The sequence below is a fragment of the Budorcas taxicolor genome, chromosome 2, assembly GCF_023091745.1.
Source record: "Budorcas taxicolor isolate Tak-1 chromosome 2, Takin1.1, whole genome shotgun sequence".
In the NCBI taxonomy this organism is placed as follows: domain Eukaryota; kingdom Metazoa; phylum Chordata; class Mammalia; order Artiodactyla; family Bovidae; genus Budorcas; species Budorcas taxicolor.
This window is the reverse complement of record NC_068911.1, coordinates 132287320-132575677: the sequence shown is the minus strand read 5'-3', so window position 1 is coordinate 132575677 and position 288358 is coordinate 132287320. Positions and strand designations below refer to the sequence as shown.

The 288358-nt window shown below is 40.2% G+C and overlaps 1 protein-coding gene and 1 non-coding gene across 2 annotated transcripts; both read left to right on the top strand.

The window, feature by feature from the left end:
- The first annotated feature begins 7850 nt into the window (after nt 1-7850).
- On the top strand, nt 7851-7954 carry LOC128043994 (U6 spliceosomal RNA). The gene has a single exon (XR_008198991.1). It is a non-coding gene; the product is annotated as a U6 spliceosomal RNA (small nuclear RNA).
- Nucleotides 7955-50301: 42347 nt separating this feature from the next.
- SATB2 (SATB homeobox 2) lies at nt 50302-245826 on the top strand. Its single transcript, XM_052635479.1, has 10 exons — nt 50302-50485; nt 72325-72501; nt 127647-127773; nt 129165-129288; nt 145878-145980; nt 172119-172591; nt 193637-193849; nt 198453-198608; nt 214140-214337; nt 245365-245826. Exons 1-10 carry the CDS (start codon nt 50317-50319, stop codon nt 245824-245826), a joined length of 2202 nt encoding a protein of 733 aa, XP_052491439.1. The 5' UTR covers nt 50302-50316.
- Nucleotides 245827-288358: the final 42532 nt, after the last annotated feature.

Genomic DNA, 288358 nt, shown 5'->3' with positions numbered 1-288358 from the left:
GGGGTGGCTACAGTCCATGGGATCTCAGGACATAACTGAGAGACTAACACTTCTTTCACTTTTCACAAAATCAATGATATTGACTGGCTAAACTGATTTGGCTGGCTACTTAAGTAAATGAATCAATTCTATACAGAATCATTTCTATAAAATCATTCATTCAAAAAATAGTTCTTATTTTAAATATAGCAATTTCATGTTTCAGCCAGGAACTTAAAAGAGAAAAGCAATGAGCAATGAACCATCCTGCCTCAGCCCCAGGGCACATGCCTGAATGCTTAAACTGCTTTTTCATCCACATTCAGAATACCCACATGGAGACCGGAAAGGTTGTCTGCCAAACTGCTTCATCCTGCAGTGTCAAGAGGTCTTCTCATAAGGGGAAAACCACCTGTCTTTATATCTGAACAAGGAAAGTGGATTGCTGGTTGGGGGGTTGGGGGTGGCGGTCGGGGAAGGTGGCTCAGAACTTGAGATAAGAGCCCAGGGTTAGATTAGGGTTGTATTATGGATCAAGCAAGGGTTCTGCCAAAAATCACCAAGGGAAAAGGAGGTCAGGAGGGAGACAAGGGGCAGAACAAGTGAAAAAGAGAACAAAAGGAAGAGGAAGGGAAATTTAAGAAATTAAGAGGAAACAAGAAAAAAAATACAAAGAGAGACAAAACAAGAAGTGAAGGAATGGATGCAGGGGCAGTGCGGAAACAAAGGAGATGAGGACAAGGAAAGGGAGGCAAGGAGGAGACACTGAAACAAACCAGTCCTGGACTATGAGTAGCAAGAGAAAGTGTCCTCAGAGCCTACACTGTATGCATCCACTGAAATTAAATAGGTATTGCATTTGACCTTACTCCTTTCATATGACTACAGTTTGCTCCTATTATATTACTGTAATAATATAAAAAATAGTCAGAACTTAAATCATTTTTAAAGCTAATTTTAAACTTTCCTACATTTTCTGAATGCTGTTGCTTTCAGTTGCAGATTGGATTTTAAAAGCTATGTAAACCAGTGTTATAGGTCCTGCCAACATTAAAAACAAAAAACCGTACTAAACTAAAATACCCAACTTAAATATTTCACACATTATGTTCGTGGATCTAATTACGTTTCTAGGCTCAGAAATAAAAATGTCTAATACGCACGTGTCGATAGAATGATATAATCTTTGTCATTTATCAAGCTTTGTGTAAAAACAACACTGGTAATATTATACTATAGTGTTTGTATTATAAATGGGGCATTGGCAAAGTAATTACAAATTGAAATTAAGAATAAGAACACTTTCAGATTGAAATGAGAAAGGATCAAATTGTAAAAGGTAAGCTGAGTTATTGATAACCCGGTCCCAGTGGAAATCAGTAAATATGTGATTAAGAAAGCATGCAGAGGGGCTTCCCTTGGTGGCACAGTGGTAACGAACCTGCCTGCCAATGCAGGAGACACAGGTTCGATCCCCGGTCTGGGAGGATCCCACATGCCATGGGGCAACTAAGCCCATGCACCACAACTGTTGAGCCTGTGCTCTAGAGCCTGGGAGCTGCAACTACTGAGCCCATGTGCTGCACCTAGGGAAGTGGCTGTACCCTAGAGCCCATGCTCCACAGCAAGAGAAGCCACTGCAATAAGAAGCCTGCACACTGCAACTAAAGAGTAGCTAGCCCTCACTCGCTACAACCAGAGAAAAGCCCGTGGAGCAGGAAAGACCCAGCACATCCAAAAATGAATAAATAAAATTATTTTAGATAATAATAATAAAAAGAGCATGCAGGGACTTCTCTGGCAGTCCAGCGGTTAAAACTCCATGATTCCATTGAAGGGGGCGTGGACTCAATCCCTGGTAGGGCAACTAAGATCCCACATTCTGCATGGCATGGCCAAAGAAATTAAAGAGATTAATTAGTTTCTTAAAAAGAGCATGTAAAACATAATCAAAGGGCCCTCCAAGAAGGCAGGACTAAAGTGCAGTTGTCATCAAGAAAGCTTGGGTCAAAATAATTGCATTATATTCTGAGTACAAGTAAGGTAATATGGTATATTAATGCACTGAATCTTGCAAATCTCTGTATTTTTATAAAGATGAAATTTCTGCAAAGCCCTCCTAGGAGGTTCCTCTCAGTTCTCTCAGCCACTTTCAGAAATAATTTTTGTTTGAAAGATATGTTCACAGGTACCCTTCTGTTTGGTATTTTAATGAGTCTTGGACTGGAAATCAGGACCTAGGTTTCAGTCATATGTCCAAAGACAGACTCTCTATGCTTTCTGGACTCTATTTTCCATCTGTAGAATGGGCATGTAAAGCTAAAATCACAAAGACATCTTCCAGAGATGTTGACTTTCCCTCCTTCCTCTTTCTTCTCTGGACTCTTGAAGCTGATTTCCTTTCTTTACTGCCAACTTTTCTTTTATCCTATTTCCTGTCAGCTATGAATGCGTCTCATTAATTCACAACAAATGTGGCTCTTGAATATTAGATGAGTGCTTGCAAAGTGCCAAGACCACTTTGTCTGCTCTATTTCATTTAATCTTCCCAATAGACCAATTACATTGTTTCATAGCAATAAGTATTCATCTAAATCATTTCCTACAGTGTATCACAACAATATTCCATCATTCTTAAATATCCAAATGTTGACTAGTTAATCTGTTTCCAATATTATAGTTAGAAGAATAAATATTGATTTATATATGTGTTTTTGTGTGTATATATAGATATAGATATAAAAACAATGCCAGAATAAATACATAGGTGTATATATATATATATATATATATACACACATAGTTCATTCATTCAGTAAATATTTATGTACCTGCTATGTGCCAAGCATTACAGTTATGATGATCAAAAAAATCCTATCTCCTGGCATCAAGACCTTATAGTGCACTGGAAAGTTTAAGTAAACAGACAATTATATAAAAAAGTATGTGCATAATTGGAGTACAAAAAAGGGATGATCAAGAAGCGCTTCTGGATTGGAGCCCTGAAAGATGAGAAACTACTGATAGAGATTTAGGGCAAAAGGTTCCTGCAGAGGAGAAATAAAGGGTTTTCCAGAAGCTACAGTTAGAACTGGACACAGAACAACAGACAGGTTCCAAACAGGAAAAAGAGCACATCAAGGCTGTATATTGTCATCCTGTTTATTTAACTTATATGCAGAGTACATCATGAGAAATGCTGGGCTTGATGAAGCACAAGCTGGAATCAAGATTGCCGGGAGAAATATCAATAACCTCACATATGCAGATGACACCACCCTTATGGCAGAAAGTGAAGAGGAACTAAAGAGCCTCTTGATGAAAGTGAAAGTAGAGAGTGAAAAAGTTGGCTTAAAGCTCAAAATTCAGAAAACGAAGATCATGGCATCCCATCCCACCACTTCATGGCAAATAAGTGGGGAAACATTGGAAACAGTGACAGACTTTATTTTGGGGGACTCCAAAATCACTTCATATGGTGATTGCAGCCATGAAATTAAAAGGCACTCTCCTTGGAAGGAAAGTTATGACCAGCCTAGACAGCGTATTGAAAAGCAGACATTACTTAGCCAACAAAGGTCCATCTAGTCAAGGCTATGGTTTTTCCAGTGGTCATATATGGATGTGAGAGTTGGACTGTGAAGAAAGCTGAGCGCCAAAGAATTGATGCTTTTGAACTGTAGTGTTGGAGACTTTTGAGAGTCCTTTGGACTTCAAGGAGATCCAACTAGTCCATCCTAAAGGAGATCAGTCCTGAGTGTTCATTGGAAGGACTGATGTTGAAACTGAAACTCCAATACTTTGGCCATCTGATGAGAAGAGCTGACTCATTTGAAAAGACCCTGATGCTGGTAAAGATTGAAGGCAGGAGGAGAAGGGGATAACAGAGGGTGAGATGGTTGGATGGAGTCACCGACTCAATGGACATGAGTTTGGTTAAACTCCAGGAGTTGGTGATGGACAGGGAGGCCTGGTGTGCTGCGGTCCATGGAGCTGCAAAGAGTCAGACGTGACTGAGCGACTGAATTGACTGACTGACAGAAACTAGAAGAGGCTACAGGAGAGATAATGTGTTTTACAAACTGCTGGTGGCAACCCACTGGTTATGAAACCAATTTCTTTAGTCATTACCAAAATTTCATGTAAAGTGAGAGAGAATAAAACACAATGGGGAATACCAGAGTGGTTAACTGTAAAAAGGTTAAATCTTGTTTTAAAAACTTTTGTTTCATCATGTGTGGGAACCAATTCAAAAATATTTGAGACACACTGAACTATAATGTTAGGAATGTATAGGAGACACCATAAGAAGTGTTAAAGATGAGATCTGAAATAAATCTTACTTCATCCTGGAGACAACGGGAGCCGTTAAAGAGTAGTTCAGAGAATATTGTGATCACATTTGTGCTTTGTAGAGATCCTTCTAGAGAAAGATGAAAGCAGAGCTGGGAGACTGCTTCAGTGGCTGCTGCAGTTATGCACAAGACATCGTGATGGGCTGGACTAGGAGAGTAGCCACGGGCATGGAGAGAGAGCCCACCTACGGCTGGCCCTCGATATACAGAGGTACGAATCCTTCAGGGGTAAATAATAGGTGAGGTGGAAGGCAAAATGATTGATCTGCACTTGAGGTTTGACCAAGAAGTAGGGATAAGATGACACTGGGTCTTGGGACTATCAAGAGACAAATGGAAGAGTTAGACAGTGAAATCTAATCTGAATTTTAAGAGAAATTAAATCCAGGAGCTGATTTATATTTAAAAGAATGAGAATAAGACATCTACCACAATAGTTTTAACTGAAAAGACTGGCATGGTGAGGATGCGGAACAAATGAAACTCTCATAGACTGCTGGTGGAGTAAAATTGGTCAGCAGTGTCCACTGAAGTTTATCATATGCAAATCTTATGACCCAGCTCTTCTCCTTGGTCCTCCTCTTTCCCAAAGAGAAAACATGATTTGTCCAAAAAGACACAGTCAAGAATGTTCACAGCAGCTTTCTTCATAATAATAAAAAAACAGAGAGCAACTTGAAGTTCATCAATAGTAGAAGGAATAACTTGTGATGTTTATACATTAAAATATTATAGCATCTCTTTCTAGTTATCAGCTGACTGCAATACACCCATCTGTAGTGCCTCAATGCATGAACAGCAGAGGGTTGCTTTTTTAATATGAATAGTACAAAATTACTATTCAATTTCTTTTGATGAGTTATTTTTGCCATTAAAAAGTCTTTTTATGGTACAGAAATGGTACAAAAGAAGTACCATTTATAGGAAGGTAAAGCAGATGAAACTAATCTGTGAAAGAGATGAAACTAAACAGATGAAACAAAATAGTGGTTACATTTTCTTGTTTTTTGTTTGTTTCTTTGACCATGCTGTGCAGCATATGGGATCTCAGTTCCCAGACCAGGGATGAAACCCGCAAGCCTTGCATTGGAAGTGCAGAGACTTAACCCCTGAACCACCAGGGAAGGTCCAGTGGTTACCTTTGATGGAGGACACTAATGGTTCAAAAAACTTCTAGGAGTTGAAAATGTTCTATTTTTTAATTTGAGAGGTGATAACATGAGTGTGTTCACTGTGTGAAAAACCATCAAGCTTTGCATTTATGATTTTTGACTGTGAAATATGTTTTACTTCAGCTTTTTAAAAAGTATATTGTTAATTAGAATAAATTCTAGCAGAAGTACAATTTCTGGTTCTGGAGACAGGCATCTCAGCTGCCCCAAGTTGAATTTCTCACACACTTCAGTTCATGCCTTAGTAGTGCAAGTAAGACATCTCTTATATGTTATTTCATGTTATTGTTATTCTCTTTACCCACATCTTCCTCCCTCCCAGATCCCCTTCCTAGTGTATTTAATATCTTTCCTTTAAATTCACTGTCCCTTTTTCTGTGTAGAAATATGTGTATCTTTGAAAATTGTGGTGATGTGTATATGTGCTTTTAAGATATATAAGTGATGCTGTGCTAAAAATCTCATTTTGATTTTTACATGTTAGACTTAAATACTGTGAATCTGAGATATGATCGTGTTATATGAAAATATAGCTAATTTATTATAATCACTGTATGGCATTCCACTGTATGCATGCATTTTGCTTCTTCATTACACTAATAATGGACCTCCACATTGCTTCCCACTCTTCACTACCACAACTCTACTAGTTTCCTCATGGATCTGCATGAGAGTTAATGAAGCACATTGTACAGCTTTTTATCTTTATCATCAATATTTTTTCCAGGAAGATTCAGTCACATTCCCATCAGCTTTTATAATTCTTTTGTATTTTTTCTCCAATCTGATATGCAAAAAATTCTAAACATATCTCAATGTGCATTTAACTTCATCTAATAATTTGTATTGGAATACAATTGCTTCACAGTGTTGTGTTGATTTCTGCTATATTTTTGTTGTGTTCAGTTGCTAAGTTGTGTCTCACTCTTTGCGACTTCATGGACTGTAGCACTCCAGGCTTCCCTATCACTATCTCCCAGAGTTTGCTCAAACTCATGTCCATTGTGTCTGTGATGCTATCCAACCATCTCATCCTCTGTGGCCCCCTTCTCCTCCTGCCCTCAATCTTTCCCAGCATCTGGGTCTTTTCCAATAAGTCAGTTCTTTGCATCAGTGGCTCAGTGGGTAAAGCATCTGCCTACAATGCGGGAGACCCGGGTTCGATCCCTGGGTCGGGAAGATCCCCTGGAGAAGGAAATGGCAACCCACTCCAGTACTCTTGCATGGAAAATCCCATGGACTGAGAAGCCTGGTAGGCTACAGTCTATGGGGTCGCAGAGTTGGACACGACTGATCGACTTTCCCTTCCCTTGCATCAGATGGTCAAAGTATTGGAGCTTCAGCATCAGTCCTTCCAATGAATATTCAGGGTTAATTTCCTTTAGGATGGACTGGTTTGATCTCCTGGCTGTCCAAGGGACTCTCAAGAGTCTTCTCTAGCACCACAGTTCAAAAGTGTCAATTCTTTGGGCACTCAGCTTTCTTTATGGTCCTACTCTCACATCTGTACATGGCTACTGGAAAAGCTTTGACTATACAGGCCTTCACTGGCAAATTGTGGCTTTGTTTTTTAATATGCTGTCTACGTTTGTCATAGCTTGAATCAGCTATATGTATACATATATCCCCTCCTTCTTGGACCAACCTCCCACCTACCACCTCCCATTCCCACCCATCTAGGTAGTCCCAAAGAACTGAGCCGAGCTTCGTGTGATTTATAGCAGGTTCTCACTAGCTATTTAGATAAAAATAAGCAAAAAATAAAAATTTTTTTAAATGACTGGTAAGATTATATATTTTTTCATGTGTTTTATTCATTTATATTCTTATTAGTTAACTGCTTGTTCATGCCTTTAATTCATTTTTCTTATGGGATTATTATTATTTTTTCATTGACTCTAAAGAAAGCTTCATATATTAACAAAATTGACTGTGTTCATATATTGCAGATATTTTTTCTCATTTGATTTTGTCTGATTTTATTATGGTGCTGCTGGTGGTGATTGGAAGTTTGTTTTGTTTTTTTGTTGTTTGATCGGTTTGGGCTTACGGCTGACTTTTTTTCTCCTTTAAAAAAAATTTTTTTTTTAATTTGTATCTAGCTGTCTTTTTATGGTTTTGGTTTCGAGGTAATATGCAATAAGGGCCAAAAAACCCTTCTAATTCAATTATATGTTTAGAGGTAAGAGAAATATAAGTGAGGAGGACTAAGGTTAAGAGGCACACTAATCCTATCAAGATGTATCAGGGAAGAAAGTAACCAACCAAACCAAAAGGAATTGTATTTGCAAAACAAATTTTTGATGTTAGAACCTACTTGGAATGTTTAAGATAAATCAAAATAGTGCTCGCTTCAGCAGCATATATACTAAAATTGGAATGATACAGAGATTAGCATGGCCCCTGTTCAAGGATGACGTGTAAATTTGTGAAGCATTCCATATTTGGGGGGAAGAAAGCATTTGGACCACAGTAAGAATTCAATAAATGGTAACAGTTGTTAAGATAGAAAAAGAGAAAAGATAAACCAAAATATATCCAGGATGTAGTTTTGATTGTAACCAGAAATATCAATAACCTCAGATATGCAGATGACACCACTCTTATGGCAGAAAGTGAAGAGGAGTTAAAAAGCCTCTTGATGAAACTGAAAGTGGAGAGTGAAAAAGTTGGCTTAAAGCTCAACATTCAGAAAATGAAGATCATGGCATCCGGTCCCATCACTTCATGGCAAATAGATGGGGAAACAGTGGAAACAGTGTCAGACTTTATTTTTGGGGGCTCCAGAATCACTGCAGATGGTGATTGCAGCCATGAAATTAAAAGACACTTACTCCTTGGAAGAAAAGTTATGACCAACCTAGATAGTATATTCAAAAGCAGAGACATTACTTTGCTGACTAAGGTCCGTCTAGTCAAGGCTATGGTTTTTCCTGTGGTCACGTATGGATGTGAGAGTTGGACTGTGAAGAAAGCTGAACACCGAAGAATTGATGCTTTTGAACTGTGGTGTTGGAGAAGACTCTTGAGAGTCCCTTGGACTGCGAGGAGATCCAACCAGTCCATTCCGAAGGAGATCAGCCCTGGGATTTCTTTGGAAGGAATGATGCTAAAGCTGAAACTCCAGTACTTTGGCCACCTCATGCGAAGAGTTGACTCATTGGAAAAGACTCGGATGCTGGGAGGGATTGGGGGCAGGAGGAGAAGGGGATGACAGGATGAGATGGCTGGATGACATCACTGACTCGATGGACGTGAGTCTGAGTGAACTCCGGGAGTTGGTGATGGACAGGGAGGCCTGGTGTGCTGCGATTCATGGGGTTGCAAAGAGTCGGACATGACTGAGCAACTGAACTGAACTGACTCTCTTTTCACCTGTACCATGTGATATTCTTGTTAGGCACTGAAGTCAGGCTAGGTTCCAATGATTGTAAGTGAGATCCTGGGGCCTGTGTCAGGAAGCAGATGTGGCAGCCTGTCGGCCATGGTGACTGCCTAGCATTAGTGGGAATTTCAGACAACCAGGCTGATCCTGACTGCAGTGTACCACATGATGAGGAAAGCAACAGTTCTTCTCTGGTCAGCATAGCTGCTGAAGAAATACAGTCACTTCTTTTTCTAGACACTTTATTTAGAAATTTAAACCATGCCTTATCCAGAAGTGGACTTGAGAGTATTTACATGCAAAAGAATATAGTGCAAGATTAAAAGAGTAAATGAAGAAATTATGGAAAGGGAAAGATTCAATTCAGTTCAGTTTAGTCGCTCAGTCATGTCCGACTCTGTGATCCCATGAATCGCAGCACACCAGGCCTCCCTGTCCATCACCAACTCCCAGAGTTCACTCAGATTCACATCCATCGAGTCAGTGATGCCATCCAGCCATCTCATCCTCTGTCATCCCCTTCTCCTCCTGCCCCCAATCCCTCCCAGCATCCGAGTCTTTTCCAATGAGTCAACTCTTCGCATGAGGTGGCCAAAGTACTGGAGTTTCAGTTTCAGCATCATTCCTTCCAAAGAAATCCCAGGGTTGATCTCCTTCAGAATGCACTGGTTGGATCTCCTTGCAGTCCAAGGGACTCTCAAGAGTCTTCTCCAACAACACAGTTCAAAAGCATCAATTCTTCAGCGCTCAGCTTTCTTCACAGTCCAACTCTCACATCCATACATGACTACTGGAAAAACCATAGCCTTGACTAGACAGACTTTTACTGGCAAAGTAATGTCTCTGCTTTTCAACATGCTATGTAGGTTGGTCATAACTTTTCTTCCAAGGAGTAAGCGTCTTTTAATTTCATGACTGCAGTCACCATCTGCAGTGATTTTGGAGCCCCCCAAAATAAAGTCTGATACTGTTTCCACTGTTTCCACTGTTTCCCCATCTATTTCTCATGAAATGATGGGACCAGATGCCATGATCTTCGTTTTCTGAATGTTGAGCTTTAAGCCAACTTTTTCACTCTCCACTAGGATAAATAAGATAAAGCCAGAGATAACATTATTACACAAAATGCATACCAAAGGTTCAGTACAAGTTGTGAAATAAGGGTAGGAATGTTCGCTTCTTAGTAAAGAGAGCAAAAAGAGCGAAGCCTTTGCACTAAAGTTGTTCATGAAAATTATAATCACTCCTGATACTGAGTTCTAAGAGAAATTTCTCCATTGAGTAACATAAAGAGAACAATGCCCCATGACCTAGTTGATAAGGCCCTCAGCAACATGTAAACAGTCAGCAATACAAGCCTGCATGTGGGCAAGTAAAGAACAGTACTTGGTATTTTTACATAAAGTGTTTCTCATACAAAAAGGATTGTAAATATCTCCCCTTTCTTGATTAGCAAATTCTACTAGATAAGGAAGAAAGATGTTATGCATGTTCTTAACATTCAGTTCGAAATCCATGAGGTAAGTTTTGGTTCCTTCGAATTTTTGTAGTCAAATGTTTAACGTTGCAGGGCGGGCGTAGATAGGAATTCTGTAGTGAAAAAGGACTTTCACATTAAACTGCGTAATTCCTTGCTGGATTTTTATTCCTACCCAATACAAACTATCCTTTTTATAACTCTGTGGGGTACTTACTCAACAATATTTTATTGTAATGATGATGTGAACTACACAGTTGATTTGTTACCCACACGACCACTTTTCCTTCTGTCAAGAGTGGTTTTGTCTGTGTTTTCACATAAGTCGATTGGGCCATAAGAGTGATGAAGAAGGTACCTTAGAGGAAGAGTTAACTGGAACCAAAGGGAGGAGGCAACACGCATTTTTATGGCATCTTATTTTTGCCCTGGTGCACTTACAGACAGAAGTGGCGTGAACGCACCCTTTATAGAACACAATCGGCCTGGGCAAACACTGTCCTGTGTGTGGAATGAGTTTTGGAAGCAGAACAGAGGTGTGTTTTTCATTAGGCCACATTGGATTTTCGCATTCGAGAGTATAATTACCAAACCCAGCCCTCAAACCACTGCAAAAACATCACATGCTTCTTATACACATTTTTTCCCTTCAAACCAGCACTCAAGCGCCCACCAAGGGCCCTGCCCACAGTAGGGTTCATTTAAAATTCTTTTCAAACGCAGTTGTAACATGGCTCTCATCCACAAAACAAGTATTATCAGCAGTTAAATCATAGGATTATTCTTACGTTACAGATAACTAGGTACACTTAATGTGTAATAGTTATTATATTAAGACCCTGGGCCAGACTCTTTCTGTATAAAATTGCCCTCCAGGAGTCAGGCTCTCAGCAGTGCGCCAGTATCTCTTTCAAGCTTATAATGAACCTGTGCTCTAAACTTGATGTTTAGAAGGTCAAATTCAGTTTGGAGTTTAACTTCTATTTAAGTTTTAGAAGTAGCGCTAAGGAGAAATGAACCCAAAAAGAGGTAGACATTTTATGCTTATTTTTTTCCCTGAGAGCTCTCTTGGGCCAGTGAGAAATTCCAAGCATCAAGTTCTCTTTCCCTCTCTGCTCCTCACTGCATGTTGTAAACCCATGATTCTCCCCACTCACCCCTGCAGGCTTGGGGACAGCAGTTACTGAGCTTCCTCGGCAAGAGAACTTTCTAACCGAATTGTGTTCTAGCAACTTAAAAATCTAATGCAGCTTTTTATTTTTTGGCTGCACTGAGTCTTAGTTGCCATGTGCAGGCTCTTAGTGGCAGACTGCAGAATCTTTAGTTGCAGCATGTAGGATCTAGTTCCTTGATCAGAGCTCGAACCTGGGCCTCTTGCATTGGGAGCGCAGAATCTTAACCAATAGACCACCACGGAAAGTCCTTAGCACAACTTTTTGGAGAATCTCAATCTTCAAAAGGAGAAGTATGGGGAAGGGAGTCATTTATCACCTGTGTTAATGTGGAATATTTGTTGTTGTTCAGTCCCAAAGTCGTGTCTGACTCTTCATGACCCCATGGACTGCAGCACACCAGGTTCCCTGTTCTTCACCATCTCCCAGTTTCCTCAAACTCATGTTCACTGAGTCGACGATGCCATCACCATGTACTGCAAGATGAGTTTAGGTGGACATAAACGAGCATTTATCATTTTAATAGCTAATTGTTTACAATGTAGTAACTTGCATTTAAATAGTATTTACTATGTGCTAGATATTATGTCTTATCTCCATTAACTCATTTAGTCCTCATATCAGTTCTAGGGAGAGGGTAGGTAATATTATTGCCCCCTGTTACAGATGAGGAGACCAAGGTACAGGAAGTTCAAAAGATTTGTCCTGGCTTGTTTAGGAAGTTAAAGGTAAAGTCTGGATCTGAACTTATATAATCTAGCTTCAATGTCTACGCTGTTAAGCCCTCTCCAGCTCTTCTCTACCAGACTGCACAGAGAAAATCAAGCTGGTGCTCCAGGGCATCCATTGTGTGTAATGAATCACCTCCTCAGGTAAGCACCTAGACTTATAATAGCTATGTACCATCCTAGGTGCATAGTGTACATTAGTGACTTTAGGAGAACAGTCTCTTATGTCATTTTCTGCTTAATTCTCTTGTATAACTCCAACTGGAAAAGGCCATTATCTGATATAATATAATATGCATTAGGGAAATACATAACTATCTGTATTAATCATTGCTATGTACTGAATAGTGGTTCCTCTTTGTATGTTGAAGCTTAACCCTTAATTTGACAGTATTTGGATGTGGACCTATGGAAGGTAACTGGTTTGGATGAGATCATGGGGGTGCAGCCCCCATGGTGGTATTGGTGCTCTTATACTGAAAAGCCCAGAATGCTAGCTGTCTCTTTCTCTCTATCTCTGCCATGAGGACACAGCAAGAAGATGACCACCTACGAAACACAGATAGTCCTCACCAGATACCAAATTTGCTGGTATCTTGATCTCAGACTTGCCTCCAGAACTGTAAGAAATAAATTTGTTAAGCCACCAGCCTACAGTATTTCTGTTATAGCAGTCCATACTAACAAAGACAATTATCTATATATATAGTATTAAAGATGATCTATTATCTATATATTTATTAAAGATTACTCCATAATTTGGTGACCAAAACAGCAAACATTTGTTTATCTCATAATTTATATGTATCAGAAATAAAATCTTATGTTTACACAAAACCTATATACAAATGTTCCAAAAACTGGAAATAACTTAAATGTTCTTCAAAAGATGAATAGTTAAACAAACTGTGGTAAAGCCATACTACTGAGTACTGTTACTGTACAGTCGCTCAGTCATGTCCGACTCTTTGTGACCTCATGGACTGCAGCACGCCAGGCTTCCCTGTTCATCACCAACTCCCGGAACTTGCTCAGAATCATGTCCGTTGAGTCGGTGATGCCATCCAACCATCTCATCCTCTGCTGTCCCCTTCTCTTCCCACCTTAATCTTTCCCAGCATCAGGGTCTTTTCCAGTGAGTCAGTTCTTCGCATCAGGTGGCCAAAGTATTGGGGCTTCAGGTTCAGCATCAGTCCTTCTAATGAATATTCAGGATTGGTTTCTTTTAGGACTGCCAAGTTTGATCTCCTTTCAGTCCAAGGGACTCTCAAGAGTCTTTTCCAACACCACAGTTCAAAAGCATCAATTCTTTGGCACTCAGCTTTTTTCACCGTCCATCTCTCACATCCATACATGACCACAGGAAAAACCATAGCCTTGACTAGACGGACCTTAGTCGGCAAAGTAATGTCTCTGCTTTTTAATATGCTGTCTAGGTTGGTTATAGCTTTCCTTCCAAGGAACAGGCATCTTTTAAATTCATGGCTGCTGCAGTCACCACCAGCAGTGATTTTCGAGCTCAAGGAAATAAAGTCTCTCACTCTTTCCACTGTTTCCCATCTATTTGCCATGAAGAGATGGAACTGGATGCCATGATCTTTGTTTTCTGAATGTTGAGTTTTAAGCCAGCTTTTTCACTCTATTTCACTTTCATCAAGAGGCTCTTTAGTTCTTTCTTCACTTTCTGCCATAAGGATGGTGTCATCTGCATATCTGAGGTTATTGATATTTCTCCCGGCAATCTTGATTCCAGCTTCTGCTTCATTCGGCCTAGCATTTTCCATGATGTACTCTGCATATAAGTTAAATAAGCAGGATGACAACATACTGCCTTGAAGTACTCCTTTCCCGATTCAGAACCAGTCTGTTGTTCCATGTCTGCTTCCAGCTGTTGCTTCTTGACCTGCGTACAAATTTCTCAGGAGGCAGGAAGGTGGTCTGGTATTCCCTTCTCTTTAAGAATTTTCCACAGTTTGCTGTGATCCACATAGTCAAAGGCTTTAATGTAGTCAATGAAACATAAATAGATGTTTTTCTGGAATCTGTTGACACGTGCAGCATCTAGGATATCAAGGATATCGAGGAAGCTATGCTTTGAGAGTGGATACAATCCCCCCAGTCTTCTCCTCAGGTCAGTTTTATGTGATTGACTGCTTCTCCTCATCACTGTGTATTTTTCATTTTTTGCCACAGTTCAGTAACCTCACCTCTTCCTTTCAGCTATGTTTCATTTATCTATCATTGTATAACAAGCTGTCTCAAAACTTAGTGGTTTAAAAACAACATAAGTGTTTAATTTACCATTGTTTCGGCAATTTTGATGAGGCTTAGAAAGAATATCTCTTTGCTTTACAGTATCTGGGGACTCAAGATGACTTGAGGAATGGAGGTTGGAAGAACTGGGTGGGAGGTGGCTGGGTTTCTCTGTTTCTGTCTCCTTTTCTCTCTCTTCCTTTTCCACATGAATAGTTCAGATTTCCTAATAACATGTTGACCTCAGAGTGGTTGCACTTCTTACAGAGCAGTTGACTTCTCCCAGCAGCAGCATTTCCAAAGTCCATGGTAGGATCTCCAAGTTTTCTTAGTATCTAACCTCAGAAGTACAAGGACATCACTTTTGCAGCATTCTATGGGTCAAGCAAGTCACTAGGGCCAGCTCAGATTCCAGGAGAAAGAACTAGACTTTGCTTCTCAATGAGAGGAACAGCAAAAAAATTGTAACCATCTTTTATCTACCTAGATCCCCTTTCATCAAAATTATTTGACTTTTAAAAAAAATTTAGATTTTCCACATTGACTATAACACTTTTTATGAGTAATCTTCATCTTTTTAAATTGGTCTAGTATATTCACTTTAAATTATGCTAGTTATTTATTTAGGTGGTGTTCTAATTGCCAAGTTTCAGAGATTTTGAGTGGTTTTTGCCAACTATATTTTATCCACAAGCTGTGTTGTTTTGAGTACAATTTCACAGAGCTCAACATTTTCAGAGATACATGTATCACGTATACCCCATTTAGCAAAAACATGTATAAATGCATGTACTTATTGTCCTAGGGTCGTCACTGAGTGTTCCAGGCCTCTGCTTAGACCCAGAATTTCCTAAGAATCCCCAGTTTCTTGTTTTACTCCTTGATCCCAATGCAGAAGGACATCATTACATTAAACAGCACTCTTTCTTCAAGCAGAAACTGCCACAAAAAGGCAGCAATAAAGTCGATTTTTGGTGAGGAAGAGTAGATTAACGTTGAGGCAAAATTAGGAAAGTTATTTTTTCAGATTATTGTTGTTTCATTTTTAGTCATTTAGCACATAGGTTTGTATGTGGCATGACAGAGAATTTTATGCAAGTTTAGCTGAAGACATGTAAAGCACTCAGTTGGCATAATGCACAAAGGAATTTGAGTGTGTGTATGTGTGTGAGAGAGAGAGAGAACACGAGAGAAAGACAGAGGGCGGGGAGGAGGGGGCGCCGCTGGCTGATCTGTCATTCAGAGGCTCTGCTGAATTCTTTCCATGCCTACTTCATCACCCTTTTATTAAGTACTTTTCAAAACACAGGAATACTGTAAGGAAATAGAATACCATTTACAACTGAAGCTAAGATTGACTTTTCTTCCGGCCACATTCTCTGTGGAAATAACACGTGTGCATACAAAGGCGTGCACACACACACATACACAGAGCTTACAACCTGCTGTATATTAAGCACCATATGAAGAGGATGTATGAAAAGAAATAAGATAATTCATTTCCTATTACTCAGTTGCTGAGACCAAAACCTTAAACTTCCCTTTGACTTGCCTTTTCAAAGCTCTTAGTAACTGCTATAAAATCTATTATTCCTAACATGCTTAATGCCCCCTTCTTTCTCCTGTGTTGCCTTCTTAGTTCAAGCCACAACCTTCTCTTCCATGGGCTATAGGAGGATCATCCTAATTGTTCTTCTTTTTTCTCCCCCTGCCCCCAATATTACCTATTCTCCACACAGCAGCCAAGATGTCTTTCTTAAAAATGAAATCAGAAAACAACACTCAGACACTCCAACAGCACTCAGAATAAAATCCCAACTCCTAACCATGGCCTTCAAGACCTCTGTCTCTCTCTTCATCTTTTATACTTTGCTCCCAGCTCATTCCAGCCCATTATGCTTTGAACACACCCAGTTCCCATTCAGTTCAGGTCCTTGTCGCTGTTTCTTCTGCTTGGAATCCTCCTTGCCCTGCCGCCAGACATTCACTTGACCTGAGTCTCTACTTAAATGTCACTTCCTCAGAGAGGCCTTTCCTGACCTAAACTATCATAGTAAAAATAGAAGACACTCTCAACTCCTCACTCTCTCCCCTTACCCTTGATTTTTTTTGTCCTCCTAGCCCTTCACATGAAATATTTATTTTTATTGTTGTTTTTCCTCCCCACTAAAATGAAATTCCAAGAGCTTTGTCTATCTTAACCGCTATCATCTCAATGCCTAAAACAGTGCCTGCCACATAGAAAACACTTAATAGACATCTGTTGAATGAATGCTCACGTGAATGAAGATCTATCCTGATGAAGCTCTGATCGGTATTGGAAGGGAAGCATGGAGACAGCCATGGTCATATGCTGTGACTGTGCTGTGACAGATGTGTGGGCAAAGTGTTTGGGGAACACAAAGGACTGCGTCCCTGGCTGCTTAGGGAGAGAAGAGTCAGCGTTTTTTTACCTGGATCTTGAAGGATGAGGAAGGATTCACCAGATGGTGAAGTCTGCAGAGGACATCTCAAGCAGAAGAAAGAAATAGTGATGTCAAGGCCTGGCTGTAAAAGCATAACATGGAGGGGGATGCTCATCATTTTGTTGTACCTGGAAAATAGGACATGCAAATATGTTGCAGAGGGAGATGAGAGAGGAGAGTAGCAGAGGTGAGTTGACCAGCTCAGAGACAGAAATGAGTTTGCAAGGAGCTTGCAAGAGCCATTGGATTTGAGGAAGGTTAAATCATCATCGTGTGTGCGTAAGTGCTCAGTTGTGTCCGACTCTGTGACCCCATGGACTGTAGCCTGCCAGATTCCTCCGTCCATGGGATTCTCCAGGCAAGAATACTGGAGTGAGTTTCCACGCCCTCCTGCAGGGGATCTTTTAGACCAACGGAGAGAACCCGCTTCTCTTCTGTCTCCTGCACTGACAGGTGGATTCTTTACCACTGCACCACCTGGGAAGCTCAGAAATCATCTTCAGTGCTTCAGAAAGTTTACTGACCTCTGTGTGGTGGACAGTGTGAGGCAAAACAGTCACCTAGAGGGGAATGGATAGAAGGTGATGGATGGGAGGTGCATTTCAAGAGAGCATGGAGGGGGCCTGGTGACCTAGAGATGGGGAACACGGGAAGGGGAGAAACAGCCTGGCAGAATTTTAACCTTGCGTGATTTGATGACTTTATCCTGGTAAGGAAACCAGAAGGAAACTCAAGTCTGGAGAGTAAGAAAGAGAACTAGTCATGGGCCACACCTGCCCAGTGTTCTTCCTCTCCAAGCCCCTGGGTGGCCATTTGCTACCATTTCATCAGCTCGTGGGAGCCCACCTGCCCTGATCCCACAGCAAACTGTGTAGCTCTGGCCTCATGACTGCTCCTCCCTCCACCCCCTGAGCCTTGGGGATTAGGTAACACATGTGTGCCTGCCTCTCTCTTCTCTTGAGACAAACCTCTCCCAGGTGGCTCTTCATCTAGAAAACAGATTCCCATCAATTCTGCCCAGCAAGACAGGCTCAGACACGCCAAATCCCAAAGGGATAAGACTAAAACTCAAGCCTAGACTCACCCAAACTACATGTATAATATCACTGAACTTTCGTTATTATTTTATGTAGTTCTTAAATTACATAGCTAATACATGAATACTTTCCCATTGCAAAAAATGCAAACAATACAGAAGTACCCTAAGACTTGGGAGTTCCTTTCACAGCAACCCCTTGAAAAAGAAAAGAAGTACATTCCTCCTCCTAAGAGTAAGATTTGTCTCTTCACTGTCCTTTATTTCACACACACACATACATACATATAGAAACAATATATAGTTTCATATGTTCTCTTAGGGCTCAAATCATTTTGAAAACTTTTTCCACTTATATACCTGTCTTCAAAGATTTTCACATCAGTACATATAAATCTACTTCTTTCTTTTCAAACTGCTGAATAGTATTCCATGGCAGAGATGTGGATATTTGTCATTGACTCTTTCCCCTTCTCATGGATACTTGGGTTACTTCCAATTTTGCAAGATTTTTAAATGGTGCTACAGTGAATACCTTTGCACACTCTATTTTGTACATGTTTGCAAATGTTTCTCTAATGTGGACCCCTGGAGGCAGAATTGGTTGACCATCCTAAAGGTATTTCATTTTAATTTTGCTTGAAGCAGCCAGTTTTTCTATTCTATCTTATTAAGTGCTTCAAGATGTACTAAAACAGAAAAGTTTCCTGAAATTGTAACGTCAGTTATATCACAACAGGATCCTTACTAATATCAACCCAGGGACAAACCCAACACTCTGATACTTGTGCAGTATTCCAGAAGAGTAGGAACGCTGGGCTGCAGGCACAATTCTTAGGGCTGTCTAGCTTTTCTGGGACCTACTGAAATTTGAGATCTGAAAAAAATTGTTTGCTTCGACACATGAAAAGAAAAATAGAACACTGAAGTTAATGCAGATTTATTAAATAATTATAAAATATAGCATATGTCAACTTCATTGCTATCTCGTTTAGTATTCATAAATGTTTCCTTATTGAGCAACCTGGTATTCTCCTGAATTCTTGCCCTGACCTTCTCTACTCCTTAGCTTGAGGGAACAGCACCAGCTTTCCTGGCTTGTCCTTCCCATATTCAGGGAAGACAGTCATCCAGAACATATCATCAAGATTTCCTTTTTTCCCTTCTCTGGTTTGGAGGGTCTTTCCAAAAGGATTCCTTTGTGTTCCTCTTTAGAAAGGAGGTGAGTTTAACTTGGATAGCAGATTGAGAAGAGAGCTCTTTCTCCAGGAGGGTCAGTATTAGGGAAGGACGTGCGTTTGTCAGATGTCAAACACTGGGGAGAATTCTTCTGGGAAGGAGGAGAGGAGATGAAAAGCAGTGAGGTCCTGGAGGGGCTAGTCCCAAGGACTGGGTCGGTGGCTAAGGCAGGGCCTCTGGGTCATACTCTCTGCTGTGGGGATGAAGAGGCAAGTGATAGTTGGGATCTCTCTCTGACCTCAGCTTTTATTCTGAATATCAAGTTCTTTTTCAGTGAACTTATTTTCCTCTAGTGCTTAATTCCTAGTGTGGTGGTGACATTGCACCTTATTATTTTTCATCATTCAGTTCAGTTCAGTCCAGTTCAGTCGCTCAGTAATGTCCGACTCTTTGTGACCCCATGAATCACAGCACACCAGGCCTCCCTGTCCATCACCAACTCCCGGAGTTCACTCAGACTTATGTCCATCGAGTCAGTGATGCCATCCAGCCATCTCATCCTCTGTCGTCCCCTTCTCCTCCTGCCCCCAATCCCTCCCAGGATCAAAGTCTTTTTCAATGAGTCAACTCTTCGCATGAGGTGGCCAAAGTACTGGAGCTTCAGCTTTAGAATCATTCCTTCCAAAGAATACCCAGGGCTGATCTCCTTTAGAATGGACTGGTTGGATCTCCTTGCAGTCCAAGGGACTCTCAAGAGTCTTCTCCAACACCACAGTTCAAAAGCATCAATTCTTTGGTGCTCAGCTTTCTTCACAGTCCAACTCTCACACCCATACATGACCACTGGAAAAACCATAGCCTTGACTAGACGGACCTTTGTTGGCAAAGTAATGTCTCTGCTTTTCAACATGCTATCTAGGTTAGTCATAACTTTTCTTCCAAGGAGTAAGTGTCTTTTAATTTCATGGCTGCAATGACCATCTGTATCACATCTCAGCAGCACTGTGAGCTAAACAGTCCTTGCAGGTTAACCTGGGGACCTTATCAGTTATAATATTTCTATGGGAAAACGCTTTGGGGATTTCACCGGTGGACTTACAAAGGAACCTCTGGAGGCCAATCCATTCCTAACTGAGCACTGTTCACGTGGACTGCCTATGCAATGACCAGAAGTTTCTGTTTTCCAAGGATGTTCCAGTTTGTGATTCCCTGGGAAATGTCCTGGGTCAGGAAGATTTTTCTATTCAAGTTTCCCTGCAATAGACTACATAGTAAGTACTGTGATGTAAGATGCCCTGTAGCCTGACCTGGCTAAATTATGCTGTTTTTTAAGCTGGTGACTTTGTAGTTTACAAAATGACCCATGGAGTCTGGCATGCTTTGAAAGCTCAAGATACATTTCTAAGAATACAAACATTCCCTTTGGCCACATGGACTATAAAACCCTGGTGGACTCTAATCCCCTGCTGGAGATTGTTGGTGGGCTTCCTTTCCTCTTTTCCTCTTACTCCTTCTTTTCTGTAGCCCAGCCTGGAGTTCTTGGGTCTTTAAAGATGTAGTGAACTAAGATCTGTTGAAATTCTAGCAATCGCCCAACTATTCCTCCTGATACTCCCCCCATCCTCCTCCCCAGGAAAAATGACCTGATTATAAAACTTTCTATAGATACATTCACAATCTCGTGACCTCAGTTCCTCCCTTTGTTAGACAATGGAGGTAGAGTTGTGGTCTTCACCCTGGAATTCCTTCCCACACACACTCAAGAGAGTGCCACACAGAAGCGTGAAGGGTCCACTAATGAATTTCATGTTTGAGAAAGCCTCCCAAATGTTTAGTTATCTGAAGTAAAGCCACACAGGAACATGAAAACATCAAATGTCTTTTGCTTTTGGCTGAAATTGTATAAACTTGCCAGTTGAGACATTGACCATACGGAGATGAGGAAGAGATGGTCCTATTTTCAGAGTTTCCACTGCCTAGCAAGATACTTGATAAGTATTCAGCACATGCTTGTTGAACTAAACTGAGAATCAAGACATACTGGAGGTGATTACATTCACCAACTCTGCTGTCCTGAAATTTCCAGAACCCTCAGTTATTCCTTGTCTTGGCCACTGAACTCAAAAGAACGTAGGTGACTTCTCCAATCTTTTGTTCTGAGGAGTCTTCCAAGGGCTTCTCATACTTCCAGCATATCTACAACTGTCTCCCCACAACTTGACCTGAAATTCTCACACTAATACCACTTTGGGGGAGGGGCAGGAGGTTAACCCACTGTTGCCATTCAAATACCTACATTTTTAAGAGGAGAGAGAGGAACGTGCCTGGATCAAGAATGTGTAGGGATGCACATGTGTGGTGTGTAGTGGTTATTAAGGGAAAAGGAAGAGTAGAGAGGCTGGATGCTTATAGTTCCCTCTTATTACCATTAACAAGAGTGTTCCTGGTGGCTTGGAACATTTCCCTTGTGGCTCAGATGGCAAAGAATCTGCCTGCAAGATGGGAGAACCTGGTTCAATCCCTGGGTTGGGAAGATTCCCTGGAGAAGGAAAAAGCAACCCACTTCAGTATTATTTTCTGGAAAATTCAATGGATAGAGGAGCCTGGCAGGGTACAGTCCTTAGGGTCATAAAGAGTCAGACACAACTTAGTGACTAACACACACACACACACACACACACACACACACACATTACCATTAAGTCACAAGCTATTTCTGTCAGGTTATCTCATTAGCCCTTTGGAAGTCTTAGAAATTTGGCTTTGAGGATATAGAAAATGAAATAGCATCAGATGATGCACTTAAGTGCTATACGATCCAACCCAGCAGCCACCAGCCACACATGGCTCTTGGGCCCTTAGAATTCTGGTCCATGTTGGAATGTGCTATAAAATATAAAATACACACTAGTTTTCAAAGACTTATCAAGGAAAAAAATCTCACTAGTAATTTTTTATATTCATTACATATTGAAATTTAAAAATGGATATATTGGCTAGATAAAACCTATTGTTAAAATTGATGCTACTTGTTTAAAAAAAATTTTAACTATGGCTACTAGAAAATTTTAAGTTATGTGTATGGCATTGTATCTCTATTTCCTGGAGGAGATCATGACAACTCACTCCAGTATTCTTGCCTGGAGAATCCCACGGACAGAGAAGCCTGGGGGGCTACAGTCCATAGGGTTACAAAGAGCCAGACAGGACTGAAGTAACTTAGCATGCACGCACATATCTTACTGGACAGCATTGCTCTAGTGGAGAAGGCGATGGCACCCCACTCCAGTACTCTTGCCTGGAAAATCCCATGGAGGGAGGAGCCTGGTAGGCTGCAGTCCATGGGATCACGAAGAGTCGGACACTTACTGAGCGACTTCACTTTCACTTTTCACTTTCATGCACTGGAGAAGGAAATGGCAACCCACTCCAGTGTTCTTGCCTGGATAATCCCAGGGACTGGGGAGCCTGGTGGGCTGCCGTCTATGGGGTCACACAGAGTCAGACACGACTGAAGCGACTTAGCAGCAGCAGCAGCTCTAGTGGTAGGAAGAAAGATCCCACCCTAGAGGGCGCTGAAATCCAGGGCATAGGCAGAGGTGCCAGTGGAATGAGGCTGCAAAGGCAGAAATGTCACTGTGGGGAAAGGGTAGCCTGAAGGTAGGAGTGTGGGTCTGTTTGGCAGCCTGGCTAAGCACACGGGGACTCCCATCATCCTTTCTTATCTCATTGTCTTTAAATCAGTTGGCTGGTTTCCCTTATGCTGATTCCTGTGGCAGAGGAAGAGAGTAGGGAAGAGGGACAGATCCTTATGGTTCTAACATTTGGCTTGGGATTAGTTTCTGGGGTGATCCTTGCATTTTCTGGTCCCAGGTTCTACACTGTAGGTTACTGACATGATAGTAATGAGCTCAATATCCTAGTCAGCCTTGGGAAGGACAATAATTCTACTGATTTGGTTGATTTAAAATTTCCTGATAATACATTTTAACTGTAAGAACACATTTTACTGTTTTCCTAATCTGACTTTGTGGATCAGTGCATAGACATTGATATCAGAGCAGCAATAACCGGATTTTTCATAGTGGTTTACAGTTTTCAATGTCCTTTTCAGCAAATTATCACTTTTTATTGTCACAACATCTTGTGAGGCAGGCAAGGCATGTATAGATTTTTATCCATATGCTATAGCTAAGAAACCAAAAAGAAAAAAAAACAACCCACATAAAAAGGTTGCCTTGACCAGGATTTGAAAGCTGTTAAGTGACAGAATTAGGAATATATCATGGATGATCTCACTGGAAACCTTGTCTTCTGATCTTTGGTGGCTTCTGCTGGTGCGTAGAGGATCACTGAGTGGGCCAGGGCATAAGCGGTCGACAGCTTCCTGAATTCAAGCAGTTCTGCCCCTTAAAGATCAGGAAAGTAATTTACAGGGTCTGCACAGCAAGATTTGGAAAACTGCCATTTGGGGAGCCAGAGAAGGAGCCTAATTGGAGCACCGCCTTCCACTCAGCAGGAATGCCTTTGAAGTCAGAGCCTCCGTTTAATTCCCTCAGGCGACCTCCCTGGTAGCTCTTGGAAAGGCCCAGCTGGTCCCTCAAAGGAGAGAGCTTCTGAGCTGCAGGCAAAGCCCAGCAGAGGGTGCTGAGAGCTTACCACTTTAGGGTGAGATGGGGGGCGGGCGTGGGGGCGGACGACCATCTGCTTTGTCAGGGTGAACTCTGGAAAAGGAGGAAGCTTCAGGAAACAATGGTTATAAGAGCTTCCTGTCCAGCAGAGTGATGAAGATGAAGATGATCATGGTGACGATGCTCACGATAATGATAGAAGTGGTGGCCAGGTCTTACCTGGTGGGTGCGGTGTGATCTGGAAATGTTTTGACTACACAGTTGTGATATTTTTAGAGATTACCGTGATCACTGACATATTGGGAAAATAGTTTCAGCTACTTGTCTAGATACTCACAAAAATCATTGCACAACCTGGGCTCTGACGATTGTTTGTTCTGTAATTTGGGCAAGTTATATAACTTCTCATCTTATGTTCCTCAATTGAGAGTAAAAAATGAGATTAAAAAAAACTACCTCAAAAGTATCAAATGAGATAATAGGTGTGACATATTTACATAGTATATACTATTGCAAACATTCAGTAAAAAGTAACAGATATTATTCAATTCAGTTTTTCTCACTTCCAGGCAGAATTCATTCTTTATTAAGCAGTCTGCCCCAGTCCTCCTAAGTTTTTGGCATGCTTGTACAGTTCCTTATTTATAAGTTTTGCTGTGATAACTTCATGGAAGATTGTTTGAAAGATATTAAAGAAGTTATTTGACTTAGTTCCCTTACAGACAATATAGGGGAAAATTATCTCGGCTTCAGTTCAGTTTAGTCGCTCAGTCGTGCCCAACTCTTTGCGACCCCATGGACTGTAGCACATTTAGGTCAGCTGATGAAAGGGCTTCCCCCAGTGGTTCAGCAGTAAAGAATCCACTTGCCGTGCAGGAGACACAGATTTGACCCCTGGGTCAGGAAGATCCCCTGGAGAAGGGAAGAGCAGCCCACTCCAGTATTCTTGCCTGAAAAATCCCATGGACAGAGGATCCTGGCGGGGTACAATCCATGGGGTCGAAAGAGTCGGACACAGCTGAAGTGACTGAGCATAGCCGATAAACCAAGAACATGTCTTCACAGAGTGTCTTAAGCAGAATAGGAGTTTGTTTCTCTTTTATGTAACAGTTTAGAGATAGGCTGATAGTGCAGTCTGCCATCCTCAACATTTGAATCTCACCTTTAGCTTTAAAGTGACTGCTCCAGTTCTTATATTTTCTCAGGCACATGCCTGATGTTTTCAAATTAAGACCACGAGTAGCACCCATTTCTCTTATTTATTATTTTTTAAATTATAGTTGATTTATAATATTTTTTAGCTTCAGGTGCACAGCACAATGATTTAGCTTTTTTACAGTTTATATATCACTAAAAATTATTACAAGACGTTGGCTGTAATTCCCTGTGCCATGCAGTATATCCTTATTTTTAATCTATTTTATACATAGTAGTTTGTAACTGCTAATTTCCTACCCCTTTCTTGCTCCTCTTCCATGCCCTCTCCACACTGGTAACCACTGGTTTCTTTCCTTCCCTCACTTAAATGCTCCAAATTTAGTCATATGGTCTCAGTTCAGTTCAGTTCAGTTCAGTCGCTAGTCGTTTCCGACTCTTTGAGACCCCATGAACCGCAGCACACCAGGCCTCCCTGTCCATCACCAACTCTTGGAGTTTACCCAAACTCATGTCCATTGAGTTGGTGATGCCATCCAGCCATCTCATCCTCTGTTGTCCCCTTCTCCTGCCTTCAATCTTTCCTAGCATCGGGGTCTTTTCAAATGAGTCAAGTGACAGAAGAACAAAAGAGCAGTATTAGATGAAAATCTGAAAATTTTCACAAGGTCCTTACTGTGATAGCCTCAGAAATTGCTGTTAATACAAGTGCTGATATATCTGAAGATCTACCTGCCCCACTTTTCACAGAAGAACCTAGAAAATACTCTTCTTTCAAAATCTTTTGATTCTGTGCTTGTGATTCAAAAGTAATTTAGGGGCAAGTTTGCTGGTGGTTCTAGGAAGAGTGATAGAGGATTACTGATGCAAAACAGAGCTGGAAAAGGAGTGGGGAAGTCTTGAAGCAAGTGGTGCTCTTGACGGAGTGGCAGAGAACAAACAAGGAAGTACTGTGCTGCATTATGAAATACAGACGCTGCTTGGACCATTTGGAGGTTTCATTCCCTCCCAGGAATGGGATGCCCATCAGTGCATGGTTGACCCAGAGATCATCAATATCTGCTCAGTCTGGAGATGGCTTCTTCAGGCCAGTCCAAGAGCCTGAATCCATGAAAATGTTTATGAAGTGCTGGAAAATAGTTTCCAGTATCTCTCACAAGCAGATAATAGTTTCCAGAATTTTAGCATCCTCTTGATTTACTTTGGGACTTCCTTGGTGGCTTAGACAGTAAAGAAACTGCCTGCAATGCAGGAGACCCCAGGTTTGATCCTTGAGTGGGGAAGATCCTGCGGAGAAGGAAATGGCAACCCACTCCAGTATTCTTGCCTGGAGGATCCCATCTAACCAGCATCAGACCAGTTTGTGAGATGCTCTAGAGGAAAATGATTGGGATGGGAAAATCAGGCGACAATTCTAGAGGCGATGCCCTGCAGCTGAAACTCGGATAGGCTCAGGGAACTTGCTATGCCATCTAAGTTATCAGAAGAATGCCTGCTGGTGACCTCCTCTGGAAGGTCTCTCAGAATCAGACTTACCTTCCCACTCCCACCACTGCTGCTCTTGGCTTGGCCCTTGGAATTCTGTGACCAGCCTTGTTATCCTGTTTACCTTGTCTCTTTGCTACTTGCTGATTGTTCCTTAAAGACATCCTGCATATTGTTGCCATGATAATTCTCCAAAATCCTTTTCATGACGAGGCTTCTTTACCTTAGAATTTACCTAATGAAGTTATTAGGGTTCTTTTATATTTCTCTCTTCTTCTTCTTCTTTTTTTTTTTATCAGAGCTGAAGTTTTTCTTAAACGTACTTTTAAAAGCCTCTACAATAAACTTGTATGATTTCTATAACAATGAAAAGACAATGGGTTTTAAATGCTTCAAAAGTTGGGAGGGGGCAGCTGGGAGCCATTGTGACTCTCATTTCTTCTTCATCAAGTCTGTATCCTTTGGGACACTATTTGAGGCTTCCATAGATAGTCCTACCCTAGTGACCAAACATACTATCTCTTGATTCTTCAAATCTAGGCTGCTATACTTTCCTCATGGCACATGGCTTCTGTTCTTGTCAAACCCTGTCCTCTCAGCCCACTCAAGTTTTAGCCATCTTTCCAGACCTAGTTAAAATTTCACTTTCCTGGGCTATTTTAATTCTAAAACATATGTATCACTTCTCTGACATTTTATTTATGTCATTATCATGTTCCATAAAAAACTGATGATGCAGTTGATGTCAATACTTTTACCTGCATGAATTTTGTCTCCTAAGTGAATTCCAAGTTCTTTGAGGACAAGGGTGAACTCTTGTAAATTCCTTGCTTTCCTCTCACCCTCTGGCATAATTCTGAATACATAATAGGTAATCCATTGATAATTATATTTTGAGAACTTTATTCACCTTAGCTAAGTGATTTAACATGTGTCAGACCACTTCCTACAAAATATTTGAAGGAGGATTTCATAGGGATGGTAATCAGGAAAACAAAAAAGTAAAAAGCTAATGTGGGGATTTGGGGTATCAGTAACAGCATGATGGTGTGGCCTTGGAAGACATCACCTTTGCCCTGACTTGCCAGCCACTTGCTCTCCACATGACTCCTGTTGGCTCTTCTGACCACTGTCCCGATAAGATCCTTAGCAGGTTGGGAACTTCACTGTCTACACTCAGTTCCTGACCCTGCAGATGGTGGACTGTGGTGGACACCTCCATTCATTTGTCCCAATTCCATCAGCATCTGAGGTACCCCTTTCTCTCCAAGAGGCAGGCTCTAAATGCTGTCAGTGAGCACAAGTCCTCTAGGCCTGGATTTCCAAGTAGGCTCTGCTGTGCTGTGCTTAGTCACTCAGTTATGTCCAAGTAGGCTACTCTTCTGCAACTGCCACTTGAAAACAGGAACTTTTTTCAGTGTCCATTTGGCCATAAAAGCTGTTTGCTTACCTGTGTATTTTGTCCATCAGCCGCATGGTCAAGCACGGTATGGTTCTATTAACAGTTGGTCTTAGACTCTCAGTTCTTACAGGATGTACAGAATGTATTTTTAAACATGCCTGGGGCATTTCCTGGCTCGAAAACACCCTTTCCAATGACTGGTAAATGGTGCCCTTAAAAAAAAAGTCATCTGCATAAAGGCTCACCTCTGACTTTTCACTGTTAGGCTGATGATGACAGAAGCAGACAGAAAGTCTAAGCAGTGCAGATCTCTTCATTAAACACCACTCTCAGCAGTGTGTGTGCATGCTAAGTCACATCAGTCATGTTCGACTCTGCAATCTTATGGACTGTAGCTCTCCAGGCTCCTCTGTCCAGGGCATTCTCCAGGCAAGTATACTGGAGTGGGTTGTCATGCCTTCCTCCAAGGGATCTTCCTGACCCAGGAATCGAACCCATGACACTTTTGTCCCCTGCTCGCAAGTGGGTTCTTTACCACGGATGCCACCTGGGAAGCTCCGTTAGCAGTGTGACCTTGTGCCAATTATGTAACTTCTCCGAATTCATTTTTGAAAATGAAATGTGAATGATAACAGTACCTAGTCACAGTATTGTTTTAAGGATTAAATGAGATAATGCATGTAAAGTGCCTAGTAACATTCATAGGTCTTATTTTTGAAGTTGTTTCAATGATTCCTTGAGATAGAGATAGATGAGCATGGAATGTACAAACCAGTAGCTTCTCAGTATATTTTTTAAATTGAAAAAATTGTGTTTCAAAGTTCCCAATGTCAGCAGAGGCCTGAGCCTTTCAGCCAATGCATTTTGGTGGCTATTATCCAAATCCATCCCCTTTTGCTTCTCCTTCTCTTTTCTGGAGGACTGAAAATACAAACAATATGGAAGCAATAAAAACAAATGGCTGTTATACAGAACAGGAGGGAAAGACTGGAGAGTCACTACTTCAAGCTCCATAGTTGGGCTATAGTTTACAATAACCCAACTCACCCCAAGCAGCCTGAGGGTTTTCATCTTGGAATAAGCATTCCCAGTGTGTTAGTGGTGTCTTCCCTTAAGCTGAAGTAGAGAATTGATTGGTAAAAAGCAATCAATTTGTGTTTGGTTTGTGGGAGTGAACACCGTCTGGAAGGTCATTGAAATTTTATTGTATGAATGTTTCAAACTGATGTAAATATCTAGGCAGAGCTCACAAAGGACCAAACATTGAATCAAAGAGAGAACCATACAGAACAGCGTCTTGGGGGTTTTCCTTCCAAAAGCCTCTTCCTGGGCCTCACGACTCTGCCTTTTAACACCTACATCTGAAGTCAAAGGCAATGGTAGGCCAGGTGTCTAAACAACTAGCCACAAGCTGATTTGGCTTAGTGTGTGGACTTTGAGAAATCCTCAGGAAAAGAGACAAGAAACTACAGGACACAGGAAGTGAATCTTTGACGGTAGGTCCTATACTCCGCTCTGCTTTTGCAAAAGACTGAAGAGGCTGCTTTGAAGGCTGCTTTGAGGCTTCAAGTACGGCCCCAGCAGTTTTGTGCCTGGTCTTCCAGGTGAGTGAAAAGAATTCTGATTTGGTGTTGCTGCTTCTGAATGCTCTGCTTTGTCACTGCCCCCTGCTGGGGCTGCTGGTGGTCTCAGTATGGCTAACAGAACGCAAGTTGGAGAAAAATCTGACCACAGTGAGAATAGCATGGGAGTTTATAAACTGGATGGAGAATATTGCCTAACCCAATAAGGAACAACCATTTTCTTCCTGAAAAGCAGATGACTGTAATAAGGAGGAAAACGGCAATATTTTATTGGCCTACAGCAAACAGACAATACCGGTAGCCTGGGTTAATTTAATGTACAGGGCAAGAGAGATGCTTCTCAGAGTAAGCCTGAAAGTCTGCGCAGTTGAGTCTGACTCTTTGTGACCCCCATGGACTGTAGCCCACAAGGCTCCTCTGTCCATGGGATTCTTCAGGCAAGGATACTGGAGTGGGTTGCTATTCCCTTCTCCAGGGGATGGAACCTGGGTCCCCAGCATTGCAGATGGATTCTTTACTATCTGAGCCACTAGGGAAAGCCCTCAAACTAAGCTTAGAGCTCACCACTTGGTATGACACCCTGTGCCCTTGTAGCAAGAATCAAAGAATCTTACATTTCTTTTTCTATATCCTAAACCAATATAATGTCACATCTCTGGGGTCATATGATGAAAAGTTCTACCTGCCTGAACATAGTCCTCTGAACTGACCTCTCGGCAGATAGTCCTGCTAATCTCTGCCTATCTTGCCTGGCTGAGGAGCCTCCAGTATAGGTGGAGAAAGAGTACAAAACAGAGGCTACATACAAGTCAGAAAACTCTCATTGGTGATGCAGTGATATAAAGGCCTTTGTGTTATTTTGTCTTTTAACAAAAAATGAATCTAAGAGAAAAATGTGATCTAACTTTCAACTCCTTATTCACGCATCATCAATAATTTTTCAGTATGAATTAAAACAGAATGACTGGATTAGAAATTCCCACACCAAAAAAAGAAAGAAAGAAAGAAAGAAAGAAATTCCCACACCATAATAATAGAGTGAAATTTTCAAAGTTTTTGGTGTATTCCAAAAACTTTCAAGCAACTTAGATGGAGTATTCCATTTAATCCTCTCAGTGTTATGAGATAGCTATTAGTATCATGTCCATTTGACAGATATCAAAAATGAGGCTCCGAGAGGTAGGTTAACCTCCCCAGGCTTACATTGCTAGTTAAGTGGGAATGGCGAGATTGATGTACACATAGGTTTAAAATTTTGAAATGTAATGCTTCATTTCCCCCAGTATTTACATTAATTTAAGGAATTTTTCATAGTCATTAAAGTTACTACTACAGGAAGATAGAAACTATTGTTTAAATACATTTAATTTTTTTAAAGAGAGACTTGTTCCCTGTACCAGCTCCCAGCACACACTGGCATAACCTCCTTAAGGGTGGTCAGAGTTTGCCTTTCCTTTTCATCATACTTCCTAGCCAACATCTTGTTCACCATCAGTCTTCTGGGTGAGGAGAGAGGTGCAGGAAGTATTCCAGATTCTTCTTCATAGGCATCTCCAATTTCTCTTGGAGGAAAGCATGCCTAAAGTCCAGCCTTGAGGAAGCAGGAGAGGGCACCACCAGGGTAAAATGAACCAACTGTTCTGGAAGCACCCTCCTCTGGTTGAGGGAGTGAGGGAAAGAAACTTTCTTCACCTCAGCCTGCCACCCACTCCTGCAGACACAGGTGGAGAAAAGTGGGCTCACCTTAGTGAGCAGGGATTTCCCAGACCATGGTGCTAAACCCAGAGGTTTGAGCTAAATGAATAGAGAGCTCTGGAAGGCAAAGAGGTTCAATTCTTCTTGGAGCCAGGGAGGGAACAGGAAAAACAAAGTTGCTAGTGTGCAGTTGTGTTTAGAATGCATTATGGTAAATCTTCCCTGTTATTCAATGCAGCTCACCCATACGGAGAGCCAAGGGAGAGGAAGTCTGAGGTTTGTTTTTATTCATATATTTTCAGCTTCGCTGTAGATACTGTTGTGTGTGGTAATTCCTAGGCAGATGTTACAATGTAGAGTTTCTCCAGGCGGTTTATTTGGCATTTTTAACAGGACTCGGATTAAAAGTCTTTCTCCTCAAAAGCCAGTTCAGTGATTGAGGCTGAAAGGAGCCTGGCTTTGAAATCCTCTCCTACAAAACCAAAGACAATCAGAGCAGCCTTATTTTCTTTATTGCCATGAGTCTGCTGTGAACCATCACAGGTTTAGGCCACAGGAAGCTCTCAGACCCCCCAGGTAGGAAGTTACTCCAGCCCACGGACCATGGAGACCCCTTGTGAGACCCACAGCAAGTGTCAGTCTTCAGCAATACAATGGAACTTACAGGGTCTTAGAGTAGGGCTAATTGGGTTATGTTGGAAAGCAAATGTGTCTCTTCTGTTTCCTTCTCAGCAAACCTCCTCTTTTTCTCTTGTTGCCATTGTTGTATGTAGGCTAAATGAAAACTTGATGCTTTTTGGCTTTTAAAAGGCTGAAACTGGAAGGACAAATAAAATGACTTGGTGGGGGTGAAGCAGGTTGATGAGCTGAGTGGCCTCAATGTCATTCCATTATGAATTTATGTAAACAATGCTTCTGAATTGTCAATTTTATCAGCCAAACATAATTTTTGTATGTGTATGATAGAATAAGTATTGCACATCTCAGCCAACCAATGCTTTTCCTTTTTCTCCCCAATTCCCAAAGGACTTTGAAGAAGGGAGATCAATAAATCAATTGGTACCTTGTCCAATACCCATCTCAATGACATCACAGTGCCATTTGCTGAAGAGCAGACATTAGCTATGGAAAGAGACCAAGACATTTCCATTTGATAATGTATCTCTTTGCCTTTGTGAACCAGATCCAAAAAAGTAATAGCGGTGTGTCCTTGTAAATAATTATTTTTGTGTTGACCTTATCAAAAATTAATAAGAGGGTAATTATGGAGAGAATGATGATAATCATTTATATCTCAGTTTATTAGAAAATAGAAATGTTTTCTAGACTTTTCTGATAGTATTTCATTCAAGAGATGTCCCTACTGTAGCTAAATCAACTTTTTAGAAATTAGATTTTTACTTTTTTCAAATCTGATTTTAGAAATGTATATATTCTTTCCTCCTGATCCTAAAATATGACACCAGAATTTAACATTTAAAAATCTATAAGCAAACACTTAAATGCATTAAATTAGCTCTGAATTTTGGAGAAAAACAATACATCTTGAAAGAATGCCTTTATAATACTAAGAATCCCACATTTTTCTCTGTTTTGTTTATTCAGATATATATTTGCACATATCCAATGTTCTTAAATTGCGATAAAACAATACAACTAGTTTTGTTTAGTCTTTCTCCCAAATGCTTCAATCTATATGTGTAACTTCATTTTTAAAATTCAGCCTCTCTTTCAGCAATACTCTTTTCACACAGATGGTACAGATTTTGTTATTATTACACTATTATTAAAGGAGTATGCCTGACTAAGAACTCTAAAATTTGGGAGAACATAATAATTACAAAGATAATGAAAACAGTAAAATTCATATTAATGTCCCATAATCAAAACTGTACTGGAGTGAGGGTCAGAAGAGTTCCGGTTGCCACTGGGCACTCAGGCTTTCCCTTGTGACTCCGATGGTAAAGAATCTGCCTGCAATTTTGGAGACTCTGGTTCCTTCCCTGGATCAGGAAGATCCCCTGGAGAAGGAAATGGCAAACCACTCCAGTATTCTTGACTGGAGAATCCCATGGGCAGAGGAGCCTGGTGGGCTACAGTCCATGGGGTCACGAAAGAGTCCTACATGACCGAGCGGACTTTCACTTTCATGTGATAATTTGCCTTTATTCAGCTCAAGTTCCTCATCAGTAAATTACAACTGTTAGAATAGATGGTCTTCATGTTTCCTTCCAAGCGTGAAATTCTTGCTGTTGTGAGTCCCTGGAGTGGGAGTGACTTGGAGGACTCAGCATTAGGAGAGTTTTTCTGAATTGTAGGTTTCTTTGGGAAGGATGGGTTTTTGTGTAAGGAGAGCTTGCAGACTTTTATCTGTGGGAGTATTGACCAGAAAGTCTCTGACCCCTCAGCACTCTGTACAGTCACCCCAGGCACAGTGGGGTGGTCTGCGGGTTCATAGTCCAGCTGTTTTCCTCCTGACCCTGGATTAGGGTGGCTCTCTAAACTTTGGTGAGATGAAGCTTAAGATGAAAGCTTCTAAACCCATACTTAAGCATATGGAGTCAGAAGGAAAGAGAGTCTGTTGTGATAGTACCACAGCAAAGCTAGCGATTGTCCTCTGAGTTCCTAGTTTATGCTGGGGCCATCTAAAGCTCCTGGAAATAAAGGACTTGGAAACACAGAAGGGATTGATGTTACCTGGTCGTTAAGTCTTGTCGACTCTTTTGTGATCCCAAAGACTGTAGGACTGTAGCCCGCCAGGTTCCTCTGTCCATGGGATTTCCCAGTAAAGAATACTGGAGTGGGTTGTCATTTCCTTCTCCAGGGCATATTCCCAACCCAGGGATTCAACCGGAGTCTCTTGCACTGCAGGTGGATTCTTTATTGCTGAATACACCAGGGAAGCCCAACAGAAGAGATTAGATCACCTAGAAATTGTTAAATAAGTCTCAAAATTTGTGGAACTAAGAGCGGTCCTTAACCACTGGTGGTGGAGGGTGGAGGGAGAATATATATAATGAATATATTTCTCGCTGGATATGGGCAAGGTGGTAATCTTGTCACGAAGTTCCTTAACTGTATCTGGATCTAAAGAATATACTTCGCTCTCGCCTATGTTCTGTGCTGTGTAACAACGCGGGGATCAGTGCGCCTGGCCCTGTGGCCCCTTCTCTGCTGGCAGCGCACACCTGGAGGGCAGGTGAGGAGGCCGCACGCGATCCACATTTCCTTTGTCGCAGGCGGCTGGGCCAACCTGAGGCCTGGACCCGAGCGGACCTAGCGCTTGCGGTGGCTCCCCCTACCGGGAATCCGGAGCAGCGCCTGTTGGCCGGGCACAGGGTGGCACAGCCGCCTCCCTGAAGCCGGTTCCTTCGTGGCTTCGCGGGTGGGATCGGCGAGCGGCCTCCGGCAGGGTCGGCCAACGCAGGGCGGAAGCGTTCGGCCCGGGTAACGAGCATTTTCCTGCATAAGCAATTAGTGCGAATAAACATCTGAGCCGATGGCTCCGTAAACCGAGGGACTGCCGCGCGCCTCTAACTGTTGTGGCCGCAGTGGGGCGGGGGTAGGGGTGGGGGTAAAGACAGGAGAGTGGAGGGAAAAGATGCGAGGCCAAGGAAGGAGGTGCGTGCGTGTGTGCAGAGAGGTGCCCCAACACGCGCTCCTGAAGTTACTAACCAAGTCAGGGCCGCTCCCTGGAGAGGTAGCCGACCGTCTCCGTTACACGGCGCCCTACTTTGCGGCCTGGGATCCGCGCGCGCTGCATGTAGTCAGCACAACCCACGCAGGCTCCTGACGCCCTTGGAGACCCGGACCCCAGGACAGAGGGCCTCCGCCCGGGCGCAGCCACCTTGCACTCATCGGCCCTTGATATCAGCGATAGTTAATTTAGGCCTCCGAATATCTCAAGTTCAGGTGAGCAGGGGAGTTCCCAAGCTCCAGCCCTCGCCTTCGCCCTCGGAACTTCTCTCCCGGGTCTTGGGTTCTAGCAGTGGCCCGAAGGCAAAGCCGTTTGGAGTGAAGGACGAGGGGGCGAACTCATTTCAAACTGGGAGAAGGCTTGCACGTGCTCGGGGGCCCGGCTTGTTTAGGGGAGGGCAGTGCTGGAGCTCCGACTACGGTACTTTTGTGCGCGCAAATTTGAGCGATGCGCGCTCCGCTGGGCTAGCACCACCATCAGTTCTGCCCAAGTTAGAGCTGCCTGGGTATTCATGTGCGAGATGGGTGAGTCAAGAACAAAATCTTGAAGACTAATCACCTGGGAAGTCCAAGTTGCTAATGTGCATGTGCTAAGTCGCTTCAGTCATGTCCGACTCTTTGTGACCCCATGGACTGTAGCCCGCCAGGCGCATCTGTCCATGGGATTCTCCAGGCAAGAATACTGGAGTGGGTTGCCACGTCTTTCTCCAAATTTGCTAAGCCTAGCCCAATTGGGGGAGGGGGGGTGCATTTTATGTAGGATAAGCCGTTGGAACATAGCAGCCATACACTTATCTTACAAAGATACGGACATAGGAGGAAAATGATAGGAAATAAAAGCATTAAGGTACGACCCGCCACGGGGCATCTTGCCCGTCCCTCTTTCTTCAGGGCCGTCCTGGAGGCAGCGCGAGGCGCAGTGGATGTCACCAGACATTGCTGAGGTCTTGACCTTACCCCCTCCCTGCGCCCCCACAGGCAAAAATCCACCAGCCAGGGGTCTCCGTACCCCCACCTAGGCATCGGAGCCCAAGGCAGGGCCTAATCTAAGAGCCCACCGCCCACCAAGTTTCAGGGAGTCTGAGGGAAGGAGGCCCAAGACCCGGGCGTTGCGGGCTGCTTCTCGGAAAGTCTCAGGCAGAGGGCTTCGACCCCTGAGTGGAGAAGCCGTCTCAAGTGCTTTATCCGCACGCAGGGAGGTTTCCTGGGGCAAGGGTGCCGCAGATACTGTAATGTCCTTCGCCAGCCGCTCGCGCTTTCTTGCCCACCTGGGGCTGAGTCTGAGCCGGGAATGCTGACGGCAGAGCACACTCTCAGTTCTCCCCTCTGAATACCTAGGCTGAGGGCGTTGGGAGGGTGTTGGCGGGGCGCAGGGCCCCCATTTCCCGCCTGCTTCTCTTTTCGCTCTTCCTTTTCAGAATAAGCCAGTGATTTGGCGCTTAGGCTGTTACTGAGACTCATTTTCTAAACTCCCTTCCCCTCCTAGTTTTTCTTGAAGATGTTGCAATATCCACCACCTTCCCAACACACACACACACCCTTTCTCTAACCTGCTCCTCCTCCCACTTTCTCTGAAAATGTAATATGTGTGGAAGATGTCCAGTGTCTGTTGCCGAGCTGAAAACTAAGTGCTTAGGGAAGGGGCTTCCCTAAAGGTTAGGTGGTTCTTTCTGAAGTTGCTGATATATACCTCTTACAGAGGAGCTTGGCTTGTTTTCCAGTAAAACTCGAGCCCCGAGGTGGATGGGGAGGGGTGGCTGTGTGCACCTCTCCAGAGCACCGTCTGACCTCCCTAGTCCCTGGGCTGGAGGCCCCTAGGCTCAGCCAGGGGCCAGGATCATGTTCCCAAGGTAGCAGATGAAACTGACAAGTAATCTCGCTTCTTTTTCCTCCCCCGCCTCCCCTCGCCCCACCACTTTTTTTTTTTTTTTCTTTCTTTTCGTAGACGGGCTGAGAAATAGGCAGGTAGTCCGAAGCTGCAATGTAAGAGTGGTGAGCGGTCCCGGGGCTGGCACTGCCCTCCTGGATTTAGGAAACGCCTTGGGGAGGAGGAGGGTCAAAGGAGCATCCGGTTCTTTTGGACGAGGACTGCGCGCGCCGGGCAGAGCTCGGAGCAGAGGGCTCTCTGGATGGCTCCCTGAGCAGGTAAATCTGCGGCGGGGTTGAGAGCAGGTGACTGACACTCTCGGTGATGGCGACCAGGCAGGGCAGCGCCCTTGCCGGTTATCAAGGTGATTAACCTCTGGGCCTTGCCCCTGGTGAGATCTCTGCACCCCCTTCAGCTTCCCCCTCACAGGGATTAGGGGGCGCTCCTTCCAAAGGAGAGCCAGAGGGTTGTGGCCTGGGCCCTCCTTTACCTCCGAGCGGCCTCTTCTCTGAGCAAGGCTGGGAGAGAAGGGGGCGGCACGCAGACCCGTACCTTCTCGTCGCCCACGTCGCCGAGTACGGTTCATCGGGCCGGTCCCCTGTGGTCCCCCCGGGTCACCTCCCCCCAGCAACCACTTGTCTGAAACTTACCAGATTCCAACCTTTAGGCAGGAAAAAAAGTGTTTCATATACAAACCGATCAGGGTATTTGCAGATAATTGCGAATGTCAAATACTCGGGCGTGATGACAAAGTGCAGAGATTGCCAGGGCCCGAGCTCCGCCTGAGGGGCGGGGGCTGCTGGCGGGGCTCCCGGGCCACCTCACTCCCGCTCAGAGGAGGGGAGGGGGCAGTCGGCCGCAGCTGCCCGCAGCCCATTTAACCGAGACGGCTGTTCCTTCGACTTCTCCGCCGTGGAGCTGATTCGTGAATTCATTCGCTGCGTCGGTACTTTCCCCGCGCGGAAAGGCAGTGCTAGGCTGGGTACCGCACCAGCCCAGCTGCCCCCACGCCCACACGAACGCACACACACCCCAGGCAAGATGCACGCACGAGCCAGGAGACTGGGCCTCAGTTGGATGCTGAGGCCCAACGCCCTGCCAGATTGCGTTCCTAGAGCTGCTGCCAGACTGTCACCCCCTGCTGCCTGACACATGGGGAGGGGCGAGTCACAGGCCACTTTGGGGCGAACTGCTGCACACTTTTAGTGCTGGGATGAGTTCTCCATAGAAATAAAGACACATTAAAAAATAATAAAAGAGCCCCTCTCCCCTCCCCCTATTCTACAACCCAGTCCTCCTACCGGGTTGCAAGAGGCCGTGGGGGTGGGGTGGGGTGGGGTGGGGCTGGAGCCATAGCACCCAGCCCCCAGAGGTGACTTGTCAAGAACGTGGCTGGTCTCTGCGGCCTTCGGGACAGTTCCCCTGAGACCTTCTGCAGGCATGGTCAAATGTTTCAAGCGCCCTAAATCCTAAAATTAAGTTAGCCTTTGTTAAATCCCAAAGTTACTGAAAACCGAGAGGAGCTGATGAAGTTAGTAGCAGGTCTGCCGCTTTCCGGGAATCCGAACAGGTATGGGGTGGGGTGGTGGGGATGTGGGCTCTGATCCCAGGGCCTGGGACGGAGAGGAGCTGCAGAAGTGGCACCTCAGGGAGCTGGCCCTTGGGTTCTAGGTCCTGGAACTAAGTGGGGGAGGGAAGAGACCGAGAGATCCAACCGGTCCCTTTCGTTTCTGAGGGTGGAAGAAGTGTTGGGGTACTTCCGAAGGTGGGGCAGAGAGGAGGGAAGGGTGGACAAGGGAGTGTGCAGCTGGGTTACAGATAGAGTAAAGTCCAGGAGAGCAGGCTGGAATGTCTGTCCTGGGCATCCGTGTCCCCCGACCCTCACCCTGCTCTTGCCCCTTCATTGAATGCCTGAAGTCAGTGTATCCTTGGAAGCCCTTGAAGTTTTACACATTTGTCTGAGGTTTCCAATGATGACAAATTAGAAAAACGCTTCGGCTGTAACCTCAGTCTGAGAGTTGAGGGGAGGAGCCGTTACTAGATGAAAAACTGGGGAAAAGGAGACACTGGCCTCCCTATCCTTCTCTGCCCCTAAAACTGCAGGGTTGGGATGAGGGAGGGCAGGGGACTAAGGGACTGGGAAAGCCAGGTAGGAAGTCAGACACCTGACTCCTTTAGCCAAGGGCCACCAGGAATGCTCTGAGAGCTCAGCTTTTCATGCCCTTACCAGGAAGGCCTCGATCTTGCCAGAAGACTGGGCTGGAGGTCACCAGGGACAAACATGGTGGCAAGCTCTGCAGGGGACTCATCCAGGTCCAGTGAGGCCGAGTGTAGACAGACAATGGAGTCTGTCCCCAGCCTGGGTGGCCAACAGGGGCCCTATGAGTGTAAGATGTGATTCTATTTGACTTTCCAAATCAAAATGCATTGATTGGGGCCCAAAGAGTTCATGGCACATAACTATCTTAATTAAACCTACTATAAACAGACAAATCACTTCTCCTCTTGCACATAGAGCTCTGAGAGGTCACATGGGGTCTGGCAGAAGCCTCACTTGGGGGATGCTCTTTTTTAAAAAGGAGTATGAATGAATCAAAGAGAAAAAGGAATAAAAGTGGAGTTTCCACGGCCTCAGGAAACAGCTTAACTGGAACCAAAACACAGGATGGCAGGGAGGTAATGTGGGTGGGGAGGAGAACTGAAGCTTAGGGACAGCTTGAGTTCACAGAGCAGCTCTGACAGAGACCCGCACCCCAAGGTGGGTCTGGAGTAGAAGGGCAGGAAGGGAAGGGGAGGCCCCAGGTTTTGGGGGAGAATTTAGGGGAGCAACCCCACTTCCGAGGCTCTAAGTTACCCTATTCAGCTCTGCATTTTCCTTCCTAATCCTTCCATCTTTCCCTGTCATTGCTTTTGAATTCTTGTCACTTGGAGGACTGTACCAAGAGGACATGTTCTTCCGTAATTTAGTTCAGTCAGCTTGGGGGCCAAGGGGCAGCAGTCTGGCATGTGCCCTGAACATTTGGCCATTGGAGCCTGGAGTTGGCAACCCTGGGGAGGATGAGTGGGAATTGAGAGTAGCCCAGAGCAGATGGTAAGAGAAGTCCTCTGTAACCCTCTGGGAAACTGGGGAATGGGGTGTATACACCCAGGGCTCAAGGTTTGCTCCCTCTGCAGAGAAGCCCCAACACCTGGGCGTGATCTGGAGAAGGTAGAACTGGGTCTCTGGTGCCCTGATGCTCTCAGTCTATGGGTGCAGGGGAGAGCTTGGGGAGGTGATGTCTCTGAGAAGTGTCAGCAAGAAGCTCTTTTCCACTGGGACTGTGCAAAAGGCTGTATCTATCTCCAAATAACTCTGGATCTCTGGAAGTTACCTGGAAGAAGGCAACCTTCATTGGACTTTGTGTCTCACAGACCAGAACAAGTCAAGCTAAGGAAGGCTCATCAATTTTTAAACTGAAAGTGGAGAGCAAAATTTCTCCACAATCTGTAAACACTGAAGATATGAATGCACAGGTTGGGGTGTGTTCCTGGAACTTTGGAAGCCGATTTTCCCCTTCCCCCTTCCTGGTTTGCAAACGTGAATTCGTGTTGCTTTTCAATGACTAGTTTTTGACCTCTATAGTAATCTGGTTCAGAAATACTCTTCATTTCGTTTAGGCTGATACTGGTGGGTACTAGTTCTGTTGTGTCTATTAGGAAATTTAAATTCAGGTAAATTTTAGCATAACTCTTTTCTTGAAAGTACTTTAAAATATTTTTTTACTTCCATACAAAAGAGATGAAAAAATACATATCGCCATGATTATAGAGAAACATGCTTAGTTCGCCTTTAGATTTCTGAGATTTTGTGTAGGCGCCAACACCTCTGTGGACACTAACGAATGGGCTATTTGCAGTTATTCATGAAAGGTCTTTTATATTTTTAAATTGAGGCATGGTTCCCAGGTGGAAAAATTCCTTACCACTAAGAACATGCTTTCGAAAAGATTAGAAAATCAGAACAAAAAATTAGACGGCATTATAGTATAGAAATCTTTACTGAAAACAACAGATATCATTACAATCTAGGAGATGAACTTAAAATGTAGTGAGACTTAATTAAAATGCAAACTATTAAGGAAGCACTGCAAATGTCTTTGTCACATGCAAAGAGAAATACCTTAAGGACCCTCTCCCTCCTTACTTGTATCCTGAACCTTGAATTTCTGTTAACATTTCCCGCCTGTGAAATAGCAACAGTTCACCTTTCAAAACTCTTCACCATAGAGCGACAATGATGATTGTTCTCCAGAGGAAGGACTTTTGAAACAAACAACTTCTTTCACACAGTCGCACACCCGACACAAACGCACCCACAGTTGTCGGTTTTTAAAAAAATGTTACTTCTGAACGAGAGGGAGAAAGAGAAAGAGGGAGCGAGCGAGCGAGAGAGACTGGGAAACCCTCTGGCTTAGGTAACCAACAAACCCAATTACTAGGCTTTATTGATACTAAAAGGAAAAGTTCCCCTTGTAAAATTTCTCTGAGCTTATTAGTTATTTAAATCAGCCCCACGGCTGGACGAGCGACGCCGCAGGCACCCGCCGTTGGCTCCTGGAGGAGAGCAGACGGCGTCCGCGCCCTGACCGCCCGCCCCTCGCTCGGTCCTTGGCACCGGTGGCAAAAGCAGGCGGCGCAAGCAGAGGTGAGCCACTCGGCAGGGGGTCCGGCCTGGCCGACTCGAGACAGCTCCGCGTTGCATATGGGGATTAGAATTCAGAAATTAAAATTTAGAGACAGGTCGCAGCCCGTGAAAAGGCGTGGAGGAGCAGGCCGGGCGGACACCCAGCGCCGGAGCTCAGCGGGCCGGCCGCGCAGCTCCCCTCGGGCGCCGCTGGGCACCGGCCACGGCCGAAGCGCGCAAACCGGCGCGGCTGGCCCGGCACCCTGTGAGCGTGCGGCTTCTGGCCACCCGGCGAGCGGCCACTTGGGCGTCCGGGGCTCGCTCCTGTTTTGTGTGGGCCTGGGAACTTTGTAATGGGCTGGGCACCAGGTGGATTTCCACCTTTCTGCGACGATGTCCCTTTCCATAGCTGACTCTCAAAATATATGTGTGTATGGGCGCGTCCGCGCGCGCAGAAACAGTTGAATTTAAGATAAATCCCAGCCTACCCACTGAAATCCTCTAAGCCCGACGTGGAGGCTCTGGAGTCCTGACGCAGCGCCCAGGAAGCGCCAGGTGATGCCCAGTTCAGCCAGACTTGGCCCCTGGGCTCGGAGGCAAGGTGTCGCGGGGGTGGGGAAGAACTGAGTCCCAGGACACTGTGTCTATGCCGCCTGGGCCCCGGGGGTCAAGCCTTGCGGGTACTGAGGGTTTGCGTTGGGCTTCGTGAGACCGAGAGAACAGGAGAGTCGCCAACGCAGAAAACCCTCCAGGGTCCACGCCACTCCGGACGGCTTTGGGCCGCCATACAGACCAACACCTGCTTGGTCCTCGGTTCTAGTAAGTGCCCGGGACCCGGGCTCTCTCCGGCGCGGTTGGACATCACCCCACGCCGCAAAAAAGCTCGTGGAGCCGCTCGGGGCTTGGCCGCCTAGGGTCTGGGCTTCCTGGGCTCGCTTTGCCCCAGCTAGGGGTGGGCGCGGGTTTCACGACGTGAGCTGGCCTGTCTGAATTTGGGGGTGCTGGTGGGCCGCCGTGGACTAGACTAGACTTTCCTGGTGTACTTTTCATTGCAAGGGGTTAGGGCAGACTCAGCGCGCCGATGTTCTGTCTGTCAGGGCGCGTTTTTAGGTTGGGTCGTCCGGTTGTGCCTGGGTCTGGGGACCTGCCCTTCCTTCCCACCGCATCCTGAACCCCCAAGGCGGACTTGGGGCAACGCGAAAGGCCGGCTCCGGGACGCCGAGGATGGAGCCGGCGCAGCACGTTGGGGCCGCAGCCCACGCGGTGGCGCTGTCGGGAGACGACGCCTGCGCTCGGGGCTGGGACCCGGGCCGTGACCCCGGGCTTGGGGGAGAATGTCTGGGCTGCCACGACGAGTCGAGCCCGCGAGTTTCTTCGCCGCCTCGGGACCGGGGTTCGGAGATGGGACCGACCGACCGACCAACTTCTCTTGGCTGGCTCGGTGTTTCCCGACAGACAGAAAACGCGACTCTGGGCTCCAATCCCGGTCTCCCCGGGTGGGGACGCGGGGGCGTAGCGGTGACTCCTTTGGCGTTTCGTTTTCTTTCCCCCTTTGCCTCGTTACCCCGTGGTTGAAAATCGATTTCTATTTTTTTAAAGAAAAACTAGATCAGGCCAGTAGTTGTCTCGCTTCGCGACTGCAGAAGGAGATCCAGCTATTATTAAGCGCTAGACTCTGAAAAAGAATGAAGGGATCCGGGAGCCCCAGGGGCGCTGTCCTTTGTCGCCTGAGCAGTGAGCGCTCGGTGCCCGCAGGCCTTCCGCCCTCCCCGGCTTCCCGGCCCGCGGCCGCAGCCAAAGCACACCGAACCAACTCTCCTTAGCTTCGAAACCTGTCTTCTAGTTTTCCTTGCTTAGGGCAGTCGGCGCTCCCACCCCCACCCTCCCGGCGCCCTCTCCCCTCCGTTCCATCTGCGACCCCGGAGCCGAAAGTTCCGCGTCTTCTCCCGAAGCAGTTCCAAGCTTCGCGAGTCCCCTCCCGCCCTCGGGACCTCTGCACTGTTTATTCCCCGGAACCCTCCCCTCCCACTGTCCGCCCCGACCCTCTGGCATCTTGGGTGTCCCGCCGCTCACCGTCTAACGCGCGCTGGTCGCCCACCAACTTTCCCCCATCAGCCGTCTAGGCCTCAGGGGCTTGTTCAGGTGAAGCTAGGAGCACACGTCCACTGCCCCTGCCTTGGGCGGCCCGACGTCCGCCTCACCGCTCCGCCCCTCCCAGGCCCCTGGAGCCGCTGCGGGAGCCAGGAGGGATTTATCTTTGCCTGGCGCGGGTTTGGGATTTGTCCAGCTCTGATGCCAACAAGCAAGGCGTGCGGATAACGAAGTAAGTGTCCCCCGCCCCTGCGCTCCGGCCAGTCCCCAGACGCCTTGGGGGCAGCCTAGAAAAGGGCAGGAGCCCACCCTGGTCGATCGATCCTTCTAGGCGCGTTCCCTGTGGAGCTTTCTGGCCCCAGGGGCCCTTATCCCCTCGGTGCATGCAGTTTCCAGTCCCAGCCCCGCGCAGTTAATGCAGTCTGCGAAAATGTTGGTCGCCCAAGTCTCCTCGGACAGTCCGCGACGGAAACTGGGTTTAGAGCTGGTGTGGGCTTCAAGTGAAAGGAACGATTCCCTCCCGCCTCCTCTCGCCCCCAGCAGAGCAAACCCCGGGCTGGAAGGGGGTGGGGGTGGGGGAGAGGCAGGCCCGCGTGGGTTCCTAGGAACCGTCGAAGGCAGTTGACGATGGCCATTTCCATAGAATTTCTCCTCTGTGCTTTCGGGAGTGGAAGGAGAACGCGGCACAATTTTCCCTTGTTCTCTAAGATGTGGCGCACCGCGGGGAAGGGCCTCTTTGCTAGGGTGACCGGACCTGAAATCCTGGGAGCCTGGTGATGGATGCTGGATGATGGTCGGGGCCACGGCGCCCGACCGGGAGCCAGAATCCCACGCCCGGCACCGGCACCCTGCGCTCGGGCAGTCGGGCCTAGTCATTCCCGCGCGGGCACTAGGGAAGGAAGGTTGGCCAGAGCGGAGAGCTAGCACAGCAGAACCCTCGGAAATCAAGAAAGCACGAAATGTTGTAATTGAAAGTGCAGGCCATAAAAGAGAGGAGAAGAAAGGCCTGGCAAAAGATAGAGAGGGAGAGGGAGAACATGGAAATGAGAAAAAACATACATACTTAAGTCCAGCGTATAAAGACCCGTTGATTTTTAAAATAACAAATCTCAGTGTGATTATGAAAGACAGACGACCTTTGACTAGATGACATATGAAAAAAATTGGGAGTGGGGGAGGAAGAGGGGGAAATGTCTGAGTAGATTCCCTACGAAAACGTCTGTGAGAAGCAATCTGAGGGATAAAAATGTCCCTCAATGTGAACTTTATGCTTTGAGCACTGGAGCAAGCCATCCTGTAATGCGCAAAAATGCATTTGGGATCAAATTATTTTTTTTTAAGTAATCAAAACCAATTATTTTCTTAAGTGTGATTTTGTTTTGAAACTGGAAATAAACCACTTGAGGAATAGAAAACAAAACCAAACAAAACTTTTGAATCATCATTAATTTATTTACTGTTTTAAAAGTAGAATATCCTAGCAAAAGGTAAAAACGTTATTTAAAATTTCTTACTGTCAAAATTAAACATGCTGGAAATAATCGCTTACTTCAGTTGAAATAAAGTCAATACAAAAGTTGTGCAGTAAAAAGCTCATGTAATTTGAAACAGAAAAGGCCTTTATTAGGGACAAAACTCAAGGGGGGGGTACCCATTCTGGGCATATATCACAAAATTCCCTAAAATTCTTCCCTTTTAAATTGAAAGAAATTTGTAAAATCTAAACACCCATCTCTAAGCATTCAAAATACATTTCTGGTTATAACTCATAGTATTTGACATTTCCTTCTATGTTAAATGCAATTAAATTTTTTTTAGTTCTTTTGCCCATAATGATCACTTTCTTCATTAAAAAAGGTCGAGTAAACGCCAACAAAGAGAAAATCAATGACTTTAAAAGAGTGTAGAATCTGAAAAAAAACTAGCCACAATGTACATTTAATTGTACTTAATTGTAAACTTTATTTAAATCGCCCTTCTCAGGGGTTTAATAATTTAGAATCAATAGTTCCTTTCAAAACATAATAAAATATTTACACTTTATAAAATATTAACCGATTAACAATACAGCTGTGTTGTTCATAAGAGTGTAACTGAAGTCCCCATAATCATGCTGTTGACAGAAGCCTGTGCGAAGTGATTCTTCGCAAAATGTAAATGAAGATCTTCGGACAGTGGTGTTTATAAAATAGCTCATTAATGACTTAAGATTGAATCGCTCCAACCATTCGCATCATCAGATATAATAATAGTGACGAATCAGACAGGAAAGATCCTGGCTAAACGATTTGCATTTTTTTCCAGAAGTACTGAAGTCCTAATATCACCAATTCTTCTAAGTTCCTGGACATTGATCCGGAGGAGGATTCTGCAGTTCAACATCAAGGTAAGGAAAGAACAGCATTATTATCGTTGTTAAGGTATTAATAAGAAATGCGCCTTTCCCCATTTTGAAAACGGGCTTAAACTTTGACAGTGGTAGTAGCTGGTTTTTGCAACACCCCCTTCCCATTCTGACTTGATAGTACAGATTTTAAAAAAAGTTTGTCGATCGAACTTACAGTTTTGTCTCTTTGCAGCCCCAAACCTACCACCACGAGTTGGTTTGCTTGAGCACTTTGTTCCAAACTGCGTTTTCTCGAACCCTTTCTTTTAGGGAGGTGGGAGGGGGATGAGGTTTGGAGGGGGTAGGAAACCGGGAAAAGAAAACGCAGCCTAAAACTCCCGGTGGCCCCCCAAAGGTTTACTGTCCATCTCGCTTCCTTTCTTCGCCCGGCTCCGACCGCCTCCGGGGTCGCCTCGGGCTCCTTTGGAACTCGGTGGGCGGCGACTGGGTGCGGGGTCCTCCGGATTCTGGGCTCTGAGACTTAGGCCGGGGGCAGGTTTCACTTCTGGGACCCTTTCTTTTCCAGTCTCTCCCACCTTCCCGTTCCCTGTTTTTGAGGGGAGGCTAGGTGCACACTGAGCGCCGGTTGGGTGCGGCGAGTGGACGGCGACCTGGCTCTGGTACCCGAGGTTGAAGCGGCTTCCCGCTGCGGGTACACCGGACCAAAATTTCCATTAACAGCCCCCCGAGCGCGTTTCCCGAAATCGAAAATAGTTTGGCCCTCTGGCGCCGCCGTAGAGTCAGCGCTTCTTAAGGCGGACCGGTGACTTGGGCGACGAGATGTGGCGGGGAGATCTTGGGGTCCCCGGGGTTAGCAAGGAGAACCGAGGTGTGCGGGAGGACAAGAGGTACCGCCACCTCAGGAGGTTTCTCTGGCCTCGAGACGGGAGGGGACGCGTCCACGTTTTCCCGCCGCAGGTCGGGAGCGCGAGTGTAAGCAGGCGCCCCCAGTGTCTCGCGGGGGCCGCGGCTTCTGCCCACGTGCTTTCTTTAAGGAGGTTCCGGGTCCAAGAGTGATCTTAGGGACAAAAGCGCGGCCAGACACCGGCCTGCTCAGCCAGTGCCGGCGCCACCTTAAATGAACACCGCGGGCAGAGCCGGGCTACGGGCGACTGCGGCCGCGGGAGTCCGCAAAAGTTTGTGGCTCAGTTATGCTTTCGCGAGACCTGCTGGGGACGCCCCCACACGGCCTCCCCCGGGGTGCGCAGGCCGGGTCCCCGCCGCACAGCTCTAGGGCTGCGCTCACAGCCTAGGGCCCGAGAGGCTTGGGGTCCCAGGAGTCCCAGCCCAGCAGCCAGAAGACTGGCAGCCCCACCGCCCTCGCTGCCACCGCGTCACGGCCTGCAGGCGGTCCGGGCTGCGCTGCTCGAAATGTCGCCGGCGCTGCGAGCGGTCCAGGGACGTCATCCAGGGATGACCCTCGCCCCGCGCACCCCTCTTCCCTGTGCCACCCGCAGCCCGGCGGGCAATGCCGGTGCGCCTGCCATTCGGGACACCCGGGCTATTGTTCTGGACCCACGGCCGTGCCAGCTCTGAGCGAGAGGCGGCCTTCCCCGCGCGTGCGGCGGCGCGGCGGGCCCGGACGGCTGGCTCCGCGCGGAGGGGGAGCTCGCAGGCACCGGGAAAAGTTGCTCGGAGGGGCGGAGGCGGTGGGTGGTGGGCGGAGGCGGTGGGTGGGGGAGGCGATAGCCCTCCTATCTCCAAAGTCGAAAGTACTCCGCGTAGTTAGTAGAACCCGGAGCTGAGGCAGCCGCGGTTGCCTCCTGAGCGTGGGTCTGTGCCTTCGCCGGGAGACCAGGCAACCAGCGCCAGTCTCGTCGCCACCGCAGCCTCCGCGCCGCGACTAGTGCGCCTCTGGGCTGGGCGAGGCGGCCGCGCCCTGGACCCGCCACGAGGAGGAGGAGGAAGAGACCCCGGGCCACAGCGCCCGCCTTCACCCGGGCGCACCCACCCACCAGCCGCGGCCACCGCCTCGCGCGGCACTCGGTTCCCTGCCATCGGTCCTCCGCCGTCTCGCGCGCGCGCGCGGTCCTCGCCACACGGCTCTCCCACCGCCGACTCTCTCTCTTCCTTCTTCTCCCTCCTCTCAGCTCTCCACCCGCCCCTCTTCAGTCCCTCTGCCTCCTCTGCAGCCCCGCTGCTGTTGGGTCGCCTGGCTCACAGCGATTGATTGATTGATGTTTAATTTCCTGCCAGGCGGGGCCCCCCTCCCCCCGCAACCTCCCCGGCCCTCCTCCCCGCCCCCCACTCTCCTTCAATGCGTTGGACCAGTCTGGCTCGGGTTTAGATCTCTCCCCCCCAACCCCCATCCCGAAATAACCCAGAGACTTCCCCTACCCCCACCCCAAATTATTATTTTGAAGGCGCTAGATCTGGGGACGGAAAGGGGGAGGGGGAGAAATCGGAAACCGAGGACAACCCAAAAGGACTCACTTTGCCTGATGACTCAACGCAACTAATAATCATCTCCCTCTCACTGTGTCTCCCTCTGCGGCTCGTCAGTGAGTCCGGCTCCGGCTGCTGGCGGCGGCGTCGGCCGAGAGGGGAGAGGCTGGAGGTGACAGCTGCGGCGGCCGCCGCTTTTGCTCCCGCGCGCGGTCCCAGGTCCCTGCGCCTTCTCGATTCTCAGTGGCACCGGCCCTACGGCTTCTTCGGCCGCGCCTCCTCGCGAGCTAGCGGCCCCGCGAAGCTGCAGCCCCGACCCGCCTCCGCCGCCTCCCAGTTCTCAGCCTTTTCTCTCCAGAAAGGGTCTCCTTCCCGAAGGTGTGAAAAGGCTTTTTCAGCCTCCTTCTCTCTTCTCCCCTCCTCCGTCGCCTCCTCCCGCGCTCGCTCGGGTGCCCCTTTAGAGGAGCCCTCCTTTCCCTCTACTCCTCCTCCCTCTTCCCCCCACCCAACGCCCCCCCCCCCCCCCATCATCATCATAACAACCATCATCGCCGCACTAAGAAGACACCCTGACCCAGGACCTTAAACGTTTGGACCTGGGAGAGAGGAAAGGGGAAAGAGTAAAGAGAAAGGAAGACTAGGAGAACACTGCAAAGCATATCACCAGAAACTTTCCACCCTGGATTCTCTACTTTTGCTCCATGGACAGAGCCCCAGCCAGCCAAGTTACAGACAGACTGTGAGCAGTAAGTACTCAGGGCGAAGGCGCCCGCGCCAAGCTCGGGAGTCCGGGGAAGCCCCGGGTCCGGCTAGGTTCCCTCTCCGCGGCTCCCGCTCTCTCGGACAGCGCAGCGGAGGGAGTGCGGGCGCAGCCTTCGCCCTCAGCGCTCGAGCTCAGCCTCTGCATCTCTCGCATCCCTCCTCTCACCTCCCCTTTGCCACCCCCACCTTGTCTGCTCGAGCCGTGGCGACGCGGCTTCTCCCACAACCTGAGCGCCCGCGAGGATTCCCAGCGCACTTTGTTGCGCCGGGTTCCAGCTTCTCCGGGAAGTCAGTGACAATGTGAGTGTCTTTTCATCAGGTGTTTCCTCCTGCGTCTCCACCCTCTCAAAAATCCAGGGGTGCGGAGATCTGCGGGCTCTGTGAGGAGCGCGCTGCCAGCCAAGCGACCCAGAAAAAAACTTTGGGAAATTTAAAAATTGGGGTTGATGAAAGCTGCTCCCTCCCGCACCTAATAATTCAACTGCTTTTTGCTTTTGTATTTTATCCTGAAGAGCTTTTGAAAACAAAAGTCAGGATCGGATGAAGATAACGTTCCAAAATAATAACGATTGTAGCCCCCGCCCTTGAGGTGCAGGTTATTCAGAAGATTACTCTGATCAATACCTCCAAGTGTTTTGGAATGCTTATTAATGTGGAATTAGGGTTGATTTTGTACAAAGTGTGTATGTGTGTCCCAAGACGTGCTCGGGAAAGATAAACAGCAGGGATTCAAGGGTCTTTTTGCCAGGCCTTTGCCTACTGCCGGGCGAATCAGAGCGACTTCACCGTGTGGTTAATTTGTTTTCTTATGGACTTGTGTGCACTCCCACCCCTCCTTGAGTGTGTGCGATGTCTTTTTATGAAGTTCATTTCTTCCGCAACCCTGACCCCTCCTCCCCCCGACAGCAAGGCCGTCGCACCCGAGAACGGGTCATGCCAACCCTGTCCCAATGAATGGATCACTTCTGGGCGGCCCTGGGCGAGGGGCCGGACTTCGTGACCGAGAGCTAACTTCTGGGGAGCAGCAGGGTCGCGGCACCCCAAGTTCTGAGTTTGCTGTGGGCCACCCAGTGTCAGGTTGGGTCCGGTTTCCCCGGCCAACCGAGGTTCGGGCCCCTCGGGCAGCGTGGGAGGAAGTTTGGGTGGCTTCGGTGCGGCGCGCTGCCCCACTGGCCTAAACGTCTATCACGTGTGTGAGCGGTTTTCCCTCTTTTTTTTTTCTTTCCCTCCCCTTTCCCCCCCGCCCCCTCCCTAGGTCCCTGCGCGTTTTATTGCGACCTGCCGGTGGGAACTTTGTCTCCAAGTCGGAGCAGCATGGAGCGGCGGAGCGAGAGCCCGTGTCTGCGGGACAGCCCCGACCGGCGGAGCGGCAGCCCCGACGTCAAGGGTCCTCCCCCGGCGAAGGTGGCCCGGCTGGAGCAGAACGGCAGCCCCATGGGAGCCCGCGGGAGGCCCAACGGCGCCGTGGCCAAGGCCGTGGGAGGTAACAGCCCGGAGCGGGGAGGCGCGCGCAGCCCGCGGCCGGGGCGATCAAGGCCCGGGTGTCAGGGTTCAGGTTGATTAGGCTCTGTCGCGGTGTAGGGTTACAGGAAGTGAGTTCCAGGTTGCCAAATAATGCCCCCGTCGCCTCTATTCTGCAACTGGTAGCTTCATCTCGAGTTAAAACAAGAAAGTGGTTTACCCGGAGGGTGGCATTTTTTGGGCACTTTGCCACTATGTGCTGAGGTGTTGGCAGGTTTATGTCACAGCCAGCTAACTGTTTCTAGATTTTCCTAGAGAGCTTTTTAGTGATCTAACTCTTTTGCTTTGCCTCAAGAGTGTCTGTTGTAGGGATGGAATTTAGGTGCGATCGCTTTTATGGATTAATCTTGAATGCTCAGGTTAGACCAGGAGCAAGGGTGTTGATATTACTTTATTAGTTAGGACAGTACTTAGACACAAATGATTAACACCTGGGAGTATTTCCAGCCACTTTATTTCAAGTGGGAAATAAAGAATCCCTGCGAATCTGTCAGGCCCTTAGAGACTTTAATGCTACCGTTTTAAAAAAATTAAGTTTAAAGTTATATGCATTTGTAACTTTGTTACGGAATGATATAGGACAACACGTAAAAATGGTATAGTGATCTTATTGGCTACATGCTGTTTTTCTTTCCAAGAATTTAATGTTACTTAAAATCTTTTGCAGTGTTTACTACTTAAACAACCACTTTCTTTTAAAGTGGTTAGGGAAAGTAATTTTATGAAGTAAAGATATGAAAGAAATTTAAACACTATTAAAATATTTTGAGGTTTATAGGACATTTCCCTAGTTGTTTTATACATGTAAATACACAGTTCTACATGGCATGCAGTTTTTTTGTGTTTGACATAAATTACTAATTAAAAATTTTTTTGCTTCTTAAAGTTTTTTCCCCCTAATATTTTCAGTATTAGCCTATTTAATGTTATTTTACATTAGCCTGCCTGAAATGAAACAAAATCCTAGGGAAAGTAAGTGATAAGTTCTCCTGCTCTAAATAGCCATTGTATTTCCAAGTAAAGACTTAATTTGAAATATCCAGTCCCTTTTAAAGAAATTTTATAAACAATGGACAATTTATGAAAGAACAGGCTTTTGGTTTTACTTATTTTATTATTACTATTTCTTCATTGTAGACATTCAGCATGCTTTGCCTTAGTTCCTTATATTAATCATCTCCCTTGCAAAGTACTCATTTGCTCAATTTTTGAAGCTTTTTTGGCTATAGATTGTGGGCTTACGTACCTTTCATTTTAGGGACTTGAAGCAAAAGAAAACTTCATAGTTTTGTGACTCACTTTTTAGAAATAGTGTTTATTAATGTGCTGTCTTGAGACTGAAAGAATAACTTCGGACTTTTGATACCATTTTTTAGTATATGCATACAAGAAAGAAAAATATATAGTGAATATGGTGGGACCAAAGGTGAGATGACATGATAAGTGCTAGTGATGTTGGGTTGAAAAACTTTTGGAAATCCTTGGAGAGGATGTGTTCTCAAAGTGGCCTTATGCATAAGGAAAAGAAAAACCCCAAAAAGCCTGGACTGAAATTTTGGTTTCTTTTTAAACTCACTAAATTGAAAGAAGTCTCTAAACATTTTAGAATGTAATGATTAACAATTGTACCTTCCTAAAGCAAGTTTTTCTTTCCTTCCTATATCTTACTGAACTGTGAAAGAAACTACTTGATTTTGTTGACCAGGGATACCTTCAGTGTAAAATAGCAGTTACTTTTCATATTTTTGGAGGTGATTATTCACATTTGACCACTTACTACAAATTTGATACAGACAAATATGAAGCCTTGGTGAGAAGTAATAAATTTGTTTCAATTAGCTGGTTTAGTCACTTTTTCTGAGCTTTAACTTAATTTAGCAATATCAAAGGTCTCTGCTGCTTCCCAAATTGAAAATAAAAATGACATCATTTTGTCTCAATAAGTACCATTTATGATGTGTAATAGTAAAGTGGATAAAATAGTTTACATAGAGTGGATTTTTAAAGATTTTTTTATGATTTTACTCTGTAGAACATAATAGATTGGAAAATTTTTCATTTAGGAAGTTTTAAAATATAACAACTTAGAACATAACATTTCAATAGTGCAAAGTTTTCTTATTGAATGTTAATGATTATTTTGTGGGTTTAAGTTTATATATTGATAGTTTCCAGATGTACATTAAGATACATAATTTTACTTCATTATAACTTTTACTCATGTATATAGATTGGACAAAAGCAAAGTGTTTTTAAAAATGCACATTCTAAATTTTAAAAATATTTAAGATAATATTTCTATTTAGTGGTTCTTTTATAATTGAAATGATTGGGGGAACAAGAGTATATATAAAGTAGATTATATTTCTATTATCCTACCTCTTCTTGTTTAAATTTTCTTTATGAAGCAATATAATAACCCTAGACAACTACAAAAATATTTATAGCTCTGCATCATTTATTACCATTTTCAGATATACTGCAGTCTTGTCAATGTTGTAAAGATGGCTGTAATAATAAATAATAATAAAACAGAGCTCAAAATTTGGGAAAATGTGTTAGTTAATGTTTAGTGATTCTCTTTCTTAAATAGTCTCCCCCTAAAAATAGGGTAAACCATTAAGTTAATTGGCTTCTCAATAAAATGGCAGTTTATCTTACTGCTTCTGATAAATAGGTAAATAACTGTTTCTGAATGCGTTGGTTGCCATAATAAATTCTGTTACTACTTTTCTAGAGGGAGAGAGAGTTTGCTGTATTTTTCAATGAGAACTAAATTTTTTTTTTTTCAAAAGAGAGATTATTTTAGTGTCTGGATTTGACTGGATGAGGTGGTAGAAACACTATCACAGGATTCTGTTTTAATAAGGGACTTAGAAGTGTGTTGTTTACAGTATGGTTAGCTTTAGAAGATTATTAGAAAGTAGATCAATTTTGCTTTGTATTTCTAACACTTTCTAGGCTATATTTGCTCTTATCTAAGCAGTATGTTTTAAAGTGTGTATGTAATAAAATATAAGTGCTCAGATATATATGACAGTCAGCTTTTATAGAAGGTCCTTAGGAAAAAAAAGGCTAATATCTCTTTAAAAAACATATGAAGGCTGGGAGAGAGTTTAGAGCAAGCAAGAGCACCACGGTGTTGACAGCTTTATATCCCTGCTGGGTAACATTCACTTACTAGAATTGGCGTCCCCTCTCAGCTAGTAATTCACTCCATAAGGATTTTGAAAAAGAGTGATTAATGGTGGGGAAATTTATATTCGTGAAATTATTGATTAAAACTTACAGATCTATTTGAAGGTTTAGAAAAATAAAAGATTATTAAGGATGATGAATATAAGAATCAGATGATCCTTTTACCACCATTAGCATAAGTACCTAAAATGTTCAGCTGTATGCAATGCTTCAGCCACGCAACCTACAGCATAAAATGAAAGTGATGCCAATCAAGTTTCCCGAGGAAGCAAGGCATTCTGCTTTCCTCCTGGACTGCTGAAAGGCGCTGGCCAGTTGTGCCTTAATAGCAATAAATTACTGTGCTTCATTCATTGTTAACACAAGCATTTTCATTTTTTAATGTTTGGCTTAAAGAAGAACTTTCAGACAGCTTTATTTAAACTGAATGAACAGCGCTTGAGTATACCAGATGGTGTATTTGCTGATAGGAGGCATTAAACATCAGAAATCTTTTTGATATTTTCCATTTTCCTTTGAATTTTGATGATTTTTTTGTTTTGTTTTGGTGTTAAATGTTCTAGAGTTCAAGGGAAAATGTTTAAACACTAGGAATATCTTGCCTTTTTTTTTTTTTTGAAAAAATAATTAGCTTTTTTGGGGAAAAATTAGTTTTTAAAACAACCATTTAATTTTGGTGAAGAATTGTCTATTGAAGTTAAAACTCTTGGACCCCAAGTAGACCTTTTCTTCTTGCTACCGGTCAGCCTTTTTAAGAACACAACTGTCTTGTTGGAAGGGGAAAAATATCATTATGCAATACATGCTGATGTACTCAAATTGGGAAGCAAATGTGATGATGATTGTGGGGCAGGGCCTCATTTAGAGCTGAACACTGTCTACAGTGTTAATTATCTGCATGTGGAACATTTCCTTTTCGATGAAAAGAAATGCACTTCAGGTCAGGTGTAGTCACCATAGGAGCACTTATAGAGAGACATTTTACATTTTGAAAGGAGTGCAGATATGGAAGAGTATAGATACCGACTTATAGACATGTATAAAATACTTAGAAATTTGAAACATTGTCAACATAGGCAAAATGGAGAAAACTCATTAAATTCATTGTAACTAAGGATGTACAACACCATTATGCTTGTGAGGAAGACTCATGTTATTACTTTAAAAGTGAAAAGATTGTATTTCCCTCTTCTATTCCTTTTTTTTTTTTTAAGGGTTTAAGTTGTTCTAAATAGAATGAACTTAGGCTTTGGGGTCATCCAACAGTCTTGTATGTCCTCTGTACTTTTGCTGAGGTAGAAAAATAGCCCTCCCTAAAGTGTTTTCTGTCCTTGGCCTGTTATTAAAATAAAGATATACTTGGTTAAAAAAAATATATATGCAATGAAACATACACATTAAACAGAACATAGGGTATCCGCCCCTCAAAGTCCTGAGCATAATTTGATGTTTCGAGTAGTTTTGGAAGCCTTATATTCCATTAGTAGAAACCCACTGACCATTATATATTCAAGATCATCTGAACAAAATATGTGTATGTGTGTGTATTGAAACTACATAGATATCCCTTAAGGCATCTGTTTTTTAACCCCTGCGGACAATAGGTAATATCCTCTTTTTCCAGGGGGTTGTGACTAAGAGTATCAGTCTGTACATACTGCATATCCTATGTTACTTCTTCACTCCTTGTATGAATGTATGTATATATTTTACCTACCTATCTGTAGGGAAGGAAACAGACTCATTATAATTTATTAAACATCTAACAAAATTAATTTTGAGTTATTTTTAAAATGTGGAAATCAGTTTTATTCCAGGCAAGACGTAATAATTATTTGGTGTATCTGACAAGGCAGATCTGGTAAGCAGTCAAACTTGGTGGTACTACTTTGATAAATTAAAACTCTTTTTTTTCCTTTTTTATGATTTAGTGCAGAGACAGTTGATATGATATGTAAAAAAAACACAAATTGACAGAGTTAGATGAATTTCAAATTGTATTATTTTCTTTGGTCTTTTAAGGATTTTTAAGTTTCTATTGAGATAAAAATGACAATTTATCATCATTAAAAAAGTTTCTTATAACTAGTAATCTCATATTAGGTGCAAAAAAAATTTGTACATAGTTTTTTTATTTAACTTTTTATTTTGTATTGGAGTGTAGCCGATTAACAATGTTGTGATAGTTTCAGGTGAACAGTAAAGGGACTCAGCCATACATATACGTGCAAAATGTATGTACATAATTTGCTTTATTTCAGGAAGCCAAACTTTATCTTACATAGCATGTAAATAAATAAAAAGTTATTTATACTTTTATCTAATAAGTAGGCTTTTAAAAAAACTTGCATAACTTATGTGTGGTCACATAGTAGTTATACTATCTTCCTTACATGAATGCTGAGATACAATGGCATTTTGGAACATATTTAAGGATGGAGCATTTGACAAAAGTTGTATGTGTAACAGTTTGTCAGTGAAAAGTGACAAGTGGGAAATGACAAATGAAATGTTGGCATCATCACTCTTTATTTTGATAAAAATGTCTCAATTTGCAGTGATATAATACTGTTTCATATTATTTCATGAGTTGTGTGAGATGCATAACAGGAATTTAGATTTTGTGAACGGAAAATTAGCAGCCCAAACTCTCTTTTCTGAAGCTTTGGCAGTAAGATCCCCCTCCCCCCAACTCCCCAAGAATAAGAACAGCAGTGAAATGTTGGATCTAACCCATACATTTTAACTCATTATTTTTTGGAAAAAAGGAAAGAAAGAAAGGAAGGAGGGTGGGGAGAGAGAAAGAGAGAAAAGAAAGAGAGAAAGAACTGAAAATGGTTTCAAGTAGGAGACCTTTATGTTTAGCTCAAAAATGAAGAGGAGAGTTTGCCTTTTGTTTTCTTTATAATGACTTAAAAATGAATGATTTTCTTCTGCTGACTTTGATTGTATTGGAGCTTTCTCACTTCCAATCACCGCTGTTCTCCAGCATTAATTTAGGATGTCAATATGGAGAGCCCTGGATTCCTTTTATTTTAAAGTGGAGCAGAGGTTTGGAAATGTCTGTGTGTTAAAAATGGATTTTTTTATACAAAGGATTCATTATCCTACTACTTACGGGTAATGTGATAGATGCTTTAAAGTCAAAGTAGACCGCCCTGAGTGGAATTGAAGTATGAGTTAAAACAAAAGCCAGTTAAGGATTCACACATTTCCAAAAAAGTAGAGTTGTGGCCTCTATAGTGTGTTATTTTCTATATTTCTGAATTCAGTGATCAACCAAACATTTATTTTCTTCTTTTACATGAAACAAGCCCCACAAGGACTTTATATTACAAAGTATTTATGTAAAAATGCTCTGTCATGGAGTTTTCAAAATCATGGGACTCCATCTATACATGTAATATTTTTTGTTTTCAAGTGACACAGTTATTTTGCTGTTTGATAGCAAATGATTTAAAAATTGTGGTAAAATCAGTATAACTAAGAGGCAGTGAAAGGCTACATCAGAAATTGTTTCTGCAACTTGTCTTTTGCTTCTCATTTGCAGAGTTTTTAATTATTTCAGATTTTTAATTAACCAGCTAAAAATGACTTAATATGGAGTAAATGTGCTGTAGATATATAATTATGATTAGGTCTTTGGTTATATTTTTTCCATTCTTAATGTGTATATCTTTAAAAATATTAAAAATAAGCTAGTGAATATGATAGTTATTAGTTGACAAATGCTTAAAATGGAAAAAAAAATCCTTAATAGAAGTTTCCAGAATTTGAACCTTGCAGTAAAGTTATGAGCAAATTATGACAGTCTTATATTGTACTAGAAATATTCTTTATATGTGTTTAGGACACATTAGGATAATAAAACTGTCTGGGGGATGTATAGTTCAATTTTGATTGCTCTCAGTATTATTACTACTTGCTAGTACGGAAGACAGATTAGTTTCTACCCTTAACTAGTTGCCTTATCACTGGAATGAAGTTCTGTCTTAGCACAGTGGGCTGTTAAACTATAGCATAACATAACAAAAAAGATTTTTAAAAAGTTAAGGAGAAATGCTGCAAGCTACTATATATGTTCACAACAGAGTAACTTTTTGGTGCTTACTGATGGTTGCATAGTTATTGAAATGTGCACAGTAGCTCAGTGACTTTTTTTGTTTTACTGAAGACTTCCACAGATATGAACAAAATTAATAGACCCTCTGGTTAGAGAAATTGTTTTTCAGAGCACTAAGATCTGACAGAGGTGATTTGGCTCTTTCATAGAAACAATTTTAATTTCATAATATTAAGCACAGATATCTTATTTCTTTCAAAAATATTTTTTACTTCTTAAAAACAGTTTGTCTAGAAAGCAAGTGTATCTGTTCTTTCATAACTGGATAAGATTGATTTTCAAATTTCCTGATTATTCCCCCATATTAAAATTGTTTATTTTTATTGTGCTTGTTCCAGTTATTTATATATGCATATATGAAAAGGAAAAACTGATTGCTTACTAGGAAAATACATTCATATCAAAACTCTTAAAATAGCAATGTTTTCAAAATATTATTATTATTATTATTTTTGGTTAACAGAACAAGAACTTTCTTTATTCATAACCCAGAGATGCTAACAGAGCAGCATGATAAATGTCTCTTTAAGTGTCGTAGTAAAAGAAAATGACTTGCCTTCTGAGGCAGTGGAGAGTTTATGTTGTTTTGGACCCATTCCCCAAGCAGTGATCGAAAACAGATTACAATAACAATTATACAGTCAGAAGATGCAATACCCATTTCTGCTTTAATTGAGTGAAAGAATAATAAAAACATCATTAAGAAAAATGAGGTGGACCTGTCACACAATGTACCAGTTTTTAGTCTTGGAGAAGATGCAGAAAAACTGAAGTGCTTTTCACTTACTTTGCTGTGTTTACTAGCTAAATTCGGTTTTGGGGAGAGACTGTTTGGTTCTCCCTATGCCCTGGGAAGTTCCGAGAGAAGCTCCTGGGTGTAGTTGCTCAGGAGACCTGGAAAGTGCTAATTGGTTTGTCTTCATATACAGTTGAAGATGGGGAATCACAATTTCTTATATTCTACCTGAAGGAGTAACTGCCTTCTCTCTTTCTCTCTCCCTCTCTCTCTTTCACCTGTGTAAATGGAAGTAAACAGTAATGAATGTTTCTCTTGTTACAAAGCCCTGCAAAGTAAGGGTTAGGTGTGGTCCCTGGGCCTGCTGTTCTTCCTCCTCGGGCTTATGGAAGAACAGCCAAGATGGGGGGAGAGAGTTGAAGATGAATAATGAACACCCTTATTTTTTCTTGGCATACGTGGCATTGTGGGGGGGACCCCGAGTTTCCACACGACATATCGCCTGAATTCACATAGGTGACATAGACTATCCTCTGAGATGCATAGGCGTTGGCTGCTGTCTGCAGTCTTTGGAACCATTGCATTGATAATCCTTCACACTGCTGAGCCCTCGTTCCCCAGGGCATCGCTTTCAGCAACTTGGAATGAGCTGACTGGCAGCCCCTGAAATCGGTGGCTACTGTTCTTTCACTGTAGGCTGTATTTCTTACTCTGTTCATAGAATTGCGTGTGCTTGGAAACTTGGGTGATGACAGTGGAGTTAGCCCAAACAGGGGAGTTAACCCCTGTCGTTGTGTGGATACTAAAACCACAAATGAGGTTGGCCATCAGAGCGGCTGGAGCCCAAGGTTGGACTCAGTTGACAGAGTTAGAGGAGACTATTTCTTTGGTTTGTAGCTAAGAGTTTTCTTGGGTTCGATCTTTAAAAACCTTTCTGAGAGTAACAAAATGAAAGGAATAAGATAGGCAGTAAACCCTTCCTGGTGGAGGTCTCATAATCCCAGAACTGTCCAAAGCATAATCCCTTTCAGACTAGAATTTATGTCATACAGCTCAAAAAGCTTTTTTTTTCTTTTTAAAAAAATTTCAGTTTAGAGAGTCTAGTTAATAGTGCTTTCATTAAAATACTTTTGTCAGCAAAAGGTTTTTCAGTTTTAACATTTACATAACCTAGCATCATTGACGAATGCCACGAGCTTTAAGGGTCTATTAGTGGTTCCATTTTTTCTGGGCTTTATAATTTAAACCTAAACATTAATTCTGGGTGGAACTTGGCATAATGTCTTTTTGCCTTGGAGGGAATTTTTGTTGTACAATAAAAAAAAAAAAAAAACTGTTTTTTTTTCATCAGTCACCTTCTCCATGTCTCCCCTCCCCTAAGTAAATAGCAGTTAAATAGTCAAGGTTTTAAAAGGGCTTATTTAAATCAAAAAAAGAAGTGATTATTTTAGGTGAATTTAACAATTTTCCATTAGTTCATGTTGCAAACTAGTGCTTTTGATATTAACAAAAAAGATCTGTGAGGTTGATAATTCAGTGAAAATATTTTTCCTTTCTTTCTCTCATACCGAAGTCATGTGACAAGTTTTTTAAATAAAATATATTTGAGGACTCTTGAAACTTACAAATCACTTATGTGTCTTCTTTATTAGAAGCTGAAAGACTTAAAAAATTCTCTATGTTGCCTGAAATGATAATATTGACTAGAAGGAAAGAAGTTGGGATCTCACTGTTAAGTAATAAAAGAACGACATTTCCCAGTATTAGTTATTTTGGAAAGTAAACTTAAGCTAGGTTTCTTAAAATGATCTCTTATATATAATACTAATACTATGTTAAAGTTGAGTTATCATAGAAATCTGGTAACAAGGTGTTTGTGAAATTAAGAAACAAGTGAGGAAACCCTGGGATGATCAGTTTGTCATGATCTGCAAATGAGAAAGGGTTCAGAATGCTAGTGAGGATGCATGCCTGGAAGGAGCTCATGGAGGAGAGTGAGGCTAAACCAGGGTCCTCCTGAAGCTTTGCCAGCTTTCAGCTCACCAGGCTCCATTCAGATAAGATTTTGTCCTGTAGGCTTGGAAGATGTTGTACTAGAGGAATGAATATCCTTTGTTATTTAGGGGGTATAAGTGGAGCAAATTGTTCACTGAAAGGGAAGTTATTACTCATTTAAGACTCAAGTAAAGGCACTTGATAACGATGAACAAGGTGATCCTGATTTTCTTTTTTCTTCTCAGATGCATCTCCAGTTAACACTCAGCATGACTTTCTCTATTTATAGGTCCATTCATATAGTGAGTTTGAGCCTTCAGCACATTTTTACGGCTAACTTATTACCCCTCACCCCTCAACTGGAGCTTACTATTGAAAGTCTGCCAATGCCGTCACAAATGGTTGTTAGTTCCCAAGAGACTTGGAGGAGAAAAAGAACTGAAGGAGAATGCTATGCCCTTAGTAAGAGCCATTTTGTTGCACACGTGTTTTTTTGCCGCCATGGTGAAACCATCTAGGTGCCGACCTTCATATTCAGGATTGATACCGCACGTTCTCCTGTGAAAATGTATAGAATTCCAATTAGCCCAGGGTCAGAGTATAAATGTACCTCTTTTCACACTGTTCCAAGTGGTTAGTGGAAAACAAACTGCAAAGTAATTCCCTCAGACCCCCAATAAAAAGATTTATAGCAAAATAATTCTCAGCCGGATAGTGGGACTGTTGTAGGTTTGCGTTTGATATTTCTAAGACTGAAATACAGTCCATGTACCCAAACTAAGCATTTATTGTAAACAAGTTAACTGCCGAGAGCTTATATTCTGTCAAACATAATTATATTGAAGATTGATGTATAGCTTGAAAGCGAGTTAGAGGGAGACAGTTCTTTTCAAGCCAGGAAGGCTTCTGAGATGCAACTCTTTTCTTCCTTTGATGTGAGTCAGTGAAGTCGTCTTTCTCACAGCCAGCCTCTCATGTATATAATAAACACAGGCTTGCTCTCTGAAAACATATCTGGTTGTCGATCCTACTCCTGCTAGCAAAGTAAAGAAATGAACCCATATTCATGGAACCTGTTAGGTAGAGTTTCTTTTGTCATCTTTATCTAGATCTGGGTAGTGGTGGAGCTGAGAGAGTCTCTGTCAGTATGGCAGGCAAGTGAGGAGTGCACCCACAAGCCTACACCTAAACCTGCAGCTCTGGATTAACCTCCAAAACAACCGCTTTCTCCTTTAAGGCTGACTTCAAAACAGAGCCTTTGACTTGTCTTTCTAGTAGTTCGTTCTGAGCCTGTGAGATGAGAACTATTTTAAAATTGTGGCCTCTCAAGGGACAGGGAGAAACTACATTAATATGCTTCATTTTGTGGCTCAGAAATTGTTCTTGAGTTAATAACTTGTGAACTCAGGGAATCTAGGAAGAATGAAATCTTTTTGAAGTTGGGATATTCCATATCTACCCCAATCTAAAACAGTGCGGTGGTCTCCCAGGGTTTTTGTGCTTTAAGAAAGGTAGAAACATATATATTTTCTTCAGGATAAAGGTTTATGACTTTTTTTTTTTTTCCAGAAGACAAATCACTTTCCGCTTTTGTGACACTTTTCAAAGATAGTTAAAAATGGAATTACATTCCTCCTATGATTGGGTGATACCCTTTGGATAACATTAAGAATGAGGATAAGAGTTTCAGTGGATTTACATTCAGGAGCTGAAATAGTCTCTTTGGTTTTATAATATCAAATTTAATATTGCCTTTGGGAAATGATGTAAATTATAAAGAGATATCTTAGAATCATAAAATGAAAAATAATATACTAGTTTTTTCTGTTTTGTTTTTCTTATTTAAGTAACTACTATAAATTACACAGATACATATATGCTTAAAATACGTTGTGTGGGAAGTATTCCATCAGTGGGGACCTGAGTTTCCCCAGTCTGTATGCTGGGTTTTATTAACTTCATTTCAGTCACAATAATAATATCCTATGTACTGCAATCTAGAGCGCTGTGTCCCCTTAGGGAACTGCAGAATACACAGTATGATTTTGACTTTCTTGCTCTCTCCTCCTGTTCTTTTCTTTTCTACCTCCCAGTGTTACCCATTTCAAGGACCTGGTTGCTATTACATCTCAGTGGAGGCATTTGTTAGGTACAAGAATGAGAATGGCTTTTAGTGGTTGGGAAAGGATGGTAATGGCTGCCTGTCTGTTTAAGCTCGGCTTTGTGAAATCTGCATTCATTTCATAGTGATGATCTTTGCACACTTATTAAATACCTGTATACGTTTTGCTGTTTGAACCCTAAACACAGATATAGGGCAGCAGGATTTTTTTCTTGTAAGGGAGAAAGCCTTTTATTTTTCACTATAAAAACTTTACCTTTTCAGGTTTTCATTTGATAAAAATCTCTCCACTCTAGTATGATTTCCTTTGGGGCTTTGCACTAGTGTTTGATCTCAATTTTTAATAATTTTGGTGAGTTAAACTCCCCAAAGAAAACATGCTTGTGCTCTGGAATATTCCCACTAGAAATCTGGGTAGTCTTGTCTTATTGAGAGCCAAGTGCTTGATTCCTTTATTAATTCCTTGCTAGAGAACCTCAGTACAGTTTATCTTTCCTTAACACTACACTGGAGAAATTAATCAAGGGTTTTTTAATTGTTAAATTAGATAAAATAACATTTAGGCAGAGCTCAAAACCTGTGATGATGAAGCAAATGTTAGTTTGCTAACAAAGATAATTTTTACTGACTCCTTTTTTCATTTCTGGGGCTCTGAGTTGCAAATAGCTTTTCCAGAGAGGATAATAAGAATGAAGGGAGTGGCAAATACATCTCTAGTTCAATACTATTAAAAAAAAATTACCTTCCCAGAAACCTCCAGAATAAAATTTTACTAAATGGAGCATGGAGATCCTGATGTTAATGAGTTGTGGCTCAGATGGTAAAGTGTCTGCCTGCTATTCGGGAGACTGGGGTTCGATTCCTGGGTCGGGAAGATCCCCCTGGAGAAGGAAATGGCAATCCACTCCAGCACTCTTGCCTGGAAAATCCCATGGATGGAGGAGCCTGATTGGCTACATACAGTCCAGGGGGTCGCAAAGAGTCGGACACGACTGAGCAACTTCACTTTCACTTTCACAGTCATTTTAACATGCCATTGAGTCTCAAAACTTAACTAGTACATGCATTTCTAACCCAATATGAAAGGAACCTGAAGAATTTAGTTTTGAGCTGGGGGATTCTCACACAGTGTGCTATATGTTTGATCTGTGATACCCAAACTTGCATATTTGACTTTTTTTCTTTTCTTAAATTTTGTTTTGATTCTGAGATCGGTAAACATTTTTATCTCTCTGTAGCTACACTTAGAAAAGATGCTGCTGTCCTTCAGTGCAGGACGTGGTAGGACTGCAGATAAGATGCCCTCCAGGCTCTAGGGTGTGTACAGTCACAGGGCAAGGTGCTGTGAGCCACAGAGTCCTGTGCCAGCCGACTGGGATGCCTTTGTGGTGATAAACCAACAGTTTCTGTCGGCAGTGGTCGTGCAGGCCCCCGTGATCTGGCGTGTTTCCCTGGAGAACATGGAGTAAGTTAACTCCTGGATCCATGTGTGCGGATCCTTTCCTAGAAAGTGTTCCTTGTCTGCTGACGCTGAATGCCCTGCAGTAGGGCCAGAGTGATGTGGACCAGTTAGATGGCTGAGGAGTCGGGGGGTTTCCAGAACCGACACTGCCTATTAATGGTGGTTATTAATGTCTGTGTGCAATTAGCATTTTGCTAAAATGAACAAACATTTCTCTTGGGTCTGCTGCAGGTTAGTCTGGGGGTGGAAGGGGGAGTGGGAGGGTGAGGACTTATCTAAGACTGGTCCATGTTGGAGAAGGAAATGGCCAGCTTCTCGTTCACTGTAACTGGACATTCCTCACATCTGGGAATTTAGTTCCTTGGATCAGGCTTGCTGTGGCTGTGTTTCCAGGTGGCGCTCAGAAGTTTTGGTTTAGATAAGTAGCTATACGGTGCCTCCTGCATGCCCATGAAGTCCTGTTTTGCAGACAGCCAGGCCAAGTTGATCCTGCCACCGCATTTCTGGAACTGAAGTGTATCGAGAGACCTGGTGTTTTCCTTTAGCCTTCAGATCTGATTTCAGGTTGAATTGTGTCCTCTCAGTTTGGGGACAGGCCTGGAATCACAGACCTGGAAGACTAGAAAACTCATCTCCCCTCCCTACCACTTTAAACCCAATATGAGCTTTTGAGGTGATAAGTGAGAGGACCAGAGCTTACTTGGCCAGCCCTTCCCTGGCTTATTTTTTGTTCTTATCTTCCAAAGTTAAGATCTGCCCCAGGGGCTATAATGTAGTGTCTGGTTTTACTAGAGAGAATTCTGAAAATACTTCTTGATAGTCTTACCTTCTCATCTCCACACAGAGGAAGTGGCACCAATGAGCTTTATAGGTGAAACTTTATTTGGAGGTCTAATTCTGAATTCTAAGCAGCTGGGTCATGGATGAACAGGTCATGCCCTTAGAGTAATTATTTTGCCTTCACCGTAATTGTAGGAATGACTGGTCTTCTACCTGTGAATGACCAGAACTTTCAGCTGTCCCATTGCTGTCTTGCCTCCTGTTTCCTCTTCGGGAAGTGTTAAAAACAACACCAACAGCAAAAACAAATGAATTGATCCTTCTAAGAATCTGTAGTTGACAAGCAAAAGAGGAACTTTGGAAAGTGGAGCAGTTTAGGGGAGCCTAGAGGACCTCTGTGCCACCTACAGGTGGCTCCTTTGCCCCCAGATGATTTTACTTGCCCTCCTAATACTGGTTTCCAAGGTGACACTAGTCATAAAGAATCCACCTGCTAATGCAGGAGATGCAAGAGAAGTGGGTTCAATCTCTGGGTCTTGAAGATCCCCTGGAGGAGGGCATGGCAACCCACTCCAGTATTCTTGCCTCAAGAATCCCATGGACAGAGAAGCCTGGAGGGCTACAGTCCATAGCGTTGCAAAGAGTCGGACATGACTGAAGCAGTTTAGCAAGCACATATGTTCATAGCATGCACACTAATACTGGTGAAAACATGTTTTTCTTTATTACCTTACCTGAAGATCTTTCCACTGAAAGTTAATATGGGCTACAGTTTACTTCTTTAACAATGAAAATATATCTGAGGAGATTAAGAGACTACCAAACCATTTAAACTGTAAAGTGTTGCATCTTTTTATCTATTAATCTCTTTGGAATTTCAGCTCCTGGGGGAGTGGGCAGCTGGAGTGGAATGTGGAGCCTGGGGCCACCAGAGCTCAGGAGGTTGGTCCCTGGGAGTTGAGAGTAGGAGCAGAAGAGGGGAGGAGGGAAGACACACTTGATCCATTTTGAAATTTTTCCTGGGACCCCCAGAAGGTGGTGCAGGACACCCTCATCCTTTCTGTTTCTGTTTGCAGTTCTTTGCACTCAAACTTGCCTTTGTTGTTTCAGGGTGGAAGGAAGAATCTAGAGGTTAAAACTGGTGAGACTGTGTGTGTGCTTGTGCCTGTGTGAGAAACAAAGACAGAGACGGGGAGGATATGAGGTTTTAGAGCAAGTAAACAGTAGTTTTGTGTTTCTGGTAAATTTGCAGTAAGAAAAGATAGTTGCCCCCACTCCCACCCTCCTTCCCAGTCTTCTGGAAGCCCCTGTGTTGTTTAGTCGGTTTCCTTGGTAGAATTTGTTTCAGTGTTTCTGCGGATCTGTGATTTATTGATTGTGGTAGTTGCTGAGGGTAATGCTTTACTCCTGGCTCAGTTTTATACAAAGAACAGATATAGATGCAAGGCTCTGCCCTAAAGCCTTTGTAATCTTCAATTAGCCCAGGGGCCTTCTCAGGTAATAGAACCTGATCTACTGCTGCCCCCAGGGAAGGAAGAAGGCCCTGTGGCTGCCTTTCTTCTGGAAAAGGATGGTTTCAGGAGCCCTTTGAAAGAGGGAAGGAAAAAGGCTGGCCTCCTATCATCTCAGACTGGCTCCTGTCATTCAGGGGGCAGGTTCAGGAATGAGGGTGGATCTAGCAGGTGAAGGGGCTGAGGAGGAGCCTGGAGCCTCTGCTCACCCACACTGGAGAAGGACACGTTTTGTGAGCCTTTCTTTTGAGTGACTGTCTTCGGTTTCTCCTCTGCGCCCATGTCAATACCCTGACACGCAGTAGGCTATTGAAAGTTGAAGTCAAGTCGCTCAGTCGTGTCTGACTCTTTGCTACCCCATGGACTGTCGCCTACCAGGCTCTTTAGTCCATGGAATTTTCCAGGCAAGAGTACTGGAGTGGATTGCCATTTCCTTCTCCAGGGGATCTTCCCAGCCCAGGGATCGAACCCGGGTCTCCCGCACTGCAGCCAGATGCTTTACCGTTCAGTTACAAATGACATGGGTTACTCATTGGACACAAGTGGTGAAGGGTCCTTTACTGAAAGGTTATACATTTATAGTTCTGTGGGTGTGGGTTTTGGAGTGTTGTTTTTTGACACCCCTCCCGGCGCCCCCCAAGAATGCTGTGTGCTTGAGATTTAAAGTTGGCTAACTGAAACTGCTCTATGGCTTCTCTTGGTTTCTTTGAACATCATACTTAATTTTCCTATAGTTTCAGCTTCCTCGTTTATCAGATGAGAGTAATACTAACCCTTTCACAGGGTAAACAGGGAAGAAACAAAGGTAAGAATGTATGTCAGAGTACGCGATGAGTTAAGAGTTGCCCTGCAGATGAGAGTATCATTTTGTGTCCCAGCTCTCCCAGAAGACGCTAGAATCCTGCTACCTAGACCTCTGCCTCTGGACCTTCTTTCACTTTTCACTGTTAGATCCAGCACATTAAACAGTACTTGTTCCTCACATTTATCTCTATCTTGTCATTTCCTGAGCACTTTAGATTTTGTTCTCTGAAATGAAGTGAAGACAAAAAAAAGTCTTTCTTTTATTAAAGAAGTTGCATTAATATAGTTAGGAGTGAAACAATAGCCTACAATTTGTTCAATGAAACAGGGAAGATATCATGTTAGATATTGGAGTTTAACCAAGAGTACATCGGTCCTCAAGTCTCTTCAGATCTGGAACACAGAGGAGAGATAAGTGACAATGGCACAATTGTCCTGCTAATCAGGTTGTGGTGTATTTATCCTGGGTCAGAAAAACCATTGTATATGTTGGTATTTGGCAGATTGCTTAGAGCAGCTTTGTCTGATCGAAATGTAATAAAAGCTGCATGTATAATTTTAAATTTCTTGTAGCTTCTTTAAAAAAAAAAAAGTTAAACAGATGAAATTAATTTTTAATAATACATTTTGTTTAACTCAGTGTACCCAAAATATTATTTCTATATTCAACTAATAAGAATAATTTTTTTGAGTTAAATGTAATTATTTTTTATTTTTTGATATTAAATTGTTGACACTGAGTGTGTATGTCAGACGGCACATCTCAGCTCAGGACTAGTCAGCATTCAATTGCTCCATCACCGCATGTGGCTAGTGGTTCCTGTATTGGACAGGCAGTTTTAGCATATTAAAGTGAAAGTGAAAGTGAAGTTGCTCAGTTGTGTCGGACTCTGCGACCCCATGGCCTGTAGCCTACCAGGTTTCTGGGATTTCCCAGGCAAGAATACTGGAGTGGATTACCATTTCCTTCTCCAGGAGATCTTCCCAACCCAGGGATCGAACCTGGGTCTCCCTCATTGTAGGCTGACGCTATACTGGCTGAGCCACCAGGGAAGTCCTTCGCATATTAAGTATGGTGCTTTTAACACTTTCACCCTTTTGCTGTGGGGCATGGTGAACATGTTAAGCCTTTAAGCATCTTAATTAGGTCATTCAGTAATTACTGGTATGATTTTCATTCTGAAGAAATGCTTTTCAGGAAGTATCTTGAGCCTTGATGGTGGAACCTGAAAAAAATTATTGGTCTCTTTTTTTCCTCTGTGAAGTGGTATTAATATTGATTTTGAAAAAAGAAAACCCAATGGATTTCATTATTGGAGGGCTGTTTGTCAGACCATTTAACTACGTTACATTGTTTAATTCTCACACCATTCTAGGATGTAGATATTATTATTTACATTTTAGCTAGGAGGAATTTAGCTGAGAGGTCAAACAAATTACTCCCACAGGTTAGAAATGACAGTGGCAGGACTTCACTCCATCCTGGCTCAAAGCAGCCATCTCCCCACGTGTCTGTGTTTGCAGGGCTGTGGTGGTGAAGATCAGGTTAACTCTTTATAATGATGCACACTTCCTCGGAAATCATGTCATGATAAAAATGGCAATTTTTGGAAAATGCATTTTTCTAGTAGAGAGAGTCCCCTTGCTTATTTTACCTCTCTGACAACAGAATTAGCCATTTATCCCAATTTGCCAGAAGAGCTCTTAATTTTTAGCAAATGGCTAGGGCTGTGTGCCTGTCCTCTAGATTAAACCACTTGCTTACCTCCTGCAATTATAAAAGGCTTAGCGAGGCTTATAATCAAAAGGTTCAAAGTTCTCTACTTGATCATCTGGAGATGGTCTGTGCTATAATAAAAGGAAAATAATGCCATAAGCCCTAGGTATAGGGTGAAGACAGCAGTGTCTTTCTTTTTCTTCTTGATCATTTCTAAATTTTGTTATAAATGCATCTTAGTTTTACATTGCTATTTTCATTTTATTGGGACTTTTAATTCTTCCCAATTTTATTTTTTGAAGGGCTTGCCACATGCTCTCACTATCCTTTCATCTGTTGTCACTTTTTTCTTTTTTTTTTTTTTTTCCTCTTTTGCCTGGAGCAAATGAGGTGATGAAATGAATAAATATATATGTTTTTGATATATATATCTACTCATCCTTTCATAGTTTTCTTTCCTAGGAATTTGCTGTGCTTTAAATGTATACCTTAATTTTCTCCTTCCCTACACTTGACCTCAGTTGTACTGTTTTACTAGTTTTTGTTTCTCTTGTCATTGTCACTAGTAACTGCATCTATTTTTCCTGCCTTCCTCTTCTTTTGTAAAAATTGCATTTCAGTGTAAATATTTTATCATAATTTTGATTGATCTAATTCTACTAAAAGGGTACATTTTTTCTAGTGGTTAAATATAACCTGTTTATGATAGCTTTTAGTATTACATGCATATGTGCTTTTAGAACAGATTCTGTTATCATATACTTCTGATTAATACTGTTTTGTTTTATAAATGTCCTTTTTTTTCCTTCTTTTTCTGAAAGTAGGTGATGCCTGTGAGGGACAGGTACTTGCTTTTTGGTTGTGAGCAGTTATTGCTGTCATGTCAGATAACAATTTGCTTCCTTTAGTCACTGAAATAAAATATTTAGGAAATATTTTGATCATTGACATTTTCAAAAAATAAATCTCTATGTAGTATAAATCTTTGTGCTTTAGTATTGTATTTCATCTCTAACTCATGAACTCTTAATATTATTAAAAAATTACTGGGGTCTTAAGTTTTTTCAGGTGACCACCTACATGAGGAAGATTTATGGTTGCTAAAGCAATGGCTGCATGATAGGTTATGGAGCAACTGGATTCATTTAAAGGTCTTATCTCTGATTTCCAGATGTGTGACACTTAGATGTTGACATTAGGAACTGCCCATGGATTTTCAGCATTGAAACTTATGTACACACAGGTATTAGTGATGAAGTAGCTTATGGCACCACTGACTACATGGCTCTATGTGTGCATATGTTTAAATCATTAAAAATAGAAATCAACCTGCTTCCTTGAACAAAGATCATTTACCAGTATGTAAGAGTTAAAAGGTCTAAATGGAGGCTACTCGGTGCTGGTAAGGACTCTCACGAATGGATCCTATAAAATGCCATTATGCTTGCTTAGGAAGATTTTACAACACTCTTCAGCTGCACTGAGGGTACGAGCAGGGGCAAGCTTGTTTTCATTTGTATCACTAGAGCCATGGGGTAACCTGGCACACAGCAGGTATTCAGGGAACAAAAGTTGGATAAATGAATGACCACTGAGATAATTAGGAACAAATCTAATTTATATTGTTCACTACATGTCTTACAAGTAGTTGGGAATAAACTGGGCATAAGTAAATAAGCATTTAATATGACAGTGCTGATCATAATTTTAAAACATATTATGTAAGCCACCATGTGGCTAGGCTAAATTCTCTTCTTTGTCTAAAATAACGTCTGCCCCACCCTTATTTTCTATGTTCCATAAATTGATACCATGGATGGTATATGGGCAATGGACAATAATGCTGCTTTGTTGTTCTTAGGAATAAATACTAAGTTAATAGTTGTGTCAGGTATAGTGTGGTGTGACTTGTTAGTCTGTTGTGCAGGCTTAATAATAATTACCATGATCTTTAATGATAACAATTCTTAATGAGTATTATTATTGTTAATAATGATTATATTTAATAATTACATCCAATACTTATTATCTTTAATAATAATAATTAGCACATGGGAACCAGTGTCACCATTGTATTATCTTTAGAAGAAAAATCTTAATCTGTTACCTGGTAGTTTGCAGAATGTCTGCTCCCACCCTCTGCTTTCCAGATCAGAGTGAGTCAGGAAGCTTCCAGGGTCCAGGCAACAGGGAGGGGTTTCTAGAGAAACTCCTATGTATTCTGTGTGTCAGAGGTCATACTCACATATGTCATTTTACACAGAGGTCTTATTTTTATTGTGAAATGCTGTCACCATGAGCGGCTGATCTTCTACCTCCCCCTTCATAACTTTTAATTTTTCTTGCAGATCCTTACTCCGTAACATACTAATTTATGTGAATTACGTGGGGCAGAGTCCATGTTTATTACTTGTATGTTGGTAAAACTTTGATCTTCTTTTGTCATAGCTGTGTTTAGATTTAAATGCCTGTATGACTTTTTTTTTAAATAAAAAACAGTTTATAAAAAAATCGTTAGTGAATTAAACATTTTTTAGCTTTTTACACATTGATACAAAGCAGAGAAATATTTCAGTGACAATAGATTTCAACAGATTTTCAACTACACTAATTTGCTTTACTCTTTAGGGTAGTTTACTTCTTTGAAAACATAAGCCAAGGTATTCCTTTCCAGTGGTAACTGGTGTTAACATATAATATAGTAATTTTTTTTAAAAGACAAAGTTTCATATTTGTATGCAGACTTTGATGTAAATTAAATGTCAGTTAAGACTTATGTGAGCAGAGTATTTTCAGGTTAGTTGATGGCCTATTTAAACAAGATTTAGAAACATAACAGATACAAGAGGGGTTTCTTTTAAATTCTTATTCATGTTCTTGTACATATTCACATAATAGCTTAGGGCCTCAAATCAAATATGCTTCCCTCCTAGGTGTCTTACAATATTTCTAGACGAAAGCACATCTGATCTGAAAATACTGGTCCGATTAACAGCTGATGATAAGACCATACATAAGGATGCTAGAGACAGAAGGTTTCCTTGATCTCACTTACGTGCTGTCTATAAACTTGAGGTTTCTCAGTCAGGAGATGTTGATTGGGACACTCCACTTTTTAGTGACTAGAATCTGAGGGCTTCTGTCACTGCTTGGGGCAGTTCTGATAGTAATAATGAAGGGGAAAAAAATCCACAGCTTTCCCATTAGGCCTATCCGACTAAGAGGCTTGTTTAATCCAAGCCACTGTCAATCACAGATGAGTGACTTTTACAACTGTCTCTTCCCTTCTTATGATGGTGACTGGGATTTGCTTTGTAATGTTTGTGTTTTGCTCTTGAATTTTGTCCCTGCAGGTTTGATGATTCCTGTCTTTTGTGTGGTGGAGCAGTTGGACGGCTCTCTTGAATATGACAACAGGGAAGAGCATGCCGAGTTCGTCCTGGTTCGCAAAGACGTGCTTTTTAGCCAGCTGGTGGAGACTGCGCTCCTGGCCCTGGGCTACTCCCACAGCTCAGCGGCGCAAGCACAAGGTATTCTCCCATCTCCTTCTTCTCCCCATGCCGCAGACGTGTCATGATTTGAGGAAGAGTATGTTCCCCGAAGTAATTCTCCAAACAGGGATTGGAGGAGAACGGTCACATTTAGCATCTTTCCCAAACAATAGACAGTAGAATGTCTCATGGAGAATCTTGTTCTCTGGTTGCTTCAGGACGCATTTGACCAGCACCTCTAGAGTCACCAAAATCATTTCATTTTCCATTTGCATTTCAAAGTGGTCATCATAGAGGTTTTTTTTTTTTCTTTTTGCGTTGATAGCTCTCTTATTTTCTCTAAGTCCCCAAATCGGTATTCTCAGAGTACTCAGACATTTGACTCCTAACTTATCCAAACTTTAATATGTGATTTATAAGCTTTCAGTTTTCTAAGTTTATTCAGTGTTTTGGGCCTGCAGCTTTTGCACTTTATGATCAGTTTTTAAATAGAAAAAACAAAGTATGCCTCTCGTATACTGTACTTTTGTATCTTTGAAAACCTGTCTGTAGTTCTGTGGTCCAGTCATTTAAAAAATGCTCAGTGTCTCAGTGATCAATTCATTTTACTGATTTAATTAAATATTAAATTTGCTTCATTATTTCAGTGTGAATTGTACAGCACTGGGACCTCATTGTGAACTGGTGTTGCCTATTGTTCTTTTATGTCAAATAATTGACAAAACAAATAACAAAAATGCCCCCAAACCTGAAGAATAGAAAAATAAATTTTTGACCCAATAGAATGATGTTTGTTTTGTAGCTGGAATGATCGAATTGTATAGAATATGATAAAGGCTATAACTAAAGGACAGAAGCATATGACTGCCTGGTTTTATTCCATATATTAATTTCTATCCTTACTTAACATTTGTGTATGTGCTATCGATTTTTGCTACATTCTCAAATTAATTCCTCCTCATATACTTCCTAAGAACTGTTAGTACAATCCTCTGTTTGTTTAGAGAAGGAAACGAGAGATTAAGCAGTTTATAAAAAGTTACAAATATGGTGACCAAGAACATGGGATTTAAATTCCCAAGCTCTTGACTCTGATTTTGTAAGCAGATTATTACTTATAAAATTTTTTAAAAATTAAATATTCAAATTATATCTTGGTTCTACCATCTGAAACCAACCCATCTACAGGAGATTAGGAATGTTTTCCCAGGACTCTGGGTTATTGTGAGTTGAAGTGCATGCTGACTCCCTCCACTTGGCCTGTCCGGGTGCAGTGATACATACTGCTGAATCGTAGAGTCCACTGCTTTCAAAGCAGCTTGATAAAGGATGATTCATTTCCTTCTTGTGTGAGGGATTCAAGATTTGATCCCGAGCAAATTGCACGCTGGGCACCATTGCTTTTCTTGCATGCTATGTGCCCAAATGAAAGAAAAGAATCCCCCCTTCTTCCCCCCCATAAACTTTTCATGCCATTTTAGGGATATTTTCTCTGAATGTAAAGGTCATTGTATCCTACTGCTTGCATCCTGGTGTGCCAGCTTCCTGTTTGACAGGGCTATCCATCTCAGTTAGCACGGCTGCTCAACGCGCCGTGAGCTCACATGTGGAGCACAGAGCACTAAGTGGCCAAGATTTGATTTTTGGCACATGCTCAGGGCAGGGGCTCTCAGGAAATTTGCACGAGGGAGCCACACGGTTCCATTCAGTGATGTGGACCGAGAGTTCTACTCACCAAGATGAGATCCACTAACAAGAAATATGGTTCATGGTGGAGGGTTAAAGAGGAAAAAAGCCAAAAGCGAATATTGGCTTCCCCAAAGTTTTTGAAAATGGTGGTTAAAAATGACTAAATATTATACTTTGTAAAAGTTGAATCAGCATCCTGAAGGTGCTCTAGATTGCAGATATAATTTATTTTTGTAGGTAAATGAAGGTATTATCTCTAGGTCCTGTATTATAATTTCACAGAGGAGAAAAAAAAAATCACAGTTCATTTATTTTATTTTAAATTGGATTGCTGGTCTCTGTTTTGGGCAAATGAAAAAACTTACAATTGTTTATTTTGAAATAAATGTATTAGATCTTTGTTGTCATTCAGATCATCACATGTGTGCAGTTTGTGGCACATTTATTAATATTATAGACCAAACAGTGCATGATAAGACAGATCACTCACGTGCTGGAGAAACAGCAGAGCAGGAGGAAGCTAGAAAAGGAGGCAGAACAAAATGTGATTGGATATTCAAGGCCTGAGGTTTTATATGTCTAGTTTTCTGTTTTGTTCTGGTTTTATTTGTTTGTTAGTTTAGGTAATTCTCTCAAGATGGAGAAGTCATTGGGTGACCTCCTAGCAAATGCGTTTGTGGCAGAGAAACTGAGTGTTTCTGAACCTCTTCTTCCTGTGTTGGAGAAGTTGGGCCAAACTAAACTGCAGGGAGAGCTGGTTTCTTGAGCCTATTTTTACAAATTTAGATTCTTGAAACATGATTTTTCATTTTGACATGGCCAGAAAAGAGCTTCAGTAATTGAATTAGAACAGTATTCAGGTTGTCTTGAAAAGAGAAAATGCATCAGCAATGTTGTTATTTTCAAGTGACACTCATGTTCCAGTGACAAGGCAGCATACCCATGCTCTTGCAAGCGTGGTGGTGGTGTTGTTTAGTCACTCAGTTGTGTCCAGCTCTTTGAGACCCTGTGCACTGTAGACCACCAGTCTCCTTGGTCCATGGGATTTCCCAGGCAGGAATGCTAGTGTGGGTTGCTCTTTCCTTCTCCAGGGCATCTTTCAGACCCAGGGATCGAATCTGTGTGTCCTGCATTGCAGGTGGATTCTTTACCACTGTGTCATCTGGGAAGCACTCTAGTGAGCATAGCATAGTCAGTTTCTTTTTCTGAGAGGTCATTTCCTCCAGGTGAGCTGAAGTTTTTTTTAATAAAGAATATTTTCTTATAAAGGATGATAGAAAATCTACTAAAATGTAATTCAAGGATTTCTAATCCAACCCCTTCCCTCCCCATTTTACAGTAACTGTTTTTATTTGAAGCCAGATATTTGGACCCAAGAGAGGATAAGAGCACAAGATGTCATAAACCATCGGCATTAGGCTTTTTATTGACCCAAACCCTCCAGTTTCCCAGAACATATGCCATTAACTTTCTGTGATTCTCAAGGATATGAGATGCAGGATTCATCTGACCAGCTGTTTTGCATATGCAAAAAGCCTAAAGATGGCAAGCTCTTTGCTTTTCCCAGAATAGGTAGCCTAAAGAACAACCGGCACGTTTTATGTTATATGCTGAACTATGAGTCAATGTATGTGGATCAAAAGTAGCTTCCAGTCTTTTGGAAGAGGAGTGTTAACCTAGGGAACGCTATGCAGTAACCCTCCCCCTCTAAACTCATCATTCCTTCCATTGGTCTTGTTCCTTTTCATCCTTTCAGTTTTGCTCCACAAGGCTTTTGGTAATAGCCATGGACCTCTCTACATAGTCAAGAGAGTTCTTTATCCTACTGATTATGTAGCTGTTCAAACTTGCAAGGTAGATGGTGGACTCTGGGAGGTGGCAGTGATGGCAACATGATTCCTTACTGTGTACATTTGATTAACTTGTAAATGGATATCTTTTCTCTCTCCTGCTTCCTATTTAAAATTTATTTTTAAACTTTATAATAAAATTTATTTTTGACTAGAAAATTTTATTTAAGAACAAACATGCAGAAAAATAAATAAGCAAAAATCCTTTCTGGCTGGTATTTTTGGGAGGGTGGGTCATGGGTATGTAAAAGTTATGAGTTCAGAGGAAGTATATTAGTCACCATTTTTTCTTATGTGTATTAGAATAGTTAAATATATGTGCAGGTGTTTAGTTGCTCAGTTGTGTCCGACTCTTTGTGACTTCATATACTGTAGCCTGTCAGACTGCTCTGTCCATGGAATTTTCCAGGCAAGAAGAGTGTGTTGCCATTTCCTACTACAGGGAAATTAAATGTATATGGCTGTTTAAAATGACATTTTTAAAAAGTGACACAAAAAATGCATTTAATGTAATTTGAATCAAGCAGAGTGCCAAATATAATATCAATGATATAAAATTATACTTATAATATGTATAGGAAAAGACAAAGAAAATATGTGAAAATATCAATTGGGTGGGTTGTGGGATTATGTGGGATTTTCTTCTTTTTCTAGTCAGAAAATAATGTAAGTATGAAATTCTACTTCCTCTATGAATTCTTCTCTGAATAACTGGGAAGTTAATTTATCCATAGGTGTGAAAACTTATATATGATACAGATACATTATTTCTGTTGTCTTTTCCAGTTTAAGATTAAGAAAGGAATAAGTCATTAATGGGCCCCTGTGATGTATAAAACAAAGTTTTTTAAAAAAAATTCATTAAAGTATAGTTGATGTATCAAGGTTTCTTAGAGTTTTAATAGTACAAGATAACATAAATTGAGCAATTACTGTTTGCCGGACACTATTCTAAGAGAGTTACATGTACTGACATTTAATTCTCACAACAGCTCTTGAAGTAACTTAAATGTTTCCCATTTCATAGATGAGGAAACTGAGGCAAGTAAAGAGAGGGAAATAACTTTCCTTGGGGCATAGGACTAGTGGGTGAAAGAGCTGAAATCTGAAGCCTAGTTAAATACCTCCTGAGTCAGAGGCCTTCACCATAGGATTGTCCAGTGACAGCCCTGATGACTGGAAATGTAGAGTTGGGGTGGGAGTCCATTCTTATTTAATTCTTGTTCTTTTACTTTTTGGACAGAAGGCGCAAAAGGCAAGACTTTTTGGATTTGGATTACTCTTATATAATGATTTTATTTATTTTGTAATGATTGCATATATTCAATAATGATAAAGTATACATATTTAACTTCCGTAATGAAATGTACAGAAACATTTTATCACGATGACTGAAACAGATTTCATTAAAAACAAGAGCCTCACAAAACTGTTTATTGATGCCAACTCCTAAAACTATAAAGAGGGCCTATAGTAGGTATGTGGACTTCCCAGGTGGCTGCAATGCAAGAGACACTGGAGATGTGGGTTTGATCCCTGGGATCACGAAGGTTCCCTGGTGGAGGGCATGGCAACCCACTCCAGTGTTCTTGCCTGGAGAATCTCATGGACAGAGGAGCCTGACGGGCTACAGTCCACAGGGTCACAAAGAGTTGGGCACAACTGAGGCAACTGAGCACACATGTACATGGTAAGTTACATAATTCAAATATACGTTTCTTTCTTATGAAGCTAAAATGATTCCTGATATGCAAGTAAAGCATATTTCTCAGCAGTTCTCACCTTCAATTAATTCAGTGGCATGAAACACCTACTGTGTACCAGTCGTTCTAGGTTCTGGGGAAAAAGAACTGGAAAAAAACCATCTTGCTTTCGTGGAGCTTATATAAGAAAAGTTTAGTATATGGATTTCTAGTTGATTTTTGCCTTCTGAGCTCAGAAACATTGGATATTGAGGCTCAGAGAATAGAGATGCATATAAAATTTGTTTACTGGTTGGTGCTAATTTTTAACTAAATGTTTATTTTCTTCCTGAAAAACACGTGAGAGTATCTCTTCTTCTTGTTAGCTTTTGGAAATAGATGTTGAGGTGGGAAATATGGGTTACAATTTCTAGAAAATACTTCAGTTCAGTTGCTCAGTCGTGTCCAACTCTCTGACCCCATGAATTGCAGCACGCCAGGCCTCCCTGTCCATCACCAACTCCCGGAGTTCACTCAGACTCATGTCCATCGAGTCAGTGATGCCATCAAGCCATCTCATCCTGTGTCATCCCCTTCTCCTCCTGCCCACAATCCCTCCCAGCATCGGGGTCTTTTCCAAAGAGTCAACTCTTCACATCAGATGGCCAAAGTATTGGAGTTTCAGCTTTAGCATCATTCCTTCCAAAGAAATCCCAGGGCTGATCTCCTTTAGAATGGACTAGTTGGAACTCCTTGCAGTCCAAGGGACTCTCAAGAGTCTTCTCCAATACCACAGTTCAAAAGCATCAATTCTTTGGCCCTCAGCTTTCTTCACAGTCCAACTCTCACATCCATACATGACCACAGGAAAAACCATAGCCTTGACTAGATGGACCTTAGTCGGCAAAGTAATGTCTCTGCTTTTCAGTATGCTATCTAGGTTGGTCATAACATTCCTTCCAAGGAGTAAACGTCTTTTAATTTCATGGCTGCAATCACCATCTGCAGTGATTTTGGAGCCCCCAAAAATAAAGTCTGACACTGTTTCCACTGTTTCCCCATCTATTTCCCATGAAGTGATGGGACCAGATGCCATGATCTTCGTTTTCTGAATGTTGAGCTTTAAGCTAACTTTTCCACTCTCCTCTTTCACTTTCATCAAGAGGCTTTTTAGTTCCTCTTCACTTTCTGCCATAAGGGTGGTGTCATCTGCATATCTGAGGTTATTGGTATTTCTCCCGGTAATCTTGATTCCAGCTTGTGCTTCTTTCAGCCCAGCGTTTCTCATGATGTACTCTGCATTTAAGTTAAATAAGCAGGGTGACAATATACAGCCTCGACATACTCCTTTTCCTATTTGGAACCAGTCTGTTGTTCCATGTCCAGTTCTAACTGTTGCTTCCTGACCTGCATACAGGTTTCTCAGGAGGCAGGTCAGGTGGTCTGGTATTCCTGTCTCAGAAATTTCCACAGTTTATTGTGATCCGCACAGTCCTTACTTGGCTTTATTAAGGAGAGCTGTTTATTTGTCTCTTCTGTCCATTGTTGTCTTCATTTTAAAAACATCCCTATTGTTGGCTTTGCTTTTCATTTTGGCTGTACAGCCAGCTATGTGGGATCTTAGTTCCCTGACTAGGAATTGAACTCATGCCCTTTGCAGTGGAAGTGCAGAGTCTCAACCACTGGGTCATCAGGGAAGTCCCTGGCTTTGATTTTTATTGGTGAAACTCTTCTGTTCTCACAGGCCCATTTCTTCAGAACACAAGGGTGGCACTAGTGGTAGGCGTTTAGTTAATGTTAGAAGAGTGAACAAATGAAGATATTTATTACCCTGGAGAAACATGCATTCCTAAAAAGTATCAGTTTACTGTCTTTAATTATTAGATTTGGACTCATGAACTGGAAATCATTTTGTTCTCTTATAACAGAGTGATACATAGCACAATGGGAAGTTGGTAGGACTGCCATAAATATTTTTTGAACATTTAATAAGCTTCATTTTTACTAAACATAAGGAATTTTTATGTGTATATGAAGTTGTGTGTGAAGTTGGTTCCCATTCATTAACTTGCTGTTTTCATCAGAAGTGAAGTATAGTTTGACTCCTTGTGAAAATGTGAAAGGTTTAGCTGCTCAGTTGCCTGACTCTCTGCTATCCAGGGACTCTAGCCTACCAGGCTCCTTAGTCCATGGGATTTTCCAGGCAAGAATACTAGAGTGGGTATCCATTCCCTTCTCCAGGGCATCTTCCTAACCCATTGACTGAACCTGGGTCTTGTGCATTGTAGGCAGAGTTTTTACTGTCTGAGCCACCGGGGAAGCCCCCAGTTTGACTACTTATTGTTCAGCTATTACCATTTCCAGATTATCCCATCTCGTCATTCCATAGTCAGTGATGTTTTGGCTATGCTTGGTGTGGCCAAACATTCCAGTCATAACTGTTAGACTCAAAGAGGTAGTTATTCAAAGGGTACTTAGGGGATTGCTGGCATCTAAATTATTCTGATCAGAACTTAGAGATATTGTGTCAGTGTTTACGTAGGCTTCATCTGTTTGAAGGCATTGTATGAAGGGAGAATAATTTCAGTTTACGAAGGATAAACAATGATGAGAATATATAGGATAAGTTAGAACCAGAGCAGTGAGACTATTTATATAAAAAGGAATGGAATGGTATTACTTTATATTTTATGTTATATAAAATAAATGTTATTTTATGTATATTATGTATATTATTCCTTTATTATCATATACTTTCTAGTGGGTTAGTTCTATAACATACCACATATTGGGAAAACTACATAGAATACACTTTCATATATAACACATACAAAGTTGAGAGTCTTAAATACTCATGAGCTCATCATCTAGGATCAACAATTAGCAATTTATGGTTGATTTTGTTTCATCTGTGCTTCTACCCATTCTTACCTCTCTCGCACTGGATTATTTGAAATAATTCTAGATGTAATATTTTGTCCATAAATATTTTACTGTCTCTTAAAGACTATTTTAAAAACATAACTACAATACAGTGTGATGCCTAAAAATAAAAGATAATAATTCCTTAATGTAAAATATCCAGTCAAGGTTCAAATTTTTTTAATTTTTTATATCTATATGTATATATTTTTAGTGTTTGTTTATTCAAATTAGAGCCATACAAATCTACATACTGTATTTGGTTGATGTGTATCTTAAGTCTTTGAATCTATGGGTTTCTCATTCTCTTAAATTAAAAAAAATTCTAAACCTTACATTTGCTGTTTTAATTCAGAATTATTTTTATTTTGCTAAACTTAATGAAAACCCCAATTCTATAAATGCAAATATTATGATTTCCAATAAAAAATTAATAAGCTTAATCATAACCTTGGACAGGAATTCAGAAAAATCACTTTTTTGAGACACAGAGAAAAAATGATTAAAAGACATATGTTGTCTAAAGCTGAAAGGTTTTTCATGCTCTGAAAGTTTGACATTCTCCCTACTGAAAATGTTTTAAATGATCTCTTGCCTTGTCTGTCTTAGTTTCTTTCTTTGGTTCACGCTCTCTCTTTTTTTTCCCCACTTTTTCTTCTTTAATTAAACTCTCATGTTTGGGAGACTCTCAGAAGTTTTTTCTTTATAAGGGCAATGTTGGAAAAATGGTGCATATTTAGAAATTTTAGGCCTTGGAGCAAACTTTTAACAAACAAGCTGCTTTTTAAAAATTCTGTGGCTCTCAAAAAAGAGCTAAGAAAGCTACCCAAAATTGCTGTTAGCCATGTTTCAACCCTCATTAGAGCTGGATGGACCAAAATGTAAAACACTGGCTGGGCTGACACAAATCTCTAACAAGCTCCCATGTTCTTCCCTCCTCTACTATATAAAATTAAGTATTCGTGTATATGTGTGTGCATTTATATTTATTCACCTGCACATAGCAAAACCTGAAGCACTACTTTTTCACTAAATGCCAGGGAGGAATAATGCTCATCTGACTTCTTTGTCTATTATATACTTAAAAATGAATATCTAATATGTGTTTATAGTTCTGTTTTTCTAATTTTTGTTTATATTGTCATAAATGTTATTTAAATATATAAATATGTATTTATGGCTCATTTAAAGGTCAGCTGATGGAATTGTTGTGTGTATGTAAATTTGTAGAGAGTGAAGACCTTATCCAATTTGATTTGCAGAATGCCTAGCTATTAAGTAGGAAGTGTTTGATAAAAAGTGTTAAGGGCAGTGAATTAAAAAAAAAAAAATCTGATCTCACTTGACACATGACCTTGAAATTTTTGCCAGAATGTCCAGTGGAAAAAATCGTTATTCATGGAAATAATTCATTAAAGACAAAACTAGCTCATTATTTTCTCTATTATGAGGGACGGGTTTAGCAATGTTTGCAGTTATGTTTTATTTGGGGCAGTTGGTCATGGTGACCATTAGCTTTGATGTATTTTTTAAACTGCTTAAAATCCTTCTTTTTGCAGTTTGGGCATTAATGCCTTTGACCTGGAGGGGAGTGATCAGCTTAGTTCTGTGCTTTGGCATTCATATAAAATGATCCAGGTTAAAGAGATTGACCCACAGTGATATACAACTTTTATTTAATAATTAAAGTATGTCCCATTAAAAATATATAGCTTTTGAGGAGTTATGAGTAGGAAACTCCTACCATCTAAAATTGGTGATACTCTCATACAATTTATATTGTGTTTAATTTTTTATTCTATTCCCTTCAATAGTGTAACTGTCATTTACTAACGTATAGATTTAAAATACAGGGTAGTCATTTGCTGAAGACCCACTCTTTTTGTGCTTTAAGAAGATGCAGTAGCAATTCTGTGAAAGGAGCTCATTTGGTAAAAAGCACATTCATAAATGATACAATAGACAGTGCTGCTCCCTTTTGTGTAGATGCTTTATATTTAATGCTTTTCATTGATAACAATTCTCAGCCTTGATGCTATACCAATCATATTTAATAAAGTCTATTTTGACGTTCATGATAGACAGTAAAAAATCCTTGGCCATAGACATTTTGTAATATTCAAATACTTTTCAAAAACTTTCTTTTTTCCCTTTTTAATCTGGATAAGAGCTCTGTCATCTAATTCTTATAATTTCAGTTAATTCTTTGTGTAATTGTGCAATTTCAGAACTGTAGTTCCTTTTACTTCTAAAATTTGTATACATTTTACATTTATACTTTGTCCACATTTTCTCAGATACAATTGTATTTAAAAATTTTTATGGGATATTAACTCTGCAACAAACTCTTCATTCATTGCGTAGTGTCAGTTGGTGGGAAGTTTATTTGTAATGTATGTAGGCACCTTGGCACGGGAAAGGAGCCCTGCGGTGTCAGGGACCTCTTCTCTCTGCTGTGTGACAGAGCTCAGCAGTGGTTGTGGGAGGCAGGGTTGCAGAACAAGCATGCAGTTGACTGGTCACTCATGAGCTTCTTGGTTTGGTTTCTGAGGTGTCAGATAGATTTCACATGATTGCGATGAACATCTAAAATTCAGTGCTTTGAAAAGCAATGTTTTTGTTGTTGTTTTGGAGTTTTTTTGATAGTAGCTCTGAGAGCTCTAAAGAGTCTTATATCAAGGTACTACTTGCTCAAAAGCAGTAACTAGCAAGATTGTTTGTGTGTCAGTGAGGGAAAGGTTTTTCCCTGTCTGCCCCTGTTTGGTTTGAAGAAATATCACCCAGGACGGAAGAGCAAATCTGCGCTATTGTTTTACAAGCTAGGTTACTCAGGTTGGAAAAGATCGCTGCAGGCTATATGCAAATAGACAGTGCCCAAGGTTTCTGCAGCTTCCAGCTCCAGCTCATCAGAGAAATGCAGTCTACATATTCTTTCCGTCAGTTTTGTAAATCAAAGAATGAGATGCTGGAATGCTCCTAGCACAGTCAAGCCTCTGTCCTCAGTGACGTGGCTCTACAAGGCCTAATACTCTCCCAGGTGAAAATCTGGGCCCACCACCCTGGGAGCCAAGATGACAGTCTGTTCTTAATCAAATGCTTTCACCAGTTTTACTGATTTAAGCTGATGGTTCTTGAGAATATCTGCTCCAGAGACAGAGTAATAATACAAAATTCAAGGGTCATGTTTTATTATTATGAATACAGTGCTTCCTTAAGGGAAGGGGGAAGTTTCTTTGAAAGGGGGTCTCCTTTAGATACTCCACAAGCGAAAAGAGAGATTAGAATTATTTGGAAAGGAAGTACTTTATTAAGATCTTTAGTCTTTTAGAGCATGATTGGAAGAAGTGTAGCTGAGTTTTACTGCTCCCCTTTTATGGAGAGGAACACAATGAAGAAATTTTTGTTTATTGTTGTTATTGTCATTTTTGTTATTTTGTTTAGTTGCTCAGTCGTGACCCCATGGACTGAAGCCCCGCCAGACTTCTCTGCCCATGGGATTTCCCAGGCAAGAATACTGGAGTGGGTAGCCATTCCCTTCTCCAGAGACAATGCAGACACTTTTGAAGATGATCCCTTAATTTTGTGACTCTCTCTCACACTATATCATCCATTCACTTAACAAATATTTCTTGAGTGCCTATTATGTGCCAGGCATTGTTCTAGGTATTGAGGGCACAGCAGAAAACCAAACATATAATGCCTCTGCTGTCAAGATACATTCCAGTAAGGGAGATAGAAAACTATAAATATATAAAAAAATGTTAAGTAGGACCTGGCAATAAATTAATGCATATGTTGATCCTATTTTCCCCATCTTGTCTAGAAGGAAGTTTTGGCAAATTTAAGCTTGTGGAAAGTAGCCATTTGGCCAGAACAGAATTGAAGCTTTTGAATGGGGTTTGAGGATTAAAAATAAAATGATGTAGGTGCCTAAAAGGGTAAGCCTCAGTTTTCTGAAAAATTTACCTATTTGGACTATTCATGTTTGGAATAAGACAAATGAATACATCAAAATTAGCTTAGCTTAAGCCATAGTTTAGTTTTTGTGAGGGAAACTGAAACTTGTATGGAATGGACATGCTATGAATATATTTAATAAAAATATTATTAACTAATTAATTATTAACTAATGTGAGCCACTGCTGCTGCTGCTAAGTTGCTTTAGTCGTGTTCAACTCTATGCGACCCCATAGACGACAGTCTACCAGGCTCCTCTGTCCCTGGGATTCTCTAGGCAAGAACACTGGAGTGGGTTGCCATTTCCTTCTCCAATGCATGAAAGCGAAAAGTGAAAGTGAAGTCGCCCAGTCATGTCCGACTCTTTGCGACCCCATGGACTGCAGCCTACCAGGCTCCTCCGTACATGGGATTTTCCAGGCAAGAGTACTGGAGTGGGTTGCCATTGCCTTCTCCGATATGAAGCACTAATATTTATTTAATGCTTCTTATACACCAGATATAGTTCTAGGTGCTTCACATGTAGTCTTTCATTCAGTCCTCATAATAACTCCTATGAAGTACATGATATAATTGCCCACAATTTACCAGTGAGGAAACTGACATTCAAAGAGATAACTATCATGGCTGATGCCAAAAATTGGCTCCATAGAATGTGTACTTAACCAGTATCTCCCTCTGGCATTATATTTCTAGTCTGCCAATTTAGTTTATAATTCAGACTAATAGTAACTCTATTTTACAGGCATAAACCAAAGATTGACATTTTGGAATTGGTAACTGAACATATACATGTTTAAATTGAGCAGGGAGCTTGTTATGAGTCTAAATAACAAAATTGAACTTGCTGTCTTGGGATGGCATTTTATGAGAACTTATTTGTGAGACTCCCATTTTTGTATATCTAAGCTCTTGCAGTTCAGTTCAGTTCAGTCACTCAGTCGTGTCCAACTCTTTGCGACCCCATGAATCGCAGCATGCCAGGCCTCCCTGCCCATCACCAACTCCCGGAGTTCATTCAGACTCACGTCCATCGAGTCAGTGATGCCATCCAGCCATCTCATCCTCTGTTGTCCCCTTCGCCTCCTGCCCCCAGTCCCTCCCAGCATCAGAGTCCTTTCCAGTGAGTCAACTCTTCGCACGAGGTGGCCAGAGTACTGGAGTTTAGCTTCAGCATCATTCCTTCCAAAGAAATCCCAGGGCTGATCTCCTTCAGAATGGACTGGTTGGATCTCCTTGCAGTCCGAGGGACTCTCAAGAGTCTTCTCCAACACCACAGTTCAAAACAAACTTATAAATTAAAAAAACAACTTTTTCTAATAACAAACTAGTGCTTGTTAATTATAGAAAACTAAAAAAATACAGAAAAAGAAAAAAAAAGACACCACCCACATGTCAGACCAGGGACCGAGAAATAAATGTAGGTAACATTTTAAGGCACTCTTCTTTAGTTATCTCTTTGGTCGCTAAGTCGTGTCTGACTCTTGCGACCCCCATGGACTGTAGCCTGCCAGTCTCCTCTGTCCATGGGATTCTCCAGGCAAGAATATGGAGTGGGTTGCCATTTCCTTCTCCAGGGGATCTTTAGTTATAGTGCAGGGCATTTTTAAAAATAGTTGAGGTCACATATGTAAGATTTTCATCTGTGGTTCATTTAATATTATATAATTTGTATATCCTTTATTATTATTTCTAATATTACATAGTAGTGAAGTTTTGGTTTTCAAAGCGAATATGAAAGATTTATCTTCTTTTGATGATCTGGAAGGATTTAGGCATGGTCAGTAAATTAGGAGGTGTTAAGTAGAGATACTGCGTCTAGGCCATGCTGGACCATCAGAGTGACCAGCTCCACTGTTCATGTGACAATGTAGTTACCCTTTGAGAATGTTTTTTCTAGGTTACTTCATTGCAGTGACTTCTTTGGCAATCCAGTGGTTAAGATTCCACCCTTTGAATTTAGGGAGTGAGGGTTTGATTCTGGTCTGGGAGCTAAGATCCTGCATACTATGAGGCAAAAAAAAAAAAAAAGTTTATTGTAGGTGTTTTGGCATTGACCTCCTTTCTTTCTTACCTCTGCCTTATTGTAAAGAGTTAAGTTTTTTAATGTGGGAGAAAAGTTAAAAGACATTGTGTCATTCAGGAAACCTTAGTTAATTGATTGCATATTTTGTTTTTATAATAGTCTCGTTCTTACCACATTTTGGTCTTTCTCCTCTTTAAAAAACACATACACAGCATTGTGTGGGTTAGTTACTGAGTGCTTACCAGTTTCACAATGACAGTCCTGTGTTAACAATGTCCCTTGGCCCAGGCATTAATAACTGATGACAGTTTGTCTGTTTTTTAGCCTCTGGTTTTTGCTCTGTGCAGTAGATGGAAATGTTCTGAAAGAGTCATTGGGGGACACTCTTAGGGAAGGTTTTTCTTGTGTTTGAATTGACTGAGCATGGCTCACACTTGGAGGTAGAGAATTTGTCAGACAAATCATGAAAGCTTCTAGGCTTGCAGGAGCAATGGGTTGTAATCCCTTTTTGCTGGTTTGTTTCTAGAGGACCTCAGATTCTACTGGGCATGGGAATGAGATGAACCTCTCTCTGTCTCCTTTCTGTATTTTATAGTTCTAAAACTGACCTGGCTTATTTTCATAGTGTTCTCTGTAGCTTAGCAGGTGTCAGATGGTCCTAGTTAGAAGTCAGATGGCCTCCTACCCTGCACCCTTTCCTAGCAGTGTCATTGGTACCGTTCCCATCGTCTCCCTTTTGTGTCCTTTTCTGGAATCATTCAGCTCACACTGAGGTCTGTCCTTAGAGGTCGGGATCACTCTGTTCCTATATGATTATGTTGGTGGCCCTTGGATCGAGAGAAGCATTTGCATGTGTGTGTGCTAAATCACTTCAGTCATGTCTGACTCTTTGTGACCTTATGGATTGTAACCCACCAGGCTTCTCTGTCCATGGGATTCTCCAGGCAAGAATACTGGAGTGGGTTGCCACCCCCTCCTCTAGGGCATCTTCTCAACCAAGGGATGCAATCTGCTTCTCTTATGTTTCTCTACCACTAGTGTCACCTGGGAAGCTCAGAGAGAAGTATTTGCTTTCAATAAATATTTAGGTGGGTTTTCATAATGGGCATAGCAATGACTGGTCAGGATTTATGTAACCCAGGTTATCTATAAAAATGTACTCCTGTGACCAAAAATATCGCTTCATATGAACAAAGAGTTTAGTTAAGAAACCAGTGTTTTCTTATATCTTATATAATACAGTGTTATAATTTGCTGTTATTTTCCTTTTTTCACTTGTAACCCCTGGTAGATATTAAAACGTACCCATTTGCAGTTTAAACGAACAGAATTAAGATCAATAATGTTTTTCTGTCTTAACTTATCAAAGGGAAGTTTCCTGTTGTGACTAATAAGATTATAAATTTTGTCCAAGTCTCTCAGCAGAACTAATTCAGCCAGGTAAATGAAAAAAAAAAAAAAGTCCAACTCTGTTGTAACTCAGGGGGATTAAAACACCTGTGGGTGTGGTGTGTTCTCCCAGGAGAATGAGGTGTCATTTAACATTTGATAAGGGATATTGGCTGCATTGTCTTTAAGTTTACAAAAAATAACCAACTTATCATCCCCAAAGAACACACCAATAGAATATTTTTTTCTTGTCTCTCATTGGTATACCTCAGTATTAGTAAGACATAATTTTGTTATGTTTTCATGTAGGTTTAGTCTTAAAAAAAAATGGTGTGCATGTTGTTGCTAATTATAATGCTAGGGAACATAGAGCTTACTGTGTGCCAGGCGTGTGGTAATTCACTTAACGCTCACAAACCATGTGTGACGTAAGTACAATTACCTACATTTTACACCTAGAGAAACTAAGCACAGAGAGGTTAAGTGAATTACTCCAGGACGTCCAGAAAGAAAGTGATGGAGCCAGGATTCAGATGTTGCAACCCAGGCATGTGCTTCTTGAGACAGGGACTTAGTCACTGTACTCTGCCTCTCTATGGCATGACCAGACATTGTTGTGATTGTTTATAGAAATAAAAGGCTCTGCAAGGCCTAATATAACTAGACTAACCCTTTAAAATGCTACTTATTTCCCCCCTCTTTTCCCTTTATTTATCTTTTCTTCTTGTAGATTGGGAGACAAAAACTTCAAAGACATGATGAGTGTGTTCTACTTAATCTGAAATATTTTGATGCTTCTGGGAAAATGAGATGATTTAATTTCATATATAATTGCATGAGGAAATATAAATTATGGTTTTTAAAATACCTATGACACTAAACCACAAAATGAACAGATAAAACTGATTTGTTCTCTGACAAATCAAGGTAGATGGCAGTGTTTTCGTCACAAGTGCCGTTCGAGGGGATGGAGGAGCTGGGTGTGCTACGGTATGGCACAGCTCTTCCCAGGTGGCACTGCTTTCACATGGCCGTCCTGAGGCAATTTACAACCCATACTGAAAATTTTCTTTAACCAGTGTGAGGCAAAGCCCAGGTCGAACTTCTGAAGCCATGGAATGCAGATATATCTTCCTAACTGACCTTCTTGAGCATTAATTTACTCTTCAGAAATAAGTCATTTTATCCTACAGAGAGAATGGGCCATTTTCAGGACATGGGGTGGGGAGTGGCATTTAGAAAATTCTCTGTCTGAAGTGCATTTAATAGTTTCCTGGAAGGTATTTGTTGACTTCTTCTGGAGGGTAATTTATTCATAGTAAGACTGAGTAATAATTCTTTTTTCTTCCCACTGGACTAAAAACAGTGTGTTGTAGGTCTCTGTGTGGTGAAAGTCTAAAAACTAAAAAATATGTGGATGTTGTGCATTCAAGCACTTCTCAAAGGACCTGTGTCCCCAAGCTGCCACAGTCATTTGTTTGTCCTGAATTTTAAAAGGGTTTTGAAATGTGTTGGGACCAAAATAGTCCTGCTTGTAGTACTGGGGAATCTGGGAAAATAAAAGTGTTGTCTTCCGTGTGGGAGAGTTTGATATGGCTTGATTGCTGGTGGCCGTGGTGGTTTAGTCACCAAGTCGTGTCCGACTCTTGTGATCCCGTGGACTGTGGCCCGCGGTGCTCCTCTGTCCTTGGGATTCTCAGGCAAGAATACTGGAGTGGGTTGGCATTTCCTTCTCCAGCAGATCTTCCTGCTCCAGGAGTCAAACCCACGTCTCCTGCATTGCGGGCAGATTCCTTGCCACCTGAGCCACCCTGGAAGCCCTATTAGATAAAATGATCCTTCTGCAGGTAGCACCTAATCATTGCCTTGATTTTGTAGGGCAGTGATGGACTTTTCATTGAGTCTGCCAAAATCACTCACCTGGTCCCTTTTGTGATCCATGACAGCTGATTTGTGACGGGTGGGCAAGAATGGGGTGCAGAGATTAAGTGTTTGGGTCAAAGACAAAAACAGAACTCCATAAAGCAGATCTTGGTTTGGTTTATTTTGTATTAGGTTCCAGAGTAATGGGTAAATTCAGACATGCAGGAGATGTTATTCTGTATCACTGGGTCTTGTATTAGCTGCTTTACTTAATTTTTTTTAATGGTATATTTTCTATTATATGAAAAAAAATGGTTGAAAATGGCTATCTGATATAAATGTTGCGTGTGTGTGTTAGTCAGTCATGTCTGACTTTTTGCGACCTCATAGACTGTAGCCCGCCAGGCTCCTCTGTCCATGAGATTCTCCAGGCAAGAGCAGATTGCCATTCTCGTCTCCAGGAGATCTTCCTGACCCAGGAATCAAACTTGGGTCTCCTGCATTGCAGGTAGATACATTTACTGTCTGAGCTACCAGGGAAGCTAGAGTTTATTAAACAAATCAAATCAAACAAGAGATAGTATTGTACAGCATTGTGACAGTGTAGAGGGAAACCAGGCTATTTTGAAAGTAGAAGTTCTCAGTTGGCCATTAGTTTTTTTTTTTTAATTTAATTTCCAACTTAATGAATATAAATGGTTAGAAGCTTATGGATTTCTCAGTTTCTTTTCTTTAGGGCTTTGTTAGGAATTGCTCATGGTGAATAGTTGATCAGGTGTCTCCTATCAGACCAGCTGAGAGCTATGTAACATAGTGAGACAGGACCTTGGATCTCCAGGCCTGTGTTTTCTACGCTCCTGTTCTTGTTGAGGACAGGATAGTAGAGTGTGTCAGGTGCTGTGAACTCAAGAGGGTGACTGCTAGGCTTTTAGTCTTGTTGTTACCACTTTCCAGCTCTGTGACTCTCTGCCCCTCGTCCTCATCTATAACGTAGGGGTAAAAGGGAATTCCCTGATAGTCTAGTGGTTCACACTCGGTCCTTCCACTGCAGGAGTGCAGTATATAAGATTCCACATACTACTGCTGCTGCTGCTGCAAAAATAGGGGTAGAAGTCGTTGCTTTCCCTTCATCACCTCCTTCCTAGGATTGTTAGGAAAATTAAATGAAACAGTCCAGATAAGGTGCTTTGATCAACCCTGGGATTTCTTTGGAAGGAATGATGCTAAAGCTGAAACTCCAGTACTTTGGCCACCTCATGCGAAGAGTTGACTCATTGGAAAAGACTCTGATGCTGGGAGGGATTGGGGGCAGGAGGAGAAGGGGACGACCGAGGATGAGATGGCTGGATGGCATCACTGACTCGATGGACGCGAGTCTGAGTGAACTCCGGGAGATGGTGATGGACAGGGAGGCCTGGCGTGCTGCGATTCATGGGGTCGCAAAGAGTCGGACGTGACTGAGCGACTGAACTGAACTGAACTGAACTGAACACAGGGTAAGGGCTGGGTACATGTTAGTTGCTAGTATAGTTACTACTAATACTTTACAAAGCAGAAGCTAGATACAATATGTTAATTTCTTTGGTTTTCTGTAGTCTTCATTCATATATCCCCTCCTTCTGTGATACTGGATGTGAATTACTAATATTTTCTTAATCATTTTGATTTTCTTGCTGGATAGGAAGCATAGATCCTATGATATTCATTGTGTTTTGATCAATGAAATCCTATTCCATGTCTCTACATCAACTTGGAAAAAAGTTGATTTCTTTTTCTGTAGACAAAGTATTCTGTTCTATATTGACTCTACTTTTAAAGTAGAATTTAATCTATATTTTATATATGCTGACAGTATAATAAAATTTCTCCCAAGTCGTCTGGTTGAAATTGTGTATTTTAAAAAATGAAATAGTCTTTAGTAATAACAAATTTTAAAAGCTTTAAATTTCACTAATGGTTTTATAACAAAATGAGTTAGTTTTTTAGTCAGGTGACAAACACTTCGTATCTGTTCAATCTCCTCCTTCTATAATGTTCTAAACATCCAGGTGCCGTGCCATGCTCAGTGGCTCTGTCGTGTCCATGTCCGACTCTTTGCCACCCTGTGGACTGTAGCCTACCAGGCTCCTTTGTCCATGGGATTTTCCAGGCAAGAATACTGGAGTGGGTTGCCATTTCTTACTCCAGGGGATCTTCCCGACCCAGGGATCGAACCAGCATCTCCTGCATTGGCAGGCAAATTTTTTACCACTGTGTCACCTGGGAAGCTCCCCAAATATCCAGTTATCTAAGTACAAATGTAGCTTGACTACAGTGAACCATCTAGTTTAACACAGTATTCCCACTGTTGGACTGAAAACCAGGCTATTTCCCATCTCATTCCTCTTCCAAAATAGTTGTTCATATCTTTTCTTCTTATGTTCCACTTATGGAACTGCCTCAAAGCAAATCTGGGGCTGTGTGGAGCAGAAGGAATGTAAATGTTTTTTTCCCTGGGGACACATTGTCAATAGGTATTTGTGACCTGGAAAATTTGAATGTTATTTACCTTAATCACAGCTCCTCCTTTTCATTCTCCTTCCTGGAGCATCTCACAGGACATAGCTTAACTTTAGTACATCTTACCTGGACTAGATGATCACATCTTGAAGGAAAAAAAAAAAAAGTAGACAGTGGTATTTGTGTGACTGAAGAGCCCAACTAAATAGAGATATTAGGTCATGTTACACTGCTTTCAGTGCCATTGCTGCATGGTGCTGTTAGCTTGTAAACAGGGCAATAAGGAATGAACGGACAGTGAATCCCAAAGTCACAGTTTTATTCTAATTTTTTAACTTCTTTCCCCTCACTCCTGTAGTCTTCTTCCATTCTCACTATTTCTCTCCCTTTTCTCAGTATTTAAAATATTCCTGTCTCCCCCCTGCCCTTTTTTGAGCAATATTCTGTTATTAAAAAAGAAAAAATTAAGCATGAATTACCTGTGGGGAAACATAGCATTTGAAGACTTTTTTCCTGCCAGCTAGTAGATGTGTGGTCCCACAGTGTTTTGGTGTGTATTTATTTTAATATTAGAATTCCCAGCTGAAAGCTAATAATACTCTAAGAAAAGTATAATTATGAAGGTAAATCTGTATCAAAAATTGCATGGTGTACCTCAAAGTCAAATATAATTATTAGGGGATAGTCTCCTATTTGATAATTATCCATTCATAGATTTATACATAAAGTAGTGTTTTTAAAAATGTGTATTTTTAAAATTTATTGAATTTCCCACAAAGTATAATCCACTAGATTTTAGGGAAAATAACCCACTTTGGTATAATAGAACCACACCTATATCAAAATAACTAAAACACACTAAAATAGAAATATAATGTTCCTTCTGCCAAATATTATGACGTGACTCCTGCCAAGCCCTGATGCCCACTCCCTTCTGAATCCAGTCATTCTATTTTTAACTTTCCCAAGCATTCACCCCTGCCAAGGCCCGCGCATGTGACAGCTACCCCTTTCCCCTGTGGCTGTGGGCAGTGGCAGTGGGAGCAACGCTGATGCTGAAGGTCGGCGGACAGGCTCGGTGGGGCTGGGAGCAGTCTCGCAGAGAAGGATATAGCTCACAGGGAGCAATGCTGGGCCCGGAGGCTGCCTGCAGAGCCTGTGGAGAGTAGGATGGAGCCTCACATCCTGAAGGCTAGACCAGAGGGACACAGTGCAGTGCCATGGGGCTAGCTCCTAATTGGAAAAGTGTACGGGGCCATCACAGACCTGTGGGGGAGGCACTAGCAAGCACAGTCTCATTTGGGGCGTGAGGGATGAATCTGTTTAATCAAATTTCTCACAAACGAAGGAATCCTCTTACCATCAAATCAAACAGCTTATTTATAGATTTTAACACAATTTGGATACTGATGCATGTTATTGGTGTTCATTCAGTTATTTATTTTTTTAACCAGCGTGCATCATTAGTATTAAATGCTTGCTAAAGCAATATCATTTTTAATTGTAATGTACCTCCTTCTGCATAGCACCATCAGTGATTCATATGGCTCATGATTAGCAACTTTTCTTAGAGATTTACAGTAATATTGATGAGTTAGTCTCTATTCCAGTTAATAGTGTCTGAAACAGTTACTTTGATTTAGCTTAGTTCGAACAGTTATTTGAGACCTCGGCCTTTGGGCAGATGACAACCTTAACTAGTCTGTTCCTGAAGATCACCTTTTCTTTTGAGACTTGCAGTCATGGAGCTAGTACTTGAGTTATAATAACCCTGTACTATGAAGAAGGATGGCGTGTTTCTCACTTCAGGCCCTGTATTTTAATATGTAAATTTTATGGCTCTCATTCTTATTTGAGTTATTTTGTTTTTTAGATTGTATTCAAATTGCACAGCCTCTCATCCTGTAGACTTTTCCTCCTTTTACGATTCCCAGCTTTTCGCTTCCTCTGTATTGCCGTGGTTGCAGCCTTTCCTTAATCAGAACACGCTGCTCTTCTGCCCTTGGCCGTGGCGTCCTGCTCTTTACCCCTATCTTGCTTCCAGAGATCATTTCTGGGGAGACAGGTGTGTGCTGACGGATCCCATCGAGACCCTGCTCTTGCTGGAATCATTCTGTTTTGTTTTTTTTTTTTGGTGATCCACGGGGAAAGGAGTGACCAGCTAGACGCATTTCTCAAGCAGAAGCCACATGGTGTTTCGAATAGAAGGCTTTTGCAGACTGGGGTTTGTGACAAGCAGGAGAGGCTGGCGCAGGAGTCTTGAGTGAGCGCTTTGACACACCGAGTAACAGCCCATTATCACTTGCGCTGGTGTCAAAACAATACCGCAGTTTGAACTGCAGCTCAGTGTACTCCTGCTGTCACACAAGCTCCCTCCTAAGTCATTAGAGTGTTGGCGTGGACTCTTCCCGGGAGCAGTTAGAGATGCATTAGGAGAGGGGGAAGTGTTTATTAATTCAACTGAAGAAGTGCTATTAATCATCTGCTCTGTGTCAGGCGCTGTGCTGGGCGTGGGGGTGGGGCTCCCATGCCAGAATGACAAGGTTCTGCCCTCAAGGTGCCTCTTGCCTAGCAGACCCCGAGAATGCAGTGACTGTCATAAGGAGTAACCTTGGAGGGGGAAACAAAATTACTTTGAGAGTTTAAAGGAGGGTAAGATCCCTCTTACCAGGTTGGAGGGATCCATTTAGACTGATGAGGGAAGTGATGTGTGAGAGGGGCCTTGACAAGACTGTAGGATTTTGATGGGCAGAGATGAGGCGAGAGAGACAGGTGGCAGGGAATTCTGCTTGGCTGGTAGGCAGGATGTGTTTAGGGGAGATACAAGGATTCAGGAACCTACTGTAAAGAGCTGTGAATGCCAGGTTAAAGAGTTAATGTTGCCTTAGTGGACTCCTGCTTGAGCCTTCCACTGAAAGGTTTTTGAGCAGGGCAGTAATATGTTAGGAATATGTCAGTGCATAGTAAGATGTTAGTTTAGGTATTAATCAGTTAAGTTTGCAAGTGACTACATGTAGCAGAAACTCTGCAGAGGTAGTTTAACCAAATAGGGGCTTTATTTGTCTTATTGGAGAAGGAAATGGCAACCTACTCCAGTGTTCTTGCCTGGAGAGAATCCCAGGGATGGGGGAGCCTGATGGGCTGCCATCTGTGGGGTCGCACAGAGTCGGCCACGACTGAAGCAACTTAGCAGCAGCAGCAGTGACCATTCCAGGATAATACAGTATTTCCCGGTGCTGCCGCAGACACAGGCTGTGGGTCTCTTCCTGGCTTCTCTTCTTATGGTTGCAAAATGGCTGCTGTACCTCCAGACATCCAGTGCAGATTCTATGCAGGAAGAGGGTGGGGAAAGAAGGAAAAAAAGGCCAAATGCCTCTCCTCATGAAGCTCTACATTATTCTGGAAGGGATTTCATCCCCTAGGACTTTGTCATTTATCTCAGTTTCAGGTCTAGAGAGCCTGGGAAATCAATTTTTTAATTTGATACAATGCTTCTCAGAAAAAAATTGGGTTTCTTTTGGAAGAAAGAAAGGGAGAGTGGTTATCGGGTAGATAGTAGCAGTGTTGGCCATAGCTTGTTTGTGAATCTATCGTGGGAAATCAGGAAAGACAGAGAGCAGAGGGGCAGAAAGCTAATCATGCCAGCAGAGATTTCTGATTAGATTCAGAGAGAATAATTTCAGAGTTTGGTTTCAATTTTAGATTTGCTTAATGAAAGATGATGGGACAGTCAGTTAAGAGAACTAGGCTTTAAATCTAGCACTATTATTAAAAATTCATATTTTTTTTTTACGAAGTCACTTCTCTGAACCTCAGTTTTCTTATCTGTAAAGTTGAGGACTTCAAAACCTGTGAGCCAAAATTTGTGATGCTAAGAAATGATTGCATATGTGCTCTTGAATACTATTTTCAGATTAAACACTGAGTAAGTTATAAAAATAAACATACGGATTATGAGAAGATATAAATTTATTTAGAAATGTTTTCTGCTAATTTGAGGAACCCAAGAGCTAGCAAAAGTATTTCATGTATTAATTTAAAATAGATTTTTAAAAACAACACTGTAATATTCCTTGGCACTGGTGTTTTCTGTTATCAACTATACTTGCATTTCGTTACTGTAGGGAAGTAGGAGATAACAGATTCACTCCCGAGCCCCTGCTCTAACAGGATTATTTATAATGTGACAATTTATTACACGGTCTTTTCCTGATAAATAGCTCAATTACATTCTCCATGTATTTTACAGTTCCATCTGGGGCAACTCATACCATACAAAGCAAAGATGCACAGTTCTATTTTTCATCTGTGACTTGTTCCCGTTAGGAGAGGTGTTGTCTCTTTGTTCCATCCCTGATTTCTTCCCCGACCCACCATGACAAGGCACATATGCCTAGCTCAGATGTGTCCACATTGTTTTAAGTAGGGAGGGAGATAAAAAGAAATAAAAAACTTGGCCGCTATCCTTGAAGGATTTATTATTTAGTTGGGAAGAGAAGACGAAGACACATAGAACAAATGGAGAATGGCACATAAGATGAACTAATGAAGTGCTGGAGCAGGTGCTGCTATCTCTGTGCTGGGGTGGGGTGTGGGCCTCTCCTGGCTCACTCACTTGCTGACTCTCTCACCTTTTTTTGGGACATTTCTTCATCATTTATCCTCAGAATTCTTGTAGCTTCAATTTCTCGCTTGCTGTTAGCCCTTTCTGCTTGGTCTATAGAAATGTTCAATCAAGACTGTTCTAGGGATGTCCCTGGTGATCCAGTGATTTAAGAATCTGCACTTCCTCTAAGGGGCATGGGTTCAATCCCTGGTTAGGGAACAAAGTTCTGGATGCCTTGCACAACGTGACCAAAAATAAAAATAAATAAACTAAAATGGAGAAACAGCATCAAAAAACAACAAAAAACTGCCCCAGATTGAAACAGATTCTCCGTATTAATTCTGTGATTCAGGCAACCACCATATTCTTGTTAATTGTATTCAAAGTTTGCATCACTCCATTCTTACAGTCTAGCTCTCATCAGTCTCAAATTGCTTTTACATAGTGTTTTTCTAGTCACCGAATTTAGGAGCCCCACAATCTGGCTTGTCTTCCTTTCTGTTCGCTTCCAGTCATGGAACTGCTTGCATTTTCTGCCCTCGTTCAGAATTGCATTTCTTATTGTTCCTCAGATGTACCGTTTTCTTTCAGAAATCTTTGTCTGTATGCATTTTCTGAAATGCTTGCCTTCTTTCCAGGTTACCTGGAACACTTTAAGACCCAATTACCGTTGTAGTTATCATCCTGGGAGGATTATCCGTGGTCCATCCACCAAATAGCATTAATTAGTTGCTTTCTTCTCTATGCTCTTATGGTGCTTATCTTTGTAACTGCAGTTAACACAATAGATTATAGTTTATCTGCTTACCTATCTTTTCTCCCTTGGTCTGTGAGTTTAGTCTAGAGACCATGTAGTATCCGTACTCACTGCTTGCCACATAGTGGGTTATATGGCATAGTGCATTACAATCACTGTCGTTGCTGAAATACTGACTTTGGAGTCACATTATCGGAATTCATATATTGACTACCACTTGCTGGCTTTGTGACTTTGAGCAAATGTGTAAAACTCCATCAATCTCAGTTTGTTTATCTGAGGTACTAAATAAAAATAGTACCTACCCTTATAATGTTATGTGGATAAGATGACATCCAAGTAAGGTTCTTAGCCTAGTGCCTAGAACATGGTATGTATTCATGTTAAAAGAATATTTGTTAAAAAATATATTAATAAATAGAACAATATTTGGTGGTAATACTATCTGTCTCCTCTTTCACTTTTTGTTTTAGGTGAATATAAGCAAGGAAAATTAAAGGGGGTTGTCATGCATAAATATGACAACTTGGTGAGCTTCTGGATGACAAACTACTCAATAAGGATGAGACCTTTATCATAAGAAGAAACAAACTATACAAGATCAGTAAATGCCATTTATTAGCAATTACCATTTGGGCTTCTTATTTAGAAAAAAGCCTCCAGACATCTAAGATCACTACTAAAGCTTTAAAAGTAAGAGGCACAAAGAACTTTTATGACTTTTTGAAAAGCTTTTTATTTTTGTATTTGTAAAGGTGAATGTAAATGTTTTACCAGGCCCTAAGTGTATGTTTTGATGTACTTTTACACTTATTAACTGCTTCGTTATAGTAGGAAAATTCATCATAGGTTTTAACACTTGCTTTTATGATAGCCTTATGATGTCATTCCTGTGTAGTACATTGCATTAAAACATAAAGTGACCACCCTGAGCAGTTGGCTAAAATAATGCAGCATTCATTCTTCTTGAACTGCAGCCTAAAATATTTCATAGTTAAAGTTATAGCAATGTATGCTGGGAGGTCAGTTTTTCAGAGTTGTAATCTCACTTCAAGATTGGAGATTGGTAAAGATGACAATCCCCAGCATTCTTTGTCCAGTTCTTTGGGAAGACGATACTGGAAAATATCGAGTTCTGATAAATGAGTCATTAATGGGTCCTATTCTAACTGTCGAGTTATTTGTGTTGAGGAACGGGTGGGTGGGTGATCAGTAATAGCAGTTTAACTCAGATACCAACTGAGATGAGAGTGTTCCGCCCGAGGAACAATGGCTCGTTTTACAATGTGGCCACAAAATTCAGCATGGTTGATCCTAGCTGCCTCAAATATCATTAAACTAATCTCAGAGCCTGGGATTAGGTTTGGCTGACCAAGTGTCCTTTCAGGTCAGAGTTCAAGGAGTCATGGTTAAGTTTCAGAGAGAAGGGAAGACAACATGCTCTTGATGTGTTTGCAGCTCAGATTTTCTTCTATGGTACTTTTCAAATCCGTCAAATACCCTTAACTGCTAAACTAACACAGAGAAAGGCAGTTCATAGTCTTAAAATAGTCTGTTTACACAGGTTATTAATGACTCTGGCCTATAGAGTGTGTACAAACCAAAAAGAAAAGTCGATGAAGGGGGTTGGCAGCGATGAGAGAGAGGGAGCTGTGCTGACAAACTTCCTTTCTTTCTCATTCTTTGCACTCCCGTGATGAAATCCAGACTTAGCAGTGGCATCATTACATTGGGAAGATGAGCTGGAGAGTCTTTTGAAGTTGAATTTCTTAACATTACCCTCCCCCTGCAGTAGAAAGGGTATTCACACTGTGACCAATCTTTAAAAACAAACCCATGCTAAACAGCAGGCATATTCTAAGCAAAGATTCCTCCTTTATAAAAACTTGACATTTGTTGCAGGTGGTGTTATGACACCATGGTATAGAAAAATCTAGTCTTGATTTTTTAAGTAAGGTATTGAAAATATAAAGTAGGCAGCATTGTAGGGCACAGATTAATTTAACCATGATAAATATGTTAGTTCCCCATCTTTTCCATGGAAAAGGCTATTCCTCAGGGAAATGGTATTAACTATGCAGTATCTTATAGCTGAATAGTGCTGTATAAAATGTTGGAGGTTTATACATAACCTGAATTCAGCTTTCTACCTATTATTTTATTTAGTGTCATTTGTACATCAGTAAATTTACTGTAAATTCCCTCCTTCTCCAATTTCTGTGTAGACCACTGTGAAAAAAACACAACTGAGCAATGTATAGGGCTGGCTGTGAAAAGAGAAAAACTGGAACGAATTATTAGGACTGTGAAAAAAGTGAAAGTGTTAATCACTCATTGTGGGTGGGTGTCGCTTCAGTTGTGTCGGGCTCTTTGCAACCCCATGGACTGTAGCCCGCTAGGCTCCTCTGTCCATGGAATTCTCCAGGCAAGAATACTGGAGTAGGTTGCCATTCCTTTCTCCAGGGGATCTTCCCTGGATAGAACCCAGGTCTCCTACATTGCAGGTAGATTCTTTACGGTCTGAGCCACCAGGGAAATAGTTGAGTCCAAAACATAGTTAGAGATCATCTGTTCCCACTCCTCCAGTACTTTTCTGGTTGAGTGTTACTAGCCTGTGCTTCTAGGGGTGGGGGACTCACTTCTTTTTGAGGTTATCTGTGTTTGTCATATTGCTCTAGTTTTATAATATCCTGAGAATTGTAAAAGAAAAAAAGGGAGTAGTCTTCAGACAGTGTGTACCAGTACTACTTCCTTTGTGTGTAGGACAGTTCAGATATTTGGAAAGTACCGATTGTGCCTAAGACTTCTTTTCTGTAGTCTAAACAACCACAGATGTCTACGTGAATATTTGGTCTCTTTTCTTATCCTCTCATGCTCTGTATCACTCTGTCTTTGGTTGCCCTCTAGTTGTCCATGGCCCTTTGAAACTACTCATTTCCTCACATGTAATCTTCACTTTCTAGAAATGCATTAGTTATTTTTGGCAGATGTTTACAGTGGTGGCTCATGTTAAATCACCTTAATGTAATCAAGGTTTTTATTCTTTTTTTTTTTTCACAAGAATTTATTATTATTTAGTTGCTAAGTGATATCCAACTCTTTTGTGACACCATGGATGGAGAGAGGAGCCCACCAGGCTCCTCTGTCCATGGGGATTTTCCAGGCAAGAATACTGGAGTGGGTTGCCAGTCCCTTCTTCAGGAGATTTTCCTGACCCAGGGATCAACCCCGTGACTCCTGCATTGGCAGGTGGATTCTTTACCACTGAGTCACAAGAATTTAGAGAAGGTCAAAATTTAGACACTAATGTATTAATTCTTGGTAGATTTCATTTTGCTTTATCTATTCACATGTTAGTGGCCCATTGAGATAATTTTTAATCTAAATTATGTTATCAACTATATTGGCTTTGTGGGCTTTACACATTTTACAAGCATGTTCATCTAAATCATTAGCAAAATGTTGAATGGACTGGGCTGAACAGAGTGCTGGGCCATAACCCCGAAGACCACCCTGGAGGCTGCCTGTTTCCTTGGGCGCTCAGTCACTTAGTCGTGTCTGACACTTTGCGACCCGATGGACTGTAGCCCACCAAGCTCCTCTGTCCATGGAATTTTCTAGGCAAGAATACTGGAGTGGGTTGCCATTTCTTACTCCAGGGGATTTTCTCCAGGTCTCTTGCATCTCCTGCACTGGCAGGTGGATTCTTTACTGCTGCACCACTTGGGAAGCGTGACCATTTACTTGGGGACTAATTATTATGGAACAAGACACAAACTACCTAACTGTACTGTCTGTCTGGTTCACTATGGTATAATGAAAGTTCTTCTCAGATATTTCTGCCATTCTTATTACCGTGGTCAAAGGACATTATTTTAATTTGGTTATCCTTTTCTGTGAACTGAACTTTTTTTTACTTCTTAGATTTTGAACTTGGGCATAACAATTTGACTTGTTCTGGAATTCTGTTTCTTCATGATTTCATGTATATATGTATGTATAATATTTTTAAATTTTTACTCTCGGATAACATGTCTGCAGATTCCTCCAGTATACTAGGATGTGAGTTCTCTGGGCTAGGAGGCTTATCCTCATTTATAGAAGCTTGATGTTCTTTTATGGCTTTCTTTCCTGTATTAGCTTTCAGGGCCTTCTCAGCCATTGTTCTAGCGTTTCCAGTTTGAAGCTTCTTTTGCTTTAGCAGATAAAATGGGGATAGATGGACAATTGGGTAGTTTTGCTTCCAGTGTTCTCATCTTTTTACATGATATCATTTCCCTTAAACAGCTGTCGTATTTTTCCTTAGATCATCATTTGGTCCCTGATTTTATGTAACACCTTTGTGAATGTTAGCAGGTTTGGTTTCACTTGGTTCCGGTCTTTCTTGGTGGTAACCTCCTCATTAAGATTCTTTCAGAGATTCCTGCTTATATCTCCACTCTACTTCCCATGCTTTTTATGTAGTCTTCAAATTTTAAGTTCACAGGAGAACTTTTTAATTGGCCACACAAAGGGCTATTTAGTGTAGGGTCCTGAACCTGACCTCATTTCTTAGTAGGGGAGCTGACCTTGGGAGAGCTCCTAAAATTCTCTACACATCATCTGTAAAATGGACTCAGAGCCCTCCTTACGCTAGACCAGTTTTAAAGATTAAGTGAGATTATTTTAATGACCAGTGAGTGGCATCATATTCAATGAATGCTTTTCTTATTACTATTATTTTTCATGATGATGCCCGCTCATATTTTTTCCCCATTTTTGTGACCATATATGCATTTTTATAGTTTGGCATCTCTTTTAAACCATCTCCCTTACAGCAGTGCTATCCATGGAATCACACCCATATTTTCTTTCAGCTTTTTGATGTCTGTTTTTCTAAACTATAGAATACATACCTCTTCTAAGAATGCCATTGCTTAACTATTGTTGAAGCAGACTTTTGTACTTCTAAAACTCCCATGGCTCCATATCTCTCAAGTTAATCCATTTGATTTAAGCCCAGGGTAGTTTAGCTTCATAAAGGTGTTCCCATGTGCTTTCCATGGTGAATACCATAAGCAGGTTGACTTATGGGGGCAGCCTACGGCTCTCCCATAAGATACTAAGCTCTCAGAAGGCTTTGTGGATACCTCTATTCTTCGAGGGGTTAGATTGTCAGCTGAAGATGTTGGAATTTCCCTGGGTTTTCTCACAAAGGACTGCACATGGGGAAAACTAAACATGTTATTAGAATGTTGGACTGGGAATTTAATGGGCTTAGGGAAAATAAGTAAGAATTGTGGAAACATAATTATGAAAATATAGGGTTTCACCGTGTTTACATTTTAACATCCTACCTTGTTAGGTGTGTTAATTGTAAAGACTGCCTGCTTTTTATCTGTAGTATGCAGAGAGTAGATAATAGCACCATGGACCATGCGATATTCATATAATTAAGCATTCCTAAATTTTTGGAATTCCTAAGTAAGAATGAATTTGAGAGTGTTTGGCCCTGAGATCTTTCTTCTTCTTCTCCTTCTTTTTTTTTTTTTTTCCTTTTTAAGAATATATATTTATATATAGAAATAAGCATGTGGAGTTTGATTTCTTTACCATGAATAATTGTACTAAAATATTTCTAGAACATGTTCTAAGTTTGCAGTTATATGTACAAAGGTTCAGAGAATACTTTTGAGGAAACTCCTTTCATTTTCCCTGAAAAAATGATAGTGGTAGAGTACTTGAAAAATGTGGCTCCCCTCTCCTGCCTGTCACTTGCATTTTCCCTCTGACCTTCTCACACTTCCCTGGGGAGAGGCACTCTATTCTAGCGTCTCCCTGACAGGCCTGATTGGTAGGGAGGTACTTCTATAAGAGCAGATTCCCGGGGCCCATCCCAGCCTATCACATCCAGTCTCATGCTGGCAGACCCCAGAATCTTCCTTTTCATAAAAATTTTTTTGGGGGGGGGATCTCACATCCCCAAGTTTTGAGAACCATTTCTCTAGTTCAATTGTCGTTGGCTTCTATTATGTCAGATAAAACCAACATTATGCAGTGTTCCTTCCGAAATGCTTTGTTGTTGAAGAACAGGCTGCTAGTGGGCCAGAACAGATTGTCACCATGTAAATGGGGTGTCAAGGGACATAATTTTATGGGCTCACACCTATCTCTCAGCCAAAGACATTTCAGGTTAGTCGTGTGCCTGCACGGGTAAAGGAATAGAGTCTCATTTGAACTGGGACAACCCTAGTTCTGGGTACATTCTGTGGTATTATATTTGCCAACTCATATTCAGCCCATGCATTTATAATTACTCAACTGTTTCCATGCATTGAGTCACTGCAGAAAAGCCGCTTCTTTGTAGAACCTCATTAAGATTTCAGCTGCTAACAGATTTTATTTTACAGTTCCAGCTTTTATGATATTAAGATATGGAGATTTAGGCTTCTGGGAGGGGTTATTTACAAGTTTAAAGCTCTTAGCTATGGGAGCATCAGTTATTTTAAGGGCATAACCAAAATGGGAAAAAAAATGGGTTGTCCGGTATTCTAATTGATGTAATATAATACTTTGAAGGCAAAATTAAGAATGCCAAATTACTTTTTAAAAAAAATTTGCTTGTTTGGGATTTGCGTGATTTTATTTAAAATGTCTTTTAATTTAAAGCAGTGGTTTTATAAATGTTTAAAATTTGGGGGGTGGAGGTTAAAAAGACTCACATAGCAATAAAGCACTATTCACAGTGTTTGTATTTTTAAAAATGAGTATACTTTCTTTATGCTAGCCAGGGCTTCCCTGGTGGCTCAGATGGTAAAGAGTCTGCTTGCAGTGTGGGAGGCTCGGGTTTAATCCTAGGTTAGGAAGTTCCCCTGGAGAAGGAAATGGCATTCTTGCCTGGAAAATCCCATGGACAGAGGAACCGGGTAGGCTACAGCCTACAGCTACAGACATGACTGAGCGACTTCACTTTTCTTTATGCTAAGTATATGTGGTAAATGAATAATCTCTGGCTTAAATAACATATTTTTCTTTTGTGGTTTCACCCAAAATTGTACTGAGCCATTTTATATCCTATATTGCTCTTTACCATGGTGTATTAAAACTTTCTTCTAAATAATGTACACTATTTTAATTAAGGTAAGTAACCATTAACTGAGAGTTATTGGTTATGTCAATTAGAGCTGCCACTTATATTTTGTCTTCTATCTGGTAACATAATAATCATTCTTCAGGCAGCACACAGAGGAAGTGAGCTCAATCAGAGCAAGCAGGTCCAATCAAGAGTCAGGAGAGTGCTAGCCATTGGGATGGTTGTTTTTGTGTGAAAGTTCTTATCTCCCTCCTTATCATGGTGTTACCATCACTTTCACTGACTAGGCATTGGCTGCTTGTCCTGTTTGGCAATCCTCTTAATATTACCAAAGGGGAAGTCTTACTCATCCAGCACTAAGGGGCATCTGCTCAGGGATCCTTTGCTTGCGGTTTTGTCCCTGGTGCTATGCCTTACCTACTCTTTCTCCAGCCAGGTGATAAGAAGCCCCTTGTTGACAAAGATTGTTTCTGACTTCTCTGACCCCCTGAAGGCACTGTGTGGCTGTTGCCTGAATAGATGATGAAGTCTAGGAGAGGAGTTAATTTCTGCTGACTGACCAGATTGATTTAATCTGTCAGTGTTCCTATCCAGCCACTTTGAATATCAAGGCTTTTTTGCTTAATATCCTTTTAGGCAACATTGGAACTGTTCATGTTTCTATCTAAAGGTTTCTAAATTGGAGGATTTCTCATCTGAAAATAGTCAAGAATTTATAAAAGAACAGAGATTTCTGAATGCAAATAGCTTCCTTTTGTGTGTAGGTTGTTTTGCTTAATAATTTTCAAGGAAAGCATGCATTTTAACAGCAATAAATTCATCCCGTGTAGGAAGTTTGAAAAATACAAAACAATGTGAAGGGTAAAATAAAATTCCCTTTTGATATCACCTGTGGTCCAAGATATATTTTATCTTAAAAGTTTTGCCGATAAAGACTTTTCTGTATCCCTCTTAGTATCTTTTGCCTTCCCTCCTCATAGGCACAGGACTATATCTATATAACATGTTTTTTCTACTTAATGTAACACACATATTCCATGGTATTAATTTTTAATGATTTCCTAATGGTTGATGGTATGAGTTATACCATAATTTACTTAACTATCCCATGTCTTTTAGGTATTTAGGTTGTTTAGAATGTTTTATTTTTACAGATAACTCTTTAACAAATATCTTTGTATTTGATGTCCTTTTATGTTTATGACTTATTGGGGTAATGGACAATGCTTTTTAAAATTCTCGACTATATTCATGGTTAATTTTCACTGATACTTAAGATGTTAAATTGTCAAACTTCAGACTTTAAACTCAACTTAAAGCTTAATGAGTTTTCTTGTTATTATAGTTAACCTGGAGTTAGAAAATACTCATAAGAAGAATTTGGGCTGGTGAAGGGCATTGTACTGATTTAAGGGTCAAACTGAAGAATTTATAAAGCATGTCTGAAATTATAAGACAGCTATATCTGAGTATTCTAAGACATAGCAGTCATTTAAAATGCATAACATTCATAAACTTCAAATGTTTTAGTATGAAATATATCACACTTACACAAGAATACAAGTCATGTATATGCTTAACACTAAAGAGTAAATAAGTAAAGAGTAAATAAGACAACCACGCTGCTTAGAAAAGAGAATATTCTCAGCACTTTTGAAACGACTTCATGTTCTTAATATAATTGATATTTGTGTGTATGTGTGTGTGTTTCAGTGCCAAGAAGCTCAGTTATATTGGTTTGAGAAGATTTGTAAATATTTAATTTTTTCCATTTCCACTGCTTTCACCTGGTCCAGTCTACCGTCCCTTCTTACCTAACGTGTTGCAACAGCCTCCAGACTGGCTTCTTTGCCTTTCCCTTCTGATCCATTTCCGCTCAAGATCCCAGCACTTCCTTGCCCCCCGCCCTCCACCCCCGTCCCAGCCCAAGTGATAGCTTAAATACAAAAACTGAATACTGCTATTCATCTGCCTAAAACTGTTCTCTGTTTTTTGTTGTTGTTGTTTAATTTAGACTAAAATTCAAATACTCACTGTGACCTGCAAAACTCTTTCTAATCTGTCCTGGCCTCCATCCTTTACCACTTATTCCTCCCATTTCTGCTCCCAGCCACATGGACCTTCTTTAAGTAAGCCTAAGCCAAATCTTTCCTGCTTCATCACCATATACATTCTTTCCCTCACTTTTGCTCAGTACCCTATTTTTCATCACACTTTGATGAAAACTTGCCTTTTTATTTCTTGAGCCATTTTCCCTGATTATTATTTCTCATAGCATCCTATTACTGTGTGCTTAACAGTTGTTAAATATTTAATACTGCCTTTGCTTATTGGTTAGACCTAATAGACTTAAATTTCGTGAGTGTAGGCACCATGCCTATTGGTGACTACTTTGTGCTTCTATTCTAGTACTTTGGTAAACACTCCAAAAATGTTTAAACACATAAGTGAAAAAATTTAATGCTGCATTTGGAAGAGAATATTAACTTTTTAATGTTCACCAGTGATGTATGTTATTTTGGGTCTAATAAAATACAACTGATTCAGTTCATTGAATCAGTCCTATATCCTATATCCCTCTACTTCTTTTTGTTTGCATACGTATATTTTTAATTCTAACTGACTGGTTTATTAAATGTGACCAATTTAGGTTTAAATACTCTATTAGAGATTTATTTTCTCTCAAGTGCTTATCATAAGTTCATAAAATAGAACGATTTAGGCAACATAATATTGTGGAAGGGATCTTGATATAATGGAAAGAATGTGGGCTTTGGAGTCATAAAAACTTGACTCTCAGTAGTATTTATGCTGTTTGTTAGTAATCTTGGGAAACTACTTAACTTTTTTGTCCCCTGGTGTTCTCATCTGCAAGATGTGATGATAAGTGAATATGAGAGTGTTAATCACTGAGTTGTGTCCAACCTGTGACCCCATAGGCTATAGCCTGCCAGGTTCCTCTGTCCATGGAATTCTCCAGGTAAGAATACTGGACTGGGTTCTCCAAGGTATCATCCTGACCCAGAGACTAAACCCACATCTCTTGCATTGCAGGCAGATTCTTTACCCTCTGAGCCACCAGGGAAGCCTATGTGATAATAACATATACTTTATTGATTTGTTGAGAAGATTGAAAGAAGTAATGTATGTTAAACCTTAGCCCTGTGCTTTCTACAAAATAAACACTTAATTCATGATATTATTATTATATCATTATTATTAGGAGCTATGTGCCTTTAAGTGGCTTAATCTTTTCCTGCTATTATTTCTTAATCTGTACAATGAGGATGTGTGCATGCTAAGTCACTTCAGTCATGTCTGAGTCTTTGTGATCCCATGGACTGTAGCCCACCAGGCTCCTCTTTCGTGGGATTCTCCAGGCAAGAATACTGGAGTGGATTGCCATGCCCTCCTCCAGGGCATCTTCCTGACCCAGGGATCAGACCCACATCTCTTATGTCTCCTGCATTGGCAGGTGAGTTCTTTACCACTGGCACCACCTGGGAATCCCAAAATGGGGATCATTCTTACTTTATGGAAATAACTTGAGGATTGAATAATATAATGTATGAATGTATTGATGTAAGACATCTAGAGCATTTCTACTTGACTCATAATTGACCCTCAATCAACGAATAAAGGTGGTTGATAAAAAAAGACTTGGGATTAAGTTACTTGGTGGGGATTGGGAGTCTTTAAATTTCATTGATTCATTTAGTACATATTTATTGGATGTCTGTTTTGTACAAGGTATTTAGCTCAGTGCTACAAGGATGACTAAGACAAAGCTTCATGGAGTAGGCTACAGTTTAGTGGGGAAAGAGAATATTACATGAATTATTTAGTAATTTACCTCATAAATAAATACCAGCAGAGTGAGATTCATTATCTCGAGAGTAATAGGAAAAGTGCTATACCATCTGGGGATATTGTTGGAGTTGGATTTTAAAGGCTAAAGAGGAGTTCTCCAAAGGGTAAGAGGTGCCATGATATGGGGGGCTTCCCAGGTGGCTCAGTGGTAAAGAATCCACCTGCCATTGCATGAGACACAGATTTGATCCCTGGGTTGGGAAGATCCCCTGAAGGAGAAAATGGTAACCCACTCCAGTATTCTTGCCTGGGAAAGCTCATGGACAGAGGATCCTGGTGGGGTATAGTCCATGGGGTCGCAAGGAGTCATACATTACTTAGTGACTGAAGCATGCAGGTGCACCATGATATGGGGAAAAAATATCAACTATGGAGTCAGGCAAACATGGCTTCCAGTGTCTGCTGTTTAACATCTTTATGATGTTAGGCAAGTTATTTGAAAGTGAAAATGAAAGTCGCCTAGTCGTGTCCAACTTTTTGTGACCCCATGGACTATACAGTCCGTGAAATTCTCCAGACCAGAATACTGGAGTGGATAGCCTTTCCCTTCTCCAGGGGATCTTTCCAACCCTGGGATCAAACCTAGGTCTCCTGCATTGCAGGTGGATTCTTAACCAGCTGAGCCACAAGGGAAGCCTAAGAATACTGGAGTGGGTAGCCTATCCTTTCTCCAGCAGATCTTCCTGACCCAGGAATTGAACTAGGGTCTCCTGCACTGCAGGTGGATTCTTTACCAAGTGAGCTACGAGGGAAGTCTTATATTAAGCAAGTTGTTTAGCTTAATATAAATTGGAGCCTTTCATGTCTATGTCATAGGATTTTTGTGAAAATTAGTACAGTGAGAATGTGTTCAGCTCATAGTAAGTACTTATATATGTGGGTTTTTGCAGTCACCTGGAATTTTGTCCTCCAGGTACAGGAAATGGCAAGATGACCTCCACTCCCATGAGTCCATAGTTGTATGTCTTTACCTGGTCAAATATGATTTTTTTTCACTTGGTTAAATCTTTTTTTTTTTTTTTTTTTTTAATATTTTTGTTTTTAAAAGTTCAAAGACTGGCTCTTCATCACCACTTCAAACTCAATTTGTTAGAACATTTGGCTCTTTAGGAGTTTCACTCTCACTCACTGTCCAAGAAAACGTTGTCTTCCTTCTTCTAGATTTCTAAATAAGAAATCAATCATTTAAAGCTCTTTGTCACCCTGCTTACTCTTTGTAACTTCAGTAACAATTGGCAGCTTATATTTGGTTAGCAGTTTAGAATTTACAGGGAACCTGAACTCATGTTACTTCATTTAATGCTTTCAACCTTTGAGATGAAGGCCATTATGGTCTTATTTACAGGCAAGGAGATAGAGAGGCACAGAGAGATAAGTGACTTGGTCTTCTGATTCTAATCCAGGACTTCTAACTTGATACCACACCTGTCTTCCTGTAGTTTGCCTGTCTTCCGAGCCTATCATTCCTTCCAAGTTTGCCAGCATCCATTCTTTTTTTTTTCCTTTAGACTGCAGCAGTCTTGTTTAGTTCTGTATGACCCTGGATTATGCAACATCCTCTTAAGACCTAGATTTTGTAGCTCAAGGGAAGCTTGTGCCTGCTTTTTGTTGATATTGATAGATTGGTATTTCTCTATCATTTCTTGATGTTGTCCAGTGTCTTCTTATTGCCCTGTGAAGCAACTTCAGGATCCTCTTATCTTCTCCGTCAAAACTACCAGTCCTTCTTTACTTCTTGCCCATCCTTCCACCGTCTTGTTGAGGTATGGAGTATACTTAAGTTGTAAATTCTTTGCAGTGGAGCTACTTTTCTTGTAACGTCCTTGGGCTCCTCAGTACTCTGCTAAGCAACTTTTTCCATGTCTTTCTAAAACAGAAACCGAATTTTTCCATGATGGGTTTCTCTTGGGACTCCCATGTCTACATGAACTCCATTAAAAAATTATCTCATACACTTACCTTTATGAGTTTCTTCTTTTCTAGACTTTGTGTGGCTTACATTACCACTCATTATTGCTGAGTTATTTTTCAGAGTCACTCAGTCTTGAACTGAATGACTTAGATTATAAATTCTTAGCATATAAAGAACACTGTTACTTTAAATTATTCTATGAGCAGCAGAAACTAGTGTTGATATGATAATGGTGATACTTAATAAAATGTTTTTCTCTGTTAGATCATAGGTTTACAAATAATTATTAGACTTGGAATGTCTGCTAGCTGCAGCTTGTTTGCCACATTCAGGGTATATTTCAACTTAGCACATCTTTACAAAATATAAAAACACTAAGTTCAAATTCAAAGTGATTTAAAATTATACTGTAAGATGTGAAGATCTATTACAAGATATGACTTATTTTTTTTTAAGCATTTGTGATTCCTGCCCACTCCTTTTCCTAGCACCTTTTATTTTGTTATCTTTGCTTTAGTAAATAGTCATTCAGGAAGATGGTTTATACAAAAAGAATGAAAATAAAGGCATGAAGGAAAATGTATACACTACCATTTCCTTGTCTCTCCCTCTGAGATTTTATGTATGCTCAGCTTCAAAAACCAGTTTAAAAATAAAAAAGATGAGGGCGGTTGCAATCTGCTCCATTTTATGCAGATTAGGTATGGCCCTCAGGCACCTGCCAAATTGTTAATATGGCCTTCTAGTTGGGTCTGATTAGTGTGAACCCAGATCTTCTTCTCTATTGAAACAGAAATGAATTTGCTGGGAATAAGTTAGCAGCGGAGTTGATATTTTCACACATAACCATGGTCAGGTTGTACTTGGCCAGTTTCTCAGTGTAGCTGAAGCAGACTGGCCTGGGCATTTATGATTTCCTTCATTTTCACTGGGTTTCTTCTCCCCAGGAACTTTGGAGTTTCCAGAGACCAGTGGGACCCTAACTTTCCTTTGTGCTGTCATGACTTTGAAAAGTCATTTTCCTCTGCATTCCCAATGTGAAATATTATTGTCCTTTTAAAAATTATTTGGTGAAACACATCTGTAGGTCTTATATTTGCAAAAGCAGATACCTTAAATTGTCTAGAATGGATGTTTGTTTAAGGATACTCACTCTGGGCAATTGAGTTTTGGGATTATTGCAACAGTTATTTTCAGTGCCTCAGGGTAAAAGATTAATTATCTTCCCCAAAGATAACAGAGACAGCAAATACAGAAATATCACACATCTCTCATGACTATATTAGAGTAGATTTTAAGAAAATATTTTGATACTGATGATTGCATTTTTGTGGGAAAAGGATAAAAGGTTTGCAAGACCAGGGGTTGGAAGTTCAGGAAGAAAAAAACTGGAGTCCTATCTCCAGATTTGGGTGCATGACGAGTTTTAAAAAATAGAGTCAACTTTGTCGGTTGTCTAAACTAAGCCCATATTGAAAATTGTGGGATATTTAATGTGAGCAATATTTCCTTTGAGGTTATTTTATAACTTAAATCATTTTTTGCCAGTGAAGGAGCAAGAAACATACTAAATGGTTGACATATTCTACATTGTCACGAATAGACCAGAGAGATAAATGGCTGTGTTCCAAACACCGTAATAAGTTCTTCACATGGGTTTGCTTCACATGGGATGGTTTATGGATGAATAAGGGCTTTCGCAGGGGCTCAAAGGTAAAGAATCCACCTGCAGTGCAGGAGCCTTAGGAGATTCAGGTTCAATCCCTGAGTCAGGAAGATCCCCTGAAGCAGGGCCTGGTGATCCACTCCAGTATTATTGCCTGGAGAAGCCCATGGACAGAGGAACCTGGCAGGCTACAGTCCATAGAATCACAAAAAGACACAACTGAAGCAGCTTAGCATGCACCCATGCATGGAAGAATAAAAATTTTGTTTTTAAGGTCTCGTTCTGGTTTCTTGTAAGCATCATTACGTGTACCACTGAACCCAGTATTTTGAGTAATTAAGTAATTACCGTAAAGTAACTCAGTAGCAGGAACAAGAATTACAAAGTTCTTATTTCTAATTTCTTTGAATGCTAAAATTAATAGTCACATAGATGTGATTGGGGAAGAAATTTGCAATCATTTTTGGACTCATAGTTCTTAGATATAATGATATTTCAGTAATGTAGTAATATTGTGCGAGCTTTTTCTTTTTTTTTTTGAGGCTGTACTGAGTGCCAGTCATCAGGTGAGGCATTCAGATGAATGAGATATATAATCACTGATTGATTGCAGCTAGTTCTGAAATGTTTCCAAGTGTGTAAAAACCACAAATTGATAAATGTCCAGGGGTGTTTTAACTTAAGTAAATTTAATGAACTATGAATGATATAGATAAGTATTTTATCAGAACATAAAGTTATTCTTGTTGCTGATGCAAATTAATTTTAATGTGATATTGGATAACTTGGTTAACTACCTGCTTCTAGTATAGCAGCCTAGCAATATCATGATACACATGAAATAAATGTCCAGTTTATTGGTGAATCATTATAAAGTGAATATGACAATACACTGTTGTTTCCTTTTTTTGGATGGGAGGAGCAGATCTTAGTTTCCTGACTAGGGATCAGATCCATTCCCCCTGCATTGGGAACAAAGAGTCTTAACTACTGGACTGTCAAGGAAGTCCTGATAATATACTGCTCATCAAGTTAAAATGAGCATAAAAGAAAAATTTGGGTCTATGAAGATACCTGCTGTTCATCAGTGTAAAAGATTCAGTTCAGTTCAGTCGCTCAGTCGTGTCCGACTTTTGCGACCCTGCGAACTGCAGCATGCCAGGCCTCCCTGTCCATCACCAACTCCTGGGGCTCACCCAAACTCATGTCCATTGAGTCAGTGATGCCATCCAACCATCTCATCCTCTGTCGTCCCCTTCTCCTCCTGCCCTCAATCTTTCCCAGCATCAGGGTCTTTTCAAATGAGTCAGCTCTTTGCATCAGGTGGCCAAAGTATTAGAGTTTCAGCTTTAACATCAGTCCTTCCAGTGAACACGCAGGACTGATATCCTTTAGGATGGACTGGTTGGATCTCCTTGCAGTCCAAGAGACTCTCAAGAGTCTTCTCTAACACCACAATTCAAAAGCATCAATTCTTAGGCACTCAGCTTTCTTTATAGTCCAACTCTTACATCCGTACATGACTACTGAAAAAACCATAGCCAAGATTAGACATGAGGAAAATCAGTCTTGTAGTGAATATTTTTTATGTTCCTCCCATATATTGTAGAATATACATGTTAAAACAACAAAATAAAATAAAAACTGAAATAAGCTGATCTTTTTTTTTTTTCACATTTGGCTTACTGACCTGACTATGTTTTTAAGATTTGTGACTTTCCTTCCTTTTAGAGATGGGAAGTTGATGGTGACCTGATATTAGAATTAAAATGAAACACCACTCAAGCTGTTTCGAGAATGATTGAATTAAAAATCCACTTGATATCCTAGTCCCTTGTTTCTAATGGAACACAACAGAAATTTACAGTACTAACTCTCATATAATTCCTGTCTTCTCCTTGTCTTCCTTACCAGCTTTTATTTTAAAATTCCCTGAATAAAAATAAAACTATTTATGTTTTGTGGGTCTTGTATATCAGTGATTCCTAGGAAATTTCATAGTATTTATAATTAGATAATTTAGAAACTTCAGCACCTTTCTCTTAATTTTCAGAATAATACTTCCTGAATTAGATTTATTTACTTAGGTGGTTTATTTATTTATGCTAGGGGCTTAGTTCATGTACAAAAACATCTTTAAGGAGAGGAAATCACTTATTTGTGGAGGCATATCAGCATTATATTTCTTCTGTTTGTCCTATGGAGATGCAAAATTGATCTGAGCATATCTTACTTTTCTAATAATTGTGTTATTGTCTTTCATTCACATAAAAGAATCCCTGGGGAAAGCCACTCTTAGCTAATAATTTTAATGTAAAGGAAATTATGAAGACAAGAATATTTATTCAGGTAGTAGTCTGTTAGGAGTCTGTAGGCAGCAGCTTTTGTTATTTTAGTAAGAAGTGCAGTTGGCAGAATGATAATCAGTTAAAAAAATCCTGATTGAGCCATGTTCCCTTTTTTGGTTGATATGAAAGCCATTGTTTTGCTCACCAACTGGCAGACCTTCAATTATCCTGAATTTAGAAGTTGTTTACTATACTTTGAAAGTTTAAAAATGAGCCCTCCCTGAGAAACAAAAAGCTGGGTGCTTGCCATTTTTTTAAAAAGAAAAGTAGAATTTTAATGAAAGAAAAATCAATCCACCAATTCAATGTTGAGTGTATTTTCACAGTTTTGAAGGCTTGCTGTGTTTTAAAAATGACAGTAATCAAAGCCACCATTATTAGGCCTCCAAAGTATTTGGGCAGTATTTTGATTTAGGGTGTCAGAACTGCAAGGGGGAGACCATGAGTAAGTCTCTGGGAGTGGATGGATTCCTTGAGAAGATTTGGTTTGAGGGTTTCAACCCCTCAGGCCTTTCTCTGTGGCTTCAGCAGCTGTCTAGAATATCTTGTCTTCCTGGCTGTCTAGGGTGCTAAGAATGTGGGGGCTCATTTTTCTATGTGTTGGGGGTTAACAGAGAGCCAGGGGATGGGGTCTGGGTAGAAAACATCAATTAAACCTAACAGGTGAGCTAGTTCTGCCCATGGCATGGCAGAGTGGCAGGCCCCCTTCCTTTTACCCTTTCCCTCCCTCCTTCCCCCCTCCCTCCTTCCATTCCCTTCTCTCCTCCTTTCATCTCCTTCCTCCCTTCCCCTCCTTCCCTTCTCCATTAGTTCATGTACAAATGCATCTTTAAGGAGAGGAAATTACTTAATTCCCCTGTCTCCCCCTTTGCCTCCTTCCTCCCTTTTTCCTTCCTTCTCCTTTTCCATCTTTTCTTCTTCCCCCCAACCCTGTTCCGTATTCCCTTCTCCTACCCCATTTAGCTTTCTTCCTTTTTCCTCCCCTGCTTCCCCATCCATTTTCCTTCCTTCCCTCCTCCTTCCTTGCTCTTCCTTCTCACTTCCTTCTGTCCTTCCCTCTCATATCTTTGTGCCTCTGCCATCTGCCAGGAACTGTGCTATTGAGGAGCTTGCAGTCCAGTGAGGAATAGAGACGATAAGTATTTACAGGTCCAGAGGGCCTCTGGGATGCTTTGCAGCAGAGGGTGCGGGTGAGATACAGTTCCTGATATCTCTCAGATTTCGGCCACAACAAAGATCAAGGATCCCACATGCCACAGATAAGGCTCTGAGCAGCCAAATGAATAAATAAGTAATCTTTTTTTTTTTTTTTAAAGATGGTAAGATGGAGGCTCAAGGAAATTAAGTGACTTGCCTCAGTCACTAAGGACAGTTTCCAAGCCCGGGCGCTTTTGACTATATCAGGTGACTTGCCATATTGGCCAGTGACATTTTAGGAGATTCACGTTTTTACTTAAGTAAAAGCATTCTAAAAAAATGTAATGCTTACCTCTTTTATGGTAACTCACAATTCATGAATGCCAGCATATGTTTATACAGCACTTTATAATTTTCAGTGCCATTTAGCTCATGTTATTATAATTACCATTTTGTGAGTCAGGCAGGGGATTTTTTATTGGTGGTGATTTTATTCTGGTTTTGCTTTTAAATCCCCATTTTATAGAAGAAAAAAGAGGTATCCAGAGAGGTTAAGTGAGTTGCTTATAGGTGCAGAGCTCCAGCCAACAAATGGCAGCTCCAGGACCAGACCTGGATATCCTAATTCCCAGTTTGCCCTCTCTCAGATAAAGTGGCCTTCTTGTTTGTCACGCACACGCTGTATTTTAGGCATCCTCATGCTTACAGGGCTGTAGTTGGGGTTGTATGAAACAGTTAAACTGGCACTGCCCTTGCCTTCTGGCAGCAAATAATCAAAGTAAGGTAAAAAGTTTTTGGAGTTTATGCCTATACAGGAAACTGTTTTCTTCTGTTGTTAATATTACCTCTTCATCCCAGGGATGGGGGAGCCTGGTGGGCTGCTGTCTCTGGGGTTGCACAGAGTCAGACATGACTGAAGTGACTTAGCAGCAGCAGCCCATGCCAAATCCTGCAAACTTAAGGAGAACTGTAACGTCGTTACAATGCACTCCTAACCCTATTTTCCTTCTCACACTCCAGCACTTTCTCCTTTCTCTTTGCTTATCGTCTTTAACATTTGCTGAAGTGAAGTGAAGTGAAGTCGCTCAGTCTTGTTCGACTCTTTGCGACCCCATGGACTGTAGCCTACGAGGCTCCTCCCTCCATGGGATACTCCAGGCAACAGTACTAGTGAGTTGGAAAAAAGGAATCTGCGAATCTCTTGGTCTCCTCCCCTTCTTCTGAGGAGGATCAGTAGCTTGATCTTTTCCGTGCTCTAGCTTCTTATTTTTACCAGATACCTGGGCTGTGCTTCCCAAACATGGCTTATTCCCAGCACTTACAAAGATCTACCCTGGAGCTTCTGTTCTGCAAGCCCGGGTAGGCCTACAGCTGCTCTCAGGATGAACTTGATCTTGAATGCTCTAGCTATTTGCTTAATATGACCACTCTCAATAGCACAATCTTTGCTAAACTACAAATTTCTGGGAATGGGGAGGAAAAAAAAAATCCATTTCTGGTCTTCCCCTACTCTTCAGATCATCTGTAACTGTTCAGCCCAGCTACCATGGGATAACCAGACTTCCTGTCAGGAGGAGGTGAAGTCGCTCAGTCGTGTCCGACTCTTTGCGACCCCATGGACTTCTCCATCCATGGAATTCTCCAGGCAGGAATACTGGAGTGGATTGCCATTTCCTTCTCCAGGGGATCTTCCCGACCCAGGGATCGAACCCAGGTCTCCCGCATTGTGGGCAGACGCTTTAACCTCTGAGCCATCAGGGAAGCCAATGCTAAATCTCTATCATGGTTCAGTTGCCTGTTGATTCCTATGGCGTTTTTCTGATGTGGATGAATATTTTACAGGGCTCAAATAAACCATTTTCATGATTCATCAAGTATGTTGTGACTATAGATCTACCTTCTATTCAATTCAAGAAACTGTTACCTACTGAGAACACACCTCATATGTACTAGGTCTTTCTCTTCTTTGTTATAGCCGTTCAAGTGGGAGTGCCATATTTAAAAGTTCGGTGTGCCACTTTTATGTATGACATTTCCAAAAGATGGAAATCAAGGTACCATCAGAACTTCTTTGAATATAAAATATCTGAAACCAGAAAGCCATGTACATTTTTAGATTTAACAGTAGAATATATGTGAAGATGTACTGAAAGTAAAAATTATTAAAATGTTCTTAAAGAACCCCCCAGGAATTTAAACCAAGGAAAAAATGTCCAAACTAGTTGCCATTTTGTAATCGTTATAGCCATATTTGCTTCCATGTCTTGTAGTTTCTTAACAAATTACTGTGAAATCAGGTTAGTTGGAACATGAATAAATGTAGAACATAAATGAGTATACTTTTACCTCCCTATTATGTGGCAACATTTTCTTTGATAATCAACATGCCCTCATAATATTGCCCTTAAAATCAGATATTATGTAACCTTAAATTATAGGAAACAGAATATGCCTGAAGGACAATTCTGGAATATATAATTGGGAGCATACAGTCTATAGAATTTACAAGGGTGTTGAGCTCAGTGACATGGTACCTGGAAAACTAGGTCCTCAGTAAAACTTGTTGCAACATTTGAGCTTCTATCAGAAAAGAATACATGTAATAAATTAAGATGGGGAATATGTTCAAATGGTATTCTTTGATCTTCAGTGGATAGACTGCTTACCCCAGAGGATGCAGAAACACCGGCTAAACAATTTATGAATAGCATCTGCTAGAATATAGCCAAACACGTTTAAAAGAATATATACATTTTCCCCTGTGTCTTTGATTATTGAAGATACTTTAGGAGGGCAAACACTAGGGAAAAATCTCTTTATGCAAATATATTTCTGAATAGAAAGGAGGAGAAGTTTGTTTGTGTTACCTGCCAAAATTAATCATTTGATTCTGAACTCTTTCAGATAATGATTAAACTGAGAACAATAATAAGAAAATATATACCAGATGAAATAATTTTATTCAGTGGCAGAAGCTCAGAACTGATCCCAAATAATTTCTCATAACGCTTTTCTTTCTCATTTGTCTTATTCCCCATGTAATAGTTTTAAATGGCATTCTTATGAAATAAATAACTAAACACCAACCATATTTTTTTCATATCCTGACCAATATTTTGGCTGTTTTTCAGAAGAGTCGGAATTTTGAAAATTAAGTAAAGGTTTCTAAAATACCAACTTCAGAAAGTTTTATTTAATTTGCGGAATAATTTTGTTCTCTCTGTTTTTTTTTTTCATAGGGTCTTTATTAATTTAGTCTAGTTACTTAGTGCTTATATTAAATAATCTAATAAAAGTCAGGGTTATAGCATAACGTTTCCCAAATGTGAAGCAGCATCTATTACATGAGACAAAATCTTTATGCTGCAAAATGTAAAAACCATGTATAGAATTACAAGGCACGAGATGGTACTGTATGTATTTTTTAAAGTAGAACATTTTTACAATGTAAGGGGGTATTCAGCTCAAGAAAAGATTGTCAGACGGCTCTGTATCACTGTCGTTTGTTCAGAAAGTGCTCTAAAAATTCATATTTCAGGTTTTCAATACTAATAATATTCCTGATGATTATTTCTCTTTATACAGATAGGATTTAAGATTAAAGTGAGTGTTCTAAAGAGTAAAGACCTACCTTGTTTGTTTTTGCCAGTGATATTTGAATTGTTACAGGCAGAGCTTTCTCTGTGAGTATGTTTGTGTGTGTATGTATTTTTAGATAAATTCATTTAACCAGTGCAGCCTCAGTATTTATTCTCAATTGCCAAAATATCTGTTTTTGTCCTATATTTTCTTTTGTATTGTTATAAATTCAGGATTAAGTGTATTGTAGGTTCCCGGACAAGTATGTTCTGAGATTTCATTAATTTTTGTAAGTTGTAATGGTACTTGAAAAATGTAAGAAATGCTGGAAGAATGCTATTTCATTTACCATTTACTTTTACCTCAATGCAAGACATCTGAAATATGGATAGTCTTTAAAATCAAAGCTGAAAGTGTAGGAGAGTTTCACTAAGTTGTACTGGGGTACTGCTAAGCTATGTATTCAAAAGGAAAATGTGTACATTTCAAAAACCGTTTTTGTTTTGCCTTTTTTTCTCTTTCCTCATTGAAAAGTCATTCTTACCACAGGTTTAACAATAATAGCTACAATTTATGCCTTTATGCTGCTACAGTTTGATGATATACTGCAGTCAGGCCACAGGTTAGAAACACAGGCTGAGTTACTGTATACTGCTGGGTAGTGATTTCCTGTGAACTGATTTATGGATAAATAATTCTATGTTCTTATTATATAGGATAGACAGTTTTTAATTTCTTTAACAAAGCTTGGCTGAACAATGGAAAATTAGATGCTATAGCACAGGGACACAACCACTCTGAGGGGGATAAACAGATGCAGTCAATGTCATGAGTTCTCCTATTTTTAAAAGGGGCTTCATCAGCATTTGGTGTATTGTGGAAATAATACTGCCAACCAGAAGCCCCAGGGCTTAGTTACTCTGAGGCTGGGGTTTTGTATTGATACTCTTTTGCTGAGATCTTTTCAGAGAGTTATGAAATATGTAAACCTTAGCCTTTAGATATGAAAGCTAATGTTTCATTTTTTTCCCAGGCTGAATTTTCATTTTGTTTGAAAATTAATGGTAAAATGTACCTGGAATAAAAGAAGATTATTCATCAAGCTGTTCTATAAGAATACAGCTGATATCTTGCTGGGTTTCTGTATCTGTCTTACCGATTGATTTGTAGGCTTTATTCTTCAATACACCCAATATATATCTGTTTTATCAGCATCTATCTCTTTGCCACTGCAAACTGTGAGAATTATTCTCTTATAGGTGATCTGCTGCAGGTGTTCATGAAATAAACATTTCTTATATTTGAGGTACAGGGGGTAAAACTGTCATTTTGGTTTATTTTAAGAATGGTTTCACTTAGGTATGTGTTTAGCAATAATAAGCTACTCTACTCAACTGTGAGCTCCATAATTACAGGGATAATGTGTATTGGGTTATGTTTTCCTCTTAGTGACTTATGCTGGAGACACAAAAGAAAAATTTGTTAAATGAACGAATAACTAGTGCTTAACATAAACCGTTTTGATGTTTTATTGATTATATTGTATTATCCTCAGAAGTGATCAACTTTCTAAAAACTTGAGTCAAATATTGATTAACTCTAATGTGTATTATCACCATGCTTGTTTTCACATAGTTAAATAATACTAGTGATATGAATTATGCATTTACTGAAAAGAGTATTTGGTGTCTTTAAGACAGGTTATAAACTGATAAAAATAACAAATACAAATGAACACAAGCAAGTATTGATATTTCTTTTGTGATATGTTCACTGTTTGGCAGAAACTGCATTGAGAGAGTAAAAAACTGGTTTCCATTATGGCATCTTTTTAATTTTAGACAAAAATTGCTTCCATTCGCAACCTAATTTTATGTCACTAATGGGAAATTTACCTGCAATTGTATTTTGTTATTTGGTCTAAAGGCATCCTATGAAGAATGGATTGGTCCTCTGCATTTTAGTGAAAGATTTGTCTAGATATAAACAATTTTATTTATATTATGCTTAATTCAATCGTGTTAACATCTGTATGAATTTCAGCCCCCAAATAAAGGCCCATAATTTGCAACTCAAAGACCTTGAAACTGCATCTGTAATAGTCCTCAGTACCAAGCATTTTGTAAATGTGTGCAGATGATAAATTCTTTGGAAATAGGAAAGATGATGTGGGAAACAGTGGTTATGTCTGAAATGGCACTGTTGAGGGAGATGATTTTTTTCTCAGAGAAGCTGGCTTTTTAGGCCCTGACACCTGTTTCCTTATTGGTCTCATATGTTCCTTTTTTAACATTAAATGTCAAGACCTTGGCCCATGTGTAACTGTGTGGTGGGGCACAGCACACACGGGCAGAGCTGAGTGGGAAGGGAATTAGTCCTGTAGGTAGAAAACTTGTCAGATGAAGCCTAGAGCCTAGTCCTGGCCGTCATCCACTGATGTTCTAGAAAACTCACTCTTTTCTTATCTTCACCTCATTTTCAGGTGTCACACTGACTCTGTGCTCTCCTCTGAGGATGAACTCTAATGGTTTGGGAAAAAAAAAAAACAACACTTTGTATACTGTAAAGTAATATAAAGGATATTGTGATAAAATAAGCTCCTTCTAGGATACACAAACCAACCAAGAGTATTTACTGTGCAGATATATAGAGAAAGGAATTGCTTCAGGCTGGGTTGACCAGAGTTGGAATTATTCTTGGTACATAATTTGAAGAATGCATACAATTTCCAGAAGTGAAGGCATGGGATGAGTACTCCAGACAAAGTGAGAGTGTGATACGTATTCAGAAAAGAATTGGGAATTGCCATTTATTGAGCATGTACTGTGTGCCTGGCTGGCTGTGTGTGTGTGTGTGTGTGTGTGTGTGTGTGTGTGCATGTGCTCAGTCACTCAGTTGTGTCCAGCTCTTTGTAGTCCCACAGATTGTAGCCTGCCAGGCTCCCCTGCCCATGGAATTTTCCAGGCAAGAATACTGGAATGGAGTGCTATTTCTTACCCTAGGGGATCTTCCTGACCCAGCGATCGAACTTGCATTGGCAGGCAGATTCTTTACCACTAGCGCCACCTGGATGTGTCTAGTACTATCTAATCATCATTAGTTTTCCTCATTTTTTGGACTGAGGCTTTAAAACCTACTCATGGCGTATAAGCATTAGAAAGAATTTTGTATACTTACACTGTTTATATCGAGATTTCTCCAACGCTGTGAGTCCGATATCCCCTGTGGGTACATACCCTTTCTTCTTTCTTTGTCCTCCTTCCCTGTACTGAGGCATTTCTTGGGGGTCTGTATCTCTCCTTAGAGGGAGTCAGGAAGAGGCTGTTATGGTATAATTAGATACACCTATCTGGATTATTTCAGCTCTTCCCCCCACCCCCGCACAGAATACTTCCTTCTTTTAGTCTATCTGAATTCTAGTCCAGGTTTTTAAATAAAAATTACTGGAGTATAGTTGACTTACACTGGTGTTAGTTCCAGGTGTACAGCAAAGTGAGTCGATTATACATCTCCATCTAGCCAGTATAGCTTCATTGTCCTCAAGTTTTGCTTTGATGGTGTTACATCTATACCCAAGAGCTTTCAAAGATCTGTCCTCTTCTCGTGTTTACTAGGCACTTAATCTGTGCCATCCGACGGCCACATTCTCATTCTCATTTTAAGCCTGGTGGCAACCCTAAAGAGCAGGCATTATTACTATCCCCATCTTACAGACAGTGGAAACTGAGTCTTGAAGAGACTAACTGAACAACTTGCCCAGAGGCTCACAGCTGACAAGAAGAGGGGACTGGGCATGGACTCACCTCTGACCCCAGGCCTTGCTTATGACCTCTGACCCATGCAGTGTGCTGCTGAGTTGGGCATTCAGGCCTTCCAGAGTTGGAACCAAGCTCTTTCCAGTCTTTTCTTCTGATGTGCTTCACACTTGAACCCATGTGGCTTGTAGGCTACTAAGATGAATGAGCACAGGGTATTTGAAGTGAATCTCTGATTTCCTAGTGATGTTACTCAAGGTAACCCAGCCCTGCTTAACCTCCCTTTCCTCATGAAAGGAGCTGAAAATAGATATCTGGGGTGAAGTTCTGATGGAGAAATTGAAGAGGTTCACGTTCAGTACATTTGATGGTATAAAAAAATGAGACACTGAGAGGTAAAGGGTTTTTGTACTGTTTTTGTTAGTTTTAAAGTAGGAGAGATCTGAACTTGTAGGTAAAAGGAAGGCGACACTGCAGGGCAAGGCTGTAAGAAATGAATAAGCAGGGGGGAGGGGCAAGAACAGGGATAAAAGGAGGGACATAATTGATGTATGCTCTTCCTTTGTGATTTAAAATAATGAGGGCCTTTTGTAGGCACTTGACTGAATTAAAGATTAAATGATATTGAAGTCATCCTTGAGTAAATATTTTTGAAATTAAGTATATTTGCCTTTTAGGGAGCATTACATGCATGAGAAGACAGTTCAGTTGTCTCTGACTGTGCGACGCTATGGACTGTAGCCCGCCAGACTCCTCTATCTGTGGGATTCTTGTCCATGGCAAGAATACTGTAGTGGGTTGCCACTACCTCCTCCAGGGGATCTTCCCGACCCAGAGACTGAAGCCGTGTCTCTTACATCTACTGCATTACAGGCTGATTCTTTACCACTAGCTCCACCTGGGAAACCCTAGGAAGCATAAATGTGTCAAGATAATTACTGTAAATTGTTGGAATTAATGATATCCAGGCTCTGTACTGGGGCTTCTCTGGTGGTTCAGATGGTAAAGAATCCACCTGCCAGTGCAAGAGACATGGGTTTGATCCGTGGGTCAGGAAGATTGCCTGGAGAAGGGAATGGCAACCCACTCCAGTATTTGTGCCTGGAGAATGCCATGGACAGAGGAGCCTGGCGGGCTGCAGTCCATGGGGTCAAAATGAGTTGGACATAACTGAGCAGCTGACACATACAACAGAGCTCTGTACTAAGGGCTCTATATTCAGGCTCACAATATTCATGTGAGGTCAGTATTTTTATTGTTGCATTTTACAGATGAGAGGATTGAGGTACGGGGAAATGATGGAACTTGCTGTGGTTACATGGTTAGTTGGTAGAGGAGCCAGAATATGAGCAGCAGCAGTTTGGCTTGGAAGCTGGAGTTCTTTGTCATTATGGTGTCTGCTTCCCAATTTGATTTCCTCAAGCAAGGGAGGTGGGAGGCATGTTCAAGTGGCGGGGAGGGGGGGGGCGGTGGGGGGGTGGGGGGGGGCGGGGGGACATGGGTAAACCTATGGCTGATTGATATTGATGTTTGGTAGAAACCAACACAGTACTATAAAGCAGTTATCCTTCAATTAAAAGTTAATTAAAGAAAAAGAAAACCAATTCAGTTTCCTCAATTAACACTTGATACCAGCCCAAGTAATATTTCTGTTTGTTTTATACCAAGGAAGGAGAACTGTATCTCAGGAAGGTATTTCCAAAGAAGGTTAATACTTTAGACAAGACCTTGTTTGGAGGAAAGGCTTGTTGAGAAGAGTTGCTCCAAGTCCCTGCCAGGCTGGAAGAGAGCAGCCTCTGGACATGGCGGTCCTAGCACTTCTCACATCTACAAACTCTGGCAGGTAGTTAAGCAAAGAGCATGACTTCTAGGTGCAGGTTAGTCAATATGGTGTGAAAAAGAAAAAGCACACACCACTTCCCATTACCTGAAAATAGCGTGTATCAACAGCTCTCTTCCAAGATGTAGAAACCAACCTGTAGCAGCTGCTCTCTGTGAAGGCATTAAGTGGTGAAGACACCTGTATGTGTCTAATTCCAGCCCAAACAAGTCTCCTTCCGGCTCATCAAGGTAGGGAGAGAATTCATCTAAATAGAGATGAATAATTTCAATAGAGTGATTGTCTATCATTTCTGGTAGAGATTCCTCCTCCTCTACTTTTGTAAAAAATTGAGGTATAATTAAACACAATAAAATACAGGCATATTAGGTGTTTGGTTACATGGATTTTGACAGTTTTTATACCCATGCAACCACCAGCTGAAACTAGAAATCCCTTTTATGTTCCTTTCCAGTCATGACTCTGCTCTCTTGAGGTCAGCACATTCTGACCTCTCTTCTCATAGAAGAGTCTTGCTTGTTCTTGTATTTCATATAAATGAAAGCATTAGGAGATATTCTGTTGTGTCTGGCTGCACTGTGGTATAAACTTGCAGCAGAACATTCCACAACAATAAAGAGGAATGAACGATGACACACACTAGCATGAATGAATCACCTCTAGAGTTGTGTGTTAAAGTTTACAGGATTCCATGGCTTCGTGCTACCTTTGTATTCTTAGTAACCAAATGACCCACACAGTTGTCTTCTACTTGTTTAGGAGTTGCTGGCTTTGTTTTTTCTCCCTCTAATCTCTTATAATAAAATACCATCTTTAGGAGATGGTCAGGTTATACTCAGGCTTCCCAGGTGGTGTTAGTGGTAAAGAACCCACCAGCCAGTGCAGGAAATATGCAAGGGATGTGGGTTCAATCCCTGGCTCAGGAAGATCCCCTGGAGGAGGGCTCAGCAACCCACTTCAGTATTCTTGCCTGGAGAATCCCATGGACAGAGGAACCTGGTGGGCTCCAGTCCTTAGGGTTGCAAAGAGTCAGACACAACTGAAGCGACTTAGCATGCACACACAGTTTATACTCAACTTGTGGGCTATCACGATAATGGATTTTTAAAGGGAATTTAAAACTGTGGAGTGGTTTTTTTTTAAATTTTAAAGGAAATATGTTAGGTCCCACGGTATCTTTTTAGTACTTTCAGAAGTCAGGAGCAGTAGAGGAAGCAAGGGAGCAGACCGGGCCTCTGCGGATGGCTGCCCAGTGGGCGCTGGATGTTCATTTCATGACTACTCCTTGCTGTGTGCTGTGCACTTTTCATTGTCATGAGAGAGAATGTTAGGAAAACTATCCCCACAAGAAAACAGCTTTTCTTGGCAAGTGAAATATGACTTAAGGAGCCAGAACTGGAGACATACGGTACTATGAATGAGAGCTGTGTTACTTTATTGGATCTGAGTCCAGGCACTATTTATACTGCAGCATATTCAGCACCAGATTGTTAAATCTTAATACTGAAACAGTGCATCATTTTAATATTTTTGTTCTGTTTATTCCCTGTTTTCAAGCATTATGTCAAGCATTGCGCATTCATTGATTTCATCTTGGACAGGACGTGCCCTGACCAGAAAGTTCATTTCCTATTATTGGAATTTTGCCCCATAGCTATAAAGCAGCATCTTATGAAGCTTTTAAAGGTTTACTTGGGTATACAGGTGTTATCTCTCTTTGATGATAAAATATATTTTTTGAAAGAACAGTGTAACTGGAACTCACCTGTGTTGCCAAAAATAAAAATAAAAATGCTGTTCCTCGTCTATCACTGTAGCATAGCTGTGTGGGAGTGTGGCAGTTTTTGACATCTAGGGGACCTTTGGATTTTTTTGTAGCATACAAATAACATGCTTGTTTCTCTGTGTTGCTTGTGCAATGAGTTTCTCCTTATATTTTGTTATCAGTGTATGGGTGCCCTGTGCTGCAGATAAGGTCCATCTTGTGACTAGCCTAGCATTTTCACCATGCCTTGCTGAAGCTGTCCTGTGAGTCTGTCCAGGTCTGACCAGGATTTTTATTGTCTCCATTGTCTTGAGTGTTTACCATATGTAGCACAGGGGAAGGGTACCACTGTCACTGTAAAAAAAAGCTGAGGAACTATCAAAGGGGGGAAAAAAGGAAGTTGAAGGCATCTCTGCTATTTCTGATCTGTGGTCAGTCATTGTGCTATGGAACACAAGCCCTCCGCCTGGTGAAATGTGAATTTAGAAGTGAATTCTCATTGCTTCTTCAGCTCCAAATGCTATTCACACTGGGGTTCGCACCACAACCAGGATGTGACTGTGTGTGTGCTGAGCCCACACACAGGAATTTTCTTGTACAATTCAAAACTGAATCTTATATTTACTTAAGACTTGCTTTTTTTTTTTTTTTTGTCTATGAAATCAGCAGTTCGGTATTTTTAGCATCAGTCTTAAGTTAGACTGTGAAATAAGACTTTGGGGGAAGGAAGTGTCCGTATGGTTTTCTAAGTAATTTAAGAAACAGGAAAACATAAAAAAAACTGATTGTCCGTGATTAAACCTCATCCTTTCGTTCTCATCTTCCTGTATAGTTAACTCAATTGTCAGCCGGAGAGAAATAGGCTATTGCACGGGGTTGTAAAATATCTGAGTGGGCCTTGGATGTTGGCTATTGGATGACCTTCTTAACATTGAACAAACAACGAGAGGGTTTAATAAATAGCAGCTATGTGTTTATTATGTTTTTCTTCCCTGTGCAGGAATAATCAAGCTGGGGAGGTGGAACCCTCTCCCCCTCAGTTATGTGACAGATGCACCCGACGCGACAGTGGCCGACATGCTGCAAGATGTCTATCACGTCGTGACGTTGAAAATCCAATTACAAAGGTGGGTGTCTCTGAACATCTGCCCTTCCTTACTCTCGGAGCTGCTCCGTCGATCATAGACTCGCTGCAGAGATCAGCTCATCCTGTCTTTGTTAATTTCTTGACATCAGATGAAATGAAAAGAAAAAAAAAAAAAGAAGAGGAGGGGAAGGGGGCCCTTCACCAGGCATCTTTATAGTCCACATTCCAACTGTTTTATGTTTTGTTTTCAGAAGCGGTGAAGTGGTAACCTAGGGGGAGCTTGATAAATCATTAAAAATCTGCAGCCCGTAAAGAGGCACTTTCCAAAGCGCCTAATTTAATGAGTCCTCTGGTTAAATGCTTAGTACATAATACTTGAAGAATCAACACCTCTGCTGTTTCAGGCTTGTGTTTGAGGAGTGAGTTGGGTGCCTGGGTAGCCTACTTACCCAGAGGGCGCTGCCACTGGACTTTGCTTTCCTCTCTGGTAGCTTGCAGAAGTTCTGGGAATGGTTCCTTTTTTCCAGATACAGCACTCAAGACAAAGTATACCGCTAAAGAATCAAGAGGGTCTCTGCCATACCTTGTGTTGTAAAGTACCTGCAAGTTATATCCCTTATATTGTCCTTTCCTCTGTTGCTGCTAAGTCACTTCAGTCCTGTGCGACCCCATAGACGGCAGCCCACTTGGCTCCCCGTCCCTGGGATTCTCCAGGCAAGAACACTGGAGTGGGTTGCCATTTCCTTCTCCAATGCATGAAAGTGAAAAGTGAAAGTGAAGTTGCTCAGTCTTGTCCGACCCTCAGCGACCCCATGGACTATAGCCTACCAGATTCGTCCGTCCATGGGATTTTCTAGGCAAGAGTACTGGAGTGGGTTCCCATTGCCTTCTTAGGTTTTGAGTTTACCCCCTTTCAGAGAATTTGCACTTTAATAGGGACCTACCATTCCTGTCCTTGTCTAGGAATACTTTAATATCTTTAGTTAGTTTTTGGTTAGGTAAGTAACATCTCTAGATTGTTCTGTGAGGGTTAAGGGTGAAAGTGAAAGTAGGCCTTCAAATCTGATGAAGCTTATGTTACGTTTAACCTTAGGAATGTCCAATAATTAAATTTAAATTGCAGAAGTTTGTAAGCACACTGCCATGCCATTTCTATCAGCAGGTTGGAAAAATCATACTTTTAAAAATTGGCATTTCTTTATCTGCAAAATGACTGTTTTTCTCAGGCTAGTGTGATGGCCAACTGAAAGAGGCCACAGTGGGCTCTGCTGAGGCCCTAGAGAAGCAGTTTTACTCCCTTTCCCTCATTTCGAGCCCAGGTTCGACCTTGTTCTTTGCCGCTTCTCCCTATGCTTTACGGAACGGGGGGGTGACTGCTGTACTCTGCACTATTAGGGTTTGCATGTCATTCATTCTTCCTCTGTTTTCCAGTTGTTCGAAGTTGGAAGACTTGCCTGCAGAGCAGTGGAACCATGCCACGGTCCGCAATGCCTTAAAGGAATTGCTTAAAGAGATGAACCAGAGCACATTAGCCAAAGAATGCCCTCTCTCCCAGGTCAGTGTCTTCAGCACAAATGAAGCGGCCATGGGTGTGCTGTCTAGCCAGAGGGGCACTCCCGCTCAGACAGTTGTCTTTATATTCACACTACATCGTGTTGTTCAGTTGCCCAGTCGTGTCCAGCTCTTTGTGATCCCATGGACTACAGCATGCCAGGCCTCCCTGTCCCTCCCCATCTCCCAGAGTTTGTCCAAGTTCATGTTCCTTGCATCCATCCTTCTCATCGTCTGATGCCCTCTGATGTCCAGCCTTCTCATCCTCTGATGCCCTCTTCTTCTTCTGCCCTCAGTCTTTCCCAGCATCAGGAACTTTTGCAATGAGTCCCTGGTGGCTCAGCTGGTAAAGAATCCGCCTGCAATGCAGGAGACCCCAGTTTGATTGCTGGGTCAGGAAGTTCCCCTGGAGAAGGGATGGGCTATCCGTTCCAGTATTCTTGGGCTTCCCTGGTGGCTCAGACAGTAAAAAATCTGCCTGCAATGCAGGAGACCTGGGTTTGATCCCTGGGTTGGGAAGATCCCTTAGAAGGTGACACTACATCTTAGGTGGGCAAAAATATGGAGATTGTGATGCTTTTTGTTGTAGAGGAGAATTTATCACTTACTAGAGCTCTGATGTAGGAGGAATCACATTAAAACATTTTACACTCATTCTTTAACTTTTCATACATGTCATAGGAGGTGTGTATCAATATTTCTATTTTATAGGTCAAGAAAACAAGGCTCAGAGGCCCTTTACCTGCATAACCTCACTCAGCTGGTTAATTGCAACTCCAGTTGAGACCTCTCTTGCCAAAGTTCAGGCTCCAAGTTGCATTTCTTGGTCAATGAAATGGGTCAGCCATGCCAAATACATCTTAATTTGTTTATATTTGTTCATTGAGCCTTTTCTGGGTCTAGCAGAGAGAGATGATCTTTGCATCATATATGTTCTATAGAGATTTCGTGGTGAGTTCAGCATGTAAAAATGCACTGTGAGAAAAAGTGCTACTCTTTCTTTAATGAACTGATCATAAGCTGTGCTGCTGCTGCTGCTGCTGCTGCTGCTGCTGCTGCTGCTGCTGCTGCTGCTAAGTTGCTTCAGTCATGTCGACTCTGTGCGACCCCATAGACGGCAGCCCACCAGGCTCCCCTGTCTCTGGGGTTCTCCAGGCAAGAACACTGGAGTGGGTTGTCATTTCCTTTTCCAGTGCATGAAAATGAAAAGTGAAAGTGAAGCCGCTCAGTAAGTGTCCGATTCTTCATGAACCCATGGACTGCAGCCTACCAGACTCCTCCGTCCATGTGATTTTCCAGGCAAGAGAACTGGAGTGGGGTGCCATTGCCTTCTCCAGATCATAAGCTATAACAAGTCACAAAAGTAAGAGATCGAGAGGATGAAAAGGAGGAATGCAGAGGAAGGGCTTCTGTTACTGTTTGTGTTTATTGGTGAGGGCACCACTTTTTCTAATGATAAGATGTTTTGATGGCTATAGGTAGTGGCTTAGAACAGCTGTGAAGTGAACTCAGGTTGACATTATTTAAAGCTATGAATGGAAATCCATTTTCTGGTGTGAGTTGCTACACTTGATTTAAGACAGTAGGCTGACTGCATGTCTGTCAAGTTCAAGGGACAATAACAAGAACCATGGAAACTTCATATGTCCTGAGCTATGTTCTAGGGTAACAGTCTTTGGGGGAAGTAGGAAGCCTAGTGGTTAAGAATCTGCATTGAGAATCAGTCAGATCTGGCTTTACGTCTTGGCTTACAAGCCTCTGTGACCTTATCTATTTCTTTGTAAGTAAAACCTGGAGAATAATAGTTCTAAGTCATATAATGAGGAGTAATGAGATAAATCACATAAATTCTTGGCCTAGTACTGGCATACAATGATACTCCATAAATAGTACCAGCTGTTATTATTGAGACATGATATTGTTGGTGTGAATTGAATATTTTTTATATGTGTCTTGGAGAGTGTTTTGGAATAGATCCTCTGAGACAAAGCCTGCTATTAATATCTTTGATTCCAAAAAAATCAAGACAGCATGCACCTGAGTGATTGGTAGATGGAAAGGGACACTAGTGTTTCTTGACTATCAATCATGTCCCTGCTTCTGTGCTTACAGCTTTTGTAGGCCATTTCAATACCTCCCTGTTGGTATGTTTTATCTAACTCTTTGTGACCTTTTGGAGTCACACTAGGCTCCTCTGTCTATGGGATTTTTCAAGGCAACAATACTGGAGTGGGTTGCTATTTCCTCCTCCAGAGGATGTACATAGAATTAAAGCTTGTTGCTAGAATTTTTATTTATTCCAATGTGATTACTTACGAAGTTCTAAAATATACGTATTTTGAATTATTCTGATCACATATAGGGACTGGATAAAGAACAATTTAGAAAAACAATTCAGTCGTTTGTGTTAAATTTTACAGTTAGTCACAGTTAATTTTCTCTTGGATTTACTTAAAAGTCAAATTGGGCTTTGCCTGGAAGTAGACAAGCTCCTAACTTAATATCACCAATTCGGAAATTTATCCAGGGTTTTTGAGGCCTGCAGGAATTTGGTCATTGTTGATCTGTTGTGATTATTTGGTTTGGTTATAGCTGTAAGATGTGACTAGAGAGACAGCCTGCATGGAAGGAACCCACATGAGGAGCTGAGAGCCCTGAGCTCTACTCTTTTTCTCTCTCTCTTTTTCCTGGCTGAGCCATGTGGCTTGTGGGATTGAACCTGGGCCCTGGGCAGTGAAAGGACCATGTCCTAACTATTGGACTACCAGGGAATTCTTGAACCTCAGTTCTTTTGTGATCTGGGGCAAGCCTGTCCACTCTCAGAGCCTCGTTAAGCTCGTCTGTAAACTGGGCATGGTTGTGTCCACGTGTGTCGTGTAATTTGCAGGGTTGTCTTGAGCTTTGAAAGAGAACATCTTTACCCTTGCTGTAAAAGTGCTTTTGCTCCCCCATTTTCTCTTCGCATCGCTTGCCCACCGAGTTGCCCAACCTCAAAAGTGTCTTTTCTGTCACTCTCAGAGTAGATACTATGGGTTCTACCACCTCCATATTAAAATCTTCCTCCTTTGTGCCATTGCCTTGTTTAGACTTTCATCACCTCTCTTGTGAAACCTTTTCAGTCATCCTGCGTCATAATCTTTCTTTTGGCACCTGCTTCTCCAACACTAACATTGTATCATTTCCTTGTCTATAAGCCTCCAGCGGCTCCCCCTGCTCAGCCTATAGGGAGAACAGACTGAATAGCCTGTGTATGCTGTGAAGATGACAGACACTAGCCTGATTTCTATCCGTCACCTTCCTCCCTCTACCTACATCTGCTCAGTGCTCCAAATGTATGCAGCTGAAACATTTAACATTGCTCAGACTTCACCAAAATGTTCCCAAGGGTGGGAACAATCTAACTACTACCCTTAGCAGTTTCTCTACTCCATGCCCCTGTGTTTTTGATATTTTTAAAATTTCCGTAGAAACCTCTTTACCTGTTCAAGGACTAACCTCCCCTGTCTGCATGAGACTAGTCCTCAAGGGAGATGTGCCACGTTAATCTCTGGCTTTGGTGGCCCCTGTGCACAATGCTGGTGACCTTGGAGTCCTTCGGTGTGGCGTTGCTTTGCTTTTGCTGTGTGATTTCTCTTGGCTAGCATGCCCTACTCTCTTCTGCTTGATGAAATCCTTCAAATATCAGTTGGGAAGTCACTTCTGGTGAAGAACCCTGACCTTCTGATTAAAGTAGTTGCTTCTGCTTTTAGTAACCTTTTGGACACACCCCTGTCAGAGCACTTATCACAACCTGCTGTCAGTGTTATCTGCCAGTTCTCATCACTTAATGGACTGCTTCACAATAGCAGAAGCCATCTCTTATCTTTTATCTCAGAGTTCTCAGCATTCAGCACAAAGAGTATCTTGAATGTAGTTGTTACTGTAATGCATGAGTTTTAAACTTTGGCCCAACTAGGCTTTTGGGTTGGATATTCTTTGTGATTGGGGAATGACCTGTGATCCGGTGTATTATAGGATGTTTAGAAACATCCTTGACCTCTACCTACTAGATGCTAGTAGCATTCCCCACCCAACTCGGTGCCAGCCAAAATGTCTCGACATTGCCAAATGTCCTTTGAAGGGAGGAAAATGATTCTTGGTTGAGAGCCACTGCTCTAAGGTGTTTAATTAATTTAATAATTAAAATGTTTTAAAAAGTTTTATAAAATATAAAGTTTTATTATTTTTACAGTGTTTTTGGCAGCTCTAAAATGTTTGGAATGAGAAACAATGAATATAGTACTTTGGTGGTTGATGCCCCCAGAACATTTTCAATCAAACGGAGGCTCTTTTCTATTGCTTAGATATGGGGGATATTTGATTTAGGCTTCTGGTATGTTGTGTGATTTTGGAAAACATCACTGGAGTAGTCCTTCTCGGCCAGCAAGGGCACATAGTATATGTGTCTACATTAATCCTATGGCTGTTACTCTGAAACATTCTGGATTATTCACTTAAATTGCATAGCTGGATTGAATTTCAGTGTGCAGATAAGCTCACTCATTTTTTTGGTGGTTACCATAGAATAGGTGAATATATTTTTATTCAACCTGTGTAGTGTTAAAAAGAATGAATTTTTGTTTATAGAAGGTGAAACAGTAATTTAAAAATGTATTTTACCAGCTTGAATGGAGTCCCAGTTGACTCAGGTACTTTACAAAGGATTGGGGGTATAGTGGTGAAGATGAAAGAAACGAAACTTTCAGCCTAGGAAGAAGAGAGTGGAGCATCCAATTGTACTTCACAGGAGAACGGTAGATTATTGGGCTATTTAAAATATTCTCAGTTCATGAGTAAAAGACTGGTTTTGAAATAATTCTCCCTTATTACCCCCATGTCAATCCATTTTAGGTATTTCCTCATTTAAGTTTGGCAGTTGCATAAAAGAATAATTCAGTGGCTAGTATATGTTTTCTTGAATATCCCAGTGGTCTACATTTCAAAAGAGCAGGCTTGAGGGCAGAAGGAAAGAGTGGAAAAGTCCATAAAAGGGCAACAATTGCAGGCTGAGGCACATATATTTAAAGACAGGGAAGTCGTGATTTAGCTGTTTGTTCTCTGTCTGGCCAGATGCTTAGAAAGTATAGGTTATGTTTGTGTGTCTGTGTATTTATTTTTGATTTCACCTTTCAAAATATGTTTAAGTGCTGACAGCTTCTTCCTTTTCCTCTGATGTCCTCCTGACTCACCACTTCCAGCCTCTTCCATCAGCCCCATTGTCTGTCCCAAGCATCCTACTTTACTGTACCTTAGGCCTAGGTCTTCCTTATTAAATGGTCTCTAACTATTCCAATTTGAAAACATTATGAACATGTCTTTCTGTGGCTTACTAATTTTTTACTCAAGGAAAAGTTAAAAGACAAAACCCCAGATCCTTAGGGTTTTAAACAGTACCCACCTTAACTATCTCATAGGTTATTAGGATGATCAAATGGAAGGACAGTTTGCAAATGCCCCCTCCTCCCTTCCTAACATTATCTCTGCAACACTACACATGCTTAAAACTTTTTTCGTGTATGTGGTAAAAAATGTATAACATGAAGTTTATCATTTTAACAATTTTTAAATTTATAATTTTATAATCTAGTATCATTGACTACATTTACAGGTCATACAATCATAACCCCCCACCCCCATCTATTTTCCAAACTTTTTATCAGTCCAGATGAAAGTTCTATAAATATTAAGCAATAATTGCCTATTCTTCTCTCTTCCAATAGCCCCTGGTTACCTCTGTTCTATTTTCTGTCCTTATGAATTTACTTATTCTAGATGTCTCATAAAAGTAGAATCATAGAATATTTGTCCTTTTGTCTTGGCTTGTTTAACTTAGCATATAGATATATTTTTAAAGCAGCTCTGTCCCATGCCCCTATTTGAGGTTTTATTGCCAAATATTTGAGGAACAAGATGACTGGTAGAAGTTACTAAACTGTGAAAATGTTATAGTGTTATGGTGGTGTTTATGTAGTCTTTTAGAGTCATAGATTGTAGGATAATGATTTGTGTCATTTTAAGCAAGTCTTGCCCATTTGAGGGGTCATTAAAGGACCAACCTAAATTGCAATATGTCAAAATAATCAGACAATGAAATCAAATAGCCAAATGGGTCAATAGAAAATAGCAGATTGATCATGCCCTCATCTATAGACTAGTGACTGATCAAATGACTGGATTGGTGTTGTCTTAACTGTCCGTTTCATTTAATCTTAAATTCATGCATGTCCTGTGTTAAGCAGGTGTTGACTGTCCCTTTCAGTTCTTATCATGCAAAGTTGTATTAGTTCGTGTGCAGCCTCACGAATCTTGTTGATGGGGACGCACAAATGACAACTTCAGAGTAATTCCCAGCGGGTGACTGGGATGATGTCTGAGAAATGACTGCATGGAGGGAAGAAAGCTGACATTCACTGGCTCCATATCCTGTGTGTTAGGCCTTCTGCACAGATCTTCCTCTCTGAATCCTTCCAGCTTCAGAGGCTAGTATCCATATTTCATTCTCACAGATGAGGGTGCCCTTGTCAGACAAGCAAGCCCTTCCATAGTCTTCTAGGTGAGGCGTTCTTGAATTGACTCAGGTCAGACTCCACAGCCCAGAGGAAGTATTTCTATCAACTAGAATGGCAGGAAGTTTCCATTCTGATAGTATAACTCAGAAATGGTGATGGAAAAGGATGTTAGAAGGCTGACAAAAGTGAAAGTGAAGTAGCTCAGTCGTGTCCGACCCTTTGCAACACCATGGACTGTACAGCCTTCTAGGCTCCTCCGTCCATAGAGTTTTCCAGGCAAGAGTATTGGAGTGGTTTGCCATTTCCTTCTCCAAGAGATCTTCCCCACCCAGGGATCGAACCTGGGTCTCCTGCCTCACAGGCAGACAGACGCTTTACCGTCTGAGCCACCAGGGAAGCTTTTAGAAGGCTGACAAATAACATTAATTTTTCATGATAAAGTAATTCCTCCAAGTCATTTTTTCCCTATACTGTACCTTCCTGGTGGCTCAGACAGTAAAGAATCTACCTGCAGTACAGGAGACCTGGGTTCAATCCCGTGGTCAGAAAGATCCCCTGGAGAAGCGAATGGCAACCCATTCTAGCATTCTTGCCTGGAGAATCCCATGGACAGAGGAGCCTGGTGGGCTATAGTCCATCAGATCGCAAAAAGTTGGACATGACTTAGTGACTAACAGTTTCACTTCATATCCTTAGTTGGAGTATTATTATGATCTCATGTTTAATAGTTATTTAGCATATCACAAAACATAATGACAAGGCTAAAAACAAGCAAAGAATGCATATGCCATTCATTGCCTGCATCGTACTCTTTCCTCTATGCTAAGGTAGAAAGGATGGCCCTGAGATGCCAGCTTCCCCCCCACTTCTTGCTCTGACATGGCATGCATTCTCACCAGTGGAACATGTAACCATTCACTTTGGTTTTAAAATGTTCTTTTTAACAATAAGTGTATTATGTATCTGCAGCTTAGCTACTCTTAGTATAACGTTGCTGTTCAAACTAATCTCACTAAGCCAAAGGGAAAGTGGTGAAAAATACCCAATTATTTTATCTTTCCTTTTTGGGAAGGAGGAAAAGGCAGTGCTCAGATCTCTGTCTTTCCCAGTATATGTACAAATCATCTTAACCTGTGTTTGCTGTTTTGCTTTTCCTATTAAGTTTTAAATTACCTTTAGGTCCCTTAACTTCCTCTGATTCTTAATTCCTTAGTTAGCTCATATAAAGGCCTGAAACTTTTTGTTTCATTTTTGTCACCTTGTTTCTTGCTTTGTCTAAAGAATTGGTTGTAGTATCCACTTTGGGCTTGTGTTCACTGATGGAGATGGTGGTGAAGATTTCCCAAGAAATAGTGTGGCCTAGTGGTACTGTCTCTTGGTGCTGTTCCCTGCTGCTATTTGACTTTGAACAAGCTGCTGCTTTATTCTGAGTTTCTGAGCCTTTAGTCTGAAAAATGGAACCATACTTAAAATGATAGGTGACATCTCTTTTCTGGGATAGTCAAAAACAAACAAGTGAGTTTAAAATTTGTCTCAGGAAGCTAAAAGAAAATTTGTTTTTCTTAGTTGTATAATTTCTACTTAGCTATAATAAGCATTAATAATAATACCATAATGTTCTCTTGCAGTTGTCTTAGAGCAATTTCAAATTAGTTAGTAAACTTTGCAGCAAGTAATTCTGGTATATTTTGAGTTCTCTTATTTTATTAAAAAACGACTTCCAAATATAAGTGGCAGAAGTGTCAGAGTGGTTGCAAATAAGGGATTTTAATCCCTCATCTATGTTCTTTATATTTAAAATTTCACGATTGGTTACAAAGAAGCCTACAACTTTCAAAAATTTTTCTGTAGTTAGGAAGATGTGTTAAACCTTCCTATTTATTTCAGTGCATAATATTTTTCATAAATAGCTTTGTCTACAATCACTGTCTATATGTTGTTTATGGTTGTGAGTAAGTATCTGAGGGGGTTGCCTCAGTTGCCCATCACACAAGTCTTCCTCCTTTCTTTCTCACAATCCCCCACTATGCAAAGTGAAGCATGTTTATTAAATGCAAAGTCAGTTTATTATTAGTCATTTAATATTGAGTGAGTGAGTGAAATCGCTCAGTCGTGTCTGACTCTTTGTGACCGCATGGACTGTAGCCCCCCAGACTCCTCTGTCCATGGGATTCTCCAGGCAAGAATACTGGAATGTGTTGCCATTTCCTTCTCCAGGACATTTAATATTAGTCTATTTAATTATATCCTATTTACATATATTTAATTATATTTTGATTCTAGTTGCTAAGTCACATTCTACTCTATGCGACACCATGGACTGTAATCTACCATGCTTCTCTGTCTATGGGATTTCCCAAGCAAGAATACTGGAGTGGGTTGCTATTTCTTTTGTCAGGAAATGTTCCCAACCCAGGGACTGAGCCTGGGTCTCGTGAATTGCAGGTAGTCTCCTGCACTGCAGGCAGTTTTCTTTACCAACTGAGTTACTAGGAAAGCCCTCTATTTAATTATAATATAAATATTAACATTTAATAAAGCATAGTCCCATAGTCTGTGTTAAAAATAACAGCACACATATCTTTGGGTTATTCATATCAGCATCACTTTATGTTAACATAAATACTCAGAAGTGGGTTGTATTCTGGATTGAAAAAGTAGACTTAGAGCTTGTTCATTTGTCAAAAAAAATGTGGGTATTCTAAAAGTCCAATTGTATGGTTGCTCTCAAATGATTGGAAAACATAAAAGAGCAATGTAGACTACAAAATTATATCCATATTTTTAAAAGCAGTGAATGGAAATTAGATGTTTTTTGGCAGGGTGGTAGGTGGGAGAGATTTTAATCATTACTCATCCCATTTTGCAGCAACTGTATCTCATCAGGTCCAAGATGCTGTTGATTGTAAGATGCATCTCAATTTCAGTGATATTAAAGTAGTGTCATCCCTTGGTATCCTAGGACCCCCTTGCAGATAGCCAGGTTCTCAGATCTTTAAATAACGTGTATAAAATAATATAGTATTTGCATATACCCAGCACACATGCTCCTATATACTTTAAGTCATCTCTAGATTAAATGCTGTGTTCATAGTTGCACACTGCATGTGCTGCAGTATGCACAGGAAATTCAAGTTTTGCTTTTTGGAACATTCTGGAATTTTTTTCCCAATATTTTCAATCTATAGTATGGATGCCTGGATGCAGAACCCATGGATACTGGGGCATGACTGTATGATGAAATGTGGTAAATAAAAATTCTTTGTGCCCCAGGGCTGCTGGAGAACACTCTTCCTTGTAAAGTAAAAGTCATCATGTGCTTGCTCTACATTATCCCCTTTCAATTTTGTTTAAAATAAATTGTTTTGATGTTTTAAATATAAATTGACACCAGTAAACATTAAGATGAACTTGTAGTATGTGTCTAGAGTATTCCAGTGAGGTTTAGTGATTCAGACAAAGGCAATGAGAATATAGCAGTCTAATTTAGGGTTATAGAATGATTATAAGAAACTGGACTAATAAGACATAACATGGTCTTTCATCTACAATATTCCCAAGAAATACCTCTTCTATTTTTAAAGCTTTCTCGGGTTGAATTATAAAGATTTGTATCAGTAGAGCTACTTTAAGTGTCAACTAAATGTAAAGAACTGCACAGAATTAATATAAATAAAAGGTGCCACAAATTTGAAGAGACTTTTCTGGTGACTAAAGTTTCTCATTATATAGGAAATTGTTTTTATTTACTACCCAGTTCCTTTACTCAGTTCCTAGCGTAAACCTACTTTTTGTTCTGTGGTTTGTAGAGCTGGAAACTCATAATGATACAGGGAAGAGAACAAGCCTGACTGAATCTCAGGGTAGCCAACTCCTTTTTTTTTTTTTTTTCCCTATTATCTTTTAATTATTATTATTATTTTAGTATATGTTTCACATGTGCAGAATTTACTGTTTGACATCTGTGTACTCTACACAGTGATCACTGCCACAGGTCTAATTACCATCCATTACCATACAGTTGAGCTCCTTCACCAGTTTCACTCACCCTGCAACTCTCTTCCTCTCTGGTAACCACTAATCTGATATCTATATCTCTGAGTTTGTTTTAATTTTGTTTGTTTTAATTTTTAGATTCCATATGAGTGAAATTATACAGCATTTGTGTTTCTCTTATTTATTTCACTTAACATAATACCTGCAAGGTCCATTCACATTTTTGCCAATGAGAGGATTTAATGCTTTGTTATGACTGAGTAGTATTCCACTGTGTTATATGCCACATTTGCCAACTCCTGCTTTTTAAATGAGTGTGAGCCCAACCCCAGTATAAGACCATCTTTGATGAAGCCAATAAAAGCCCTGATATTCATTTTCTTGTGACATCAGTTCAGTTCAGTTGCTTAGTTGTGTCCAACTCTTTGTGACCCCATGGACTGCAGCACACCAGGCCTCCCTGTCCATCACCAACTCCCGAAGTTCACCCAAACTCATGTCCATTGAGTCAGTGATGGCATCCAACCATCTCATCCTCTGTTGTCCCCTTCTCCCACCTTCAGTCTTTCTCAGCATCAAAGTCTTTTCCAGTTAGTCAGTTCTTCACATCAGGTGGCCAAAGTATTGGAGTTTCATCTTCAACATCAGTCCTTCCAGTGAACACTCAGGACTGATCTCCTTTAGGATAGACTGGTTGGATCTCCTTGCAGTCCAAGGGATTCTCGAGAGTCTTCTCCAACACCACAGTTGAAAAGCATCAATTCTTCAGTGCTCAGCTTTCCTTATAGTCCAGCTCACATCCATACATGACCACTGGAAAAACTGTAGCCTTGACTAGATGGACCTTTGTTGGCAAAGTAATGTCTCTGCTTTTGAATATGCTATCTAGGTGGGTCATAACTTTCCTTCCAAGGAGTAAGTGTCTATTAATTTCATGGCTGCAGTCACCATCTGCAGTGATTTTGGAGCCCCCAAAATAAAGTCAGACATTGCTTGCACTGTTTCCCTATCTATTTGCCATGAAGTGATGGGACCAGATGCCAAGATCTTAGTGAAAAAGCCAACTTTTTCACTCTCCTCTTTCACTTTCATCAAGAGGCTCTTTAGTTATTCACTTTCTGCCATAAGGGTAGTGTCATCTGCATATCCTGAGGTTATTTATATTTCTCCTGGAAATATTGATTCCAGCTTGTGCTTCATCCAGCCCAGCATTTCTCATGATGTACTCTGCATAGAAGTTAAATAAGCAGGGTGACAATATAGAGTTTTGACGTACTGCTTTTCCTATTTGGAACCAGTCTGTTGTTCCATGTCCAGTTCTAACTGTTGCTTCCTGACCTGCATATAGGTTTTTCAAGAGGCAGGTCAGGTGGTCTGGTATTCCTGTCTCTTTCAGAATTTTCCACAGTTTATTGTGATCCACATAGGCAAAGGCTTTGGCATAGTCAATAAAGCAGAAATAGATGTTTTTCTGGAACTCTTGCTTTTTCGATGTTCCAGTGGATGTTGGCAATTTGATCTCTGGTTCCTCTGCCTTTTCTAAAACCAGCTTGAACATCTGGAAGTTCATGGTTCACGTATTGCTGAAGCCTGGCTTGGAGAATTTTGAGCATTATTTTGCTAGTGTGTGATATGAGTGCAATTGTGCAGTAGTTTGAGCATTCTTTGGCATTGCCTTTCTTTGGGACTGGAATGAAAACTGACCTTTTTCCAGTCCCATGGACACTGCTGAGTTTTCCAAATGTGCTGGCATATTGAGTGCAGCACTTTCACAGCATCATCTTTCAGGATTTGAAATAGCTCAACTGGAATTCCATCACCTCCAGTAGCTTTGTTCGTAGTGATGCTTTCTAAGGCCCACTTAACTTCACATTCCAGGATGTTTGGCTCTAGGTGAGTGATCACACCATTGTGTTTATCTAGGTCATGAAGATCTTTCTTGTACAGTTCTTCTGTGTACTCTTGCCACCTCTTCTTAATATCTTCTGCTTCTGTTAGGTCTATACCATTTCTGTCCTTTATCGAGTCCATCTTTGCATGAAATGTTCCTTTGGTATCTCTGATTTTCTTGAAGAGATCTCTAGTCTTTCCCATTCTGTTCTTTTCCTCTATTTCTTTGCATTGATCGCTGAAGAAGGCTTTCATATCTCTTCTTGCTATTCTTTGGAACTCTGCATTCAGATGCTTATATCTTTCCTTTTCTCCTTTGCTTTTCACTTCTCTTCTTTTCACAGCTATTTGTAAGGCCTCCTCAGCTAGCCATTTTGCTTTTTTGCATTTCTTTTTCTAGGGAATGGTCTACTCCCTGTCTCCTGTACAATGTCAAAAACCCCATCCATAGTTTCTCAGGCACTCTGTCTATCAGATCTAGTCCCTTAAATCTATTTCTCACTTTCACTGTATAATCATAAGGGATTTGATTTAGGTCATACTTGAATGGCCTAGTGGTTTTCCCCACTTTCTTCAATTTAAGTCTGAATGTGGCAGTAAGGAGTTTATGATAGAGTCAGCTCCTGGTCTTGTTTTTGCTGACTGTCTAGAGCTTCTCCATCTTTGGCTGCAAAGAATATGATCAATCTGATTTCAGTGTTGGCCACCTGGTGATGTCCACCTGTAGAATCTTCTCTTGTGTTGTTGGAAGAGGGTGTTTTCTATGACCAGTGTGTTCTCTTGGCAAAATTGTATTAGCCTTTGCCCTGCTTCATTCTGTACTCCAAGACCAAATTTGCCTGTTATTCCAGGTGTTTCTTGACTTCCTACTTTTGCATTCCAGTCCCTTATAATGAAAAGGACATCTTTTGGGGGTGTTAGTTCTAAAAGGTCTTGTAGGTCTTCATAGAACCATTCAACTTCAGCTTCTTCCGTGTTAGTGGTTGGGGCATAGGCTTGGATTACTATGACATTGAAAGGTTTGCCTGGAAACGAACAGAGATCATTCTGTCGTTTTTGAGATTGCATCCAAGTACTGCATTCTGGACTCTTTTGTTGACCATGATGGCTACTCCATTTCTTCTAAGGGATTCCTGCCTACAGTAGTAGAAATAATGGTCATCTGAGTTAAATTCACCCATTCTAGTCCATTTTAGTTCACTGATTCCTAAAATGTCGACGTTCACTCTTGCCATCTCCTGTTTGACCGCTTCCAATTTGCCTTGATTCATGGACCTGACATTCCAGGTTCCTATGCAATATTGCTCTTACAGCATCGGACCTTGCTTCTATCACCAGTCACATCCACAACTGGGTGTTGTTTTTGCTTTGGCTCCATGCCTTCATTCTTTCTGGAGTTATTTCTCCACTGATCTCTAGTAGCATATTGGGCACCTAACTGACCTGGGGAGTTCATCTTTCAGTGTCCTATCTTTTACCTTTTCATACTGTTCATGGGGTTCTCAAGGCAAAAATATTGAAGTGGTTTGCCATTCCCTTTTCCAGTGGACCACATTTTGTCAGAACTCTCCACCATGACCCATCTGTCTTGGGTGGCCCTAGATGGCATGCCTTAGTTTCATTGAGTTAGACAAGGCTTGGTTTATGTGATCAGATTGACTAGTTTTCTGTGATTGTGGTTTCAGTCTGTCTGCCCTTTGATGCCCTCTCTGAGTGCCTACTTTCTTAATGGCCTTTCTCTTAGCTTGGACATGGGGTATCTCTTCATGACTGCTCCAACAAAGCACAGCTGCTGCTCCTGACTTTGGACGTGGGTTATCTCCTTTCAGTCAAATAGATTGACACTAGCCACTAAGACAAGAGTGTTAATGAAGATGCATCTGAAATAACAACAAAGTAGGGAGGCCAAGGAGTGGGAGAAATGTGGATTATTTGGGACCAGAGTGATATGGGTTTGTTTCCTGGTGTTATGGGCCAGGGAGAGTTGAGGGGAAGCTCCAGGCAGGACTTAAAACACTTGCCATTTTAATCAGCTTTCTGGGACACTTTGCAATGGAAGGTTTAGCTCTGACTACTGCCATAGCTATATATCTTATGCCTTTCCAGAGGGTAAGATTCATAACAACCAACAAAGAAAGATGACAAGTACATCTGTAATTATTCACATACACTAGAGTGGCTGGTGCATCTGTTATTAGACGGCTTTCATGTTAAATTTTTCATTATTATGACATTTCAGTTTGGCATTTTAAAATTTCATCTTTGTCCCTTTTCATCTGTTACATTTTGGTGCCTCAGATATCCCACATCAGAGCTGTGTTAGGCACAAGGGAGAAGAAAAAAGAGACATAGTCACTGTCCTCCAGGGTCTCATAGACTGGGACAGAGAGGAAAGCTCAGCCCAGAGAGGGAAGGAACTAGCCCAGCTAGCCAAGAGACTTCTATACTCCTTGTTAACAAGACACAAAGTAAAACCCTGCCTCAGGAAGATTAGGGTTCCGTTGATCCTCTAAAGTAGCATGCAAGGCTCGGAAGTTCTGTAATACACTCAGGTGTTACTAGCTCTTTGTGTTTCCCGGGCTGTGTTCAGAGCCTCAGATTAAGAGAGTTCTCTTTACTATCTCCCGATAGAGAACAGCATTGTCATTTAGAAATCAGCAACTGCAGGCAGGACAGCCATCTGCTGTATAGAAAGAACCAAAGAGATTTCTGTAAATTGAATTAGGAATCCCCACTCCCCTCATCAGTACTGTGTAGTGATTAAAAAAGAGGGAGCCTGTGAGCTCAGAGAGGAAACTGTCTTATATGCGAGTCTATGCAGGACTGTCTACTGGTGTTTGAACTTTCTGGTAGATAAGTTGCCAATGCTTTGATTTATTGTTATCCTTTTTATCTTGACTACTTTGTCAAAATGCCATTAGAAGTTCTAAGATTTCCTTCAACTGCTTCATATCTGGGGAAACCTTTTGTAAGAAAGATGAGATTTCAAGGCAGGATATAAAGCCTTACATAGGTCATTTGGATTTCCTGACTTGTTTATGTCCATTTGCTTTTCAACAGAATTTGCAGAAATAAAACCTGTGTGCAAAACATATACATATACTATCACAGTTGTTCAGGTATAAGTGAACATCTGCCATGAATGTTGGTCCAAGCATGCCATATTGACTGGAAACATATCTCTGTATGGAATTTAATTCAAGGTGTGCAGTTATAGGGCTTACCTGGCAGCTCAGTGGTAAAGAAGCATCCTGCCATTGCAGGAGACATGGGTTTGATCCCTGGGTCAGGAAGATTCCCTAGAGAAGGAAATGGCAACCCACTCCAGTATTCTTGCCTGGGAAATCCCATGGAGAGAGGAGGCTGGTAGGCTACAGTCCATGGGGTCACAAAAAGTCAGACACAGCTTTGCGACTGAGCACACACATGCAGTTGTAATTTTTAATTTTTCAGGGGTGAGTCAGGTGATGTTCCCCTTCTCTTTCCTTTTAACTGCAATTTCAAACAAATCAGCTAAGGTGTTGAGCTGAGGAGAGAAAGGAGTATGAAGAGTAAGAAGGAATCAGGTACTTTAGCACTCAGAAATTTTGATGCATTTTTGGTTGAAACACAGTACAACTGTTATGTTTAGTTTCCCCTGCTCTAAAATAGCACTGTTAATTTTTTCATTTGGTGAATTTTCACACAAGTGCTAATCACACGTTTCTATAAATTATATTAATTTAACTTATTTCCCTAAATGTTGTTCTGCAGTGTGTAGCACGGATGTTCTCAGATTCTTGGCTGTGTAAGCTTGTTGCAGTTGGAAGCTGAACAGAAATATTTGAAAGGCATTATTTGGCTTACAGATGCAGGAGCATCTGATCTCACCTTTTGCTGGGGTTCCTAAATCACAACTGTTCTTTGCCTTTGCAGTCAATCTACATGTCCTGTCCCCTCTTTTTGACATTGTCCCCGGTTGTTTTTTTGGAGAAAGCACTGTCGTCTGCAGGTTAAAGGGCTGGTAAATTTTGGTAATTGTGTTTAATAGTTTAGTTTGTAGGAGAATGACTTCTTCAAACTTAAAAGACAAAGGAGATTGGTATAGACTATAATGTCCCCTTTCTTGTCCCTAAAAAGGAATACTCATATCAAAAATAACTTTTTTTTTCCTTTGCAGAGTATGATTTCATCCATTGTAAATAGCACATATTATGCCAACGTGTCAGCAACCAAGTGCCAGGAGTTTGGGAGATGGTATAAAAAGTACAAGAAGATTAAAGGTAAATTGGCTTATATTTTTGAAGCTGATTTTCAGGTTTTTAGGTCAAGGAATTGTTGACTCTTGGGAATTTCTGCTGATTTAGATATAACTTTTTAATAAAAAATTTATATAATTTTTTTTTCTAAAGGTAGGGTTTTTTACAATTGAAATATAGTTGATTTACAATATTGTGTTAGTTTCAGGTATACAGCAAAGTGATTCAGTTTCATTTTTTTCCAGATTCTTTTCCATTTTAGGTTATTAGAAAAAAGATATTGAATATAGTTCCCTGGACTATACAGTAAATCCTTGTTATTTATTTTATATATAGTAGTGTCTGTCTGTTAATTCCATGCTCCTAATTTATCTCCCCTTCCCCCTTTGCCAACCACAAGTTTATTTTCTAAGTCTGTGAGTCTTTTCTGTTTTGTAAATAAGTTCATTTGTATTATTATTATTTTTTTAGATTCAACAAAAAATAAATGATATCATATAATATTTGTTTTTCTCTGTCTGACTTCACTCAGTATGGTGATCTATAGGTCCATCCATGTTGCTGCAAATGGCAATATTTCATTCTTTTTTTGTGACTGAGTAATAATATTCTGTTGTATGTAAATATCATATCTTTATCTGTTCATTCATTGATGGACACTTAGGTTGCTTCCTTGTCTTGGCTGTTGTAAATAGTGCTGCTGTGAGCATTGGGGTACAAGAAAGGGTTCTCTTAATATTTTCATTAAGAGATCCAAATTGGCTCCTTTAAAACTAAGATGGCATTAAAACTAAATTCTTAGCATAATGTATGAAGTTTATAGTTTTCACAAGAGATGCATGTGAAGGCTGAAATCTTTAAAAATATTTTGAAGTGGTATGTTTTAGACAGGCATGTCTATTTTAAAAACTCAATAAATCATTTTCATTAATTTATTAATGTAATTTAAAAGCAGTCATTCTAGGTTAAATTAGCACTTATAGTTTAAGTACCAGTTAACAAACTGAAAGGAATATGTGGTATCAGGAAATCTTTGATCAGAAGTGGAGTTTTGATGTTGTGTTTATTTGGAGACAATTCTAAAATAGTGGTTAAAGCAAAGGGACTCTGTAGTCAGGAGAATCTGTATTCGGATCTTTGTCTTCTGTTTGCTAACTGTGTGAGTTTGAATAAATTATTTAACTCTACCAAGAATCAGTTTCCTCATCTGAAAATTGGAAGTAATAAAAGTAAATTGCTAACTAGCTACAGGGACTAAATACCTTAATACTGGCACAAAGTAATCTCTTAATCATTGTTACAGTATTTTAGTTGTTGTTTATTAATAGTAGTAGTTCTACTAGCAGTAATATATTACATATGGAATTATATCTGGTACTGAATATACAGTATCCTTATCATCAATATAATAAATGGCATACTATTTAGGCCATCCAGCCCTTTAAATATATCAATCATATTTGGCCTTTGCAAATTTTTCAATGTTGGAAAAATTCTATTCTTCCCACCCCCATTCAAAGGCTATTCAATTCAAATGCTACCAGCCCCTGCGGAAATTGGAATGTGGGGGAACAGAACAGATTGGTGTTTGAGGGTCCTTCTAGTCCATATTTTGTGTGACTATGACATCATCTGTTGCGCTTTATTTGGGTATTCAGAGCCTTGCTAGAGGTTTACTGCCCCTGTGGAGAGGGTTAAATGGCAATTTATGGTGGACAGGTAAAAGTAAAGGAAGAATTTGTTTGTTTTTATTACCCTGCAAGTTTTCTGTAGGGAAACAGTATCAAAGTAGTGCCTCTTGGCTGTTTTTGGGAGTTTGTTTACAAGGTTACCTTTTGAAGAAATGAACTTTATTTTCATTGGTGGCACATTTCTGATTTCAAAGGAATGAGAGCATTTTATGCTAAATATATAATTTGTAAGGAAAGTCAAGAGGTTGAACTACCCAGTAGAAATTAAGTTCACTGAAAATTCAACTAAGACCCATTCCTTTTCAACATATTCTAAAATTCTTTAGACTTTCTAGTTTCTGGTTTGGGGACTTGCTTTAGAATGTTACTAATATTAACTCTTGTACAGGATAAGATGAATAACTCCTCATTCTAAGACATGATTGTGTAGTTCCGAAGTGTTTCTTTTCTGTAAGTGTTGTCTCCAAGTTTTTCCTTTAACATCAGGTTGTTAAAGTGTTTGAACAATATCCTCTTTGGCTAAAAAAGTCAAAAGAATCAAACTGCTTCAAGGTCATTTGTTAGATCTCATTGACTTGCTATTATAAGAGAAAGGAAGAGAATGTACGCACTCTTTTAATAGTCTGGAGTATAATTCTAAATTCAGAAAGACTGGAAATTTCACTGTAGTGTTCTCAGAATTGCCACTGCAGAATGTGTATGTGTGTGTGAGTCTGTGGTATGTGTATGTGTTCACATACACATTAACACTCACGTCTTCTACTTTTCTCTTTTCTTTCTTAGAGATTCAGTTCTTCAAGCTCTGTTTTTTCCCCTCAAGATAGTAAATGCACAGTTAATTCTTTAAGTGCCATAAAAGCAGACCGAGACCTCGGTTTCAGGAGGTCAAGGATCCACACCTGGAGAGGTGGCCAGACACTATGTACACATGCCATTCAAAGAGATGGCGCTAGTCATTGCTGTTGAGAGTGTGCGTGTGCATGTGTGTGTCAGTAGGAGGAGAAGAGGGAAGGTTAAGGTATGTGTGAAGTAAACACAAGCTGCCGTAAAACAGTTCAAGTGGTGTTGATTCATCAACCAAGGGAGTGGGAGGAAAAACAAAGAATTCATGACAGGTAGAATGGTGTACAGAAAATAAACACTCCAGAGAAGTGCGTTTTATTAACCTTCAACCTTCGGAGAAAAGGAAGTGTTGGACCTATACAGGAACATTTCCACTTGGAAGCTTTATGCTATGAATAGATGTCACTGTGGGGGTTCCTATCTGGTAGAATCCATTACTCATGAGAAAGCAGTGATTTTGTTTGTGAAATTTCTATTTGTGTTCATCCATTTTCAAAATGAAAAAACAAAACAAAAACAACAAACCTGGAATTTCAAGCCTGGAAATTAAGTAGCAAAACCAGAATTCTGCTTGCGACCCTTCCTTTGCTTAGTCGCTCAGTCATGTCTGACTCTTTGGTGACCCCATGGACTGTAGCCCGCCATGCTCCTCTGTCCATGGGGATTCTCCAGGCAAGAATGCTGGAGTGGCTTGCCATGCCCTCCTCTTCCTCAGAACCCAGAAATCAGTCTTTTATTGTCTCCCCACCCCTTCCTTGTGTCCATCCCATAGTTACCAGCTTCCATGTATCATTGCTGATACTCAGTGTAGAAGAAAATCTGACGCTATCTTACTGATGGCCCAAACCAAATGCACTCTGCATTGTTAAATATGTTTCCTATTATCTTCTAATGTCTGTTTTAATAAAACAGTGGGAACTAAATGGTTGCTTCTTAATCAAAACCATGATTTCCTAAACATAATCTATGTGATTCTGTTACAAATTGCCACATATAGATCTTGTAGGTCAAAATTTTTTTCTCTTCTCATGGAAGTAAATAAACAGTAAAATAATTATATACTTTGAAAGATCAAAGTAAATATGACTAAAACCTGGCAAAAATAAAAGTCTACTGAAAGGATTTGAAAAAAAAAAAGATCAGATTGCAAATTCTATAGTTAATGCTTAAATAAATATGAGAAAAATGAATAATCAATAATTTGATATCATTAAAAACAGATGTGAAGACTATATACAAATAGAATTGTCTAAATTTTGAAGTAAACATTTTAATGTGCATTTTTTGAATTTGTTGTTATTATAGCTAAACGTTTACACTTACTCTTTAAAACGTCCTAAGTTGGTTTGGCTTAGCATGTTAACTTTATTTTCCTCAGTGATCATAGCAAAGCACATTCTGTTTACCTTTTTCCTTTAATTTCAAAGACAATCATAGTTGACACAGACGTATTTGAGTTAACATTAGTGTTAATTTAGGATAGATGGGGAGACAGTTTGTATACTATGGTTTTAAAGATGAGAACTGTGAACCTACTCCCCAGGAGTTTTTGATACTGAAGAAAATGGAAGTGGGTGAATGGCATAGTTGGTTGGTTTAGATGGCATTTTTTTTTATTGCTGTTCATCTCATACTGTAATTGCTTCTGGCCTAGTTTATACAATGTAGAGCTCATAAAAACTCCCAGGTTTAAGGGGGAAAAAAGTATACTTTGTGGAAAAACAAAGCAAAACAAAAAGAGCAATATTAACAGTTGTTTATGTAGGAATCTTAGTATTGGACACAAGATTCATCCACAGGGACCTAGAAACAGTCATGCTATTAATTATTTTCAAGAATTCTAGGGGTTGTGTGAGATTTATCTATGAATTTTTCTTTCTTAAGTGCTACACATTTTATTAAAACACTTAATTTTTTAACCTAAGTCATCTTATGTATTAAATCTATTTAGATATAAACTTGCCCCATCATTTTTATGAAGCTAAGTGGCAATTATGTGCAATACTATTAGAAATTATGTTATTCTGGCAATCTGCTTTTATAGGGGAGCTTTTAAGAATAAGAAAGTACGTTAACAAAGAAGGGATGATATACTTTAAATGTTCCCTAATTAAAACCTAATAAGTTAAAAAAAATAACTTTATATTTAAAATGTTTTCCATCTGGCACCAAAAGCAAAGTGAAGTATCATTTTTGGTCAGGTCAATCTCAAGTATTTAATATGTCACAAGAATTAAGGGGTCATTGAAAGTTTACACAAATCTAGTGGATCTCACAAAATTGTTTGTGTCATAAAATAATACCACTAGAGTGAGCAGACCTAACCAAACCCCATACTTTGGCCAGAAAGCAAAATTATCCCCATCACTTTCCTTTTCTCAATCATTGCTCAAGAACCCCTGATTGCTAGTTGTCTTAATTTTATTTGTTTATTTGAACTTGTTTTGCAAAATATTAAAAAGCTGGGAGAAATGAGGATTTTTAAAAACCAGTGTTACTTCCTCAAGCCTGGTTTATTCTAGTAATCAGTATTTTATCTGACCCTGTCTGATCTAGTCTTGCAAGATCAAACGTCCAGGCCAGCAAGCAGACAGTAAACAAAGCCCGTGAAGGGTTTCAGTAAACACAAAGATTAGATGTTGAATGAAAATTAAACTCCTTGAACTAGTCCTCTGTACTAAAGTGGTTAAGTGGGTTGTGATTAAAAGAAATAAGTAATTATGATCATTATAGCTGAAATGATATAATGTTACCACATTTAAAGCACCTCTTATACCCAAAAATGATTGTGTCATTTACAAAGTGGCGCCTCAAAGTTGGATAGAGAAATGAGTGTCCTCTGACCTGGTTCCACAAGGCAGTCCTTGCTTAGCCTTGGTGGTCAGGACAATGCCTTTAATCAACTGCCGATACTTCTCCTTCTGCTGCCGTTTAGCTCTGATGAGGTCAAAGTAACTTAACTTTCGTCTACCTAATTCTTCTGAGTCATGAAAGAAATTTGCTTTCAGTTTTAAATCTAAATTAAGGTGTTTGGCAAGGAAGTTTGTCTGCCCTCTGCCTATAGTGTACCTCGCGTAAAATAATGACAACATCAAATCCTTGAATTTTATATGAATATTAGATTCGCTGAAATAGAAACATCACTTCCGCAAACAAGCACTTTCCATCTTAGTAGTTCTCCAACGTTTGAAAGAGCCTTGTGCATTTACACTGGTAATCACTGATGTTCATTCATTGATCACCTTATCCTTGCTGACCTTCAGACCAGGAGCTTGTCGGTAGTGTCACTAAGTGGAAGAATGGTGCGTGGGAAATGCCATGGAACCTAACCTCAGATGTGGACTCATTTCTTAATTGGATTTTTAGAAGCTTATTCTAGCTGTACTGGTAACTGTTTCTTTAGCCTGGATGTATTTATTCATAAATGTTTAAAGAACGAAAACCATCATTGGTCAACAATGTGGTTTGTAGATGAAACAAACTTGCTATCTTCTCATACTTATACTACTTATAAGCCATTTGGATAGTAGCCGCCACTGGTGGCTCAGATGGTAAAGAATCCTCCTTCAATGTGGGAGGCCTGGGTTTGATCTCTGGTTTGGGAAGATCTCCTGGAGGAGTGCCTGGCAACCCACTCCTTGTACTCCAGTATTCTTGCCTGGAGAATTCTATGAACAGGGGAGTCCATGGGGTTGCAGAGAGTTGGACACGACTGAGTGACTAAGCACAAGTACAGCATAAGCCGTTTAAGAACGTGTGTTAAAAAGAATGGGAGGGGAAAAAGGACCTGCTTTTCTAATCTCTTCATTTTTTTAATCCATGCATCTATCCATTACAGTTTGAAAGAATTAGAAGACATGGTTTCTGGTTTTTAAAAGCCTGTATTCTCTATGAAATAATTAATAATATAACATCTTTTATTATCATTCAGAAAGACATCAACTACTTGGCAGGATTTTAAGGAGGGATCATTATATAGTCCTCCTTTGCAAGAAAGTTACAGTCACAATTAGATGATTAATTTTGATTAAATGTTTAGTGAATGTCTCTACTATATCCCGTATTCAGTGCTAGAAGCAGAGAGACATTCAGAAACATGTAAGATATGGTTCCTACCTCTAGCTGTGTTGCCCATCCTAGCGGGGAGGAGAACCCTATAAGTGTATCTGGCAAATATATAGCAGTGATATAAACTAGTGCAGTGGTAACATAGAAGAAGGTCTATAAATTATACCTGCTGGGTGTCAGGTTTGGTTGGGAGTGAGGGGTAATTTAAAAAGAAGGAGCACATGAGTTAAACCTTAGGACAAACAGAGCTTTTCTCCCAGAGGACAAGGAGAAGGAAGAACCTTTCAGGAAGCTGCAGGTTCATCAGTATAGGTGCAGAGGTGCAGAAGAGCATAATGTATTTAGGAAATTTCAGTGGTTGTCCAGTGTGTCTTTCATGATACTGTGAATATAACATGCCCAGAATGGCTAAGATTTTTGATTGGTGAAAAGGAAAAGATAGAGCATGGCTGGATGTGGGACTGACGGTGGCACCAGACATTGGTGAAAGAGCAAAAATGTTTGGGACTTGGCTGTGAGAAGCTTTTGTGTTATAGTAATGCAAAATAAAGTTGGAAAGCTAGTGAACACATCTTAGGGCACTCTGAAAGCCCAGTTGAGACATTCTGAGAATCACTGAAAGTTTTTCAGCAATGAAGTGAAATAATGATAATGACAGTTTAAAAAAAATCTTCTAGAAGCCATCTGAAACCATTGTATGGATGTGAGTGTGTACGGCAGGAGGGGAGGCAAATGAGAGGAAGAGGGGTGGTGTGCACACTCTGGAGAATACAGGCAAGCGAGGGAGGTGGGACTTTGGCTTTGGTGGCAGGAATGGGAAAGAGAGAGGTGACTGATGCAATATGTGGGTGGAAAGAGAAAGGAAAATCAAAGTAGAGTCCAAGGTTTTGAGCTTAAGCGACTTTTGGATGGTTTTGACAGAAACGTATTGATATAAACTGAGAGGAAGTTGGCTGGTGCTTCAGAGAGTTGGTGAACTAGTGAGAAATATCCACTGGGCTGTTCAAGGTGTGGAGCCAGCTTACCAAAAGACAGGACTAGAGGATAGATTCTGTAGCCAATTTTTTGGATATAATAGTTGCAGTGATAACAAAGGAGGATTCTCTGAAGGAGAAAGTTAGAACAAGCAGGGATTGGAAGCTTTGAGGCATAAAAGGGCCAGGGGTTAGAAGACATGATTAGAGAGAAAGTGAGGTTTCATGGAAGTCAAGGGAAGATGGGTTACCAGTGGAGAAACGTTATCAAGGGGGACAGGGGCAAGAGAAGGAGAAGAGGAGATTGGAAGCCCTTGTTGTTCAGTGACTTAGTCATGTCCAGCTCTTTTGTGACCCCCATGGACTGTAGCCCTCCAGGCTTCTCTGTCCATGGGATTCTTCAGGCAAGAGTACGGGAGTGGGTTGCCATTTTCTTCTCCAGGAGATCTTTTCAACACAGGGATCGAACTTATGTCTCTTGCATCTGCTGCTTTGGCAGATAGATTCTTTACCATTGAGCTACCTAGGAAGCCCCTGGAAGCTCTTAGCTTTGGTAAAAAAGGGACCATAATGACATTGGAGGGAGCTATTTCCTTGTCATGTGAAAACGAAGAGAAGTTATATCCATCAGAGATGGAAGGCTATAAGGAAGTGAGGGCGCAGATAGCAGCTGAGTGATGAAAGGGTGTAAGAGAAGCTAACTGCAGCATCAGGCCTGAGGGCGACACGTACTTCCACCCCTACCCTGATACTCAGGAGAGAGAGGACGGCGCCAGAGGAGGCCATTATGTTCTGATTACCTAGCAGTGAGGGAGAGAATGGCTGGGATGGGGGCTAGGTGGGGAACTCTGAAATAGGCTCTGGACCAAATATGTTTGGGAAACAGAGAGAAACAAGGAGTTGAATTGGGATGATGTGGTTAAAGGTTGTGGTTCTGGTCTCTAGTTCTTAGCTTTTCCTTTCACAGACTTTAGATTTTTCATAGTTTCAGATTTCCATTTGTCTTGCCAAGAAACAAAAGCGAAAACAAAGATAGATCTGATGGTGCCTGATGAAGATACCACAGAGTTGTGAAATGAGAGCTATTGTATGCCGACTAGCAAATATCCAGATTTAAAATCTGTTATGAGTGTGGTGACATCCTCTTATTTTGGGGGAACCAGTAGGTTGAAGTCAGAATTCTCTTGGTCTCTTGATTGAGTAAATGAAAATTGTTATTTGTGTTTCCTCAGATGATTTACAGAGTTAAAACAGAAAAGTGCTTAGGTTTGCAAGGTGCTCGAAGCTCTTAAATACAGAATGCTAGGACCACCAACTGTCTATGGTAGATAGTTGTTGAACTCACTGTTCTTACCTTGTGCAAGAATTTGAAATTATCTGACCTTGAACTTCTGAACCCCCATAGGAATGGACATAAATCTAGAATCATCTGAAATACAAGTCAGGCTATGAGTCCTAACATTTGTCCTTTCAAGCTGTCACCTTCTAAGTTCCATGTTAGTAGTAAGTTCGGTTCTTAAATAGTCTCCCTATTAGACCAAAAATTCCGTGAAAGAACATCTGTAGGACTCATCCATTTTGTTACCTTCTCCAAGTCCTGTGAACATAGGACTTTGAGTATTGTATATACTTAGTAAATATTAATAGAATTTAATTTAATATAGATAAATTTATTTGAACATACACACTTAGAACAGTTTTATTTTTGCACATGTTATATTGTGACTAATCTTATTTGCTATTGGATGTCTCAATTGAGAGAAAAAAGAAAATTTTTGCTTGTTTAATTCATATTACAAATATCCTTAGCAAATTAGTTATCAGTTAAGCTCATTCTCTTTTTCTGTTAATCACTTTTTGAGCTAAAGATTTAACAACTGTTAATTAATTCTACTGAAAGAGACAGTAACACCTTTATTAAATAAAAATTAGAGGCCATTTATGTAGCCTAAGAAAAACATCCCTTGGAGGTATTTCCAGCTAGTTTATTGAATAGTTTACTAAAAATAACAGCCCCAAACATTTAAGTCCTATGAAATCAAAGAGAATGGCCAGTGGAAAAGAATGAATTATGGATTGATAGGTTCTTTGATTAACATTTTCTTAATAGGTTAAAGTAAAGAAAAATACTCCTGAACAATACTGTTGAGTTTCTAAAATGTGATTTTTTTAATCATGTGTCAATTTACCCCTGAAATTATGGTTTCAGATTAAAACAAAGAGTGAAAATCAAGATATCATTATATATAGGTAACGTTAACCTATTCAGAAAGCTGTAGGGATATTTGAAATGCCCAGTGTTATCAAACTATGATAAAGCACCATTTGACACCAAAAGGAACAATAGTGTTCTGATGCAGTAAAGGTGGGCAATGCTCACTTTTTCCATGGAGCATAATGGGTCCTATATGGCCTTTTATTGTCAAAATACAAAGGTGTTCAGGTTCAAGTTGCTTTATGGTAGATGTATATTTTTTTGTGGATCTTAGTATGATGGAAAAAGGAAGTTGATAATAAGGGGAAAATATACCTAAGAAAACCAATCATTTGGGGTATTATCACAGTGCCGGCTGGTACACTTTGCTTATGGGCTGGAAGCATTTTCCTTCCAAGCCTTGTTTTATTAGGAGTTAACAAGTTGGCTCTGAATATCTTGCTCTAGGCAGAGACTTTGCAAGCGAATTCTCAATCCAGAGACAGATTCTCTTTAACAAATTTAGAGGGGAAAAAAAAAAAAAAACTTTAGGTTTCATAGTCCTAAAAGACTTAGCTTTTTTTTTTGCCCTTCAGCCCTTTCAGACTCCTAATATTTTCTTTAATTATATTTAGTGAACTCTTCTGGTTATAGTTTTGTTTTTAATTTCCAGTGGTGTGGGATTTATATCTGGTATATATGGAATATTGGCTTTAGCTCTTGAAATTGTGTCTATGTTTGTGTTAACAAAAAAGCAGTTTTTATATAACAAATTGAGTTTGGACCTACAGTTATTGACTAAGAATAAATCAGAAGTATTTTCAGTGATTGGGCGTGTTCCGTATTGGCAGACATGATGCTGTTCTGGTTTGTCAGGAAAATTAGTGTTATGTTTACATTAAAAAAAAATTAACTCAGTTAAAGACTTTGAGTCGACAGTAGGGCTTTTTAATGCTGATGTGTAGCCCACTTCAGAGAGAGGAGTCTAAATAAATATCAGGTTGAATCAGATGTAATTGCCATTTACATAGGTTAGAACTGTATGTCACCAATTTCATATAGTAGTTCATTGATGTGAATTTATTGTGATTTCCTGAGATTCTCAAGTTATTACCATGTTATATGAGTGTGCATACCCCATTTTATTTTTTGTTTCAAATGAATACTTCATAGTTACAGAGCTTAAAAAGAGTACTTGCAAAAGCTCTCAGTTGTGTGATTCATGTGTCATCAGACAGGAGGGAATCCATGCTGATGGCACTCATTTGGGGATAAAGCTTTTTGGCAGCAACAAAAGTAAAAGAATGGGAGGATTCATGAAAATAAATATAGTGAGTGCAAATTTATATTACAGATGACTAGAATGAGTTGCTAATAACAACAAAATAGGGATTAAAGGAGCTATGTTTCATCATCAAATAGAAATGCATCTTATATCACAGGCAGTTGCTACAGGTCCATCTCTGTGTACCAAGCTGTTAAACTGCCTGAAGCAAATCTATAGATAGAGCTCTTTCAAGCTAGTATTATTCAGTACTCTATCTGTAGGGGCTGTCGTCATAACTGGTATGTGTTGTTGTTTGTTGCTAAGTCATGTCTGACTCTTTGTGACGTGCCAGACCTCCCTGTCCCTCACCAGCTCCTGGAGCTCCCCTAAGTTCATGTCCATTGAATTGGTGATGCTATCCAACCATCTTATCCTCTGCTACCCTCTTCTCCTTTTGTCTTCAGTCTTTTCCAGCATCAGGGTCTTTTCCAGTGAGTTGGCTGTTCATATCAGGTGGCCAAAGTATTGAAGCTTCAGCTTCAGCATCCGTCCCTTCAATGAATATTCAGGGTTGATTTCCTTTAGGATTGATTGGTTTGATCTCCTTGCAGCCCAAGGGACTCTCAAGGACCTGATACATAGTAGCTGACTAATAAATAAGTACAAAGTAGTTGATAGATTCTATCCTATGAATTAAAACAATTAAAAAGCAAATGTGAATAATCCTATTTTAGTGATTAGCTCATGCAGTTGAGAAAAATCAGTCATTTCCTCACCGTTCAGAACTGACTGTCTTCTGCAGTCTGTCGCATCAGGAAGGTTTACAGGGTGCAGAGTGTAGCCTGCAGGGAGAGCCGCTACCATTCAGCTAACTCAGCCACTCATGCTGTCACCTCTGCATGTATGGACCACATGCGCACCTGCACGCACATGTACAAACAGAAAGCAGGACTTGTCTGTTGGAAAGTTGATTAAGTCCTGACTTAAACCCCAAAATGAATAGCAGCCACATGCCCCAAGTTGGGCAGTTTAGCATAAGCAGTGGGACAGAGGCTTTAAGATCCTAAAGACATAGGTTTGAGTTCTGTTACTTGCTTTATTTAATAAATTTATAACATTGCTGTTTTTCTTTTTTTTTTCCCTGAGCTTCAACTTCTTCAATAAAATGGCATAATAATATCTATGTGATATAGTTTTTATTTGAGAATTAGATGACAGTGATGTGTTAAGGGTTAGCCCAGTACCTCAACTACTATATAAATGGTAGAAGGCTTGAAGTTATCTGCAATACACTAAGAATAAAAATATTTTTCTCTAAAGGAAATACAACAAAAGTACTTGTGAAACATTTAGTCCCTGAGAACTTCACTTTGAGTTATGCAGAAAAAGAGAAAAAACTAACAAACATTAGTTTTCACTGGCCCTGTGATTTGTTTATTATGCTTATAAGACCAAAGCCAGTAGCTCTAATCATTTTAATTTTTCCTAAATATTTGTCTACATTTGGACTACTATTTGACCTTGAACAAGTTATCTAACTTCTCTGGTATTAGACAGGATTGTTATCCTTAAAATTAGGATACAAGGTTTGGGGGTTAAGGTTGAAGGAGCAAGAATCTTGGGGTGGAGGTTTGGGAATCCATAGCAGTGGTATGCTCAGGAATATCTTTTCCCTATGCTCAAGATGTAAGGACCCATTCCAAACTATTGATTTGATTGGCAACTTTTCTACCAAGAGTGCCACATGGTCAGCCTTTGTCTTACCTTGTAGAATTGCTTCCAGAGTACTTTCTGAGGCTGAAGGAGTCACAGAGAAATGAATTATTCTTCACTCCCCCCACCCAAATTTTTATTTGGCTGTACTCTTCTATCCAGGGTTTCCAGGATTTGTTCTGGTGAGTACTTAAGAGTGTTAGCTTATTATGGAATCCATTAGCACTCATTCTTGCTAATCTGTTTATATTTGCATAAGCACCTTAATGGTTTAAGGAAAAATCCATAGGCCAGAAATTCCAGAAATTTCTCAGTGCAAAGCCTTTTACCCAATTCATTGCTTTCTACTCATTATAAGTATGGACAAAACCCTAGGGCTTCTTTCTCAAAGGCAATTTTGTTAAGGTTTGCATTGAAACACTTGGTTCATGTTTCTGGAAAAAATTATCAGTCCTTTAAGCAGTGTTGACAAACTTGCAAGAGCAATACTACATCTGCTGTTATTACCAGTGTATAAACTACTAAACTACTGTTGTTGCATTGGGGAGTTTCCCAAAGAGAGATATCTTGAGTTAAGTCTTAATTTTTGCCGAGGAGTCAAAAAACAGAAGCAAATACTGCAAGGGAATTGCTTTGAAAATCCTAGCAACAATACTCTTTAATATGCTATTAGATGAGTAACCTGGAAGGTTGCTTTAAAACCAGTTTACAGGTAATCTTTCTCATTTTGCAGATCATCCCCAAATCCCCCAGCTAGTTAGAACTTAGGCTTTAAAAACCCCAGTTTGCTCTTCTTTGCACCTATCCTATGCCATCTCGCTTTGATTAGCAGATAACTCTGTGTATATGGCTTCACCTTTTGCTCATAAATCCTCTTCAGAGAGTATACTTTGGGGCATAAAGTCACTTGAGTATATTTGGAGACTAAAATTTTTCTGGGTTTACTCTTTATAGCATCTATAGCAGATAGAAGAAATAAAACAATGAAATCTAACAGAGAAGCAATAGGCTGAAGAAAAAAAAAGCTATTGTGTGTGTTTGTGTGTTTCTTTTGCATGCATGCTCTTGCTCGGTCATGTTGTGTCAGGTTCTTTGCCGCCCTTTGGATTGTGGCCTGCCAGGGTTCTCCATCCATGGGATTTTCCAGGCAAGAATACTGAGTGGATTGCCATTTCCTCCTCCAGGGGATCTTCCTGACCCAGGGATCAAACCCACATCTCCTGCATCTCCTGCATTGCAGGCGAATTCTTTACTGCTGAGTCATCCAGGAAGCCCCTATGTTTCTTTTAGTTCTCTCTGTGTGTAAAACAACAAAGATTTACTGTATAGTACGGGGAACTATATTCAACATCGTGTAATTAACTATAATGGAAAATAATTGGAAAAATTATATAGATATATACACATGTATGTATAAGTGATTCACTTTGTTGTATGCATCAAACCAACACAATATTGTAAATCAACTATTCTTCAGTTGGGGCTTTCCTGGTGGCTCAGGTGGTAAAGAGTGTGCCTGCAATGCTGGAGGGCCCGGTTCGATCACTGGGTTGGGAAGATCCCCTGAAGAAGGGAATGGCATCCCATTCCAGTGTTCTTGTCTGGAAAATCCCATCGACAGAGAAGCCTGGTGGGCTACAGTCCATGGGGTCACAAAGACTCAGACATGACTGAGTGACTATCACTTTCATTCTTCAATTAAAAAAAAATACTTAGGACCCTTTTCTTCTTTTTTGTGTTTAATGTGAATATAACTTGTATATATTTAAAGCATGTTTTATTCCTCAAGTTTTCTTTCCATTTTTTATTTATAGTAATTTTTGAAACTTAAAGCTGTATTTATATAGTATTCCTATAAATTTAATTTCCAGAGTTGGGAGGTTGTCATTTTATTTCCCATCTATTCTGCTGTCTCCTAATTTGAAAGTCAAGATATGAACTATTAAGCCTCATTTGGAGAAGCTAAATCTAACACATTCCTGCAAGTGCTATGAAGCATATGATTCTAAATTGACAATGAATTCTTTTAAGCTGTAGTGATTTGTTTTAAAAAGCAGTATGATGTAACATGCCATTGTTACTTAAACCAAAGGAAAAGTTGCAATTCTTCAGATGATCCTTGGGAAACAGCAGACACTGGTCAGAATGTCCTAATCAGGTCAGAATGGTCAGAATGTCCTAATTTTGAAATGGCAAAGCTAATCTGTTAATCATAATTATATAGACATTTTCTCAAATGTACAGTAACATTTAACAAAGACCTTTCATGTAGATACTGATCATCTGAAATTTACCTTTATAATTCTAAGATAATGATATTTTCCCTATAATAAAACTAAGATCCAGAAAAATCTCCAACTTGCTCAAAAGGAGGTCTCAGAGCTAGTAAGAATTAGAATGTAGATTTGAGTGCAGTTTTCTAATGTCAGGTCCAATCAATGCTTCTTTAGTATAATATGATCATCAACAAAAACTAAAGATGCATCATAGAGAAGAAAATTCAAAATGTTTTGATACATTTATAATATAGTGAGGGCTTTTCTGGTGATTCAGACTGTAAAGAATCTGCCTACAATGCAGGAGACCTGGGTTTGATCCCTGGATCGAGAAGATCCTCTGGAGAAGGGAATGGTTACCCACTTCAGTATTCTTGTCTGAAGAATCCCATGGACAGAGGAGCCTGGCGGGCTATAGTCCACAGGGTCACAAAGAGTCAGATACGATTAATACTTACCACTTAACTAACTTTAATAATATAGTGAAAGTTCAGTTAAGATTGAATCCTTAATGTCATTAGGATTTAGAGAAAAAAAAGAAATATGACGGTTATAAATGTCTTGCATAATCTCAAAAGACAACAACGTAAAAGCCTGGACAATACAGAATAGGATTCTCAAATTTCAGAATACATAAAAATCACCTGGCAGCTATATCTTGTATACTCTCAAAAGACAGTAAGTAAAAGCAAAAGTGATATAGGCATTGATTCTCAAACTTTACATAAGAATTGGAAATTTGGTATACATAAAAACTAGAAGAGATTCTGAATTTGTATTTCTAACAGTTTCCACGAAATATAAATTTTGATGTTTCATAGGACCATATTTTTAATATCTTTGACACAGACCTGAAATGTGCAATGTACAACACACACACACACAGACAGACACACAAATAAGGTGGATATTAATAGTAATGATAAACACTACACAGTCCCAGGTACTGTTCTAAGTGTTGACATATATTAATTCATTTAATCTGCACAATAATCCTTCAAGGTAGGCATACTTTTTAACCCACAATAAATGTCCTAAGGCACAAGGAAGTTAAGTAACCTGTCCATGGTCACATATCTACCAAATGGGCAAGCTGAGATTTAAGCCCTGGCAGTCTGGCTTAGAAATCTCTGCTGTTAACTTTTATGCCGTACATCTTTCCCAATAGCTGAAAACATATTTACCCCAAACTGCAATAAAGACATTATAATAAAAAATTAAGTGCCAGATAGGAATATGACAAGATTTACATATATTTTTTGAGCATTGAAAATGTTTCTGCAACCTTCTAAAATATATATGTATATGTCAGGGATTTGTGATTCTTAAACACTTGACTTCCTGGATGTACTGTGAAATTGCATGAAATAAAATGAGATTTTTTTTTTTTAACCAAATACCTTTTCATTGTAATGCAGATAAATCCCTGGGGAGGAGTGCAACTTTCTTAACTGAATAACCTATCATAGCCAGCAGTCTTGGGCATTGAATAGCTAATATTCATAGGGTGCTCTTGGTTAGGACATCTACTTGGAGTTGTATACAACCCCAGAAGCTCAGAGGATGGTTAGATAGTAGTTCCCAGTCTTTGTTATTTTCACTGAGTCCCAGGAAGTTCAAAGGAATTAGCAAGATCCTTCAGGAACTGTGAGTTTCTCAGAAACTTGAACAGACTCCAGATCTGAACTACCCACCTGCAAGGCCCGAGGACTGGGACCCTTCTCCAGAGGTTAAAACAGCTACAGAAAGCTGCTCTGTTACTAAACATAGCAGCGTTTCAGCCCCACTTGCCGCATGCTGGGGACTTGTACTTTAAGCTGGGAACATCATTTCTTCCCAGGCACTTCCCATTCCACAAATTACCTTTAGGGACTTTGGCAACAGTAGAATCAAATTCACTGTGAATTAAATTGCAGCTCTGATGTAAAACTCTGGAAGCAGTTGTATTTTTAATGTCTCTTTAATAAGTAAGCATTTTGGCTTTATTCAGGATATGTTCTGTTATGAATGTGAGCATTGCTTTTGTCACGAGAGGCAGCACTCCACTGTATTCTTCATGTTTTTTTAGGATTTCTGATCCATGGCTAAGTATTGTAAAGATAAGATGAGCCCCTAGAACCAGGGCTTACCTTTGGTCTTAGTTTAATTTAACACAGGCTTAACCTGATATTTCGGAGAAGGCAATGACGACCCACTCCAGTAGTCTTGCCTGGAAAATCCCATGGGTAGAGAAGCCTGATAGGCTGCAGACCATGGGGTCGCACAGAGTCGGACACGACTGAGCGACTTCACTTTCACTCTTCACTTTCATGCATTGGAGAAAGACATGGCACCCCACTCCAGTGTTCTTGCCTGGAGAATCCCAGGGACGGGGGAGCCTGGTGGGCTGCCGTCTGTGGGGTCGCACAGAGTCGGACACGACGGAAGCGACTCAGCAGCAGCAGCAGCAGCCTGATATTTTCTATCAGAGTTGAAAAAGCAAAATACAGAATCAGGCACTGCTGTTAGGTCTGTATTTTAGTCACTATGATTATTTTCAAATAATTTAAAAAGAAAGAAAAGGGGAAGAAGAGAGGGAAGAAGGGAGAGAGGAATGAAAGGAAGGACGGAAGGGAGGTCAGAAAGAAGAGAGAAAAGAAGGAATGAATGTTCAAGCTTACTTTTCAGGTTGTCTGGTACATTGTGATGCTCCTCTGACTCTTTTTTCTTTCAAGTATTTGTATTTCACCTGCTGTGACATAAGAGGCTAAAATATTATTCTGATATTATTTGTATAAGAGTGGCAGCAGAAGAAAATGTTTTTCAGATTTGACAAAAGCTATGCAAACCACTCCTGAAACCATGAACTGCCTTGGTCAGTAAAAATGAAGCCTGTTGGTGATCATTTGATTTTCAGGCATTTTTAAAGTTGGTATGATGATTTTTTTTCTTTATTATTTGAGGTAAAGAATTTGACTTTTATTGATAGAGCTGTCAAGGCCCAGGAAATGTTGATGAAGCCTCATTCCTTGACCAATTTAAGACAAGCTCTTGAACCTTTTCCTAGGCCCATCTGTGCACTTCCTTGTAAAATCCAGTTTTATGAGAACCCTGCTAAGTCAGTTTAACCAGAACCCGCTTAATATCTGATCAGCCTCAATATCTCATTCTTATCGGGTTTCTCATCCTCTAACATCCCCTAGGTGATGTCTGATCACCCTGGCCTGTCTTCAGCAAAGAATCCTGTTAGGTCAGTTTAGCCAGAATCCCTCTTGATCATGACGTTTCCTTTTGGTTATTTTCCACCTCTGACCCCCAGTCTGTTCCTTGGCTGTAAATTCCCACTTTCTTATGCTGTTTATGGAGTTGGGCCCAGTCTCTTTCCCCGACTGTAATAGCCCATTGCAGTGGTCCCTATACCTGTTGTGATGCTCCTGAATAAGGTCTGCCTTAACATCTTTAACAACAGAGAGAGTATCTTTATTCTCATAGGTAAAATTTTAACACTGGTAACCTGTGTATGGGCAGGACCTAGTTTTCAGAAGTATTTTGTTTGGCTTTTCTTGTGTTTTGAAAATGGAGTTATTTGCCAGTTCCTAAATTTAGGAGCTATCCTGCAAAAATCCAGATTTTAAAAAGATATATTATTTTTGGAAAAAACATCTAAAGAAATGACAATATGAGAAAGACAACCGGCTGAGTCAAGGTAGTGACTACTCTCTTTGGACTGGAAGACTTTCTGTCCTAGTATCTCCGTGGCTGGCTTTCTGGCTGTTGTGCTCTACCTGGCTGTGTAGACATTTGAATTTGCAATGCCTTCATTATGGTTTACTAATGACTTAGTATTTCATGGTGTGGCCACATGTCACTAAAAAGATACTTCCTCAGTCACTGTTCTAAACTATATGAAATTATAAGGATCTGGGAACTCATTAGAAAAGGGGAATTATTATGTATAATCTTAAAGGATGCAAAGGAATCTTCGCATCTGATGCGAAGAACTTACTCATTAGAAAAGACCTGGTGCTGGGAAAGATTGAAGGCAGGAGGAAAAGGGGATGACAGAGAATGAGATAGTTGGATGGCATCACCGACTCAATGGAGATGAGTTTGAGTAAACTCTGGGAGTTGGTAATGGACAGGGAAGCTGGCGTGCTGCAGTCCATGGGGTTTCAGAGAGTCGGACATGACTGAGCAACTGAACTGAACTGACTGAATCTTAAAGGAATATGGACTGGTATTATTCTGATTCTTATTGCACCAATTTCATAGAGATTTCACAAAGCTCAAGAAAGTAACTCAATGTAATTAAGTACTGAAAAATGAAAATAGTGACATTTTGGAAAATTAGCTTTTGATCAAAGAATGTTTACATTAACAGGATATTTCTTTCTTTTTTTTTTAGTAGAAAAAGAAATGAATATAATGTCTACTTCTTAAGTACCTGAAAACATAATTTGCTAACTTGAGGTTGCCTTTATTTTGGCTGAATTAAAAAGCAAGCAAACAAAAGTGAATTGAATGTCTGAGGGCAAGTATTTCTGCCTGAAAAGTATGACTTTACTCTGGAAACTTTGTTCTTCATTTATTGATGTGGAGTATCACATTGATTAATTTGTGAATATTGAAAAATCCTTGCTTCCCAGGGATATATCCCACTTGATTGGATTCAGATTGCTAGTATTTTGTTGAGGATTTTTGCATCTATATTCATCAGTGATATTTGGCTTATAATCTTTTTTTTTTTTTTTTTTTTTTGTAGTACCTTTGTCTGATTTTGGTATAAGGGTGATGGTGGCCTTGTAAAATGAGTTTGGGAGTTTTCCTTCCTCTGCAATTTATGGAACCTTTTCAGAAGGATGGGTGTTAGCCCTTCTCTAAATGTTTGATAGAATTCACCTGTGAAGCCGTCTGGGACTTTTGTTTGTTGGGAGTTTCAGTGCTTGTGATTGGTCTGTTAATGTTTTCTATTTCTTCCTAATTCAGTCTTGGGAGCTTGTAACTTTCTAAGAATTTGTCCATTTCTTTCAGGTTGTCCATTTTATTGGCATACGGTTGCTGGTGGAAATCTCTTATGATCTTTTGTATTTCTGTGGTGTCAGTTGTAAAATCTCCTTTTTCATGTCTAGTTTTATTCATTTTAGTCCTCTCTCTTTTTTTTCTTGATGAGTCTGGCTAAAGGTTTATCAATTTTGTTTATCTTTTCAAAGAACCGACTTTTAGTTTCATTGCTCTTTGCTACTGTCTTTCTGTTTCATTTATTTCTACTCTGATCTTAATGCTTTTTTTTTCTTTATGCTAACTTTAGGTTTTTTGTTTGTTTGTTTGTTTTTCTCTAGTTGCTTTAGGTGTAAGATTTGGTTGTTACCTGAGATTTTTCTTGTTTCCTGAGGTAAGATTGTATTGCTTTACTTTCCTCTTAGAACTGCTTTTGCTGCATTCCATAGGTTTTGGATCATTGTGCTTTCATTTTCATTTGTTTCCAGATACTTTGTTTCCTCTTTGATTTCTTCAGTGATTCATTAGCTGTTTGCTGCTGCTGCTGCTGTCGCTTCAGTCGTGTCTGACTCTGTGCGACCCCATAGACGGCAGCCTACCAGGCTCCTCCATCCCTGGGATACTCCAGGCAAGAACACTGGAGTGGGTTGCCATTTCCTTCTCCAATGCATAAAAGTGAAAAGTGAAAGTGAAGTCACTCAGTCTTGTCCGACTCTTAGCAACCCCATGGACTGCAGCCTACCAGGCTCCTCCGTCCATGGGATTTTCCAGGCAAGAGTACTGGTTGTTTAGTAATGTCTTATTTAGCCTTCACCTATTTGTGGTTTTTTTTCCAATAGTGTTTTTTCTTGTAGTTTATTTCTAATCTCATAGCACATGGTCAGAAAAGATGCCTGATACAATTTTAATTTGCTTAAATTTACCAAGGCTTGCTTTGTGGCCCAGCACATGGTTGATCCTGGAGAATGTTCCATGTGCACTTGGAAAAATGTGCATTCTGTTATTTTTCAATAGAATGGTCTATAAAACTCAGTTAAGTCCATCTGGTCTAATGTAACATTTAAGGCCTTTGTTTCCTTATTGAGTTTTTGTTTGGATGATCTGTCCATTGACAAAAGTGGAGTGTTAAAGTCACCCACTATTATTGTGCTAATTTCTCCTTTTGTGGCTGTTAGCATTTGCCTTATATATTGAGGTGCTACTATGTTGTATGTATATTTGAAAGTGAAAGTGAAAGTGAAGTTGCTCAGTCGTGTCCGACTCTTTGCAACCCTGTGGACTGTAGCCCACCAGGCTGCTCCGTCCATGGGATTCTCCAGGCAAGAGTACTGGAGTGGGTTGCATTTCCTTCTCCAGGGGATCTTCCCAACCCAGGGATCGAACCCAGGGCAGATGCTTTAACCTCTGAGCCACCAGGGAAGCCCCTTACAACTATTATATCTTCTTTTTAGATTGATCTCTTGATCATTGTATAGTGTCCTTCTTTGTCTCTTATAACAGTCTTTATTTTAAAGACTATTTGTCTGATATGAGCATTGCTACTTTAGCTTTCTTTTGATTTCCCTTTGCACGGAATACCTTCTTCCATAACGTCTTCACTTCTTTCAGTGAGGAACTTACAATAGCAACTTCTGTCCTTTGAAAACTGTGTTAGATTACCTTGCTCAAAGGCTCTTAACTATTTGCTTGGTTTGATTTTAAGTGTGTCTTATTGCAATACCTGAAAAATGTTTGCCTTTAGAGGATAAGATTGAAATAATTTGTTTACCTTGAACTTTATGAAGGAAAGGTGAATACAAAATACATTAGTTACATCGAAAGGATTAAGTTATAAATTGAAGTCTTAAAGAAGTTTGAAGTAAACTTTTGACTTATTTTGGAGTTCATAGGAAAGTTAAGCAATCATTCAGTTTTTTAAAAAATCATGAAAAAATATCGTATATGTCTGAATATAAGGTGCTCCCAAGATATGGATGTCTATGTGCTTTACCGGTTAGAAGTTTTAAATATACAAAGCCTTTAGACATGTAATAAAATGATCAGATATTACTTCCTTGTATGTATTTAAAAACCACGTTATATAAAATATTAATTTAGAAATATTACTTTCTTGATTGATTTTTTTCAAATACTTTACATATGATTTGATTCTAGTGACTTTGTCATCTCTAAATTCCCTGTTTTGAGTCATCTCACCCAGTTTTCCAGAACACATCACTTTCGCCTAAATATTTTGATTCAGTACTTTTTCTTTTGAACTTTATTTTGTATTAGGGTATAGTGAGTTAGCAATGTTGTGATAGTTTCAGGCCAACAGTGAAGGAACTCTGCCATACATATTCATGTATCCATTTTCCCCCAAGCCCCTCTCCCAGCCAGGCTATCACATAACATTGAGCAGAGTGCTATGCAATAGGTCCTTGCTGGTTATCCATTTTAAATATAGCAGTGTATACACGATCATCCCAGACTCCCTAACTGTCCCTTTCCCCTGGCAGCTATAAGTTCATTATCTTAGTATGTGAGACTCAGTACTTTTTTGATCAGTTATGACTCTATCACTGTAAGCCATGTGCCAATTTACAAGCACTGTTTGCATACTGAAAGGTGCAGTTATTTAAAAAATTTGTCTTACAGGTGAATACTTTTCTGCTGTCTAACATGTAATCATTCAAAGTAGTTTTATTTAAAGTTATATCAGACTTTTGCATAATCATGTACATTTCCAATTGAAAGAAAAAGTTACTAAGTCCATGTAGAATTTTTGCTTTATCAGATTTTTGGGGAATTCCCTGGCAGCCCCGTGGTTGGTATTACATGCTCTCACTGCCAGGGCCTGGGTTCAGGCCTGGGGAAATATTCATAGAATAGCACAAGCAGAGTGTCAAAATAAAAACAACAACATAACAGTTTTTGTTAGATTATATCCACAAGCATTTAAGGCTGGCAAAGTCAGAGGTTGGTTCAGCCTAATGTGTTTTCCCCAAACAAACCTTAGCTTTACATAATAATATAATACAGAGATTTAGATAGGGATTTGATTTGATATGATGTGACTTTTTTTTTTTTTTAACATGAGTTTTTCTTGAGAAATATTCCTGAGGGAAGAAAAGACTGCCTCATGTTTGAACATATATGATACTTTCCTTTTTCTCCCTTTTAAAGTTATTCCTTAAATCTTTACTAAAGTACAATAAAACATATAAGGAAAATAACCTGGAGAAAGGGAGAATTTTATTTAATCGTAAATCAGTTCACTTCAGTTCAGTCACTTAGTCACGCTTCCCTGTCCATCATCGACTCCCGGAGCTTACTCAGATTCATGTCCATTGAGTCGGTGATGCCATCCAACCATCTCATCCTCTGTCATCCCCTTCTCCTCCTGCCTTCAATCTTTCCCAGCATCAGGGTCTTTTCCAGTGAGTCAGTTCTTTGCATCAGGTGATCAAAGTATTGGAGTTTCAGCTTCAACATCAGTCCTTTCAATGAGTAGTCAGGATTGATTTCCTTTAGAATTGACTGATTGGATCTCCTTGCAGTCCAAGGGACTCTCAAGAGTCTTCTCTAACACCACAGTTCAAAAGCATCAATTCTTCAGCGCTCAGCTTTCTTTATAGTCCAACTCTCACATCCATATATGACTATTGGAAAAACCATAGCTTTGACTAGACAGGCCTTTGTTGGCAAAGTAATATCTCTGCTTTTTAACATGCCATCTAGGTTGGTCATAGCTTTTTTTCCAAGGAGCAAGTGTCCTTTAATTTCATGGCTTTAGTTACCATCTGCAGTGATTTTGGAGCCCAAGAAAATAAAGTCTCTCACTGTTCCCATTGTTTCCCCATCTATTTGCCATGAAGTGATGGGACCGGATGCCATGATCTTACTTTTTCACTACTCTTTCACTTTCATCAAGAGGCTCTTTAGTTTCTTCGCTGTCTACCATAAGGGTGGTGTCATCTGCATATCTCAGATTATTGATATTTCTCCTGGCAATGTTGAAAGCAGATTAAAGGCTAACAGAGTTTTGCCAAGAGAATGCATTGGTCCTAGCAAACAAATGGCAAATCAAGGTGATATTATTAATTTTGTGAGACGTTTTCTTATTCTAGTGCATATCACAATCATTAAAATATCCATGTCTTAAAGATACATTCCTATAGAAAAGATAGCAAGTGAGGAGTTGAAAGGATATACTATGAGATGGGCATTTTATATAAATGTCTCCATAGTATTTATGTGAGATTTTTATTCGGTTCAGTTCAGTCGCTCAGTCGTGTCCAACTCTTTGCGACACCATGAATTGCAGCACACTAGGCTTTCCTGTCCATCACCATCTCCTGGAGTTCACTCAAACTCATGTCCATCAAGTCGGTGGTGCCATCCAGCCATCTCATCTTCTGTCGTCCCCTTCTCCTCCTGCCCCCAATCCCTCCCAGCATCAGGGTCTTTTCCAGTGAGTCAACTCTTCGCATGAGGTGGCTGAAGAATTGGAGTTTCAGCTTCAGCATCAGACCTTCCAATGAACACCCAGGACTGATCTCATTTAGGATGGACTGGTTGGATCTCCTTGCAGTCCAAGGGACTCTCAAGAGTCTTCTCCAACACCACAGCTCAAAAGCATCAATTCTTTGGCATTCAGTTTTCTTCACAGTCGAGCTCTCACATCCATACATAACCACTGGAAAAACCATAGCTTTGACTAGACGGACTTTTGTTGGCAAAGTAATGTCTCTGCTTTTGAATATGCTATCTAGGTTGGTCATAACTTTTCTTCCAAGGAGTAAGCGTCTTTTAATTTCATGGCTGCAATCACCATCTGCAGTGATTTTGGAGCCCCCCCAAAATAAAGTCTGCCACTGTTTCCACTGTTTCCCCATTTATTTCCCATGAAGTGATGGGACCAGATGCTATGATCTTCGTTTTCTGAATGCTGAGCTTTAAGCCAACTTTTTCACTCTCCTCTTTCACTTTCATCAAGAGGCTTTTTAGTTCCTTTTTACTTTCTGCCATAAGGGTGGTGTCATCTGCATATCTGAGGTTATTGATATTTCTCACAGCAATCGATTCCAGCTTGTGCTTCTTTCAGCCCAGCGTTTTTCATGATGTACTCTGCATATAAGTTAAATAAGCAGGGTGACAATAGACAGCCTTGACGTACTCCTTTTCCTATTTGGAACCAGTCTGTTGTTCCATGTTCAGTTCTAACTGTTGCTTCCTCACCTGCATATAGGTTTCTCAAGAGGCAAGTTAGGTGGTCTGGTATTCCCATCTCTTTCAGAATTTTCCACAATTTATTGTGATCCACACAGTCAAAGGCTTTAGCATAGTCAGTAAAGCAGAAATAAATGTTTTTCTGGAACTCTCTTGCTTTTTTGATGATCCAGTGGATGTTGGCAGTTTGATCTCTGGTTCCTCTGCCTTTTCTAAAACCAGCTTGAACCTCTGGAAGTTCACGGTTCACGTATTGCTGAAGCCTGGCTTGGAGAATTTTGAGCATTACTTTACCAGGATGTGAGATGAGTGCAATTGTGTGGTAGTTTGAGCACTCTTTGGCATTGCCTTTCTTTGGGATTGGAATGAAAACTGACCTTTTCCAGTCCTGTGGCCACTGCTGAGTTTTCCAAATGTGCTGGCATATTGAGTGCAGCACTTTCACAGCATCATCTTTCAGGATTTGAAATAGCTCAGCTGGAATTCCAGTTGAGATTTTTATTAGGAAATAGCAATTAATTTGGCAGAAGATGTTGTTGTTGTCATTTCCTGATACCCATGAACTATACCATTAACCACAAACTACAGAAGATGAAAACAGCTTTTTTTTTTTTTTACCCACAGTGGATGATGAAGAGGTGATAGAGCTTGGAAACCTAAAAAGATTTAGAAGTTGTAGTAACCATTTCTGTCTTGGCTATTTAATAAAATGCCTACTTTTAGAAATTAAAAAAAGGCAAATATTTTTACTTTCTTGTCATAACCTATGGAAAAATCTATTATTGAAACATTTTTTCAGGAAAAGATGACTCACTTTTACTCTGGGTCTTCCAGCTTTGTATGAAAAAAATCTTTTTCATTAATATACCAAAAATATAATTTAAAAGTACATGCAACAAATTATACTAATGATGATAATGACAAATTATCATTTTTATCTCTTAACAGTGGAAAGAGTGGAACGAGAAAACCTTTCAGACTATTGTGTTCTGGGCCAGCGTCCAATGCATTTACCAAATATGAACCAGCTGGCCTCCCTGGGGAAAACCAACGAACAGTCTCCTCATAGCCAAATCCACCACAGTACTCCAATCCGAAACCAAGTGCCCGCATTACAGCCCATCATGAGCCCTGGTCTTCTTTCTCCCCAGCTCAGTCCACAACTTGTCAGGCAACAAATTGCCATGGCCCATCTGATCAACCAACAGATTGCCGTTAGCCGGCTTCTGGCTCACCAGCATCCTCAAGCCATCAACCAGCAGTTCTTGAACCACCCACCCATTCCCAGAGCAGTTAAGCCGGAGCCAACCAACTCCTCTGTGGAAGTATCTCCAGATATCTACCAGCAAGTCAGAGATGAGTTGAAGAGAGCCAGTGTGTCCCAAGCTGTCTTTGCAAGAGTGGCATTCAATCGCACACAGGTATTAAACATCATAAGGTTTTAAACATCATAATGTTTATATCATGTTAATGATATATCATGTATCATGTTTAATACTGTGGACATATTGTGACAAATATTTTTTATCTCTTTAAAATTTTTCTGTGGATCTCAGAGCACATAGAATCAGATTAACTAATAATCTTTAGTTCATGAAATACTATCACCATTGATTTATGCTTGGCTATGATTAATTAATTTCAGTAATGTAACGAATGTTGTGAACTCACTACCCAACTCAGCACCTGAAATGTTACTAGTGACGTGGGTCTCTTTATGTACTTCTCCTTCCTCCTCTTTTCCATTTACTTTCCCCAGATGTAACCCTGATCTTGAATTTTGTGATCACCATTCCTTGTTTTTATTTTTTAAAAAACTAGTTCTAAAACTTACCTTATCTTTGAACTTTACAAAAAATATTATTATATGTTATCATTTTTATAAATTTTAATAAACCCTTCAAAATGTATAAGTTAGATTTAAGATATTAGTAAAGTAGTATTGATAAAGGAGTTCCCAGGTGGTGCTAGCGGTAAATAACCCACCTGCCAGTGCAGGGGCGTAAGAGACACAGGTCGATTTCTGGGTTGGGAAGATTACCTGGAGGAGGGCTTGGCAGCCCACTCCAGTATTCTTGCCCAGAGAATCCCCGTGGACAGAGGAGCCTGGAGGTCTACAGTCCATAGGGTTACACAGAGTTGGACATGACTGAACTGACTTAGCACAAAGTAGTAATGGATAGCTGACTCGTATTTTTAGTGTTTTGAGAGAATTATATGCCAATATAATATTAAGTGATAGACAGTGAACACCTTAGCTATGTCTTATTTTATTGAAGGCTGCTTATAATCAAGAAGTTCTTTCCCACCAGTATTAAATGTGAGTGTGCATTAGAATCACTTGGAAGACTGTTAAAACATAGATTGCTGGCCCACTTCCTAGAGTTTCTGATTCACAGGTCTAGGGTGGGACCCAGAAATTTGCATGTCTAACAAGATCCCAGCTGGTCCTGATGCTGGTCTTAGGTCACATTTTGAGAACTGCCAATCTAGCTCTTATGCCATCGTTCCTTTGGTGTCTGTAGGAATTTGGTTCCAGGACTCTCACAAATACCAAAACCCATAGATGCTCAAGTCCCTTATGTAAAATGGTGCAGTACAGTTGGTCTGCCCTATCTGTGGATTTTGCATGCACAGACACAGAGGGCCAATTGTATGAGTACCCAAAAAGTAAAAGTGCCTAATCTTAAGCAGCTAACAATCTGGTAGTGAAAAGTAGAATGTACTCAGATAACTAAAATAAAATGTGAAGTCAGGAGAATAATTTAAGGTAATGTGAGCAGTGACTGCAGTGGGTGTTTGTGAGGAGTTGGGGTTAGGCATACTTACAGTAGAGTAAATAAGTGAGTAAGCAAGTGAGTCTTAAGAGGACAGTGGGTTTAAGTTAGCCACCCTACTAAATGTAAGGCAGGAAACCAAGCTCTCTGCAGATGCAAAGATAAAAAAATTGTGAGTGAACACATATGTGAACAACTGACTTGAGTATGAAAGTTTCTGAATAGTTAGACCTTGAAGGATGAATAAAATTTAATGGGCAAACATGGAGAAGAAGGGTATTTTAGGTTAAAACACACACACACACAAGAAAAGGGTTGAGTCAGAAAAAGTCAGGACCAGCGGATAGTTGATAGCAAAGCTAGATAATGTAACTTAAAGGTAGAAGAACAGATCCGCAAAGACCTTAGGTTCATGCTAAGAACTTTGAACTGTGTTTAATGAGCAGTGGAAACCATTGAAGGATTTATGTAGGGATATTCTTTCATCAAATGATCAGAATTGGATCTTAGGAATACTTTTTTCCCTTTAATGATATCGAGAGTGTAGGAATTTTACTTAGGAGGCTGCCTTACGTGTGCAGCTGAAATGCATAGAAGTTTTGAACAAGACTGGTGGCAATGGAGTAGAGGGTACTATCAAAAAGCATTGTGAGAGTAAAGTTGACAGAAATTGCAACTACCTGGAGTAGAGATAATGCTAGGGTTTGAGCCTCATGACTACCAATGAAGCGTAATTATTTAGAGAATCAAGGAGGGCATTGAAAGAGATGGTTGGAATAAGGTTAAAGTGATTATTTTGGGCTGTTTTGACTTTGGGCTATTTGACTTTGAAGTGCTAGTAGACTCCTTAAGTGAAGATGTGTAGCAGTCATTGAAAATAAGAGTTTAGTGCTAAGAATAGTTGTTAGGGTTAGAGAAAGAGATAAGAAATTTATTCACAAAACCTGGAATTTAAAAAGACAGCAGAGGGAGGGGAGAAGCCACCAGCACTACTAACACCAAGGAAAAGAGACCATGAAATGCCAGGAGAGGTGGGGGCAGGTGAAGGTAGAAGGAAAGGGTGATGCTGATAAAGTATAGAGGATTTGGGCTGAGAGTCTCCAGAGGAGACTCTTCCATGTGGGGAAAACTAAGAAGTCTAGGGAGGGGAAGTTTGAAACCATGCCATGAGATTTGGTGTTTGGTTGGGAGAAATCCTTGGCAAGCTTTAGAGTATAATTTCATTAGAGTGGTAAGGGCAGGAGCCAGAATTTAGGAGTTAAGGAGTGATTAACTGTCAAGGATACAGAAGCAGTGGCTGTAAATTACTCTTTCCAAAATTTGGTGTTGAAAGGGAGACCAGAAATGGGTTGACAGTTCTGAAAGTGAGAGGGAGTCAGTTTGAGACAGAAGAATTAGCTTGGGCCTCAGCTGAAGTCAAACAGCATGAACGAGTGATGGAACCAACCACTGTGGTTTGGTAAGTCTTCAGCCACCGTGAAACTGCAGGAGTAGGATCAGGGAAGAAAGGCAGTGGTCTTGCTTGAGATTTGGTGCTGACAGATTAGGTATGGCAGGAGACCAAGAGGGGTGAAATCTCTTGCTCCCTTGACTCTTAGCTAACGTATACATTCTGTTATTGACAGAGCCTGTTGCATCATTTGAAAATGAGTTCAGAGGTTCACAGAGGGCTACACGTGTTCCAGACATCACTAAGCCACTATTCTCTTGTGGCTTAAAGTACTAGGGTAGTGTGTGTGTGTCCACAGTTATCTGGATTGAGCCCATAGGAGTGCTTATCTTCTTGAGCAAGTCTGTTTCATACTATTATAAAACACAAAGTAGAAGGAAGTGTCTTTCAGTCTATATTTCTCTGTGTGTGTGCGCGCGCTCTTTCATCTATCATTCATGTGCATGAATAAGCATTTCAAGGCTAGTCAACATTTTATTGTTGGTTATTTATATAGCTCCTTTGGATAAGGATAAGGTTGAGAGCATGGTTGTATTGCTTTGGATTTTAGAATCAATGTATGCATTATACAGTTTATCTAAATAGCATTAAGCATGAGAGAAGACTCCCAATGAGGCTAGACCAAGGCAGGCCATGTTGGTATGAAGAAATGCTCTGCCAAAGCCCTGGGCCCTGGAGGCCTGTCTTCTGCACAGTCCTTTTTGTCTGTTTTTTGGAATTAATGATTTTTCTTTGGCATTGCCATCTTTCAAGTGCCAAGTTATAAAAGGTCTAATTGAAGCACAGAACACATTTTATTATTTTCCTCCTGCCATTAAATTTGTAAGATGGCTACACTCAGAAAGAAACATTCACTTTCAATCAACATGAGCTTGAGTTCATGGGGCCTTGAGGATATCAAGTGGAAACTGCATAGGAATGTATGAGTATTTCATTTTAAATTTCTGCTTTTAATTTGGGAAAGCTTTTCATCCCTCTGGGATCATAACCTGTTGTGTATAAAGCCCAACCTAATCAAGGTAGATGGTATTGACAGAATGACATAGTTTGAACCTAAGCTGGAGGTCAACAGGCAGATTGTTTCTGCTGTATATGCTGCAGTCACTACAGCAAAGGTTGGACAGCTGGGTTTCACCGGCAACATTGTTAAATGGAAGATATGGTCTACTATGCCCCATGAAACCAGCCATGGATTTTTCAAATGATAGGCTGTCTTGAGTGGAATCAGAAATATGTGAGTGATAAAATAACTTGTTAACAAATAAAAATTAACTTTGTAGATAATAACATAAATGAGTTGTTAATCTGTGGACAGTAACGAATCTCAACATTTTTTTTTCCTCAAAGCAAACAGAATCAGAACCATTTATTTTTGATGGACACCTAAGACGAGTTTTAGTCTTGTACTCAGTTGTTTTACTGATATGTAGTATATGCTTGGGCTTTTTCAATGGCTTGGTGGGTGAAAAATCCACTTGCAGTGCAGGAGATGCAGGAGACGTGGGTCTGATCCCTGGAGCATATTCTCAGTTTACTGAGTATTTTTTATAAATAGTTCATGATATCTATTATTCACTTATTATCAAATTCAGTAAAAAGCACTTTGATTTGTCACACTATAGTTTGTGTTCCTGGATTTGTTCTTGATGATTGGACCAAGAATAAATCTAGTAATTAATTTCTCTGTTTTGTATGTGTGTATATGTACATGTAGAACAAAAATCACATGCACAACGTTCACAAATGAATTTAGAATTGTTAAAAAAAAAAGGCTAGTTTTTCATGTTGAAGACTTCCAGATGAAAAACTGAAATTCATAATAAATAGCATTTGAAAAAGCAGTTCTTCAAGGAAAAACTGAATTACTCTGTATGTCTGATCCGTTGTCACTATATCATTTGTTGATGTAAAATAACAAAATTAAGGGGAAAGGAACTGTATTTCCAAGAACTTGCTTTTTAATACATTTTAATTCTTATCAGCATGTCTTTTAAAAACAGAAAATGCATTTGTTTGAGAAAATGATTTCCTACCCATACTTCTTGACAAGGTCCTGACTTCTGCCAGAGTCAGAGATCGACAACCTTTTGCCATTCTGATTTTATTTAATATTATTTCTTACACTTCTCTGTTAGTTTGTTAATACTGTCTAAGCTAAGAACATAAATTAAGTCATGTGTTCCAGGCAAGGGAAGCAGCACATTTGAGATCATGCAGTGCCAGGATATTGAATCTTCAGCCTGAGCATGAGACTAATATAACTCCAGATACAGGGCGTGGCAGTGTGTTGCATAGTGTCTGTGCCATAAGCATGATTTGTTGTTGTTGTTCAGCTGCTGAGTTTTGTCTGACTCTTTGCTACCCCCCGGACTGTAGCCCACCAGTCTTCTCTGTCCATGAGATTTCCCAGGCTATAATACTGGAGTGGGTTGCCATTAACTCCTTCAGGGGATCTTCCCCATCCAGGGATCAAACCCACATCTCCAGCATTGCAGGCAGATTCTTTACTACTGAGCCACCAGAGAAGCTCCATCTTACATGGTAGAAGCCTATTTTTGCCATTCTGACCTTATATAAAATATACTCTGAGCACATCACTTTCTCCTTTGCTAGTCTTCTGAAAGGAAAGGTTAGCCCTACTTCTGGAGACTTTTATGACAAATGGGAGCCTATGAGAATAGTAGGAGAAAAGTGATATTTTCTGACCTGGTCATTAATATTCCGGCAATCCTATGACACATTACTAAGCATTTCTGTTACCTGTGGTCACAGAGTGCTATGATACACCAGAGGAGGCTGAGGCAGATCACAGGCCTGCTCTGGTTTCCATCCTTCACTCCTCCAGCACCACCTCCCACCCTCCTGCCTCATGATTTACTTCTAAGTCATGGTGTCTGCTGGTTGGCTCTTCATTCAAAGGACTTTCCTCAGACTACTGGATTTTCCTTTGCTCACACTGACAGAGAGCTGGAAGCACTTAATAGATATCTGATAGGCACAGGAGGATGAAAGCCCAGCTCCTTGCCTCTTGTTGCAGGGACAGTGCTGACCTGTGACTTTCACTCCAGAGCTGTCTGCAGACTGGGCTGAGGCTGAGGCTTTGCTTGCATTTCCTCCCTTCTCTGTCCTGCTTCTCCCACTCCCTCACAAGTTTCCCTCGGAAGCACTTCCTAAATAAATCACTTGTGTAAGAATCTTTATCTCAGGATGTGCTTTTTATCTCGGATTACAGATCAAGGTCATTGCTAGTCTAATTGACGTTTGGTTATGCCATAGGATAGTAGTTTGAATAAAATATATCTTCACTTTTATACCTACTACCTTTAGAAATCGAAGGCAAGATGTTATTATGGAAATAGTATGGAGGTTTTTATGGTACTTTGGTACTATGGTACACTTTGTTCATTATCAGTGTTGTTTATAAATCATGAGCAAGATGTTATTAGGGCAATAGTATAGAATTATATAGATTCTTTTTTTTACTGTACTACTTTCTCTTGAAAACATTATAATTATTGTGATTTTTAACTGAGTCCTCTGAATTCAATGGGCTGGTATGGCTATTAGCCAGATTTTCTTATGGATGTTGAATGTGGAGGGATTGGTTAGAGGGAAGGGAGAGAAAGAGAAGGAATGAGACAGAAACAGACACTGGATATGAGGCCCTATGAGGTCATTCAGACTTGACATAAAGCCATCCTTACTGAGTCTCAAAGGTGCCTTATGTGATTTACATGAGTTTCAGAGTAGCTTTGCTTCTCTGTCCTGCCCTATCTCCAGTGCTCTGTCAATGATGCAAATGGGTTCTGTTAGACTGATAATTTTGAGAAGTAAGAGGACCTCTGTAGGGTTTTATTTTTTTGCATATTCATTTTCCCTTGCTTCTATCCCAAATTTATTTTAGTGTTGGCACACTTAGCAGCGCTATGGACATGAAATAAGTTGCCTGGCTATTTACTGTGTTTACCTCTTTGCATTTTGACAATTTGGTTATGAATCCTAACCTATAGCATTCTTTTATCCCTTGTCACTTTATGGACTTAAGAAAATCAGTAAGAGGCTTTTGAAGATATGAAAAGGTTTGTGACTATTTTACAAGACTTACTGTTACCCAGGAATGGTTGTGGGATGTCCACTGACCTATAATAAGAATGGTTTCATGAAATATGTACAATGAATCTTCCTTAATAGATAAACTATTCTCTAATTTATTTAAAAGCCAATGACCTACATATTCATGTGTTCAGAAATTCCCCATTTACTAGCATTATTTCTCCTTTGAGACCTTCCATTTGAGCAAATCTGTTAAATGAAGTAGAGAGGAAGCTTTGATCCAAACTAGGCTAAATCCATTGGAACAAATGCCCTGCCACACGTGAATGGGAGCATTAGAATGCCAGCAAAGGGAAGTAAAGGGTTATTCTCTGTCCCTCTCTGCACCTCTGTCCCCTTACCTCGAAGGTGGGGTTCAGGAAACAGCCATACACATGGAATTGGCAATAAAAAGTTTGTATCATTTGAACGAGACTCTTGCCACATTCAGTTTTGACGAAGTGTGGTTATCTTTCTTTTATCTCTAGCAGATTATATACCATAACTGGGAAAGTTCAGACTCATTTTGTGTCTAGGTAGCTTTTCTGAGTCAGTTCTTAGAAACATGTTTTCATTAGAAGTCTATATGTATTTTGCAAAATGTGTTAATCTTCTGTAAAAGAAATGCTTCTAATTTGGTATCTTTAGTTTGTGAAAAAGTCACAGAGTTACACAATTTGCAACATTTTATCAGAGGGTTTTTTTTTGAGAAAGCTGTTCATCTTTTATCTGATATAGAAGAGAATTTTTAAAATCCTTTGTGAACTCATTTGGTTGATCGATCCTTAATTTGCGTACTTTTAATTTTTTTATGAGACTTTGCAAAAAAAATCTGTTGTTTATTTATTAAAGCCATATCATTTGAAGAAACTTAAGTTCAGGGTCATAAATACAATTTATGAAGTCACTCAGCAACCAGAGAATGTTTTCAACAGATTGGAAAATTAAATTGAGTGATGTATCAGAAAAATTGGCAGTAAGGTCAACAGCTAGAAATGTAAAAGTCTTTGTGTGAAATGACATGGACTTTGCTTTTATGCTTTTTGGCACTGTGTTTATAGTATATTCCCACCCACATTATTAAGGTTAAAAATTGAAGTGGCACAATTAGGAAGAGATGTGTAGCAACAAAATGAAAATTCTAACAACCAAAATATTTGGAAGTCTGAGCTTTAGTATGTTATCTGTTGGTTTTTTCTGAGGGTGGGGAGAAATTTCTATAACTTCTTGTTTGATTTATACTTATTGTTAGCCCAAGGTAGGCATGATTTAGTTACACGTACCATTTGTACATGTAGAAAACTTGACCTCCAAGATATTTAAAACTCTTTCTCAGCATTCAGTAAGATATAGGCACTCAGCAATATAGCAATAGAATACAGTGTAAATCCAGGGGTCTTGACTCCATGGTCCAGTGAGCTGTTTATAAAATGACTAGGGAACCTGTGAGAAAAAGGAAGTCCAGCCACTGAAAGATGGGCTGTAAATATGAAATGCCACAGATCAGGCATGAACATGTTATTGAGTTTTGAAGCAAATAATATGCCCTCTTTTGATTTCAATGTTAAATTAATAAAGTAGGGAAAGAGGGTCCTGCAAGCTTCATAAAATAGGTACTTTCATTTCAGAATCACTGGCTTGAATTCATAGATTTAAAGATTATAATAATATTAATATCTCCAAAGACAGCAATGTCTCAAAGTTATTCAATGACTTAAGGACGGCCCTCAAGATAGTGGTCTCAGTTTAGTCCCTCCTTACATATAAAGACTATCGTTAATTAGCACCTTTTAGGCAATTTTGGGCAAAAAGCATGGGGGAGAAGCTGGGTCTGTTTGTGCTCTGGGTAAAGAGAAGTTTGACTCAGTATACCAGCATATTCCCACTCCTAAAGCTAATTGAAACAGAACATTTCATGTAAAAGAAAATATAAAGGCTCTTTTGTCCCCCTCCTTCACAAAACTTGTACCAAAGAATCAGAGGATACAGATATGGTAGTACAGTGTTCTATTCCTTTCATCCCTGATCAGTGTGAAAAATCCTCAAAAAATAGTTACTGAACGGTTACAAAGTGAAAGAAAGTGAAAATCGCTCAATTGTGTCCAACTCTCTGTGACCCCAATTCTGCAGGGCAGAATACTGGAGTGGGTATCTGTTCCCTTCTCCAGGGGATCTTCCAAACCCAGGGATTGAACCCAGATCTCCCGCATTGCAGGCAGACTCTTTACCATCTGAGTTACAGAAAATTCAAGGGGAATTCCCTGACAGTCCAGTGGTTAGGACTGCATGCTCATTGCCAAGGGCAAGGGTTCAATTCCTGGTTAGGGAACTAAGAGTCCATAAACTATGGGTGTGGCCTAAATAAATAAAATTCAGGGCTTTTTATTTTTACTAAAAAAAAAAAATACAAAACCTGCCTTTCGATGATGGTTTTATAATGTCACTATTCTCTAACAGGGAGGGATTGACTCATTTTTTTTTTTTTTAATTATTTATTTATTTATTTATTTTTTAATTTTAAAATCTTTAATTCTTACATGTGTTGGATTGACTCATTTTGCACAGATGTGGAGTCTCTAACCTGAAATAAGATATTTCACTTCTAGTGAGTGTGTCTCGGTAGAGACTGGCACTTTTAGTGGGAAAGCCTAGTTTTATTAGTTAACTAGTTTCTCCAAATCCTGGATGGTGTTTAAAGTAGGATTTTTATAGAAGAAATACAAGGCAACACTAGCTTTAGTTTCCATTATTTATATGCTTTTCACCTTTGCTTATTCAAAGTAATTAAAAAAAATACATGGAGTGTTCCTTTCATGGCCATTGATGGAAATGATGACCATTTGGCCTGGGGTTAAGTGCATGTTTGTTCAACTAAAGTAAATTCAGTTTGAAGGCCAAAAATTATGTGAGAAAAATACAACTAAATCAATTTGAAGTCAATTGGAAATTGACAAGGTAGTTTAAATTCTATCTGCAAGTTTTGTGCCTAAAATTATTCCTGTAGACAGCAGTATTTACTTGCAAACTTCTCTGATCACCACACTCAGTAAGAAATAATTTTTACATTATGAGCTAGTATGTCTAAGTCGCACACACTTAGACATTAATGCATACATGTATGTGTGCCTAAGTTCCACCTTATTTCCAACTATATCTGTATATTTCTTCATGAAAGAAAAAGAAAAAAACCTTCATGAAACAATAGAGTATGAAGCACTATTTAACTACATTTTGTTATAAATAAACTACCTATAATGTGCTAAATTAATTTTATCAGCCACTAATACTTATGAACATGTTTCAACAATGATGCAGATTAAAGCTGATTTTAAAAGTTACTTGGGGAAAGAAAGTGGTTTTACTTTTTTGAAGTATGAATAAATATTAGTTCAGTGCTGTCCTGAAATGTCCTTGTGGTCATTTTGCTTTATATAATTTATTAAATTTTTCTTCACACTCTCCTCTATCCCAAATAATTTAAATTATTCTACTTCTATAATTTTCTTTATTTATTTTAATTGTCTTTATAGGAAGACATCTATAAGTGGAGGGCTTTGAATATGTGAAGTTGCAAGTTGAAAATAAGAAATGTACTTTGAAAAAAAAAAGAAATGTACTTTGATATTAGTTCTGTATTTATCCATTCATTTAACAAGGATTTATTAAGCATTCAGAGACTACGCTAGGGTTATAATGAGGACTAACATTTATTGAACATTTAACACATATTCAGTACAGTTATAAGCTCTCTAGAGAACCCTATGAGGGAAGTGCAATTATTATCTCAATTTTGCTGATGAGGAAACTGTGCCATAGGGAGATTAATTAATCTTTGTCCACTTGAAACCCAGTTTTGAACTCAGAAATTTTGACTTCAGAACTCATCCTCATAATCACTTTATTCTCAATCATTTGTTACCATTGACCAGATGATGAAAGACACAAACCCTCCCTCAAGGAGATACAGGAATAAACAGACTTTTAAAATTGGTATTCCCACTTTGGTATAATAAGTCCTGTGACATGTTCCATGTACTGTATGAGAACAGATGTTTTTAACCCTGGAGGTGATCAAAGCTAAGGCAGAAAATGTTCAGCAAGGAAAAAGAAAATAGTGCTTTATAATTATTTCAGGACAGAGTCAACTCATATGTTTATAGACTGCTTTTCTACTTATATCTGAATGTGTTTGATATAAATATGCAGTAGAATGTATGTTTTGTTTTGTTTTGTTTTTGAAAGTACTATTTTTGCCAATGTTTTGACAAAGTAGCCAAAGCTAGTAAATTTTTTGGGAAGTTTGCCAACAGTTGTTTCACAGAATACTCCTGGAAACTAGGAGTAACAAGGGCCCAGCACTTTGTGAATGCAGCAGTCATGGTGCCAGGTACTTGAGGTGTTAGTGGAAAACATGTATGTGCCCAGAGCTGAGAACACCGCTGGCAAATGTTTGCAAAGGAACCTGTTCAGTTCTGTATTTGCTTTGCTTTTCGGTGCTAATGTGCTTAGAAAATTTTTACTTAGATTGTGCACAACCCCCATTTCAGTTCCTAAGCCTTCCTAGAGACAAAGGTGGAAGGGTTGAGGAAGGAAATAAGATGGGACCATTTATTTAGTTGCTTCTATCACTGCATAGATGAGGTAGGTAGAAAGTAGTCAAGTTGTCAGGAGTCTGGTTTGGGCTAAGTTCCTCCATGGTACATGCTCAAGTGTGGTTTGAACAAGGGGGTTACAGTTAAGAAAGCACAGACTGCTTTGGTTTCAAGAATGTTCCGTTGCAGGCCATGTTGTGTTGCCTGCTCACTATATTCTCATGTGGCAGGTGGCACAAGTGAAGTTTTACTGCATATACTAGAAAGAAAGCTGTCTGTGAGGGGACTGTTTCACTTAATAAATTGTAGATTTGGGGAACATGGAATATTTGTTCTAACACGGGGTTTGTAAGGCCTAAGTTTCAGTATTTATTATCTTATTTGTTTTCAGTAGGTTGAAAGAGAAGATCTTGAGTGACTGTTGTGAGTTAGGCTTTTAACATGGTCCATCAGGCTAGCTGGGGCTTCCCTGGTGGCTCAGATGGCAAAGTGTCTGCCTACAATGCGGGAGACCTGGGTTCAGTCCCTGGGTTGGGAGGATCCCCTGGAGAAGGAAGTGGCAACCCACTCCAGTATTCTTGCCTGGAAAATTCCATGGAGGGAGGAACCTGGTAGGCTACAGTCCATGGAATCTCAAAGAGTTGGACACGACTGAGCAACTTCACTATCAGGCTAGCTGCTGACTGTTTAGCAAATATGGGACTCCCACTTCCAGAAAACTGAAAAAAATATGGTGCCCTCTTAGAGCTCTATATTTCTGTATATCCCCAACTAACCACTAAGAGAGTTCCAGAAAAACATCTATTTCTACTTTATTGACTATGCCAAAGCCTTTGACTGTGTGGATCACAATAAACTGTGGAAAATTCTGAGAAGAGATGGAAATACCAGACCACCTGACCTGCCTCTTGAGAAATCTGTATGCAGGTCAGGAAGTAATAGTTAGAACTGGACATGGAACAACAGACTGGTTTCAAATAGGAAAAGGAGTACGTCAAGGCTGTATTTTGTCACCCGGCTTATTTAACATCTATGCAGAGTACATCATGAGAAATGCTGGACTGGAAGAAACACAAGCTGGAATCAAGATTGCCGGGAGAAATATCAATAACCTCAGATATGCAGATGCCACCACCCTTATTGCCGAAAGTGAAGAGGAACTAAAAAGCCTCTTGATGAAAGTGAAAGGGGAGAGTGAAAAAGTTGGCTTAAAGCTCAACATTCAGAAAACGAAGATCATGGCATCCGGCCCCATCACTTCATGGGAAATAGATGGGGAAACAGTGGAAACAGTGTCAGACTTTATTTTTTGGGCTCCAAACTCACTGCAGATGGTGATTGCAGCCATGAAATTAAAAGACGCTTACTCCTTGGAAGGAAAGTTATGACCAACCTAGATAGCATATTCAAAAGCAGAGACATTACTTTGCTGACTAAGGTCCGTCTAGTCAAGGCTATGGTTTTTCCTGTGGTCATGTATGGATGTGAGAGTTGGACTGTGAAGAAGGCTGAGCGCTGAAGAATTGATGCTTTTGAACTGTGATGTTGGAGAAAACTCTTGAGAGTCCCTTGGACTGCAAGGAGATCCAACCAGTCCATTCTGAAGGAGATCAGCCCTGGGATTTCTTTGGAGGGAATGATGCTAAAGCTGAAACTCCAGTATTTTGGCCACTTCATGAGAAGAGTTGACTCATTGGAAAAGACTCTGATGCTGGGAGGGATTGAGGGCAGAAGGAGAAGGGGACGACAGAGGATGAGATGGCTGGATGGCATCACTGACTCGATGGATGTGAGTCTGAGTGAATTCCGGGAGTTGGTGATGGACAGGAAGGCCTGGCGTGCTGCAATTCATGGGGTCACAGAGAGTCGGACATGACTGAGTGACTGAACTGAACTGAACTGAACCACTAGGCACAAAATATACATATTTTACTCCCAAGGAGTTGACTATATGATGGGAGAAAGAGGTTTTATAGTTACACAATGTAAAAGATGCTAAGTGTCGTAAATATAAGATAGAACTAGTGCCATCTCCCTTCAGAGGAGGGAGAAAGTATTGCCAACTGCAGCATATATACATATACAGATATATGCATAGTCTTTTAGTGTATTGCAGAATACATCTCTACAGCCTGAACATTTGTCTGCAAATGTTACTTTTGTATATGCATTTATATTTGCAGAGTACATTGATTCCCTCTAAATGCTCAATTCTATCCACCCCCATCATATAAAAGTGCTATATGCATAGGCTGTCTTTGCTAATAAAGAAATATTATAATAAAAGAGAGGCTTTTATTAAACTAATGCAATAACGACATTTTCTTTGAGGATTTAACACATCATTTTTAATAATAAAAATCAAATTGTCATTGTTGTGCCCTGTATACCTTTTATTCAAATCACACTAAATACTCTGCCTTCATGTCTAAGCAGTGCTCTAGGGGGTGATGGGGGAGGTGAGTAGTTTTTAACATAATGCAAATGAATTTCAGCAGTCAGCTTTGTAGTGGGGTTGTAGATTATGAATATGGGAGCCAGGGAAACCTGTTTATATTTGTGAGCCAAGGGGAGAATGCCTCTCAGGAGTGTCTGGAAGGAAATGAGACTGGAGATTAGGAAAGAACCAATTCTATTAGGTCAGCTTTCAGTGGGGAGGATGTCAATACTCTGTTCAGTCAAGTAACTGAGTTCACAGCTTCAACTAACTGCACATTAACCACTGAAATTGAAGCATTCACTTTGTATGATTAGGCTAAGAATTTGGTGTCACCTGGTTTTCATAAGAAGATACTAGTTCTTGGCTCATGTCAGCTGAAATCAGACATTTCAGAATTGTATTAGTTAAGACTAACTGATAGGCATGCAGAAGGGGAGGTGAAATGTGAAGAGCACCTTCTGAGGGAAGTATGTGATAGGTCATGGTGGGTGGCAGGATATGTGGTTAGCCCATAAGGGTCCCAAGACCCCTTCCACCTCTGACTTTCTGTAACTTTAATCTGTAATATGGGGGTGTGTGTGCCTTTTAACCTTGTTTATTGGTTGCGGCATCATTTGTTTAGATTGAAACCTAACATTTTCAAACTATAATATAGTGTGCATATGATATGATACCTGTGTTACATGATATATGAGTATTTTGAGGGTTGAATTACTTCAAAAGTTTATGTTATAACAAATATGTGAACAAAAATGTAGCTTACAGAAATGAAAATAGTCTCTGGCTAGTTTGAGGCTTTTTGCAAAGAGAAGCACTAGGGTTTGGCTGCGCCAGTGTTTTCAGCACACACCTGGTGTATATCACTTTAAAAAATAAATTATGCCTCATTAAATTACAATTAAATGGAATCATGATCATTTGTTTTTCTGGAAGGAAGATGTTTTGCATATTGAAAGCCTAATTTGTTGCAGGTGACAAAAAGGCTGAACAGATTATCTAATATCACTTCATTTGGGGGGTAATGTTCACTGGTTAGTTTGTGTATGCTCTAATAGTTCAGAATTCTTTTAATGTGGACTGTATTATTTTCACTTCAGAAAGTCTTCTACTGCTTTACCCATTTTTGTACTGTGTTTTTTTTAAGCTTTTAAGGAAATAGAAACTTCTTTTGATATTCTGGATTAATCATGCTCTTTCTTTTTGTTCAAATGTTCTAATACTGTCCAATCCTTCACTTAGTCTCTCTCTTTGCCTAGCCTCACCACTATGTCTATGGCTGCCTGTTAATATTATGTACATTTCAAATCCCAGCCAAGTTAAGTACTGCCTCTTCCAAAATGTTTTCCCTGAATCCAGCAGTTGGCAATACGTTCACCCTCTTTTGAACTGAAATGGTACTAGTTCTATCTGAAATTTATGACACTCATCATCTTTTACATTGTACTTCTATAAACCACCATATAGTAAACTCCTTGGCAGCAGAATCTACGTCTTGGGAATCCTCCCATTCCCTTATGAGCTTTGTTCCAAGTTGTAAATGAGAAATGAATTAATAGACTGATCTGTCATTCCTTGGCAATATGTATATTGAATTTGGGGGTTCTCTAGGTAATCATTGGGAGATATAGCCTAATTGTTGAGAATAACTAATGTCTGAGAGTTATGAAAAAGAGGTATCTGTTAAAATCTAGTCAGTAATGACCTTTGGTGTCTTCTGGAGTGGCTGAGAGGTCCGATGGGCTCAGGCTCAGATTTCCTAAAACCTGGCCCAGGCTTGGGTTTTCTTCTTGCTCTGAAAAGATTAAAGGCCCATCAAAGGTAATTTCTCACCTGTCCCAGACAAAGTTTCAAGGGCTAGTGCACAACCTTGGAAGTAAATTTTACAGAGCTAGTCATGGTAATGTTTCCCAAATATTTCTGAGCATGTATTTTGCACACTAGCAATTTGGAGCCAACTATATAAATTGCTGAAGGAATGTGAAAGTCATAATAATGTAAATAAGAAAGCATTTCAATAGAAATGGCAGATTCAGAAACTCTTAAGGTCATTTAATTGATCACAAATAAGTATTATTAAAATACTAGAAATCATAAGCATATCGATTTTTCTGTTTAAAAATTAGCCCCAGTTTTTGTTGTTGTTGTTGTTCTTGTTGTTGTTGGTCACATTGTATGGCTTGCAGGATTTTAGTTCCCTAACCAGGGCTCAATCCTGTGCTCACCACAGTGAAAGCTCTAACAGTGGTTAAAGTCCTAACCACTGGACGACCAGGGAATTCCTGGCCCCAACTCTTTGTTTTGTCTTTAGAGATAACCTGTATTAGCAATGAAGCTAGATGGCATTATATTATCTCTTGTTTGCACTTTGAATTATTTTGCTTTTATTGAATTTTCTGCCAGCCTCATGTATTGTTTGCTGGTACTGGAAGTATTTTGGAGCTTACAAAACTCTCCATTAAAGGATGAGGGAGAAGGCCAGTGAGAGGCTCTTTTTGCCCAATTCCCTTCTTTTGTCAGTGACCTGTAACCCAAGAGCTCTGGTAGAAGGTGCCTTTCTCCCCTGTGCAGAGGCTTGTTCTACTCCTTTTCAGTCAACATGTTTCTTGGTCTTACACAACCTCAGCTAACACCACAGAGAGGATTGTTTATAATCTCTCCCTCGAGAAGGCTCTGCTGCCTATGATGAGGAAAATAGTTAATGACCACTTTACTCAATACTTACAATATGTTTTAATAAGATTACTGATATAAAATTTTAATAAGCAATATCCTGGTTAATTTATTAATTTCCCTCCATTTTCACATTCTCAATATTCATGACCTTTCATAAAAGTGTATTTTTATTTTCAGTGCCCAGGTGCCACACCATGTTCTCTATAGCTCAGGCTGCATAATGGGAATGTCCAAGTGACACCTCCTCCCTGGCCGGTTGATAATTAAAATGCCAGACAACTGCGGGCAAGGGCTTTAGAAATATTTATGTAGGATAAATTATTAATTTATGTTCTATTCAAGACAGTTTCAATATGATAAGCATTTACTTATCTTGATAATTAGATGGGGTGATTTGTGGTATATTTAAGTCATGCCATACATTTTCTTCTGATTTTTTTTTTCCCTTGATGATTTTAAACTAATTAAATAAAACATGCTTTACATTCATGTGCCTGCAGAATTTTGGATATATTTTTAAAAATCGCTGTTGAAATAGTTATAAGCATATAACCGAAACGAAGAAGGTTCAACAAAACAACTAAAACTCTTCTTGTGCCTACCAGTTAGCCACTTGTTATTGAAAATGTCTGAGGTAAAAGGAATCTGCTTTGGGACCAGGGCTACACAGATGAGACTTGAAGTAAATAATTTAGAACAGTGTTCTCATTCTCTGGGGCAATTCATGGAGGCGGCACTGGCCACCTTGTTGGTTTGAGACTTTATCTTCAATTAGGCGAATGAGACAGAGGCAACAGTATATCCAGCAACCCCTGAAAATACAAATATTGTGTCTCATTCACTTCGGAAATGATGCTGATGAGCAGTCATTTACAAGGATGCTTTGTCTTGATTTTTCTTAGAGATGAATTCATTTCCCTGTATGGTTGTCCAACATGTGAAAAATGCAGGGGTAGGAACTCCACAATTTCCATGTGGGGAGAAAAAGGTAAACCACGCTGAACAAAAAGTAAATAAAAGAACTCTGACCTTCAGAGTGATTTTGTTTTTTATTGATTAGGAATAAACAGACTTACAGTTTTGAACCTGGTCCATGAGAACAATATTTTTTTGTTGTTTCAGTATTTTACACACAAGATCTTTGCCGTAATATCCTCCACAATTTGTGAAAGTAATTCCGCAGAAGAAGTTTACAAACTTTGCCTTTGAGAGATCTTAACATATAATCATCATAACCAGGATAAAGAATATATCCATGCATATCCTAAAGCTTTTCCAAATTTGGAAGTCTGACATTTAGTAAAATGCTAAAGTTACTTATTTTTTTGGAGGGGGAGAGGTCAGGGAATAAAGAGTTTTAATTTTTCATCTCATTATTTATACTATTATTTATCTGTTATAAAAAACTTTTTATTTTGCATTGGTGTATAGCTGATTAACCATGTTGTGATAATTTCAGGTGAACAACAAAGGGACTCAGCCATACATATACACATATCCATGAGAGAGAGAGAAAGAAGGGGAGTGAGTGCCAGCTTGTCCTTCAGGTGTAGAGCTCATCATTAAAGAAAGCTCAGAAAATACCAATCTTAGTATCTTGTTAGTATTAGAAATTGGTCTTGATTGTATTTTATACTTTAATTTTTTATTTTATTGAAGTATAATTGATGTACAATGTGTTAGTTTGTGGTATACAGCAAAATGATTCATATATGTATGCATACATATTTTCTGTTTTATATTCTTTTTCATCGTGGCTTATTACAAGATACTGTGCTATACAGTAGGACCTTGTTGTTTGTCTATTTTATGTATAGCAGTTTGCATCTGCCAATCTCAAACACCTAATTTAGCCCTCCCTTTCCCTTTCCCCTTTGATAACCATAAATCTGTTTTCTATATCTGTGAGTCTGTTTCTGTTTTGTAAACAAGTTCATTTGTATCATATTTTAAATTCTACATATAAGTGATATGACGTTTGCCTTTCTCTGTTGGACTTACTTAACTTAGTATGATCATCTCCAGGTCCATCTGTGTTGCTGCAAATGGTGGTATTTCATTCTTTTTCATGACCGAATAGTATTCCATTGTGTGTATAGGAAATTAGTGTTGAAAATTCTTATCCCTCTTGCTTCTGCATGTATTAATTTGGAGATTTTTGTCTTAGAAGCAAGAAAGAAAAGTGAAAGTGAAGTTGCTCAGTCGTCTCTGACTCTTTGCGACCCCATGGAGTGTAGCCTACCAGGTTCCTCTGTCCATGGGATTTTCCAGGCAGTAATCCTGGAGTGGGTTGCCATTTCCTTCTCCAGGGGATCTTCCCAACCCAGGGATCGAACCTGGGTCTCCTGACTTGTAGACAGACGCTTTACCATCTGAGCCACCAGGGAAGTCAAATCATTATTAATATTTCAGGTTGCTTAGTCCAAGTGGAAAGTAGGGTAACTTAAGGCAGAACTGACTTTTAATTTCAGAAAGAGAATTAATACCTAGATTGTACAACATTTTCTGGAAGACAGGTGTCTCACTTGTTGCTTCTTTCTGAAAACATGACAAGAAATCAGGATTTTCTTAGAATCATTTCACCAGTAGGGTAGTTTTATATACCTGCCCTATCTTGGCCTTTCCTTGGGCATGTATGCATGCAGACACACACTTGTTAACATTTTTTTCTAGCTTCATTGTATGGCCTATTTTATTCCTATTTATAAAGACTTTTCTAATCAAAGTAATGACAACCAAATTGGCAGAACTATCAGATGGCATACCTTTTGTAAGTTTCTTATAGTAAAATTGTCTTAAATGGTGTTTTGGGTTGTGATTACCTCCTGGAGTGCTGGTAACTATGTGATGTATATTCCTGTGACATTTGGTTCACCATCTTATAATATATTACTTTCTAAAAAAAAATTTGCCTACCTTACCCTGAGGATTGTTGGCCAACTAGAGGTAGTAGTGTGTTTCTTTTATATCCAATGCCTTTTGGCCTATTGGCCAAACATGGCCTATTTAGCCAGAGATTACAAATCTGATAGTATTTCTTTGCATTAATATTCCCCTAAGTGGAAATGTCTTTGGCATCTACTTTTTAGAATTTGGGGTTATCTCCATCTCTTGTAAGACTCAGAAGTTAACAGCTCAGCTCTTTCTGAGGTATCATCCTAGGGCCTGATCTCATATTGCCCTGAGAAGGGATGTTACCTGGGAATGCCTTTACGTGATAATCTAACAAGTGTGCAGAATGGAGGGGCTTCCCAGGTGGCTCAGTGGTGAAGAATCCACCTGCCAATGCAGGAGACCCAAATTCAATCCCTAGGTCAGGAAGATTCCCTGGAGAAGGAAATGGCAACTCCAGTATTCTTGCCTGGGAAATCCCACGATCAGAGGAGCCTGGAGGGCTGCAGGCCACAGGTTCCCAAAGAGTCAGCCACAACTGAGCAGCTGAGCACACCTGCACATGCAGGATGGAAATGGATCCGCTTTTGCCTCAAGTACTGTGACGTCCAAACTCAGGTCTCTAGCCTTTTTCTTGAGTCCATACTACTTTTCTTTCGACTTGTCAGCATTTGTCTTTTCTTTTGGAGTTCTCTGTGAGCAAAGCACACAAAAACATTAAGTTTCTGTGTAAAGCATTCTGTTTGGATTTGTCACATAGTCAGAAGGTATCTGAGCCTATCATGGTGTTCTCTGAGGTGTGCTGTGGCCCTTCACCCGACTGCAGCCACACTTTGTCGCTTCAGTGGTGGAATTGGAGTGTCCCCATGAGGGCATCTCATAAAAAGGTTTGGGTGCCCTCTGGTACACATGCAAGGAAAGCTATTAAGTGTGTGGATTGGGAAGCTGATAGAGGGTTAACACAAGTTAGAGCCACTTGCTTTGTGTCTTTTTTTTTTTTTTCCCCACAAGTAACATCTATATTGAAAACAGTGGCCGGTCACACAGAAATTCAGCCAAACTTTTTTTTTTTAAGTCGATGTAAATCTCCCATGCTGTTTAAATGTCGGAACTAAATTTACCAAACTTGGCAGATTTGTAAAGCTGAGCAGGACTGCCAAGTGTTCCCAGTTTCAAGCAGAGAGAGTTCTAACAGTTCCTGAAATACTTGTAGGAGGCACCTGGTGGTAATTGCAGTTTCACAATTCTTCCCAAGCGCCTACCTTGCTAGCTGGCATCTCTGTACACTGCTGATTATTACAGTGATGATAAAGTGTCAGAATAGAATGGTTCAAAATAACGCAGAGCCCCCAGGAGCCAAGCACAATCCCTCCAAATCTTCTTGCTTGAGAATTGTCAGGAATTAGACCGAGGTTCTTGACATCACAGCCAGCTGGTTATACCAAACAAAGGGGAAGGGTGCAGGGGTGGGGTGCTCCAGACAGAAGCCGCACCACATACCTGCATATGTAACGTGGCCTACTTTTTTTTTTTTTTTTCCTTTTAATCAGGGGTTGTTGTCTGAGATTCTGCGGAAGGAAGAAGACCCTCGGACAGCATCTCAGTCTCTTTTAGTAAACCTGAGAGCCATGCAGAATTTCCTCAACCTGCCTGAAGTGGAGCGGGACCGCATATACCAGGATGAGAGAGAGCGGAGCATGAACCCCAATGTGAGCATGGTCTCGTCAGCCTCCAGCAGTCCCAGCTCCTCCCGAACCCCTCAGGTGAGATATTCCCTCCACTGACTTTTCACTCTTTGCCTTAGAAACATCTTGCCTTCACTGATACTTTGTTTTCCCTCAAAACCTAAGAGATATAATTCTAGGACTTCTTAATCTGCTGAACATGTGGGTTAGAGAATGTGAACCTCTGACCCTATACTAGTGGTTATCCTCTACTGTATCATCCATGCCATTTCTCTCCTTTTAAAAAAGTCCCATTCTTCCATATGTGGCGGGGGTGGGTGGAAGGATAACCGCTAGATGTCTGCATAGAGTTGGTTGGTTATCAAAGAAGGAACTAGGGGATTAGTGTTGAGGCTAAGTTTGCATAGGCAGCACACTGCTCTTCCTCCAATTATGTATTTATTTGGATGGAGATAGAGTAGTTGGGGGCTGGGGACAGCTAGAGTAGTCCGAGTTCTGCTTAATGGAACCTGAAAGAAACGAAATCCGTGAGGAACCTGTGTGACGGAAGCAGGCATATGCTGTGGCTAGATCACAACGACTGCGAGCTCATTCAGTGACTCTGTAGAAAATGGTGGGAAGGTAGACCATGTTCTCTTTCCTGCAGTGATTCCCACAGGATCCTGGCTCAGCTTTCCATCCTTCTTTCATCCGCACTTTAACAGCACTCTGTTCTCAGGTCCTTCTGCAAATGCATACATCTGTTAATAGTAGTGTGTGCTTTAAAGATGTTAACTGAAGGGTCAAGTTCTCAAGTAGCCAAGAGTCATCTCCAACTCAGATCTGAGCACACTCCTTCTTAGCCCACTCCCTACTTCCCTTCTAGGGCTTCCCTGGCGGCTCAGATGGTAAAGAATCCACCTGCAATGCAGGAGTCCTGTGTTTGATCCCTGGGTTGAGGAGATCCCCCTGGAGGAGGGCATGGCAACCCACTCCAGTATTCTTGCCTGGAGGATCCCCATGGACAGAGGAGCCTGATGGGCTACAGTCCACGGGGTTGCAAAGACTAGGACACGACTGAGAGACTTCTAAGCACAGCACAGCTACTTCCCTTAGGCTTCTCAGGTGGATAAGTGGTAAAGAATCTGCCTGCCAGTGCAGGAGACACAAGAGACTCGTGTTCAGTCCCTGGGTCAGATAGATCTCCTTGAAAAGGATGGCAACTCCAGTATTCTTACCTGGGAAAGCCCATGGACAGAGAACCCTGGCGGGCTACAATCCTGGGGTCACAGTAAGACACGACTTAGCGACTAAGCACGCACACACACAGTGCTTCCCGTAAACTTTTACTCATCAGCGGATTTATAGTAGTCATCTCATTTACTGTTGCTGGCATGGTTTCAAGTTCCTTCTTGAGTTATAGTTTTCAAACCAAATATTTAACAGTTGTACATTTGTACAAATCAGAAAATTGGGTATGCTGAAATGTGATTTTTTTTTTTTTGGCTTAGATACATATAGTTTTGGGTTTAGGAGTTTGTTTTCTGGCAAGGTCTAAGGAACTGATTAAGCAGAATTTTATTCTAATAGAAATATTTGAGCTTTTTCAAGTACATTCATTTTTTTTTTTCACACATCTTAACTCTCTTTATATTTTTACACTCTGCAATAGATTTTTAATTGAAGATCATTTTCTATCATGAACTGCCAAATTGTGATACTTAGACCTTAGTGAATTATGAATTTTAGTTACTGTTAAACCAAAACTAAGACGCTTGACTGCTTACTTTGGACCAGTGAAGCCAAGTTTTTTTACTTTTATTTTTTTAAATTTTGGGGCATACATGTTGAGCTATTGAGTTGGGTGAGTTGTTAATTTGCACTAATATTTACTTCTATTAAATTCACCAACATTTTTGCCACTTTTGAAGCCCATTAAGCTATTACAGAAGAATCCAGCCATGCTTCATGGCCATTTAACTGGGCAACTTTTCTCAGAAAGTCACTCCTTCTTGTTAGAAAATCACACATGTCTGTGTGTTTTGTTTTCCACTCCTTCATAATATTTTTCTAACAAGATTATATCTTAGGCATCTTTTCAAAGACCTGGTAGCTTTCAGAGCCAGACCAACTTACAAGGCTACACAGTTAAGGCCAATATTTTGTTTTTTTTGAGCAGAAGAAAATCCCATTTAGAAAATTCCTAGATAAAGGTGTCCTTTTAGAGACAAGTTTAACAGGGAAATTGATCATTTAATTTCACAGTTTGGAGATTTTTGAAAATAAATGTTAAATATTTTTCTCAAAATATATTTGAGAACATGGTCATGGCACTGACATTTTTACATTGTCTGGAACATCCTTCTTTTTCTGCTGGTTAAGCACTGAGAGAATTATTAAAGATGTTTAAAACATTTCATGATTATCTACTTAACCAAAATCCTTTACAGAACCATCTCAGTGGTGTAGATACAGATTACTGTAAGGCTTTCATTGTGCAAACAAATGTCAGAGAGGTGCCACTGGTTCAGTCTTTGAGTTGGAGCCAGCATTCCAGGGCACACACACACAAGGTCTTGCATAGGTCCATGGAGATTATTTTCCAGACCCAATAGCACTTTATTACTGGTTTAAAACAAATTGAAGAAATTTCAACTTCAACCCCTACAGTCTCTTCTAATAATCCTTCAACTGGCCAGTATTCTTCAGTGCATTTATTGATAACAAAGCAACAGAAAAGGATAAGAATGGTCATTTATTGAGCACTTATTGTATCATGTATTGTGAACATTTTGCATGGATTTGGATCCTCACCATTTTGCATTGTTGTTCCCATTTTACAGATAAGGAAACTGAGGTTTGGGTAGGTTAAATATCTCATGTAAGGTAATATAAGTGATTGGTAGAGTTAGGATTTCAGTTCTGATTATTCTGATTCCAAGGTCTGGGGCCCTGAGCATATATTTCTGTGCTTTGACTTTAGCTGTCAGTATTCCAGAAAAGATTTGATCAGTTAGTTAACATGATGTTAAGTCAGTGAGGCTAATGAAAAAACCTGCATTGAGAAAGGCAGAAATGGTATGCTAAAACATGCACTCAGTAGGGAAAACACTCTGGATTAACTAGAAGTTTAAAGAAGAAAAAGGAGTCTTCTTGAAAAAGATGGGAGAGGATTAGAGTGTTATGGGAAGACCTCAAACTCCAGGGCAAGAAGAAAAGTATAAAAACAGCACCAGTGTAAACTGGAGGTTTTGGAGGCAGAGTAGCACAGTGGTCTATGAACTTGTGCTTTGGAGCCTGAGAGACTTGAGTTCAGATCATGGTTATTTCACTTGCTGCTGCCTATCCTTCCAGCAAATTATCTTCTTCTATTTTCAGTTGTCTTCATCTCTAAAGTGAAAATAATAATGTTTAACTCATTGTGTTCTTAAAAAGAATAAAATGTGATGACAAAGTAAAACACTTTCTGGAATGCCTGGCACATAAAAAGCATGTGTATCAGTTATTCTTATTATTACTTTTCAGTAATTAGAAAACAATATGAGACAGGAAGGTCACAGGAGAATGGCAGAAGTCACTGAGTGCTTGTAGGAACCCAAGCTTTCTTTTAAAGTTAGGATGTGACTCTGGCTTCAGGACGTCATTGAGAATGATCCCATGGTGTCCACACTGTATGCCATGTCTCTAAACCCTGCATACTATCAATCCAGTGGGGAAACAGCTCAGGACATCCACAGAGGGAAATTAGCGGTTTAGGGTTTTAGGGTGGGTGGGAACAAAAAGAAAAAAGCTCACTTTAGACCAAATCAGCTGGCGGTGCTCAGGAATCTGAAGGTGGGGGCAGACTTTCCTTGTCTGGTGGCCCTGGGTTCTGAGAAGGCTGCCCAGCCCCCGCGCCTTACACACCATAGTTTTCTGGATCAAGTAGGTTCAAACATTTTAGGGTTATCCTAACTCCAAGAAGTACAGACACCTTTTATATTGTCCTTCATTTGTCTCTGAAGCTGATGGGAAATCATTCAATTAAAATGAGCATGGCAGAATACATAAAACCACAATATGAGTTTAAGAAAATGAAAACAGCACTTCAAAGGCATTCTGAAGCCTATTTTTATGAAATGAAATTTTGTTTCATTTCCACTGATTTCCTAGGTGAAATTAGGTGACTGTCTGGGTAGCATAATGATGATAATGGGGGGAAGCCATACATACTCAAATGACATACGTAGAGCTTTAATAAAGAATGAGAGAGACTCAGGGGAGTGCATTAAATTGAGTAATAATTTATTATTTAGAGACCTCTACCCATTTACTCATTTTTTTTTTTTCCTGGAAGATTGACTCTTCCTCTAAGGTGTTCTGTTTTCAGAAGGAAAAAAGTAACCGTGTGTGTGTTCTGCATGTTTGTGTTGCAGTTAGGTGATGGCTTGAGTTTGGTACCCGGCGTAGCCATCCTACCTGTGAACCGTCTCCGCTACAGTGAGGGGAACAACAGGGTTGACAGGACTCTGCATGTCCTATAGGAATGCACTGCAATTATTTCCAATCACAATTAACCTGATTAGAATAATGGACAGGAAGTGTCCCTCTGTAGCTAATGTGGTTTGGCATCAGCTGACTGAAATCCTTTGATAATTTCTGCACAGATGGCTGGGCTGAATGCAGCACTTTTTAAATTATTATTTTCATGGTCTCTTGGTAGGCCAAAACCTCGACACCGACAACAGACCTCCCCATTAAGGTGGACGGCGCCAACGTCAACATCACAGCTGCCATTTATGATGAGATCCAACAGGAGATGAAAAGGGCCAAGGTGTCTCAAGCCCTGTTTGCCAAAGTGGCTGCAAATAAAAGTCAGGTGAGTGGATTTTTAAAGAGCAAAAGTGAGGCTGGAATTAGACTGTTCTCCTCCTCCCACCAATAAAAATACATCTGTTCCTATAATAATAATAACAATAATAATCCCTAGGGAACCTGTCACATTCTTGCCTTTTGCGCTACAGTTTGCTTTTATTCCCATCAGAGTTCACAATAAAGACTAAGTCAAAACCCAGATTTTTTTTCAAGTTTTTTTCATTTTTTCAAAAAGAATCAGCCTTGAGGGATATCTCTCCCAATTCTGAATATTGCTATGTATGCTTTTTTTCTTTCTTTTGGGTATTTGAGCAAAACTCAGTGTGTTCAGAATAGCATCTTCCTGAGAACAAGTTTTAGCCAGGTCTCGTCACCTCTCTTATTCCCACCAGGGGAATGGATGACTTTGTTATAATAACTGCTTTTCAACCTAGCCCCAGAGACACCTTGCAATGTCAGGTGTTTCTTTTATGTAGAGAATACAGTTGTTTTTCCAGGAGAAAACGCACACTGGGGACTGCAGAGTGAGTGCTGAGATCTTTAACAGAAAAACAGAGAAGCTTATCCAGTAGAATTTTGCAGAGTGCTGCGATTGTGGGGAATGGAATGCTCCCGGGAGAAAGTAGACAGATGCTTAGGTTTTTTATTTCTGAAAGCAGCAACAGTTGAAGGGCGGTACTATCTGGTTCAATTTGTTTAAAGCGACAACTACTGCCCTATCCTAGAATGGGTTATGTTGAGGTGCCTACTTATTTATTTCTGGGTTGAACAATTACTCAGATGCATGGTGAAGGAAACAAAAGTTAGTTAAAGCTTAATTTGAGAGTCCTTTGATTCAGAGCTTGATTTCCTCTGTGGGCTTGCATGACAAATGCTTTCATCCCTACATATGTAAATGATAAAATGGTCCATCCTCTCCTGAACAGATCTGCTTTGTGCTGTAGAGAAAGGAAGTTACTGAATATGTTTTAAGCAAGATGGTTTTTAATGAAAATTAAGTTTTTAAAATGATAGTTAAATTCTATATGTTTACTAATTATACAGTTTGGGGAATAGACTGTTTTTACGTGTAGTTTTGCAGTAACCTAAATTATTTTTCAGATGTTAATAAAAAGAGAACGGTAGAATATTCAGCAATTTTGAGGAGGGTTGAGATATTTGTTTCCCCTATTCAATTTTGATGTCATGATTTTTCCAGATTATTCTTTCTCTTGTCAATGAAATCACTGCAGTGTAGTTGGCTAAGATATCATGTCCAATCATAGTATGAAATACATGAAAAGAAAATACCATAGAGCCTTCTTAAACTGTTAAATGCATAAAATCCCATGTACCACATGGCAAAATATAATGAGAGTTGGAGCTGTTAAACGAATAAAGCTGTTAAATGCATAATGCCACTTGGCAAAACTACTGTGCATTTAATGGTTTTCCACTGTGTAATAAAGGACATATGTGGTAAATGTGCAGTAAGTATAAAACTACACAATTGCTTTTGCAAACCTGCCCCTTAGTCGTGACTTGATGTAAATATCAAAGTTGCACTCAGTCCTCTTTTTATAGCTGCTCTCTAGAAAAACTCAAGGCTATAGTCTAAGAACTTAATTCAGAATGCTTGTCATCTTCCTGTTGACTTGGCACTATTGCCTCTGAAAATAGTGTTGACTCCGGCCTCCCCAAGTAGTTCAGGTGGCTGATTGAAAACTGTGTTTGCCAGTTGGCACAAATGTAGCTCTCCAAATTTTTATTGCCTGCAGAACTCAGTAGCCCTGTTTCTGTAGAGCTTGGAGTGAAATATAGTTCTAGGACCTGATGTGTTAAAAGGTGAGATTGAGCCTAAATGGAGATAAGATGCTTTGTTTCCTGTTTGTTTTTCATTAGGGTGGTGATTTCATTCACATTTATGAATAAGGAACTTTATTTGTAAACAGCTGACAGAGATTTGCAAATCAGGTGTTAAGTGTCTTAAAAATGGCACTGTCAAACAAAATAAACTTAGCTGATAGTTTCAAAGGCAATTTAACGTAAGATATTCACTCTGCTTTGTAAGTACTACCAGCATTTGCTTGACAAAAAGCATCCTTAATGAAATCAATGGCATGATGTTGTACCTTGCACTTGTATTTGGTACACGTCCATAAGGGTTGTGTGTGTGTGTGTGTGTGTGTGTGTGTGTGTGTGTGTGTGGAGTGACTGAGGAGGTAAGGGTACTCCATTCTCTTGGAGGTAAAATTAGGATAACCTTGAATAGGAACTCTTGTGAACTGGAGTGGGTTTGAGCCTGGAAGGCCCTGTTCAAACACACATATACTAACCCCTCCTCTTCCATTTTACATGTCTTAAAATAGAAAGGAACCCTCCATTAAATCTCATTCATTCCTTGCTATGAATTGCTGTCATCATAATAAAAATCATAACCTTACACTGCCTGTGTGTTAGGCAAGCTTTGAATGAAGAGTAGGGAAAGGAGAGGACATTTTTAGAGATTGGAGTGGTGGGGCAAGAGGTTCCTCAAGGGCTGTAAGAGTTTAGAAAACAGGCATAGTTGGAGGAGGGGTTCAGACAAGGAACTAAGAGTGACAAACATTTGCAGTTATGCCTGTGGTCCTATTGGTGGAAACTATTACTGGAAAGTGTGTGTTTCCTTAGTGTGTGGGTTGCATCAGGGTGCATTTGTAGGGTCGAAGAGCACCTCTTCATTTAACTGGTGTCCGGCTCCTTTGTCATGGCCAGGCCAGCCCATCATCCAATTCCACTGAGTGCCTCCTGTCTGATCCTTGGCCTTTTCTTCATGTGAGAGAAGCCAAAGAAAGAAAAGCAGGGGGGAAAGTATGCTTACATACATTTCACCTTTTACTTTTGTTTCATTTTCAATTTAGGATCAATTTTAGGTGTTGTGTGTGTGTGTGTGTGGATGTGGGTTCTGAACTCTCTTTTCTTGCTGCAGAATATTCAGATTATTGGTCTTCATGGGATGGGATGAACTATGGTCAATGGTTTTTCTCTGTGAACTAGGAGTGGGGGTCCTCAGTAGGAACCATAGTGTAAAGGCATATGGCATTTCCCTCACAAGTTCAGTATGGCCCTATGTACAAAGGGCCCCCAGAGAATAAGCACCCCATTGTGCAGTCTAAGTGACTAGAGGAACTCTGTGTCCCAGTCCCTCAGATTCTGTGGAGTTACTCTCCCACTGTCCCTTCCTCCCCAAGTGCAGTTTATCACATGTGATCTGGAAAATGGAAATCCAGCAGGGAGCAAACACAGTGACCTGTGTGGGACCCCCACTGCAGTGCTCCAGGGATGGCCATGCGCTTCGTGACAGCATCTTTAGCTACATTTCTTTCTGTTGACATCAGCTGCCCCTTTCCCCAGATGTTAACTCACTATTTCTCTCCTCTCCTGCCTGCTTCTCTTTTTTATATTGCTTTCAGGATTCAACTCATGGAATGCTGAGGTTGATCTGAGGTTGGCTTTATTTTGAAAGGAGAGTGAAACTTTATTATTTTACACCCAAAGAGCCAACTCTACATATGTCTTTTCCTATTAGGTTTGGGTGCAAATAGAGTAGGTAGGGGAGAAGGCAATGGCATCCCACTCCAGTACTCTTGCCTGGAAAACCCCATGGATGGAGGAGCCTGGTAGGCTGCAGTCCATGGGGTCACACAGAATCGGACACGACTGAAGCAGCTTAGCTGCAGCAGCAGAGTAGGTAGAGGAATGGGAATGGACTTATTCCGGTTCTACTTTGCCTTCGTGGCACAAATAAAGCAAATGAATAAAAATGTTAGAAGGGCACTAGGTTTGCTTTTTTTCTTTTCTCTCTCTCTCTCTTCTCTTTTTTTTTTTTTTTTGGCGGGATAGGAGGGTCTTGCTTTCTATTATAAGGAAGGTAGAGAGAAGCTGAAACACTGCAAAAAAGGGAAATAGACAGCCTGGTTGTAAAGCTCAGTTGGTGGTAATGAAAGGGCCAACCCTAGAGTCTGCTGGTATAAAAGAGGGAGTAATCTTGGAATAAGGGGTGGGGGGAGGGGTACCTCTGAAGGAATGACATTGTAGGATGTCCTCATCATCGCCACCAGGATTTAAAAACCCCTGCCAGTCCTCAAGTTCTGCCCCACATACCTTCCAGGCCCACAAGCTGCAGGAGCTACTGCTAGGATCAGAAATGAAGGAGTCCTCATTCCTACTGCAGAAGAGGGAGGGAGGCACAACTGTGACCCCACAACAGTGGGGAAAAGGAGTTTCTGGCCTTCGGTATACAATTCTGAAATAATTTCCTCCATAGAAGATCTAATTTGACTAACAAGTTAAATGATTTAAAATACACAAGACTCCATAGCAGATCCTTTTAAAGGTAAAAGTAAAGACAGACAACTGTACATAACGAAAAATAATTGGTATATCATTCTGTTTGTTTCCTTCCTTTTACTACTCTTTGCTATTGGAGTTTATATCACATTTAGTATAGTGCTAATGTGTTTTCTTCATTCAATCATGGGTTATCATATTAATTTTTGCTTTTGTATGTCTCGTAAAAATGTCCCAGGCACAAGTTAGTTGTACATATTTCCTTTTTAAAGAAATAACTTCTATTTTATGATTACTTAAGAAATAACATCCTCATTTTATTTTTATTCTTTAATTCAAAGGCATTTCTTTTCTTCTTTAATGCTATTTATTTTGAATAGGTAGCATATGTTCATTATATAAGCTTCAAAAGGGACAAAAGAGTATATAGTGAACAGTCTTCCTCCATCCCTCAGCCCTTAGCCATCCTTAGAGGCAGCCACTGCCAACATTTCTCCTCTATCTTTGGATATACAAGTTTATAGGCTTTCTTTGTCCCTATGCACAAATGACTAGCATACTTTACATACGATTTTTTCTTTACAAATCCTAAAGATCTTTCCATATCAGCACACTTAGTCCTCTTATTCTCTTAAGCTGCTATGTCATATTGGATGGATTGGATGCACCACAGTTTGACTCTCTTCCCTTCATGGGTATGTAAATCATTTCTAGTCCTACCATATTGAAAATAATGATAGGATTTACATTCCAGTGATGTCCTTGCCAGCGATGCTTGAGGGTCGCTGCCTCTATACCTTCACCTAAGGCATTTTGAATGACTCAGCTGACTACAGTTTTGGCCAATATAAAATGTTTATAGTTAACAAAAGCAAAACAAAACCGTGAACAACTGGAAATTCCCACATCTCCCTCTTCCACCAGGTGGGCTCAGCATATGGCTCCACATATGATCCCCAGCTAGCGGTCCTGTGCCCTTGTACCTGCTGCAGCATCTGGGGTCAAAGCTGCATGCTGCCTAACTGCTCCCGCAGGCCCACCTCCTGGCTGGGGCCTGCAGGTTCTGCGATTGCTGCAAAGGCCCATCAAGATGAGGGCCGTGTGTCCTTATGGGTTGTCAGGTGGCAGGAGAGATTGCATACCCCCTGAAATGTCACCTGCAATGCCCCATCCTCATTTGAAAAAATAAAATGAAAAAAGTATAAAGGCAAAATATGAATCGCCCATAATTCCACAATCCGGAGGTAGTTGCTGTTAACCTTTTAGTCTTCTAATGTGTAAGTACGTGTTTGCACATGCGTGTTTATATCCTGGTTGGAATTATACTGTAATAAGACAGTTATAAATAGTAAATTGTTAAACCACCTTTTCTCATGGGAGAGTATATTTATGAATTGTAAAGTATCTTCAGTCTCATTATTTAGTTTCCTAGCCTTTAGAAAATATTACACAAGGATCAATTTTGCCACTTTGCCCTGAAAGTGGTTTGACAGTTACCTTATTTTTTATGTTTCCTTGTGGAGATGGCTTTATCGGGACTAGGATTGCTCAGGCTATTGGGGCTTCCCTGGTGGTTCAGTTGGTAAAGAATCTGTGTACAATGCAGGAGATCTGGGTTCAATCCCTGGCTCAGAAAGGTCCCCTGAAGAAGGAAATGTCAACCCACTCCAGTATTCTTACCTGGAGAATCCCATGGACAGAGGAACTTGGTGGGCTACCGTCCATGGGGTCACAAGAGTCGGACATGACTTAGCATCTAAACCACCACATTGGAAGTAAATGTTTGACTGCCCTGATCTCTGGGAGAAAGAGTGACAGGAAAAACTGGCCGTATGATGCCGCATGTAGAATGAGGTGGTGCTCTCGTCTCACTCCCACTGCTTTTGCTTCTGCCATCTTGTCCTCCGTGTATAAGGCAGACTAAAATGAGGTGTGTGGCCTTGCCTGCCCCTTCCTGATGGGCAGATTTTTTTGAACACATTTTGACAGCCTGTCAAAAAGCAGCTTCTACTCTTGTCAACTGGGGCATGTATACTACAATGTCAGTGCTGTCCACCAAGCTTACATAAAACAAATGAACATATTTACCTTATAATTGCCATTTGAAAAAAATTATTACAGCAAGTAGTAAAGAAATTAGGCTTCTCAGTATTCTCAAATGCCAAATTAAGTGGACAGTGAATAAGTACAGTGATGCCTAAGCATCAAGTCAAACCCTTCACTTTCTTCCTTTTTCTCTCAGCATAATTCAAAGGATTAGATTCTTTTGAGAAATGATCAACAGAAATTCCCTCAAGATCTCAATTTTTACATCATCCCTATAGTGAGGAATTGGGTTCTTCACAGTTGATTAGGTTTATGTTTCATACCCTAAATCTCACCTTTATGGGAACCCTTAATTAGATATCAGTGAAGGTTAATATGTAGAGTTCATATGCAGTTCATAAAGTGTCAGGTACCTTTACCCATTGTGAAAATTTCTGTGCTGGGTCTAAGCACATCTTGACCTATTGCAGAAACCTTTGAGTTGCATTCTTTTGCCTGTTCATGACACAACACTTTTAGAAACTTGCATATGACTTTGAAGCAGATCAGGTTAACATATTAAAAGCCATCTTTCTGAACTCTCCCAGCCTTCTTTTGGAGATGATATTGAGTTAAACCATAGTTCTTACAGTTGGAGAATGTTGGTGCTGTGACTGGTTCCTTCTATTTTGTCATAGGGACCATTTAGTCATCTTGCTTTCACAGGCCGAAGACTAGGATTAGACACACTAGGTCTTAGGGTACAGTCCAAGGAGGCACGCCCTTTCAGAGTACATTTCTTAGTTTTTGCACGTTAGTTGCTTGCATGCCTCACTTTGGTCCCAGTCCTAATCTTTCAAACAAGCTTTATTTCTGGTTTTCTGCTGTGTCTATTTTCCACCCCCCCCCCCCACACACACTTATGAGTTCTTGAGGCAGTGTTCATAATATTAATATATAGTACCTTGTATATAATAATATATATTAATATATATACTTTGTATCATATATATATGTGTGTATATACCCTGTATCATGTATATGTGTGTGTTTGTATATATATATGTGTGTGTGTATATATATGTACCTTGTATTATAAGTATATATGTTATGTATCATAGGTATATTATGGTATATATATATTATAATATATATACCTTATATCACAGGTATCCTGGAATTTGAATCTGAAGTCTGGGGCTAGAAATATTTTGGTTGTTTTCTTCCTGATATTTTAGTCTAGTACATTCTAATGTTAATATGTTTTTAATATTTAGGTGGAGAAGACTCCAGATTCATTCTTCTTTTTGACGGATATAGATTTTTTTCTTAGATGCATGTTCCCATGTATGTGTTTAAGTATGTGTGTACATACTTGTATAAAGTCATCCCAAATCTCTATACTATTATATAGCTATGCATATCCCATATTTCCATGATAAGGAAGGCAACAAGATTTTATGAAATCCCTTCTTAACTTGAGCCCTTTATAACAGAGGTTAAGGAGTTGTTCTGAAATAAAATTTTCATTACTCTCAATTACAGATTCAATCTTTACAAACACATCCATAGAAATGTGAGACACATGCCCAGAGACAGCTGAAAATTAGTCCCCATGAAAATACAGTTTAGAACTTAGTGTACAATTTTGAGGAATAAAAAAAGCAGCAGATCATTTTTACTTATTACATTCAAGGTATACAATAATTAACCTTGAACTGTAACCAAATGCGCAGCACAAATCTTTTTTCAGGTTTAGATGACCTCCTCGTCAGGGATTCATTGAAGCCCTTGACAAGTCTCCCTTGCAGTTTAGCCTTTTATCCATTTCAGTTTTCTTGATTAGGTTATCTTGAATCATTAGGGGGTTTATTTATTTTAATAGACACTTATTGGATTCATGAAAAGAGAATTCAGTGACTAAGAAACAAGAGCTGAATATTATCTGGCTCATTTCACACTTCAGAAGAGTCTCAACCAGCTGAAGAGAAATTCTTTCACAGTTACAAAAGTTTGTTTGGGGACTTTATGTGCTTCCATTTAGAAAGCGAACTGTCTGTGGTTAATAATATGAATTTTCTTTTGAGACACTCGGAAAATGTTTCCTTTTGGTTACATATGCTGACATTTTCTGTATTGAAGATGTGGGTGAGTAAATGGCCTTTTACATGTCTGTTGCAAGAAGCCTTGAGTCATTCTCCTGAAGAGAGCTGTTCATTTGTCAACTTATTCATTCATTGGAGTTCCTAGATGGGCAAAGAGGGTGGGGGCTTCTTACTATTTGTAGACGGAGTTCACTCATCAGCTCTGTGCTAGGTTCCTCAGGGCAAACAGTAATGACTGATAAGACCTTCGTCTACAAAGTGAGTACAACCTTACTTAAGAAGAACAAATTTATTTATTGTATCTCTTTTTGGAGATCAAATCAGTCTGTGGACTTGCATGTGTTTCTTAGCAAGTCCTGGTTTGTATTTGTTCAGAAATGCTTTAAAAACTAGGAAATGTGTCACCTACACAGATTTTCTTTCTTTCTTCTTTTTTTTTTTTTTTAAGGAAAAAAAATGTGGAAACAGGCAGAGGTTGGAGTGATTACCTGTGTCTTGGTGTACGAAAACAAGTAACTTAGTACACAGTGAAATTTCAGTACCACGGACAGGAACCCCACTCGTCCCATCTCCTTCCCCTCCCCCATCACTTAAACCTAAGGCATGGAGCTAGGATTAAAACCCATATCTGATGGGCTCCAAATTCAGACACTAGTCTGTATTATTGTTTTCTGAAAGATCTCCCTGGTCATTTGAATATTCTCAGCATTTGGTGTGTAGCGTGGAAAGTATGTCACATTTATTGTATATTTGAAAATTTTAAACCTTTCTTTTTTTTATAAAGATAATAGATATTGTTCTTCGTCATTCATTTTCAATGTGATAGAGCTTTAAAAATTCTCATTTGAGCAACAGCAGCACACACACACACACGCGTGTACATATGCACAAGTGATTAAAATAATGAGAGTTAAATGATATGGTTTAGTGTTTAGGATACATGTCATTTTTTATTGAACAAAAACTGGAGGATAAAGCCTATGCTGTGTATAATTTACTACTAGCAGGCCATTGTAGAGCCTGATTAATACCCAGCAACATGATTTTACTATGAAAAAGAAAATATATCTAGGCTAAGTGGAGTTCTTAACTTTATCATAGTTTTTTCTCCAAGGACTTCAAGAAGAGAGGAAGGGAGGAATGGAGGAAGGAAATTAAAAATGGAAAGAATATTCCATATATGTGTGTTAGAATACGATATTTCTCTTTCTGACTCACTTCACTCTGTATAATAGGTTCTAGGAGAATGGTACTGAAGAATTTATTTACAGGGCAGCAGGGGAGAAACAGACATAGAGAATAGACTTATGGACATGGGGAGAGGGGAGGAGAGGGTGAGATGTATGGAGACAGTAACATGGATACTTGCATTACCACGTGTAAAATAGATAGCCAACGGGAATTTGCTGTATGGCTCAGGAAACTCAAACAGGGGCTCTATATCAACCTAGAGAGGTGGGATGGGGAGGGAGATGGGAGGGAGGTTCAAAAGGGAGGGGATATATGTATACTTGTGGCTGATTCATGTTGAGGTTTGACAGAACACAACAAAATTCTGTAAAGCAATTATCCTTCAATAAAAAGATAAAAAGAAAAAAAATGTAAAGAAGAAATCAAAGAGTTCTTTGTCATATCAGTTAAAAAGCCTTCAGTGACTCCCATGGCCAATATGATTAAGATGAAATTTCTTTGCATGTTATTCTTTCTAATCTGCCACCCACCTCCATTTCTAGACTGTGCTTTAGCTGCACAAAGTTGCTTCTGATTACCAAATGTGTTATTTTTATAAGCCCCTGCATTTTCTGGTACTGCTTTCTCTGCTTAGAATGTTATTCCAGTCACCTACTCTCCCCACCTGGCGAAACTCATCTTTATCTTTTAAGACCCACATTATGAATCTCTTAACCTGTAGTGACATTTTCCTTGAATTTCATGGTCAGAATTATATCGTTTCCTGTTGGTGATCTCAACTAACCTTTTAAGTAAACAGTAACAATGAAAATTAAATGAATTACAACTTCTCATAGAGGGGATAGAGAATTGAGTCAAGTTTTCCAGCAAAGGGAGTACCATGAGCAAAAGCATGAGGATGAAAATGTATCAAGCCTACTCAGGGATTATGAGTAATTCACAGTGGCCAAAGCACAAAGTCCGTGGGAGAATTGATGGGAGATGAGACCATGAGGGAAAAATAAGAGCAAATTGTGGTTCTTATTGCTGCTGCTTCTAATGTTCCTAAATTGTGAACTAGAGGTGTCTCATTTAAGTAAATCTCAGTAAAACTATCAGTTTACTAAAGGATACACTGTGGGGCCATTATTCATCTTTCAAAAAGGAATAATAATACATTTCTTCAAGTAGTAAGGATTCTTGATACATTTACAACTTTATTTGCTTTGTAAATTTAGATTGATGTACAACTTTTTAGGAACATGTGGGTTGTAAATAAACTATCTCTTGACTGGTGTGAGTGTCACCTCACCTGCATAGTTGGGAAAAGGTGGTCAGAGTTGTTTTCTCTACTGAGGGAAATATATTTGTTTAAGAGGCCGATGAGATGATTAAAATGAAATGTTAATAAGTATTATTTGCTTATGGCCTGAATGCTTGGAACTCTTTAACCATTGATCAAAAGGATGTAGCCTTTGAACTTATATGCTTGCTTTGGGTTCAGAGTTTGAAGGTAAAAGTGTTTAAATTGTAAATTTCTTGGCATCATTACACTTAAGTTCCATGTACATTTTCCTATGTAAGTTCCAGGTATTCTCTATATTTTTTCAAACTTCTTATTTTGAACACATTTTAGACTTGCAGAGACTTTGCAAAATGTTACAGTTTCCATATATTTCTAACCTAGCTTCCCCTGATGTACACTGTATTACCGCAGTGCAGTTATCAAAAGTAGGGAACTACCAGTGTTTTAATACTACCAACTAAAAACGTTATTGTAATTTCACTATTTTAAAATTAATATGCTAAATATTAATAGTATTTCCACTAATTACCTTTTTCGGTGCCAGGACCCCAATCAGGAACCACATTACATTTAGTTATTATTCTTAGCTTTCTGCAGTTTGTGACCATTGCTCAGTCTCTTCTTTCCTTTTTTTTTTTTTTTTAATGACCTTGTCACTTTTAAAGAGTACTGATGGGTTATTTTGTTGAAAAAAGTCTCTCAGTTAGGGTTTTCCATGATTTGACTGAGATTATGCATTTTGGGCAAGTCTACCTCAGATACTATGTTGTGTCCTTTGCAGTGAATCATATCACAGAGTTCTTAGTGTGAGTATGTCATCACTGGTGATGTTGACCTTGATCACTTAACCAAGGTGGTTTTTATTCTTTGTACTTTGACCTGGTGGCTAATCATTATCTGTTGTTTCTGACAAATAACCAGGAAACAGATCACAGATTGTGGAGCTGGAAGGGAACTTAAAGATCATCTTTTGTAAACTCCTTCTTTTATAGTTAAGCTTCCAGAAGATCTAAGACCTTATCCAAAGGTCATCCAGTAATTTATTGTCATAGCAGGAACCTAGCAGTTCAGTCCCCAAACTGAATATTCTATGCTTCCTAGCCGTGCTCAGGTACACATAATTCAGCCTCAGTTTTCCCATACTAAAAAAGCTAAACTGACTTTATGAATATTCAGCCAACCTTTGATCAAAGCTTATTTCCAGGCTAAAAGAGTAATTACAGCTAGGTATATATTCCACAGTTCCTGGTGCCTGCTCACAAGGCTGGCCAAGGCTGGAAATCAGATGAACTTCTGCATCAGCATCTATAAAATGAAAATAATTCTCCTGGAATGCTCCACATAACACATAGGGAACAACAACAAAAAGCCTACTTGAGATTTTTAACAGAAAAAGGAGATTTGTTTATTAATAATTCATGAGTTCCCATTGAACATGCACGACAGAAACAGTGCTATTCAATAGAGAATACTGTCATCTGTCACTGTTTTATTTGACATTTACACTTTTTTTTTTTTTCCTGATACTGCAAAACTTTCTTGGATGGCATGCAAAAATTATATAAATGAAAAAAATCCCAACGTGGGACTCTTTATCTCTTCTGTGATGGGTTCACTCACAATACATACGTGTGTGTGCAGGCAACAGCATGGCCCTTTCTGGCAAATTCATTAGCCACCAAACAAACTAATAACAGACCCTTTTGAGAAAACAGAGATAAGCTTCCCAAATGGGCTGGTGGAGGGATCATGTGAATCCAAAGATGGAGGGTGAGATGGGAAGTGAGGTGGAAGAATAGATTTCCGGAAGATAAGCACCCAAATCCGTGGAGCGAGCAAGTGAGTCAGAGTGAGGGGAAAGCGAATCATGGCTGCCGTGAAGAAAACTGACAAAAATACACTGCCATTTCAGACACAGGATAAATATTTATAGATGGCATTGCAGGAGCTCCTTTAGTAGGGAATATCAGCATTTAGTAGATGAGCAAGTTAGGAACTCCTTGTGGTTTTGTGTTACTGTAAGGCTCTTCACAATGTTTCTGCTCTGTAGGTTAGTTATTATTTATAAAAATCACAGAACCAGCTGATACATTCATAAGCTAATTATTGAAGCAGCTGGGTACACATGGTGCAATATGTCCAAGGCTGTGAAGTATCACAGATTTCTTGGGGCCTGCTGTGGTGGGGGTGCACTGTTGAAGGCTCCATCCCTTAATCTGATCAGCCAAGCAAACACTTTGTGGGGAAACTAGATTAATAACCCTCTAAATACCATGAATGTGCTTCATCTTCAAAACTGGGTTCCCTTAAACATGCTATTAGCTCATCTCCATCAGGGATTTGAGGAAGTTCTCCGGTGCCCTAAGAACAGGGTCTTGCTGGCTACCTCCCTGTGCCAGAAATTAATTTGGTTTGCTTATGTCTGCACACATGATCACACTTGTGTCTAATCCACTCCCTAATAGCTTCAAGGTCAGGACCTTGCTTGTCAGTGGGCAAATTGAGCACTACACTTCTTAAAGACTGATGGCAGACAGCGCCCAGTCCATAACGAGGCCTGTAGTTTGTTCTAAGTGATTGTAATGAGTGCAGATTATAACAGCGCATATAAATCAAATGCAGCAATGAATGTTGTGCGAGACATTCCAAGTATGTAAGTGGAGATACCACTCAGCTGTCACCTGTCTCCTTTCAAGCTGTGGCTTCCCACAATGCAGCTCACTCCTCATGCAGAACAGCAGGTGCTGTCCTCCTTAAGGTCTGGATATCTCAGAACTTCATCTTTCAACAGATGCAGATTTTTGTTTTTATTTTCTGTTCAAGGATTGGTCTCCATGCTGTAGCCTCCCCTGGGAGATGTTAAACATACCTGTTTGAAACATTTGAAAGAGTTCAGTTGGAGACTTATTCAGATCTGTGAAAAGACAGAGAAATAGCTTATTTTTTTCCCACAGATGGTTTATATTCCATTTCAAGAATTTTTTGCCTTGTACAAAGAAACCCTTGAGGAAACACTTTGGGACTAGGAGTGTTTTTAAAAAATATAATTGACTTTTTGATAGGGATAAAAAATTGAATCATCTTCAATTTTCATGTATGTTACATCTTGAAAATCAACCATTACCTGTCTCTCAACTGGCAAAAAAAAAAAAAATCTTTGAAAATACTTGGAAGCACATTTCCAAGCAAATGATTAGATATCTTGTTTTCATTCTTCCTAGCCCTCTAACTCTCCCCAGCTCCCAGTTTATTGCAAGAAAAGATCAGGTCTGCGCAAATGTGGCCTCTCACTTGTAAAAACAAGGCAGTGTTGTGTTACAGATTAGTTTATAAATCCCCAGTGGCTTCACAGTTCAGTGCCTACAGCTGCTGCAGATGGGTCTGGGTTTTTGTCTCTTCGCAGTGCTGCAGCCGGCAGTTGAAGGAGAAAATGGAATGATCAGGTTATTAACATGGAGGCCGCGAGGAAGAGGCTGCACAATGAGAACAGCTGGTGTTGCTGTCTTGGCTGATGCAGCGGAGATAATCAAATCTTGCCTTTTTTTGGGTAAAGGCAGAAGACACAGTGGAGAGTTAGACAAACAACAGCTTATGATATTATGAGGGGTTTTTATAATGCGTGTCAGGAACTTTCATTAGTTTACAAGTTATGAGATAGAATTTGTGGAGGTTTCCAGATTTCTTACAAAGTCATGTGTGTTTACTTATGCACCTTTTAAGAAAAATTCTTATTCTTGCAGGAGGCGTGATATGGGACAGTCCTTGTATTTAAAATGAGCGACGTAGATTGGAAATGATGGGTTAGAAAGCTACTGGGTAAAATATTTTGACATGAGTCAGTGAGCGATGTTGACAGCATCCTCTGTATTATTTTCATATAATCCATCATTATTTGCATTACATTTTCTTTCTTGTGCAGTTGCGAGCAAGAGAACATCCGGATGCCAGAGTTGGGAGGCAGACATTTGCAGGTGTGACCCATCCAACTGCTTACCTTCCTGCAGGTGTGGCTGAGGCAGGAAGGTGATGGTTACAAGGGCCTGGAGCCCAAGGCATTCAGAGGTTGAGCATATATACACTTTTCTCATTCTAGCGAAGAGTGTTACAGAGGAGTTATTGATCTTTGTGAGAATATTTCCTCCCTAGAGAGGAAACATTTCTATTTCTGTTTATACCTAGGTATTTCCTCTTCAGAATTTGCCATTTTGTAATACATATTTGTTCATTTTCATTTTTCTCTTGGAATGGAGTACTATCCAACTGGGTGGGTAATTTTAAAATTTGTAGCTGACTAACATGAATGACTTTTGCTAAGAATTGGAGAGCTACACGCGTCCTTGAGTTTCTTGTACAAAGGGACTGTAAATTAATTGAGAATGTATTCAGTAGGAAGGGGGATAAGGCAATTAACAAGACTGAAGATTCTCAGGTATTGGTGTAACTATATGTGTGGTCCTTTGTTGGTTTTCAGAGTTTCCAGGCTGTTTCAGTGTCTCCCCAGTTTGGTGGGAACCGCTTTGTTGTAAAAATATGATAAGCCGGTACGGTGCTTGACTGCACTCAAGCCCCCTCTGTGGCTGTGCGCTCTACAGGTTCATTCAGTGGCCTTCTCTGCTTCTAGGGCTGGCTGTGTGAACTGCTCCGCTGGAAGGAGAACCCCAGCCCAGAAAATCGCACTCTCTGGGAGAACCTCTGTACCATCCGCCGTTTCCTGAACCTTCCCCAGCATGAGAGGGATGTGATTTATGAAGAGGAATCAAGGCACCATCACAGCGAGCGCATGCAGCACGTGGTTCAGCTTCCCCCGGAGCCAGTGCAGGTGGGCGTCCCCTTCTCCCCTTAACCTGGACAGGGCTCTCGGTGCCGGCAGCTGTTGAAGGTCAAAGGGGCAGACCATGTCACCTGCCCTCGGAAGGGATCTCATTCCATGTCCCCCAAAACAGAGAGCCCTGTTCTCACATAGCGTGGGCATAGCGTGTATATGTGCATGTGCACACGTTCTCTCTCTCTCTCACACATACAAACACACCTGTGACCGAGAAGTCAAATCCAAAGGCAGCTACTCTGACTCAGACAGTGAAGAATCGGCCTGCAGTGCCAGAGACCCGAGTTGGATCCCCAGGTTGGGAAGATCCCCTGGAGAATGGCATGGCTACCTATTCCAGTATTCTTGCCTGGAGAAGTCCATGGACAGAGGAGCCTTGTGGGCTACATTCCATGGGGTCACAAAGAGTCGGACATGACTGATCGACTAACACTTCACACTTCCTGGGAGTATTTTATTGATACTTGTGGGATTGTGACGCCAGAGCGCTGGTGAAGAATTAAATCTCCTAATTAGAAATCATAGTTTCCATCAGTGCACTTTCTAAAGGAAAAAAAACTCTGAAACAGCCAATGAATTGAATCAAAATTCCTCAAGAAATGTTTCATTAGGCTGAGAGAAATATCCACATGAGCTAGGGAATACCACTGAGCTCAGCTGAGCCTGAGAGAAGTTGTGATAGACTCTTAGTGTTTTTAGGTGAGTTCCTGCTGTCTTCGGTTTCCTCTCTTTTAGAAATCTACCTTCATTGGTTTGCATGTTTTGTTTGCTTAGATTTTAGTCTCATTGAGATAAATTATATTCTATCTGAGAGTCACAGAGTTTAGCTGCTGAGCCTTGCTGTTATCTAAAATCAGTTACTTTGGGGAAGAAATATCAGTGAGGGTTTCTATGGTTTCTCCCCTTTGAGTTGTGCCACAAAGTGTTTGGGTAGACTGTGAGATTTGTCCTCCTGCTCAATGCCATCAGTCCCAACTGCCGTGAAAGAGGATCACCTGCATCTCCTTGCGTGTAGCAGGAAGGGGACAATTGAGGCAGGTGTGAAGGAAGATGAGGGTGAAGGAAGGGTGGGGTGTGGTGTCTTGATCAGATAGCATGAGAGAGGTGTGAAGGATGCGGTTCTGAAATGCTCTGCCTGAGGCCTCCTGTCTCCTTTCCCCTTGCTCCACCCTCACATGCCTGGGGAAGAAGCCAGAAGCCACTGGAGCCATTAAGTCACTTGGCCTCCAAATATTGACATCTCAGTCAGTGCTCTTGTGCTCTCATTGGTCACTTTCCAAAGTCACAGAATGAGCTGCCCGGATCATTAGACTCGTGAGTTCACAAAGCTACAAGCACCTGCAGGAACCTCTTCTAATATCCACAGTACACTCAGAGAAGGGTGGTCACAAGGGGTACCTGGTTAATAAGTGGCAGAGCCAGTTCTCCTGGCTCTTGACTAGTGTGTGAGTGACTCATTCCCCAGAGATGATCCCCAGGTCTTACTGTTCAGGACCAGCCTCTCCCTTCCCTCCACTGTCCTTTCCTGCTGGGGCCTTGTCCAAACACCAGGGCACTTCCCTAAGAGATGATTATTCCAGCTTGCTGAGTCACATGGAGCAGTGGTTTGTAGATTTTGAGATTCAGTTGAAATTAAAAAGGGGCCCATCATAATTACCTACCTTTTATTTTAGAAAATAAATTTATTCAAAAAATTCAAGGGATACTCCTATTTATTATTCATATATTTATACAATAAATACTCATTAAATAACAAATTAATGAAAAGGATAGCTTCAGGCAAAAGATCTTACAAATGTATACATTTAATCATATGAAAAACTCACCATCACCCTTATTTTTCTCATTTTAATGTGAACTGATTCAAACTTCTGTGTTGAACCTATGACCAGCTTCAGGAAACCACTCACTTTGTGTGGACTTTTCATTCAGAGTCTATCTTAGTCAATCCAGGCAAGGTAAAAGGCTCCTCTGTCCATGGGGATTCTCCAGGCAAGAACACTGGAGTGGGTTACCATGCCCTCCTTTAGGGCATCTTCCCGAATAGAAGTGAAAAATTGATTTATTATAAACATTAGTAGCATTTCTATTTTATCATAGGATGATGGCAAAGTTGAAAATTTGGAGAAGTTTGGGATAAGAAAAGTAATACCTATTCTCCATTAAAATGAGGACCTCCCTTCATTTGGATGATGGTTCCTGCATATTCCTGTCTCTACTCTTCCTGTCTGGAAATTCTCATCCTTAGAGGTCCCTGTGTTTAGGTAGCTAGAAGGGATATTTAGCATCATATTTTGTATTTTAACTGACCAGTCTGAGTCAAGTAAATCTTAGAAGCAGACAGCCAATCTATTTGTGAGTTTTATTCCCTTTTATGCTAGTGTATCAGAACTAGAGTGTGCTAACAACATTTAATGGCTAAGAAAGAGTCGGTCTGCAATTTTCCTTCAGTTTTAAGCACATTGTGGCTATTAACATTAACTTCTGATGTCGCTAAGATAATTCACTTATTTTATAAAACGTTATTCCTATCACTCAGCTCTTAGATAAAGAGTTTACAAATAAGGTAATTTTTTCTACATTGACTTTTTCTTAGCCGTTGACCTTGATCTCATAACTGTAGAACTCTTCAATATATCAGTGTGTGTGTGTGTGTGTGTGTATGTGTGTGTGTGTGTGTGTGTGAGATTTCTGTCTCAGTGACACTGCTTTCAATACTGCATTCATGTTTTGTGGCAAAATAGAAAGCACTTGATTAATTGTTTATTACAGTCGTGGTAGGAAAAATGAAGAGAACTTGAACTAGACAACAGAACTCTTGAAACTGGAGAATAAATTTAGCACAGCTACCATGACTTTGGACAGATTGTATTCAGAAAGATTCCAGACTACTAAAAAGTGTCTGTGATTGTCCAAAAGTTAAGCCATTGGATTCAGGGTTGAGATTCACTGGTGCCCTTGTATCAATTAAAATTTTAGAGAAACATAATTGCTTACACATTTTAGGGATTAAAAAATTTGTACATTGGTAGTATTAGGTGATGTTGCATTTTGTCTAATTAGGCAGAAAATGCACTGCTATTAAATTGTTAAGTATGAGTGAAATCAGGGATTATTAAGAGTCTCTGATTATGCAGCATATTAAAATGCACACAGAAATCCACCCTACTTGTGGTTATGGAAGAGTGCCATCTAAATTTCTTTAAGTAGTTAGGGTACACTATTCCCCAGTTTTTCTTAAATTATAAAGATATGAAGTAGTGACCTTTGTACATAATTACCCACTAGAGGAGTCTGTCGAATTAGGGCTCCACAGATGTATTGGATAAAAGAAGAAGCTTGGAATAAGCCCCTCCCCATTCAGTGAATTCTGTGAAGTCCCTTAGAGTCAGAGCCTCTTTCCTTCAGGAAAGGAGGAAATTTTTCTTGCCTTTTGTTTGCAAATAGTTTACTAATTGGTAGTCTTATATTGCATGCAGATGTGTTTCTTTTTTTAAGCCTATGAAAGATTTTTAAAAATTCAAGCCCCCATTTAGAAGTTGAGAAATTTCACTTCGAAATCCAGATTTCACAATCCAGAAATTCAGGAGATCTGACCCAGTGGGCCACATGGCTGGAGCTGGTGGTCTCCATTCTGGGCACACACAGGATAGCAGTCTCTATCCTGCTGCACAGGCCCCACAGCCCACACGCTGTCTTGCCATGCACGCACATCCAATTCACTTTGTTCATTTAGGCTGCTCCTGTCCCATCACCGTGTCCCTGTGAGGCCTGCTTGCCCCAAGAGTCCTAAAGCCACACATGCCTTGCCCTGTGGTTCTTTCATGGTAGCCATTGTGCGCCATTTATTTTTCTAATTCTAACACCTCAGAGTCTCTTGAAATGCATATTTGATGGAATTTCCCTTCTGGGACGAACCTAGGTTATAGTTGGGCTTGGGGCCATTGAGGGGTATAGTCAGCCCCAGAGACTTGGGGGTCCTGGGAGAACAAGATTTTTTTCCTTAGAAATTCAGATCTCTCCAGCGATATAGATTTGATGTCGTATGGAGTTATCTGATTTCTCCAGTTTTCTTGTTGGCATTCTTTTTTGAAACCCCCATTTAAGTTCCTGTTGTCTAGAAGGTGACCTTCCAGTCTCTGAATACACTTTATAAACTAGAGTCACCTACACTTACGGCCTTTCAGTGGAGGCAGCATTGCCCCAGGGAGTAAAAATTGATTCTTGGGGTGGATAAAAGTCTTCAGTTTACAATTGTTTATTGCTCTCCAAAGGGACATAGTACATAAAGAGATGTTCTGTATACCTGGTATTAAAATTTCATGACGCGGTGGGGAGATGATTAGGAAAAAATGCCTAAAAAGGCTCCTGTGGGGAATAGTGAAAAATGTTGCGAAATGCTAACATACATAATGCTTATAGTTCATGTATGGATAGCACAAAGACCAACATAGATGAAATGAGATGGTATGGCAAACGAAAACATTCCATGAAAAAGATAAAATAAATTCCTTTTTTTTCCACACCAAAAGATTGGAGACAAAATTATTTCTTGTGGTTGTAGCGATATTCCCCCTAGTGGTTATTACAACCTGAGGCCCTATAGGGAATGGATATGCTCACCTTAGAATCAAAAACTAGTTAGGCCAGGGTATTCATTATTACCAGCCCTATTTTACAATTGGAAAAACTGGAGCAAAGACGGAGGGCCTTGCCTGCAGCCAGAATCGCCAGCTGAATGAAAACACAGGCGCTTTTGGCATCCAGTCTTCCCTCTGACCACACTTCTCCCTTAATGCAGCAGAGAAGAAAGGACATTGCTCATGTTATGACTAGGTCACTGAGTGGGGCTGATTGGAGAGCATTTGCCAAATTGTTCGTGTCTGTGTAGTTTGTGCTTTATTGTTTTATTATATTTCCACCACAGTGTTTCCAGGGGTTATTTTGTAAGTTCAGGAATTCTGAGCTTGCTGCTATGTGGTTTCCTGACAAGTCCTTGTTTTAAAATTCCATGCCGTACGCTGAGTAAGAATGTGAGACCTGGTGGAGGACAGCCGACTCCAGCCTCATACCTTGGCTCGTCTGGGTTGCTGCCCACTCAGGGGATTCTCAGTATTTTCTCAGCTATTGAATCCTTGTGCTAATGTCAACCAGTGCTGACTTTGCCCTCATGGATATCTGGCAATGTCTGGAGATATTTTTGATTATTATAACCTGGGGATGCTACTGGCATCTGCTGGGTGGAGGCCAGGGATGCTGTCAAATGTCCCATAATGCAGACAGCAACTTCCCCTACCCTCTAAACAAAGATGTATCTGTTCTACACTTTTGATAGTGCTAGGGCTAAGAAACCTGTATAGAAACCCCATCAAGGTTGAGGGCGGGGGGTAGGTTATCTACTTTCACATGTGAGACACTGAAGCTTAGAGAAGTTTAGTAACCTGCTCAAAGTGGGACCTTGAATCTTCATTTGTCTACCTTCGGTGTTTGACTTTTTCCTCTGAACTAGAAAGAACTGCTAAACATGCAGCAGCCAGCCTTTTCCAAATACTTGCTATTAGATATTAGGCAAAGCTGTTTATGTACATCCATCATTCTACTGAACAGATCTAGTTTTGTTAGCTTCTTTTTTATAGAGTATTCAGTGCTCCTTGGTGTGATGTCAAGGAACTGATGTGACTGAAAATTTCACTTTTCATTAAGCTTCTCTGGCATTTTTGAGATAGCTTTGAAATGTGACTCTCATTGCAAAGTTTAAGGATACTTGAAGTCTCTGATTAAGCACTGAGAATTTGATCATGCCTTTTTGCCTCAGCTGTAGGTTTTATTTGTTTTTGATTTTTTCAATCTTTTGGCTGCACCATGCGGTGTGTAGGATCTTAGTTCCCAGACCAGGGATCTAACCCATGCCCCCCGCAATGAAAACGGAGTCTTAACCACTGGCCTGCCAAGGAAGTCCAAGCTGTAGGTATATTTTGATTTGTAAATTTGCTTTCAGAAGGACAGTGCATAAGAAAATAAATAAGCTAATTAATTAATTAAGGATGTTTGCAAATTCTTTGACCAGGTTACTAGAATCTCTCCCATCTTGGATTCATTCCAAGCTCTTCTTCAAAACCTGCTGTGTGAATATGGCTCTAGAGGTTTGAAACTCTACCTGAGTTATGAGGAAATGTGCAGAGAGATGCTTGCCGTTTTAGATGAAAGATTACAGCAGTTGGGTATAAGGAAGTCCTCACTGGGGTAAACTTGGAGAGTCCCTGACCATGAGTCGAGAGCCACGCTAGCCTTTTCCATATTCACATAATGTTATCCTGCAGGCATTTATTTAACTTGGAGAGGTTCTTCATTTCTTTGTTACTAGTTAGCCTTTCAGCACATCCAAACTTTTAAATTTGTCACTGGGAATATAGAAAGATTTAGAGGTTGTTTAGAATGAACTCTTTATTCTAGAACATAGACATTTATGTCTCAGGTTCAGCTTCTTCCAAAGTATAGCGAACAGGTTTCTCATGGTGGTAATGTCGAACAGTTGAATAATTTCCTTAAAGTTGGTACCTGGTAGATTGGACGTTAGCTGTGGCTTTGCTTTCTTTAGAGATTTCAGCAAGTTGTTTGTCTACTTTTTAAATTTTAAAGTTTCTTAAAGTATTTTTTGGACACAACATAGAAATTCCAGCTTAAATATTGGATATATATGAAAAGAAATTGAGGGAGATAGAACTTGATGAAAACCCACCTGTAGCACTATGAATATTTGTAGGTTTCTCTGAACCTGGGACTTGGAATTTGTGTAGTTCATGGATTCACCCTCTGCTTTGCTATCCTGGGTATAACATATCTTCTTCCATTGCCAGCTTCTTCCTGCTCTCATCGTTTCCTTTCTTCTATTATCTTACTTACCTTTTGCTCGATATCTTCTCTACCACATGACTTCTGCTTACTACTCATAGCATCTTTGAACTGTAATTCCAAGCTTCCCAAAGCCTTGGCCTGCCCACCACCTCTGCTCTACGTCACAACTTTTCTGTATGCTTTTATCAAATCCAGCTTAAGTTATCCACTCCTTATTTACAACTTTAGATTCTTGTAAGAGAGAAATTGACTGGCCCACCTTATCCCCATGAAGGCAAACTTTCTTGACACTTAATTCCCAACCAGTAATGTGAATGCTCAATTTGGAGGTCACTGCATTTTAGAGGAAGAGCTTTGTTGGGCACATGGTTAGAATAAGCTCCAGGAGAATGGGGAATGGAAAGCTAGCTGGCTGCGCACCATCTGCAGGTAACCTGTGAATGGTCTGTCCTTGGGCTGGAAAGTTAAGGCCGTTTAGTAGTCCTGCATCTATCACGGTAGATAGTAGCAGATATGATTAACAAGTCTAATATAAAATTCTCATGTCAAAAGAGATTTATGTGACTTGTTCAATATAAAAAGTGCTGTGGACATGTAAGCAGTAGGAATCCAATACCTAAGAGCGATTTCAAGTTTGTGTGTATCCAAAGTGTAATGCCTTTATAGTTCAGTATAATTTTTCTAACATTTATCATGGATGGCCATGCTTTCAGGCAGTGTGTTATAGATCCAGATAGGAATTAAAATTTTATAGTAATCTGTTCTGGGTCTCTCTATTTACTGCTTTAAATTGGGGTCACTGATTTGCTAGGTTTATTGTTTTAATAGTTGGAGTTAGCCTTCTACTTCTCATTCTTCATGGGGTTGTTCCAGTGTTTTTGCTGAGCAGAACTCGCCCTATGAGTGATGAAAATTTCACAACACACCACCTTCCAAAGTAAAAATCTAGGGTTAGCTACTGGTTGGAAGTGAAATGTCAGGCAGCTGGGTTCCACTTCTCCCAGGCTTTTCCTGTCCCGGGGAGCACAAAGAACCCTGTTTTCCTGAGCAACTTGCTTTTCCATAATTGTTGTGTTCCTTAAATAATAGTCTAATTGCATTTTCAAGAGGCAGTACAATCTCTTCAGGTCCTGCTGTGGGTTACTGGTAGACCCCTTGTTTTTCAGCTCCTAAAACTGAGTAGAAGGTGCTTTGCCTAGTGCTACTCTGTGGATGAAGGGAAGAAGCAGGATTAGCTGTTACTTACATCAGGACCAGTAGTTCTCACTGATGGAAGCTTCTGCACTGCTCAGTGCTTGGAAACCACTAACATCGCTAATATAAATTACATTTCTTTATGGCTATTTGAGAGATTGGGGGCAGGAGGAGAAGGGGACAACAGAGGATGAGATGGCTGGATGGCATCACTGACTCGATGGACGTGAGTCTTGAGTGAACTCTGGGAGATGGTGATGGACAGGGAGGCCTGGCGTGCTGCGATTCATGGGGTTGCAAAGAGTTGGACACGACTGAGCGACTGAACTGAACTGAACTGATGCCAATTTTTAAAGGTTTAGGGACAGCAGGGTACTCCTCATGTACATTGTCATATTCTTTTCCTTCTGCTGAAATTAAATAAAGATAGGAACATTATAAAACCTTTAGCACCTTGGCCTTTTCTTGATGTTCTGATAGGAAAATGATACTAAACGTAATATTTTTGAACATAAAGCTTAGTTGTCTTTAAAAAAATGGATCAGCATATTGCTATGGAATTGTTAGTGTATCTTCTTGCCATTGTTCTGTTAGCCAACTCAGTGTGGCTATTTTCTTCCTCCTTCTCTACTTTCTTCTTTCCTTGCACTCTTCTTTTTTTCAGTAATCTGAAACACTTTTTTTCAAGCTGAAAGAATTTAGGGCATTAGCTAATAAATTTTGTGTCTGGGAAAACTGATTAAATATGAGCAATGTGGAGCAAGTTGAGGGAAGCAAAATAGACTAAGTCGGTGCCTTCCACATGCATTGTGCCTTCTCTCTCACCCACAAAAAAACAGCAATAAACTTAAATGAAGACACTGTAGACACTGAGGTGTCATTGTTTTAATGAAGTTCCTTGTCATATTTCATCTGTGAGAAGGAAATACCTTTCTTTATACATTTATAGGCATCTAGCAAAGTCTGGCTTTTGGTAAAGATGATTAAAATTAACTGATAAAACTGGGACTTCCCTGTGGTCCAGGGGTTAAGGCTATATGCTTCCACTGCAGGGATGCTACTTATTTATTCAACAAATATTGGTTGGGCTCCCTCAGTGTGCCAGGTATTGGTCTAGGCACTATGTATATAATAGTAAATAAAACAGAATTTCATACATATATAGAGCAGCTTTCCCTTTTACTCACATAGATTACGTTTTTAAACAGACTTCATTTTCCCTCCGCCTTGCCTTAATCTAGAATTCGGACTATGGTTTAGTAGAGTCCATAAGCCTATTCAGTTGTCTTGGGTGGCGCTAGTAGAGAACTCGTCTCCCAGTGTAGGAGATGTGGGTTTGATCCCTGGAGGAGGGCATGGCAACCCACTCCAGTATTCTTGCCTGGAGAATCCCATGGACGGAGGAGCCTGGAGGGCTACAGTCCATAGGGTCACAAGGGGTCAGACACAACTGAAGCGACTTAGCATGCACACATGCAAGCCTTTCTATTCACTGTTTCAGGAACCAGAGCATCTTGTAAAGAAAGAAGCCACTTTCTATTTCTATTTTCAATGAACCTTTGACCAAATGGGAAAAAAGATGATAGAGTAAAGAAAAGGGCCTGGAAGTGACCTTGACTCCAGTCACAGGGCTGGTCATGTGACTTTGGACAGGAGTTTTATCCTTTAGAGTTTCCTTTTGCTGTTTTGTAAACTCATGCATTGGAGAAGGAAATGGCAACCCACTCCAGTGTTCTTGCCTGGAGAATCCCAGGGACGGGGGAGCCTGTTCTCTGGGGTCACACAGAGTTGGACACAACTGAAGTGACTTAGCAGCAGCAGGTTATGGATTAGGTGATCTCCATCTGAAACACTGATTCTGTAAATTGGTTCATCTATTTCTGATCCTCAGGATTTTAATCCTGATCCTTGAGGATTTTAATGCAAATGAAAAAAACAAAAAATAAAATACATTGCCCCTGGGAGGTTTAAGTGCATTTCAGAAAAACAAATTAGCAACAAAGTAACAAATTATGAACACCTTATATGGCCTCAGAGAGATACAGTTGATTTTCTCATGACTGATGGTTATGACAATTACAAGAGAAAGCCAGCCACTGAGTTTTAAACTATCATAGCCAAACCTACCTACTGTGGCTTCTCAGATGTTTCTGGTTAGTGTGGAAATCTAATGTAGCTGAAAACTACTGCTGATTTTTATTAAGTCGAAGTCTGGAACTTCCCCTTGTAATGATAGACAAACTTACTTTCAATGAAAGGAAAACTGCCAGAGTTCTGAAATTCATTTATTTTATTATTACTCGGTTTAACCCTAGAAATGGGAGATCAAGAAAACTAGATAGATTTGACAGTTCTGAGGTCACAAGTTCAATTTCCTCACAAGTTGTTTCTAGATTGAATTCACTGCAAATCATATAACCCTTCACCTTTTGACATGGAATCTTTTAGGGAATTGTGTATCACATCAAGGTCATCCTGATCACTCTGGGGCTGGGAAAATGACAGGTAAGTTGGATCAGGTGAAGGAATTCCAGTGACCAAGTCTGGAAAGCCTAGGAGGTATGAGTATCACTTTCTATAACAGATCAGGGTGTACTGGAGTAAGCTTACACAGTGAGCAGGAATTGATGTTTTTAGGAATTTTGGAAGCTGGTTTTAACATTGTTAGTAGAATGGAACTGGCCTTGGTCAATTTATTCACACTACAAGAACTGGCAAATGATTCAGTTGGGACTTTTTTTTCTCTAGAGAGCCAGTTGTTAAATATTTACCAGCATAACACTGAATAGACTCCAGTTAGATTTTTTTTTAAAGCCTTGTGGATATCCATGTAATTACTTTTCATAAGTAAGATATGCTAAAAACCATTGTATGAAAGAAAGGTTAGGTGTTTCCAGAACTGAATGGCTGATTGGTATTGCAGCTCACTTGTTCACTCAGGTGTCAAAGTAAGTGTTAGTACCTCAGCTGTGTTCAGTTCTGTGACCCTGTGGATTGTAGCCTCTGTCCATGGAATTCTCCATCAAGGATCTTGGAGTGGGTAGCTATTCCCTTCTCCGGGGCATCTTCTTGACCCAGGGATCACACCTAGGTCTCCCACATTGCAGACAGATTGTCTACTGTCTGAATCATCAAAAATAGTTATATATTTAAGCAGTAGTTGTTTCTACTCTTTCCCCTTCATGCTTTCCTTTAGTTTAAATCCGTTTCTTCATGTTCATGGCGCTTGTCTTTGTATTGCCTTCTGTATGTGGTATAAAAGGCTAACTTGAGTATCTGGTTAGATTCATTTTGCAGAATCAGAACCATGTACATAATGAGTTCATAGTCTGGGATTCCCTGGTGCCAAACACCCAACAGATTTGGGTGAAAACGGGAAGTTATTTTAATAGAGTACTTTCTTAGATTTGATGAAGTGAACCCTCACAGTGCACTTCAAAATGAGGAGTCAATTATTTTTTTAAAGTACTCTAAACTTAGGGAGCTGAAATCTATGATATGAATGCTTAAATATATGTGGATATGGAAAGGCCTTCCTATTTCTATTACGATCTGAATGAACAGAATGTGCCAAAGTGAGCATATACTGTTTAAGTACAATATATACATGCAAATGGTTTCTTAAATATAGTTTTTCTCATTTCAGCTTTTTTGACAATTCATGTCAACAGTGTACTCATAAGTGTGGTGCTAGAAGAGCAAACAGGGAATTGTGGTCGACAAATGTCAAGCATTTCCATGTAGGTGTAATTTTAGGAGTACTTTTGAGAGAAATCCTTATTTGAGTTTGTGCCACATGTGAAATGAAAACCTCCCAAAGAGATAGAGCTAAAGTAGTCAAACAGTGTGTGTAGTACTTTAATACAGTTGTTTCCTTAGTAATGAAAGGAGAGAACCAAATTGACGGATTCTTTTGCTTGTAAAACATAATCTGGATCAAATGCATCAGTATGTTCTATCAGTTGACGATTCTTTGATATATCTGTATTTTAGAACTACTGATGTACCAAGGGAGAAGTTTTCTTGTCACTTTACTTGCAAGATATCAACCCGTTTATTTGGAGCGCCTAGAAATAGATATGCTAAGGATGGCACCCTGTACTCCAATAGTCTCTTTGTGTTTGCATATTTGAAGCAGCATTGTCCAGTACACTCTATGAACATGTAACGTCCTCTGTGTTGCCATTACTCACATGTAGAACGTGCCTGTAATCAGCTTTTATTTTATGTCACATTCATCTGCATTTGCAGCATTTCAAAGACTAGTCTGCAACATCTTGGCACAGATGGGGAAAGCAGAGTTGCTTATAAGTTCCAGAACTACAAAGACACAGATCAAACATACGATATTAATAAATAGCTTGGATGGGGGATGGGGAGAGGGGAAGGATTAAAAATTAGGTTATTTATTTAGAAAGTTGAAAGTCTCCATTTGTGATCATTACTCTGTTCTTGAAAGGAAATAGGTGCTGGATTTTATGTTTTGTTTTTTGCTTCAGTCCTCACGTTTCCCTCCTCCCCCTTCCTCCTGTTTTAAATTAAAATCTAAAGACAGCCCGAAAGAGTATATATAACTGCAAAAAGGATGTGGTAAGTCATGGCAGAGGTTTGTGATCTCACAGACGTGGTGGTGTCAGGGATGAAGACCAAAGGCGAATCCTTAGCTTCCAGTGGATTTACTTGAAATCCCTCACCCTTGTAGCCTATCATGGATAATAGCATATCATGGATAATTACATTTTTATAAACGGTAGAGAAAATCATTTTGACACACACATAGTATTTTCCAGCCAGACCAGCTTTTCAATCTTTTACAGCTTTCATGCATTAAGGCTCACATATTCTTTGTTTATTTTTAAAATATTATCATTAATAATAGGTTTGTTCTGTGGTCAACCTCTGAGTAGAAGACACTGAGGAAGACCCATTTTTCTCTGTTTTCCTCAAGTCAAACATTTGATACCTTTTCCTTTGGAGAAGTTTGTGCTACTCATGTTTTTCATTTAAAAAGTTATGGCAACCAAATTTTCATGGAGATTTTTAGGAGCTTTGGTCATTTTTTCAGCTTATTGCTATGTGAAAGAGAGTGAATTATGTTTAGTGGCAAAGCACCGGGTGGGGAGGGAAACAGAAGAAGAAATCATAGAAGAAATATTGTTATTGATTTGTTTGCAGTACTGTACAATGATGTGAATTCTGGCTGGGTGAACTTAGGGAAGGTTGTGCCCATAGCCACTCAGCTGCATCAAAATTCCAGGGCCCAGGAAAAACTGGGGGACAGTATTCACATTTCTTAACCCTTTCTGATCAGATGTGGTATTTCATTTTGAAAATGAAGTTAATTCCCCTGAGGCCTTTGAAAACTTTAATAATGCACAATAAATAAAATCATATCTAATAACTCAACAGTTTCATTTGGCACCATCATCATCTTTTAGATGTACTGCAATGGCAGAAACATAAATACTTGCAGGCTTTGAAAGCCCAGCTTCTATTTGCTAAATAAACTTGGCTGCTTTAAATTCCTCTGTGTACAGTCATTAATACAATCCACTCTGACAGCATTTAATTAAAGTGCTTTTCTCTATTAAATTCATTAAAAATTCTGCCCCCCCCAACCCCCACATCGTGTATAACTGCTTTCCAGATGCTGAGTGGCAGGGACCTATGAGGCTCACTTTAAATAACTTCTGATTTCTCTTTGTAAAGTGTTTATTACATTCAATTTAGAAACTGTTAAATATGACTTAGAAGAAAAGTCAGATTCCAAGACATATTCCCCATCCCTTCAGCAGTTTCTTTAAAAAAATAATTTAACTCATCTGAATAAACATTTATTATCTGTTTTTCTTATAATGTTTCAATCCTCCTAGGCACTTAAACTGGGAGGTAATAAAGATATGATTTCCATATCGGATTGGTGAATTTGCATTAGTTCTCAGCAGATCCTTGGCTTGAATACCTTTGCCTGCAGATTCAGGGAAAGTGAACAGAACAGTCCAGTATTAATAGATTATTGACAGTTTAATGTCTTGGCACCTACTTAGTCCATGAAGTATAATAACCAAGAAGCTGTCTGATATGAAAGTAGTCAATAAGATTTTCAGTGAAAACCTTTCAGTTAATTGCTGGTTGACCTTAAAGATTTCCTTTAGACAATACTGAATACAATACTGTCTTCAAGTTTAGACCAAAAGGACCATATTGACTGATAGAGTTTATTCAGAGATGATTATTTAATATCCATAGCTCCAGTATATGTGGTAAAATTTGCCTTTTCTATGTCTACCAAATGAATTGTCTTTTTGGCAGTGCTTTTCGTAAATACTCCCTTTACCAGCTCTACTTTGAAAATATCTCATTAAATCTGTTCTCTTCTCAGAAATAGAAAGTTGGGAATCTTGAGGGAACACATGATCAAGTGTTTTAATATGATAATAGAGTTTTGATAGAATTCTTTGCTCAGTCTGGAATTATAATTCCAACAGAGAATCTGACAAAGCTAAAAAGTGTGCTCTCAGTAAGAGTAATTATATAATACCTTAAAAGCATTGCACCTTAAAACGAAAATGTTTTTTAATGCCAAAATGCTTTTTTGGTTTCCATAAGTATAAATCAGATGGCTTATATTTAGTTTCTAGATTTTTTTTTTCCATGGATTTTTTTTTTCTTCTCCGTGATTTATTTAGTTTTAGTTGCATGGAAACAAAACACATATTAATAACAAATGAGTTTTAATAAAATCTAAATAAGCCACAAAGGTGGCCACGGAGCAGCCAAGGCTGTTTCTGGCCCTAACTTGAAACGATTGACTTCACTCACTCTGGACTGTGTGGTGTTGGAGCTGCAGTGATTGGCTCAAAGTGCAGGCAAAAATACTTGAATTAATTTTGTTACTTTTCTTTCCTTGTTGGTTCTTAAACACAAGTTAACATCATCCTTTCTACTCTAAGGATGATCATTTTGGCATTTAATATTTGTTTTGGAAAAGACCTACAGTGCTCTCCATACACAATCTCCAGCATTGTGTAGGTAAGCAGCATCCATTCACATTTCACTGCCATTACTGTCTCGGGGTTTTATTGTGATACATAGGATCCCTTTTTAACCAAACATCTAGTTTTTATAATTTAATTTTCTTAAAGGTTTCTTTCTTTGTGTTATATGGATTCTCTCATTGTTATTTGTTGTTTTACCTCCAGCAGCTTTTCTTGTCATAGAAACTGTTGCAGGCCTTCTGAATGCTGTTGATAGTAGAAATATTTCTGGAGACTGGGCAGGGGCGAGAAGGAAGCAAGCTGATGAATATTTCAGTTTTTATCCCTGACAACTGTGAGACCCTAAATGTACTTCTCCAAATGTCAATAATTTTCAATCAGATAATTTCAGAGTTGGGGGTGGAATTAGAGAACTGCTTGAGCCACTGAATAGTGTTATTGCTCTATGAAAAGTATGTGTGTGTCTGTGAATCTAATGAATTACCGTGAACTATTATAACTTAGTCCTTCTCAGTACTAGGTGTATTTTTTTAATGAGAGCCTACATGAACTGCCACTTTCTCCCCTCTTACAGCTATTAGACATGTTCTAATTTCTCAGAAGACTTTTTGGTCTATATTATATGACTCTTGGAGTAGGAAATGGCAACCCACTCCAGTATTTGTGCCTGGAGAGTCTCATGGACAGAGGAGCCTGGCGGGCTGTGGACCATGTGGTTGCAAGGAGTCAAACACGACTGAACGACTAATGCACAGTGCAACACAATATGACTATTGGGCTTCCCAGATGGTGCTAGTGGTAAAAAATCCACTTGCCAATGCAGGAGATGCAAGATTTGCAGGTTCAATCCCTGGGTCTGGAAGATCCCCTGGAGAACCAAGTGGCAACCTGCTCCAGTATTCTTGCCTGGAGAATCCCATGGATAGAGGAGCCTGGTGGGCTACAGTTCACGGGGCTGCAAAGAGTTGAGCATGACTGAGCTCGCACACACCTTGGATATGGCTATTACCAATACAGATGTATTCTGAAAATTTTAGGATAAGTTTTAAGAATTTTAAGCTTCAACTATTCATGTAAAACACAGTGCCTGACCCTATGCTAAGTGCAGAGTGTGTGAATGTAACACAGAATCTAACTCTAAGGAACTCTTAGATTTGTGGAGAGATGGGTATGTGGACAGATGACGATACTACAGCATGTAAGTAAGTTCAGAGAAAGAAAAGAATGACACCTAAATCCTGGTGGGCTGGAGGACCCAGAAGGCTTCCAGGAAGTAGTGCTGCTCTGGGTCCCCTCCAGAATTCCTCACTAGAGGCACTTTCCAGACAGAGGGGACAGGGGAGGCAAAGGCATTGAGATTACAGTACAGGTGTGAGGCCTGGAGCTGGAGCACAGCCTGAAAGGCTGCGTTGAGGAGCACAGACAGGGCTGGGGCACACGTTGCAGACAGGGCACCCAGCTTTCCGGAATGCGTGAGAGGCCTTGAAGACCTTGGCAAGACGTCGTGTTGGCTGTGGCAGGGAGGCCTGTTGGGAAGTAAACTAACTCAAGCAAGAGATTATAAAGGTCTATATAACAGCAGTGAGAGTAGGATGGAGAGGGGGAAATTAACCCAGCAACTATTTAAAAGGGATAATCAGCAGCAGGTGGGATTGGCTAGATGTGGAGGTTCAGGTCGGGGGAAGAGTCAGTGGGAACTCTCAGATCATAGCTGGGGCAATTTGAGGGTCTTGGAACACCAGTCGAGAGTGTTAATGATTGATTCCCTGATAATGTCAGTTGTAAGTGTGTTTGTTTTGTACTGAGTTTTCAGCTATTAAATTAAATCCACCCCTAAGCAGCTTCACATTTGAAAGTATAATGACTTGACAGTTCTAGTTTCTGAGGACGACCTACACAGGATAAGCAAATATGCTTAGAAAAGCCAAGGCAACGTGGCGCAGAGACAAAATCGGACTTGCTTTGTGAAGCTGGGTAGATAAGGATGCTGCATGACTGGTCTCGTGGGGATATAATGGTTCATCTGCAACTTGGAAACTGAAATCTTTCTTGTGGGAAAAGGAATTGCCAATCCAGTTACTTTGCCCCAGGGAGTCAGGAACTGGGATTTCTCTTTCTAGTGACCATCCTTGGTACCCTGAGAGACAAAGATTTATTTTCTTGAGTAAACCACAGTCTGAATAAGACTGCGTCACCCTGTCTGCTTTCCATCTCTCACCTGGTGTACTTACCACGAATTTTAGAAGCAGAAGTTTCTCCATACCTGGTTACTGTTAATAAGATCATTAATGTGGAGAATGTAAAACCACTATCCTCATAATGAATTAAATGTGGTTTCAAATTTAAATGAATACTCTAGAATTAACCTTTTGGATGTTTTACTTCACATTCAGTATTTATTTTACTTAAATAAAAATGATTTAATTTTTCCATATATTTTTTTTTCTTGAAAGAAAATAATACCAAGGAAGCCAGTCTGATGAAATTAAGTGAAGTTGAAAACTAAGGGCTATATTTGATAAGCTCTCCTTTGACACCTTTTCTTTGCTAAGCCACGAGGACTCTTTGCTGACACTCTCTAGATGGGTGGCTTTTACCTCACTGTCTGAGGAGAAAACGCTTCTTTGATCATTTGACTTTGTTTACCCAGTTTGGACGTTACGATATAATAAACCATACTATGTCCGTGGTATGGTAATTCTAGATACTTTGTCTTTTACCAGAGTGGTTGATTGTAATGCACTGCTTAAGACTGGCTTTCTATAAAAGGAATATTTGTACTTTTATGTGTTTGATTCACACAGTGCAGATTTCTCAAGTCCTGTTATTAAGTGGTTACATCCAGAAAGCAAAAATATGCTGAGGTAGTGTTTTATGGGTGAACATCTAATACTTTCACTAACCATAACTGTCAGATTGTTCTGACTTCTGAGTGCCCCAGCTGTAAAAATCATACAGAAAATGTGGCCTATCATAGGATTCTAAACAGCCCTATGTGAGACCTCAGATACATGCATTACCTTCTTTTTTCTTTCTGCCCTGAAGTAAAGAATCTAATCTAAACACCCTTTTTCCTTAAATAGTTTAAGCCCTCTTCTTTGAGAAGCTGGAATGCAGCGTAACTGCTGTGTCACTCATGCCATTACAGTTACGGGGAATTTTCATCTGAAGCTGAGTCTTGGCTGAGTTCTGTCAGGATAAAAATCTCCTTCTTCTGCTGCAGATTTTGACAGAATTGGGTATATAATTTTTTTAATGATATCCAAAGATAGAAAAAGTAAAAATTAAAAATTAACATTTGGGAGAGGAGCTTCTCCATGATATAATTGTTCCTTGTTTGTCTTCACTTTTAATCATAAACTGGAAACACTGAATAGTCCCCTCTGTCACTTCTGGTGTTATTTTTATATTTTAATTGGAAGATGTTTATTCACACTAAAGTGAATTTTTGTTCAAAGCTTTTAAACAGAATAATTTTTGTGTTTTCCAGCTAACAGCAGCAAGACCATGTTTGTTATGTGTTAGACAGGGATTTGTAATATGTAGATCAGAGTTCAATTTTGTGTATGCGTTTTCTCGTCTGATGAATAAATACAACAGAATCCATTGTTACTGTGAGATTAGTTTGTTATCATTTTTAAGAAACTAGCCCAAAGGATAGTGAACCACTTCAAGTATATACTAACTGTAGGATTTGAATAATTAAAATTAATCATATGATCCCCAAGTCACATCATACAATCTGTGTAAATCAGGAAGGATGATGCTTTAGTTCAAGAAGCCTATATAATTTATTGAGATCCTTTAACTTAAAGTGTACATATCCTTTTCCTCCATGTCCTCTTTGTTTCTAAGTCATTCTTTACCAATAGGTGTTTTCAAGTTATTTTTGTCACCGGATTTCTAAATAGTAAGATATAGTGGTTTGAATGAAAGTGGTTTGAATTTTGACTCTAGTACTTTTCCTCAGGAATCATTATTTTAGGTCTTCATTGATAGAGCTCTTGGCTGGCTACATGATGTCTGCTCTTGTAAAATATATCTATTTTCTACCTTCTCTAACTTAACATGTTTTCACTTAAAAGTAATTGAAACTCTGCTCTGAGTAAACTTGTTAGATGAAATTTCTTTACCTGAAACAGTTTCTGTACAAGCATAACTCAGAGGTATTGCCAGTTCAGTTCCAGACCACCATGATAAAGCAAATGTCACAACAAAGTGAGTCCCACAAATTTGTTTGGTTCCCCAGTGTGTATGAAAATGATGTTTACACCATACTGTAGTCTATGAAGCATGCATTTGGATTTTGTCTAAAAAAATGTACATACCTTAATTTAAAAATATAGCTAAAAAATTCTACCCATCATCTGACAATGTGGGGTTGCCACAAGCCTTCAATCTGTTTTTTAAAAAAATGTAATATCTGAGAAATGCAATAAAGCTGAGCTCAATAATGCATTCTATTCTTTTAAGCTTGAATCTGTTTTAAAAACTCAAAGTCCAGAGCTCACTGTTCAGGTATCACTGCCTTTTCAAAAGGTTGTTTTCGTTTGATTTACATTTTACTTCACTTGACAATTATTTAGCTAACTGGATTCACTGTTTAATAATTCTAATAGATCGTTCTTATTCTGAACCTTTGCACGTCTTTCTCTCTTGCCCTTTTGCCATTGATGATGTGTCATGAATTTCTAGTTTGGTTCTTTTAATGACATTATGAATTCCAGGTACTCAGTTCATCCTAGCATTTTATACTCTTCATTATCTTTAACTTAAGAGCTCTTCTTTCATCCATGTTGGTGCAAAAGGCACTCAGCTATACCAATGAACACACCATGCAGGCATTTAGAAATCAGAATACCATAGGTAACTGTCAGCTTTGGTCATGTCTTGTTACTCTTGACTCATTTTCACTCAAATATAAGGTCTTTAAGACTTCCCTGGTGGCTCAGCTGTTAAAGAATCCATCTGCAATGCAGGAGACCTGGGTTCAATCCCTGTGTTGGAAAGATCCCCTGGAGAAGGGAAAGGCTACCCAGTCAGTATTCTGGCCTGGAGAATTTCACGGACTGTATAAGTCCATGGGGTCACAAACAGTTGGACGCGACTGAGCGATTTTCACTTTCAAAGACACTTTAACGTTACCTGTAACTTGAATCTGATCTTCAGAAGATAGGCCTTCCCTGTTAATTTTTAGGCAGAGTTTTGTGTTTTGAGATGACACTGTGAACGGTGGTAGAAGTATAGGGAACAGGGGTAAATGAACAGTCATGGGTGTCAGGCAAATGGGGCTTGGGTGGATGGGCTGAGGGATGATTTCTCCTAGGAAGAAAGACACAGGTTGTAGCCTGGACCATCCTGAAGAATCTACTCTTCCTGAATTATCCCATGAACAGTTTGTGGAATGATTTTGGTCATATTAGGTCCTAAATTATCAAATAAACCTATGTATCGTGACGCTGATGAAGGAAAAGTTTTCGTTGCTTATAGGTTCAGTATATGCCTATGTTTTATCTCTTTTGCATTCTAATAGGAGAGAGATTTGCTTTTTATGTGTCATGGAGTCGATTTGATGGAGATACAGCTCCTCATCTTGACCCTGCTTAATTTGCTATCAGCTCATCTCCTTGTATTAGAAAAGCAGCTCACTCAGCTACCTCTAGAGTCTGCAGACTGGCCACTCAGTATAGTCAGATTAAGGACTACAACACATTTTTTTTTTTAACCCAAACCATACCAAAGTTGTTGGTATAGTTGTTCTCAATTTGTTACTAAAGAGGAAATGATATAAGCCAAAGGCTGTTTTAAGAACTATGCTTCCTCTAAACCCCCAAGTTTGTTTTAACAGATTATTGTGTCATAGTGTTTTTATGCTTTTATCTCTGACCAAAGTGTTTATTTTGAGAAACAATCATTAAACTGCATTAAAAACATACACGATGTTCCAATGCCATCTTGGTTACAATATTAAAGGAAACTCAGACTAAGGCTGGATGAAATTGAACACATATTTCCATGTCAGACTTCCTACCATTTTGCTTGTTTGTATTGATTTCTCTTGACATGGTCTTCTTTTATTGAGCACTATTCTTTTTTTTTTTTTGGTTCTTATTCTCTCTCTTCCCGCTTCCTCCCCTCCCCAAATCCCCTTCCCATAGCTATCTGTGCTAAGAGCAATTGTAAAAGGAGACCAACTTAAATTAAACTTGCCTGGAGTCAAAATGTAATGTAACACCTGTAGTCTGCAATTTGTCATCACTTCATGGATACTTTTTTTTTTTTAATAACAGATTTCCTGAGTTTTGACCTTAGGATACTGTATAATCCAAAAAAAAAAAAGAAAAAGGCAACAAAACTAAACCATAGTTTTTAATAAGTCTTATAATGTTAGAATGTGAAATTACAACCATAAGAACCAACTCAAGTAACACCATTTGAAGTTAGAAATAGTGCTGAGTTGTACATCTGGGCAGATATATTTTGCCTGTGAAAATGTCTCTGAATGATCAAGTCAAGAGGCAAATCATACTGCTGGGTACTTCTCCTACACTCGTTCTCTAATACCTTCCTAGGTGACTGAATTCAAGTAAGGATGTTTTTAACTCTAAGATCCATTTTGAGTTTTATAGTAAATGGTGTAGTTGTCATTAGGGCTAAGACAGAGCTATATATTCAGTATGATTTATGTGGTATAGAGTTTTCAAACATCTTAGTATTGGGATCTCCTTTCACTATTCCTGTTAAGGACTCCAATAATGTGCATATCAATATGTAACATATTAGAAATTAGTTCTGAGAAAACTTAAATGTTTATTTTTTGAAACTAACTAGAAATAATAGGTGTATAAATGATATATTTTAATGAAGATCACTGTATCCCCCCCGAAAAAAATATAAGAAGAGTACCATTGTTTTAAATATATTTTTGCAAATATTTTTAATGTCTGAATGGAAGACCTCTGGATTATCATAATTGCTTCTGTATTCATTCTGATACAAAGTGTAGCTTATGGTTTGGTTGAAGTAAATGAAGAAAAGCAAGCCTCACACAGACATGTAATTAGAAAAGGAAGGCATATTTTGCTAGCTTTTCCAGGAAATTATGATTTTCTTTTTTTGATACAAAACTCTACAAGTGGTCATTTCTTAAAGGTTAGTTGCAGAGTGGAATCTAAAATTATATCAGTGAACTTCATATTTTTTTACATTATAATTCATTTGTCTGCCTGTTACTTTGAATAAGTATTTTACCTATTCATAATTTTATAATATCAATATTTATAAAATATTGATGTAGTGAGTTATGTAGATCTTCTAAATATTGACACATTTCATTGTATGACATATTTTTAAAAAATTCTTAAATCATCACCAGTATCATTAGGGAGGTATTTAAGTATAGGGGAAGTAAGTTTTTAGTGGAAGCTACAAGTTTTCCAAATTTTTTATTTTTGCTGGGAAGGTAGAATTTAATCATTGGCAACAAATTGTACAGATTTTTTTTTTTTAATCAACAGGCTTACTTGATTTTTAAGAGAATGTTTGCCACAAACCTAAGTCTGAATAACTATAGTATGCCTGTTGTTTGTTACTTCAAATAAAAATGATATTTATTTCATTACAAAGGTGCTAGTTCAGCTCTCAACTCACACAGTTGCACAAATGCTCTTTGCTCAGACAGTAAAGAATCTGCCTGCAATGCAAGAGACCCAGGTTCTATCCATGGGTTGGGAAGATCCCCTGGAGAAGGGAATGGCTATGTACCCCAGTATTCTTGTCTGGAGAATTCCATGAACAGAGGAGCCTGGCAGACTGCAGTCCATGGGATTGCAAAGAGTTCGACATTTCTGAGTGACTTTCACTTCACTTCTTTCTCATGAGAACTATTTTACTTAGGTATGCCACAGAAGTGTATTATCTCTCTTTATCCTTATAAAACTGCAAGGAAGATTTTATAGATTAATAAACACTGTGGTTCTGAGAAAGTAACTTGCTCAGAGTTGCACGGCTAGTAAGCAGATATGCTTTTTAGGATAAAGACTGGATTCAAAACCAGAACTTTGTAACCTCACAACTCCTGCTAACAACTTTTATATAAAAGCAACCTTAAGGATTATACAGTGCCCTGGAGCTGATTTTAACACAAAAAAAAATGGTGAAAAACAAACAAATGCCACAAACTATTAGATAAAAGTTCCTGTAATGAGTGATGGTTTCTTTACTTTAAAGCATAATTTTGCTAAAGATGAATAATAGCAAGAAAAAGTAAGTTTCAGAGAACAAAAATAATAACCGGCTTGAAATTAAAGGAAGGAAGAATATGGATTAATCTAGTATAGCAGAAGAAAGATGTACTGAGCACTTAGGTGTGCCAATGTGTAGCTCACAGTCCAACAGATGAGAGAGAGGTAGGATAGTTACATTAATTATTAATTACTAATGCTGAATTCTCCCCATTGAGTTTTGAGCCAAAATTTAAAGTCTTAGATGCTGATTTTGAAAAAAAGTAAAAATTAGAGGGTAGAGCTAGGCTGTTGGAATATAAGACAAATATCTCAGTTATATTTTAAGACAAATATCTCAGTTATATTTTTTATATATAGTATATTTTAAAAACAGCAGCACTGACTCATTCATTTAACAAATTCTAATTGAGTTATGCATGAGGGCTTTCCAGTTGTTCTAACCAGTTTTTCTTATTGCCTGTTAAGTATACTTTCTCAGAATTTTTAGTAGAAGAACGCTTTCCTTCTTTGGATAAACTATTTTACCTTCTGTTATTTTTGTTAACATTCTGTTATTTTAGATGAGGTAAAATTAAACGAGTAAAATTCTGTTAAAATTCTGTAATTCTGTTATTGACTCAAATGCAGTTAGAAGTCATCTCCTGTTGATGTTCACCACCATGGAGAACCTGAAGCTCTGGTGACACTCACTCACTCCTGCGGGTGAGGCTTGTCGGAGAGAGAGAGGGATGCGGCCACCTGGGAGCCGATTTTAACCCATTACCTATTACCCCACTAGATCAACCACCCTCTATAGTCACCTCCTTAATAATTTCTCATTTTCTCTATATAAAAAAGACCACAAAGTCTTGGCATATTATAAGTAATCCAGTTCACCCCATAATGATACAGTGAATTATATACTTTCCTAAACTTAATCATTCAGGATCTCACTTCCTTCCCTGCAGGCAAAAGCCATTATATTTTACACATGGCTCCCAGCTGGTTTTCATTGAGGCCTTCAAAATCTATTTGAACACTGAGCAGTTTAAGAAGAGCTGCTTTATCTTTCTTAGTCAGTCTTTGTCATGGTACCATTTTGTCCTTGTGTTTTTAAAATTTTCCATCTCTTAGGCAGAAAAACAACGTATATCCTTATTGTGCTTTGTTACTGGGCAAGGAGGTGTTGGGTTTTATTTTGAAGTTGATGTCTCTTTTGAATATATTCACAGCCTTTCTTTCTTCATCGCTATGTTCCTGTTCATTTATACACATGTATGTCATATTTCAGCCCAAAGAGATTTCAGTGAATAAATAAGAACACACTTATTAAACTTTCAAGTTTCTATTTGATTATATTCTACTCATAACTTATTCATCAACACTTGACTGTTGGAGACAGGACTCCTTATTAGAAAGCTTTGTAGACTGCTAGGTCCAGTGATTATAGACATTCCAAAAATATTTGATAAACGAATTCTTTTTTTTACTTTTTTAACCCAAGGTCTATGGTTTTAAACATAATTTCTTTTAGACATGATAAACACTTCTGATGAAGAAGGCAGTCATCAGTTAAATGTAAGTTAACCATCTTTTTAGGATAGCAGTGCCAATGCATCCTTCTGATTGTTTTGATGATAGTATTGCTATTTGTGATACTGTATTGAAAGTCCAGTTATATATGTGAGCTGAGTTTCTTACTATATATATATATATATGTATATACACATACACACAGGAATATTTCTCTTCTCTCTAGTGATAGTGGTGGTTTCAAGTCCTACTGTGTTTTGGGGTAGATCAGATGATATGATTATAGATCACAGTAAGGGTTTCCCTCACCCTGATAGTAGAATGCCAGGGCCCCGCTGCTCTGGCTCTCGCCCTGACCACCCCTCACTTGTCATTTCTGTCCAGTGGAGGGCTGTCTGATGCCATGTCCTGTGATGGCAATGACAGTGCTGCCGTTGGAAATGTGCTATATCTCTGCTGTCCAGTGTGGTGGTGTGCAGTGTGGATATCCAGCACTGGAAAGAAGGCTCATGTGCCTGAGAGAGCTAAGTGTTTTTTCTTCTTCCAGTTTTAATGAATTTAGATGTCAGTAGCTGTGTGTGGCTAGTAAGCTGCTGTATTAGGTGGCACAGATTTAACTTGCTGCCTCCCTCGATATTCTTCAAATATATTGAGTGTACTTCTTCCTCCTAGCTTGTTCATTTGCTATTTTCCTCTGTCTGGGATGCCCTTCTTCATGGCTGGGTCCTCACTTCCTTCAGGCTTCTGCTCAAATGCCACCTCCTTAGGGAGCCTTCCTTGAATCACTGAATCTAAAAGAACGTCATCTCCCCCCCCAGTTCTTCTCTGTACGCTTTGCTCTGTTTTTGCTGATAGTATTTATTACTGCCTGATATCTTACTTACGGTCTATCTCCTCTACTCTGGAGCCTTTGCTCAGTTTTCCCATGCGATCTTGCTCATAGAAGACAGGAGAACAGCATGGTTACGGACATGGGATTTGAAACCAGATATGTTTTAGATTCCCAGTCCTGCTAATTAGAATCTATGAGACCTCTCATAAATTACCTATACTCTCTGAATCCCAGTTTTCTCATCATGAATGGAGTAAAAATACCTAGTCCAGGATTATCGTGAAAATAAAATGCATTTATAGATTTAGGCCGGTGTTTAGGTTCATAATAAACTGTACATTAATGCCACCATCTATTATTAATATTATTATTATTATTGAAGCTGCCTAGATATTTTACTGCTGTGAACCCTCATCGTTATATTTAAAAAATAACAATAGAAGCTACAAAAAAAGAAATAGAAGAAGACTTTCAAATAAACCTTTTAAAACTCTCTTTGTAGAAATTATCAGAAATGAATTGCTGACCAGATTAAGCTCAATCGTGATGGAGAAAAATCCAAACCAAAATGAACTGGGATGAATTGTCAGGCTTCAGTTTGCAAAGGTCATGAAGAAAGGGATGGATAGCTATCTTTACAGAATGATATATTCTGTTATTTGGGAAAATCATGTGAAGAGAGATGATGGACTTTAGGAGTACAAAGGTCAGCTTCTGGGCCCATTTTGAAAAAGGGGAAAAAGGATGAGGCTGGAAAATGTGCAGACTTGGGCAGATTTATGTAACTATCTGGGTAGCTGCTCTATCATACTTACCTTTTTAAAAAAATATCAGAAAACAATCATCTGGGTTTGGAAAGAACTTGTTAGGAAAGAGCATATCTCTGTTTAGTTGGCAGGGCATTCTCTGTCTTGGTTGAAGTAACTGTAAATTTTGTGGTTTCAAAAAGTCAATCATCCAGAAATATAAGCCTGCACTGTCGGATGATCTGAGGAACAGGATGGTGTGTAGTCCATCCGGCAGGAATCAGTGACAGCCTCAGGCTAGAGTTACTCAGGGTGCTGGCTGGGGACAGGAACCAAACTTGAGTCATTCTAGTTAACACACAAGGAATTTCAAATATTTCTGAAAAGTTCAGACAGAAAAACCAAAATTTAGTAAAGTGGGAGTTCAGAAATCAGTCCTATGAAGAAGTGACTTGATCCTGCTGTTTAGATGGAGGATTTGGGAAGAGAGTTTGGACTGCCATCTTTGTTTTCTGGCTCTACTCTACTTTTGTTCAGAGTCTTCACACCATTGGGAGAAGTGCTGCACGACAGTAAGAATTCCCTGATTGTCATAATAATAAGCTATTACAAGTGGCTAGTGAGGAAATGTAGGCAGTTCTTTTTGCTAAGAACTATCTACAGACAATAAGCAACTCTCTGCCTGGAGTAATCAGAACATTTCAGGAGAGTAAAGATAGCCGAGACTTGGGGGACTGTTTTTGTCTCAGATATTACGCACATTGTACTCTTTACTGTCTGGTCAAAGATGCTAGAAATATCATTTAACCTTCATGCAAATACTGTTATGCCTTCTAACTCAATATAGAATATTGAACTAACCCAGGATCTCTCACTTTGTAGATCATTTCTCTCGCTGTTATTTCTCTGAAAAAGATCTTCCTCTCCTATGAGGGCAGCGACATTGTCATTGTTCCTTGGAATCTACTTTTTTAAGACTGACTGCTCCCTATGTTTAAAGTTTCCAACTTTGAGGGTGTTCTTGAAATGCTACATGTTTCCAGGTTGTTATTGATTCAAGTAGCACCTTCACAAGGAACTGTGAGGACTAAATGAGTTAATCCATGTATAGTTCTTAGAAATGCCTGGCACAGAGTAAGCCTTCAGTTAGTGGTAGCTACTATGATCATTGTTTTCCCATTCCTTGTATGGCTTCTCTCTATTCGTGTGTTACTACTGCTAGGTTCAAAGTTAGAAAGGGAGGGAAAATAGGCCAATTGGTGGGACCTCAGGAGAAGAACAAACCCTATCATGCAGAAAGATTATAGTAACTTCAAAGTATAGTTTTGGAAAATCTCTTTAAATCTAACCGATGCACAATGGAAAACCCCTAAAGAACCAATCTAATTATTTAATTAAATGGAACCGTTATGCTGACTTTTACTACAGAAGGCAAGCATAATTTAGAAAATGGGGCATTTTAATTCTCTTTTGTTTTCCAATTAACGCAATTGCTCTAAAAGGAGGTCCTGTGCTTGAGTGTACATGTTCTATGAATACATATTCCCTGCGTAATTTCAGTCTCTCTCTTATTCTTTCTCATCCAAAAAAAAAAAAAGCAACCAAACAAAACACCCTCACCTGTTGACATGGAGGTTTATTTATTACAGTGCTCAGGCTACCCAGATTACAACCTTGGAGCAAATATCTTCCTGCCGTCAAAGCTGCCCCGAACACGCAGGCCCACCACGCAGCTTTCCTCTCCCTGTGGCTATAATTAGGACATTGAAGTAATGGAGCTCTCACTTTTTTGCTGATGCCAGCTCACCACAGCAGACCACATGAGTTTACTCTTAGTTGAAAGTGGTAAAGAAAATGCCAAGAACATTCATTTTAATTGGTCAACATTATATGGGCCTTTAGTGCCACCGTTTTATGGTCCTCTGTTTTAGATTTCTTTCTGCCACCAGCCATCAGCCTATTATGATGGGTGTTCTTATGTGCATTTGATTATCCTTTTATTGTTATTTGTTTATGAATGATTAAAAATTTCATCCTCTTTTTTTTCTACCTAAGTAACAATTTCATCTGCCCTAATAGCTGTTAAATTCTATAGAAAAGACTGACGTATTCACATCAGTGAAAAATTAGTTTTTCATCAAATAGTCCCTGAGACTAGGAGAGATGGCAGAGATTTTTTTTCTTAAATGCTTGCTCTGATGCTGATATTTTCTAGTCTGAAAAATGGGTCATTAGGGTAATGTGTGGGGAGAGTGGCAGTGATGGTACCAGTGATACTCTAGTGTAACCAGACATGTTTTTTATGCATTGATTGGACTGAGTTCACTTGAACTCTGGAAAATGTTTAATTTGTTACTCTAACATGGAAAACACCATGTAAAATAGGAGAGAATGGTAAAAGAGAAACATGTGGTTTTTAAAAAATGCACTCACTATTCTTAAAGGTCTTGGGGCGGGGGTGATCCAGGAAGTTAGACACTGATCTGAGCGGAGGAAATACAGTGTTTGCCTTTGACATTGATAGAATACTTTGTCATGGGGACCTTCATGGTAGCCTTTTAATTACATAGCACTGCTGCTAATGTTGCAAGATGTGAAGATTAGTCAGATTGAAGAAGTTCGTAAGTAAATATTAAAATGGGAAACTATTTCATGCAGAGAGGACATTGTAAAAGCAGTTATGAAGATCAAGAATAAGTTTGCCCAGCTGGTGTCAAATGTGGCTTCCCTGATGGCTCAGCCATAAAGAATCTGCCTGCAACGCAGGAGACACAGGAGACGTTGTTTGATCTCTGGGTTGGGGAAGATCCCTTGGAGGAAATGGCAACCCATTCCAGTATTCTTGCATGGACAATCCCATGGACAGAGGAGCCAGGCAGGCAATAGTCCAAAGGGTCACAAAGAGTCGGACACTACTGAGTGACTGACCAGAACCAGCGTCAAATGACAAAACTAATGCAATGTAGCAATGAGTTTGATATCCTTTATTCAAGGGAGACAATCCATGGATGGGGGCTACAGTTCCTCACAAGCAGTGGAGCAATCATCTGGAGGGATTTGGGGCATCATTTTAGAGCATTAGAAGTGGCAACACAGAGGACCGGGCATGATTGGTGGGGATTGCATATCTGACTGTATTTAGAAAGATCAAAGAACAAGGAAGTAAGTATAGAGCCCAGAGCTGGCATTGCGTTTGGGGCTGGGCTGAATGGATACTGTGATTCTGGTCAAGCAGAGCATTTACAGCCAGCCACATGAAAGTTCAGTCTGCTGATGTGGCACCAGGCAGGAGTGGCCCCAACTTGGGTCTAGAAAATTTTTTTAAATACTAGTTTTGCTTTATTTTTGAGTGAGGAATAGGTACAAATGAAAGCGAAATTTAAATTAATTACAACTAGAAAGCCTTGACATGAAGGATAACAACAACAGCAAAAAAGGAAGTGAGCTGCGAAACAAAGGATGACTAGTTTGTTCTCTAGCCTCCATGGTGGACTAGTGGCTAGGATTCTTGGTTTTCACCCAGGCTAACCAGGTGCAGTTCCTGGGTAGGAAACCAAGGTCTCACTTCAAGACACCAAGCATTGCTGTCTCCTTGACATTAGTGATATTGAGAAGGTCCATTTATGAGTATAAAGTAGTCATCTAAAGTTCATAATTTAATAAAAAGTTGTAAGTTTTTACATATATATTAAAAAAACATGATTGTTTAAGGATTAAGCTCAGGGTTAAAAGAAAATAAATTTAAGTTGTTCCTAATTTTATGGAGTATTGATTTTCTGACTCAAATACTATTTCTCTGTTACACTTCAAGAATAATTTATGAGGCTGATATAATAATGACTTATCATTTTTTGGATGTTTGGTCTAAGCCAGAGGTGAACAAACTCTGGCCCATGAACCAATTCAAGCTACCTCTTGTTTTTATAAATAAAGTTTATGGCAACATAGCCATGCTCATTTGTGTATGTTCACATTATGAAGATAGAATTGAACCATGAGATGGTGAGGCAACAGAGATGGTGAGGCCCTGCTAAGGCTAAATAAAATATTTCCCACCTGGCCCTGTGCTGAAAAAGTTTGTCAACCTCTGGCTTAAGGCAGGCACTGTTCTTTAAATGCAGTATGTCATTTAATCCTTACAACATCCCTAGGAAGCTAGTATCTTATCCTTCTTTCATATATGATGAAATTGAGGCCTAAAGATGTTTAGTGTCTTGTACAGAGACACCCAGCTGTGTGGAAGAATCGGGACGTGAATTCATGTGATCTCATTTGCAGAGCCTGCACTTTTCCTTTGGGTCCAGTTTCTTTGTCCTTGGGCTCCAGAGAGGTGGCACATCATACCGGTTAACAGCAAGAGCCTAGAGCCAGGTGCTTTGAGTTTGAATACCCTTGGGCAACATGGGACTTAACTTCTTTGTGCCTCAGAATGGAAACATTACTATTATTAACCTCTTGTTTTGTAGATGAGATTCTGAGTCTCCAGAAACTCAGTTAAGTTTTCAGAAGACCTGAACTTAGACAATGACTATGCATCACTAAAATGCTAAGCAGACAACGTGTATTTTAGAAGAATGATGGCTTTTGAAAGGTGAAATAGTGAATCAAATGTTATTTATTATTTTTTTTAATTATCAGGTCCTTCACAGACAGCAGTCTCAGCCAGCCAAGGAGAGTTCTCCTCCCAGAGAAGAAGCACCCCCACCACCTCCTCCAACCGAAGACAGTTGTGCCAAAAAGCCTCGGTCTCGTACAAAGATCTCTTTGGAAGCCCTTGGAATCCTCCAGAGCTTCATTCATGATGTGGGCCTCTACCCTGATCAGGAAGCTATCCATACTCTTTCTGCTCAGCTGGATCTCCCCAAACACACCATCATCAAGTTCTTCCAGAACCAGCGGTACCACGTGAAACATCATGGGAAGCTCAAGGAACACCTGGGCTCGGCGGTAGATGTGGCCGAGTATAAGGACGAGGAGCTGCTGACGGAGTCAGAAGAGAATGACAGTGAGGAAGGCTCGGAGGAGATGTACAAAGTGGAGGCTGAGGAGGAGAATGCGGAGAAAAGTAAGGCCGCGCCTGCTGAAATTGACCAGAGATAATGTGAACTCCAATCAGGTGAAGCAATACACCAGTCCAAGGATTTTCTGTTTTAGTTTCTCTGAAAACTTTTTTTTTTTTTTTTTTTGCCTTATTTTATTTTTGTCTTTTTTGGTCTTTTTGTTCTCCTTCCTTTTTGTTTTTTTTTTTTTTGACATTTCTTTGTTGCACAGGATACACCTGTAGACTGAATAAGTTCAGTATTTCCGAATCAGACATCGCCTTGGCAAAGACACTAAAGTGTTACGCTTTACAATGGACTGGATCATAGTCATTATAATCACAGGAGACTCTGCCTTCATTATCCTTGCACTTATGGAAGCGACACCAGGCAAGTTCCCAGATGAAAAGACCTACGAAATGAAGGAAGCTACAAGTGTGTGTGTATATGTATATGTATATATCTATATATTTACATATATATATTAAATTGCATGGGACAGAGAACTTTACAATCCGAAAGAATAGACTGTGAAATGAGTTCTTAAAGAAGAGACTTGTTTATGTATTAAAAAAAAAAAAAACCACTTCACAGTGAGTCGCTTTGGCTTTTTGATAAACTGCGGCCTGCTCTCAGGGTGGGGTGACTTATTTTTGAATTCCTATTTATTTTCTGTGTTTGTCCCTGATTTTTTTTTTTTTTTAATTCTATGGCTTCCTATCTGGCAGCTTGATGGGTAATTTTTGAGGTATGTATTTAACTAAATAAATCAACACTGCCAAAAAAAGTAAAAGAAAGAAAGAAGAATAAAGTGGAAAAAAAATCAGGGCACCTTAAAATGATACCAGTCACATTAATCTTAAAGACACAATGCACACTTAAATGACTCGATGTGTTCCGTTCCTCAACTTGTCGTTACTGTAGTGGACAGGTGCATTTCTGTGGAATTCCAAACGAATGAAGCTGAAACTCAGTGCAGAGAAAACGCATTTATTAGTGCAGCCTTGATAAAATGACATTTTGACATCAGACAAATGGAATTCACAGTATGAGCCACATTTTATTGTGAAATTTATTTACCTGCTCGTGGCTTCAGATCTTAAAATTAATAAGCCTGCTCATTTTAACTTGTTTATTGTTGCTGTTTTCTTTTACTTTTCTTATTTTAAAAATAGAAGATAGTTCAATGTAATGTTAAGTTAGAAAAGAAGTTGCTGCCCAGGTAAAGGGGCTCCTTCTCAAATAAATCCCCGTTCCTCCAGCTCCCGAGAGACGTTTCTCATTTCTGTTTCACTTTGGGCGTCTTCTTCTTCGTACACATTCCATCCATGTAACCAGACATTTTTAGTCCTTGCTCTCATGCACCTCATCCCTTCCCTGCTATGGGAGCAGCCCTAACGAAAACCTGTTTTTAAATCATTGTGCAGCTCCAAGCAATAGAGTAAGCAAAGCAATTTCAGTGGAATCACCTACTTGTCATAAACTAAAACATTTTCCCAGTTACCTACATAGCAGTTACCTTACGTAAAGCAGAACTAATGCCGACTGGCTGTTTAAGGGAATGAGCATTAAAGCTGCAATCTACTATAGTTCTCCCACCGCCTTTAGCTTCCCATCAGAAACCATTACTTGCTACTTCTACTTCTAGTCATTGCAAGAGGAGACCTCACCTTCAGGACTGGCCAATCAAACCTAACTCATACTTCAAGGTGGCCATCAAACAGTCCCACATGGTTGGATTTTTTTTAAGAGTTGTGCTCTCATGCAACCTTGTCAAAGACCTCATGCAATATCACTTTGAAAGTTATTTTCTGTTTACTACACAAACATTGTAATATAACTGTTAATACTATTTATATATTTGAAAGGTATAAAAGGTCGGAGTTAAAAAAAAAAAACCTCTATTTGTAGATATTAACTCAGAACTTATGATATACAGGGAGAAGACATGTTGCAATACAAGCTAATTCTAGCTGCTCAGTAACCTCTGGAGTTTTTAAAGGGACATTTTCCTGTACTTTTTCAAATAATGATGTTTAAGAAATTATCTTGACATGAGCGTCATATACCTTTGCAAAAGGATGGTGGTTTGCAGTCAAGCCCTGGGCCCATCATTCCTATTTCTGTAGTATGCTGCAGCTTTAATCAGAAAGTCCGTGGTTGCTGCTTCCTGATCTCCGAGTTACTCTTTTCCAAATTGTCTTCTTACACTGTTGCTGAAGGTCACTCTGTACAGGTAATGGAAACTGATTTTGCCAAGCTCTTACAAGGTGGTTCATCTCTCGATGGCATCCGCATTTGGTATCTTTTACACTTCAACCAAAAATTTATTAGGTATTTTTCAATGCTAAGTCTTGCCTTTTATTTTTTAATTTCACTGCCAAGTTTGCAGTGGTTCTAAGTGAATCTGTGGGCATTTTAGCCTGTGGTCTTGCCAGATCTTTGCGAATTACAATGCATATATGTCTATTTATTCAATATCTGTCATATAATATCTATTTGGAAGAAGAAACTTTCTCTTGTAGTGCCTCTTGACAAAGCACAATTTCCTGCCCCACCCCTTTTTTTTTTTGTGAAATGAAAAAACAAATTGTGTTTTATTGCGGTATCAACAATGTGAATAAGGATTAACATATTGTAAATGTTCTTTTTTCCATGTAAATCAACTATCTTTGTTATCACTAAGTGATAATTAATTTTTAACTTATGTGCATTGTTAGGCTGTTAGAATTTTTTGGTTGTTAAAATAAAACGCATTCAAAAAATATGACTTGGTCTGTCAGGTGTTTTATTGGGCATTGCCTTCTTTCCCACTTAAGTTTTCATATGGGATGAGACCTGGTGAGTGTAAGGAAGCTCCATTCTCTTATTTACAAGATAGCTGTACCTGCAATGACAGACGTTTGAGTCCTACCAAGGCAAGATTTTAATCGTACCTATAAATGTATGTGCATTTCTGTGTGTTTGTAAACGTATGCATGCTCACATCCTGAAGTTGGCAGCTGGGGGAGTTATTTGCCTAAACATTTTGTGGTATACAAACAAAACTCAGTGCATAAAGATATATTTATGGGCTTGCTTCTTTATTTTTCTAGTGAATATTTTCTGTTTATAATTAAAAACCCACAAATGACTGCATGTCAGGAAACTTTTGGAGCACATATGTCCATGGTTAATGGACATAATAAAAGTCTTTTATATTTAGAGCTGGGTACCATAATGTGAGCATAGAGGAATGCCGGAAGGATTGATGCTTCTGAGAAATGTGTGAAAATGATTTTTTAGAAAGTGCTCACAATGGAAAAAATTGCTCAAAAGACCAAAGTTAATAAGGAAGGAGCAAGTGCTTAGCATCAGAACTGACAAAGAGAAAGTCAATTAAAAAGTGATTTTTTTTCTTTTGATACTGCAAATTGTTTTTCCTGTCTTTTTTTTTTTCTTCTTTCTTTCTTTTTGTCTTTGGCACATGGTTGACATACAGATGTAATTTTTCTTTCCTTTTTCCCTCGATTTCACTTTCCTTTTTCCCCATGATTGTTGATAGCCATGTAGTTCAAAACTGTGTAGATAAATTTTGAGGACAGTTTGTGGAAACTGGGTGTTTATAGAAAGGCAGATAGCCCCATAGTATAGAGCACTAAAGATTTTTAAAGAAAAATTAGAGGTTCAATCGAGGATGAAACATGTCTATGCAAATGTACATGAATTCTGCCTTTGGGATAAAGACATGGAAGTAAAGCATGTGTGAGATAGTCTGCCTTTTAGCACAAATGCTTTCCACCTTCATGAGGTTGTATTTTCGGGGGTCATACTTCATCCAAAATGACAAACTCAAAGCTGGGAGGCTCTGCCCAAGGATGAGTTGGCTTTTGTCTTTTAGAAGGGGGTCTGTGCTAACAACGTTTATTTCCAATAATACAAAGTCAGAGGTTTCTTGACTATATGTTAAGTCATGTCGTCTCAGAGCTATCACTTTATGGGCTGAGGTTTTTTTTTTTCCCTTAGAGAAGATATTTTCCTTTACACGGTTATTTCCCTTTCTGCAAAGGTTTAAACAAAGATTTAAAAGTCCTCACATTTTTTTCTAAAGGACAATCACGGCATCATCACAGTAAACATTTATTAAACATACACTCTAAACCAGATAATTTGCTAATAACTGAGTTGACAAAACTGTATAATTTAATGCTCTCCCCTCAAAGAGCTTGTAACTTAATGGAAATGTATATCAATCCAGGAAAACTGAAGTTGTCATCCAATGGTTGTCCTCAGACAGATATGTATTTGTTCAGTGAGTGGTACAAGCATGTGCTATAATTTAGAAAATAAGAATTATCATTTGTGAGCTAGAATGGCCTTAGGATTGGCTGCATATTATTTTTAAAATTACAAAGTAGTAACAAGTGAAGAATTTACCTATTTCTTACATAAAAGAAATTGCTAGGATAATCTGACTTCACAATTTGTCAGGGACTCAAACTCCTTCCAGTTCCACTTCTCCCTATGTTCCTGTGTCCCCTTTTCCTTACGGTCCAGGATGATTGCTAGAGCCTTGCCATCACACCCACCTTTCAGACATCAGGATGGAAGAAGTAAAGAAAGGCATACTCCCTTTCTTTGGTAGGATGTTTTCAAGTCTTATGCTTAAATACAAGGGAGAGTGGTAAATGTTCCTAGCTGTTCTGTTAATTCCAGACAGAAGGGGAGAGTGGATATTTGGTGAGCAACTCACAGCCTCTGCTAGTTCAGTTCAGTTCAGTCACTCAGTCGTGTCCAACACTTTGCAACCCATGAATCGCAGCACGCCAGGCTCCCTGTCCATCACCAACTCCTGGAGTTCACTCAAACTCATGTCCACCGAGTTGGTGATGACATCTAGCCATCTCATCCTGTCATCCCCTTCTCCTCCTGCCCTCAATCCCTCTCAGCATCAGGGTCTGTTCCAATGAGTCAACTCTTCTCATGAGGTGGCCAAAGTATTTGAGTTTCAGCTTCAGCATCAGTCCTTCCAATGAACACCCAGGACTGATCTCATTTAGGATGGACTGGTTGGACCTCCTTGCAGTCCAAGGGACTCTCAAGAGTCTTCTCCAACACCACAGCTCAATAGCATCAATTCTTTGGCACTCAGCTTTCTTCACAGTCCAACTCTCACATCCATACATGACCACTGGAAAAACCATAGCCTTGACTAGACAGACCTTTGTTGGCAAAGTAATGTCTCTGCTTTTGAATATGCTATCTAGGTTGGTCATAACTTTCCTTCCAAGGAGCAAGCATCTTTTAATTTCATGGCTGCAATCACCATCTGCAGTGATTTTGGAGCCCAAAAAACTAAAGTCTGACACTGTTTCCACTGTTTCCCCATCTATTTGCCATGAAGTGATGGGACCAGATGCCATGATCTTCATTTTCTGAATGTTGAGCTTTAAGCCAACTTTTTCACTCTCCTCTTTCACTTTCATCAAGATGCTTTTTAGTTCCTCTTCACTTTCTGCCATAAGGGTGGTGTCATCTGCATATCTGAGGTTATTGATATTTCTCCCAACAATCTTGATTCCAGCCTGTGCTTCTTCCAGCCCAACGTTTCTCATGATGTACTCTGCATAGAAGTTAAATAAGCAGGGTAACAATATACAGCCTTGACGTACTTCTTTTCCTATTTGGAACCAGTCTGTTGTTCCATGTCCAGTTCTAACTGTTGCTTCCTGACCTGCATATAGGTTTCTCCAGAGGCAGGTCAGGTGGCCTCTGCCAGAGAAGGTATCAAAAAGAATGTTGAAGATAATAGATAAGAGGAAGATAAGTACAAAGGCGCATTTGTCCTGCTGCTACTTCTGGTACCTTGACCCCCTTCTTCCTTTCCACCCTGTGTTCTTTTTCTTGCTAACTTTAAGAATCAGTTAGAGCACCACTTCTTCCAGGAAGCCTTTCTGATCTGCCCTCAGTTCAGTTCAGTCACTCAGTCATGTCCAACTCTTTGTGACCCCATGGACTGCAGCACACCAGCCTTCCTTGTCCATCACCAACTCTTGGAGCCACTCAAACTCATGTCCATCATGTCAGTGATGCCATCCAACCATCTCATCCTCTGTCATCCCCTTCTCCTCCCATCTTCAGTCTTTCCCAGCATCAGGGTCTTTCCCAATGAGTCAGTTCTTCACATCAGGTGGCCAAAGTATTGGAGTTTCAGTTTCAGGATTAGTCTTTCCAGTGAATATTCAGGACTGATCTCCTTTAGGATTGACTGGTTGGATCTCCTTATAGTCCAAGGGACTCTCAAGAGTCTTCTTCAACACCACAGCTCAAAAGCATTAATTCTTTGGCACTCAGGTTTCTTTATAGTCCAACTCTCACATCCATACATGACCACTGGAAAAACCATAGCTTTGACTAGGTAGACTTTTGTTGGTAATGTTTCTGCTTTTTAATATGCTGTCTAGGTTGGTCATAACTTTTTTACCAAGGAGCAAGCATCTTTTAATTTCATGGCTTTAGTCACCATCTGCAGTGATTTTGGAGCCCAAGAAAATAAATTCTCTCACTGTTTCCCCATCTATTTGCCATGAAGTGATGGGACCAGATGCCATGATCTTCGTTTTCTGAATGTTGAGCTTTAAGCCAACTTTTTCACTCTCCTCTTTCACTTTTATCAAGAGACTCTTTAGTTCTTCTTCACTTTCTGCCATAAGGGTGGTGTCATCTGCATACCTGAGGTTATTGATATTTCTCCCGGCAATCTTGATTCCAGCTTGTGCTTCTTCCAGCCCAGCATTTCTCATGATGTACTCTGCATAGAAGTTAAATAAGCAGGATGACAATATACAACTTTGATGTACTCCTTTCCTGATTTGGAATCAGTCTGTTGTTCCATGTCTGGTCCTAACTGTTGCTTCCTGACCTGCATACAGATTTCTCAGGAGGCAGGTCAGGTGGTCTGTATTCCCATCTGTTAAAGAATTTTCCACAGTTTGTTGTGATCCACACAGTCAAAGGCTTTGGCATAGTCAATAAAGCAGAAGTAGATGTTTTTTTTGGAACTCTCTTCCTTTTTTGATGATCTGCCCCGCCAGTGTGGTTACAAATCCTCCTATTCTCACATAGCATCCAGAATATTCCACCATTACAGGTCTGTCCCAGGTTTTGTGGCAAAATGTGGTTGCTGTATTTGCTCAGTGGGAAGGTATGAAGTTTTTCTTTGCATTTATCCATGCACAAAAGTGGGGTAGGCTGGTGGAAATAGCAGCAGCCCCGGGGAAATAGGTATGACAATGTTTCCTCTGGCTCAGCATGTCCAGGAGTGAGACAGAGTCAGAGACAGAAGTGAAGAATGAGAAGTGCAGCAAGGGCCAGATGATTTAGAACCCTGCCAGCTCAACAGAGCAGGGTGATGATAGAGTCAGGACCTAAAGTCAAGACTGTATGTCTCCAAAGCTTGCATTTTCTCCCCAGTATCACACCACTATCCTAGAAAGGCTGTATGAACTGCATGTCAATTTGTTGGTTGACATGTTTTGTATGAGATGACCTTTTGACTTCAACCACTTTTTCATCATCTTGTCTGAGTATGACATTTCTGAAGGAAAGACCTATTAAAAAAACACCATACTGTGCTAGTAAAACTGTCCCAGAAGAATCTAGAAGTTGTTTCTTTGGTGACATTTTAAGAGGTTTAAAGTGTTACCTTCACATATGAAGAAATAATTACAAAAATATTCCATCAGCACTGTAATGAATGGTGCAGAGCAATGATTAATTAAAGACAGAACCATAATTTATTCACTATCCATTAACAAGCATAATCCCATTTTAACACAAAACAGTACAGACTAAGGGAGTCCCGGGAGGCTCTGTAGCAACTTTGGACTATGTAGTCCTAGGAATCCTCCTTATCCACTGCAAGAAAAAGATGAGAAAATTCTAGATTTACTCTCTCAAGTTGATTGTGAAAAGGCAGTGAGCTATCCTAGTGTCTATTTCTTACCAGTTTGGCAGCTTGTTATTTTTCAGATCCTCAGTTTCGTTCTCCACAAAATGGGGTTAATAATTCATAGATCTCAGATCTGTTGCTATGATTAAATAAGATAGGTGGAAGCATCTAGAACAAAGCCTTCCTTTCTTTCTCACTTCCAAAAGTGAAAGAGAAGCAGGATATAAGATGTTATAAATGATTTTAAACACTTCAGATGGGTTTTAGAGTAGGATTAAGTCTGATGTTAGTAGACAGTGGTTTTTCATGATTTATAGCCTGAAGGGCTACTGTGCTATTTATCTTTTGCTTTTGTATCCCGCCCCTTCCTTTCTTCCATTCTGTCTCATTACAATCTCTTTCTGCCCCTCCCTCCCTTCTTCTCTTTCCTTCTTCCTGTCAAGAGCTATAATATGGTTTTCTTTCTAAATGAGAGAGAAAATGAAAGAGAAAGCTTAGTAGCCTCCTGAAGTTTTCAAAATTAGCTGTTTAAACATGAATGGCATCCCACTCCCCTGTTTTTCTCCTGCTTCACTCTCACTCAATCCCAGAGTGTTCTGTAGATTCTGTCTTTTCGCTCAGGTGTGGCAGGCACCTTCTTTGCTCCCCTTATTCCCGGATCCATACTCCTTCCTCATCTGCTATGAAGACACCAAGTGTCCCCTGAGCCGGCGACCTCCCCTTTCTACCTGTAGCCTGGACCTTTTCTGGATCTCCAAACTGTCCTGTTGCGCTGCCTGCTCACCACCTCCACCGAACATGTCCCCAACCAACTTATCTTCTTCCCCAAATTTGATCCACCAGCTGATGACAACTCCGGCCTTCCAGTTGCTTGGACCTAAAATCTTGACTCTTGATTCTTGAATCTTGATTCTTCGTCTGTCAGCAAAGTTCTTCAAAATACATTCACGATATGACAACCTCTCCCCTTTGATACTGCCACCAGCTTGGTGAGAGGCACCATCATCTCTTACCTGATCTGACTCTCTGACCTCCTTCCCTTCCACTTTCTCCCTGCTTCCTGGGCTCCAGCCAAGTTGGGCCACCTGGCTGTCCCCGGAATGCAGGGCTCATTCTTGCCTTAGGGCCCTTACTCTTTTCCCTCTTCATTTTGCCAGGAAAGCTTTTCCCCCAAGGCTGCAAGGCTCATTCCTCAAATCCCCCCAGTCTGCTCACATGTCACCTCCTCAGTGACAACTACTCTAACCACCTTATTTAAAATTGCAAAAAGATCCCACCCCTGCCTTCTGGATCCCTTTTATCCTACCCTAGTTTAATTTTTTCATGGCTTCTAACATAATCTATACTTTACTTATTTTTCCTGTTTTTCTTTACTTGTCAGTTCCTTTAGCCCAATGAAAACACCAGGAGGGCACAAAGTCTGTGTTTCTGTCTTTCTTTTTTTTTAACCAATACATATTTAAGTGAACTACCTTTCATAACAGTTTTCACCTAGTGAGATTTTTTAATTTTCCCAACTTCAGCCTAGATGAAGGATTTAACTTACTTTCTAGAGATGAACTTCACCTGAATATTTCTTTAGTGCGTATCCCAGGTACCCGAGGCCTCAGGAACTTCCAAGGCCGACATTTGTAAGCTCACATTTGTTTAATTTATGGTCTGTGAGTCTATGCTCTCTTGGAAGACAGAATCACTGAATCATGGATTCTGTTGTCTAGCACATCCTCTATTCAAAGCAGAAAACCCTTTTCAGGTTGGAGGCGTCCTTCGCTGGAGGCCAGGCAGTCTTTGTCCCTCCATAACTAAGAGCTTATGGCTTTGGAACTCAGCCCAGTCCACCTTGGGTCAGCTCTGAACTGAACTCTTGTGAATGCCACCTAAGACTGCATGGGCTCTTCCAGTAATCGCCTCACATGTTTGAACTCACATTGGATTTTGACCACTAAATCTTGTAAGTTCTTAGGTTTCTTTTATTAACCATGCAATGCAGTCACAAAGAGAGCTTATGTCGCTCAGACTCAATGAACAGAAGGACACAGCTTAGGCTAAAGGAAGTGATCTCCTTGTCCTTTTCAAACCTATCAGGCCACATTACAGCATTACTGTCAGTTCTCATGACATGTTTTGGAAATGTATCTGCAAACTGCAGTATATTCAGAAGACACAGGTTGATCAGGATGGTAAAGGACCTTGAAAGTTTGTGTGTATGTGTGTGCTAAGTCTGACTCTTTGCGACCCTATGGACTATAGCCCACCAAGATCCTCTGTCCATGGGATTCTGCAGGCAAGAATACTGGAATTGCCATCCCCTCCTCCAGGGGATCTTCCTAACCCAGGGATTGGACCTGCATTGCTTACATCTCCTGAATTGGCAGGGGGGTTCTTTACCACTGGTGCTACCTGGGAAGCCCATTGGAAGTTTACCTTCTATTGATTTATTCAATGTAATAATTTTCTTATTCATCAACAAACCAAATTTATGAAATGTCTATTGGATTTAAATCACTGTAAGGGAAATGAATTTCCACAGCTTATTGTGATCCACACAGTCAAAGACTTTGGCATAGTCAATAAAGCAGAAATAGATGTTTTTCTGGAACTCTCTCGCTTTTTCCATGATCCAGCAGATGTTGGCAATTTGATCTCTGGTTCCTCTGCCTTTTCTAAAACCAGCTTGAACATCAGGGAGTTCACGGTTCACGTATTGCTGAAGCCTGACTTGGAGAATTTTGAGCATTACTTTACTAACATGTGAGATGAGTGCAATTGTGTGGTAGTTTGAGCATTCTTTGGCATTGCCTTTCTTTGGGATTGGAATGAAAACTGACCTCTTCCAGTCCTGTGGCCAATGCTGAGTTTTCCAAATGTGCTGGCACATTGAGTGCAGCACTTTCACAGCATCATCTTTCAGGATTTGAAATAGCTCAACTGGAATTCCATCACCTCCACTAGCTTTGTTCGTAGTGATGCTTTCTAAGGCCCACTTGACTTCACATTCCAGGATGTCTGGCTCTAGGTGAGTGATCACACCATCGTGATTATCTAGGTCACGAAGATCTTTTTTGTACAGTTCTTCTGTGTATTCTTGCCACCTCTTCTTAATATCTTCTGCTTCTGTTAGGTCCGTACCATTTCTGTCCTTTATCGAGTCCATCTTTGCATGAAATGTTCCCTTGGTATCTCTCATTTTCTTGAAGAGATCTCTAGTCTTTCCCATTCTGTTGTTGTCTATTTCTTTGTATTGATTGCTGAGGAAGGCTTTCTTGTCTCTCCTTACTATTCTTCGGAACTCTGCACTCAGATGTTTATATCTTTTCTTTTCTCCTTTGTTTTTCATCTCTCTTCTTTTCACAGCTATTTGTAAGGCCTCCCCAGACAGCCATTTTGCTTTTTTGCATTTCTTTTCCATGGGGATGGTCTTGATCCCTGTCTCCTGTACAATGTCATGAACCTCATTCCATAGTTCATCAGGCACTCTATCTATCAGATCTAGGCCCTTAAATCTATTTCTCACTTCCATTGTATAATCATAAGGGATATGATTTAGGTCATACCTGAATGTTCTAGTGGTTTTCCCTACTTTCTTCAATTTAAGTCTGAATTTGGTAATAAGTTCATGAGTTCATGATCTGAGCCACAGTCAGCTCCTGGTCTTGTTTTTGTTGACTGTATAGAGCTTCTCCATCTTTGGCTCCACCTGACCTGTCTCTTGAGAAATCTGTATGCAGGTCAGGAAGCAACAGTTAGAACTGGACATGGAACAACAGACTGGTTTCAAATAGGAAAAGGAGTATGTCAAGGCTGTATATTGTCACCCTGCTTATTTAACTTCTATGCAGAGCACATCATGAGAAACGCTGGGCTGGAAGAAGCACAGGCTGGAATCAAGATTGCCGGGAGAAATATCAATAACCTCAGATATGCAGATGACACCACCCTTATGGCAGAAAGTGAAGAGGAACTAAAAAGCCTCTTGATGAAAGTGAAAGAGGAGAGTGAAAAAGTTGGCTTAAAGCTCAACATTCAGAAAACGAAGGTCATGGCATCTGGTCCCATCACTTCATGGGAAATAGATGGGGAAACGGTGGAAACAGTGTCAGACTTTAGTTTTGGGGGCTTCAAAATCACTGCAGATGGTGATTGCAGCCATGAAATTAAAAGACGCTTACTCCTTGGAAGGAAAGTTATGACCAACCTAGATAGCATATTCAAAAGCAGAGACATTACTTTGCTGACTAAGGTCCGTCTAGTCAAGGCTATGGTTTTTCCAGTGGTCATGTATGGATGTGAGAGTTGGACTGTGAAGAAGGGTGAGCGCTGAAGAATTGATGCTTTTGAACTGTGGTGTTGGAGAAGGCTCTTGAGAGTCCCTTGGACTGCAGGGAGATCCAACCAGTCCATTCTGAAGGAGATCAGCTCTGGGATTTCTTTGGAAGGAATGATGCTAAAGCTGAACTCCAGTACTTTGGCCACCTCATGCGAAGAGTTGACTCATTGGAAAAGACTCTGATGCTGGGAGGGACTGGGGGCAGGAGGAGAAAGGGATGACAGAGGATGAGATGGCTTGATGGCATCACTGACTCGATGGACGTGAGTCTGCGTGAACTCCGGGAGTTGGTGATGGACAGGGAGGCCTGGCGTGCTGCTATTCACGGGGTCGCGAAGAGTCATACATGACTGAGCGACTGAACTGAACTGAAGGGAAATGAAGCCCGGATTGTTAGCTGACAACAACAGAACTAGCTCTAGTTAGTTAAGTAGAAAAAGGAATTTACTAATAGCCATGAGAGCGCTCAGAGAATTTGGAGAAGGGTCAAGAAATCAAGTTTAGAGGTGAAGGTCAAGATCTGAGACCACTCCAGTGGAGACTCCACTGCTGTCCCATGAGGTGTGGGCATCCAAACTTGGCCCCTGATCCAGGGCATGGATGCTCTCTATATAACCTCTACCCCTGCTGCCTCTGAAGGGTGGGCTCTGCTACTGCCCTTATCAGAATGAAATCTATGAGGCACATTTTTGTTCATCCCACTTCCTTCCAAAACAACATCTCATGCAGATGCGACTGAATGAAATAGTCTAATCATAGGCAAGGAAGGTTGGGAAAGCATAGGAAATTCTCTAAACATAGGAGAAATAGTTAGAAGTACTCAGAGACCCAAAGCATGCCAAATGCCAGGAGCAATGGGATTACTTGTGAGATCGTTGAGGAAAGACACTGTGTTTTATTTAAATAACATGGTGTTTGGTCTGAAATCAGAAAGATATAGTATGAATTCTGACTACTCCACTTCTTAGCTCTCTATGACTTTGAGCTATTGTTTAACCTAGATCTCAACTTCCACAAGTTGAAAATAATACCTATCATGCAGTGCTTTTGTATTTGAGAATAGTGGTTAAAGCTTCTAAAGCACAGTGTGTGTGTGTGTGTGTACGCATACTCAGTCTTGTCTGGCTCTTTGTGACCCCATGAATTGCAGACCACCAGGATCCTCTGTCCATGGAATTTTCCAGGCAAAAATACTGGAATGGGCTGCCATTTTCTACTCCAGAGAATTTTCGTGATGCAGGGATTGAACCTGTGTCTCTTGCATCTCCTGTGTCTCCTGCGTTGGCAGGCAGATTCTTTACCACTGCGACAGTTGGGAAGCCCTTCTAAAGCACAATGCCTGCCTACAAATGCACATTTACCCTCATTGTCTTTATATCCCCATTACCAAGGATGGAGCCTGGTACACAGTATTCAATTTTTTTTAATGTAGGAATGTTTGTGGATATCATGGTATTTGGCTCCAAGAGAAATATATCAGTGGATAGGTAACATGTAAACCCCAAGCATTAAAACCCAAGATGGGACAAATTAGATCCACTGTGGATGGGAGGAAGGTCAGTGTTGTCCAAAATACTGGTGCCTGCTTTATTAGCTGGAGAAGGCAATGACCACCCACTCCAGTACTCTTGCCTGGAAAATCCCATGGATGGAGGAGCCTGGTAAGCCGCAGTCCATGGGGTCACAAAGAGTCGGACATGACTGAGTGACTTTACTTTCACTTTTCACTTTCAGGCATTGGAGAAGGAAATGGCAACCTACTCTAGTGTTCTTGCCTGGAGAATCCCAGGAATGAGGGAGCCTGGTGGGCTGCCATTTATGGGATCACACAGAGTAGGACACGACTGAAGTGATTTAGCAGCAGCAGCAGCAGCTTTATTAGCAGAAACTCAAATCATTCTTTGTCTTGCTATCTTACTCCTGTCAAAGGTAAAATTCCCTCCATTAATTCTTCTTTATTCAATTGGATCTACTAAATATTTCCTGATGGCAGGTCAACTCATTAGATTATCTGGGGATACGTTTTATAACTGATTCCACGGTGGGCAAGCATCAAGTTGGGGTGCTTAATATCAGAAGGATGGGCAAAACATAGAAGAACATTTTCTACATCACAGACAGGTCACAGATGAAGCAGATTTGAAAGCCTCCAGACTCAAATCATGGAGGGAATTCCCTGGAAGTCCAGTGGTTAGGACTTGGCAATTTCACTGCCAGGCCAGGGTTCAGTCCCTGGTAGGGGAACTAAGATCCTGCCAGCTGCACCACGTGACCAAAAACCCCCAAAACTGTGGAACAATTGGATTTCAATCACTGTGTCAAGATGCCTACAAGTACACCTTGTTGCTTCCTGCAGGTGATCTTCAGGCCCAGGTCTGGTGGCATTGAAGAGGTCCAGCCTGGGAATAGTTGGGAGACTTTGCAATCTTCAGCATCAGTGTAGAAAGGTGCACTTACACCCAGCCCTCTTCACCAAGTGTGACTTTCAAATATTCGCCAGTTTAGGAAATCCTATGTTGGGAAGATAATCCATGGTGATCACTCCAGACACTGAGATTTCAGAGAGAGGGATAGCCACCCCTTCAGACGTAGTCACCAATAGTGTTGTCAAATTCATATTGGCAAAAAAGGCAATCAACAGACAATAAAAATGCTAAAATTACCATCTGCTCTACCATTATTACATCAGAGAAAGGATCTTTAATCACACCCAAAGTTAGGAGACATACTCTTGCAATGAAGTATACTCCTAACTATGTGTCAAAAGTTAGCCAGTCTGCAATGAAATGTACGTGTCATGGGGAGCATTGAAAACTTGGTCACCACCCTGAAGTTATTGCAGGTGGATATCTGGGAATCACTGGTCTGAGAATTAGGCTGAGTATTTATTTCCTAGATACTCTTATCTAGGAATATAAGATTGATTTGATTGAATCAGGCAACAAAAGATCAACACTGAAGCCAAAACTAGTCCAGCCTTCTCAGAACTGACTCAACTGTGGTATCGAGTTTTGTTACAAGGAACCACTCATGTGGCCCTCATGTTGCACTTGCTATTACTTTTTTGTTTTAGCTGTTGCCTGTAATGTCTCTCAATGTCTCCCATGTGAAATTCCACCTGAGAAGTTTCTTTTCCAGTTGAAAGTGAAAAAAGATCATTGTCTCTCCAGTGGAATGGAGATGCTATTTGCTTTTTCTGATAATGAGAATGACTGAACTTCTTGAGTTCCCTTTTTTGCCTGGGCCACTGGGAAGCTCAGCGTTAATTCAAATGTGTACTCATAGGTGCTGAATTACCCTGTACTTCTAAATGGGAAAGAAATGACATGTCAGATTACCTAGAAAGCTGAGTTTGGACAGTACAGAGTTTTCAGTAGTAGGTCACTAAAAATTTCAACCTAGTAAAATTTCTTCATACAGACAAATCCATTCTTCTAAAGAAATCAAGGAGCTCCCTAGGGTTCATACTCAAGCCACCTTCTACACATGTGCAGTTCTTTATAGCACAGGTGTGCAGGTAAAGGGTTGAGTGGAGGCTTACCAAATCATGTGGTCTGGTGTGGGATCTGCTTCTGATCAGAGAAGGGGCCCTTCTCTGTAGTTAACACTAAGGTGCAGAATAGGCCTCTGCCCACGCTCATGCACAGTCCATTTGCATATATGTGTCTCCTTCCAGCATTTTCTCCTTTAATGTCAGAATGCCTATAGTAAGGATCTCATGATGTTGAACAGGATGTTCTCTGAGGCTGTCTTGGGTATCACACTGTGTGGGGCCAAGCTACATCTCTGCTTCAGTGGACTTTGAAATAACAGAGCTTTGCCTCAGTGAAATCTCCAACTTTTTCCCCCCTCATCTAGACTCTGGTAGAGAGGCCAAGACAAGAAACAAGAGAGTTACCAAAAGCAATGAAAAATTGTTAGTCAGAACTTTTGACTGATTGGTGCCTCCAATTTCCCGCAACATGCCAGATGTACAGCTTCTTACTGTATGTAGTTACATATGTGTCCTTTGCATAAAGCCTCTCTGGCTAAACCTCAATCCCTGACTATTATATATTCTGAATAAAAGCGAAACATCTCAGCATTTGCAAAAATTCAAGATTTATCAACATATTGAGCTTTTACTAAGTCATGAATTCTTGATTTGTATTCATAGTACTTTTGCATATTCATGGCCCTCTTTAGCCAAAGATCTTCAATATTCATTTACTATGGAGTGGTAAGTATATATTATTCAACTGCATGTACCAGTGGGTAAACTGATGCCCAACACAAGGTCTGATCAGAGAAGACGAATAAAGAGCAAGATGCTCTTAGCCCCACAGAGAGGGCTCACTCCAGCTGTCTCCCTCCAGAAATAAAGGCCCACGGCCTGCTTGTGATTCTCACTTCTCAAGCATCAGGGGACTCAGGATTTTTCCTTCTGGATTTGTTGGAAGGTCCTGGGTAGAGTTTTCTCTTAAAGTGCATGGGACAAAAAGGATAGCTTGGGAAAATGAAAAATAGCCTTCTTCCAAATTGCTTTGAATCCACGATGCCAAAGGTTAATTGACCAGATTAATTCCCCCCAAACCTGGAGGAGAACAGGTAGAGAATCATTCATTTGCTCCAATAACCAATTAATGGCATTGATTGGGCTGTAAGGATCTTGTCTCTCCCATTTTTATGAGATTAACAGAGGTCAATTTTCTTAATACCTTCCTTTCATACAATCTATTCCTTTATTTTCTAAGTAATTTATTAAGGATTTTAACTACAAATTTTTTCAGGAGCTGATTAAAGAGGAGTTCACAACATAAAAAAAAAATTTCTGGCTAAATTTAGAAAACTGTGAGGAAATAAATCAAAATGATTTCTTGAAAGTAACCAGCCTCTGACATACATGACAAAAGAATGTAGAATTTCTTAAAGTGCATGGGACATGCATATAATTTTTTTTTGTTGTTGTTGTTTTTTTTGGCCATGCCACGTGGCATGCAAAATCTTAGTTCTCCAACCAGGGATCGAACTAAAGCACCTGCAGTGAAAGCACTGTCTCTTAACCACAGGACCACCAGGGAAGTCAATTTATGATTATTTTTGAAACTGTCCAAATATGTATGAAACATTTATCTATGAAGACAGTATTTTTCCATAAAAGATTTTTTTTAAAGGAATTTCTTTTGTGATATTGGAAGGAAGACTATCTCAAAGGGAAAAATGACTAACCGGCTCTCTAAAATGTTAATGTGAAAGTTGGAGTCAGAAGACTTGATCTCTATTTTCTCTCAAAAACAAATAAAATAAATGTAAATGCTCAGAATTTCAACCATACAAATACCTATTTTTATCCAAATACGTTGCCCTTTAGACAAGAGTGCGATGACTGGCATTATTGTTGATTTTTATTACTACTGAGTTCGTAATAGTCTAGAACAAAGCACTCCAATAGACTTTTCTTTAATAATGGAAATGTTCTACATCTGTGTTGCCTCATAACCCCTCACACATGTGTAGAGTTGCCACATTTAGCAAAACAAAGCCCCCAAATTTAAAGAAGCCGGTGTGGGTACTAAGCCACTTCATTCATGTCCGACTGTGCGAGCCTGTGAATTGTAGCTCACCAGGCTCCTCTGTCCATGGGGTTCTCTAGGCAAGAATACTGGAGTGGGTTGCTGTGCCCTCCTCCAGGAGATCTTCCTGACCCAGGGATCGAACCTGCATCTCTTATATCAATCTGCATTTGCAAGCGAGTTCCTTACTCTAGCGACAACTGGGAAGGCCGAAGAAACAGAGAAGTGAAAGTGAAAGTCACTGAGTCGTGTCCGACTCTTCGAGACCTCATGGACTATACAGTACAATGGGATTCTCCAGGCCAAAATGCTGGAGTGGGTAGCCTTTCCCTTCTCCAGGGGATCTTCTCAACCCAGGGACTGAACCCAGATCTCCTGCACTGCAGGTGGATTCTTTACCAGTTGAGCCAAGAGACCTAGTAAATTTGAATTTCAGATAATCAGCAGACAATTTTTAGTATACATATGCCCTATGCTTATAGCAGTTTAGCTTACAAAATATTAGCTATTATTGCTATTGAAAATTATTGATTCATTTGTGTGTGTTTGACTGGAAGGAAGCTATTCAGTGCAAAAGGCAGCAGAGTCAAGTTCTTTGAAGTGACTGAAAAAACAAAACTGAAATCAAAGCCCTTCAGCTTGGAATAGAATGGATCTTATTTTCTTTTGGACTCTGTCGGCTTTCACTATTTAGTAGCCAAAACCATGGGTAGAAATCAACGTGTATCTTTAAACATTTCTTCAACACCAAACGACAACTTCCAGGATGCCTCAATTTATGCAAACAGGTGTGTCTCCTAAAAAGTTGCTTTAAGTCAATTTTACCTGAATCAAATAATTCAGGGCTTACTCTCTGTTTAAAAGAATATATATAAAAAAATAAAAGAATATAGAGGGGAGGTAGTTTGTAGAAAGAAATGACACGTTATCATATATAACAAATAATCAACCCCATCATTCAGAACATTTTTGATATACATATTCTTTTAAAGCGTGATATTTCTATGAATGTCTGGGAGGCAACAGATGCCAGATGCAAAGTATTTAACCAAAATGAAGTTGATGAAGGGCCTGTCTATAAAGATGTGGCTATCATTAAAGGAATCAGGAAAGCATGTTGGGCACCCAAGGGATTAGCAACACTGGAAGCTGTTACTGCACGCTGGTCTGAAGGAGCCAGGAGATGGAAAGGTAAGAGGGGCTGCCTGAGAGGCTCCATGGCCTCAGAATATTGAAGTCTTTCAGACACCACATCAAAGTAAGGGCATAAAACCATTTCTTCCCTCCATTCTCCAGTCTCCTGTCAATTCCTCCCGTTGGGCCCAAACAACCTGAAGCCAGAGGGTGATGAAAGCCAGTCTTGGATGATGAAAATGTCTGAGATGAACCTCCAGGACATAGGGCAGGGGATGGAGGGTGAAGGATAGACTCACGGGCCGTATAGAGAATAACCAGCACCCTGGGTACACATTATCTTTCTTTAAAACTCAAATCACATTGTCATGAACATCATGGAAAAAGACTACCTTTTCTTCTTGTGTATGAATTTTCATTATTGAGTTAGTTTGGAAAATTTTCTGCAAAATTAAGTCAGTCTTAGAATGTCTAATCAGTCTTGTACATATAAGAAGGGTTGAACGTTGGAGTCAAATTATGTATATGGAACACAGACAAGAATTTTGCCCTAAAGTTGTATTGTGTGTGATATGAGTATTAACCACACTAAAAGCAATTATTTTCAATATATCAAGATAACAGTTCTCTATCTTGATCTCAGGCTCATGTGCATACATTCTCTGTTCAGAAGAAACAGATGGTTAAGATGAAGATAATTCTCACAGTAATTGGTGGTTTCTTATAAGATTTTATTGGGGGGTAAGAGAATATCTAATTTGTGGAAGTTGTGTTACTGAATGCTGCCATCTTTCTCATTGCATAGTAAGGTATTATTTTAAAAAATGAATGATTTCTTTTGTCAGGAGCTATCATAGACATTAGATTTTAAAAGGAAGGGACCATTGTTGTTGTTCAGTTGCTAAGTCGTGTCTGAATCTTTGCGACCCTATGAACTGCAGCACACCAGGCTTCCCTGCCGTTTACTGTCTCCCAGAGTTTGCTCAGACTCATGTCCATTGAGACAGTGATGCTATATAACCATCTCATCCTCTGCTGCCCCCTTCTCCTTTTTCCTCCAATCGTTCCCAGTTATGTGTCTTTTCCAATCACATCTTCTCATCAGGTGGCCAAAGTAGCAGAGCTTCATCTTCAGCATCAGTTCTTCCAGTGAATACTCAAGGTTGATTTCCTTTAGGATTGACAGGTTTGATATTCTTGCAGTCCAAGGGACTCTCAAGAATTGTCTCTGGCACCACAGTTCAAAAGCATCAATTCTTTGCAGGCGCTCATGTATCATTGTAATAAACTTTTCAAAATTTGAGTCATTAAAAAATTACCCTGAAAAAATTTACTCTGGAAAAACAAGACATTTATTTTGCATGTTTGCTTCAGAGACATATTTCATTTTACCAGGTTTTCTTTCAGAAATCATAATCCCAAATAGTCCCCCCAAAATGCCTCCTCCATAATGGAAATGCTATGGTTCACTTAGAGTTCAGTTCAGTTCATTTCAGTTGCTCAGTCATGTCCAACTCTTTGTGACCCCATGAATTGCAGCACACCAGGCCTCCCTGTCCATCACCAACTCCCAGAGTTCACTCAGACTCACGTCCATCGAGTCAGTGATGCCATCCAGCCATCTCATCCTGTCATCCCCTTCTCCTCCTGCCCCCAATCCCTCCCAGCATCAGAGTCTTTTCCAATGAGTCAACTCTTTGCATGAGGTGGCCAAAGTACTGGAGTTTCAGCTTTAGCATCATTCCTTCCAAAGAAATCCCAGGGCTGATCTCCTTCAGAATGGACTGGTTGGATCTCCTTGCAGTCCAAGGGACTCTCAAGAGTCTTCTCCAACACCACAGTTCAATAGCATCAATTCTTCGGCGTTCAGCCTTCTTCACAGTCCAACTCTCACATCCATGCATGACCACTGGAAAAACCATAGCCTTGACTAGATGGACCTTAGTCGGCAAAGTAATGTCTCTGCTTTTTAATATGCTATCTAGGTTAGTCATAACTTTTCTTCTAAGGAGTAAGCGTCTTTTAATTTCATGGCTGCAATCACCATCTGCAGTGATTTTGGAGCCCCCCAAAATAAAGTCTGACACTGTTTCCACTGTTTCCCCATCTATTTCCCATGAAGTGATGGGACCTGATGCCATGATCTTCGTTTTCTGAATGTTCAGCTTTAAGCCAACTTTTTCATTCTCCTCTTTCACTTTCATCAAGAGGCTTTTTAGTTTTTCTTCACTTTCTGCCATAAGGGTGGTATCATCTGCATATCTGAGGTTATTGGTATTTCTCCTGGCAATCTTAATTCCAGCCTGTGTTTCTTCCAGTCCAGCGTTTCTCATGATGTACTTTGCATATAAGTTAAATAAGCAGGGTGACAATATACAGCCTTGATGGACTCCTTTTTGAAACCAGTCTGTTATTCCATGTCCAGTTCTAACTGTTGCTTTCTGGCATGCATACAGATTTCTCAAGAGGCAGGTCAGGTGGTCTGGTATTCCCAACTCTTTCAGAATTTTCCACAGTTTATTGTGATCCACACAGTCAAAGGCTTTGGCATAGTCAATAAAGCAGAAATAGATGTTTTTCTGGAACTCTCTTGCTTTTTGATGATCCAGCAGATGTTGGCAATTTGATCTCTGGTTCCTCTGCCTTTTCTAAAACCAGCTTGAACATCTGGAAGTTCATGGTTCACATCTTGCTGAAGCCTGGCTTGGAGAATTTTGAGCATTACTTTACTAACATGTGAGATGAGTGCAATTGTGCAGTAGTATGAGCATTCTTTGGCATTGCCTTTCTTTGGGATTGGAATGAAAACTGACCTTTTCCAGTCCTGTGGCCACTGCTGAGTTTTCCAAATATGCTGGCATAGTGAGTGCAGCACTTTCACAGCATCATCTTTCAGGATTTGAAATAGTTCAACTGGAATTCCATCACCTCCACTAGCTTTGTTCATAGTGATGCTTTCTAAGGCCCACTTGACTTCACATTCCAGGATGTCTGGCTCTAGATGAGTGGTCACACCATCATGATTATCTGGGTCGTGAAGATCTTTTTTGTACAGTTCTTCTGTGCATTCTTGCCACCTCTTCTTAATATCTTCTGCTTCTGTTAGGTCCAGACCATTTCTGTCCTTTATCAGCCCATCTTTGCATGAAATGTTCCCTTGGTATCTCTCATTTTCTTGAAGAGCTCTCTAGTCTTTCCCATTCTGTTCTTTTCCTCTATTTCTTTGCATTGATCGCTTGAAGAAGGCTTTCTTATCTCTCCTTGCTATTCTTTGGAAATCTGCATTTAGTTGCTTATATCTTTCCTTTTCTCCTTTGTTTTTCACCTCTCTTCTTTTCACAGCTATTTGTAAGGCCTCCCCAGACAGCCATTTTGCTTTTTTGCATTTCTTTTCCATGGGGATGGTCTTGATCCCTGTCTCCTGCACAGTGTCACGAACCTCATTCCATAGTTCATCAGGCACTCTATCTATCAGATCTAGGCCCTTAAATCTATTTCTCACTTCTACTGTATAATCATAAGGGATGTGATTTAGGTTATACCTGAATGTTCTAGTGGTTTTCCCTACTTTCTTCAATTTAAGTCTGAATTTGGTAATAAGGAGTTCATGATCTGAGCCACAGTCAGCTCCTGGTCTTGTTTTTGTTGACTGTATAGAGCTTCTCCATCTTTGGCTGCAAAGGATATAATCAGTCTGATTTCGGTATTGACCATCTGGTGATGTCCATGTGTAGAGTCTTCTCTTGTGTTGTTGGAAGAGGGTGTTTGCTATGACCAGTGCATCTTCTTGGAAAAACTATTCGTTTTTGCCCTGCTTCATTCCACATTCCAAGGCCAAATTTGCCCGTTACTCCAGGTGTTTCTTGACTTCCTACTTTTGCATTCCAGTCCACTATAATGAAAAGGACATCTTTTTTGGGTGTTAGTTCTAAAAGGTCTTGTAGGTCTTCTTAGAACCATTCAACTTCAGCTTCTTCAGCATTACTGGTTTGGGCATAGACTTGGATTACTGTGATATTGAATGGTGTGCCTGGAAACGAACAGAGATCATTCTGTCGTTTTTGAGATTGCATCCAAGTACTGCATTTCGGATTCTTTCGTTGACCATGATGGCTACTCCATTTCTTCTGAGGGATTCCTGCCCGCAGTAGTAGATATAATGGTCATCAGAGTAAATTCACCCATTCCAGTCCATTTTAGTTCGCTGATTCCTAGAATGTCAACGTTCATTCTTGCCATCTCTTGTTTGACCGCTTCCAATTTGCCTTGATTCATGGACCTGACATTCCAGGTTCCTATGCAATATTGCTCTTTACAGCATCGGACCTTGCTTCTATCACCAGTCACATCCATAGCTGGGTATTGTTTTCGCTTTGGCTCCATGCCTTCATTCTTTCTGGAGTTATTTCTCCACTGATGTCCAGTGGACCTGGGGAGTTCCTCTTTCAGTATCCTAGCATTTCGCCTTTTCATACTGTTCATGGGGTTCTCAAGGCAAGAATACTGAAGTGGCTTGCCATTCTCTTCTCCAGTGGACAACATTCTGTCAGACCTCTCCACCATGACCTGCCGGTCTTGGGTTGCCCCACAGGCATGGCTTAGTTTCACTGAGTTAGACAAGGCTGTGGTCCTAGTGTGATTAGATTGACTAGTTTTCTGTGAGTATGTTTCTGTGTGTCTGCCCTCTGATGCCCTCTTGCAACACCTACCATCTTACTTGGGTTTCTCTTACCTTGGGCGTGGGGTATCTCTTCACGGCTGCTCCAGCAAAGCGCAGCCACTGCTCCTTACCTTGGACGAAGGGTATCTCCTCACCGCCGCCCTTCCTGACCTCAACGTGGGATAGCTCCTCTAGGCCCTCCTGTGCCTGCACAGCCACAGCTCCTTGGCCGCTGCCCCTGGCCTCACGTGTCGGGTGGCTCTTCCCGGCTGCCCCTGACCTCCAAGGCGCGGTAGCTCCTCTCGGCCGTTGTTGCGCTGTTGCAGCCTGGCACTCTTGGCCACTGCCCCTGACCTCGGATGTGGGGTAACTCCTCTTGGCACCCACCCTTCGGGCATGGGGTCCTCCCAGCTTCTGCCCCTGACCTCGGACGTGGGGTAGCTCCTCTCGGCTGCGCTTAGTGTGCCGGTCACAGCCGCCCGCGCTTAGTCACTTAGACTGGAAGGATTAAATACAAGGCAGCTAGATGTAAGACCCTCAGCAATTTATCTTACCTCTCGGTGCATTCATTTACCCATCTTTGAAATGGTAATAGTCATAGTATCAATCTCATTAAGTGAGGATTTAATAAATTAATATGCTCCTGACAAATGGTATATGTTCAATAAGTGTTAGCTATTATTATTGAAAAATTATTCATTTATTTAATGTCCTTGGGTAGAAAGGAATCTATGAGTATCAAATGCAAAGGGCAACAGAGTTCTTTGAGGTAACAATAGAAATAGCAGTAATTCAGAGCCCTGCAATTTGAATAGGATCTATTTTAAGAGATTACCTAGTCTAGCCACTAAAGCCAGAAAAGTTCAGCACGTCACCTACAGTCTTTTAACCAAAATCCAGGGCACTTCTTACTGCGATGCTTGTTTTATTCCTCCACCAGGCTGCCTGTCCAGAGTATGCTTGCTGATCATTAACATTTTGGGGAATATTATGAGCTAATTTTTAAAAATTATGTAAACTTAGAATTTAATGAATTATATTAAAATGAAGATTGTCAAGTACTCCAGACTTATCACCACATAGTTATTTTTCAGCCAGTTACTGTCATTTCTGCTGTTAAGGTTATTTACGCTTGTACGTGATGGAAACACTCTAGAATTATGTGCTTCTCTGCATCTCTTCCCAACTCCATGTTTGATGTCATCATGTTGGTGACACCTCAAAACTGGCCATGGTGGCAGTATTTGTAGCCTTGTTGTTCAGTTGCCCTGTCGTGTGCAACTCTTTGCGAACCCATGGACTGCAGCACACCAGACCTCCCTGTCCCTCACCATCTCCCACAGTTTGCCCAAGTTCATGTTCGTTGCATCGGTGATGCTGTCCAGCCATCTCATCCTCTGATGCCTTCTTCTGCTTCTGCCCTCAGTCTTTCTCAGCATCAGGGACTTTTCCAATGAGTCATCTGTTGGCATCAGATCACCAAAGTATTGGAGCTTCACCTGCAGCATCAGTCCTTCCAGTAAATACTCATGGTTGATTTCCCTTAAGATTGACTTGTTTGATCTCCTTGGTGTCCAGGGAACTTTCAGGAGTCTTCTCCAGCACCACAGTTCAAAGGCATCAATTCTTTGGTGTTCTACTTTAGGGTCCAGCTCTCACAACCATATATGACAACTGGAAAGATCATAGCCTTGACTATAAGGACCTTCGTCAGTAGAGTAATATCTCTGCTTTTCAACATACTGTAGCCCTGAAATCAGAAGACTGATTTCTTCTTGGCAGGAAAGTGATTTGTAGCCTACAAATTGGCAAATTCTACAAATCAGCATACCTTCTCTTTTGCAGGGAGTTGGTTGTTAAACACTCACCAAATAAATCATTGGTTGGACCCTGATCCTTATCGTTAGTGCAAAAGTGGGGTGGTAGATATTAAGTTGAGCCTGACTTGTTAAAAAGCTAGATGTTTTCAGGGCAGTAAAATGCACAGAATGGGAAATTGATTTTAGCTGTTAATGAATTCTAATGAACAGCAATGGCAGAATACTGATTTCCTGATATAAATTGATCTCTTATAGAGGGCTGTTTAGATTAATGGGGACAATCAGGGGCTTTTTATTCTTTGTTTGAGGGGGTAGGGTTTGTCAGGACTCTCCCTAAAGATAGCACACACAGAGAGAGGTGACAAGGAAGGTTTGGAGTGAACACAGAATCCCTTAACACCATTCACCCCTGTAGTTCCCATGGAAGAATGATACATAGAAATTCTGTGCCACCCACTAGGATAGAAGCAACAAAAAGGCTCAGACCACTAGGTCTGTGGGCCTGAGCAGCTGGTCCCAGAGAAGGACTTGTTTCTCACTGTCACCTGGGGCCTCTCCTGAACTGCGGAAAGGAGATCAGCTTTAACTAGCCAGCAACTCTGAGACCCTTAATTTAATGCTGGGGTGGTGGTTTAGTCGCTCAGTCATGTCCAACTTTTTGTGATCCCCTGGATTGTAGCCCTCCAGGCAACAATACTGGAGTGGGTAGCCATTCCCTTCTCCAGGGGATCTTCCCAACCCAGGGATCAAACTCCAGTCCCCTATATTGCAGCTGGATTCTTTACTGATTTCACCACAGGGGAAGCCCTCTAGGTCAAATTAATTACCTAGTTTGTCTCTTTTCACATTCTGTCATTTCTGGCCCCAGGAAAGCTGTGACTGAACAGTGCATTCAAATCTCTTATCACCCTCCTTGTTAGGATCTCTGAGAACCATTCACAGACTTTGACTCTGTTAATCCACAAGCAAACATTTTTGTTGTTGTTTGTTTGCAACTCATCTTTTAAATGTTTTTCTTCAAATTTTCTATCTGTAACATGAGGTCAGGATGGGAACTCTAAAGCATCAATCAAGGATGTGAGGCAGACTAGGGGTCAGATGTGCCTGGTAGGCAGATCTAGAAAGGCTAGCGAATTAGAATAATCCAATGGCTTCAAGGCCGTCAACTGAGAAGCTACACAGAGTCAAAGAGATCTACCTGCAACAGCAGGACTTCAGCCATGAGATGGTGGAGATATCTGAGTCCAGCCCCTTGTATAAGAGGTCAGCACAAGACAAGGTCTGTGTTGGGACTTATCTGGGGGAGGGGTGTTGATTATGCCAGTCTATGTCCTAAAACTTGACTTTTCAGGCTTGAATCCTTGTTGGGGTATAAAAGCTCTATATACCTCAGTTTCCACAAGTAGTAGAATGGGAATAAAAATTTTGCCTATATTATAGGTTTGTTGGGCCTCCCTGGTGGCTCAGATGGTAAAGAATCTGTCTGCAATGCAGGAGACCTGGGTTCAATCCCTGGGTTGGGTAGATCCCCTGGATAAAGTTATGGCAACCCACTCCAGTATTCTTGCCTGGAGAATCCCCATGGACAGAGGAGCCTACAGTCCATGGGGTCCCAAATAGTAGGACACGACTGAGCAACTAAGCATAGCATAGATTTATTCTGAGAATTAGTACATGTAAAGTATTTCTGAGAGTAATTGATCTTCAACAAGACTGCACACAATGGGGAAGAGAGAGCCAGTTTTCCCAATACTGCTTATTGAAGAGACTATCTACATGCAAAAGAAAAACTGGACCCTTTTCTTACACTGTACATGTTGTTGTCTTTCAGTCACCAGTTGTGTCCAACTCTGCGACCTCATGGACTGCAGCATGCCGTGCCTCCCTCCCTCACCATCTCCCAGAGTTTGCCAAAGTTCATGTTTGTTGCATCAATGGTGCAATGTACATAGAATCAACTTAAAATGGATTAAAGACTTAAATAAACATAAAACCTGAAACCAGACATAGAACTCCTAGAAGAAAAGCAGAAAGAAACTTCTTGATATTGGCCTTGGCAATTTCAATTTCTTGAATGTAGCACCAAAATCATAGGCAGCAAAAGCAGAAAAAGACAAATGGGGTTACATCAAACTAAATAGCGTTTGCACAGCAAAGGTACATAACAACAAAATGAAAAGGCAACCTATAGGATAGGAGAAAATGTTTGCAAATCATATATCTGATAAATGGTTAATATCTTAAAAATATAAGAAATTTCTACAGTTCAATAGCAAAAAGACAACTCAATTTTAAAAATTGACAAAAGAATTGGATAGACATTTCTCCAAAGGCATACATGGCCAACAGGGATAAAAGGAGCTCAACAATACAGATCAACAAGAAATGCAAATTAAAGCCATAATGAGATATTGCTTCATACTTGTTGGGATGGCTATTGCCAAAACAAACAAACAAAAATAAACAAAACCCAAGAGATAACATATATAGGCAAGGATGTGGTAGGGAAGCAAATTGGTGTGACCATTATAGATAACAGTATGAAGTTTTCTTAAAAAGTGAAAAATAGCAATCCCACTTCTGGGAACATGCATCAAAAAGAATTTAAATAATAATCTCAAAGATATCTGTACTTCTATGGTCATTGCAGCATTATTTACAATTGCCAAGACATCAAAGCAACCTAAATGTCCATGAATGAATGGATAAAGAATGGGTCTATATGTACAATTGGATATTATGCAGTCTTAAGAGTGAAGGAAATCTTGCCATTGAAACATCAATGACTGCAGGACTTTATGCTAACTGAAGTAAACCGGACACAGAAAAACAAATACTATAAACACCTATATGATGATTCTAAGACAGTTAAATGCATTTAAGCAGAGAGTGGAATGGTTGCTACCAGGGAATGAGGGAGGGGAAATCAAGGACATATTAGCTAAAGGGTACAAAATTTCACTTACACAAGATGAATATGTCTTAGACATCTACAGCATAGGGTAGTGCCTATAGTTAACAATATTGTATGTCTAAAAGATGGTAAGAGGGTTGATCTTATGTTATGTGTTCTTATTACAAATAATGAGGCAGAGGGAGAAAACTTTTGAAAGTGATGGATAGATTTTTGGCCTGGATTGTGGTGACGGTTTCACGGGTATATTGTTGTTTGCTGTTTAGTCACTAAGTTGTGTCTGACTCTTAATGACCCCATAGCCTGCCAAGCTCCTCTGTCCATGGGATTTTCCAGGCAGGAATACTAGAGTGGGTTGCCATTTCCTTCTGCAGGGGATCTTCCTGACCCAGGTATCGAACCCATGTCTCCTGCATTGACAGGTAGATTCACGGGTGTTTGCTTGTCTCTAAACTCACTACATTGTACACATTAAATAAATGCACCTTTCTGGATGTCAATCATGCCTAAATAAAATATTTGAAAAAAAATTGACCTCAATGAGTGGAAAGATGTTCCATGCTCATGCTTAGGAAGTTTCAGTATTGTCAGGATGTCTGTTCTCCATCACTTACTCTGTAGATTCAACACAATCCCAGTCAAAATCCTAGAAACTTATTTTGTAGATATTGACAGATTGATTCTAAGGCCCAGAATAGGCAACACAACACTGAAGGAGGAGAACAAAGTTGGAGGAGTAACACTACTTGAATTCAAGGCTTACTATAAACCTATGGCAATCAAGCAGACTTCCCAGGTGGCTCAGTGGTAAAGAACCTGCCTGTCAACGCAGGTGACGTGACGCAGGAGATGTGGGTTTGATCCCCGGGTTGGGAAGATTCCCTGGAAGAGGAAATGGAAACCCATTCCATGAGTTTGCAGAGTCAGACATGACTGAGCACGCACACACACAGTGATCAACACCCTTAGATGGAGATGAAATAATAGATGAATAAATAGATCAATGGAGCAGACTACAGATCCCAGACACAGATTTACATGAATACAGTCAACCGATCTTTGACAAAGAAGAAAAGCCAAGTTAATGGAGAAAGGACAGTGTTTTCCAGCAAATTGGACATTCAACATGCAAAAAAGAAAAAAAGAGGTTCCAACCATATGACATCCTAACAAAGGCAAAACTATGAAGAGAGTGAAAAGATTAGTGGTTGTTTAGGATTCATAAGAAGGAAAGTAAGAAAGGAATAGGTGGACATTTTTAGCATAGTAAAACTATTCTGTTTGACACTGTAATGGTGGGTCAGGACAGTAGACATTTCTCTAACCCCACAAAACTGTGCAATACGAAGAATGAACTTAAAAGTAAACTATGAACTTCAGAATAATATATCAATACTTACTCCTTAATTATAACAAATGTACCTCACTAATGCAAGATGTTAAAGACAGGGGAAATTGTTTTGGGGGGATAGTATATATAGACATTGGAGAAGGCAATGGCACCCCACTCCAGTACTCTTGCCTGGAAAATCCCATGGACAGAGGAGCCTGGTAGGCTGCAGTCCATGGGGTTGCAAAGAGTCGGACACGACTGAGTGACTTCTTTCACTTTTCACTTTCATGCATTGGAGAAGGAAATGACAACCCACTCCAGTGTTCTTGCCTGGAGAATCCCAGGGATGGTGGAGCCTGGTGGGCTGCCATCTCTGGGGTCGCACAGGGTCAGACATGACTGAAGCAACTTAGCATATAGAGACATAGCTGCTCAATTTTTCTGTATATATGCTTGAAAAAAATCTATTTCTTTTTAAAGAAATGTGTCCATTTCATGGATGACAATTCTGAAGCTCAGGACACAGAGAAAGTAAGTAGCTTGATAAAGCCACTCTAGGAGCAATTACATTGGGAGTAGGTTATTCAGAGGAGAACTCAGGAGCAGAGACTCAAAACTAGGAATCAGTTTTTCTAATCTAAGAGCAAACTCAGGGCTTAGGTAAAGAGACTAAATGAGGCTCTTTCATTAAACAGGTATATGCTATTGTGACACGAATGTGGGGTCCCAGCAACTGTATTTTTAAAACACCTTTTTGCCACACCACACAGCATATGGGATCTAGTTCCCCGGCTGGGGATTGAACCTGCATCTCTCACACTAGAAGTGTGGAGTCTTAACCACTGGAGCACCAGAGAAGTCCCCCAAAACTATTTTAACAAGTGCTCTAGATGATCCCGATAGGCATTAATGTTAAAGGACTGTCCTGGGCTATTGATGGGGAGTCAGGAATCAAGGCAGTGCTGGAGCCAGGCTTGATGGAATGAGGAGCAAGCTGGAGCTCGGTGTGGATGCCTGTCTGTACCCTCTTGGATGTTACTTAGAGCTTGCCTGGGCTGGGGGTGACAACCTACAGAAGGTGTTAGGATAGAATGTTTTCCTTTCCAGGTATAACAACTTGTTGTCCATGGAGCTTAGGAGAAAAACAATCATTTTAATCCTGTTTCTGTGCTTTGAGACTAAGAAGAAAAATACATTGTACTTTTTTTCATTTTCCTGACTTTATTTGAAGGAGGAATCTTTCATTCGTTTAACAGGTATTTAATGAGTGTCTACTGTATGCCAGGCATTAGTTAGGCTCAGGGATACAGTGTGAACAGATTGTACTGGTCTCATGGAGCCTTCATTCTCAAAGGGGCAGACAGGCAAATAATAAACAGATTTTTTTTTTTTCTTAAATAGGGTATTTCTAGGTTCCTTGCCTCTCATAAAGCTTGTGTTTTTGCATCTCACAGGAGACTTCCTCCCTCAGTTACTCCGTGTAAATGTACCACATTGTTCTGTAGATCTGGGATGAGCAGATGTCCAGCATCTTCCATGCAGAGAAGAATTATGTGCTTGAGTTGTTGCTGAATTCATTCTTCATGTGATGAAGAATGTACATTTCACATTATTTTGAATATTAAATGACAAAAAATGGGGAAAAGAAAATAAACCATGCAAAAACAACTGCATAACATTAGGCTAAGGATTTAAATTCACCAAAAGAAGGAAATTCCGAATTAAGTCCAAATATTTAGGACCACACTGCCTTTTGAACCACACTGATGTGTTACCAGGATTCTTTCTTCACCTGGTGTTTTCTTGGCTTGTCACTTTGACACTCAGCGACTTGGTCACTGCTCAGGGAGAAATGATCTCCACGCTCTCAGGTTGTCCTGTTTTCTTTGCTGGAATTGGCATTTAGGATTCTGACTAAGCAACTTCAAACAGAAGGGTCTGTTTGTTTCAACTTTGTCTGAAAGCCGATCCTCTTTATTAAAAGTTGCGGCATTGCAAAAGTAAGATCATAATCAATTTCAATACTGTTTTTAAAAAATGCTTCCACTCCAAATTAAAAAAAAAAAAAATCAAAGAAAGCTAAGGAGTAAACTCCAAAAGAAAAGAGGCTCCTGGGGAAATTGTAGGGGGAGTTTAAACCTTTGAACTTTGCACCAGTACATTCTGGCTTCCCAGGTGGCGCTAGTGGTAAAGAACATGAATGTGGGAGACATGAGGTGTGGGTTCTATCTCTGGGTCAGGAAGATCCCCTGGAGGAGGAAATGGCAACCCACCCCAGTATTCTTGCCTGGAGAATCCCATGGAGAGAGGAGGCTGGCGGGCTACAGTCCATAGGATATGGAGCTGGATATGGCTGAATACCAAGAACTGCCAGTTGTAAGGCTGCTTTACCAAAGAGAAATCAACATATCTTTAGCTCTATTTTTTATAATTTTCTACCCTTGACTTGCTAAATCTACTGAAACTACCCTTTTCAAAGCTCTAAATCAGTAGCTTTCAAAGTTGACTGCATTTAGAACCCCTCAGGGAGCTTTAAAAAAATCCCAGTGTTCAGGCCACAATCCAGATGAATTATATCAGAATTTCTGAGGATGGGATCTGGGTATTAGCATTTTTAAAGCTCTCCAAATGATGCCAGTGGGCAGCCAAGTTTGAGAGCAAGTGTTCTAAGTAACTGGTTAATAAGCCCTGTGTTAGGCAGCCATTTGCCAATAATAAAATAATTGTTCTGTGTCTGAGAGGAATGAGTGAAAGAATATAACAACTGATTCAGCTTTTCTTACATTCCTATCTGAGAGAGAGAGACAAAAAAAAAAAAAAAAAAAAAAAAAAGAGAGAGAGAGAGAGAGGGAAAAGAAGGCTCCAGAGAGATTTGACACTATCAAGAAAAAAGACACTAATTTTAATTTACTTAATAAATCTTGAGCAGTAAGTAAGCCAACTGGATTTTTTTCTTGATAAGAATGTATGTCAGTCAAACTAAATGGAAGCAATTAGGAGGCTGTGAAGATGAATGAAAATTCAGGACAAAAATATTATTTAGCAAGACAAGAATGACAGTGTTTGAACATATCCTATATCTATTATAAGCACAATCTTTTACCAGGTAGACAAGGTGGAGTTGGGGAAAGGGGTAGTATCTTGTCAATGGATGGCTCTGTGCCTGATGTTCACAAGTTCAGGGTGAAGATCCAAAGAAAAGCCAATGCCTGAGTTTTTTCTAACTGAGGTCTTAATGGAAGTAAGTGAGAGAATATTTGTGTAAACAGTAGCTTTCCTAGTATTTGGTGATGGGAAGTGAAGTGAAGTCACCCAGTCATGTCCGACTCTGCTATCCCGTGGACTGTAGACTACCAGGATCCTCCATCCATGGGATTTTCTAGGCAAGAGTAATGGAGTGGGCTGCTATATCCTTCTCCAGGGGATCTTCCCAACCCAGGGATCAAACCTGGGTCTCCCACACTGCAGACAGACACTTGATCGTCTGAGCCACCAGGGAAGCTGCATCAGATTGTGTGGTGCTTGATATTTCTAACAGGCAGAAATTGTTTTCACTGTATCCCCAGTTGGTAGATGGGCACGGAGACACTTGGGGTCTTTTCAGGGTAGCACCTGGTAGGAGAATAACTGAGTGACTCTGAGTTCAGGGGCATCCACAAAATAACATGAGCACGCATTATTGGTTATGGCACCAAAGACCACTTCGGAGTGACTTCTTTTAGAAAAGGTCGATTTTATTTTGGGTTGTGCTGGGTCTTTGTTGCTGTGCATGGGCTCTCTAGTTGCAGCCAGCAGGGACTTCTCTTCGATTTGGTGCTCAGGCTTCTCATTGCAGTGGCTTTTCTTGTTGCCGAGCTCAGGCTGTAGGTGCGCAGGCTTCTAGAGTTATGGCACGCTGGCTTTAGGGTCCTTGCTCAGTAGCTGTAGCCAATGAGCTTTGTTGCTCTGCAGCATGGGATCTTCCCAGACCAGGGATCAAACCTGTGTCCTTGGCATTGCAAGGCAGATTCTTAACCACTGGACCACCAGGGAAACCCAGAGTAAGTTTGTTTTTGACTCATTGAAATATTACTTCTACTATGTTACCTAAGAGATAAGCACTACTAGTCCCTCAAAATGATAGTTCTCTTTTGTGCTGAGAGGTGATGATGAATGAAAAGTGAGTGATTTTCTGGTCTTTTTGGATAATCTGGATTTAAAACTTGCAGATTCTCCAAAGGCAGGATTATTTAATCAGAGTTGGCGTAATGGATAGTAATTCTTTCTTCATTTTTTTCTCCAGAAAGAAATGTCTCCAGGTAGAAAAAGTGATTTAAATAGAGTCAGAGGCAGGACTCCAGACTCTGCCCAAGTCACCGCCTACTCTTCTTAGCTGTCTTCCAGGTCAACACACTGATAATGTGCCTAGAGAGTCAGGGCAGTGAAATAACTGAGACTTGGGCTGTTCTCTGTTGGAATCCTAGTGCTTCCTTTCACCAGCTGTGAGGCCACCAGCAAGTCCTGACATCAAGCATCAGTTTCTTCATCCATTAAATGAGGAATTTATGATAGGTTTGGACACAAGAGTGTCCAGTATTGGGTCTGGCATGATGCTTGAGTAGGCAGTCAACCAATGCCAGGTGTTCCTGTTTCATTGGATTATTTGTTCCTATTTAAAGAATCTTTCATCAAGGTTTACTGCCAATAGATGTAGTATTTCTCTGTGACAGAGTTAAATAGACCCAGATTTGACTTGATGTCTTAAATCACCCGAGAGATGGAATTGTGAGATATTTGTTATGCAACTGTATATTTGTTGTAAGTTTCATTTTGAGTCCTTTATCATAAAGAGAAGGTAGTTTGACTAATAACTGTAGTTGACCTGAAGTTAAAATCAACTCTCTGGGTGCTTCTAACTATATATAAATTATAAAATGATGCTGAAAATAACCTCTGACAGGCTCACTAGAAGTTTAAAAATGAACTGTTTCAAATCAATGGAGAAAGTATAAGACACCATGGGATGACGAGCAGGATTTTTGCTGGTATTTAAATACATGTGGGCTGACTGGTCAACCCACAGTGCTCAAGCTCCCTGGTTGAGGATGGGAGCTGCCACTCTAATCAGAGAAGATCCAGGCATCTTTGTCACATCATTTAACCTTATCTTAAATTGCACACAAGGAAAAGTCCAGCAGAGGGGGAGCTGTACAGAGTTCCAGATTCTACAAACCATGGCTCAAGCTCTGTCCCTCTCACTCAACCTCTTATCTTGAGCAACTGAGTTATATCTTCTGATTTTGTCTATTCATCTCCAAAAATAATAGTACCTACCTCAACAGACCAATGTGAGGCTTACATAAAATAAAAGGTTTGGTATAGTGGGTGGCATAGAGTACATACTAGCTGTTACTGTTGTTATAACCATCATTATTGTTAGATTCAGGGACTCTTTCCAGAGCAGAGGAAGTTCAGGGGAAAGGAAGTTAAACCTTATTCAAAAAGAAGAAAACTGAGCTGCATGTGTACGGGAACACACTCTGACCAGCTTAGTGCAGTCATTTGGCCTAGGTTGTGATGTGTATGTGTGGCTTCGGGTATTTTGACCGCATTCTCCATTTGTCATTTTTCATTTTTTTTTAGCTAAGAACTATTGACATCTTAGAAAATTATGTTAAGTTTCACCATCACAGAAAGATCAAAGACCTACCTAAGTGATCTCTTCTAACTCTGTCATCACTAATTACTGATGTAACTAAAATCAACATGTAATAGTAGATGTTGCCTCCTTTCTTTGCTTTTCTTTTGGAGCTTTATTTTGTAATGAACACAAATTGTTCCTTGAGATGTCTATCGCTCCTCATGTGCCCAGCATGAGAAACCATTAAATACACTGAAGACAACTTCCAGTCTAGTTGCTGAAACTGGGTTAACTATTGACTGGAATTCTTATGTGTAACCTCATGTGTCTAAGGGGAGGGGGCCTGAGGTCAGTAATGAATTAGGGGCAAAAGACCATGATAGTTGCCAGTAACATCTTCCATTCCAAGTTGTATTAGTTTCCAAGGGCTACCTAACAAATATTGCAAAACTAAGTGGCTTAAGACAACAGAACTCTGACACCAAGGTGTCGGCAGGGCCGCACTCCCTCTAACACTGGCCGGGGAGCCCTCCTTGCCTCTTCCCAGCTTCCGGGGGCCTTGCCAACAATCTTTGGTGGCCCTTTACATGCACGTGCCTCATCCAATCCTCTGTCCTCACATAACATTTCCCCTGTGTCTCTCTGCAGTCTTCCCTCTGTGTGAATCTTCACTTGATTTCTGTAAAGATCCTATCTCTAAATAAGGTCACATTCTGAGGTATTGAGGGTTAAGGCTTTAGCTTATCTTTTTAAAAATGATTTTCGTGGAAAGAGTTTACACCATGATACCAGGGATCCTTATATTTAGACTCCATGGGTCTCTGAGGCTCTACATCTAGTTATGGCAATTGAGGGAGTATGGCAGACGTCAGACACATTTGAATGTCTCTCCAACTACAGTGCCATACGTTTCAATCTCTTAAAAGTAAACTTTGCCATTATGTTGTGAATACACTGCATTGTATTTGTGTGTGTGTGTGTGTGTCTGTTAAAATTATAAATTTGCAAAAGATAAACATTTAGAATTTACTGTGTAAATTTTGCAATCTTGTTATGGCATTTCTATTTCATTGGGAGCCTCAACATATAAAAGTAGCCAAGGCTGCTGAGTATGAGTTGTGTGTCTTCATGGCTTAACATGATCTGAATCTCTTTTTTGAGGATTTATCCCAAGGAGGCAACTATATTCCTTTATTATTTGCTTTCCAGCAAAGAAACATTCAGACCAGGAAAATCTGTGACATATTCCATTGTTAAAATCAATTTCAGGAAAAGGAAATAACAGTTAATAAAAATCACAGGTTCTTAGATGAACTAGGCACTGTGCTAAGGGCTTTCCTTATATTATAAGGTGCTATATTGATAGTTATAAAATTTATTGGAATTTAATAACATTTAGCAATGAGAAACATTTAACCCATAACTTTATTGACTGTGTAACTTTGAGAAAAAATATGGAAAGATCTCGCCTTTTAAATCCTGATTTACTTATTCTGATTTTCCCCCACTCTTGCTGCTTTACTTGATTATTTTGTATAATGTATTATTCCCAAAGTTTCTCTACTTCTTGTTTTAAGAATGCAAAAACAGCATTTAAAAGGAAGTAGGTTTCTACCCTCTTGACATCTGACATGCATTGAATAATAGCCAATTGGCTTTCATAAATGATGAATACACTAGTTGTGCATTTTATTGAAATATATACATATTTAACCACTGTGTGAAAATGTCCTCGTGTATCCTATTTTTACATTTACTTTGAAACTTCCTAGTCCTTGAGGTATTTTTATGGTCAGGCACAGATGCAGGCAGTGATTGTATGACCACCCTTGGATTATGTATTGCATCTAATGAAATTAGCTTTTTTACTCACCCCTGGGCAACCTTTGGAAATAAGACAATAGTCTCAGTTGTTTGTTTCCTGGAGAAATGTTAATGATTAACTTAAAAAAGGAAGAATTTCTTTTATTCCACTGGCTAATTTTTCATAATTCCATACAATTGCTGTGTACCTTATCTTTGTTTAATACATCCCATGCAAGATATTAACTTCTATAATGCTAGTGTACATTTATTTTTGGCTAAGAAGAAAGCACTACCGTACCTAAAGACTTTAGTTCTTTCCAGTTGGGGTGATTGTTTTTTTATATTAAGCCTTGTCTGCAGCCAGAAAATGTTGCATTCAGGCTTTGCTTTAGTGGTGGTTAGATAAAGCATCAATCTGATTTATTTGGATACTACCTTTTGCCTGAATCCACATAATAACTAATGTTTTCCACATGTACCAGCAAATTTTTATGGGTGTACTCCAGCACGATGTGAAATATTAAAGAAATGTGAGTTACTACTACTGGCTGAAGAGTTTGCAGCCTCTGAGGAGTGTTCTTCAGGGTATGCTTCGGTGGACAACTCAGTGTAACATGTGGTACGTGATTTATTAATCTGAGGTGGATGAAACATCTGCAGGGTATTTAGTGGAGGGTTGGGTTATCCGTTAGGGTTGAGAGAATGGTATCTGGGCTAACCCAAAAGTCCTGCCTGATGGGCTGGGCTGAAGAGAGAAACCAATTTGCTTGCCTGATGACTTGACATCTGAGCGTCTGGATCCGGGCATGAAGCTAGAGGCATAGCCCTGAACCTTGTATGTTAACTACCTCTTCTTATTTACATATAGTACCTTAGTGGTTCAGATAGTAAAGAATCTGCCTGCCACGCAGGAGACTTGGGTTCCACCCCTGGGTTGGGAAGATCCCCTGGAGAAGGGAATGGCTACCTGCTCCAATATTCTTATCTGGAGAATTCCATGGACAGAGAGAGGAGCCTGGTGGGCTATAGTCCGTGGGGTCACAAAAAGTCGGACATGACTGAGCGATTAACACACACACGTACACGCACACACACACACACACATACACACACTGCTTCATAGGTACTAATATTTGTTCCTATTTTATTCTGAGGGACGTTATATTCTGAGGAAACTAAGGCTAGACTCTCCTCCGTCTTGGTCACAGATAGTGAATGATCGAGCAAATATTTGAACCCTGACAGGTTGATTCCAGGTACCCCTTTGTTTGGAGTTAGCTCTTTATGATTCCCTAAGGAGGTTACATGATAGAATTCAAAGTTTTAGGTCTTATGTGTAGATAGCCCAGGGTTCAAATCCCAGTTCTACACTTAATAGGTGAAGGTTTTTGAGTTTATTACTAAAACCTTTTTGGGATTCAGTTTCATCATCTGTACCTGAGAGAGAGAGTGAAAATGTTAGTCACTCAGTTGTATCCGATTCTTTGCAACCCCATAGACTATAGCCCATCAGTCTCCTCTGTCCATGGGATTTCCTAAGCAAGAATAGTGGAGTGGGTTGCCGTTCCCTTCTCCAGGAGATCTTTCTGACCCAGGGATTGAACCAGGGTCTCCTGTATTGCAGGCAGATTCTTTACCAGCTGAGCCACCAGGAAAGGCCAATACCCAGCCTGATAATTATTAAGTGTTCAAAAATAGCAGTGATTTCCCTTTGAACTGCCGACTTATATTCCATCCAGCCCCTCAAGTGGATCTCGCAGTGTAGTCCTTACTTGCTGTGCTGAGAATGGCACCATTGTCACACTGGTAACCTGCCACTGCCCCCATAGATGCTTCTCAGATTTAGGGCCTTAGCTAAAGTTCCAGGAGTTTTGTTACCCTTAAAGCAGAGGTAAATCCATCTAGACATCCTCCTTTTCAGTACCAAAGGCTGCATCTGTTTTAAACCAAAAATAATACCTTGTGATTGGAAATGTTTCAGTAAAATTATTTGTGTGTTTTATTGAAGCAGAGGTTACAATTATTAGCGACACCAGGAATTTCAGACATTTAAACACAGTCTTGACTTCTCCAGAGCAAACCACATCCCTGTGCAATTATTAGTTTATCTAAATACCTTCCATCCAAACTTTAAACTGGAGCCAGCCACTGTGGGAGGTGATTCCTCTGAGGACACTCTCTCTACCATGCTTCAGTGGCAAGCAAACGTGGAGCTCAGCTGGGGGTTGCGATAAAGGTGACTTGGTTCTATTAACTAGTAATTTGCTACCTGGCTAGGGTCACTTCCTGCTGCTGCTGCTGCTACTAAGTCGCTTTAGTCATGTCCAACTCTGTGTGACCCCATAGAGGGCAACCCACCAGGCTCCCCTGTCCCTGGGATTCTCCAGGCAAGAACACTGGAGTGGGTTGCCATTTCCTTCTCCAATGCATGAAAGTGAAAAGTCAAAGTGAAGTCGCTCAGCCATGTCCGACTCTTAGCGACCCCATGGACTGCAGCCTACCAGGCTCCTCCGTCCATGTGATTTTCCAGGCAAGAGTACTGGAGTGGGGTGCCATTGCCTTCTCCGGGTCACTTCCTAGTCACTGCCAGTTTGGCTAAGTTATTCTGGCTCCCTGTTTGGAGCTGACCTTAAGGATTTAAAAGAATTAAAAACAGGGTTTCCTTCCCTTGGAATTCCCTCCTTCTGTCACATGACCTCCTTATAACATCAATTTCAGCCTGTCTCTCACATCCCAGCATCCCAAGAAGAGAAGGGAACTCAAACAAATAAAAAAAGCAGCCTATCCTTCAGAGCCTTAAAATCTTCCCTCCAGTTGAGGGCTAAACATTTTTGTTGTTATTTTTGCTTACTTGTTTCATTTTAATAGTAGCTTGCAGTAGAAAGAAGCTATAATTTCTTTTAAATTTGAGGGAAGTTATCAGAATGGGTCAGCTTATTGTATTACTAAGAGAAGATGAGTTTGGTCTCTTTTGAAAAGAGCATGTGTGTTAAAAGTATTAGTCACTTTAGTCATGTCTGACTCTTTGCGATCCCATGGATTGTAGCCCACCAGGCTCCTCTGTCCATGGGATTTTCTAGGCAAGAATACTGGAGTGGGTTGTCATTCCCTTCTCTAGGGGATCTTCCCGACCCATTGAAATTAGGTCGTTTGAAATTAGGTCTCCTACATTGCACGTGGAGTCTATACCTCCTGAGTCACTAGGGAAGACTTATTGCCAAAATTACTAAGATATAGGAATTATGATCTCCGCCTATAGGCAAGTAACCAAAGCTTAGAGAGAGTGAGGCATTTGTGCATGATCATACTGTGGCTCAGTGTTAAAGAATCTGCCTGCCAATGCAGGAGATGCAGGAGACACGGGATTTATCCCTGGGTCGGGAAGATCCCCTAGAGGAGGGCATGCCAACCCACTCTAGTATTCTTGCCTGGAGAATCCCATGGACAGAGGAGTCTGGCAGGCTATAGTCCATGGGGGTTGCAAAGAATCAGACACAGCTGAAGAGACTGAGTGTCAGGAACAGCAGCAGTATACATAGGTGGGGCCAGAATTTGAACCATGCTATCCAAAGCCAGTAGTTTCCCAGTCACTCCCTGATGCTTAAATTTGGGAGAGCAAAGATGCAAGGCCTGCAACCTTCACCACATGCCCCAAACTCATGTCACCTGAGTGATGGCCTCCAACAGGCTGATGCTTGCTGTTGCTGTTTTAAACCCGTCTGTTCTCCCTTAACCATTAAACATTTAGTCATCCTGATCTGCAATTTGCTAATACTTATATCCAACAGGAAGTTGTGAATTGTGCCATGCCTTACACTGGGGGAAGAATCCTTGAATTCAGGATTCAAGAACCAGGTAGAAGAAGGGGAGCTACTGAAGACTTTAAGTAGGGCTTTGATGGGAACCTATTTGAGTTTGAGGAAATTCATTGACAGTAGTGTGGCGAATGGATTAGGAGACGGATGGAAGGCAAGACAGTTCAGAAAGTATTTTGCTGGTCCAAGCAAGAAATCATAAGGGTCTGACCAACACTTTCTCATGGCAAAATTTTAGAAGCACTTAGACCTTTTGTGAGTTAGTGTACCAGGTGAAGTTTTTTAGCAAGCAGTATTGTCTGAGTGCCTCTCTGAGTACCTCTCTCATTCCAACACTTTAGGGGAGACGATTGAGTTCAGTCTTATCCCATGAGACAGTGGGGATTGTCTTAAGCCAAGCTGTGTGGAGAGGTGGGGTAATGTGCACATTTTCATTTTATAAAGATCACCCAGGCAAAACTGGAAGCAGGGAAACCAGCGAGAGACTTGCAATAATCCCAGTGAAGATAATTAAAGCCTTAACTGAGTTAGTAGTTACAGCAAAAAAAGAGGAGAGGATGAGTGAGAGAGAGGTTAATGGTTTAGAATCCACTGGGATTGGTGGTGTGGTATGGGAGGTGAAGTCTGAGAGGGATGTTGGGTATCTCTAGATTTCTGGATTGGCTGATGTTGGTGCCTTGTTCATTGGGGTGGAAGGCGGGGGAGGAAGAGCTCACTCGGCTGGGTGTTCCAGAGTTCAGTTTGGGACTGTTGCATTTGAGGGTCTGTGGGACCCCCAGGTGGAGCTAGAGGTCTAGGAAGCAGTTATATAGAAGAGCCCCGTCTCACACGAGAGCCCTAAGGTGGAGGTCTTCTGAGCACAGGTATCAGTGGAAGAAAGCGGAATAGATGAGACTGGCAGGAAGAGAGTGAGGAGAAAGAACCTGTGATTAACAGTTGGTTTTAGAGGAAAGGAGGTGAATTCTCACCTTCCTGCCATTTAAAACACTTCTTTGTCAGATGGGGCATGTAAAATGAGCATTCCATTCAAACAGCAAATGTGCCTGTTTTGTTCGTTCTTACTGCAATATTTTTTTAAAAAAAATTAAATCTGGAACCAAAATGTACCAAAACTAAAAGTTAAAAAAAAACAAACTTAATTACTCTCATTACCCAACTTCACTCAATCTCTTCTATCATAATCTCTGCAAAAATTTTGAAAAGTCACAATAAAGGACAGAGACTATGGACCTAACAGAAGCAGAAGGTATTAAGAATAGGTGGCAATAATATACAGGAGAACTATATAAAAAAGATCTTCATGACCCAGGTAACCATGATGGTGTGATCACTCACCTAGAGTCAGACATCTTGGAGGGCAAAGTCAAGTGGGCCTTAGGAAGCATCACTATGAACAAAGCTAGTGGAGTTGATGGAATTCCAGCTGAGATATTTCAAATCCTAAAAGAGGATGCTGTTAAAGTGCTGCACTCAATACATCAGCAAATTTGGAAAACTCAGCAGTGGCCATAGGACTGGAAAAGGTCAGTTTTCATTCCCATCCCAAAGAAAGTCAGTGACAAAGAATGTTCAAACTACCACACAATTGCACTCATCTCACACGCTAGTAAAGTAATGCTCAAAATTATCCAAACTAGGCTTCAACAGTATGTCAACCGAGAACTTCCAGATGTTCAAGCTGG

Excerpts from the sequence above, each read along its gene's own strand:
- SATB2 (XM_052635479.1), top strand. The coding sequence starts at position 50,317 with ATGGAGCGGCGGAGCGAGAGCCCGTGTCTGCGGGACAGCCCCGACCGG. Across the intron at positions 72,502-127,646 it reads CTCAGCGGCGCAAGCACAAG|GAATAATCAAGCTGGGGAGG; the intron begins GTATTCTCCCAT and ends TTCCCTGTGCAG. Across the intron at positions 145,981-172,118 it reads AAAGTACAAGAAGATTAAAG|TGGAAAGAGTGGAACGAGAA; the intron begins GTAAATTGGCTT and ends ATCTCTTAACAG.